The sequence below is a fragment of the Ovis aries genome, chromosome 22, assembly GCF_016772045.2.
Source record: "Ovis aries strain OAR_USU_Benz2616 breed Rambouillet chromosome 22, ARS-UI_Ramb_v3.0, whole genome shotgun sequence".
Lineage (NCBI taxonomy): Eukaryota > Metazoa > Chordata > Mammalia > Artiodactyla > Bovidae > Ovis > Ovis aries.
Window position 1 is genome coordinate 14,400,697 of NC_056075.1, and position 251,137 is coordinate 14,651,833.

General features: G+C 43.7%; 3 protein-coding genes, 1 non-coding gene and 1 pseudogene across 16 annotated transcripts; 3 read left to right on the plus strand and 2 right to left on the minus strand.

Annotated features, from left to right (window-relative positions):
• Window positions 1–11,878: 11,878 nt before the first annotated feature.
• MYOF (myoferlin) lies at window positions 11,879–189,813 on the minus strand. 10 transcript variants are annotated; one of them, XM_042238655.1, is made up of 56 exons: window positions 189,630–189,813; window positions 182,203–182,362; window positions 160,101–160,156; window positions 157,602–157,693; window positions 137,161–137,269; window positions 133,871–133,958; window positions 119,698–119,864; window positions 118,629–118,757; window positions 113,802–113,864; window positions 113,667–113,717; window positions 112,491–112,521; window positions 111,906–112,021; window positions 111,156–111,282; window positions 109,073–109,176; window positions 106,263–106,331; window positions 106,126–106,169; window positions 103,599–103,681; window positions 100,597–100,635; window positions 98,456–98,580; window positions 95,617–95,733; window positions 81,919–82,096; window positions 80,649–80,773; window positions 78,362–78,468; window positions 75,762–75,954; window positions 74,125–74,280; window positions 71,248–71,379; window positions 69,207–69,370; window positions 66,317–66,431; window positions 64,657–64,762; window positions 62,174–62,319; window positions 59,616–59,789; window positions 58,224–58,332; window positions 55,868–55,945; window positions 53,189–53,370; window positions 52,937–53,095; window positions 52,711–52,809; window positions 51,637–51,798; window positions 49,535–49,700; window positions 46,137–46,213; window positions 44,188–44,244; window positions 42,782–42,793; window positions 40,538–40,636; window positions 38,542–38,667; window positions 36,266–36,421; window positions 35,743–35,834; window positions 31,947–32,117; window positions 30,937–31,085; window positions 28,624–28,763; window positions 26,295–26,383; window positions 26,109–26,204; window positions 22,382–22,523; window positions 19,801–19,900; window positions 16,840–17,030; window positions 14,746–14,855; window positions 14,230–14,377; window positions 11,879–12,428 (listed from the first exon to the last, which is right to left on the minus strand). In XM_042238655.1, exons 5-56 carry the CDS (start codon window positions 137,230–137,232, stop codon window positions 12,390–12,392), a joined length of 5,970 nt encoding a protein of 1,989 aa, XP_042094589.1. In that variant the 5' UTR covers window positions 137,233–137,269; window positions 157,602–157,693; window positions 160,101–160,156; window positions 182,203–182,362; window positions 189,630–189,813; the 3' UTR covers window positions 11,879–12,389. The 10 variants fall into 10 exon arrangements, with proteins under 10 accessions (XP_042094589.1, XP_011957954.2, XP_011957955.2 ...); XM_012102564.4 differs by lacking the exon at window positions 182,203–182,362; XM_012102565.4 differs by lacking the exons at window positions 100,597–100,635; window positions 182,203–182,362.
• LOC105601979 (elongation factor 1-alpha 1) lies at window positions 86,652–88,405 on the plus strand. Its single transcript, XM_042238656.2, has one exon. The coding sequence runs from the start codon at window positions 86,719–86,721 to the stop codon at window positions 88,105–88,107; it is 1,389 nt and encodes a 462-aa protein (XP_042094590.1). The 5' UTR covers window positions 86,652–86,718; the 3' UTR covers window positions 88,108–88,405.
• Window positions 93,118–93,190, plus strand: TRNAE-UUC (transfer RNA glutamic acid (anticodon UUC)). The gene has a single exon. It is a non-coding gene; the product is annotated as a tRNA-Glu (tRNA).
• A 17,591-nt stretch (window positions 189,814–207,404) lies between the features above and the next one.
• On the plus strand, window positions 207,405–229,291 carry CEP55 (centrosomal protein 55). Of its 4 annotated transcripts, none has more exons than XM_042238514.1 (9): window positions 207,405–207,674; window positions 209,622–209,830; window positions 211,835–212,110; window positions 214,762–214,830; window positions 222,433–222,583; window positions 223,827–224,140; window positions 225,476–225,547; window positions 226,237–226,362; window positions 228,184–229,291. In XM_042238514.1, exons 2-9 carry the CDS (start codon window positions 209,648–209,650, stop codon window positions 228,382–228,384), a joined length of 1,392 nt encoding a protein of 463 aa, XP_042094448.1. In that variant the 5' UTR covers window positions 207,405–207,674; window positions 209,622–209,647; the 3' UTR covers window positions 228,385–229,291. The 4 variants fall into 4 exon arrangements, with proteins under 4 accessions (XP_042094448.1, XP_011957958.1, XP_060260597.1 ...); XM_012102568.4 differs by having other exon boundaries at window positions 209,636–209,830; XM_060404614.1 differs by having other exon boundaries at window positions 207,405–207,448.
• Window positions 229,292–238,048: 8,757 nt separating this feature from the next.
• Window positions 238,049–238,564, minus strand: LOC114110267 (small ribosomal subunit protein uS12-like; annotated as a pseudogene).
• Window positions 238,565–251,137: the final 12,573 nt, after the last annotated feature.

Consider the following 251,137-nt stretch of genomic DNA (forward strand, 5'->3'; position numbering starts at 1 on the left):
TATATCTTAAAACCAAAAAAAGACTATGTAGAAGGAAGTCATGCAAATTATTAATGACAGTTATCTCATGATAATGAGATTATGGGTATTTTTTATGCTTCTTTTGGCATTTCCCAAAGTTTCTACAATGAATATGAATTAACTTAGAAATTTTGAAAGCAATGAAGAGAAAAAGAAAAGAAGTAGGAGGTGTGTTCTGCCCTTCTATGCTGCCGGTGTAAGGAGAGAATTATCCCCCAGATTCTTCTGTCTACAACATTCCTGCCAGAATCTTCCTCCAGGGCTGAGGGAGCTTGTATCTGAAATCTTCCACCACGCTCACTGCATGAACCAGTGGAAACCAGGAGTGGAAACTCATCAAGGACATATGTGAAACTGGTGTAACTGGGAAGGCCAGTTTGTTTCATTCTGGAAGCCCTCCTTTTATTCACTGGGAGAAATGTGGGGTAGGTTTGATACAATGGAATGGAATGAAAGGTACTGGAATGAAAATTACACAAGAAAAACATAGCCCTTTGGGGAGAAAGACAGTCATTAAATAACTTGTTCTTAAGATTTTGGTCCCTTAGTTTGATGTTGTTATTCCACCCGACCAAAGCCTAAATAGGATCCTAAGGAGTGGGAGCAGCAGAGAAAGTGGCTCTGGAGTCGGACTGTCCAGGTCTAAATCCTGGCTCCACCACTAAATTGCTGTGTGATCTTAGGCTGGTTACTTAACCTCTCTAAGCCTTCCTTATATGTAGAAGAGGAAAAATGTACAACTTACCCAACTAAATTGTTGCAAAGATTAATAGGAGAGCCCAGACCCAGGAGCCAGGTGCTGCAGCTTGTCCAAGTTTGTGCTCAGAGCCATTCTCCACCCTTCCCTGTGCTCGTCTGTACTGCAAGGGGTCAACCTATGGCAAGCGCTGCTCCTCGGGCTAGGAGGCTGGCGGCAGGAGGAAGGGAAGGACAGGGCACTGTCTGCCTCTTGCTCTGCTTAGAGCAATGTTGCTGACAGTCCCTGCAATTTCCTCTGAGGAGACCATCTCCTCCCTGCCCCTCTCTGCCTCAGGGAGGTCCCCTTTGTAATTGTAGTTCCCTCTGCTGAAATCTCTGATGTGGACTCAGTTTCCTGATTAGACCTGGACACTCTTCCAACTTTTGCTGGCCTTGATGTTTTGAATGACTGTGATAAACAACTTTTACACAACTTCGTGATCACCTTTGCAATGAGTTTGATTACGTTAACAAGAATATCTTTCTGTTTAACCTTAGCATCCTGTCCAATTGACCTAATCATTTGGGGAGAGGAAACCAATTTAAAAAATTATATATTGGATATGGGGCTTCCCTGATACCTCAGTTGGTAAAGAATCCGCCTGTAATGCAGGAGACACTGGTTTGATTCCTGGGTCAGGAAGATCTGCTGGAGAAGGGATGGGCTACCCACTCCAGTATTCTTGGGCTTCCCTTGTGGCTCAGCTGGTAAAGAATCTGCCTGCAATGTAGGAGAACTCGGTTCGATCCCTGGGTTGGGAAGATTCCCTGGAAAAGGGATCGGCTACCCACTCCAGTATTCTTGAGCTTCCCTTGTGGCTCAGCTAGTAAAGACTCCACCCTTGGTTCAATCCCTGGGTTGGGAAGATCCCCTGGAGAAGGGATCGACTACCCACTCCAGTATTCTGGCCTGGAGAATTCCATGGAGTCCATGGGGTCACAAAGAGTCGGACACGACTGAATGACTTTCACTTTCACTTATATATTGGATATAAAAGAATATCTTCATAGGATATATGCAGTGTAAAGAATAATGATACAACGAACGGACCCACACCCCCTGTATCCATATCTTTGGACCATATCTCTGGACCAAGACCACCATATCTTTGGACCCTTCTGTGAACTCCTTCCTGATCCATCACCAACTCCTCATCTCTAACATCTCCACCTTCCTGAGTCTATCACCCCTTTGCTGTTCTTTGTGGATTTACCTTGTCTCTACCCCATAAACAATATATTTGTGTGTGTACTCAGTCATGTCTGACTCTGCGACCGGGTGGACTCTAGCCCACCAGGTTCCTCTGTCCATGGGATTCTCCAGGCAAGAATACTGGAGTGGATTGTCACACCCTCCTCCAGGGGATCTTCCTGACCCAGGGACGGAACCTGAGTCTCCTGCACCTCCTGCAGTGGTAGGCAGATTCTTTACCACTGAGCTACCTGGAAAGTCCAAACAATAGATTTAGTTTAACATGTTTTAAAATTGCATGTGTGAGAGGTAATGCATGCACGCATGCTCAGTCACTAAGTTGTTTCTGACTCTTTGCAACCCCATGGACTGTAACCCGCCAGGCTCCTCTGTCCATGGGATTCCCCAGGCAAGAATACTAGACTGGGTAGTCGTTTCCTCCTCCAGGGGATCTTCCTGACCCAGGGATGGAACCTGAATCTCCTGCATTGGCAGGCGGATTTTTTTTTACCATGGAGCCATCTGGGAAGCCCATAAGAGACGTAATGCTTCGGGTGAGCTCCCTCCACTTAGCACTGTTTCTGGGTTTATTCATGCTGCCATGTGTAGTTACAGTTCATTCTCTTCACTGCTTTATAGCATTTTGCTCTGGAACCGTGCGTCAGTGTACTGTTCGATTACTGTTCATGGCCACGGGGGTTCCTCCAGTGTTTGCTATTTCAAACATTCTTAATGTTCTCCAGTGTGTGGATGTTTCTCTAGGGTAAAACCTGAAGAGCAGAGGGTGGGTCACAGAACAGGACTGTCACCCTCAGCAGATGCTGCATTGTTTTCCACGGTGGTTTTACCGATCGCACTCCCACCAACTGTGTAGAAAATACGCAACTGTTCACATCCTTCCTGGGTCCTTGATGTCCAGCTTTAACATTTTTTGCCAATCTGGAGGGTGCACAGTGATTTCTCATTGTGGCTTTACTTTGTATTTTCCTCCCTATTAACGGTGAGTTTCTTTGCATATTTGCCCTTTGGATTTTTGTTTCTGAGTGAAGCCCCCTTTGAGAGCGGCTGATTGTATTTCCCTGAACCTTGGGGTCATGGCTGACTTGGGGCAGCTGGGGAGGTGAGGAGAGCCCAGGAGTGAAGGAGGTGATGACCGGAAGTCTAGGGTGGAACAAGGCAGGGGCTTGGCTGCAGTGGCAGAGACAGGCTGAGGGAGCTCCCCAGCCCGAGGGGCTTACAAATGATCCCACGCCTTGGTTCCTCTGACAACAAAATGTATATCTAAGTCCCGCACTCAGCCTCTCAAAGCTGGGTAAGAAGAGTCCACAAAGTGAGGAGGAGTTGGTAAGGTTGGGGAGGGGGGCCTCTGTGGTGAACTGGCAGACATGTGCCTCCAGCCAGTTTTTGCACTCTGAAGTATTCAGTGAACTTACAATTGGTAGAGAAAAGCTCAAAATATGATTTTTTCTAGTATGAATTTTTCCATTTTTTTTAACACTGGCAGCTCATTATAAAAAGCCAGTTTGGGCTAAACAAGCTGTGTCTGTTGCCACTGGATCTAGTTGTCAGAAGGCCCCTTTGTGATCTGTTGGGTCATGAAACAGGATTTCTCCCTTGGTCAGTCGGCAAGTATTATCTGCCACCTGGGGCCAGGATCCTGAGGGAACAGGTGAAAACTGATATATCCAGAAAGGGGTAGATGCTCAGTGGCAGGGGGTTACCATTCATTCCCATCTCTTCATCTTGTAAACTCTATATGATGTGTATGTAGATTATATATTATATATATATAACAGAATTGACCATTTTTAGGTGTAGATACAGCTCAGTGGCATTAAGTACCCTCATGCTGCTATGTTACCATCATCATTCCCATGGAACTCTCTTCATCTTGCAAAACTGAAACTCTATACCCATTAAAAACAACTCTCCATCCCCTGCCCCACCCCTACCCCCAGCCTCTGCAATCCCGTTCTATACCTTCTGCCTATGATTTTGGCTACTCTAGGAACCTCATGTAAATAGAATGATATTAATATTTGTTCTTTTGTATCTGGCTTATTTTACTTGGCAGAATGTCTTCAAAGTTCAACCATGATGTAGCATGTATCAGAATTTCCTTATTATAGCTGGTTAATATTCCACTGTATTTATAGACCACATTGTGTTTATCCGTTTATCTGTTGAGGGACACGGGTTGCTTCCACCTTTTGGCTACTGTAAATAATGGTGTTACCAACTGGGTGTACAAATATCTGTTTGAATCCCTACTTTCAATTCTTAGAGGCATATACCCAGAAGTGGAATTTCTAGATTATAAGTAATTCTAGCTTTAATCTTTTGAGGAACTACCTAGCGTTTTTTGTCTGCTTTGTAATTAGGAATATGCAGATAGAACTTGAGGGGGAAAATCAGTATCATTTTGGATAGCGGTGATTCACATCCTTTCAAGGGTGATATTTTAAAAGCAGAACATGTCTGACACCTTCTGGCCCATAAGTGTTCAGTTGTTCTTGCCTTACGTTGATGATGATGATAACTAGAATATACTGAGGGCTTACTTTGTCCCAAGTTCTGTTCTAAACACCTCTGCGTCTCTTAAATCATTTTATCTTCACAATCATCCCATGGCAATTATTATCTCAAATTTACAGATGAGGAAACTGAGCCATGGATAAGCAGAACTGCAATTCTGAGTTGGCCAAAGCGCGTTCAGATTTTTCCATAACATCTTATGGAAAAACCCAAATGAAACTTTGGGCCAACTCAGTACAATTCAAGGTCATTTAATCCAGTGCTTAGTTTCACTAAAGAGAGAAGGGAGGCTGGAGAGGAGATACCCAGAGTCACAGTTGCATTGTGACCAAGGTGGCTGAGCTCACGGGCTTCAAGACATCTGGAATCCCCCAGCCCAGCGTTCTTGCCACGCCTAAGACACGATTCATTTTGTTTATCCTGTTGACCCAGGTGAAACCTCATCTGAGAGGCTGCTTTGGAATCCAGCTGGATATTCTGGGTCCTCCTCCTGATAATTGCTGGGGCAGGACTTTGCTGAAATATGATGGGGGGAGGATTACGGGTTTGGCTCTAGGATTTTGTGAAAACACAGGAGTAGCACATTAATATTAGTCAAGGACTAAATGGGCCTTTCTAAGAAATTGAGATAAATTTTGGCAAAATCAGGTTGCCCGAGAAGCATTCAATTTACTACGAGGGAGTTGCTCAAAAAGAACTGCAGTTTTTCTCTCGTGTTAAGTTTATTTAAATAGTAAAAGTCTAGCGTTTGCGTCTCCTGCAAAGTTGCACCCCTGAGGTTCTGAGCTTGGCCATGCATATGGCGGGGCTGTGTTTTTCATTATGTTCCCTTACTTGTTAGGCTTTGCAGTTGGTCCGAGTTACACGTTTCTCTGGTGTTTTTCTTGAACTTCATGAACTCTGGCATTTCACTTCAGGGATGGATATCCAAGGGAAAAGCAGCCTTTCTTTGATCTTCCTTGGGACCCCATTATGTTTAACCTAAGAAAGATTAGGGAGTTGCCATTCAACGCTGAACAAACACAAAACTCAGCTGCCAAGATGGCGGGTGCTTAATCTATTTACAACATCAACTCCATTATGAACTAATTCCACATCAAGCTGACTTATGAAAGGCATTCTTTAGAATGGAATTCCCATATGCCTTGGGAGGCTATGTGCATATGGTCCACAGTACTGAATGTATTGACCTAATGAAGAAATCTATTCAGCATGAAATATTTAAACTGTAGAGGGTTTTTAAACCTTGAAATTATTGTCATCGTTGGTTCCCCATATGGTAGGCAAGTTGTACTTTCTCTGAACTGGACAGCCATTTCTGGAATGCACCCTCACCTTTTAGCTGTGTTTGTAATAACATCTGCTCAATGGTGGTAAGACAAGTCAGCTCCAATCTTTGGACAAACAAAATTCTCTGAGCCTGAGTGAGTTCTGAGGGGCAAGGAGCTGCCACTTGGCCAGCACCTGGAAAACCAGACTACTCTGCTCCCCTCGGCTTCCTTTCCAAAATGGGTTTCAGAACTCTGCCCATAAATAGCTCTTTAAAGTAACATGCAGGTCTAATTGTGACATTTTTTCCCCCTTCTGAAAATGAGAAAGGAAGAACAAAACAAAGTCAAGTGTTAGCCTGTCAGGATTTTCAGTTCCTCGTCACTCTCAGGACATTGATGGAGATTTATTTTCCTAATGAAGGCTCCAGTGTTAATGCGGCACTTGCTAGAGTCAGTTAGGACTAAGTGTTATTTAATTCACAGTGAAGCGACAGTCTGACTGGACTGTGATTAGTTCCAGCTTTTAGCTATCATTTATAGGTCACCGGGCGGCTAACAACCTCAAATGAGGGACCATTATCTTTTGACAAGATGAAGTGTTTTCTGGGGGGATGGGAAGAGGGGGAGGGGTGCTACCCAGAAAGCCCAGCTCAACATAATCTTCGGGAATTACTCATTCCTGATAGGGTTTTGCCACCAGTTTCTCAAAGGAACGTCACTGGTGGATACCAGTTAGGTGTGCTGAAGGCAAGGGAGGAAAAGCCTATCCTCAAAGCCATTCATGTATCCATTCAGCCGACTTTAGTGAGGCACTATGGGAGTGTGTTGGTGGAGGGGGTGGGGGGTGGTCCCTGGAAGGAAGGCTAATATTCTGTCGGCACATACTGGTATGGCTGTTCTGGTTTGTTCATCGCCATTTCTCCATCTCTATGGGGTGGAGCATCTGTTCAGATTAGTTGGTGCCAGGGCCACGTGCTGTGCTTAGTCACTGAGTCGTGTCCGACTCTCTGAGATCCCATGGACTGCAGCCCACCAGGCTCCTATGTCCATAGAAGTCTCCAGGCAAGAATACTGCTGTGGGTTGCCATTTCCTTCTCCAGGGGATCGTCCCAACCTAGGGATCAAACCCAGGTCTCACCCGCATTGCAGGCAGATTCTTTGCCATCTGAGCCCACCAGGGAAGCCATAACGATGGCTAAACATTCCAAATAACAATCTTGTCTGGAACCCTTTTTCATTTTGTTGCTGGCTTTCTTTGCTGTGCACTTCTTAGCTTTTAACCACAGGGCTATACCACCAGGGGGAGGGCTGTCAAGAGGAGCATGGACCTGAGATAGTCAAGCAGTGAGTGACAGACAGCCCTGTGGCTATAGCAACCCTGTGGCTCCACGTTGAAACCAAGGACAGTTGGTGTGTCTTCTATAACATGTTGAGAACATTGCCCTGTTAATGTATGAGACTGTGGTGAGATCAGCAAACGGTTCTCTTCAAAGAGCAACACAGAACCAGCGGGGCAAGAAATGGTATGCTAATGCTGAAGCTCTGGGACATTTAGAATGTCTTGCAGTGTGATTGTCTTGGCGTTATTGCTGAGTTGTGCACTGTTGGTAAATTGGTGTAGACATTATGGAAAACCGTATGGAGGTTCTTTGTAAAGTTAAAAATAGTTTAAAAAATTAAAAATAGAACTACCATAGGATCTACCAATTCCACTTCTGGGTATTTGTCCAAACAAAACAAAAACATTAATGGAAGATCTATACAGCCCCCCATGTTCACTGTAGCATTTTTCACAATAGCCAGGCTATTGAAACAATCTAAATGCCCATTGATGGGTGAATAGATAAAAAGTGATACATATACTTAACGGAATATTATTCAGCTATAAAAGAGTCGAGTCTTGCCAATTGCCACAACATGGACGGACCTTGAAGGCATTATGTTAAATGAAGTCAGATAAAGATAAGTGCTGTATGATCTCACTTATATGTGGAAATTGAAGGAAAACAATGCAAAAGGTCATAAATAGAGAAAATATACAGATGACACCACCCTTATGGTAGAAAGTGAAGAGGAGCTAAAATTAGCCTCTTGATGAAAGTGAAAGAGGAGAGCGAAAAAGTTGGCCTAAAGCTCAACATTCAGAAAACGAAGATCATGGCATCCGGTCCCATCACTTCATGGGAAATAGACAGGGAAACAGTGGAAACAGTGTCAGACTTTATTTTTTTGGGCTCCAAAATCACTGCAGATGGAGACTGCAGCCATGAAATTAAAAGACGCTTATTCCTTGGAAGAAAAGTTATGACCAACCTAGACAGCATATTCAAAAGCAGAGACATTACTTTGCCGACTAAGGTCCGTCTAGTCAAGGCTATGGTTTTTCCTGTGGTCATGTATGTATGTGAGAGTTGGACTGTGAAGAAGGCTGAGCGCCGAAGAATTGATGCTTTTGAACTGTGGTGTTGGAGAAGACTCTTGAGAGTCCTTTGGACTGCAAGGAGATCCAACCAGTCCATTCTGAAGATCAACCCTGGGATTTCTTTGGAAGGAATGATGCTAAAGCTGAAACTCCAGTACTTTGGCCACCTCATGCGAAGAGTTGACTCATTGGAAAAGACTCTGATGCTGGGAGGGATTGGGTGCAGGAAGAGAAGGGGACGACCAAGGATGAGATGGCTGGATGGCATCATGGACTCGATGGACGTGAGTGTGAGTGAACTCTGGGAGTTGGTGATGAATAGGAAGGCCTGGTGTGCTGCGATTCATGGGGTCGAACAGTTGGACACGACTGAGCGACTAACTGAACTGAACTGATATTGGTGGCTGCCAGAAGTGGGGAGGGAGGGTGGGAGTGGGTAAAATGGGTAAAGGGGGTCAAAAGGTACGAACTTCCCGTTATAGATGTCATGGGATGTAATGCACAGCATGTGATTAGTTAATAATGCTGTATTGCCTATTTGAAAGTTGCTTCTTTGAAAGTTTCTAAGAGACTAGATCTTTAAAAGTCTCATCACAAGAGAAATATTCTGTAACCATGTATGCTGTCAGATATTAACTAGACTTATGGTAGTTATTTTGCAGTATATACAAATTCAAATCATTATGCTCTATATTTGAAACTAATATAATGCTGTATGTCAGCTATTTCTCAATTTTAAAAAAGGCTGCTGCTGCTGCTGCTAAGTCATTTCAGTTGTGTCCAACTCTGTGCGACCCCATAGATGGCAGCCCACCAGACGTCCCAGTCCCTGGGATTCTCCAGGCAAGAACACTGGAGTGGGTTGCCATTTCCTTCTCCAATGCATGAAAGTGAAAAGGGAAAGTGAAATCGCTCAGTCGTGTCCGACTCTTAGCGACCCCATGGACTGCAGCCTACTAGGCTCCTCCGTCCATGGGATTTTCTAGGCAAGAGTACTGCAGTGGGTTGCCATTGCCGTCTCTGTTAAAAAAGGCAAATACATACAAATACTGAAGTGAAATGTCCAGACCCTTCAGTTCAGTTCAGTTCAGTTGCTCAGTCGTGTCTGACTCTTTGCGGCCCCATGAATCGCAGCACGCCAGGCCTCCCTGTCCGTCACAAACTCCTGGAGTTCACTCATACTCACATCCATCGAGTCAGTGATGTCATCCAGCCATGTCACCCTCTGTCATCCCCTTCTCCTCCTGTCCCCAATCCCTCCCAGCATCAGAGTCTTTTCCAATGAGTCAACTCTTCACATAAGGTGGCCAAAGTACTGGAGTTTCAGCTTTAGCATCATTCCTTCCAAAGAAATCCCAGGGCTGATCTCCTTCAGAATGGACTGGCTGGATCTCCTTGCAGTCCAAGGGACTCCCAAGAGTCTTCTCCAACACCACAGTTCAAAAGCATCAATTCTTCGGTGCTCAGCCTTCTTCACAGTCCAACTCTTACATCCATACATGACCACAGGAAAAACCATAGCCTTGACTAGACGGACCTTAGTCAGCAAAGTAATGTCTCTGCTTTTGAATATGCTATCTAGGTTGGTCATAACTTTACTTCCAAGGATTAAGCGTCTTTTAATTTCATGGCTGCAGTCTCCATCTGCAGTGATTTTGGAGCCCCCAAAAATAAAAAGTCTGACACTCTTTCCACTGTTTCCCCATCTATTTGCCATGAAGTGATGGGACCGGATGCCATGATCTTAGTTTTCTGAATGTTGAGCTTTAAGCCAACTTTTTCACTCTCCTCTTTCACTTTCATCAAGAGGCTTTTTAGTTCCTCTTCACTTTCTGCCATAAGGGTGGTGTCATCTGCATATCTGAGGTTCACCGCCCCCGACCCGCCCCCACAAAAAAAGATGAAAAGAATCCATACTGCCTGGGTTCAAATTCTAGCTCTTTATTAGTTGTGTGACCTCAAGTGAGTTACTTCATCTCTTTATCCCTCAATTTCTTTAAAAAGTCTTTTATTGTGTTAGTTTCTGCTGTACAACAATGTGAATCAGCTACAAGTATACATATTTCCCCTTCTAAGTTTTTTTGAATTCTAATTTTTGTAATAGAAGTCTAATAGATTTACCGTGTTAATCCCTACTGTACAGCAATGATTCAGTTATTCATATATGTATGTTCTTTTTTTAGAAAAGATTGTGTTCCCTTATGGTTTATCACAGGAAACTGAATGCGGTTCTGTTATACAGTAGGACCTTGGTGCTTACCCATTCTGTATATAAAAGCTGACATCTTGTGGCAAAAGCCACTATAATATTGTAAAGTGATTAGCCTCCAATTAAAATTAATTAAAAAAAAAGCTGACATCTGCCAACCCCAACCTCTGACTCCATTCCTCCACCAACCTTCTTCGCCATAACAACCACCAGTCTCTCCTATGTCCCTGAGTCTGTTTTCCGTTCATTTATGTCAGACTTTAGATTCCGCATGTAAGGGATATCACGTGGTATTTGTCGTTCCCTTTCTGACTTGGTGTGATCATCTCTAGATACATCCATGTGGCTGCAAATGGCATTGTTTCATTCTTTTTATGGCTGAGTAGGGTTGTATATATGTGACATATGTTCTTTATTCATCTGTCAATGGACATTTAGGTTGTTTCCATGTCTTGACTATTGTGACTAGTGCCACTACGAACATAGGGGTGTGTGTATTCTTTGAATGTATGAATGCAAAGAATATACAAATATATATTCTTTGAATATATGTCCAAGAGTGGGACTGCTGGGTCATATGGCTATTCTATGCTTAGTTTTCTGAGGAACCTCCATACAATTTTCCATAGTGGCTGCATCAATTTACTTCCCCACAAACAGTGCACGAGGGTTCCCTTTTCTCCACACCTTCTCCAGCATCTGTTATTTGTAGACTTAATGATGTCCACTCTGACTGGTGTGAGGTGGTACCTCATTGTAGTTTTGACTTGCATTTCTGTAATAATTAGTGATGTTGAACATCTTTTCATGGGCCTATTGGCAATCTAGATGTCTTCTCCGGAGAAATGTCTTTTTAGGTCTTCTGCCCAGTTTTGGATTGGGTTGACTGGTTTTTTGTTGTTGTTGTGTGAGCTGTTCATATATTTTGGAAATTATGCACTTGTTGATCACATCATTTGTAAATATTTTCTCCCATTCTGTAGACTGTCTTTTTGGTTTGTTTATGGTTTCCTTTGCTGTGCAAAAGCTTTTAAGTTTGATTAGGTCCTGTTTATTTTTGTTTTTATTTCTATTGAACATTGGTACTATTTATGTCAGAGAATGTTTTTCCTGTTTTCTAGAATTTTTATGGTGTCATGTCTTAAGTTTTTAAGCCATTTTGAGTTTATTTTTGTGTATAGTGAGTTCTAACATCATTGATTTTCATGCATATATCTCAATTTCTTCAGCTGCAAGATGGGGTTAATAATGTTACCTACCTTTTACAGGATTACCTTGAGGACTAAGTTAGTTAATATGCATAAAGCATTTAGAACAATAGTGTGCATAGAATAAATAAATGTTAATTTATTATATTGGCAAGATTTGGCGATATGCTTATAAAGGAATTATAGCCAACCGCCAGGGCATACCATTCTATCCACTGACACCCAGACTGGAAGTTGCCTCTTTCTCAGCTTGGCCCACAGCTGCAACAAATAGGTATATGCTGAAGGTGAAATGTTTTTATTTGGGTTCATCACAGAGGTTGAATATACTCTTATGACATTTATCCATACAAAATATAGCAATGGTTGCAGGCATAAATAACAATTCCTCTAACTATTCTACTATTTTATAATGCACAGCCCTTTTCGTGGACTACAGGTAAGAAGTATATGAAATCACAATCCAGAAATTCTCATGTTCTATTTCAGCAATTTACAAATTGAATTATAGAAGTAGGACACATAAAAAAAGATTTTTAAATGGAACCAGCCACCTTGAAAATTACTATGAAAAATACATGGTGAAAACCTTTAATACTTCAAAAGGTAAGATGAAAATGTTGCCTGTTAGCCTGACTTGGAACCTAGATGCTCTGGGAAGTGATGGGGCTTGGCGAAGTAGTGTAATTGCCTCTGCAATGTAGTCTCAGACACAGACTCATTCTTGGTTTTAATCTGTTAATAGAGACAGGATTCTCTCATTGCTGGATGACTCTTGAAGACTTTGCTTCTGTTACGCATTTGGTCTCACAATCTTCATTGACAAATAGTTCTGAAAAGGAAACAGAAACAGGGTTTATACATATATAAAACTTAGGGATTATATAACTTAGGGATTCTTCATCATGGTACCACTGACACTTAGGACCAGATGATGCTTGTTGGAGACTGTGCATTGCAGGATGTTTAGCAGCATCCTTGGCCTCTACCCACTAGTTTCCAGTATCACCCCCAGTTGTGACCACCAGATGTCTCCAGGCATCCAAATGTCCTGGGGGGCAAGATTGCTCCCAGTTGAGAACCACTGATTTAAATCAACAGAGTCTAACTCAAGAAGAAGAAATAACTATAAGGGGTTTTCTAAATGGTCAAGACAGATTGAGCTACCTACAATAAGAAAATACTGGGTTGGCCAAGAAGGTCATTCAGGTTTTGCCATAAGATCTTACAGAAAAATCCAAATGAACTTTTTGGCCAAACCGGTAGTATGCATGTACTTACAGCTGAAAGTATCTGCTGGGGGAAAGGAAGACACCAACTCCCTGCTCTTGGGGTTGTGTGACTATGCTACTAAACACAAAATAATCTGTATTATGAATATGAACTGAAGGAGTGGTTTCTGAATGCTTGGACTCTCCCTTCTCCACTGGGCACGCTAAGCTTAAACGCCCCCTCCTTGGTGCAACCATCCTCAGCAATGGGGTCTGATGGTCATTTTTTCATACCTCTGGACCAGGCTGCCTTTCATAGTAATTTACTTGTTCGTATCTTGCAGACAAGCAGACACGTGATCTGCTTGTGGGCAGAAATCCTGCCTTGGGCATCTCTGTATTCTGATTTTTACCCTATAGCAGATGCTCAACAAATTCCTGGATTCTCAGAGGAATGAAGACACTGCTTCCAGGCACACTGACAAACCTCCCATTTGAACTCCCTTTGTGACTGTGGAGATGAAGGGGATGTTATGTGATGTGGGCCTTAAAGAATGAGGGAGCTTTTAACAGCCAGAACACAGGTTAAGGAACAGTCTTGGCAAAGGCATCCTGGCAGGTTAGGGCAATACTTCTTTGGGGAGGCCAACTCAATTTGGATGGAGTTCAGGGGGGTGTGGTAAGTTGCTCCAGTCGTGTCCAATTCTTTGCAACACTATAGCCCATAGCTTCTCAGGCTCCTCTGTCCATGGGATTCTCTAGGTAAGAATACTGCATTGGGTTGCCATGCCCTCCTCCAGGGGATTTTCCCAACTCAGGGGCTGAACCTGTGTCTCTTATGTCTCCTACATTGGCAGGTGGGTTCTTTGCCACTGGTGCCACCTGGGAAGCCCCCAGAGTTCAAGGGTGGTGCAGGCTTCTAATGAGCCCAGGATGCATGAAAGGTCAAGAGTTAAGGTGTAGGATGGTTTGGAACAAAAAGTCTGAAGGCAGAAAGATCCATCAGAAATGCTAGCTCTGGTTCAGACCCACACTGATAAAGGCGTGAGGGATTTCTTCTAGAATTCCTGAGACCAAAGTTTTGTTTTGTTTTGTTTCTAATAGACCCTGAAGTTCTACCTGTAATTCATAAAACCTGGAGAATGTGATTCACAGACTACAGCCCTCCAGGCTCCACTGTTCATGGGATTTCCTGGGCAAGAATACTGGAGTGGGTTGCCATTTCCTTCTCTAGGAGATCTTCCCAACCCAGGAATCAAACCTGAGTCTCCTGCATCGACAGGCGGATTCTTTACCACTGAGCCACCAGGGAAGCCCCAAGGTAGGTCATTTTACTGAACAGCAAAAACGGCAAGTACCAACTGAGATGACCAACCATAATTCACACCCAGAAGGCCAAGACAAGAGGCCAAGGACTCATACCGGTAAGGAATAGAGAAGCACAGCCACAAAGAGCAGCAGGATCAGCAGGATCAGCAGGGCAATGATGACCCACTTAAATCGGCGCCACACGATGAACCTCATGGTCTTGCATGGGTTGGTGAACCACAGGAAGGAGGTTTCTGGTCGGCTGCATTGCAAAGAAATGGTTTTACCTACCCAACTCAGCAGGGACAGATATTTTACATCTCAGAGCATAACACAGTTTAAAGAATAATTAATAATGTTTTACAAAGCCAAGGAAAGATATTATTCCCCTTAGTTGGCTGAGAGAGTCTTTAACCTTTCATGACTTCTTAAGATGCTGAAGACACACTGGACTTTGGTTTCACAGAAAGGAGAATGGTTAAAATGAAGCCAGATCACCAATCTCTCCATCCCCCATCCCGCCTGTTCAGTACAAAACTAAGACAACGGCTAATCCATTGCATTAAGTCAAGTGGAGGGGGGCTTTCAGACTGCAGGTGTTTGGGGATCAGAACAAAGAGGGCCTCTCACTTTGGTGGGTCCAGTTTGGGGTTCATGTTGGGTTCATCCCGTCCCTTCCCCGCTGGCCTCTCGTCGGCCTCCTTCTCATTGAGGACTTCCAACGTCATCTCCACTTTCCCCTTCAGTAAAGCAGAACAGGTTAAACACATGACATCACGTTTCACAAATATTTTCACTTCAACCCAAGGCGTATTCCCCAAGCAGTGATTTTTATTCTTGTAAAACAATCCTGAGATCGCCTTAAATCTTCCTCAAGAGATCTCATCACATTTCCTCTTCCATGTGTTTCAGAACTGACTCCTTGTGGGAAACTGAGAGGACAAATTGCTTTCCCTCCTCCCTGCTTTCCCGGATCCCCATCATTCTAACTTTTTCACATCCATCTCCTTGCCTGCTCACATTATCTCCCTTTGTAACTGTGCTTGGACCCAGATTAATCTGAATACTGCTAATGACAATAGCTAACATTGAGCATTTGTTATGGGCTCCAGGAGAGCCTCTGTGCTTCATGGGACCCCTACTGTATGGAGCAGTGCTGGCACTTAGTAAGCACCCACTGTATACTTGCAGAACAAAGGCATGAGTGAATGGATGCTGCCTCCCTGTTCACAGGTGCCTGAGGGGTGCAGGGGGCACTGCTTAAGCCTTTTACAGGGACACTCTAGTGTGATGCTCAGGACAGTCCTAGAAGTCAGGTACTGCTGTGGTCCTCCAGTGCACATGAGGACACTGAGGCTGCAAGAGCTCTAGAAACTTGCCCACTCTGATAGCCAGGCTTAACTGGGGTGGTAACAGGCTTTCTAGAACCTGGAACCCACAAAGTCACCAGCAATCTGAGAACTTCTGACGCTGATGCTCATTAGGTGATGAAGCACAGATGCCTCCTCAGTCGACAAGTCAAAGATAGGTATCTCTCTATGGCAGTGAAAGTTGTTCAGTCATGTCTGACTCTTTGCGACCCCATGGACTATACTGTCCATGGAATTCTTTAGGCCAAAATACTGATGTGGGCAGCCTTTCCCTTCTCCAGGGGACCTTCCCGATTCAAGAATCGAACTGGGGGCTCCTGCGTTGCAGGTGGATTCTTTGCCAGCTGAGCTATCAGGAAAGTGTGTCTATGGCAAGGTAATTCTTATTTTTAAGCCCGTTCTTTCAAGTCTATAAAATGGAGGTAATGTCTGCTTCATGGGGTTATCAGCAGAGCTAAATGAGATTATGTACAAACTGCTCTAGAGTGGCAGGAAGCTAGCTTCGCCAGGGATAGAGGAAGTGATAGATTGCAACGGGCACAAGGAAACCTCTGGGGATAATGGGAATGTTCTGGAGCTTGATTATGGTGGTGGTTTCATGAGCATATGTATCTGTCAAAACTCAAATTGTGCACTTTTGTTGTCTTCTGTTTTGAGTGAGTGCAGTTTATTTTATGTATTGGGTTGGCCAAAAAGGTCATTCGGGTATTCTGTACAGCAAAATCCGAGCGAACTTTTTGGCCAACCGAATAAAATTTAAAGTTATTTTAAAACACAAGATTATGAATGTAAGACATTCAGTATGTTGTCTAGTTTATAATAAGTAGTTTAAAATGCTTATTATTAGTAATACGCAATGAATTAAATAGCCTTTTTGTGACAGGGCATGGCACTACTGCTTCTACGTTGAAATTATCTTGAGTTTTCCAAATGTGCTCATAACTTATGGCCTTAAAGTTCAATGGATGCTCATACTCCTTGCTTCTTCCATCTTTAAATTTAAATTTTTTCAAGATGAGAACAGCTTAAATTTGAAGTTTCTTTTTCTGTACTGAATTGTACTAGAAGCTCAGAGTAAATTAGCACTTCTGGTGAAAGAGAGTCCCACAAAAATATAGTATAATCACATGCACTCCCAGTTTTTTGACAATTCCAATCCTTCTATCTTCCACTCACCCCAAACATATGTTCGCAGCATCTGCCACCTTCTCCTATAATCCCAGGTACAACCCGTTCCCAAAACTTAAAAGTACCACCAATTCAACCTTCCTTATCTGGAGCAAATCTACTCATAAAGGGCAAAACCTAAAGAAGAAAAGGAATAAACCCCCAACCAGGAAATACTCATACATACAGCCATCACACGGGCACCGTCTTTTTCTGTGTAGCAAGGCCACCATCCTTTCATGGACTTCTGCTCAAAGAGAGAGGCAGTTTTCACTTTCAGGGGGTTCACGGCTTTGAGGTCTGGAATCATGTTCAAATTGCATTTCTCTGGTGATTTTGCTGGAATGATGGTATGATGCAAATCAAGTTCCAGGAAACCTAGCCAAGGAAACATTAAACCCAAATAAATTTCAAGTGGATCAGGCGATGTTCACAAGTAAACAGAATGTACTTGTCAGAAGAGAGGTCTAGACTGTGACTTTGAACAGGTGACAGGTGAGTTAGAGAAATGGAGCCTTGTAGACAGTTAAAATTCTTTCAAGATAGGATGGAAAGTGGCAAAAGTATCTGCCCACTGCTCTGCATCTCACAGAGGTCTACCCGCTTTATTTCTCAGAGACAGGAGCATAAATGGAGTTCTTCTGCAAGCTCAAAATAATTAAACACCTAAGAGCACAATTTCCACTGGACTTGGAATTTGCTCATGTTGGTTCTAAACTTCCCCAAACACAGTCATTTGGCTTTGGGTAAAGACAACTGGTACTTGGAACATGGGAAGTGCCATCGAACAGTCAAGTTCAAGTCTCTCCTAGTGAAACCTCAGAAACAAGAATTTGAGAAGGAACATTGAATTCTCATCAGAACATTCTTCCCAGGAACTAGGAAGCCCAGCTCAGGGTGCCCAGAGAAGCACAGGTTTTCTTCCATGATCTGAGGCATGAACTTTCTTGTAGTTAATGACCATCTTTGATTGTTTTTGGGGCTTGGGAACTCCCAGGACCCCTCTCCTTCAGATGATCGTCTGGGTATGTTGGGTCAAGTCTATGAATTACTTACTGGGACAAAAGGTGGTCTTCAACAGGGATAGCAAAGAACACCAGGGAGGGGGTGGCAGATTCTCTATAAACTTAGAAACTGTCCTTCATCTTAATGCATCCATAGCCCACAAGCCTTTCTGGAGTTTATGCCTGTTTTTATTTTGCCTCTCTCCTTTTGGTAATAACTGCAACCATTTACCCACTAGTTATCAGAGATACAGTCATCCTCATTTGTTGTCAGACTGTTCTGTTTCAGTTCCAAGGGAAAACTCTCTACTGTTCTTCATGCTGAATTAGCATACTCCCGTGAAGAGGGAACATTGCCTGGCATTCCAGTAAACAAAGTGTTACCCACTATCCCAGTTCTACAAGGATCAGGACCTTAGTCACTGCAGCCCCCACCTGAGTCTGTGACCCAAGGGGGATTCAAGATGGAGGGGGAAGCATTCTGACCTTTGCGTTTGGCTCTGGCTAGCTAAGATGCATATCTAAGGCATAATTTCAACAGGTCCAGGATCTTGTATCTCTCCAAACATAGCAAAGCACTAAAGTCATTAACTTGAGATATCTGTTCTTTGTGATTAGGCGTAATCTTTTGATGTTTGACTACCTGTTTTTTTCTCTCCCCCACCCAGCAGAAACCTCTTCTATCCTGGCTCCTCAGAGCTCTCTGAGAGGTGGTGTCCTAGGTTGCAGTCCTCAGTAAGATGCCTGGACTCACAACTTTTAGATTGTACGTTTTTCTTCAGTTCAACACTTTAATACTCACTTGTCTGTTCAATTCTTATTAAGAACCAACTAAGCCAAAGCCACTGCACTCTGTGTTGTGAAGGGCAGAGGGGTGAACACGATGTAGCCACTGACCACTGTTGGGCTTCTCCTCTGCCAGGAGAGATGCTCCAGAGGCAGGGAGGTGAGCTCGGGGCTTCTGTAATGCTGGCTTCGAGAAAGTTACATCTGAACTGGCAAGTGGCAGAGATCATAGAAATAAGAAAATAAATGTGCATGATACCACAGGTTACACTGTTTTGGAAAGCGGGAGGAAAGGAGAGGAGGGCGTCAGAGGACTCTGGGTGTTATGGCCTGAGCTACTGGGAGAGGCTGCACGCAGGTATGAGGTCAGGGCAGAAAGGCTGAGTTTGATCTTAGTCACGGTAAATTTGAGGTGCCAGCTGAACGTACAGGTAAAAGGTTCCGGTGGGGTGTGGGGAATAATCATCATAAGTTTTCTTTTTTTCAAACTGAGATATAATTGACAAAGGGCACTGTGCAAGTCAAAGGTATATAGTGTGTTGATTTGATACACTGCATAGAGCAGTCAGTATGAGTCATCCCAGTATTTCTTGTTACTGTATGGCAGGCACCGTGGGCGGCCAGGCTGCACCTCCAGGTCTATGAGTCATACCTTGCATAGAGCGAGAATGGAAGCTTTGCCTTCAACAGAGGAGAGGGTTGGTAAGTCACTGAGAGAGCCTGGGGAGGATCCACAAAACGCTAGGGAGAACAAAGGCCTGTGTTTAAAGAGTGAGAGGAAGAAACAGAGCGGGCCAGTGAGACACCCAAGGCCTGGGAGAGAGAAAATCTGCACACTGTGCTTTGCAGGGACTCGGGAGAGGGCCAGGAAATGGAGGGGCCCGCAGTGGGGCTTAACAAGGGCCTTTTACCACAGAGAAGGGTGGGGAGGAATGACGGCTGGGATCTTAGAGGACCGCAGTGACTTCTGAGAGGCGGAGGAAGCCGATTCTGAGGTGTTGATGGGAGGGAGAAGAGGGAGCGAGAAAACAAAAGAGGTTTGGAAGTGGAGGCAAGGCTGAGGCATACCTGAAAACAAAATCTGTGTCTTCATAACATGTCAGAAGCTGGTGCAAGAGCCTACACCAGGACCCTGAGGGTGGACGGGGCCCACACAAGGGGTGCCATTCACTGGGCCCACTTCTCAGAGGACCTGGGATAGCGCCCAGCAGGCCACAGTGCCCAGAGGCCATCCAGGCAGTGAATGTGACCCCAGCCCCACAGGACTGGAGATTTAAATAACTGATTCCAAGTTCTAGTTGGTTTAACTAATTTCAAGTACAATACCTTAGAGAAAAGTATCCGCATGTCAGCCTTACCCAAGTAGTCATCCAGAGAAAACTTGTCATTGTCCCATATCTGAATGACCAGTCTGGGTGGGACCCGAAATTCAGTTTGGTCAATACTCCAGAAATGCTCCTAAAATGCCAAGAGGAACAGACAAGCCAAAATGATACAGATTACTGGACTGTTAAAACCCTCCCCTGGGGCCTCTTGAAAATGCAACATCAAGAGGCCCCTCTTGTCTCCTTTGCATCCCCACCCAAAACCCCATCTTCTAGCCTGCTGCCCCCGCCCCATGTGTATGTAAGGCAGGCAGGCGCCCCAGGAAATTTCAAGACCACCAGCTGGGCGACAAAAAGGTTGTCCGAGGCAGTTGCCAAACAGAAGGTTTCCCGCCGCGTTTCTATCAGTGTGACTTCCTGCTGCCACTCCTGGGGTTTGGGGGCGGTGGGGAGGGTAATTCTGTCTCCTAAACACCATGGCCTGGTTAGATTATGCTCCCAAAGCCAAGCTGTTCTAAGCCAGACCAAAATATCCCCTGCTGGGGTGTTACTTCTGCCCAGCAATCTCCCCACCGTCCCAGGGATGTCTGAGCACACTCACTCCACATGGGGGTGAGAGATGGAAGCCCACATTTCACTCTTATCAGTGCAGATTTAAAATTCCTGGCAGTTTTGGTTTTTAAAAAATACTGCTAGTTTTACATACTGTAAAACTAAGACCCTCTGATCCTTCAGACTCGAGTTAGGTGCAGAGAGGATGGGGTGAGGTTCCTCCAGGTTCTCACCTCTGGTCCCTGCCTCTGCTTAGACAATATCAGCCAAGGATCATTTCACCTCCATGGCCTGATTACACCTAAGTTCCCCTGGCCCCAGAAGAAAGGGAATTCCCCCAATACTTCATGAATTTGAAGGAAGATCATTGGGTTGTTGGTTTTTCAGATGACAGTCTGAGATGTTTCCCTTTGCAGGACTTAGAGGGCCTGGCTCTGAGGGGCCGAGAAGCCCGCTCTACCATTGTCTGGCCTCACCTGACTGTCCTGTGTGGGATTACTCAGGATGCTGAGAGGTCCAGCTTAGATGTGAGTAAATAGGAAAGGAAACTTTACCTAAAGGCCTACCTGACCCCAAACCCCTCACCTTCCCCCTGGTCTGCCTCAACATTTGAAAGTATGCATAAGCACCAGGATGAGCCTCTGCATCTTTAAAAAGTGCCCTTGGAAGGCATTCATCTCACCTAAATGGAAAAAGTGCTCATTAGGCAATGGCACCCCACTCCAGTACTCTTGCCTGGAAAATCCCATGGACAGAGGACCCTGGAAGGCTGCAGTCTATGCGGTCACTGAGGGTCAGACACGACTGAGTGACTTCACTTTCCCTTTTCCCTTTCATGCATTGGAGAAGGAAATGGCAACCCACTCCGGTGTTCTTGCCTGGAGAATCCCAGGGACGGGGGAGCCTGGTGGGCTGCCGTCTATGGGGTCGCACAGAGTCGGACACGACTGAAGCGACTTAGCAGCAGCAGAGCGTCAGCAGCAGGTAGGGCCTGGCCTGCTGGGACAGGAGGGGGCTGTATCCTGATCCAGGTGTAGGGGGAAGAGGTGACTGAGGCAGAGCTAGGAAAAGTTTATGGAATATGGTTGGGAGGGGAAATGGGACAAGGGCCTATAAAAGACAGCTGTTATTATTACCTGCCCCACAGATTTTTCCTAGAGATTCTATTCCTCCAGTCCATGCAGTTTGGGGAGGACCGACTTTAACTCTAGAGCTGCACCAATCAGGGCACTGCATCCCTGGGCACCACCGGCTGGCTCAGAGACGGGCACTTGGCCTCAGACAGGCCAACTCTGGGGTCCAATCTCAGAACCCTGGTTGGCGCCTTTGGGGACTTGATTTGTCTCTACGGAGACCTGCTGGTAGCCACCCTACCTCCAACCAGGGAGTGAGGCCCATGGGTGAAGGCAGAGCAGAGGGGTGGAGGAGGTGACCGCAGTTTCTAAAGACATCAGTTCAACCTGGGCTCCAGGCGATCCTTAAGCCAGTCAACCCTGGCCTTTTTAGTAATGTGAACCAATAAATCACATTTTTGGTACAAGCCAGTTTGAGTTGAGTTCTGTAACCCAGAGTCTTATAAATTAAGACCAGGAGGGCGCTGAACCCTCATGGAAGTGCTCCCGAAGGAAGGAAGGCAGATGCTTAAGTTTAATAAGGAAGGTAAGTGGGAAATTGCACCTACATTAATATTTTGTTTCTGGCTAGCTAGTCCGACAGTTCTCTTTATCAGGGGAAGAAATCGGTCTCCTGTAACGTAAATACATACTTAGGTTGGGGTATGTATGGACACAGGGGGTCTTTTACCAGATCCTTCCCCCATCTGCCAACATGTCAGGGAAGAAAAGCTGTGTTCCTTTTACCCCTAACTACACAAATACCTACTAGACTTGTGTGACCCTGGGCAAGTATCTGCACCAGTGGGGTCTCTGAATGCCCCCCACCTTACCAAGAGGGAGCTGGACCCATGACCTCCAAGGTGCTGAGCACCTCCGACCTTTTCTCAGTGTCCACATTAAGAAAGACCCATGAAGTCCCTGCCCCACTGGCACATTGCAGAACTCACTTTTTTAGCAACGAGACAGAGCTGTTCAGCTGGGAGGTAGTCAAAAGGGAAGACAAATCTCCAGTTAAAGTTCCCTTCACCATCCAAGGACCTGTAATGGACATCTGTTTTCTGTTTGTTTTCTTCATTGCCAGGAATCCAGCTGAAAAACAGAAGCAAACAGACTTAGCTTCATGTGATTGACAAGTAATCTAGCCGCAAAATCGTGCAGTGATTAGGCGAGTGAAGGGCAGGAGAATTAATGCACTTTTCTTGGGCAGGTTCCAGTTATCTATGGAGCTGGGGAGGCCGGGGGTGGTGATTTATGAAGGGGAGGCACTCTGGTGCATCCAACACAGGTTGTAGCCAAATAAAATAGAATTCCTCTAAAACCAGAGCAGGAAACCCTTTAGACTTCAGTTAACAGGGATAAGGTGAAATTTTCTGGAAAATATCAACAACTTAGCTGCTATTTTGGGAATGGTGAAGCTTGCCGGTTATAACTTTAGTCTCCCTAACTATAACTCATTGCTGTCTATCTTCACCGCTGATAGGCTCAGTGAATGTGGGTTAGTTCAAAATTTCAGCATTTCCTTTTCCATATTTTACTTAAGCAAACAAAACAGGCACGACTCAAGCAATCTTCCAGCTTCCTTTTTAAATTCTTCTTAAATGTGCTATGATCACATTAATTGAGACGAGCAAGGGAGATGTAAGCCGCTGCATCCATACTCCTATCTATGAAAATTCATTTCTACCAACAAGTGAACATCTTTTCTTTTGACATTTGGAAAGTTCTTTTTGGCCTGTGCCTGGCAGATGGGTTAGAGGGATGAATGAGCATGTCTGGGAGAAAGTGTTACCACATCCGCCAACTATGGGGAAGACTTCTGGTTTGGAACCAGAGGCACACGAGATTTGAGACGGTGAAAATGGTGGAATGCATGGATCTCAGTACCGACTACACATTAGCATCAACTGGAGCAGCTTTCAGAAATGCTGCTGCCTGGACCCCTAGATAGAGACTGTCAGTAGGAGGCAGGCCTGGCTGTGAATCTGCTCTGCTATTGACTCTCTGAGCTTCGTTTCCCATCTGTAAAACGAGGTTAATGATACGTGCTTGCTTCACATGGTCAGCCTGAGGACAAAATGAGAAAGGCCAGAGCGGGAAGAGGGAGACCCTTAACACATGTAAGGATCAGCTACTATGAACCAGGTATACAGCATGGTATACCTGGTATTCTTTTATTCTTTTCAACTGATAACTAGCTCCATCTCATAGATGAGGAAACTGAGGTTCAGAGAGGATCTCATATATCCAGTAAGGGACAGAATTAAGTATAACTCCCACGTCTATCTGACTCCTAACTACAGGACTACTATTCTGCCTCAAAGGACCATGGAGACTAGAAAGTCATGTGCTAATACTGGGTCCTATTATTGGTAGTGGTATTAATAGCAGTCAACTGGTAATTTTACTTTTTCTCATCAATTGACTAACCAAATAACTGAGTTGAAATATTCCTTTTGACAATTGACGTTTACGCTTTTGAACTAGCTCAGTGAAGAGAGAGAGCACACTTTTTGGCTATGACCGTGGTAGCTTCAGCTTATAAGCCAACCCTAATTGGCACCATCATCCTTCCCCAGATGGCTTACCCCTGTAGCTCTTCCCTCTCCTTTCTTATGAATCTTTTCACATTTTCATTTGAAAACAAGGTAAACAGCCACTCTCGGTGTATGTACTTGTATGTAATACCCATGTGAGTATGGTGCTAGGCATGTCATTTGTGCATTATTTAGACTTACAGTCTAAATACAGTATTTAGTCACATACAGTATTTAGACTTTTCATTCCAAATGTGACATGGTACTTTAAGTTTTTTAATGTTTTGGCCACACCACGCAGCACGTGGGATGCCAGTTCGCTGACCAGGGATTGAACCCATAACCCCCTGCTTTGGAAGCATGGAGTCCCAACCACTGAACCACGAGGGAAGTCCTGACATGGTATTTTAGGTTGTTTTATTCTTTGATTACCAGAGTTCTCTCTCAGTCCAGTATTACTTGAGTTAGTTTCCCTGATTGGAAAAAAAAATGCTTATGATAGTCAAATAAATTTGCATATATATAATTAGCCAGAATTAGTTTTCCTTGGGGAATGGTAATAATATCCTGAAATGAGAAAGAATAATGAAGTACTTGATGAAACATTCCCTGTGTAGAGTGAACCTAAATGACAATAATTATGTCTTTAACAAAGGTTTGATTGAAGGCCACTTGGGATCATAAGGGAAACTTTATTCTCACTTCATGAATATGTTACATTTCACCAAGTCTTATCTTTTACATATCAAGGAACCAAACTCAATTCATGTGGAATTGAGTAGGTTTATGGTGTGACTGTTAATTTTATGTGTCAATGTGACTGGCCGTGGGGTGCCCAGATTAAACATTATTTGGGTGTGTGTCTATGAGAATGTTTCTGGATGAGACTAGAATTTGAATCAATGGACTGGATGGCTCTCCCAAATGTAGGTGGCATCATCCAGTCTATTGGGGACTTAAACAGAACAAAAAAACAGAGGAAGGAGGAATTTACCTCCTTTTTCTGTCTCACTGATTGAACCAAGACATCTCAGGTCATCTCCTCCTGACCTTAGACTGGGATATATATATCATGGGCTCCCCTGATTCTGAGGCTTTGAACTCAGGCCGAATGATATCTCCAGCTTTCTTGGGACTCCAGTTTGCAGGCGACCAGTCGTGGGACTTTTTAGCCTCCATAACGACTTTCTCTCTCCCCGTCTTTGTTTCTCTGTCTTTCCCGCTTTCTACACACACACACACACACACACACACACACACACACACACACACACACGCGTGCGCGCGTGCGTCCTACTTGTCCCTTTTCCTGGCGAATCCTGGTTAACGCACATGGTGTTTACTCTCTGCCAGGTGCTATCCTAAATGCAGTCTTCTGAATATTCCAGAGTGGTGGATACTGTCATGATCTCCATTTTACACGTGAGGAATAGTGAGTTTGCTAATTTGCCTAGCTAGTAGGGAAACCACCAGATTTCAGCCAGCTAATTTGACGCCAGAGTCTGACTTCCTAATCCTTGGGTTCTGTATGCACCAGTGCATAACACAAAACTGACACCCACATGGATTATTTGGAATTGGATTATGCAAGTAACAGAATAGTGAACACCTATGACACTTTACACATTAAATGTAGGCACTCAGTAAATGTTGGTGGAATAAATGATTTTTTTAAAAAAGCTCTAATGTTTCTTCTTTTCCATGGATGTTAATAACTTCAGGTAATATAGTTAAACAAAAAGAAAAACAAACCTTGGGAGCTCTACTTCTGTCTCTAAGGCTAGTTACTCAAAGTATCAAAAAGGAATAAAAATGAACTGCATGACTAAAAAGTCTCATAAATACAAAATCTGCTTAATAAATGAAACAAAACCTTTCTTTTCTTATAGGTATCAGATGCCGTTGCTCATAAATAACATCCATACAGGCTTTTCTTTGTTCTCTCTCTGTCTCCCTGGAGCTTTCTTCCTAAGCAATGGCAGGCGGGTTCTTTACCACTAGCACCACCTGGGAAGCCCAGTAAGACATAATATCTTCACTAATCGAGATCCTATAATGGACACCCTATAATGGAACACTCATGAAGGAGAGTCTGCTTTGTTCTCTGAGTCTGTCTGAGGCTCTTGCATGCCAGCCTTACCCTTTCACATAGATGTCGCTCATTTCCTCTCCTGTGATGCTTTTCTCGTCCAGGACAACATCCTTGGTGTTCCAGATAATCACACGCAGGTAATATCTACAAGAAGCACATTTTGAAGGTGTTTTATCCTCTCAGGTCCTGAACCAAGACCCCGGTGAGATATAGCAGGGTCTCAAGCTTACTTACCTCTTGGCTTTCCGGGGTGTGATGTTGAAAGGAGGCCCTGGTGGCCCCAGATTCTTGGGGAAAACATCCACCCACATCTGAAGTCTTCCCTAAGCCATTCAAAAATGAAAAGAGAAATGAAGTTACATTATGGGTGGTAGAGACTACAATCTTCTTTCAAACATCTTCAGTGAAACTAGTGCAGGTCTCCTAATTTATTAGTCCATATGGAAGGCAAGAGAAATGGAGTAAAAGAGCCAATCAAGATGAATCTTATACCAGTGTCACGTAGGCCATCCACCCTCCGTTCTCTCCCAGGAGTCTCTACATGTGCCTACTTTACCATAATCTGATTAATAAAATGAGGGGCTTGCCATCACTAACACAACCCCAAACACACATACTCCCTCTTACAGTGACTCTCAGAACAGTTTTCACACCATCTCATCCATCATCAGACTGTGCACTTGCTCTCAGTGCCAGTTTTGTGACACCCAAGGGTTTCTCCACTTACCTTGAGAGAGAAAATCAAAATAATGTAAAAATGTACTTAATTTTGTAAAAGAAAGACAGCCTGGCACTTTCAAAGCCAGAGGCTCAATGACAAAAACATCACCATTCACCAAACTGAGGGCTCCCTGCACTGGCTTGCCAGGGCCCACCGCCTGGAAGGGGCTTACAGGAACATGGAGGGTGAAAGCCTGGACTGATGCTTGCACCACCGTCTTGACGGGCTCCCCTGCCCTCCCTTTGTATCTTTGACGGCTACAGACCAGGCACACTTATCTGGCTGGAATATTCTTCCGGACAGCCTAGGAATGCCGTTAACATGCTGTGTCAACCATACAAACCAATTTAAGTTCCCAGACTGTTTTTGGATGTTCTGTATACTCTGCCTTCATGACAAAAACAGACTAGTCTTTAAGAAGGTTGCCAAGGAAACCACTAGGTTGGCTTCCTAATGCACTGGGATCAAAATGATTAACTGGGGCTCTTGGAAAGGGATATATTTTACTGTGATCCTTACTCTCTTCCAACTAATCTCGAGGGCTCAAGGGTCTAGCATACATCAAGCACATTGCAAAAATTAGCCATCTCCTAATTAGCAGTGTCTCCTAAGACCCAGCCACAGTCTGTCCAATGTGGTAGGTAGAGGTGATGGAAGTACTGGTGGATGCCCAGGGAGAAATCTTCCTTGCTTTGTTATGTCTTAAGACTATTCAGTTGAGAGGTGGGAGGGGAAAGAGGAGGAGGAATGGACTCTCTGAGGGGAAGGAAGAATAATAAGAGAAGGAAGATATGAAAATAGGGAACAGAATAAAAGTGAGTGACAAAACCATCTAGTAGGCCCAGCCCATTTGTACTTACTTCTCAAGAGACCACAGTTCTGCTCTCCATGTCAACAATATTTGCACCCATTATATTAATATTTCTTAAAGTGTGATTTCCTAACCATCTGCATCAGAACCTTTCTAGATACTTGTTACAAATTCAGATTCCTGGCCCCACCTCAGACTTACTGAATCTCTGCAGGCATGGTCTGGGAATCTTCATTCTAACAAGCTTCCATATAGACTATTTTGTCATTTTCCACGTCTCCCCTTGCTTCTCTGGGAACTGACCTTCCCCTGTCACTATCCACATGGCGCCTGTGACGATCCATCCTGCGCATTGTACCCTGTCTTCCTGGCTACAGCTTAGTGGTCTAGTGGTGGATGAAGGGACCAAGTTAGGGCAACTCATCCTTTCCACATTTGGAAGCAGGTGGGGCTACATTATTATATACAAAACTCAGAAGCCGTCCACAATATTCTGACACATGGGAAGGTGCTCACAGGAAAAGTGCAGGCTAAAGGAGACTCAGAAATAGACAAAAGACAGGGCAAGATACTGGCCCAAGTTTGTTCTGAGTCACTGTCACTCTCCTGCCTGGATTTAGTGAGTTACCTGAAAATTCTTACCATAAATCCCCCTCGTGTATGCGTGTACATGTGTTCTCAGTCACCTCAATCATGCCCAACTCTTTGCAATCCCATGGACTGTGGCCCAGCAGGCTCCTCTCTCCACGGGATTCTCTAGACAAGAATACTGGAGTCGGTTGCCATTTCCTTCTCCAGGGGATCTTCCCGACCCAGGGATCGAACCCACATCTCCTAGGTCTCCTGCACTGGCAGGCGGATTCTTTACCCACTAAACTCCCCTGGGGACTGAAGCTAATCTGAGCTTCATTTCTATTTCTTGTATAGTTTTTAAAGTATCCAAAAGAGATAAATGAGGCAAGTCTGTGTCAGCTATTGCCACCAGCTCTGGGGTGTGGATGATGCATGTTCAAAGGTGGAGAGTGCTTTACCTGGGAGATGTTAGGCTGGAAGCTGCTGTGCAAAGTCCTCGTTTCCACGTGTTCAGGAACCAGCCCCTGAGTCCTGAGGATGTGAAGGGCAAGGCGCTCCTCGGGGGGCCCAAGGTGCTGGTGCAGGATTTTGTTTGCTTCTGCAATTTTTTTTAAAAAGGACAATGAAACAGGGACAGACATCCAGAAACAGTTCAGCCTTGAGGGATTCTCAGCACTTCAAGCCCAGACTTTGCAGACACAGTCAGGCAGTGCCAGTGTGTGAACTGCAGCCCGTGAAACAGTTGTTGATAGAAACAGCCCCTGACCAGAAGCCCTGCCCAGCCAAGTTCATTCCTGACTTGTGGACTGCAAATAGCAAAGAGGCCAAAAACACTCCAAACTGTGTAAGAGCAACCCCCATTTATGTTGGTGTCAGGGGCTCATGGCCGGACTCCTGTGCAGTTAGGTGAGGCCATGCAAACAAGGTAGGCTAGACTGTAACATAGGTGGAAGTGACAGGTGTGTCCTTCAAGGTCCAGCTCGCAATACCCTCTCATGTAGGATCACCTCTGGCACCTTCTCTCTGGATGCAGAATAAAACGGTGACCTTAGACCTGAGGTGATGATGAGCAGAGCTGCAAGGTGAAAGAGCCTGGTCCATGAAGGACTGTTTGGAAGAGGGCCACCCACCTGCAAGAGTACCTGTTTTGAATTTATGAGAAATAAACTTCTATTGTGTTAAACCACTAACATTTTTAAGCTTAACTGTTAACAGTAGCTAGCTAGTATCACTGTGGCATTTAAAAAAAGAGACTCCCAATTTTCTGTCACTCCTTCCATTGAGAGGCGGGGGTCTAAGCCCTCTCCTTTGAATCTGCAGACATATTTGATCACTAAAGAAAGGATGCTGTGTGACTTCTAAGGCTAAGCATGAAAGACCACACTGGTCTTTCTGGATCACTTGCTCTGAGGGAGGCTGCCAGCCATGTAAGGAGCCTGGGCGCCCAGATAGTGCCCTATGGGAAAGGCCTGGGTAGGTGCTCTGGTCATCAGTCCCAGGCGAGCTCCCAGCCAAGGGCCATCCTGGACATCAAGCCTTCGGGTGACTGCAGCCCCGGCCAACATCTGACAGCAATCAACTGCCACTCAAGTGAGAAGTGCCCAGGTGAGCCCTTCCTGAATGGCTAACCCACAAGACTGTGAGCAAAACAAAACGGTTGCTATATGGGGAAAGACTCTAAAAAATTTTAGAGTGGATATACTTGTATAACTGATTCACTTTGCTGTACAGCAGAAATGAACACAACATTGTATATCAAATACGCCAATAAAACTTTTAAAAAACACAAAATGGCTTTTTTCAGCAGCTAAGTTTTGGGATGATTTGTTATGGGGCCAAAGTAATGGGAACGACCCTGACTGATACAGCTTTTGGTGGGGTGTTGTTTGATTGCTGATCCTGTTGTCTCCATCAGGCCATTTTGCTTGACAGTTTATTTCTAATGCCCTTTGCAAGTTCTGATGTAAACAGCATCGTTTGTTAAACATCTAATAATCCCTGATACTGACAAAGTCTTCAAGTCTTCTTTCAGATAGAAAGACAAATACAGTTTCTGACAATGCCAGGAATAAACAGTTGAGGATCAAGAAGCATTTTCATTCCCATGTATCTTTGTTCAGCTTTCTCTAGCTGTCCCATGTGCCCTCAAAGCCAACCCCATGCCAGCCCCTCCGGGAAGCCCTCTTCCCTACAAAACACTGAATCATGCCACAACTCTTACGTTCTATTAAGCTGATTTCAGCCTATGTCATAATGCAGTTAGCTGTTTACGTGTCAGGACAGACTGCATTATAAATTACTGCTCAGGAAGGAGCAAGACCCCAAGTTCGGACATGAGCCAGATGTGAACTCAGCAGATTCTTCAAATTAGCCCCCAGCATCCCTGAGCCTTCTCAGAGAGGGTTGGGAGAATGATGGAATAATATTGGAGGAGAAATTCTTGCACTACCATCTGAGCACTTCTGAGCTAATTATACAATCGCATGGAAGTAAGTTAATTATTAGAAATTTGTGTTCAGAGCTCAAATAGCTATGACCAGGTGAAAGGTCAAGTGAAACATAAGAAAGACAAGAAAACGTGTCCATTTTGACACCCGAGATGACTGCAAAAGTCTAGTATAATGGGGCTTTTTGTTAGACAGTCGTGTGTGTGGAATTCCCTATGGTATTAGGGCACCACTCTGCCGACACCCCTCTGTAACGCAAACCCAGCAGCATAAATGTGTTGCTCTGCCTTGCAACCAGCCTGCAATCCATGGCAGTGTGCTTACCAAATTCATCCAGGCTGTAGTCTTTCCCTCCATATCTGATGCTGCTTCCATCTTCAGAAAGAACAGGCGGTGGGAAGCCTTTGAATCTGGCCACATTTTGAAGCAACTGTGTTGGTTTCAATTGATCTCGCCAGGTGTTTACTCCAGAACTGTGAGCAATAATGCCACACTCAGAGTTACTGCAGGACACACACGTTCTTAGATTCATACACACACATACTTAAAGGCACGTTCATGTAATGGGGGAATGCACTCTAGACACTGGCTTTTGCCTAGAAATCTATTTAGGATTTAGAGACTTAAAATCCAGTTATTTTGGCCTCAGCCAACTGGTCCTCCCCTTCTCTGGCCCTCTGTAAATAATGAGTTTGAGATTACCATAATCATAATAGGCAAACATAAATTAGAAATCACAAGCTATATCTCACTGGATAATACAAAGAGACACTGTTTAGCACTCAGGGAAAGAGGAACATCACAAAACTGATCAGTTTGTGGGGAGGGGCAGGGAATTCCCACCATCAAACATTGCTAGCTCTCAGTCCCGGGCATCATGGAGGGAGGGGGAGAAAGAAGGGGAGGGGAGGGACTGGCCCTCCAGGCTTTGCCACCTTACTGAGTGCCATCCTCACTGAGCACTACACTGCCTCAGGAGCCAGTGTGGTACACAGACGCCAATGTGAATAGCGCCCCCTGTAGTTGTGCAATGCTATGGCCCTGCTTCTTGCTAAGTGTTAGTCACTCGGTCGTGTCTGACTCTCTGTGACCCCATGGGCTGAAGCACACCAGGCTCCTCTGTCCATGGTATTCTCCAGGCAAGAATACTGGAGTGGGTAGCCATTCCCTTCCACAGGGGATCTTTACCATCTGAGCCACCAAGGAAGCCCAATTCTCCCTCCTGACTTAAAGGATCTGAGGCTCAATGAAGACAGGCCTGAGGTAGAGCATCAAAGCTTCCCCAGTACTGATGTTAGATGGAACAGCCAACGTTTACATCCCAAGCCACTTACACACAGTACTGCTCAGGAATGCCGCAGTGGGACCCAAACCGGGAAAGGAATCGGTTTTCTAGATCAATGATCGTTTCTCCCACTTTTTCATCACGGGTAAAGGTGTCATAATCGTAGACAGAAATTTTCAGATCCTTTTCTTGAGGTAAGTAGCAGCTCATTTCATACATTCTGAATAAATGAAAGTGAGGTTAGAATTGTATGATCCCTCTTCCCCCCAGGTATCTTGCACACTCCATAGCTCTGCACAGACTCCTTGGGCCATGGGAGGAGGATGTCATGGCTGGGATAGCCAGGTGGGTGGTGGGCGACAGGTGCTTGAGAAGTACTACACGTCAGTAATAAGAACAACGGCAGAGTACATACTTGCTCAGGAGAAGATCCGGGGCTTTAAGTGCCTGAGGAAAATCCCAATTTTGCTGCTTACGAGTCGTGGGACCCTAGGGCAACTACTTAACGTCTCTGTGCTCTGTTTTCTCAACTGTAAAATGGGGATAATAATCCCTACCAGCTCATGTTGTTGTAAGGGTCAAGGGAATGAATGTTTAGAAAGCATTTGGTATGAAGGCATTACTCAAAATCCACCAGCAGTAATAATAGTTATTATACGTTAAATAATACTTATTGTTAAGAAGTATACCAAATGCTTTCCCTCTCTCCTCCCAGGCTCTCTGGCTCTCCACTGATTCTTGAAGGCTTTCCTATAGTATCCGTATGAAAACACAAACCCTTCTGAGAGACCACCAGATAATCAAACAGTAGGTGGCAGGTGAGCAAAGTGGCGCCAGTTCTGAGAGGGTAATGACTGTAGGCCATGAACGCCAGATGGGCGGGGTTTGGCTCTGTACTTGCACACAGAGGGGCGGGTCCAAAGGTGCTCAACAAACTCTGGACCACAAAATGTGAGCAGCCCCTGAAATCTCTCCTCTCCCCCTGTGCCTCTGCCCCTCCGCCTGTCACTCTGGTGTGTGGCCTGGTTTTTGCCCAAAGAGCCAGAACTACTAATCTCTGGAATAGAAGGGTGTATGTACATCAGTGGCGCTCAGGAGACAAGCTTCCAGGGGTCTCCTAGACACATCTCAGTGACTTTCCCAGACTTCTGCAGCCAGACGGGCCCTGCAGAAGGCAGGCATCCCAGGAGAGAAGGGGCTGTAGTCCTGACTAGACCGTATCCACACATGCCCCTAAATTCTATTACTGAATCCCAAGGGACAGGTAATACGTGTCTGTTGAGAAAAAAATTCTTTGCTCAAATAAGGCTGAGAATCACTTCCTCTGGTGTTCCTCTGGGCAAACTAAAGGCTCTGAGAAATTCTGCAGTTATCTTTTTAACCCAGGCATCCTGGTTTGATGAAGAAATATGCTTTTCCTTGGAACACCAATTAACATCCTTTTGGCAGACTAACATTCCATTGAATGTGATGTGATAACAGTGCCGTGCATATAGGAAAGGTTGCTCTTTCCTGAATCTCTGTCGCAGAGTTCCTGAGAGTCTCCGCTGAGAAGAAAGTCACCCAGTAAGACTGAGGCCAGGGCCTGGAGCCTAGGAGGGGCTGTGGAGCTGGGGTCTCCCTGGCTCCACCCTGCCGGATGGAGCCAAGTCTGAGTTCGCCAGGTGGGGATTGGCCACATGGAGCCTGATGGCATCACTTCCTCCTGAGGTGGCAAGACTTTTCCTGCCACTTAATTAAGCTTGTGTTTGGCTCTTCCAAGACAGTGATGTAGGCAGGGCTGCTTTTCTCCCATAAAAGCTGGCTTTCCCCGCTTCCCTGTCTCCCTCGCAGGGGGCCCTCCTTCCTGCACTGCACGCCTTTTCCTGTCTAGACCTCAGGGCTGGATCAGCGGAAGAAAAGGAAAACGATCACATTGCCATGCCAGAGGATTATTTCCACTGCCTGGCTCCGGCACACGGCCCCGGGGTGTGCAGCACAAAGGGTGTGTGTGTGCGGGGGGGAATGTGGGTGTGTGTGGGTGTGTGTGTGTGTGTGTGAGGGGGTATGTGTGGGGGGTGTGGGTGTGTAGCTGTGGGGGGGGGGGTGTGGCTGTGAGGGGTGTGTGTATACGCATGTGGGTGGATGTGGGTGTGTGCGCACACTCACACGTGAGAGAGGGAAGGAATGTGTAAGGGTTCCATCCACCACACATGAGAAGAAGCAGATGGGCAGGATAATAAAGCCAGAAATTAAGATACCAGCCACACATCAAATAAGAACAAGGTGTTCTCCTCGGTAGTGTTCTGGGGAAAAACAACACTGTGCAAATGTCTTTGGCAAAGAACATTTTTCTACAGGTGATGTGAAAGTTGCTCAGTCGTGTCCGACTCTTTGTGACCCCATGGACTGTAGCCCGCCAGGCTTCTCTGTCCGTGGGATTCTCCAGGCGGGTAGCCGTTCCCTTCTCCAGGGGATCTTCCCAACCCCAGGGATTGAGCCTGGGTCTCCTTCACTACAGGCAGATTCTTTACTGTCTGAGCCACCAGGGAAGCGCTGCAGGTGACGGCTTGGCCATAAGCACGAAGCAGTACTGAGTTGGTTGGGAAAGCCTGGGGCTTGGTCAGGATTTCTCCCCAAGTTCAGGCTCCCCGTTGTACCAGCTCCATGCACGCAGCTCGGGCGCCCTGTTTCCCTTGACGTGGGGCTGAGACCCCTGCCCTGCCGGCTGCAGGGTCTGACACTGATGTGAAAATCAGACAGCGGCGGCTGCACAGAGGGCAGCACGGCAGCCATGCAGACCCTGCAGTCAGGTGGCCGGGGCACGGGTCCCGGTTCTGCCGCTCCCCGGCGGGGTGAGCTGGTGTTCATTCCCTTTGTGCCTCAGTTTCCTCTTTGTCAGTAGCCACTCAGAGTGGTGAGATTCTTGAGATGTTTTCTATGAAGGGCTCACTATAATGCAAGCCCTCAGTAAAAGCTTAGCAAACAGTAGATTAGTTGCTCGCTTGTGTCTGACTCTCTGTGACCCCACGGACCATAGCTCACCAGGCTCCTCTGTCCATGGGATTTCCTAGACAAGAATACTGGAATGGGTTGCCGTTTCCTTCTCCAGGGGATCTTCCTGACCCACAGATCCTGCACTGCAGGCAGATTCTTTACCACTGAGCCACCAGGGAAGCTTGTAATAGTAGCTATTATTAAATGTGGAAGGAGTTTATAGCTGACAAAAGCTAGTCCTCTTTAGAGGTCACTTGGGTTTGCCTTACCTTTGAGAAGGTTCTGTTGAGATCAGTGTAACCGTGCAGAAACAAATGTCAGATGGCAAGGATGAGATAGTAGTGCTATTTCAAGAATCTTCTTGAACAGAAGACAGGGAGCAGGACGGCTGATGCCATCACTTTCTTCTCCCCTCCCTGTTTTTGGTAACAGTCAACAACACATACCCTGGCTCAAAACAATGGAATCAAAGCATCTCAGATAAGAGAGCTCAACAGGAGTGGGGTGTGAGAACCACCCTGTCACTCCACAGAAGTCACTGCCTACTCTTCTTGTCTAGAAGCCACAAACTCTCTGGCCTTCTGGGCCTCCTACCATCCACGTCCTGTTACCCCTATCCCCAGGTCTTAGGGTGGGTCTCTCAGACTTGGTTTAATTTTCTTCATGGTACTTTTTGCTTTCACGAAATGCTTTTATTTATGTATTTACATATTCATTATCTGCCCCACTGACTTGGATATCTGAATAGTTCATAGACATGGTTTCACAGTTTCTGGGCCTTGAGCAAAGCTTGGCGGCACATACTGCCTCCTTAGCATGGAGGCCATGAAGAAAAGAACCACAGAAAAGCATTAGGAAATATCTGTTACCTGCCGAACACCGGGTTGAGCGTGTTGGGGATGTAGTTGTCTCGGTCTTCAATTACCTTTTTGCCCAGTGTTATTTTTATGTAAGGGTCACACTGTGGGGACGAAACAGAGGACAGGTTATGTCACTGTGGGGTGCCAACTTAAGTCAGTTTCTGGGACAGACTCAGGTGTGACTCCTGATGAGAAGGGGCGGCCTCAGATCAGGTCTGGGTAGTGCTCCCTCTTGGCGCCATGCAGCCAGAGCGCCTTTGGAGGAGAGGCGGTGGCCGGGAGCAGTGACAAAGCAGTTCTCTGAGGTCACATCTGTAAAATGAGAAGGATGATCCAGAGGCTCCAAAGCCCCTTCCCTTCAAGCTCTTAGATAAATCCCCACTGGGACCGTCCTCCTGAACAGATTGTTTTGATAGAGTATCTTTCCCCTCGAGAGATAACAGACGCCCAGAAAGAAGGAACATGACAATTACGGTGGTTGAAGACTGTAATTATCTTGCTACTGGAGAAGGCCCCACACCCAGACTCTTACCAGGCCATTGTTGTCCTGGGGCTGGAGCTCTAAGCCTCGAACAATGTAAATCCTAACCGTGCATTCCTGTGGGACGCTGTCAGGTAATTCCCGAAACTGCCGGGGAGGGGCCGGCACGCTGGGGTCATCCGACAGTGGGTAGATTCTGAAGGAGCCCTAGGAGAGAGACACACAGATGGAGCCGCAGGGCCCAGGGTGACCAGAGCAGAGGGCCCAGGGCAGTGCAGTGCCCCCAGGACGTGAGGGACAGCCACAGAGGGCTGTGGGGTTGGGGGAGGAAGGACCGTTTTTGTGAAAGAAAGCTATGGTGCGCTTTGCAAGTTCCTGATGGGGAAAGTGAATGACGACAAAGTAACTAGTAGATCACAGGAGAGAAGGAAGGGCAGAGCAGAAGCTGGGAGGCCTGGCAAAAACCCAGGGGAGACACGGAAGTGGCTTGGACCAATATGATGGCAAAGGAAGTGGTAGGAGTGAAATTCTGCACATTTTTTGAAGACAGGAATAAAAATGATTATTTTTTAAACCCAATAAAATACTAAGGTGATTTCCCCCCCCCCTTTTTTTGCATTACTGCACAAACCCCCTTCCACTCCTAGGCAAACTCCTGTTCATCCTTCAGGTCTCAGTTGAAAAGTGTCACTTCTTCCAGGAAGCCTCCCTGACTGCCCCTGGGTTGGATGAGTTTCCTAACATCTTCTAACACCACATTCATCCCTATTGCAGCGATGACATCTGCTTCACTGAAAGTGAAAGTCGCTCAGTCGAGTCTGACTCTTTGCGCCCCATGGACTATACAGTCTATGGAATTCTCCAGGCCAGAATAGTGGAATGGGTAGCCTTTCCCTTCTCCAGGGGATCTTCCCAACCCAGGGATTGAACCCCAGTCTCCCATATTTCAGGCAGATACTTTACAGCTAAGCCACAAAGGAAGTCCAAGAATACTGGGTAGCCTATCCCTTCTGTGGATCTTCCTGACCCAGGAATCGAACCGGGGTCTCCTGCATTGCTGGTGGGTTCTTTACCAACTGAGCTATGGGAGCGTCATTACTATTTATTGTCTATATTGCTCACTATACTGTGAGCTTCCTGAAGGAGGGAAATATTTCTTGTTTGTCACTATCTCCAGGACCTAACACAGGGCTGGGCATGAAGCTGGGGCACAGTAAGTGGCTTTTGAATGAGCGAGCCCTCAGGTCAGCTTGAGAGGCTTTATATTTTATCTTGAAACCAGCCTATGTACAAGAGAAAGCAGCTAAAGTTGGATTCAGAATATGTGGGTCTTAGGACCCAGCTACTTTCATTCAGTAAAGCAGCATGAAGTGAGGACCTACCATGTACTGGGGGCCCAAAATGAACTCAAGGAATCCAGTCTGGCACAGGGTTGTTAAATAGGTTTAACTCTCATGCTATCTTCAATCAATGGGATGGAAGCTCTAATAACAAGGATTTTGAGACCACGTGTAGGGTAAACCAGTCTGATTGATTAGTATTGTCTGCCATTGAAAGGATTAGAAGTAACATAGATTTGCTACCTGTGGTTGGAGGGAGGTGCAGTTGTGAAAGCAGATACTTATGATGTGAAAGGCGCTTTACAAGTGGTGGGGACCCAGGGAGCCTGGAGCAGGAGTGAGTCACCCTGCCAGGAGCAATCAGGGAGCACTTCACAGAGAATCTGACGTCGGAGCTGGCACTTAAAAGAATGAGCAGGAGTTTATCAGACCACAGAGCAGGAAGGAAGGGCATCCAGGGAATGAAGAGCTTGTCCCAAGGCTCCAAGTTGTGAGAGGACAGCATGTGTCTGGGGCTTGGAGAGGGTGTGGTGGCAGGGGAGACAAGAACCTTGTGAAAGGCCAGCTCCACCCTAGGGAGGAGTTGAGACTTGACCGAGTGGAAACTCAAGCGATGCCTTTAAGTGGTCAAGAAACATGATCGGATTTAGTTGTATGGAGGATGGACTGGATGTGAAAGAGAAAGGGAACAAGGACAATGGATTGGGAAGGTGTTGTACTGATCCAGGTGAAAGCCTGGGAGGGGTTGGGGGGGGTGGGACTTAGAGAAGCTGACTCTACAAGATTCAAGGCTGGTTGGCATCAGCAGAAGACTGGCTTTGAGGATTCTGCCCCCAATTCCAATGCCCTTTTCCTTGTTAGCATTTCCGAGCATCCTTCAGGTGTCAGAGGGTAGGTCTCTGACCCAGGGACTGGTGGTCCTTTATCCTAGGTCTATAAAGAAAATAAAGATGGATTTTAAACAGGATAGACACACATTTCACTCACCTTAAACTCCCCTACCACAGAAGGATCTTCATTCTCGTCTGATTTGCCTCTAAACAGCTTGAAAGTATCTGAGAAGTCTGTTAGGCCCTCGAATTCCTCTACGTCCTCTAGTTCACAATCATATATCTGCAAACCATCAACAGATTCTTAATTTCTCATTATAACACAGGTGGGATCTAAAATCAAAATGACTGACAATACCAAAGGCGCCCGAGATGTGGATGGAGCACCTGGAACTGGCGCATTGCCGGCTGGAGTGCATAACAATACACTTTGGCAAACTGAAGTCGCTCAGTCGTGTCCGACTCTTTGTGACCCCATGGACTGTAGCCTACTACGCTCCTCCGTCCATGGGATTTTCCAGGCAAGAGTACTGGAGTGGGTTGCCATTTCCTTCTCCAGAGGATCTTCCTGACCCAGGGATCAAACCCAGGTCTCCCACGCTGTAGGCAGACGCTTTACCCTCTGAGCCACCAGGGAAGTCCGTCTGGCAATTTAAAGTTAAATATCCAGCTACACTGTGATACAGAAGTTGAATTCCTAGGTGTTCATCTAAGAGACATGAAAACATGTCTGCATGGTATAAGAATGTCCACAGCAGCTTCATCATCAGAGAATGGATGGACAAACAAGTCATGATACATCCATACAATGGAATATGACTCAGCAATAAAAAGGGGCAAACTACTGATATATGACAACATGACTGATCTCAAAACTACTGTCTTGGGCTATAGAAGCCACACACACACAAATACATATTGTATGAGTCCACTTATACGCAGTATGAAAACAGGCAAAACTGACCTGTGATGATGAAATCAGATCAGCTGTCTAAGAGGGTTGGAAGGCTGTTAGGCATTGACTGGAAAGAGGTACACAAAGGAGTTTTCTGGGGAGATGGGAATGTCTGTTGCCTTGTTTTGGTAGTGGTTTATGTGGGTGTATGTATATAATCATAACTCACTGAATGAGTTATTTTACTGAATATAAATTATACCTTGATAAAGAACTAGAAGAAGAGGAGGAGAAGCAAGGAAGGAAAGAGGGAGAGACAGAGGATGGACTATGGGGCTGATCCACCAGACTGGTCTATTTCTCTAAATGAGAGGTTCTTTACATGCTGGTGTTATGACAAGCACATGAAAGAATGTGGATTCTTCCACTTTGATGGAGAAAAAAATTTTTTTACCTTTTAATTTTCTATTGGGGGTATGGCCAACTAATAATGTGATCGTTTCAGGTGAACAGCAAAGGGACTCAGCCACACATATGAATACACATGTATCCATTCTCCCCCAAACTCCCCTCCCATCCAGGATGCCACATAACACTGAGCAGAGTTCCATGTGAGATCATTATTTTAAGGGCCTGATCTTTCTCATTTTAAAGTTTATCTTTCTGCTATGCATTGTTCTGAAAATGTTAGCCTTCGCTTTAGCTTTACTACTGGAAAGCTGAATAAAGAACTAGAAAACTCAGACCCTTAACAGAAAGATCATCCATAACCAGATCTGCCTGGTTCAAAAGCTCATCTCCATCCTGGACACACAGTTGTGATTGTATGCTACAAGCACGTGAAACAATCAACCGCTCAGCTAGTAAAACATGCCCAGAATGGAGGACAGAAATGAAGCATGCTGGTATTTCATGCTGTTTTGCAAGAGCACCATGACTTCTAAGGTCTCCCTTGGTCAAATTGGACAGGCATTTACAGCCCTAATTAGTGCAGTGCCAACCCAATCCCAACCCTCACTCAGCCAGATGTCCCCAAGCCCTAAAGTGGCAGTCACAAAAACCATAAATTAACAGCTGTTCTCAAGCCCTGGAAATCTCAGCAAAGCCCAAATACATCACAAGACAGCTCCCCCAGAGGTGCTCCTGGCCCCTCCTCCCAGCCCCCACCATCAGACCTTTCAGGCTTTCACTCAGCTCTGCCTGCCACCGGTTTTAACGCATATTCATCCCCCACCCACAGTTGCATAGGCCCAAGTACCTTGAGTCTGGAATAACCTTTCTGAATATATTGTCCACATTTTTCATGTTCCCCTGTGGAAGCATAAAATTTACTCCACCAGTCAACAATTTCTTCCTCCTAAAGAAAGACACATCAAAATGGCAACACCTCAGTGATGACCTGGATTTCCAATCATTGCAGGGAAACTATATAATGGAAAAGAGAAACAGGTACTTCTGAACCTGGAAGAAGTGAGATTATATGACTTTTGTTTACATGCACCAAAGCAATAAGAATTCTCCCGCCTGGAAGCTGGAGGTGAAGTGATGATCCTTGGCCAGTGAAATGCGTGTAGCTTTAATGGCCACAGCCATACTGGGTGATTTTCTAACAGTCTATGGATACAGTCTATTCATTTGACTGGTTGTACTCTTTTATCCTGTTGATATTTACATACCACCCTTATGGCAGAAAGTGAAGAAGAACTAAAGAGCCTCCTGATGAAAGTGAAAGAGGAGAGTGAAAAAGTTGGCTTAAAGCTCAACATTCAGAAAACTAAGATCATGGCATCCAGTCCCATCACTTCATGGCAAACAGATGGGGAAACAGTGGGAACAGTGGCTGACTTTATTTTTCTGGGCTCGAAAATTACTGCAGATGGTGATTGCAGCCATGAAATTAAAAGACGCTTACTCCTTGGAAGGAAAGTTATGACCAACCTAGACAGCATATTGAAAAGCAGAGACATTACTTTGTCAGTAAATGTCCATCTAGTCAAGGCTATGGTTTTTCCAGTGGTCATGTATGGATGTGAAAGTTGGACTATAAAGAAAGCTGAGCACAGAAGAATTGATGCTTTTGAACTGTGGTATTGGAGAAGACTCGAGAGTCCCTTGGACTGCAAGGAGATCCAACCAGTCCATTCTGAAGCAGATCAGCCCTGGGTGTTCATTGGAAAGACTGATGCTGAAGCTGAAACTCCAATAGTTTGGCCACCTGATGTGAAGAGCTGACTCATTTGAAAAGACCCTGATGCTGGGAAAGATTGAGGACAGGAGAAGAAGGAGACAACAGAGGATGAGATGGTTGGATGGCATCACTGACTCAATGGACATGAGTTTGGTTGGACTCTGGGAGTTGGTGATGGACAGGGAGGCCTGGTGCGCTGTGGTTCATGGGGTCGCAGAGTCAGACATGAATGAGCGACTGAACTGAACTGATTTACATACACAAAGGACAAGAGGGAAAAAGAGGATGAGATGGTTAGATAGCATCACAGACTCAATGGACATGGATTTGAACAAACTCTGGGAGACAGTGAAGGACAGGGAAGCTTGGTATGCTGCATTCCATGGGGTCACGAATAGTGCAACTAAACAACAACATTTACATATACAGGTAAAGTGAAAAAAAAAAAAACCTTTAGTATGTGTTTACTATTCCATCCTCCAGTATGCATTTCATTTCCTTAGCCTTTTTAGCCAGTAACACATTGCAAAATAAAGCTCACTAAGCTAAGCATGGGAGAAACTGTTTCTAACTCAAGTTCTACCCTTTACATCATAAGCCATACCCTTATGTTACAAACCACGCCACATTAGATATGCTGTTTAAAATCTCTGAGCAACATTTTCTTCATCCACTGAATTGGCCAACACTATCTTTCCACATCATTCTCATAGGGTTGTTTTGGACATCAAATAAGATGATTAGGAGGAGGAACTTTGGTTATAAAATGTGAAGCAAGAGTACAGAGTGGCTCCCAATCTATTCTTGAAAAATCGAATTCAATCAGCCTGGAGTGAGACCTGGCATCCAGGATGCTTTCAAAAGTTCCCCAGGCAATGTGCAGCCAGAGTTGAGAACCTTTGGTGGTTCTTTGGGCAGAAGGGATGGCATTTGGAATCACTTGTGGAATATTCTCACAAACTCCAGAAGGCTGTAGTTTATAGCAGGCTATGACTATAAATTCCACTCAGATTTATAATAAGAATAGATCCTCATCAGACCCACCTGCATCTTAATCTACCTAGGAAAGAGTCAGGTTGCCCAAAATAGTGTGTCATCAGCAACACAGCTATTTCATCAGGGGGTGAGACAGAAGATATACTCAAGAAAAACTATTTCTCTGTGTACAGTATACATATGTTTACACATATAGTTATTTCCCCTCTGTTGATCAGTAAACCCAATCCTGGATTTAAAAAGTTTTGTTTTTTTAAACATATCAGCTATAGGAAAATACATGAATTATAAATCTAGCAAATTATATAAAACAGTTACCTTTTCTGTTAGCTGTTCATCACATATATGGCCAGGAAGAAGGCAAAACATGTATGGGTCACACAGTGGTAGAGACCCATGAGCATTAGGTTGAACAAGAAAGAGAAAAAGAGACATTATTTTTCAACCATCATTTATATTATCAACATTGTGATGGTTTCTTTATTTAAGATGATCTCATTATTAAACACATCTTTTTGGTTTCTTCTCTGAAAATGTACAAAAGTTACAAACATTATTAAAACAAAAGGCATGGAGGTAAGTCACCCATGTCCCATTTTAATAGAGTTAGACAATCTCTGTCCACCAGCACAGTGATTACATAGGGCGTTGGGGGATTAGCAGGGTATAGTTGCTCACCTTCCTGCCCCAAACCTTGCATTCCATTTAGCTTTTAAAGTATATTCTCAGCTGGCTTAATTCTCATCTCTTCAAAAACTCCTGTTGCAAGATCATGTTTATACCCAGCATGACCGCAATACCATTATTAGCAAGCATCTTTTCTTGGTTTTTCCCCATGTTGATGTTATAATATCAAATACATATCCATCCATCAAAGTTGTTCTATGATGTCAAGTCTCTCACTGACCAAATCCTTCCCTTTTGAGTTTCCACATGGAGAAGCTACCAGGAGATGAAAGAACTGACAGCTAGGATGTTGGGGTTTGACTTTTCTCTTGGTACTTGCTGGAACATTAGCCAAGCTCGCCCTCAGGGGCAGTTTGAAGAACTGTTGCCTCCTAACTTCAAGTTCATTTCCAATATAAGGGAACTGTGATTCCTCACTACAGGCACCTCCTGCAGGGAGTGCGGGATGGCTATGAGGCTTCTTTTGCAAGTGCCCCTCAGTATTTTCCAGATCAACTTTTGTTCAGCACACAGAATTGCCAAGAGAAGCAGAGAGGCAGATAGAGGTAACAGTTCTATTAGATTAGTATCCAAGTATGATTGAGAGTTAAATCATCACAACTGAATTGAGATTTTGGAGGGAGGGATTTTACACCAAAAGTGTTTGCACATTCTGAATTCAGATTTTTAGAATCTTTTTATTCACATCTATTTTCATCTATTTGAAACCTTTTCAAATAAATGAGCAGTTCATGATTTTAAAAGCATTTTCAAAACAGATTGCTGATGTTAAAATCTAGCATTAACACAGGAAAATGTATTCATGTCCACTTGCTCATAACTTCACATGAAAAAGTAACTGAAGCAACTTGAAATAACTTGCTTCATTACATCCACAGGGCACAGCAGATTCTCCCCTGAAGCTTAAAACAATCACATTTGTTTAAAGAACATCTTTCGCTCCAAAATCTAGAAAGAATCTGAATGGAGAGTTCAAGTCTCTAGAGCGAAGGCCCTGCAGCCCCAGGCAGCTTCGTGCGTTTTCTTATCATACATACATGCACTGTCGTTGGAGAAGCCATTTTGCTGAGTGCTGTTGACATACTGCTTAAGCACTGGAATTGGAAGGCAATCGTTGAAACGGCCATGTAGGAATGTCCATGACATCTGGCTAGCACTTAGTGATCCCCCCACCCCCATGTTTATTTCCCACTTGTGGTGGTGCTGAGCCCACCGGACAAGAGCTGTCACAGTCACCGCAGGGTGGTGGTGTGAGTTTCTGTGAGCGTGAGGCTGTCACCTGAAGCCACAGCCTCCAGCTTCCATCATCAGCACAGTGCTGACCCAGTCCCTCAACCTACCCATATAAAAGGCTTGAATTGAGTTAGTGGTAATAGACGTTCATCACACACACAAAGCATAAACATGTAACACACACAACACACACGTTACATGTGTGTATATTGTGTGTTACATGTGTGTATATTATGTGTTACATGTGTGGACATATTTTACATGTACACATAATCCAGGACATCAGCAAGCTGGTCATCGGCTCTTCCAGAGCTCAACTTTGCTCATTTGACTTTGCAGAGATGAGCCCTGTCTTCCCCAATGAACAGATGGAATCAGATTTTTAGAGGCCATTCCGAATAGCCTTTCTTATCAACACAGTATACGTCCACTAGGTGTTAGGAGAGCAGCTGATTAAAGTGATATATAGTATGTGAGAATGATATGATCCTCCTCAATCCCGCTGGGTTGCAACTTAAAATATGCTGTAAATTCAGCTTTCACTGTGTGTTGCTACAGTAGCCTCATCTCTTAACTACTGGGAAGAAATGAATGAGATTGGGGCATAGGTGACTTTATTCTTCTTCTTGATCCTCCATACCTGTCAGAAGGCACAAAGACCTCCTTGACTATGGAATCTGGAGGCAGATCACAGGGTAGTATCTTAAACTGGCTTTTTCCAGAGTAGGTGTGAAAATGTACTTAAAGGATCTTAAGTATATTATACTTCTCCCTGGGCTACTAATGTTTTATTGAAAATATCTGGGGTTGTTTGTAAAGTAAACACAGTGGTTTTGCAAATTTGATATTGTCGTTTCTGACTGCAGAGGGTTCTCAGGGAATAGAATCAAACACACTGCTACGCAGTGCCGGCTGTGGAGCCCACATTTAATATGGTCCAATTGTTAGTGAGTTTAATGCAGTGGGAAGAAAGTAGATTTCTTTAAAGGCACTGTTTATGGACCTAACACATTAAAGTGCAATCATGTGTACTTTCTGGCCAGTTTGCACATTAAAACTTGCTGTGAAAGTCCATCATGAATGCCAACAGAAACAGGGAGATATTTGATGTTTTCTTTTTTCTGGGCTGAGAACTCCCCGCCCCAGCCCTTTCCTTCTTGTCAAACTGGATGGAATGGTTTTAAAATAGGGTCCTGAGTGAGCATTTCCACCAATGTCTTAATTTCAAAACCACAGTGAATATAAAAGTCAGGGATATCCCATACACTGACACATAGAGTCATTAAAAATCCATGACTCTTCTGCTTCATTTAGGGGGAAAAGAACTGGTGTGCTCCATGCATCTCTCTTCTGAATGTTGCGATGCTGTATATTTGGTCCTGAGATTGCTCTTGCAAATGATACCCACTCAGACCATCCACATCAACAGTTCTCACACCTGCCTGCACGTTAGAATCACTCGGGGAGATTTTAAAACGTATTGTTGTCGAGATTCCCCTCCCTCGTGCAGAGTGCAGCACAGATCCAAGTATTATTTAAGTATCTTTGGTGACTGAGGGGAGAGGACATGAGTTCACACAATGTCACCAAAGCTACTGATGAATGTTAAGAGCCAGGTTCTTTATTGCGATAAGTTCGTTTGTTATCTTAACTTCAGTCGCATTGAATGGTTGTTTGACCGAATTCATCTAATGCTTAGATACCTGGAAGATAAAGCCAACATCATTCAATGAATGATCAGTTCTAAGCCTACCTTTGAAGCCAGTAATGGCTTGGTGTCCTCTATTTCAATAACAACGTCCCGGCAGGCTGGGGTAGACAAAAAGGAGGCTGCAAGACAATTTCATAATCTAAGATACTTACAAAAATATAGTGGTAAGCTTTCTATTTCAAGTTTAACAGCCACACAGTGGATGGTAGAGTTTGCTCCTGGATGAGACTTACTAAATGGAGAAGACCACACCAGACTGTAGAAAAATAATCCAACAATTCACCACTTTTCCCAAAATATGATTGGTTTGAGACATTTTAAGGGGATTATCTGCCCTTTTTTTTCCTTTCACCTTAGTTAGCCCAGTGCCTGTAGATAGGGAATGCTGAAAAAAAGCATTTTATCAACACATGTCTTTAGAGGATGCAGGAGTGATACTGGGGCCCTGGGCGGCGAGGGGGAGGCGGGGGGGGTGCTGGCTACAGAAAAGGAGCCTCCTTTTCCTGGGATCTAAGACACAGAAAAGCAAAGCAGGGTGATAGGCACATCTCAGGGCTGAAGTTGCAGCGGCCTCTTTCAGCCCCAGTTCTTACCAGTATGCTGCTGCTACCAAGTCGCTTCAGTCGTGTCCGACTCTGTGCGACCCCATAGACGGCAGCCCACCAGGCTCCCCCGTCCCTGGGATTTTCCAGGCAAGAACACTGGAGTGGGTTGCCCTTTCCTTCTCCAATGCTTGAAAGTGAAAAGTGAAAGTGAAGTTGCTCAGTTGTGTCCGACTCTTTGGGACCCCATGGACTGCAGCCCACGAGGCTCCTCCATCCATGGGATTTTCCAGGCAAGAGAACTGGAGTGGAGTGCCATTGCCTTCTCCTTCTTACAATATATGTAGAGAGAAAAGGCACCCATCCTGACTTTAAATAATTCCCAGAATATTTGTGGCTCCAGAGTCTGGGGTTTGAGCGAGGGCTCATGAGTGGGCCCCCTGGGGCTCGCCAGATTTGGTTCAGCTGAATGGGGTGCCAAAGCTTCAGCTTGGGGCAGTATAGAGAGAGAGGTACAGATGCCCTTTATGAATGAAGACATCAGGCAGACAGACAGTCATCAGAAGGCCAGAACCCAGACAGAACAAATTCTGCCAAGCCAAAAGAACTTTTTGTTTGACCCAGCAACTAATGCATAGGACATAAAGGAGGGAAAACACATTCTTTAAGCACCTGCCATGTGCTGGGCAGTGGGCTAAACTGTTTACATACATGATCTCATTTAACCCCTCAAAAACCTTGTAGAATAAGTGCATATGTGGCATTATACCCATTATAGAGATTAAAAACAAACAGACTGAGGCTCAGAGAAAGCTAGTCTGCTTCAGGTTGAACAATCAATCACAACTGGAAGTAAGTAATTTAGGTCTCTTGACGTTAACGCTTGTGTTTTAACTGTCACACCAGAGTACAGAGCAAAGCAGGCCCTTTGTAAATGTCAAAGAAATGATCAGGGGAACGCTGGGGAAGCAGAGGAGACTGACACTGAGAATCTATGATCCACCAGTTGCTATGCTGTTGCTAGGTGGCTGAGTATCCATGTGGCACACCCAGATCTATCAGCAGTCTCTATTCTTCCAAGATAGCTCTCCCCCAGCTCCCAACAACTGCAGCAACGCAGAAGGGTGAGCGGGCAGCATGCTGGCAAACTGCATGGGGGATCCTTTCTGTATCATCAGTTCTCCACTTCACAGTCCTCAGGTCAACAAAACCTTAGGGAGGGGAGGCAAGTTATTCTGTGTGCTTCCCCCAGGAGACCACCAAGCATATCCCTGCACTCTTACCTCAATTTGGTTTAAACAAAGTATCAGGTGGATCTAAAATGACAGATTCTGGTCTTGGGAACACTGTGTTCCCCATTCACCTTAAGAATTTTCCTCTTCAGGGCCTCTCTGAAGCCTTGACCACATTAACTACATAGAATTATGAACCAGGAGGCCTCTGTCTGCCCCTGACCTATTGGCATACATAGGTCCACTCAGATTCCGAGGTCAGAGAAAATCTGCATTTATACCTTCCTAATGATTTCACCTATTTGTGTCAAAGAGTGTTCCCTCATGAAAGCAGTAGAAAAAACAACAGGAAAACACTTTCTCTCCATTATATTATAATCCCAGATAAAAGAACACCTGCAGTTATGTGAATCCTTGTTATAAAAATGTTGCTGTTTAGGCACCATCTATTCAACACAAAATGCTTTTCATGGGAAATGTATGGATAAACACTTGTAGGGTTTTGCGCAAGTGTGACTGTGGATTTTTTTCTCTCTTCTCTGAATCAGGGATTCAGGATGCTCAGACCCACAATGCAGATAAGTTTCAGAGGCCCTGTAAAATCAATACCAAACCTTATGGAAGATTACACAGAACCAGTTAGCAGCACAGCTGCTCAAACAGAGGACATCTGTTTCAGTTTTGAGGCCGCCAGCGATCAGCTGAATGGGTGTCAGTTCTCCGCTGGGTCTAATCTCACCAGCCTAGGGGCTCTAGGATCTTGCTCATGGGTGGGATCCAGTTCCCAGCCCCTAACACAGTCTCTGGCACATGATAAACTAAAAAACAAGTAATTCTTGAATGAACAAGTGCAAAATGCTATCCATATAGTTATTATTTCATATAGAACCCTAAGATAATACTATAGCCTGCTCTATCACTTACTTATTAATTATGTGACCCAAAGCCAGGCATTTAAACTCAGCAGGTATTAGTTTTTCCTCCACCAGTAACAGTGAAATCATATGTTTCAAATCACATCACAAGGATGTAGTGATGCATTAATGAGGTGGAACAATAGAGAGCAATTAAAAAATTCCCTGCGCCTTCAGTGCTCACAGAGGGGCCCCTGTATCTCCCATCAAAATATTTATCATGGCAAACCGCAGTCACCCATTGTCCTGTTTTTCTGCTGGACAACACGAAAAAGAATGTTTTTTCCAGGAGGAGGATATTTCAGAAGGTAACAGCTTGAGCATCGGGCCCCTCCAAAGGAGGCCAGGATTCAAGGGGAGCTCATCACCTTGGGAAGGTTACATGGGGTGCTGTCAATTAAACTGTTCCCTCATCTGCAAAACCTGGAGAACAAGTGCACCTTGAGAAGCGGTAAAGATGAAATCAGCTCAACGTGAAAAGACCCCAGATGTTACTTAGGGACTTGGAGTTCCCTTTTTTAAAAACTGGAGGATAACTGCTTTACAATGCTGTGTTAGTCTCTGCCGTACAACGTGACTCAGCTGTAAGTATACATGTGTGCCCTCCCTCCCGCCTCCCCATCCCACCCTTCTAGGTCATCACCGAGCTCCAAGCTGAGCCTCCCGTGCCACAGCAGCTTCACATTATCTGTTTTACGCACAGTTGTGTATTCATGCCAATGCTGCTTTCTCAGTTCGTCTCTTGCCTTTACCTTTGAGCTGTGGTACGATGTCCTCCTTTCCTGCGTAAGGGTCACAGCGAAAGCGGTCCAGGCGGTCAATGGTGCACTGGCCCACGACGGGCTTGCGCCCGAACTGCCGGTGGTCGATGACCTTGATCACCAGCGGAGGCATGTACAGTTCCTCCTTGGGCAAGAACTGGGGAGGGAGGTGGGTCACAGAGGTAGATGTCACTTCTCTCTACAAGTCCTGACAAGGGCAGCTTTGCCAATTAACTCCCCCAAAGGGACCATCTCAGGCTCTCTCTGCCCATTTGGCACAGGCCCAGGGCCCCACAGTGAGCAGTTCAGTAATATACATGCTAAGCTAGCAGCCTAGAGCCGAAGGGCCTGAGCTCTGAACCAGATGCCTGGGGTCAAATCCCCCTCTGCCACTGACAGCTGCATGACATGACCTTAGGGAACCTTTCTGTGTCCCAGGGATCTCAGTAACAGTAGGGTTGCTGAATTAATGGACATGGAGTGCCTAAAACTGTACCTTAGTGCCTGGCTCTGCTCTGTTAACAGGGTGTGAAGTCAGCACTTTGTTAGAATTAGTTAAAATTTAGAAATGACTGAGGTAAAGCTGAACCTTCACAGGAAATAACTGCGGCTTGGGAGTCTCTCAGCCCTGGAAGTTCAATGCCAAAATAGGATGCGCTTTTCTCATCGTCTCCTGGTTCCTCTACGTGCAGTCTGGTGACCTTGGAGACACTGATTGGGGAATCACGGGCTGGCCTCAGGTCTGCCAGGTGTGTGGTACAGATTATTTCCACCTCTGTCCTTGCACAGGAATAGAAGCTGGGGTCACCTGAGAGGCTTTCCTCACTCCTGACCAAGGCTAGATCCCGACTAGAGCTTGGGAGGCAGGGAGGGAGCTGGCGAGAGGACAAGGATGGGCGGAGTGGCCCTGGGTTCACTCTGGGATTCTGGCTCAGAGCCTCCAAGGGGTGCTCACTGGTAGCATCCCAAGGGGAAAGCATGGGTTTTGAAGCTGGATGGACCTTAAGTCTGAACCCTGGCCACCCACTTGCTAGCTGTGTCTCTTCGTGTAAATCACTTAACCTTTCAGTTTTGTCCAAAGCACACGTGAGAAGGATGAAAATGCCTGCCCTGCAAGCCTGAAGACTTGATGCAGCGAGTGTGAACGCAGCCAGCACTGGGCTCTACGTAGCTGCTGCTGTAGCCTTGACAGTCTCTGGGCACAGCAGGCGGCACCTGGCATTGGTTAGGGAACTTGCAGAGGGCATTTTTCCCTCCAAGCCTTGGTTTCCTTATCCATAAGAGGAGGAGTTAAGCCACAGGACCCTAGAGTTCAAGAGCCATGTGTTGGAGGCCCCAAGTTCAGAAAAATGACTGGGGTGGGAAAAGGAATGGGAAGGTTCTGGAACTTCCACCCCATCAAAACTGAGGAAATGCCTTTGTATCTCTTTTTATAGTAGAGTATAAAAAGAAAGGTTTTTCTGTTTTAAAAAGTTAAGGATTTAACCCTTTAAAGATGGAAAGATGGAGTAGCCTCTTCTTGCTCCAGAGTATTATGGGGTCTGCAAAGGAGGACTGTGAACCAGATCTGAGGCTGCCAAACTTCTAATAACCAGAGGGGAACATCAATGGAACAAAAGTGGGCACCATCCCTACGGGTGCCTGGAGGCGGGGCACAGTCACAGGCTGCTAGGACAAGCCCCATCACCCCATTACTCTGTGGCTCCCTTTCCCAGCCAGCCGGTCACTATGGTGGATTCTGGTTCACACACCTACAGGGGCATGGCTGGGGGTTAATATTCTGTTCTTGGAGGATTGACTAAGAGCTTGTCATAGAGAGCTGACTAGATGGAAGTTTCCTGGGGAAATACCTTAGGATTGCTCATAGATACTTGTGTCACTGGGGCTTTTTGAAGCTTTAAGGAACTATCGCTATAGTGTGAGAATCTAAGGGAGGATAGTCCCTGACAAGCAGGCTAAGGCAGGGTTTTTCTATTTGTTGTTGAACTTTGGAGATATATTAATATATAATGTATGGATTTGTATATATTCATTTTTCAAGTAAAGTCAGCAATTCAACACACATGAACTATTATGGAGTCTTGATACAGTACCACTTTCATGAAGAGAACAGAACTTGGGAAGTTGGGTGTCTTCTTCAGGTTTTTGATCACCACTGACTCGACCCTTTCCCCTCCACACTCCACAATGAGACTGGGGGAGGTGATAGAAGCCATCTGGTAATTCTTCATATTTCTTAAGCCCCAAGCTAGAATCTAAGAAAACAATATAAAGAGAAGGGAAGAAAACCCAGCATATTAAAAATATTCAAAAGGAAACATTCTTTCTTAATAACTGGTAAATTCTTTAAGATGGACTTGTACCGATTTGCCTCAAATCTCTGAGGATGTTATCCTAGAAAGCCTGGAGGTCAGACAGAGAAAGTGTTTTTGCCCATTTTCTTCCCTTATCTGAGCGGATAAAGAGCAGAGCAGATAAGAGTGCAGGGATCAAATCCTGGCTGCACCACAGCTCTGAAAACTCTGCAAGTTAATAACCTCTCTGGCTCAGCTACAAAAGGAGCTGAAAGTATCTCCCATCATAGGGTTATTCTGAGGATCAAGTGTAAAACTCTTAACACAGAGTCTGACCTGCAGCCATTTATTCAAAAATAAGAGCTGTAGTTTAAAGTCATCTGTCTCAGTCTTATTAGCAAGGCAGCCTGAGGATGGAAACCTCCAAGTAACAGCTTGTTGACTGGACAAACAGGGAGCCCTCACTAGTAGGCAGGATGCTGTCCATCAAGTTCCCTCCACCTGTATCTGCTCAGACTGCCCGACACGTCACCATTTCCCATTCTTCCCATCCCTCCCTCCACCTCCTCCTCAGGTCCTCTTTTCTCAGCACACACAGACATGCTGCTCTGAGTCCATCTCCTCTCTCCCAGTTCTCCAGTTGACCCGGGAAACTTAGAAATCCACTGGCTCCCAGTAAATGGGAATTCTAAATTCCCTCAGCAATATTGGGATTAACTTGTTTTTATTGCTTTGATGAGTATTCTATTTTCCATGAATATTTCTTTTTGTGGACAAATTCTAAAGGAAGTTGGAGACATTCCTATTCAAAAGATTCCTGTTGGGTGGCCACATCCATTTGATCTGACCAATAAACCAGAGCAAGCAACATACCTCAATAGCAGTGAGCTGAACCACAGGCCTGATGCCCTGGGGGACCATGTACAGATTTGGTGCCCTTTGCGAGGGAAGAATGGGAAGGTTGGAGCCATCCTGTGAAACAAACACGGAAAAGTTAATGCTTCCCTTTGGTTCAAGTAAACAGTGTCTGGAGTTGTTAAAACCAGTGCTTTAATTGGCTACTCTGAAAAAAATGTATGAGTGAGAACTCAGTAAGTACCTTGTGCCTCAGGATCAACTCTGCAGTTACAAGGACATCCCCACAGGTTCTGTCTCCATTCATCACTGGGTACCAGAGAAGTTTGGGAGTGATGTCCATTTCTGAGTCTAGTTTCACCAGAGGAGAGCACATGCTTCGCCCTAAAAATTCATCTTTGCCCTAGAGAAACAAGCAATCCTGAAATTCTCTGACAAACACCCTTATAAATCTCCATCATTCCCTAAATCACCTTAGAAATGCTAAATTACCTACCACTTGGTCATTGTCAAAAAGTTCGATGATAACCTTGGGTGGGTTCTGTAGGATGGTTTGGGGTTCCCCATAAATTTCAATTTCATCGAATATAATCGTTTGGTCCCATGTCGGATTCAGAGTTGAGTGGACGATCTCGGTGGTTTTACTTCGATGAAGGAAGGAGACATGAGCGTATGGATCTAAAACAGGAAAAAAGAGTAACAGTGGGCCATGGCTGAGGTCTGAAACCATAAAACTCCTGGAAGAAAACATAGGCGTAGGCTCCTTGACACTGACTTGGCCATGATTTTTTAATTTGATACAACAAAGGCAACAAAAGCAAAAATAAACAAATGGAATTAACTCAAACTAACAAGGTTTCCGTGCAGCAACGTGAATCACCAACAAAATGAAAGGGAAACTATAGATGAATGAAGAAAAAGCATCTATATAGGTAGATACATACATACAATAAAATTCAGCCTTAAAAAAGAAAGAAATTCTGCCATTTGTGACGACATGCATGAACTTGGATGGCTTAAGTGAAATAAGCCAGACACAGAAAGACAAATACTACAGGGTATCATTTATATGTGAAACAGACAGACAAAAAAGTCTTAACTCAGAGAAACAGAGAGGACAACGGTGGTCCCAGCGGTGGCTGGGGGCAGGGGAAATGATGTGAATTAAAGAGTATAAATTTCACCTGCAAGATGAATAAGGTCTGAGGATCCAGTGGATAACATGATGACTATAGTTAATACTTTTCGTATAACTGAAATCTGCTAAGAAAATACAACTTAAGTGTTTGTACCAACTCACAAAACGTAAATTTGAGAGACGATGAATGTGTTCACTCAATTGTGGGAATCCTTTCACAAGGAGTACATGTGATGTCAAATCATCACATTGTTCACTTTAAACTTTGCCAACTATACCTCAGTACTACTGAAAATAGCTAAGAAAAAAAAAAAGTAACTCACTTTTCCATGCTTAATAATTTCACCAAACCTTTTTACAACTGCTTGGGAGCTGACCTCTGTGAGCAATACCCTGCTGTCTAACTTGGAAGCTTTTGCACAAGCTGAAAGGATGCCTAGCTTTAACCATTGCAGCATTTTATGAATGAGATTCCTTGCTTTTACCCTGATGGTATATATCTTCTGTTTCAAACTGCAAGGCATGTGCTTTGAGTTTTACGCAACTTTAGTCAAGAAATTAACTTTCACTTGCAATGATCGAGTGCCCCCTGGTGGTGAATATTCAAAAATGTCTTCAAAAACCATTCTGGAGCGGTATTAGAGATAACCTTAAATCTGCTTTGTCAGAAAAGGAAACCACTCACAAATGTTGGTTAATATTAGTGCTCAGAACACACCTCACAATTGATGTGAGCATGCCAGAGTGTCAGGCAACTGGTCCTAGAGCTGGTTCCATAAGGGACGCTCTGCTGGCCTGCAGGTCCTGAAGTGGAATTCTCCTCCTATAGCTCAGGGAAATTAAAAGATGCTTGCTCCTTGGAAGAAAAGCTATGAAAAACCTAGACAGAGTATTAAAAAGCAGAGACATCCCTTTGCCTACAAAGGTCCCTATAGTCAAAGCTATGGTTTTTCAAGTAGTCATGTACAGATATCAGAGTTGGTCCATGAAAGAAGGCTGAGCACTGAAGAATTGATGCTTTCTAATTGTGGTGCTGGAGAAGACTCTTAAGAGTCCCTTGGACAGCAAGGAAATCAAACCAGCCAATCCTAAAGGAAATTAACCCTGAATATTCACTGGAAGGACTGATGTTGAAGGTGAAGCCATCTGATGTGAAGAGCCAACTCACTGGAAAAGACCCTGATGCTGGGAAAAATTGAGGGCAGGAGGAGAAAGGGTGACAGGATGAGAGGGTTGGGTAATGTCATCCACACGATGCACAACAAACTCTGGAATACAGTGAAGGATAGGGAAGCCGGGTCTGCTGCTGTCCATGAGGTACAAAATGCGGGACACGACTGAGCAACTGAACACCACCACCACTAGCCCAGGGAGCCCAGGAACTAGTAACACCAGCAACAGCACACAAATTCCCAAGCAGCAGGCGCCCAGAAGCTTCCTCTGAGAACCAGTCCAGAGGCAGCAAAACTAGGCTGTCAGTGTGACGGCTGATGAAGCCTCATGGCTTGCTGGTGCTGGAAGTCTCATGGCTTATTGGTGCTGGAAACTTGGGGAGCAGGCAGCAGAGGAGGTCAAGATGGACTCCAAAGTAGGGAAATGGGTGAACTGGTGGTAATCATTTTGTCAACGTAGAGAGCTACGAAAAATATTTATATATACACAAATGTGTATATATAAATGTCAAAATGTGACTTGCCAATCAACCCAAGAGTTCTGGGGTAAAAAGAGAGCTGTAAGTATAAACAAGAGAGCAGAAACTACTTTTCTTCTTGGTGTTTTCCATCACTTAATCCCTTAATGATTATTAGTATTAAAAGACCGCATATCTTCTTCGGCACTCAGCAACTGTGCTCGACAGACTCAGCCATTGTCTAATGATGGAGCCATTGACTTCATGCATATCAAACTACTTACTCTCAATAAGGAACAGCTTTTCGTTGTTGCGCGAAATACCTCAAAGCATCCACTTGATGAAAAGTAGAATCGAGCTAGCCTGCTGTGTAATAACATGTGAGATGGAGTCTTTTTCTCCTTTACCTGAAAAGCTATCCTTGTCTAGGGCCATGAGGTTTCTGGCTTGATAGATATAGCAGCGCAGGTGGTAAACGTAGACTCCTGAAAAGAACGGGACGCAGGTTACTTGTAAGAAACAGAACATTGTAAACTGCTATTTTTCTATTGGACATAACATGTATTTCAGATAAATGGGTTACCCAAATCCATTTCCCCACAATTTATACTGTATGTACAGAAGGTATACAGCGGTGACAATGTGTCTTCCAAGTGTTTCCTGCAAAATGAAGCACGGTAAAAATGCTACAGGAAGTTCATTGCAAGTGTATCAATCAGGAGAGCATGCTCCTGGTATAAGCTACCTGGATTTAGGGTACTGCTTCTCATTGCCGACCTTTAAAATGACACTGGGTCTCTAGGAGTTACTGAAATAGGGCTTTCTATATACCATTTCAGCACCAGATCTAGGAAGCAGTTATCTGTTAAGTTTTTCTTTGATAGTTCAAAGACTTTATACTTCTTCTCATTATTATTTTAATACATAAACGACCCTCCCCACTGCACTGCTACCCCCCCCGCCCCCCCGCCCCTGCAAACACACATAATTTGAGAAGCAGTGGAGTACTGTGATTCACTACACAAATTCTGGGCTTCTCTGGTGGATCAGACAGTAAAGAATCTGCTTGCAATACAGGAGACCCAGGTTCAATCCCTGGGTCGGGAAGATTCCCTGGAGAAGGGAAGGGCTACCCACTCCGGTATTCTTGCCTGGAGAATTCCACGGACATAGGAACCTGGGTGGCTACAGTCCATAGGATTCCAAAGAGTCAGACTGGACTGAGCGACTAACACTTTCAGAGTATTGTGATTCACTATGCAAATGCTAGGAACCAGACTACTTCAGTTCAAATTTTATCTCTAGTGCCTACAAGCTACAAAATCTTGGTCAAATAATTTATTCTTTCTGTACTTGATTTCTTCCTGTGAAATTGGGAACAATAATGGTACCTGCGTTCTAGGGTTGTTATAAAAATTAAATGAGATAATATATGCACAGTACCTGGCCCATGCTAAGACTAATGTGAATATTTGCTATTATTATTATAGAGTAGGTCTGCTTCATTCCAAAATTCCGGAAGGGCATCACTATAACCAACCTTAACTTTTTGAACTTTTTCAGTAATTAAAATAATCTTTGGAGGGCTCTTGATAGAATGAGTAAATATCAGGCAGGTTATGTTAAGATTAAATATTTGACCATACTCTACCCCAAATATAGCTATTAAAACTGTATTTTTAAAAATCACATTCATGATATGATGAAAATGCAAGTCACATTTACATAAAAGGATTTTTAAAAAATCACATTTGGTGATTCATAGTTATCCTGAGATAAAAGTCATAGAAGTGAAATTCACAAATACATGTTTAAGAAAGGCGGTAATGATAACCCTGTATGCGAGACAGCAAAAGAGACACAGATGACTAGAACAGTCTTTTGGACTCTGTGGGAATGGGAGAGGGTGGGATGATTTGGGAGAATGGCATTGAAACATGTATAATATCATATAAGAAACCAATTGCCAGTCCAGGTTCGATGCAGGATACAGGATGCTTGGGGCTGGTACTCTGGGATGACCCAGAGGGATGGTATGGGGAGAGTGGGAGGGGGGTTCAGGATGGGGAACACGTGTACACCCGTGGTGGATTCATGTTGACGTATGGCAAAATCAATACAATATTGTAAAGTAATTAGCAGATGGTGACTGCAGCCATGAAATTAAAAGACGCTTAATCCTTGCAAGAAAAGTTATGATCAACCTAGATAGCATATTCAAAAGCAGAGACATTACTTTGCCGACTAAGGTCCGTCTAGTCAAGGCTATGGTTTTTCCAGTGGTCATGTATGGATGTGAGAGTTGGGACTGTGAAGAAAGCTGAGCGCCGAAGAATGGATGCTTTTGAACTGTGGTGTTGGAGAAGACTCTTGAGAGTCCCTTGGACTGCAAGGAGATCCAGCCAGTCAATTCTGAAGGAGATCAGCCCTGAGTGTTCTTTGGAAGGAATGATGCTAAAGCTGAAACTCCAGTACTTTGGCCACCTCATGCGAAGAGTTGACTCATTGGAAAAAACTCTGATGCTGGGAGGCATTGAGGGCAGGACGAGAAGGGGACGACAGAGGATGAGATGGCTGGATGGCATCACCGACTCGATGGGCATGAGTCTGAGTGAACTCTGGGAGTTGGTGATGGACAGGGAGGCCTGGCGTGCTGAGATTCATGGGGTCACAAAGAGTCAGACATGACTGAGCGACTGAACTGAACTGAACTGAACTAGCCTCCAATTAAAATAAATAAATTTAAATTAAAAAGAGACTTACTGTCAAAATTACAGGAAACAATGGGAGTGTTTGCTCCAAATACCGTGGTGGCGCTGTGCTTCTGTTTTTCTACGCTCTTTTCCTCTCCATCCTCAGTAGTGTCTGCGCCCTAAAATAAGAGGCAGGAAAACCAATCAGCAATGCCTGAAAATGAAGAGGTAAGAATTAGAAACAGACAGAATGGCCAGTTTTAAGAGTTTTTCTCAATCCGATTATTCCAATTTTAAAAATGAATGAAGCCCAGCATAGTGACAGAGTGGGAAGCTAGAGCCAGCCTTTCTACCACAAGACTAGGTTTACCAAACCCACCCCTTGGGGGTGGAGGGGTAGGGGAAAGAAAAGTGAGAGTCACTCAGTCTGATTCTTTACGACCTGTACAGTCCATGGACTTTTCCAGGCCAGAATACTGGAGGGATCGAACCCAGGTCTCCCACATTACAGGTGGATTCCTTATTATCTGAGCCACCAGGGAAGCTCTGGGAGGTGAGGGGAGGAAAGCATAAAGGATACATAAGAGTATTAGGAGGAAGGAAGGAAGAAAAGAGGTGGAGGAAGAACAGAGAAAAGTTAGTGTGTAGAAATGTAAAAACAGGTTGTGTCCAAACCCAAATTTCCAAAACTGGTGATTTAAATCAGTCTCCACCATTTTCTTAATTCATTCCTCCTACCATTCTGCTTTTTTCCTCCCTGCCTTTCTACTGTGCTTCCGTGTGAATCGTTCTGATTTTGTGAGCCAACCTTCCGTTTTCCTTCTCCTCACACCTGTATATTTAACTTTCTTGGCTTGTTGAACAGTGGTAGTTTCCAGAGTATGACCTGAAGAACCTAAGCTTGGAATGTTTGAATAGATGTCACTCACAGAAAAGGCTTTGGAACAGATAAACACTTGAAGAAAAAGCTGCTGCTGCTACTGCTGCTAAGTCGCTTCAGTCCTGTCCGACTCTGTGCAACCCCATAGATGGCAGCCCCCCAGGCTTCCCCGTCCCTGGGATTCTCCAGGCAAGAACACTGGAGTGGGTTGCCATTTCCTTCTCCAATGCATGAAAGTGAAAAGTGAAAGTGAAGTCGCTCAGTCGTGCCCGACTCTTAGCAACCCCATGGACTGCAGCCTACCAGGCTCTTCCGTCCATGGGATTTTCCAGGCAAGAGTACTGGAGTGGGTTGCCATTGCCTTCTCCGAAGAAAAAGCTAGGTGAGCCAATATTAAACGGCCTTCTTAGAACGTTCCACGTGTCAATGGTCTATTTATTATACACTGCTGAGCTTCTATGATGTGTGGCTTTCTACCAAATTAGGTGCAATCTTACAGTAGCGGAGTCGGTGACCTCATATCCAACACGCACGTGTCTTCCCTCTGTGAATATAATTTGAATTTTGCTATTTAGTACTTACAAGGGCCCCTTCAAGTTTAAAGATGGCAGCTGCACCATGTGTTTCTGAAGGAGCCATTTTTCTCCTCCAGCGTCTGCGGCGAAAGGTATCCGAACTACGCTGTTTCCAGTGAAATTTCCAGCCAATTAGAGAAGCGTATTCCCAGCCCTCTCGGTCTTCAAATTCTGCCATGGCCTAAAACAGAGGTAAAACATTTAACGATAATCATCACCATAACAATGTTCCTTATACTGATAAAGCAGTTTACCTGCTCAATCAACAAATACGTATCAAAACTCTACTACGGGCCAAAGCACCTTGCTAGAAGCCAGGGTACAACAGAGAACAAAACAGTCTCAGGACTTCCCTGGTGGTCCAATGGTTAAGAATCTGCCTTGCAACGCAGAGGATGTGGGTTCGATCCCTGGTTGGGGAACTAGGATCCCACATGCTGCAGAGCAACTGAGCCTGTGTGCCCTTGTGTGCCACAACAAAAGATCCTGCATGACCCAACTAAGAATCAACACAGCCAAATAAAGAAATAAAATACTCAAAAAATAACAGACAGGGTCTCTGCCCTTGCAGAGGTGATGGACCATGGGGATGCAGACAGAACAGCAGCAACTGAAGTGAAATGAGATTTTGCCAAGGTGATGGTTATACCATCAGGAGGAGCCCCATTTAGATGGTAGCAGGGATGGGGTGGGGCATGAGGTCAGGGGTAAATCAAATGGATTCTTTTGCAAATTGCTTTCTGTTTTTCTCACTTCACTAGCTCATAAGCACACTGCCACTGTGATATACTTTGGAAAACATAATTATCGCCACTTTACATATGGAGGGAAGAAATGATGCCACCCTCCCCAGGGCTTAAGGGTTTAAGATAAAAACTTCTATAGCTAATAAGTAAATCAGGGTATATTACTTCTAGAATAACTACTATAATGACTAAGGTAGCTTTTATCGTAAAAACTATTTCTATTTAATTATCTCAGTTTTCAATGTTTTCTTCAATTCATTCAGCAAATATAAGTGCCTACCATGCAGCACTGGGTTAAGAGCTGAGGAAGCAGTGAAGAAAGAGATGGGGTCCTTGCCCTCCTGAAGCTGACATTTCAGTGGTGGAAACTTTACATAAATATCTTAAAAGTATGACTAGATTTAGTGGATGTAAAATAATACTGAATAATATTTATAATTTCAGAAATAAGAGCTTCACGTAGGTTATTAATGTAGGAGCTATTTTTTTTCAACTTTAAATAAACAGGAAATCCAGGTCAAGGAAGATCTTGAAATTAATCCTCTAGCAGTGTTACTAGTAGCACCGAAATATTTCATGAAGCCAGGAGTGAGGCAGGTTGGGGAACGTGATCAAAGTCTCTCGACAATACTCTACGTAGAACTGGGCCACGCTTCCGGTCTTCTGACTTGTTGCTCATTGATCTTTCCACCTCACCTTGGCATTCTCATGTGGAAGAAGGGAGTCACAGTGCCTCTAGAAACTTCTCACCCCATCAGGATAGGGCTCATTGCAAAACAAATATTCACTCATCAGCTCATTCATTCTACTCCATTATTTATTAGGAACAAGGTCCTGAGCTAGCAGGAAAGATATGATAAGAAGATAAGAATGGTTCCATCTTTGGAAGCACAGAAGAACTGAGAAGCTCACTGGCTAATAAAAAGCCACTTCATCACGTCTACTGTAAGTCAGGCACTTTGTGGAATAGAAAGAGTTCCTGTTGAGAATGAGCTTAGCCTGAGTTCACTCTATCACTTACTAGACATGTGGCGGTGGTTTAGTTGCTAAGTTGTGTCTGACTCCTATGAACCCATGGACTACAGACTGCCAGGCTCTTTTGTCCATGGGATTTCCCAGGCAAGAATACTGGAGTGGGTTGTCATTTCCTTCTCCAGGGGATCATTCCTGACCCAGCAATCGAACCCGGGTCTCCTGCATCGCAGGCAGATTCTTTACCAACTGAGCTACGTGGGTAGCCTGAAGCAAATCCATTTAACCTCTGTGAGGACTGTCTGTAAAATGAGAATGAAATGCGGATTTTGTGGGTTGGAGATGATATATATTCGGTGCTTACCATCATAGAAGGAACACAAAACATACCATTTACTATTTTTATTAGTATCATTGTTCCACTCAATTTATTATTATTCCATTTAAGCTTATAATACCCTAAATAGATGTATGATATTATACCCATTTTGCAGATGAGAAAGCAGATGAAGCCAGGATTTGAATCCTTAGATGTCTTGTTCAAAGTCTTGAGCTACTGCCACTACGACAATATGCTACCAAAATAATTTCTGCTTCTATCAGTGCCTCTTGAGTGGTTCTCATTATTTAGCCTGCTTCAGAATCACCTGGAAGACTTAGTTGTTGAAACATAGAATGCTGGGCTTAGCCCTAGAGTTCCTCCATCAGTAGGTCAGAGGTAGGGGCACACTTTTAGAACCCTTGAGCAGGGTCTCAGGTAAATGGTTTCTGTACAAACAGCCGGATTAACTGTGATTCTGAGTGATCTAGAAGAAAGAGCCACCTACTCCCTCCCACTGCTCCTTACCCTTGCGGTACTCGCAGTGGATTGCGTTAAATCTTTCTTGCGTTTTCGGACCAGCCTTCGGCGTCTATGAGTATGATACATTTTTTCTGCTGCGACCCAGGACTTGGGCTTATTATCAGGAGGAATGGTAATGCCATACTCCCAGCCTGGAACAGAGTTGGTGAATGGTTATCCAAGAGATGCACTTGCCAGATTGCCAAATAAAGTTCGTCAATAAAGTTAAATAAAGTTCCAGGAAACACTCAGCCACTCTCTGTCCCCCTCCCAACATTCTCCACTGTCCTGACTGAATGCCACTGCTCCTTTCACTCTTGTGCAGCCAAACAGAATAAAGCCCTATTCCCCTGGATTCTTCCTCAAGAAGCTTCCTTTGTGGCCATGGGGTTCATGGCCTCCATGTTTATACTTTCCAACATTCATGGAAACTGAATACATCCAAGAATACGGTTAGAACTGGACATGGAACAACAGACTGGTTCCAAATAGGAAGAGGAGTACGTCAAGGCTGTATATTGTCACCCTGCTTATTTAACATCTATGCAGAGTACATCATGAGACACGCTGGGCTGGAAGAAACACAAGCTGGAATCAAGATTGCCAGGAGAAATCTCAATAACCTCAGATATGCAGATGACACTACCCTTATGGCAGAAAGTGAAGAGGAACTCAAAAGCTTCTTGATGAAAGTGAAAGAGGAGAGTGAAAAAGTTGGCTTAAAGCTCAACATTCAGAAAATGAAGATCATGGCATCTGGTCCCATCACTTCATGGCAAATAGATGGGGAAACAGTGGAAACAGTGTCAGACTTTATTTTTCGGGGCTCCAAAATCACTGCAGATGGTGATTGCAGCCATGAAATTAAAAGACGCTTACTCCTTGGAAGAAAAGTTATGACCAACCTAGATAGCATATTCAAAAGCAGAGACATTACTTTGCTGATTAAGGTCTGTCTAGTCAAGGCTATGGTTTTTCCTATGGTCATGTATGGATGTGAGAGTTGGACTGTGAAGAAGGCTGAGTGCCGAAGAATTGATGCTTTTGAACTGTGGTGTTGGAGAAGACTCTTGAGAGTCCCTTGGACTGCAAGGAGATCCAACCAGTTCATTCTGAAGGAGATCAGCCCTGGGATTTCTTTGGAGGGAATGATGCTAAAGCTGAAACTCCAGTACTTTGGCCACCTCATGCGAAGAGTTGACTCATTGGAAAAGACTCTGATGCTAGGAGGGATTGGGGGCAGGAGGAAAGGGGGATGACAGAGGATGAGATGGCTGGATGCCATCACTGACTCGATGGATGTGAGTTTGAGTGAACTCTGGGAGTTGGTGATGGACAGGGAGGCCTGGCGTGTTGCAATTCATGGGGTTGCAAAGAGCGACTGAGCGACTGAACCGAAGAATAAAGTGGGGCTTCCCTGGTGGCTCAGCAGTAAAGAACCCACCTGCCAATGCATGGAGACAGAGGAGATGCAGGTTCGACCCCTGCATTGGGAAGATCCCTGGAGGAGGGCATGACAACCCACTCCAGTATTCTTGCCTGGAGAATCCCAAGGACAGATGAGCCTGGTGGGCTATAGTCCATGGGGTTGCAAAGAGTCAGACATGACTGAGCATGCCCTCACACAAGAATAAAGCCCACTACGAGAGGCATTTGGGACCAGTAACAAAGGGCATGGCCTGTGTAATAACAGACTGGGTTCAAATCCCAGCTTCTCCTTGTGTGGACTGTTTACTTAAGTAAAGTTTCTTGCAAGTTGGTAAATCTGCTGGGGGCCAAACGTCCCCAGCATAAAGGTAAAATATACCTTTTTCAAAAGAATTAATCAAAATAATGCAAGCAAAGCACGAAGACCATGATCAGCACACAGTTTGCACTCCAACAACGTTAACTATTATTAGAAGGGCCGGTATGTGCATCCAGATCAAGAAACTTATAACCTATTTGAAATCTTCCTTATTAGTGGTAGTTCTTTCTGTGTACTAGTTCTTCAGAAGAAATTTAAAAATAAATTTTCTCTTTGGACAATTCTAAATGTTTTAGTTCCATTTAATGTTAGATTTCTAGCCACAGAAAAGGATAAGCATCATTAGCAGAAGCTATGTCAACAATCTGCCTTACTGTTGAATAGGATGACTTTTTAGGCATTCTGCAGTTCTTCTTTTCAAGGCAGGGGGCTCCTGAGTTAGTGTGACGTTCCCAAGGAGGGTATGGCGTGGTTAGAATAGAGAAACTGGAAACTCCAATCCCCTCCCAAATTCTCACTGGATCCCTGGCATCTTGAAGTCCAGCTGCCTGGGAGCCTATCACCTTGTATCTTAAGAGCCTACCACCCTGCCCTTGTCTAAGCACCTGCTCATCTTCCAGACACCTGACCCCCTTCCTGTCTTAGACCAGAAGACACGAAACTCTTCCCTCCCATGGAAACTTGACTTTAACCAAGGCATTGCTGGAGAGCCCCTGGTCGGGTAATAGGTCTGAAATGTTACCTCTCTCATCCACTGCACGATTAATGTCATAGACCCACGCATCATCTTCCCATTCCCAGCCTGGAGGGCAAGTGAGCTCGCTGGGTGATGCTGCTTTATCGCCGTTCTTTACAAAAAACAAACAAACAAAAACAAAGAGAAAGAAGCCACAGTATTAAATAAGAGGCAAATGTGAGATAGGATTCCTCACACTTAACTAGAGATTCACATGCTAATTTGATACCTTCATAGGCAATCTTTTCAGGAAAATTCCTAATCTATACACAACTGCCAAACAGTAACTCATTGTTAAAAGAATACTTTCTGTTTTTATTATTAAGCGATATGTTATGCTAAACCACGGGAAACATTTTTGTAAGTTAAAAATGGTCAACGATCAGCAATTTCATATGGTTCAACTTAGTATTATGAAATGATGCAGCTCTTATGAGGGGTTATATTGCAAAGAACCCATCAGAGATGGACGGAGCATGAAAAATAGGTGTTTTCAAATACGGGATAATGCTATAGGAAGCTGTAGATGCTAATCATGTAAGACTGAGCAAAGTTTATGCGAAAATATTGACAAATTCTGTATTCAAACTGATAGCAGTATGAAAAAGAAGTACATAGTAAAGGAAATAAAGGAGATAAACTCAGAAAAATAGCTTCACTTTAAGAGTGAAAATTGAACAACAGGAGACCATCTATTCATGCACTGACAAAGATGTTAAAGTGGGATGGTGTGTGTCTAGGAAAAAAAGTCCTCTCTTCCGTTGCTGGAAATACAAATTTGTACAGCCTCTTTGAAAGTGATTTGCCAATATTTGTCAAAATTTTACATGCACTGAAACTTTGACCAAGCTAGGGACCTCTCCTACAGGCAAACTTTCCTAAGTGGGTAAGAGATGTTCACTGTCACATGACTCATAAAAAACAAAGACTGTAAAAAAAAAAAAAAAAAAACCACCCTAAATGTCAAAGAGAGGATCAGTTAAATTATAGAGGGGTGCATATAATCCAACACTCTGAAGAAATTTTTTTAAAAACTCAAGATGTCCAAGACATGTTATAATGAAAACACAAGTGAAAAATACAAGTTGTGGAACTGTGCCTGGGACACAGGTCTATTCAGGTGGGTAAAAAAAAGAAGTTATTGTATAGCAACAGAAAACTGCTATCAGTGGTTCAATGGTTATCTCAAAGTAGGGGATGGGGATCAAGGAGAATAATTACTTTTATGCTGTTTGACTATTCCAAAGACAGGAGAATTCAATGTATGGTTTTAAAAGCTAGTTACATAATACAGTTAAAAAAAAAAAAAAAAAACCCCACACAACCCAGACTTTGAAAGTGAAAGTGACAGTCGCTCAGTCGTATCCCTTTGCGACGCCACTGACTATACCGTCCATGGAATTCTCCAGGCCAGAGTACTGGAGTGAGTAGCCTTCCCTTCTCCAGGGATCTACCCAAACCAGGGATCGAACCCAGGTCTCCATGTCCCAATACCTAGTTAAAATAGGCTCCATGTATTTTCTATAGGAAATGATTATGGATGTGCTTTGGAGGCTTAAGTTATAAAGAAGAGACTGTTCAGAACATGAGATTGGGGCAGAAGAGCGGGGAGCCCCGCCGTGTGCTTCTGATGGTTTCTTAGAGCCGACACAGGAGAGGCGCTCACCGCATCCGTGTAGGTGTCCTCCGCCGGCTTCCACTCGCCCCCGGGGTAGCGACTCTCGTTCTGGTACACTTCATCTGTGAACTCTGTGTGACCCGCATCCGCCTCGGTCAGCAAGCTGTGGGGGAAGAGGCTCGTGTTACCAAAGGAGAAGCCTTACCAAAGGTGGTCGTTGACCACCCCAGCTATTTCCAATGGCCGGAAAACATCTACACCCCTGGGGCGGCCCCCTGTTCCCTCCTCGCCCTTACCCTACTGGGTTCCCCACTCCAAACTCCTTTTAGTACTAATAGCTTTTGACATTCCTTTGAAGAAGGGCGGCTGGAACAAGGAGACCTAAATTACAGAGAACGTCTCAAATTAGCAGCGTTGCTTCTGCTCAGTAATTAGGGTGGGGACTGGGAAAGCTGCCGTTGTGGGCAGCTCCTTCTAGGGACCTGGCTTCTGTTGCTGGGTCAGGTCAGGGCCCTTCAGCGTTTTCTCAGCCTGACTCTTGGCTAACAGTTCAAAAGAACAGAGTCATCTTCCCTCTTTCCTCCTGTTTTAAAAATGGAATGGAGACGGTCTCATGGGCCAAGTGTGGAAACCTTTCACTCGGGCTTTGCTTGGTCTAGGTAACACAAACTGAAGGGAGGGGTTTACGTTTTCTGGATAGTTCCTTGGTAGGAATGGCAGCCAAACCAGGTCATTTTAGACTCTAGGGTCTATCTGGCCAGTTGAGAAATCTATACTGCCTCCCTGTCATGCCAACTTTCCTCCTGGTTTTGCAACAACCCACAGAGGAAACAAAGTACAGAGGTTCCAATTTTGGCTTTAAGTTTTCTGCCAGGTATCTGCTCAACTAAGGTTTCTTTTTTCCTTTTACTGTCTCTACATCTTTTCCCTGCTGTATCCTCCCCTAGAATCAAGTGCTGGAGGGAAATCAGAAAACAAAAAGTTCCCACCCTTTGTATAAGCTGGGCTTCTCCATCGCTTCTCTGACTACTGGGGTCCCATCCAGCTCTGACAGGCTCTGGCCTTCAGCTTTTCCAGTTCCAGTTCCCCTGGCCTTTTCCAGTCCTCACGAACCTTCCTTCTAATTCAAATCCCATTTCCTTTCTTCTCACCAGCAACCCCAATTCTACCCCCCAAAAGGCCGTCTTAGGTTAAAAGTGAAAGTGAAAGTCCCTCAGTCGTGTCTGACTCTTTGCGACCCCATGGACTATACAGTTCATGGAATTCTCCAGGCCAGAATACTGAAGCGGGTAGCCTTTCCCTTCTCCAAGAGATCTTCCCAACCCAGGGTTTAAACCGAGGTCTCCCACAATCCAGGCAGATTCTTTATCAGCTGAGCCACAAGGGAAGACCTTCAAAGGTTAAAAGTAATTGTAAGCAAATACGTAACAGACCAGACCCAGCACACTTCTTTCCCTCCTTCCCTAATCCTGTGTGCTTATAGGAAGCAAATGTGGACAGAAAAAACAAACTCTAGCTTGAGGTCTTCAACTCTAACTTCACGAGCTTGTTTCCTCCAAAAGTAAGTACGCTGTTCTGAGGTGGAAAGAAGAGAGTGTTCTGGCTCCAAAGCTTTTGGCAACTCAGAAACCACCCTTTGGTTTCCTCCAGACTCCAGGGGACACATACTTGCCCCCTCCACTGTTTCTTTCTTTTGAATAATAGCCTTTGAGATGTAACTCATATACCCTACAACCCATCCATTTAAAGTGGGCCATCTGTTTTCTGCAGACCTTTCAGCATATTGGTTTAGAACTGCTTTTGGCACCCAGGCTAGACTTGGCTTCCAGCCCTGTCTATACCACTCAGCCACAGTCTGTATGCCTTTGGACAAGTGACTTAGTCTCTCCACGTCTATTTCATCTTTAAAGTGGAGATAACACTGTTTTTTTGTTGGGAGCTTTTTGTTGAGAGATATTCTTTGTGCGCCCCACTCCAGTCCTCGTGCCTGGAGAATCCCATGGACGGAGGAGCCTGGTGGGCTGCAGTCCATGGGGTTGCTAAGAGTCGGACATGACTGAGCGACCTCACTTTGACTTTTCACTTTCCTGCATTGGAGAAGGAAATAGCAACCCACTCCAGTGTTCTTGCCTGGAGAATCCCAGGGACGGGGGAGCCTGGTGGGCTGCTGTCTATGGGGTCACACAGAGTCTGACACGACTGAAGCGACTTAGTAGCAGCAGCAGCAGCAGCATTCTTTGTGTGTCTTGCATTTCTAAACAAAGGCTCCACAACTTTTGTTACAAACTATCTTTTCAAGGATGTTTATATGAGGAACAACCTCAAAAGATGCAGTTTCTCTCCAGAGCAAAGAGCCAGCATGCCTACTACACATTATAAATGATTTGGATGCCCTAAGCTCAGGATTCCTGTTACACAATCCTCTTCATGTACAACTGTCACCTGGCCCTTTTTTGTCACCCTCTAGGAACTGGGGCTCAGAGAATGAGAACAAATATTGATGCTCTGGTACTGCTCTTTGCAGTGGGCCCTTTGTCTCTGCTTTGGGAGTCTAAAGTCTCCTGCCAACATCCATGAAATTGTGGCAGGTAACCTAGCTAGCTTGCAAGGAAGATAAAAAAATCTCAGGCTCTTCATGATTTTTGACACTACCTATCTTGTAGGATTGCAATCCAGATTTTTTTTAAATGACACATTGCTTGACACATTCACATGTAATACGTTCTCAGTTATGTTGGTACCAAGTGCTTTTTTACATTTTTTTATTATGAAATATTGATGACATCATTCAAGCTTCTGTGAGTTTCTGTGGACTTACTTCTGCTCAGCGAGTGTTATATAAATTTGATCAAGAATGATGATGGAGAAGATTCATTTAGCAGTTTCTTAGGAAAGACACCATTACCATCCTTTTTTCCTCAGAAAATAGAAAACTCACCTTCTTTCAGGATCAACTATCCAATCTCCTTCCCATTCCCAGCCTTTTGGAGGCAAAAAGAATTCCCTCTTGAGTTTTATTTTTCCTGTGACATCAGAAAATTTATGACGACCCACTAATCCGGAAGTGCCCCATTTTCCAAACATGAGAGCTTGATTTTCATACTGTTAAAAAGAAATTGGAGAAACACAATCAGGGAGCAAGAAATAAAGCTAACACATAAACTTTCAGGTCCATCTAGGACTTAGGCTAAACAATGAGAAGTGAAAAAGCTTTATATTCAGAAGGTATGGACCTAAGTTGGACTATTACTGATTTTGCAACCTTGAGTAAATCATTCTTCTCTCTAAGACTCAGTGTTCGCATCTGTAAACTGAGGATAATACTCCCTTTCTCATAGGATTATTCTGAAGCTCAAATGTACAAATGATTGATTGTGAGAGTGCTCTGTAAACACTGATATATCACGCAAGTGGTTTCCACCATTATTTTGAACGGCTCCAAATAGTTCTCTGAACCTTTTAGATACCTACAAAAGCCCTCAATTTATGAACATGTAGTCTTCTAAAAGTTTATTTATAAGTCGGCTGCCTAGAACATGGGGCACATTTCCCCACAGAAACAATATTAGAATTAATGGCATATTTTCTAGGCAGCACAAAGGACCCATCTGAAACATGAAGGTCCTTTAGTACCCAGCCTCTACGTGGTCAAAAAGTTCTGAGCCTTCACTGCTTCTCGAGTATGGTGAGTAGGCCAAGACCTTTCTGGAAGCAGGTTTTGTGACAATGGCAGAGCCAGGTTTATAGGGCATTCCTTCCTAAGTTAGGATTTATAAATCTACAATCTGGTCGGTTTTACACTATGTAAACCATAAAGAGGGTTGAGATTTGCCAGTGGTGAGAGTCTCTGGGTCTAAGCTGACATCTCCATTTGTCTGCTGATGAGCTCACTGAGCACATGATTTACATAAGTAGCTGGGGACTTTTTGGCTAAAGGAGGATGGAAGACATTTGAGTAGGGGCCTGGCGAGGGACCTGGTTCGATTCCTGGGTCGGGAAGATCCTCTGGAGAAGGGATAGGCTACCCACTCCAGTATTCTTGGGCTTCCCTTGTGGCTAGCTGGTAAAGAATCTGCCTGCAATGCAGGAGACCTGGGTTCGATCTCTGGGTTGGGAAGATCCCCTGGAGAAGGGAAAGGCTACCCTGGAGAATTCCATGGACTGCATAGTCCATGGGGTCGCAAAGAGTTGGACATGACTGAGCGATTTTCACTTTCATTTTCAGGAGCCTACTATGTGCCAGGTAAAGAAAAGCAAAACTAAAAGACGGCTATGGGTTTTTCTTGCCCAGCAAGAAGATCAGAGCTACAATCCTGAACCAGCAGTCAGGTACAGTATAGTAGAAACACAATTACAATTTAGCTAGAATGAAGATAGTCTTCTCCTCAATCATTTGAGCATGAAGGCCCATCTGTAAAAGAATGGAACTCATCGGAAAATTGTCAGAAGACACCCACTGACTATATCTAATACATTTATATCAATAAGCACTTTGAATAAAAGAAATACATCTAAAAGTGGAGTTAGTTTTAACAGTTTGTGAAAATTGTTTCAAGGGTTTAACTCTAATGAGACTTTGGATAAACTAAGTGGATTTTTAACCCAGTGAAGGATTTACAAATTATCTCTTACTGTTTTTAAAGTATTCAGGCAGTATTTTCTTTGCCCCTGGGCAAACCCCTCTGAGGAATGAATCTTCTATATTTTAAAGACTCCAGACACTTTGCTATATGGCAGAAAACAGACCCCAAGCAGGCTTCTCAAGGTTGGCACCTCTCAAGCATTCTTCACTCCTGGGGTGCTTGTGTGTGAATCACACTGGGGTGTCCCAACAAAGACCTCCAGTCAATCATTCCCAGCCCCCTTAGTGAAGGGCTGTTGGATGGAATTTTAGTTAGCGATTATGCTGGTGATTGATTTGACATCCGAACTGAAACATAACAGTGGTCCCCCACAAAAAGGAAAAGATAATGATGTACCATTTCAGCAAAGACGGTGAATGTTCCTTCTGCAAAGCTATTGAACTTCTTCTCAACAGCACTTAAGCCCAACCAGATGTTCACACGCAACTCCACAGGCACCTTTGGTCCGTTGTTTTTTTCTTGTGGATACTGTGAGATGTATAATAACATGAGCCGTTATGCCAGGCACAGCACAGACTGTGATATTAAGCTGAAAACAAAAGTAGACTGGACGTCTAATCATTGTTTTCAACAGTCTAATTTTGTTTGTGCAGCTAAAATATTTCCAAATGACCCGTCTACAAAGATTAAAATAACAACTAAATCAGGGACGCCTGGGTGTCCCTGAGATCTTTCCAGGAGGCTCATGAGGTCAAAATTATTTTCCTAATAATAGTAGGATGCTACTTGCTTTTTTCACTGTATTGACATTTACACTGGGGGGGAGGTGGGGGGGAAAGCAAGCGTGGATAAGACTCCAAGCTCTGCAGCAGGAATCAAGGCAGCAACACCAAACTGTACTGGTAGTAATAGTTTTCTTCATCACTCTCAGTGAAAAAAACAAAATGCCAGTTTCACTTACGAATTCCTTTGATAAAGCGGTAAAAATGGCTAATCCTAAATCATGATATCCAAATACATGTCTTTTTTAATATTTTGTATGATGAAATTCCGCTGTGTATTTGTATATGTTTTGAGAAAAGATTCTTATGCAATCGAGCTGTGAACTGAACTAGACTTTTTTTTTTAAATGGAATAGCTTTTCTTTCTGAAACAGCAATTGGCTGCCCAATATGGTTATTCATACTTGGATGTGGGGCAGATGTTTTCTCGAACATAAACAAGTGAGCTTTGTCACGTCAAGGACAATAAGTGTCTTTATTTTCTTGCCAATGATAAAATTCAAGGTTTCAAGTTAAAAATTAGAATTTTGGAAAGTTTGTTTCTGCCTTAGTGGGTGAACCTAACAGCATCCCAGTACATCAGAGCTTTTATTATAAGTGATATTAATGTGGCTTTTTATTGTATGATGAAACGTGTCAACATTGGGAAGATTTGCTTAACTCAGTGAACGAATATTTCCCAAATGGTGAAAGCTTTACGTTACAAAAACCAGGCATGGGTAAAAGCCATTCAAAGTACAAGGTAGACCAATGGATTTTAATGTAGCAGAGAACAAAAAGTTCTCTGATATGGTTTCAGCTTCCATATTGCAATTAATCTTTTAAAAGCTACCACTTGAGTTTGGTGTTGTATCAAAGATAAGTACCCACAATTATCTATAAAAGTTATTCAAATACTCCACCCTTTTCCAAATACATATGTGAGGTCAGATTCTTTTCATACACTTCAACCAAGCAATTCAGAGCATCAGACTAAATGCAGAAGCAATTTTGAGAATTCAGTTATATTTCTGTGAAGCCAGGTTTGCAAAAGTGCAAAACAGTATCACTCAGCATTCTGATTTTTAAAAGGAAATACAGTTATATTTTATAAAAATATATAGTTTGTTAAAATATAATGGATTATAGTTATCTTAAAATAGATAAATACTTTTTAATGTCAGTTTTAATTTCTATTACAGTAAATATTGATAGATAGGGATGGGGGAGCCTGGTAGGCTGCCATCTATGGGGTTGCACAGAGTCGGATGCGACTGAAGCAACTTAGCAGCAGCAGCAGCATGTACACAGATGCTGTTTGGGGTCTCCAGTGATTTTTTTTTTTTTTTGAGAGTGAAAAGAGGTCTCAAGACCAACAGCAAAAAAAAAATACCACTGACTTAAATGGCTACCTAAACTGGGTAATGAGTATTAACAAAATCAGTACATATATACAACATTCTCTTAAAAAGCACTTTACTGTTTATCCACTGAGTTCTAAAACCCAATACAGAGAATACCACTCTGCCTCCTCTCCCACCCGCTGTGAAGTTTTATTTATTAATCAGTTTGCTTCCATGCAGTGCTGAGGTCAATTATAATTGTGGTTCTATCTTAAGTAAAATTTATTCCACCAAGAGACACTTGAAACAAGATAATCACCTTGGTTCTATTTTCACCCTCTTGATTAAAGAGCAAAGAGTGCATTTATTAAAAGTTAGCAGATATCTCCCTGTTTTAATGGAACATTCTCCCGTGACTGCTTTTCTCTCTCTCGATTTTTCCCGTTCCTGATATTCTAAGGAACTCAGGCTGAGTCTGGGAGGGAGAGGAATGTCAAAATTGTATCTGGCAACTATTTGGATCTCTTTGTTTCCATCCCCAGCCTCCTCTGGTTCTTCTTATGCACACAAGGGAAGTTCTTAATCCAGGGTCCTGGGATGAACTGATGGGTTCTACAAAGCCCCTGAATCATATGCAGAATGTTGGAGGCATCTGAGATGTGTGTTATTTTGGAAGACAGGGGCAGTAGCTTTCATCAGACTCTTAAAGGAGTCCAAGTCTCCAAATATGTTCAGAACCCCAACCCTAAAGTAGTAATTCTCACAGGTTTTTCAATTTAAGGACCCATTTGATTAGAGCATAGATTACATGGACTACCTATATTACCTTTGTTTTTTTCTGCTTCCCAAACACTCACTAGTAGGAAAGGCAAGAGTGGCATTGCCTCACAAGAGACACTAGAAGTGGAAAATTCATGCCGGAAAGCAAAGCATTCACAATGCCATATTAACATTAGTGTCACAGAGACCTCTACGGAAGTGTCCTTGATTGAAGCCTGCAGACCTCAGGCCACTCTGGTAATTACCACCCTGGAGGAAGGACCAGAAGAAGCTGCAATGGATCAGGATGGCCCTAGCCATTCAGTGGCTGGCCAATTATAAAGCAGCCCTTCCTGGGAACATGGGGTTTGCCCTCAAGTACTTCACGTTGCACAGTGAGGAAGCCATACCTTCAGAAAGACGGTCTGGGTTTTCCCACAGTACTTCCCAGACGCATTCCCGCCGCTGGTGGAGTATAAAACCTGATGTGCGGGAATGCGTGCGTAGGCCAATCTCTTCTCTCCCCGGATCATCCAGATGATGATGTCAGGCATGCTGTTCTGAGGCTGGTCACAGGAGGGGATGGAACAGGAAGCAAAGCTGGAGTTAGTCTAAATGCAGAAACACCGCAGAGCCTGCAGGCTGGACCCTCAGGGCTCCATTTCTCAAAGAAACAACAGGGCTAGGGCGCTGCTGAAATTTCTTCCGAGGCTCTTGGCTTCCAGAACCACAGGTTGTTGGCCTGTGACTGGCCAAAGGGAACAGAGGGAAGCAGAGGGCCTTCACCTGCCAAAGGCCCTTTCGACAGAGAAACTGTGTGAAATACCCCCTTTTCTCTCCCATCATTTGAAGAAAGACGTCCACAGCAGTCAAGGGGTTACAGGCTTCGTCCATTTCACAGGGCATAGACAGAGCATCTCTACCTCACAATCCGACATTTTCCAAATGTGCAGTATTAACGTAGGTATTCAAAACCTCTTTTTTTCTGATTTTAAAGCTGATATAAGTGCACCATAAAAAACTTTGAAAGTAACAAAGCATAGAAAGTGAAAAATAAAAATGTCCTGTCATCACATGTGTTTTTCAAATGTCCCTCTACTCACAAATGTATTACACTTGCCCTCCACCTCCCCATCTGTGGGGTCAGGAGGGAGGGGCCTCCTGCTCCCTTGTCCTTCCAACCCACAGAGGTCAGTGGCCGCCGACAGTAATCCAGCACTCACTCTGTGCCCCACACTGGGCTAAGGCCTTTTCACTCTTCATCTTCTTTAACTTCGTTAAGCAGTGCTGGAAACGGAGTACTACTTTCCCCCCCATTTATTTATTTTAAATATGTCTTTCTTTTCTTGTTGGTTGCGCTGGGTCTTCATTGCCACATGCAGGCTTTTCTCTAGTTGGGGCGAGTAGGGGCTACTCTTTGCTGGGGTATGGGGTCTTCTCGTGGTGGCCTCTCGTTGTGCTGTTGGGGAGCATGGGCTCTAGAGTGCACAGGCTTCAGGGGTTGTGGCACTCTGGCTCAGTTGCTGTGGAGTATGGGCTTAGTTGCTCTGAAGCATGTGGAATCTTTCTGGACCAGGGATCGAACCCATGTCCCCTTGGCAGGTGGATTCTTAACCACTAAACTACCAGGGAAATTCTCTTCATTAAATCTATGGGAAAACTGACGCTTAGAGAGATTGAATACCTTGCCCGAAGTTAGGCATGGTAGATCCAGGATTCAAAGCCAGGTCTTCTTGGTCCCAACCAAAGGTACTACACAGATCCGCTACTGTATCACTCTAACTGAAATGCTCTCTGATTGTACCATAATAATGACATCGTGTCCATTATGAAGACCTTTCCAGGACAACCAACTCAAAATTCTTCTACCCTGACCTTAGTGATGTTTATCCATTAGCATCTCAGTCCAATAACTCCTTGATTCCATCATCCATCACGTCTGTTCAATGTCTAAGATGATGTACTAGGTTTTCCCACCACCATCTCTACCCCTGGTGCCATTCTGTGGAATCCCACTTCCATATCAGATGAAGTTTAAAAGCCCTACCTCCTCAGTCAGCTGCATTAATTTATCGAGCCAGTCCTCGATTTCCACCAGTGTGGACTTGACCTCTGAGACCTCAGACTGCATCCTCACAGCGGCCTCATGTATCTGAGAGAGAGCTCTGGATCGCAACTTTCGGATCTGAGTATCGAGAACTGTGACATTAGGTTTTCCTTCGGTGAGAGGCAATGTGTATCTAAAATGGAAAACAAAACAGAATATGCAGAATGGCTTACTGGGTTTCAGAACTATCAAATTCATTTACAATTGGTTTCCATCTTGGAAACCACACCAGTTTCCTAACAGACTCTACAAGAGTGAGCACAGTAAAGCTGAAGGTGAATGTACGTGGCCTTGGCAGAGCAGACCTGCCAGACAGACATGGGCATGCAGGGGGATGAAGATTCCAAAGCAATTCCTTGGGTTTGACCCAAGGCCTGTGGAATCACTGGGAAGAAGATGGAAACAGAAGCAACAGCTGCTAAGAACTGGCCTTCCCTTCTTTTGCTTCCTATGATCACTGTACAGACCCACAAAATGAAGAAGGAAGGGACATTTGGAGATTATTTAGCAGAAGACTTCTTAACCTAGGGCCCATGCACCCTTAGGCAGTCTGCGGGAGGCCTCTGGAGGTCTGTGACTCCCTGAAACTTATAAAGAAAAGTGTCTGTCTGGGTTGGCATGCAGTGTGACATCATGATAAAGATGGCATCACAATGAAAACCAGAGGCTTTAAAGAAAAATATCTGGGTACAAGCCCTGACGCCATCATTTACTACTTTTGTGATGGTGACCAGTTACTGAGTCTTTTGTTTTCCTATCCTCAAGTGTGGGAAAATAATATCTACCTTTAGAGTTGTGGTGAGAAGTAAGTAAGTTAATATATGGCGAGCCTTTTGAGCAATGTCTACTGCAGAGTATGGCAACCCACTCCAGCATTCTTGCGAGGAGAATTCCATACAGAGAAGCCTGGTGGGCTACAGTCTGTGGAGTTTCAAAGAGTTGGACATGACTGAGTGCGTGCACACGCACACACGCACGCACGCACACACACACACACACACACACACACACACACAGTCTAAGTGATGTTGCCGTCATCACTGTCATCTCATCAGATAATCAAAGGGGCCCATTCCCTCCTAAAAAGGTAAGAACCCCTTGTACAGGTCAAGCTCCCACTAGAACAGCTGAGCTGGAGCCAGAATTAGCCTTTTTCTGCCAGGGCCTCCCTCTCACCAGGGTTGCTGATGGGGTCAAAGTGAAGTTGTCACCTGTTCCAGGAAAGTCTACTCTCACTGTCTCTACCTACAACTTTCACTGGTTAGAATTTCACCCAGACTCTTAAGGAAATCCTAGCTGACTTCCCTAAACCTAAATTTCCTAAAATTAAAACGTATCCAATTTGATTCTTCAAGAAAAAGTATAAATAGATATTTCTGTGTTTTGCTCAACAAGCCTTGAAATTCATAGGCATTTTCTACATGAAAGGTATTACCAAATGATATTGTTTGGCTTCACTGGTAATTATGGCAATATATTAGAAGGGTTAAGTCCCTGAAATGATTCTTTGAGGCAAAAATATAGATGGAAGCTGTAGCTCAAAGGCCACACATAAGATGTTCAATAAATAGATATGGTAGTGGGAAACACACGGTAGGAAAAGAAGTTAATAAACCCAACTCCGGGCCTCAGATGAGTCACTTCACCTCCTTGGGCTTCTGTTTCTTGGGCCTCTTTTGTAGACAAAATAAGAAGATTGGAAGAGATGACCTCTTAGGACCCAGATATAAATTCTCTGCATTTAAACAGGCTTCCAGCTGCGCTTTAATCTCAGCTGCATCACAACTACCTAGCCAAACCACTAGAGGGCGCAAGGAGACTGGGAGACAGTGTTCAGGCGTTCGCTCAGAGGCGAGGAGGGTGGAGGGGGCGGGTGGACAGCCCCGGCTTACTAGTGTAAGTTCCGAAATACTCAATATGCTTTTCTTTTGGGACTTCCCTGTTAATTGGCCAACATTTAAAATGAGTTCAGAATGATCACTTCCGCCTTTGATTTCCAAATGCCCACAGATCTGAACAGTTTCCCCAAGTCATAAAGGTTCTCCAGCTTCACCTAAGGCAGGCTTGGCCAGAGGACTCATTAGGATCTGATAGTAGAGTAAAACCGCTGTTTCTGAAAATGTGTTTATGAATTAAGAACGCTGTTCTAAATGGTTCTAAAATCAATGCCCCACCATCAGATCCCATTCTCTGTGGGAGCCAGGAGTCACCTTTCCTGGGGTGGTGGGCACACCAGAGCTGCCTGGAGGCAGAGGCCAGACAGACCAGCCCTCCCCACTGCCAACCCTTCCCCTGTGGCTGCACTGGGACGACTTCCTGGAGCGGGGCTTCAGCCTCCCTCCGCTGCTTTACAATTGGCACCAGCAGAAAGCAGAGCTCTTCCTGCTGGTGATTCACAGACTCTTCCCTTTGGAGAAACTTGGCTGATTCAAATTATTTTTCTGGCAAACACTAGAAAATTCTGGAGACTCTTCTGGTCTTACAGTGTAAGAGAGGGGAGCACAGCTGGGGATTCTAGAGTACAAGTAAGATCAGTGTACCTTGTGTCTTCTATAACTTCCTCGATGAGCTTTTGCCACGTTTTTGCCAGTTGGTTTGAAGGACTTTTACCTTGTATCCCTGCTTTTAGAGCCTCTATGTTTGATTGCTGAAGAATATGGAGAGGGGAGAAAGAATTGGTAATTGTGCATTATACCCGACAAAGGTTTACCTTTTATTTTCAAGAAAAATACACAAAAAGATTTAACAGAAAAATGAAAGGTTTTTTTTTTCCTTTACATTTAACATGTTCCCCACAGATTAACACTATTTTTCTTCAAAATGAAACCAACACCGATAATATAAAGTAATAAGATAACCTTTTCCTACAACTTTGACCTTTGAAATGAAGCAAATTTTATATATTCAGAAAGTAAATAAAAGAAAAAGCAACAAGGATGGGGGAAGGAACCCTACAATGGGATGCAGAACACGAACAAGTGAACCTAACTACATTTCAGATGAATGACATAATACACTGAATTAGCCCAAGTAACTTTTGAGCACAATGATTCCCTCAGTTTGAAGGAAGGAAAGAATCATAAGTATATCAAACTCTAATTAGATCTGTTTTTCCCAGTACTTTACCTATGGAGAGCTAAACAAATGAGTAAATATATTGAGGATAATGGAAGCTGGAGAAGGGAGCTATAAATATGGGAACAGGGAATACTAGAATAAACCCCGTAATATTATCAATAAAATGGAATGGAAGTCATCCTTATAAACGCATTGCATTCAGTATACTGAGAGATATAAAATATGCATAGGTACACACACATGTATGTGTGGTTTGTCTGCTGAGAAGGCCTAGAAGCAGAGACATGTCAGTAGTAGTGAACACTCCAGGACCCTGCCAGATATTATTCTTTACATTCCTCTGCCACTAAAAGGAACCAGGGCTCCTTAGAGAAACTGTGGTTCCCGAGTTGGGCCACAGAAAGCATAAGATCAACCCAGAACGTACTACTGTGTCGCTTTGAGCATCTACTAACAGAGACGTTGAGGGAGAGCCCACCATGGTCCCCAAAAGTCTGACCATGGAAATGCACCGTCCTGTCCAGATTATTATGGAATTAGGACAGTGAAGAGAGCTGATGAAAAGACTGAAGATGAAAAAAGCTGGAAATACACAAAGCTTAATTAGAACAGAGGTGTGACCAATTCCCACCAAGTCCCTTGAGATGGAAACTTGGGAATTAACACCACAACCACACTGTGTATCAATTGTGACTTTGTTATGTGGACAGTTATGCCTAAGTTAAATGTACAGTTCTCTTCAATATTGTCTTTGAAGCATAAAACAACATTTTCAGATTTTGCCATGGAGTCTTAGCTCAAGTATATTCCAGGACCCCTCCGCATCATGGTACAAGGCTGACAGAGGTTGGAACATCTTAGACAAATTAGTATTCATATAATTTAGAAATCAAAACACTAATACCAGATGGATTTTATCAGTACCTGACAGAAATAACTTAGCATCTTTGGCTTTATTAGAAATATCCCAACCATCTTTTCCTCCTCTCATTACCATCAACCAGATGGCCAACCACAGATGTCACATCTAGGCAAGTTCCCACCAGAGGGAACTCTCCCACCTGCAACAAGAAGGTCCTCTGAACCCACTTCTTCCACAGTAGGGATTTTTACTGCTTTGACAGCAAAGCTCTAAGGGTTGCGATATTTCTACTGGAATGAACCATTCTCCACACCATATTCCACATACAAACTATGGAAGAAAGGGTGAGCTGCCCTTCTGCTTCAACATCCATCCTCTCATTTCTGCAGTAAGTGAACGTGCACCGGGACATACGCCTGCACAGGCCTGAGACTGCATTTCCCAACTCTCTTGCAGTAAGGTGTGGCTGCATGACTGGATTCTGGCCGGTGGGAAATGAGGAGAAATCAAGTGTGTGACTTCTGGGTCTTTCCCTTGAAGGGGAGAGCCTGGGTTATCTTCTCCCTTTCTTTCCCCCTTCCTTCAGACTGCAGGGGTGGTGTAGTGGTGAGCTGCTTCTCCCTTGCAAATGCATAGTGATAGCAGAGCAACAGGTGGAGGGGGCAAGAGCCTGGGTGCCTCAGTACCACCGAACCTCCACACCAGCCTTGGATTACCTACCTCAACTGTTGCTAAGGAGACAGTGTTCATCTTGCTTACCATTATATTCTGAGGTCTTGTGGTACCTCAGATACCACCTCAGTAGCCTAACTGCATTCTAACCTGCATTCTAACTAATACACAATTCATCCTGTTTGGTGAAAAGGAAATGTAGAAAAGAAACTCACCAGCCTTTCTGCCATGACTAGGAGCGTGTTCACAGCATCCAGGCGATGACTAATATCCTCCCAGTAGGAAGTCAGTGTAACAACTGGCTTCGAGTGGGCCCAAGGCAAGTAGTAATAGTAGTTTCCTGGTGTAGAATATTGAGGGTCGGTGAACACTGGACACTTAACACATTTATTGAAGAGATGTACAAACTGGACTGCTTGGTTAACCATAGGCCTGGGGATGTGGTCTGGAGTAGTCTGATTCTTTCATTTTATTTAATTAAGCAACTGAGGGATAAATAGAAAGTCCGTATTTGTGCAGCCTGCTTTGAAAAATCTCTGTAAAAGGCCCTGGTAAACCTAGCACAATGATCTCAAGATCTTTTGGTGATTTGGAACCATGCATCTGAGCATCACTGATAATTACATAACAGGGTAGCAGAAAACAGAGCATAAGAGATCAGATTATATGTGTTTATCCCTGAAAACGGTTATCCTAAGCAAATATTTTTTTGGAATGGGACAAGAAAAAAGAATTTTCTGTTTTTTAAAAACCTTAGTTGGATACGTGGAATTTGGTATTGCTCAGAGCCTTATAAAGATTAGCCCACATTTTCTAGCTTAACACTACTTGCATAAAAATTAGCTAAAAACTCTGGCAACGCTGTTGAAACACTGGATCAGAATTTCTCGCTCCCTTCTGTGTACTCTTGAACCATTTGTCCACATCTTTATTAGGGCATTCTCATACTCTGACTTCTATTATGATTTATTTTATACTCTAGAATGTAAGTTCTATAAAAGCAGGGACTGTTTTCCATCCATCTTTGTTTGAATATAGCTATCTAATACTCATGGCAATTCTAGAGAATGAGGGATAGAGTGAAGTGATGTGCTAAGGTCATAGTGCTGGGGAGAAACAGCAATGACCAGAAGCTGATTTTCCATCCACTTCAACTACTCAAACTGAAAGCAGTTTGGGGCCAGGCAGGGCAGAGGTGGGCAGGGGCAGGAGCTGTTTTAGGGGAGGCTCAGTGTTCAGCTAGCTGCCATCTTATGACTTACAAAACAGAGCCAGTGTTAAAACTGGGCATGGGAGAGGCCTTGAGATTCAGCCCCTGGAAAAGGGTCTGCGTCTAAACTTCAGCCACCTCTCTTCTGCATTCTATCTTTCCGCTACCCATATGCTGGGAATAACACCCGCCAGAGAGAGAATGCACCGCGTGTTTCTCTCAGTGGTGCACCCACTGTAAACATGTGCAGGAGAGACAGCCAGCGTCAGTCTTACCATCAAATACAGCACGGCTATACTGAGTGGTTGATGCCAAAGGCTTACAAGTCGTATCAAACTTGTTGCCGTAGTTCCCGATGCTGACTTCAAACTGAATGGCTTCGCCAATGTCTTGCAACATGGTGGCTGAATGGAACACAGCAGACAGGCTGTACTTCCGCCTTCGCTGATATTTCTGCAAAGCACCAGCAGACACAAGGCTCAGAGAAACTCCTTTTGCTCTTATTTACACGTGGAACTCTAGCAGATATGATTCTAACCCTAATAATTAGTGCTGAGTGAAATGCCAGGGGATAGTGGCTCAATGGTAAAGAATCCACCTGCCGATGCAGGAGACTTGGGCTCAGTCCCTGAGTTGGGAAGATCCTTTGGAGGAAGGCATGGCAGCCCACTTCAGTATTCTTGTCTGGGGAATCCCATAGACAGAGGAGCCTGGGAGGTTATAGTTCATGGGGTCACAAAAGAGTCAGACAGGACTGAGTGACTAAGCACAATTAACAAACGGCAGTGGAGAATGTTCTTGGACGTAGCAGTTCCCCTCTTACTCACACCGAGGGCAAAGATAGACACACCAGGATGTTCTTTGCAGAGCTGACTGAAATAGAGAAAAAAAATGAAAACAATAGAAATGTTTAACAACAGGCCACTGGTTAAGCAAATTATGTTACATCCGTGAAAGAAACTGAACGTTGCTCAGTCGTGTCTGACTCTTTGCGACCCCATGGACTATACAGTCCATGGAATTCTCCAGGCCAGTATACTGGAATGGGTAGCCTTTCCCTTCTCCAGGGGATCTTCCCAACCCAGGGATCGAACCCAGCTCTCCCGCACTGCAGGCGGATTCTTTACCAGCCGAATCATGAGGGAAGCCCACGAATACTAGACTGGGTAGCCAATCCCTTCCCCAGGGGATCTTCCCAACCCAGGGATTGACCAGGGTCTCCTGCACTGCAGGTGGATTCTTTACAAACTGAGTTATCAACATCCATGCAATGTAGCAAAAGTTCATAAAAGGTCTTAGGTAGATACATATGCGCAAACATGGGAAAAAAGGTATTTTTAAGTGAATCCAATAAATGTATATTTTAATACCATCATATACAAAGAATATGCAAATAAAGAAGATAAATCAAGTTGTTAACAGTAGTTATAGTTGGGGAAGGTAGAGAGATTATGGCTAACGTTACTATCTAACTTACACATTTCTAATAACTTGAATTGTTAGGTACTCTGTAGTCATAAGTGATAAGACTTTTACTGTCAGTCTCTTCAGAAGTGGTGTTGGGAAAGCTGGACAGTCACATGCTGGAACGCATGTACATCAATGAAGTCAGAACACACCCTCACACCATAAGTTGAAAACGGCTCAAAGGCTTATATATGTAAGACATGACACCATAAAAAGCCTAGAAGAGGACATATGCAAAACATCCTCTGACATAAATCCCAGCAATGTTTTCTTCAGTCAGTCTCCCAAGACAATGGAAATAAAAGCAAAAGTAAACAAATGAAACCTAATCAAACTTACGAACTTTTGCACAGCTAAGGAAGCTGGAGCCTATGGCAGTTCTAATTTTTGGAGGAACCACCATGCCATTTTCCATAGCTATTGTGCCAATTTACATTTCTACCAACAGTACATGCGGTTTCCCTTTTCTCTGCATCCTTGCCAACATTTGTTATTTATTTGTTGCTTGTTTTATTACTGGCTTACTGAGTGTATGTGTGTGTGAGGGAGTTGAACATAGGGCCAACAGTGACCACGTGGAGTATCTATCAGCCTAGCAGAAATGACCATGAGCCCTTCAGGCCTTCCTTCATTAGGGCACATACAGTCTCTTGAATCCCCATCTAGTCTCTTGAATCCCCATCCTGCCCTAAATCCTTGCTCAGATAGCATCTCGCCTTCTTTATGGATCAGATTACCACTGATCTTCAGACACTTTGTTTTTTTTTTTCAGTCAAAGAGAGACATGAAATGGTTTAAGTTGCTGTGCTTCATTATGTCTTGAGCTTTCTGCCATTGAATTTTGTCCACATCTAGAGTCTGTTCTGGGTCCTTACTGGAACTCAGTCTCTATATACTTGCTCAGCTTGGAGATGAGAACATATGTTTACTATAGGGTAACCACATTGGCTGTGTGCTCCACTGGCAAATCTGTGGGACCTACAAATGATAATATTCGAATTGCTTGACAAATTTCTCAACATAGCAAGTTTTGTTCAAAAACCTCTAAAGACGGAACTCCCAGTTCCGTAGTCCTTTGAGTTTTGGAGGTCACATATCTTACTTTGACAAATGGTGACTTTTTTATTGTTGCACTTTTTTCCCTATTAGTTACTTCTCTACCAATTTGTGTACCACCATCTAAGTAGCAGAATAGTGACAACTTTCACTTCTAAAAAGCTAGTAAAAATTATTTCATGCCTGAAGGATATTTATGAACTGATTTTCCTTCCCTTGTTTTTCATTCATACCATGCATGACCTTAATTCTGTAAAATGAATCACCATCATGGGTGGGTCTTCTGCCTAGTATGATGCAAGAATGCAGAAATTCATTTGCAGAAGTACTTAACCAACTATTTTTAAAACTTAAAAAAAAATTATGGTAAAACACGCATAATGCAATTCAATATCTTAACTATTTTTAAGTGCACAGTTCCATGGCGTTGAGTACATTCACACTGTTGCGCTACCATCACCACCATCCAGCTACAAGAACTTTTTCATCTTACAAATCAAACTCTATCCTTTCAATATTAATCTCCCATTTCTACCTACTTTCTGTCTCTGTGAGCTTAACAACTCTGGAGTACTTCATGTAAGTGGAATCAAACAGTATTTGTCCTTTCATGACTGGTTTATTTCACTTGGCATAATGTCTTCAAGGTTTAGCCATGGTGTAGCATGTATCAGAATTCCCTTCCTTTTTAAGGCTGAATAATACTTCATTGTATTGTTGAATGATAAGCTGAGACATATTTAAAAACTGAAGTGTTTATGTGAGCAAACACTGATTGGAATTGGCAACAAAAACCGGAATTGCTTACGAGCCCTCCAGGACAGGAGGGAAAACTTTTTACAAAGCACAGCAGAAGGAAGACAAGGAGATTATTTGATTAGCTGTAGCTTAAGTGGTTGCATTATTTGGGAAAGCCCACTTGCATATTTCTGGTTTGTTGTCCTTTGATTTCTTAATCTCGAAATATTGCCAAACCTCAGTTTTGGTTGCTTAATGTAGGTTGACAAGACATCAGAGCCTCCTTGTTTCATGCTTTAGTCACTAAGTCGTGTCCAACTCTTGCGACCCCATGGACTATAGCCTGCCAGGCTCCTCTGTCCATGGGATTCTCCAGGCAAGGATACTGGAGTGGGTTGCTGTTTCCTTCTCCAGGGGATCTTCCCGATCCAGGAATCGAACCTGGGTCTCTTACATTACAGGAAGATTCTTTACAGACTGAGTTATAAGGGAAGTCCTAGCCTCCTTGTTTAATTAATAAAATAGTATGTATATACCACATTTTGTTCATCCATTCATAAATTTATGAATTCATGGATGCTTCCACCCTTCAGCTACTGTGAATAATACTGCTATCCATATCCACTTGAGCTCCTGCTTTTGATTCTTTTGAGTATATAACCGGCAGTGAATTCCTGGATCATATGGGCTTCCCTGGTAGCTCAGCTGGTAAAGAATCCACCTGAAATGCAGGAGACCCCGGTTCAATTGCTGGGTCAGGAATATCCCCTCGAGAAGGGATAGGCTACCCACTCCAGTATTCCTGGGCTTCCCTAGTGGTTCAGCTGGTAAAGAATACGCCTGCAATGCGGGAGACCTGGGTTTGATCCCTGAATTGGAAAGATCCCCTGGAGGAGGGTATAGCAACCCACTCCAGTATCCTTGCCTGGAGAATCCCCATGGACAAGGGAGCCTGGTGCGCTAGTCCATGGGGTCACGGAGTTGGCCATGACTGAGCGACTAAGCTCGGCACAGCACATGGTAATTCTATTTTACACTTCTTGAGCACCATTTTGAAAACATCTGACAGTGACTGCAGTTTGCTGTCTGAAAGAAACTTGGGTAGACTGGTCAAGATGGCAGAGAAGTAGGCCATGACGCTCACCTCCCACAGATATTATCAAAAATGCAGCTACATGTAGAACAGTTCCAACAGAGTATCTACTGAATGCTGGCAGATCTCAGACCTCTGCCCCCACGTAACCAGGCAGGACAAAGGAAAAAAGGGGAAAATAGAAGAAAGTAAGAAGGGAATCAGGAGGGGAACGTGCCAACAATGGGAGAAAGTCTCTTCAGCAACTGTTGGTGCTGGGAAAGCTGGACAGCTGCATGTAAATTGATAAAGCTGGAACACACCCTCTCATCATACACAAAAATAAACTTAAAATGGCTTAACGACTTACACATAAGACATAACACTATAAAACTAGGAGAAATCACAGGCAAAACATTCTCTGACATAAATCATACTAGTGTTTTCTTAGCAATGCATTCAGTCTCCCAAGGATACAAAAATGAACAAATGGGACCTAATCAAACTTAAAAGCTTTTGCACAGCAAAAGAAACCACAAAAACAGAAAAATAAAAAAATAAGCTATAGGAGAAAATATCTGCAAATGATGCAATCAATAAGGGCTTAATTTCCAAAATACAAACATATCATACAACATGACTACAATAAACAACCCAATACAAAAATGGGCAGACCTTTTTCGCAACGGGTTTGCCGCCAGGACACAGGTGTCGTGAAAACCACCGTTAAACCTAAGCCAAAATGGGAAAGGAGAAGACCCACATCAACATCGTTGTCATTGGGCACGTAGATTCAGGGAAGTCTACCACGACTGGCCATCTGATCTACAAATGTGGCGGGATCGACAAGAGAACAATTGAAAAGTTCGAGAAGGAGGCTGCCGAGATGGGAAAGGGCTCCTTCAAATATGCCTGGGTCTTGGACAAACTGAAAGCTGAACGTGAGCGTGGTATTACCATTGATATCTCCCTGTGGAAGTTTGAGACCAGCAAGTACTATGTTACCATCATTGATGCCCCAGGACACAGAGACTTCATCAAAAACATGATTACAGGCACATCCCAGGCTGACTGTGCTGTCCTGATTGTTGCTGCTGGTGTTGGTGAATTTGAAGCCGGTATCTCCAAGAACGGGCAGACCCGTGAGCATGCCCTTCTGGCTTACACCCTGGGTGTGAAACAACTAATTGTTGGCGTTAACAAAATGGATTCTACTGAGCCACCGTATAGCCAGAAGAGATACGAGGAAATTGTTAAGGAAGTCAGCACCTACATTAAGAAAATTGGCTACAACCCCGACACAGTAGCATTTGTGCCAATTTCTGGCTGGAATGGTGACAACATGCTGGAGCCAAGTGCTAATATGCCATGGTTCAAGGGATGGAAAGTCACCCGTAAGGACGGCAATGCCAGTGGAACCACCCTGCTTGAAGCTCTGGATTGCATCCTGCCACCAACTCGCCCAACTGACAAACCCTTGCGTTTGCCTCTCCAGGATGTCTATAAAATTGGTGGTATTGGTACTGTACCTGTGGGTCGTGTGGAGACTGGTGTTCTCAAACCTGGCATGGTGGTCACCTTTGCTCCAGTCAATGTAACAACTGAGGTGAAGTCCGTAGAAATGCACCATGAAGCATTGAGTGAAGCCCTTCCTGGGGACAATGTGGGCTTCAATGTCAAGAACGTGTCTGTCAAAGATGTCCGTCGTGGCAATGTGGCTGGTGACAGCAAAAATGATCCACCCATGGAAGCTGCTGGCTTCACAGCTCAGGTGATTATTTTGAACCATCCAGGCCAAATCAGTGCTGGATATGCACCTGTGCTGGATTGTCACACAGCTCACATTGCTTGCAAGTTTGCTGAGCTGAAGGAGAAGATTGATCGTCGTTCTGGGAAAAAGCTGGAAGATGGCCCTAAATTCTTGAAATCTGGTGATGCTGCCATCGTTGATATGGTTCCTGGCAAGCCTATGTGTGTCGAGAGCTTTTCTGATTATCCTCCCCTGGGCCGTTTTGCTGTGCGTGACATGAGACAGACAGTCGCTGTGGGTGTCATCAAAGCAGTGGACAAGAAGGCAGCTGGAGCTGGCAAGGTCACCAAGTCTGCCCAGAAAGCTCAGAAGGCTAAATGAATATTATCCCCAATACCTGCCACCCCAGTCTTAATCAGTGGTGGAAGAACGGTCTCAGAACTGTTTGTCTCAATTGGCCATTTAAGTTTAATAGTAAAAGACTGGTTAATGATAACAATGCATCGTAAAACCTTCAGAAGGAAAGGAGAATGTTTTTGTGGACCATATGTTTTGTGTGTGGCAGTTTAAGTTATTAGTTTTTAAAATCAGTACTTTTTAATGAAAACAACTTGACCAAAAATCTGTCACAGAATTTGAGACCCATTAAAAAAAAGTTTAATGAGAAAAAAAAAAAAAATGGGCAGAAGACCTAGACATTTCTCCAAAGAATAAAAATGGAAGGGAAAAAAAAAAAATACAACTGGCCAATGAGAACATGAAAAGACACTCACCATCACTAATTATTAGAGAAATGCAAATCAAAACTGCAGTGAGGCACTACCCTACAATGGTCAGAGTGGCCATCAATAAAACTCTACAAATAACAAATGCTGGAGAGGATGTGGAGAAATGGACCCCCTTACATTGTTTGTGGGACTCTAAGTTGGTACAGCCACTATGGAAAACAATATGGAGGTTCCTTATAAAACTAAAAATAGAATTATCATATGATTCCACAATCCTGCTCTTGGGCAGATATCTAGAAAAAACCCACATTCAAAAAGATACATGCACCCCTATGTTCCCAGAAGCACTGTTCACAATAGTCAGGACATGGAAACAACCTAAATGTCCATCAACAGAGGAATGGATAAGGGAGATGTGGTCTACACTTACAATGGAAGAGTACTCGGCCATGAAAAGGAGTGAAACTGGGTCATTTGTAGAGATGTGAATGAACCTACAGACTGTCAGAGAGAGAAGTAAGTCAGAAAGAGAAAAACAAATACTATATAATGTCACTTATATGTCCAATGTAAAATAGGACACAAATGAACCTATCTACAAAACACAGACTCGTGGACATAGAGAATAGACTGTGGTTACCAAGGGGCAAGAGGGTTGGGGGCGGAATGGAGTGGAAGGGGGAGGTCAGCAGATGTAAGCTCTTACACACGGGCTGCATAAACAGCATAAATATATGTCCTACGGTATAGCACAGAGAATTACAATCAGTATCCTATGATAAACCATAATGGAAAATAATATTTTTAAAAAGAATGTATATAAATATATGCATAAATGAATCACTCTGCGGTACATAGGTAATTAGACAACATTATAAATCAACTATACTTTCAGAAAACAAAACAAAAAACCCTTGGGACATCCCACTATTACAAAACCTCCATTTTGGTTAACGAAAGTTTTGACATGGCATACCTGAAACATCCCAAAGTATTTCATTAGAAACCCCTCTGAGTCTCAGACTTTTCTGAAAGCCTTTCTAAAACATTGGTTTGCAACCTTAGCTACATATTGAAAGACATCTGAAGAGCTTTAAATTACACTTATAGCTGGGCCCCATCTTCTGGCGCTTATGCTTTAGAAACTTCTCTACCTTAGTCCACTTTCACTTTGGTAGAGAGGGGATTGGAAGACTTTTGTCACTTGTCAGGAGTTTCCTTAAATACCTACAACTAAGTCCCCTGAAAAATCTATGGTTCCAAAGTGCTGTGGAAATTCCAGGTTTGGTTTAAATTGCATGAAAATTAAAAGTAGGAAGTTATTTGTATTAGTCAGACCTTATATATATACAGCATGACTTGTTCTTTGTAAACCATCTAGGATCCTATCAGAGAAGGGAAGGAACAAAAATATGAAACATAATTTGGGGCCTACGTCAGGGCCCAGAAAGAATGATCAGTATTTAAGCTGGAGCCACCTGTTACTGCTCTAGCTTAAATAGACGGGGAAAAAAATGTAAACAGTGATAGACTTTATTTTCTTAGGCTCCAAAACCATTGTGGATGGTGACTACAGCCATGAAATAAAAAAAGACACTTGCACCTTGGAAGAAAAGCTATGACAAACCTAAACAGCATATTAAAAAGCAGAGACATCACTTTGCCAACAAAGGTCCATATAGTCAAAGCTATGGTTTTTCCCATAGTCATGTATGGATATGAGATTCGGACCATAAAGAAGGCTGAGCACTGAAGAATTGATGCTTTCAAACTTTGGTGTTGGAGAAGACTCTTGAGAGTCCCTTGGACTGTAAGGAGATCAAACCAGTTAACTCAACCCTAAAGGAAATCAATCCTGAATATTCATTGGAAGGACTGATGCTGAAGCTCCAATACTTTGGCCACCTGATGCAAAAAACTGACTCATTGGAAAAGACTAATACTGAGAAAGACTGAGGGCATGAGGAGAAGGGATGACAGAGGAGGAGAGGGTTGGATGGCAACATTGACTCAATGGACATGAGTTTGAGCAAACTCAAGGAGATAGAGAAGGACAGCGAAGCCTGTTGTGCTGCAGTCCATGGGGTCATGAAGAGTCGGATATAACTGAACAACAATAACTTGTTACTGCAGAGAAAAGAGTAGTTATATGGGGAGGTACTGCAAAGAGGTGGGGATACCACCTCTGGTCCAGCTGGCTCTGCCCTGCACATCTCTCGTGGCCAGGATTCCATTAGCTCTCTCTGGATTTTTCTGTGCAGAACTCACAGTCGCCTACAGAACCCTGATAGGATCCTCACCCTGGAGGGTCTGAGCGCTAAGACAATAACGGGGCTTTCTGGCCATCAGAACTCATAACACAGCAAGTTCTCACTGTGAGCAAGATTCCTGGGCCACTGTGCAAGTCAGAGTCCATGAGGGGTGCCCAGACCATCTGCTCACCTGCCCAGAGCCCTGGGGTCCTGGAGGAATAGTGAGGCTGAGAATTCTCTCCTTCCCCCTGTCTTTTCCCACTTCCCCTGTGCTCTTGGAGCACAAAGAGGTGTAAGGAGTAACCAGCAACAGTTTAGACCAGTCTGTAAGCCTCAGCTTCTGTTCCCTGTCCTTAGTAGCCTTGAGGAAAAACCTTCTATAACAGGGCAAGTTGAAGAACATAAATTATAGTCTATTGACTATCTCCTGATGGGTGTTTAACTTTGCAGGGCCTTCAGGCTTTCTGATTATCCATGATCAGTGCGAGCCAGTCCTGTCTGACTCTTCGTGACCCCATAACTGCAGCATGCCAGGCTTTCCTGTCCTTCAGTATCTCCTAGAGTTTGTTGAAACTCATGTTCACTGAGTTGGTGAGAACATCCAACCATCTGATCCTCTGTTGTCCCCTTCTCCTCCTGTCTTCAATCTTTCCCAGCATCAGGGTCTTTTCAAAGGGACGAAAGGGACTCTCAAGAACTATAAGGTACAGTTTTAGAAGTAAATTTGGGGAAGGGGATGATTCTGTCAAGCAGAATACCTGATAAGAGGGAGAAAGTTAACAAGCTCTTAAAAGTGGCTGTGGTCCCAGGAGGCATGGGACATTAAAGGACACAGACAAGGAGACTGTGCCAAGAAAACGGACAGCTTGCCACCTTTGATCTAAAGGAGATAATGGATGAATCGCAACATACTTACTCAAGCAATACTTATTGACACTTAACGTGAGCCAGACCGATGGGAGAGCTAAGGCTGAGGATGCAACAGCTGATCTTTTACCTGCCTGATTGCCTAGGAAAATACCCAGGCTACATCCTCCTACTTATCCTTGTAGGGTCTCTTGACCAAGCCCATCTGGAGCACCACGTCACCTTCTGCTCTAGAAAGATGGGAAACCGGGATTTTTGGCACCTGAATAGGAAAAACTCACGCTTCCTCCTGTGTGTCTCCTTTACTCTCACACCACAATCACACAGTTAATACTTCTGATGCCAGATGTGCGTGCTCTGCACTAAATCGCTTCAGTCATGTCCGACTCTCTGTGATCCTATGTACTATAGCCTGCCAGGCTGCTCTGTCCATGGGATTCTCCAAGCAAGAATACAGGAGTAGGTTGCCATGGCCCCCTCCAGGAGATCTTCCCAGCCCAGGGATTGAACCCAGGTCTTCTGCACTACAGGTGGATTTTTCCCATCTGAGCCACCAGGGAAGCCCACTTACTGGATATGAGTTAATATAAAAGGATACGAAAAAGGATACAGAGGAACATCGAGATAGAAGAGAGGCACAGGGCAAGGTTTGTGGGAAGGAGCTCTCCTTGAACACACCACTCTCCCAGCACTTCCATGAGTTCATCGACCCATTAGCTCCCCAAACCCTGTACTCTGGGGATTTTATTGAGGCTTCATACTGTAGGCATGATCAATGATTAACTCAATTTCTAGCCCCTCTCTGAAGGATGTGGAGGGGGTCAGGCTGAAAGTTCCAAGCTACTAATGATGGCTTGGTGAGCAGCCCCCATTCAGGAGCCCACCAAGGCAACGCATTAGAACGAAAGACTTTATCACCCAGGAAAGCCAACAGATTTAGGAACTCTATGTCAGGAACCAGAATCAAAGATCACGTATGAGAAAAAGATGCTCACAAGTGCTCTTATCACTTAGGAAACCACAAAGGTTTTAGGAGTTCTGTGTCAGGAACCAGAGACAAATACATATTATATTATTCCAGGGGTTCCCTGGTAGCTCAGACAGCAAAGAATCTACCTGCAATGCAGGAGGCCCGGGTTTGATCCCTGAGTCAGAAAGTTCCCCTGGAGAAGGAAATGGCAACCCGTCCAGTATTCTTGCCTAGAGAATTCCATGGACAGAGGAGCCTGGTGGGCTATAATCTATGGACATGACTGAGTGAATAACGCTTATTTCACAGGGACCAAGTTGCCCTTTTGATGAAGCCTCTTCAACTCAACCAGAAAGTTTCATTACTTGTAAATGAATCGCAAGATCTCTTTAAGTGTGACAAACATCATGATTACATTCTAGGCTGAGCACTGTCATGAAAGCATCCTCCCAGCAGTTGCACAGATCTGCTCATCTCACTCTCTTTCTGGGTTCCTGGTAGCTTGAAGAGTGAGTGTATCCTTGGAATCTCGGCTCCTCTCCTGCTTTTTAATACTGTTGGGATTTGGGGGACTTCCCTGGTAGTCCAGTGGTTAAGACTCTGCACTTTCACTTCAGGGGACCCAGGTTTAATCCCTGGTCAGGGAACTAAGATCCTGCATTCCTCGAGGTATAACCAAAAATAAATAAATAAATAAATAAAAATCTAAAAAAAGCAAAAACAAAACTCAGGTGACTAGGCATAAAACATACTCCCATAATTTGGGAGTTTTAAATATTTTGGGGATTTGGGTTCGTGTTGTTCATTTTTATTACATTTATGTAATATTTTATTTATTTATTTAAAATATAAATAAATATTTATTTATAAAAAATTATAAAAAATTTTGTGAGCTGGGGAGGGAGTTGGATGGGGTGGTGTGTGTGTTAAGTGTTAGTCCCTTATTATTTATTTAATAATAATTAAATTATTGTTTAATTATCATTATTTATTTAATAATAATTAAATTACTATTTAATTAAATCCGGGTCTCCTGCAGTGGAGGCAGATCCTTTACCATCTGAGTCATCAGGGAATGGGTGGTGGAACCCAGCAGAGAGAGGCCTGAAGGGGGGAGGGTGGGCATCAATGAGCTGGCTGCTCTGAGAAACAACTCAGATTTCTAGAACATGTACGGACCAACCCACAATTCTTAGAAATAGTTGGAGAAGAGATGGCATATATATATGTATGTTATCTACACACACACACACACACACACACACACACACACACACACACACACACACATAATGGAGTATTACTCAGGCACAAGAAGGAAGAAAATTCTCTATTTGCCTAATAACATGGATGAACCTTGAGGGCATTATGCTAAGTGAGATAGTCAGACTGAGAAAGACAAACACTGCGTGATATCACATATATGTAGAATCTAAAATGCTGAACTCATAGAAGCAGAGAGTAGAATGGTCGTTACCAGGGGCTGGGAGAATTGAGGAGGTCAAAGGGTACAGAGCTGCATTTAGAAGATGAGTAAGTTCTGGAGATCTAATGCACAGCATTGTAATCATAGTCAATAATACTACATTATATACTTCAAAATTGCTAAGAGACTAGATCTTAAATGTTCTCACCACAAAATATGATAATTCTATGACATGAGAGAATTAGCTGTGTTAGCTAACAGTAAAGTGGTATCATACTGAATGTATGGGCTTCACAGGGGGCACTAAATGCATTAAATCAGCACACTGTACATCTTAAACCCCCATGTTATATGTTAGATAATATTTTTAAAGTTCAAAACCAAAAAAGTAGACTACCATGATTTATCAAAAAAAAAAAAAAAACCAGCAACAGTCAAAATAATGGTATAGAATGTACTAGAAACAATTCAGTGAGTAACAGAGACAGGGTTAATTTAACATTGAGCTATCCATCACACATGCTAACAAATCTGTACTGCACATGTCAATTAGTTTACAAGGGAAAATTGACCATTTAATTGTTTCATGATGAGAATGTTCTTCTTTTGTATTTATTGCCTTGAATTAATTACACTATTTTACTAGGAAAAAAAAATCACATCTGTGGCTCTCTGTCTTACGAATCATGGGTGTTATGCATAAGTGTCTCCATACTGGGGAAGGAGCTGATTTATAGAAAGAAAAAGAAATAAGGACTGGGTACTTCCCCAGTGGTCTAGTTGCTAAGACTCTGCGCTCCTAACGTACGGGACTTGGTTTCACCCCTGGCCAGGGAACTAGATCCCACATATTGCAAATAAAGATCCCACATACCATAACTAATACAACCCACCAGCTGCAACTAAGACCCAGCACAGCCACCGAAAATAAATGAATATTAAAAAAACAAGGACCTATTGTATAGCACAGGGAACTATACTCAATATTTTTATAATAACCTATAAGGGAAAAGAACCTGAAAAAAGAATATATATAACTGAATCCCTGTGCTAGACTCCTGAAACTAACACAGCATTGTAAATCAAACATACTCCAATAAAAAAATTTGTTTTAAAGAAAAAAGGAAAAATAAAGAGCTGGAAAGGTGAGCTGAAGACTTCCTGTCTTTGAGAAGGACTGGGGGCTCAATTAATGCCCACTGTAACGTGGGCATTAATATAAACATGCCCTCACATGCTAGGAAGCCCGAGATATGACAGTTACTTCTGAAGATGAAGTGACTTTTAATGGCTGCTGTACCATCTGGAATGGCTCTTGTGACCACGTCCCCATGACACACCCAAGCCCAGTTAGCCAACAAGCCATTCTGTATGGGGGGTATCACTGCACTTGCCAGCTTGCAGCAGGGAATTAACATCTCAAAGATAAAGCAAGTCTCATCACCCCCATAGGCTGTGATAGACAGACCAAGAGGGTGTTGAGGGGCTCTTGCTATGACTCCCCTCTCTCACCTCTGCCACAGCTGACCCTCCAGTCCCTGGACGTCCCCTTCAGACCCACTGACTCAGGCAGGCCAACACTAGCCCTCCACCACCCACTCTCTCCAGTATCCTTTCCATACCACATATACACGCACCAACATTTACCTCAACAACCAGCAGGTCATCATTCGAAATGGACTCAAGCCTTTTATCTGGTGGTGTCTTTTCAAGTAAAGTGCTTAATTCAACCAAGATTCTGCCTCTGTAGGCAACTCCTTCCCCCTGAAAGGCAACAGTGCAGGATTATTTTTCCAGGCATGAACAACAGTCAAAAGCTCTCTCTAGTGGGCTAACCTAGATACAACTTCAAATTTCTCCTTCCCAAAATGAACCAGTCAGTAACTCTCTCAGCTGGTCTTTGTTATCTGAGAGAAGAACCAATGACTTCAGGAAGGATCCCAAAGAGAGCCAGGGTAGTCAGGGCTAAAAGGGATTTTAGTCATGGCTGGGGGGCCAGAGGCTTTCAAGCCATGCTTAGATCTGGAAGGGGTTCCCAGCGGCTGAGGCGGGGGTGGAAGGGGCTTGAAATCTCCCTCACTCTACTTCAGGTCTGCATTTGTCTGCATTAACTTGGCTCCTTTTCTCAGAATAGGGAGGCAGCCATGTTGGCAATCAGCGCAAGTCTCAGAGGAGCCATGAAATAAAAGAGGAAGATGTTCTGGGTGTGGTGGAGTGTGAGGATGAATTGCAGATACTCCTCCCAACATAGTCAGCAGTGTCAGCAGCAGAACCCTCTGGAGAGAAGGGAAGGCTTCCACCTCCACTGCCAGCCCTCCACCCCACCTTCACCCCCCAGGGCTTTCTCTCTACCCTAGTTCCCTTCTTGGGCTTTGGCAGCTAACTAAAAGACAGTACTTGGGCTTTTAATGTGGTGGAAAGACCACCTCCCACCTCTGGGCCTCCACGTCTTCATCTAGAAAATGAAGAGGTTGGATCACATCAGGGATAGCAATATCAAGCATGTCACTTTCAATCTTTCAGCAAATTCCTAGAATATGTCATTCGACAGAATTCTGAGATAGCACATTTGCTTTTTGGAAAGAGCCAACATTGATTACTGACATCTGCCCTAAGCCTAGGAAGGGGGAATGGGCATGCTCAGTTCAGTCACTCAGTCATGTCCGACTCTTTGCAACCCATGAATTGCAGCATGCCAGACCTCCCTGTCCATCACCAACTCCCAGAGTCCACCCAAACCCACATCCATCGAGTTGGTGATGCCATCCAACCATCTCATCCTCTGTCGTCCCCTTCCCCTGCCTTCAATCTTTCCCAGCATCAGGGTCTTTTCCAATGAGTTAGTTCTTTGCATCAGGTGGCCAAAGTATTGGACTTTCAGCTTCAACATCAGTCCTTCCAATGAACAACCAGGACTGATCTCCTTTAGAATGGACTGGTTGGATCTCCTTGCAGTCCAAGGGACTCTCAAGAGTCTTCTCCAACAAAAGCATCAATTCTTCAGCACTCAGCTTTCTTCACAGTCCAACTCTCACATCCATATATGACCACTGGAAAAACCATAGCCTTGACTAGACAGACCTTAATCAGCAAAGTAATGTCTCTGGTTTTGAATATGCTATCTAGGTTGGTCATAACTTTACTTCCAAGGAGTAAGTGTCTTTTAATTTCATGGCTGCAATTATCATCTGCAATGATTTTGGAGCCCCCCAAAATAAAGTCTGACACTGTTTCCACTGTTTCCCCATCTAGTTGCCATGAAGTGATGGGACCAGATGCCATGATCTTCGTTTTCTGAATGAAGTTGAGCTTTAAGTCAACTTTTTCACTCTCCTCTTTCACTTTCATCAAGAGGCTCTTTAGTTCTTCTTCACTTTCTGCCATAAGGATGGTGTCATCTGCATATCTGAGGTTATTGATATTTCTCCTGGCAATCTTGATTCCAGCTTGTGCTTCCTCCAGTCCAGCGTTTCTCATGATGTACTCTGCAAAGAAGTTAAATAAACAGGGTGACAATATACAGCCTTGATATACTCCTTTTCCTATTTGGAACCAGTCTGTTGTTCCATGTCCAGTTCTAACTGTTGCTTCCTGACCTGCATACAGGTTTCTCAAGAGGCAGGTCAGGTGGTCTGGTATTCCCATCTCTTTTAGAATTTTCCACAGTTTATTGTGATCCACACAGTCAAAGGCTTTGGCATAGTCAATAAAGCAGAAATAGATCTTTTCTGGAACTCTCTTGCTCTTTCCATGATCCAGCGGATGTTGGCAATTTGATCTCTGGTTCCTCTGCCTTTTCTAAAACCAGCTTGGACATCTGGAAGTTCACAGTTCATGTATTGCTAAAGCCTGAGTTGGAGAATTTTGAGCATTACTTTACTAGCAAGTGAGATGAGTGCAGTTGTGCAGCAGTTTGAGCATTCTTTGGCATTGCCTTTCTTAGTGACTGGAATGAAAACTGACCTTTCCCAGTCCTGTGGCCACTGCTGAGTTTTCCAAATTTGCTGGCACTTTGAGTGCAGCACTTTCACAGCATCATCTTTTAGGATTTGAAACAGCTCCATGGGAATTCCATCACCTGCACCAGCTGTGTTCGTAGTGATGCTTCCTACGGCCATGCTATGCATTTGCAATTGCCATGTGAAATGGATCCTTTCCTACCTTGGATTCTAAGACTTGAGGAACATGAGATTTCCATTCTTCAACACTTAATCAGGGACTTCCCTGGTGGTCCAGCGGTTAAGACACCTTGTTTCTACTGCAGGGAACGTAGGTTCAATCCCCAGTCAGGGAACTAAGATCCCACATGCCATGAGGTCAAAAAATAGAAAACAAAACCAAAACCAAGAAACAACCACAAAAAACACTTTATTGGTCATCTGGTGGGCCTCTGAGGGTAGGGAGGTATGAGACTTAATCATAACCATTAGAAAAAGAAATCTGGAATCAGTGTTCATTAATAACACACCTTAATTGAAGAACTAACCTTTCCAGAATTTAGCTCATCATAGGGATCTGGGAATCCTGTGTACTCTCTGGGGCTTCCATAAAGGTTCAGATAACAAGGTCCAAAAGTTGGAACAAAGCCCACCTCTGTTTCTCCTGTATTCACTGAGAGATAACATCATGATTAGTATTTTAGGCTTTTAACACCATTCTGTTGAAATAAATATTAGTTATTAGTTAGCTGGGTGAGACAGTTTTCCTCCATTTTGTGTTAGTTATATTAGTGCAAATTGTAAACCCTTGTGAGACTTGCCATATTTCTATCTTATCACTATAAAACACTAAATAAAAAACATTGGGGGGTTAGTTCAGGTAAACATAAAGATGGTACTATTCAAATGAAAGAAGTTGATCTTCACATTTTTTGCAAGTTTATAATTGGCAATTGTAGCAAGCATGTCACTGACAACTGGGATAGAGTATACTGTTTCGGGAAGTCATTTAAATGACATCAGATTAATTTTATTTGTTCCTCCAAAATATCATTTAGTCTCAAGTAGTTAGTATGATGGCAGGTGATTTTAAAAATACAAGACATTTAAAATTTTTATATATAACAGTGAACTTTCTGCCTATGGTTATGGCCCTATGACATTCATAAGCAGTGTGAAATCTCCATTCATGACATTCTATCTCTGATGAGGATCCAATATGCTTCTTATTTCTGCTACCTGGTCTCAGCAAGACTACTCCCCAATGAAGGGCACTGCAGGCAATGTAAGAAATAATGGAGTCAAAGAGAGACTGCAGGCGAAGACAGAGAAATACAAGAGCTGCCTTCAGCCATCCGAATGGCTCCCATATGGAGGAGGGATGGACTTGATTCCAATAAGCAGAGGAAGGACCACTATCAGGAACTACAAGGAGGCCACCTTTGGTTTAGTCAATGTAAGGATGATCTTTCTATGAATTAGTAGTGTCACATAATGGGACAGATTATACTGGGAGCAGAGGAAATATTAAGGCCAAGAGTTGTATTTTATCTTTCAGGATATGGTCAAAACTCTTCCCCTGTGGATGAGAGGTTGACCGGATCAACTCTATGGCCCTTTCCAACCCTATGCTTAAAACTAAGGCAGAAGGATAAATGTCAAGTAGCGGGTGAGCAGAGTACCTACTCATAAACAGTTGAGCAAACTGTATACACTTGTAGTTAGCAATCTTTTTCACCTTTTTGAGGCTCTTTTGCATTTTGGACTTCTATTAAGTTATCACTTTATATTTCAATTTTTAAACTTTAAATAGCTGCTATGTCTGTGAGAACACTATAAATTCCTTTGGTGGGTGGGTAAGAATCAAATGTGTTTTATTCTGAATCCTTAAACGCCTAGTCCTAGTTCTGTCTTGGAGTACTACCACATAAATATTTTTTGATTGGTTGAATGAAGTGTCATCAAATCTGCCAAGTTTGTTACACATTTGTTAAAGACCACTTTAATAGTCATAAAAAGTATGACTGTAAGATAGTGAAGTTGGATTTTTAAAAACATGAGAATGAGGCATTGTGTCAATAATATAAAGGCAGATGATAATACCTTAATTTTGCAGTTTGCAAGCTTTCTTACATGCAATCCCTTTTTTCCCCTCTCACTACAACCTTGGGTGGTTAGAATGGCAGGGAGCATCATGTGTTTTTTGTTTTTTGTTTTTTTTGAAAGAAGGCAAATTTCTTAAATCACAAAGTCTTCATCTATTAGGGAAACAACATCTGCTGTAAGAGGGTTGTAAGGTCAAGTGTGAGCACATTGAGCAAACTTGCAAAGAATGGCAAATGTGCAAACCAAGGACGTGCTCTGATCCCACAGAGTTGGAAGATGACTGTTCAAGGTACAAAGTGGAAAAAAAAAATGTTATACAATTATTACAGTGAAGCCAGGATGATATATATCTAGGTGAAAACACGAGGCATGTAGCAAAGCCCAGTTAGCCCATTTGCTTAAACTCAGCTTTGCAGGACAACCATGCAACAGCAATACAGAAATTGTTACTCTAACACAACTATATTCAAGACAATAAAATGCAAGTTAAAAAAAAAGTGCTAAAGCAATCAGTTGGTAAGTTCTTAATAAGATAATAATAAACAGAAAGATCTAGAAGATAGCAAAATTACAAAGCATAAACCTGTATACGATGCAGCCCCAGATCCCGAGGATGAGAAATCTACGTAGTAAAAATACCATTGGTTAAACAATAAGAGAAACACAGGCATTATAAAAGAGACACTGAAAAAGTTAATCAAATCCAACAATAGGTAAGCGGTTTAGCAACACCAGGAAAATCCCAAATCCAGACTCAAATCACATGACCCTGTTTTCATTTATACAAATATCACCACCAGTTAAATACAAAATGGCTCAAGACTGTGACACCCGGTAGCACAGCCACACAGGAAATAGCCCAGCCTCATCAGCCCCGAAGCAGTGAAGCATCTGAGTGCCAGCTTCCCACCATCAAAGGAGGCCTGGGGAAGTTACCAACATTCCATAGTTTTAATAAAGCATTTACGTGTCTCGTCTCTGACTTAGCTAGGACTAAGACCAGACAACCCAAGTTAATTTAGTAGAAGGCTGTGTAAACAAAGGCCTATAGATGCCAGTACGTTATCCTGTTTCTTTGCAGGGAATGGCTACTGCTCACTGTTACTCTGAGACCCTGTCAGAGACTGTCTTGCAGGGCCTGCAGTGAAAGAAGGCCTCAGAGACAGAGGCTGGCACTGCTTGTAACAATTCATTTGTAGTTCTTCTGGATATTACCACCATATCACTAAGAAAAATGTGTATTCTGTTATTTCTTGGATAATTATTTTTAGGTGATATTTAATGACTTCCTGCTAATGATAAGTGAGTTACAGTGATTTTTACACTTCCTCCCAGAAGAGTTTATAGCATGATTTAAATTATTCTATTGGTTGCCTTTGACCAATAAATTCCGTCTAATCTTTAACCAGTTTTTGTCTACCCAATAATTTAATCTAACCTTTAAAAAAATTTTAATTGGAGGATAATTGCTTTATAATATTGTGTTAGTTTCTGCCATACATCAACATGAATCGGCCATAAGTAAATACATGTCCCCTCCCTCCTCCCTCCCCTCTCCTACCCCATCCCACTCCTCTAGGTTGTCATAGAGCACCAGGTTTGAGCTCCCTTCGTCTACAGAAAATCCCCACTGTCTATTTTACATATAGTAATGTATATGTTTCAATGTTTTCTTTCAATTCATCCCTCCCTCTCTTTCTCCCACTGTGTCCACAAGTCTGCTCTCAATGTCTACATCTCCACTGCTGCTCTGTACATAGGTTCATCCGTACCATCTTTCTAGATTCCATACATATGTGTTAATATGTGATATTTTTCTCTTTCTGACTTTACTCTGTATAATAGGCTCTAGGTTCACCCACCTCATTAGAACTGACTCGAATGTGTTCCTTTATACGCTTGAGTAATATTCCGTTGTGTGTATGCACCAGAGTTTCTTTATCCACTCATCTGTCTAATCTAACCTTTACATCTGGATCCTTCACTTGATACGAAGTTAATAGCATGCCCACCCTCTCCAACCTTCCACTTCTTTTCACTTCTAAGCTCTATCTTCTGTACTTTTACATTGTAAGAGGTGATATTCACCTTCTCTTTAGAGAAGTTTAACAAAGTTTAACAAAAATATTTTAGAAACAATTAATAGTGCTCACATTCTAACAACCACAGAAGTATTCTCTGCAGAGAAAAGAATTGTAATTACACTTCTTTTGTACAGGTCCAGCAACATGGTCCCCTAGGCCACTTAGCAGACAATGCTTAGATGGACTCTCCGTCTCACCTTCTACCAGTTGCTTAAAATAATGCTATACCTGACTCTATATTGGGACTATTATCTTCTTGGTTCAACTCTTTATTTCTCTCAGAATTTCTAATGCCTTTTTCTTCTTCTTGAGAAAGAAAATCTATATCTTTTTCACCAAGTCTCTATTATATTTCAGATTCTTATTCATATTATCTATTGCTTGGTTTACAGTATCTTTTTTAAAAACCTATAATGCAGGAAACCTGGGTTCGATCCCTGGGTCAGGATGATCCCCTGGAGGAGAAGGGCATGGCAACTCACTCCAATATTCTTGCCTGGAGAATCCTCATGGACAGAGGAGTCTGGTGGGCTATAGTCCACGGGGTCACAAAGAGTTGGATATGACTGAGTGACTAAGAACGTAAAGTCCTCTCTTAAACAAGATGAGGATGAGAGAAATCTTAAGTTTTCCAAAACAAAAATTTGCCTCAGATTTTCTCATTTTAGTCAATGTGTTTAAGCAAGTGATACTTACAGGAATTTTTGTTATTTTATTTTAGTAATGAACAATAAGCTGCTGATGATAGTAATGGGTTAACACTAAATTTTTGTGACCATCTTAATTTATTCCTTCATTCCCTATTACTGTTTCACTCATATGCACAGAACCAGAATACCAGGTATAGGCAATTAGTTCTCAATGCATAAAACAACAAAAAGAAAAGTATATTGGTCATCAATGCTTGTTAGCATAAAATGTATGAAAACGAAATACACAATATCTAGAGTGGAGATTACATGGTTCAAATGCCATCTGACCTCACTCCTGCCAAGGAAGTCTGCAGAGAAGGGAATGTTATTATATGTATGGGTGGACTGATGTCAATGCCACTTGAAAAAAAAAAGAAAAGGGGTGCTCTGTATATTGACACTCAAAAATCTGTAAAACACCTACTGGGAAAGTTTTTGGATTGAAGTAAGAAAGTTAAAAATTTTAAACTCAAATAACTGATGTCTTGTCTTGGTCACTCATTCGTGTCCGACTCTTTGTGACCCCATGGACTGCAGCCCGCCAGGCTCCTCTGTCCATAGGGACCCTCCAGGCAAGAATACTGGAATGGGTTGCCATTTCCTTCTCCACAAATAATTGATAGTTACCCCAATTATTAATTACTAATCTACTATTTTGCTGATCACCATCAAAACATCACTGAAATGGTTCACTAGACTCATCACATTTGGCTTTTAAGAAACCAGCTCTGTTGCCGGGTGGCTACCCAGTTCATTCCCTCTCCAGAAGTTCTCCGCCCTGTCTCATTCCTGCCCCCTGTGTGACTCACCTTCCACTTCCCCACCAGAGGCAGCAATTTTAGAGAGGTGCAGGTACGTTGTTCCAACAACATCATTTTTGGTAAGACGGTCCCTGTGTTAAAAGAACAGGTTAAGACCTCCACCTATGAAGACAGATCTCTGTTTCAACAAAGGATCTGGAAAAGACCCTAGATCTCAGAAATCACCCTGTCCAATGGGCCTCCAGTTTCACTGCACTTTAAAATCACTTGGAAACCCCCACTGCTCCCCTGGCCCCCACCCTGCACCACCTCTAATTTCCTATTGAAGCTTTTGACTCAGTGAAAGCAGAGATGAAGAACAAGAGTTTGCATTTATAACAAGTATATATCCCAACTGATTCTTACACAGATGGCCCTCCAACAACCCTCTGAGAAATGCTGATCTAACCAGACAACTAATTTCGGCTGGAAACAGATTTTTACAGAGGCCCAGGAATTTGCCTACGGTCACATTCAATACTGTTGTCATGAAGTGAATGGGTCAATTATAGGCAAATAACATGATGAGGGTAATAAAAATCTCACTACACAGAATAAGTGTTTGTATCTTATGTTATCATGTTCATACTGATTACTATGATGGTTTAAAAATTACAACAGGCTTTTCTAAGGGTCCCTCATGGGGGAAAAATTCCCTTTCAATTCAATCCAATTCAAATATTTCTTGATTATCTACTGTGTGACTTCATTTACTTGTCTCTAACCTAAATCTTATCTATGTTGTTAGGTAAGTTTGCTCACTGTAAGTACATACAACTTTGTTTATCTGTCTGTATCTTAAGAGAGTTCGTAAGCCTAACTCGTGAAGTGGTCTCTGGCTGGGCACACAGTGAGTGTAACAAACAGGTTTATATCAATAACATCTTCTGCTTAATTCCTTCTCTTTATTCCATCTAGTGTCATGCTCACTCTGAAGTTTAGAACTCCACAGGAGGGAGGAAAGTTTGACTCAGTATTTTGAGGAAAGATTATACTATAGTATGTTATTATCTATTATAGCAATACTATGTAATATATATTATATGGTTTAATAAAATTAGGTTACAGAAAGTGACTAATTAACAACAGTATACATGAGGAAAAAAATTATTATTTGGGGGTTATTAAGCCACATGTGTGGAGCTTGCATCCTCTCAGTCCATCCAGAAGGGTCTAGACTACATTTCAAGAATCCTTAGCTTTCCCTTAGTTGTGCAAACACCTACAGGGTATATAATGAAGATCTGGAACCAAGGATTCCTCAGTTAAATAGGGTCTCTCTGCACATCTGAATCTACCACTGCTTTGGAGAGGGCCAACTAGATCAGGGGAAAACCCACATCTGCCGTGACCATGAGCGACTCTAGGATGACTCAGCCAGCGATCCTCCCACTGTGGCATCAGCAGGCTAGAGTGGTCATCTGAGCTATATAGGGCCCAAACTCACACTCTGGTGAGTTCTGGAGGCCCCTGGAGCACCTTTGGGGTGTCAACTGAGGGTCCAAGTGACTTAAAACAAGCTCACACTCATTGGAAGGGGCATTTTGTCCTCAGGCCCCCTCATGGACCTCGATGAGCTATGATGCGGTTACTGAACAAAATAAAACCTTCTCTCCTCCTCCCAAAGTGTCCTGTTACCATAGTGCCAAGAGGGAACTAACATGGAAGTCAAATACATTTAGCCAAAGGAAAAATCAGGGCCAGACAGGTTGGAAACCCAACCGACTCTGAGTGACTGTGGGCAAGTCACCTGACCTCTCTGAGCCTCAGTCTTCATCTGCAAAATGAACTAATAATAGTCTCCATTCCATAGGGGTCCTCTAAAGAGTAAATGGAATAGTCTAGGGAAGGCAAGAGGCACAGCACCTGCCACCAGTAGTGCTCAGAACACAGCGGCTAACATCATAATAAACACTGAAGATGGTGGTGCTGGTCGTGACGATGCCAGCACCAGTGATGATGCTATTTATCTTTTCTACTCTCGGGGAGCTGAGGGCTGCCAACTGAATGCCCCATCCAACTAGAGTACACCCAAGAATAGCCTCATTATGGCTGATCATTGCTAGGATGTTGGTCTAGTATGAAGTCCATCAGAAATTTTCAACATATTTTCTTTGCATTCAGTCACATAGGAAGCTCTCTCCAATTTCCCTTCTAACAATGACAGAGAACAGCTCTCAATGTTTTGATTGATTCTTGCCTAGAAATAGTTAACTCCATTTCTGAAGTCTATTTTGGACAGCCTAATAGTATTTAAAGCCTTAATTTCTTATCTTGTTTCTTTCTTATATTCAGATCATTTTTCCTTTCTTTTGTTCATGAGCAGTTGAACCAAGATATCCAAAGCTTTTCTGCAACAGCTACTGTTATTATTTTTAAAGAAAACACCTGATTCCAGGAGCAGTGTACCACTTCTGTCTGGAAGCAAAGCAAATATCCTGAAAAGTAAGGGTTATACCATCTAAAGTGAAGTTTCTCCAAATCCAAATATTTATTTCTCCAATTTGCAATTAGACACAAGTCTTTTTTAACTCACCAGTCATAGATTGTCAGTTTTATTTTTTCACACACTGAAGGAAACTGTTAAAAGAGAAAAAAGGTAGTTATTTCTCAACTTATTCAGTAACTACTAGAGTATTCTTACTTTTTTTCTAAAAGAAAAGATAGCCAAACCTTGATCTGAAGATTAACGACTTGATTCCACTCGGGGTTTGCATTTTTCTCAATTATATTTGTGCAAACCTGTAAAATCATCAAAACAGAGTAGGTATTCAAGTTTCTAATTGTGTAAAGTTTGTAACATATGCATGGTGGATTATGAGTCTGGCATACTCATGTTACAGACTTGGGCACTCAGTTGCGTCCGACTCTTTGCGACCCCATGGAATATACAGTCCATGGAATTCTCCAGGCCAGAATACTGAAGTGGGTGCTGCTGCTAAGTCGCTTCAGTCGTGTCCAACCCTGTGCGACCCCAGAGACGGCAGCCCACCAGGCTCCCCCGTCCCTGGGATTCTCCAGGCAAGAACACTGGAGTGGATTGCCATTTCCTTCTCCAGTGCATGAAAGTGAAAAGTGAAAGTCAAGTTGCTCAGTCATGTCCGACTCTTCATGACCCCATGGACTGCAGCCTACCAGGCTCCTCCGCCCATGGGATTTTCCAGGCAAGAGTACTGGAGTGGGGTGCCATTGCCTTCTCCGACTGAAGTGGGTAGCCATTCCCTTTTTCAGGGGATCTTCCCAACCCAGGAATCAAACCCAGGTCCCGCACACTGCAGACAGATTCTTTACCAGCTGAGCCACCAGGGAAGCCCATAGACTTGATAACTTCATTAAAGTTTTCTTAATAACAATTTGGCAAAATAGGACATGGATTTAGTATACTGATCTTTGCTTCTTCTGTGCACTAAGAGCTAGTTTCAAATTGCCAAATTTTAATATTGGATTAGCCTAACGATGCAAGAGTTGCTATTTAGTGAGCACTTGTGGTTTAGTTGTTAAGTGGTACCCAGCTCTTTTGCGACCCCACAGATTGTAGCCCACCAGGCTCCTCTGTCCATGGGATTTCCCAGCCAAGAAAACTGCAGTGGGTTGCTATTTCCTTCTCCAGGGAATCTTCCCAACCCAGGGATCGAACCCAGGTCTCCTGCACTGGCAAGTGGACACTTGCTATCATACTGTCTGATACACATCTCTTCACTAAAATATCCAAACATCTTTTGATCCTGCCCACCAGCCCTTCTCCCTGCTCCCCAAGCTAGCTGCTGTCTTTCCATTGTTGTTCGCAGGGGTGTTCAGATTTGAACCAGAGTTAGTCACAACCCCTCTCTTTCCTTCACGTGCCTCATCCAATCCATCAGAAAATGCTGACATCCCTATTTTCATCTGATCTTGCCCCAGATGCCTGTGGTTGGTTCCTCTCCTGCCTCCTCACTTTCATCTCATTCCCCGTGTAGCATCTTCAGTCAGTTCCCAGGCGTACTTAGAATACTAAGTCCTGATTCATCCTCTGGCTGATAAAGCCCTGCCTTCCCACCTCACCTCATCTCCCTTGCTTGCTCCACCCCAGCCATGTTGGCATTCATCCACTGTGAACGTATCTCCTCCTGGGGTCTTTACATCTGCTCTTCCTTCTGCCTGGAAGCCCTCCCCTTGCCAATATCTCTGCATTTTCCAGGCCGCTGTTCAAATGTCACTTCCTCCAAGATATCCCACTTGATAAACTAACTGGAAACCCCTCCAAACACCCTGCACCCATCACTTCTCGTCCTGCTTTATTTTCTGCTTAGTACTCAGCACTAACTGAAATTACACAACTTTTTATTTGCTTGCTTATTGTTGTCCCTTCTATCACACAGTAAGCTCCATGAGAGTAAAGACTGCTCTACTCACTTCCTTATCTCCAACGTGAGGGACAGTATCTGATACTTGGCAGGCTCCCACTGTTTACTTATTGAATTAATTAACTCTTTCAACAATCCTACGAGATTATCCTTATCCTCATATGTAATTCAGGAAATTGAGACTCAGAGGTTAAAGAATTTGACTTCACTTGCTATGGAGTGAGGTGAAGTCTGAATTTAAATCTGGCCTCGTTTAGCTCCAGAACTGAGACTTTTTCTGCCATCTCCCACTGACTCTCCTGGGACATAGCCCTGTGTGTGTTGCCAAAGCTCACTTTCACATACACATGGTTCCAATATGTAGTAGATGCTACTTCCTCACGCCTAGAACTGACTGTGGTACACTGTTATTCTACTATGGAATCCCACTCTACAATCTTTGAACATCTTTGTAGGTAAAAGTGGTAGTTACAGGTGTTCTTACACCAAGAGTCCCTCAGCTCTCATCAGAGGACTGAGATGGGTTCCCTTGCCAGACTCTCCAGTTTCTGCAGCTCATTGGAACATGGCAGTGGAGGGTAGGGTGGGTAAGAAACATGATAGAAATGGGCACCTGGGTAGTGGAGGCTCTCCTCTACACAGCGGTCCCTAATCTTTTTGGCATCAGGGACCAGTTTTGTAAAAGACAATTTTTCCCATGGACGGGGGATGGAAATGGCTTCAGGATGGTTCAAGTGCATTACATTTATTGTGTACTTTTTTCTATTGTTATTACATTAGCTCCACTTCAGATCGCCAGGCATTAGATTTCAGAGGGTGGGAACTCCTGCCACATTGACCAGGGATCACTGTTGCTGGTTAGGGACTTTGCCTACGAGTAAGATAACGCTGGGGCCTGGGAATCGTTTCTACTCTTACAAAAGACCACATCTTTCTAATCTGAGTCCGGCATACTTTCCACTCCAAAATAAACCTCTAAGATGTCTGACATGTTCAGAGTCTGATAATCTGTGTTCCTGCACAGTGCCCAGGTCATCAGGGGGCTACTTAAAAAAGAATAAGCAGGAAATCAGCCCAAGGAAAGCACAGTGATTTAAATACATGTTTCTAGAGGCATCTACATTGAGATCAAATACAAACCTTTTTTCCGGCAAAGGAAACTTCTACAAAAGGGTCCACTAGGTTCTTCTTATCAGCGATGCCTCCAAATATTTCCTTTACTGTCTGTGAGAAGGCATCATCCACTGGAAAGAACACATCACAGAAGAAATCAAATCTGATTCTCTTGAGAACAGAAATCACTCAGCAAAATTAAAAATTGTCTCCTGTATGGAAAAACCATTGCAACGAGAATCATTCTGAAAAGTGGCAAGTACCAGCGGGACTGGATTGCAGAAATCCTTTGTCTTAGTTGAAAGAAAAAACAAGTTCTCCCCACAAAATTTAAAAATTAATGGGAGCGTCTCAGAAAAAAAAAATCAATAAATTACTATGTTGAGAATCAATCACTTATTGAGGAAACCAATAGAATAAACAAGTCCATCCAAACAGGGTAATTCAAAAACTGAGGCCTAGTTGTGATTTGGAAAATGTTCTTTAGGTCAACATATAGGCCTCATCTTTTCTTGAGTAACTCCAGGAAATTTGGCATAATCATAATGTGTTTAATTCCCTACAAACAACAGATCTCTGTTTCAACAAACTTAGAAGTGAATAGATCTTGCACCGTTGGTGGGAATGTAGATTGATACAGCCACTATGGAGAAGAGTAAGGAAGTTGCTTATAAAACTAAAAACAGAACTACCATATGACCCAGCAATCCTACTACTGGGCACATACCCTGAAGAAAACCATAATTCAAAAAGATACATGTACCCCAAAGTTCACTGCAGCGCTATTTACAACAGCCAGGACATGGAAGCAACCTAAATGTTCACTGACAGATGGATGGATAAAGATGTGCTACATACGTACAACGGAATATTACTCAGCCATCAAAGGAAAGAAACTGGCTCATCTGTAGTGATGTGGATGAACCTAGTGTCTGTCAGAGTGAAGTCAGAAGAAGAAAAACAATTATCTTAACACATACATATGGAATCTAGAAAAATGATACTGATAAACCTATTTGCAGGGCAGGACTAGAGATGCAGACGTAGAGAATGGACTTGCAGACACAGCAGAGGAAGGGGAGAGTGGGTCAGAGAATAGCATTGATGTGCATATACTAACTACCATGTGTAAAATAGCTAGTGGGAAGCTGCTGTACGGCACAGGGAACTCAGCTCAGTGCCCTATGTTGACCTAGAGGGGTGGGGTGGGGGTGGGAGGGAGGCACAAGAGGCAGGGGATATATGTATACAGACAACTGATTCACTTTGTTATATGGCAGAAACTAACACGACATTGTAAGGTAACTATACTCCAATTTAAAAGAGTGAACAGAGTTCAGCTGAACAGGCCCAGTAGGTATTATAACGTGAGGTTTAATTTATTTACTTCGTTTAAGATATTTCCGAGGGAAAGATGGTCTGGGGAGTCATTAGAGGGTAGGGGTTCCTGGAAAAGTAGCAAATCCTGAAGAGCGCCATGGTCTGTACAGCCCATGCCTCCTGAGGATGAGGGAGAGGGTGCTATGTCCCAGGGCCCAGCAGGGAGCAGGCACACCAGGCAAGGCAGAGAGGATGCCAGGTCCTTAGCAAGGACAGGCGAGCAACTAGATTAGCCTCTATGAATGGAATCACTCTAAGTAATTCTCTTAAATGCACCCAATCTCCTAATACAATAGTGACAGACTTCTAGTTATTGGCACTTACAACTTTGGCCCAGCCATTTTTAATACTCTGATAGTAAATACATTTATCTGTTTATAGAACTTCAGTTTCATTTGGGATGAAAGGAGTTGGCAACGCTGACCGCTGACCTCTGTTTGGAATCCTTTAGAATAAGGGGGAGGTGTGGAACCCAGTAGAGAGAAAGAGCAGAGACGAATGGGTCAAAGGCTCCATAAGGGCCATGGGTCAGGGAGCAACAGGCTGCCCCATGAATCTGCTTAGGTAGTTTTCAATAGGGCCAGAACGAATGAAAATAACTCTATGAAGGCCTTTAAGAAGGAAGACATATGGCAGGGAGCACCGACACTATTTGGAGTATGATTACTTTTATCACATGTAATCATGCAGGCAACTGACAATCCTGGGGCTGGATTAAATCAATACATACTCTGGGGGATATCCTCCGCTCTGTAGATCTTCAGCAGGAAGGTCACCCACCGCAGGGCAATGCCAGCAGGGAGTAACAAGTTACTTTCCACGTCATCACTGTCATTATCACGATCTTGTTTCTCAGGCTATTGGGGACACATGGTGGCAAATTATACACATAGGAAAGCAGCACTTCAAGAGGCCAAATTTGTGCTTGTTAAAATAAAGCCAATCATAACTGTTTACATTAGGATTTCCTGTGTTTTGAGCTTAGGAGTTAAGCATCAATTCAACCTCAAAACTGCCCTACAAAATCAATGCTCATGTTTCTTTGACCAATACACTACAAGGAAATAATGTGTCCTTTTTAACCTTCTAAGCACTAAGTAGAGAGACAGTTACTGAAGCTCTTTTACTTTCTTTCTGGCTACTGGCTTGCTGCCCAGTTTTCTAGAATAACAACTGTCCTCTTAGGTAGCAATGCCTCATTCTGCAATGGAGCCAGGTTCTGTAGATGCAGTGATGTGGGGAACTCTTAAAAACATGCATATCTTTACTGAATGAAAGACCTGCTCACAGACACAAGGAAGGAGCTAAGTGAGCTGGAATAATAATTCTGTTGTGAAGAAAATAAAAATTCCAGAAAGTTGGAGGAATTGGAGGATTGGGGTTGTTGACTGGAAGCTCTGTTCCATTTCACAATGACTGGTGCCCATTTGCTTAACTCTGGGTCCTTTTAAACGTAGAGGACCGAGAATTTGGAGCTTACAGGAGGCTCGTCTCCGGTTCCCAGGACAAACATGCTGACTTTCATGTAGCCTTTAGCACCCGAGCTGGCATCTTCAGGGTCATTGAGGAGAAGCCATTTCCTCATGACAGCGTGACCTAAAATAAAGAATGTGTATAAGGACAGGAATACTACAGAGAAGCTGACAGGTCCGTGATTCCATCTGCAGTAAGATAACCATGTGTTTCCTCCAGTGTGTCTTCAGGACGGGCCATACAGCCCAGATGAAGCTCCATTCTAATGCTCTCTCCTTCACACTGACTCTCCACCCACATCCTGCCCTGGGGTGACTGAACAAGACTCTCTTAAGCTCTAGTCACTGATTCTATAATTTGATTTTGATAAGGTTAAAGTAGCCTCACAGAACAGAGAAATTATCTATTTGTTTCTATCAGGATGATTGCCATTAGATTATAAAAAAAGACACCCATACTAAACTGCTATCATAATTCCCACTGGGTGTAGCCTTTCATTTTCTCAGTCAAGAAAACATCATTTTTTATTCTTTGATCCCTCAAATTTTCTTGATTCCAAGAGTCTTCAAGTTCATGGGAAAACGTTACTTACCAGGTTCATCATAAACAAATCCAACATCGATCTGGGAAAAAATAATGTAAAATAGTTCAAACAAATTTTACAATCCGCTCAGTCACTGCTAGAATCTATCATTATTATTACACTTTAAAAAATAAGGCTTTTGACTAGACAACTTGCTTTAAGACCCACCATTTCCATCTTACTGTCTCTGCATATCCGATGCCTCCTCTGAGGTGTGACACAAAGAAGGCTCGCAATGCATCATTTTGAATGAATGGGCTAGTCTCACAGCTGGAGGAGACATAGTGACCAGTGTGGCCTGGTTTGCGTGGGACTTTCCAGTAGCATAGAAGTCTCACATTCTGAGGAAACCCTCAGAGCCAAGCAAACCTGGGCCACGGTCACCATATGGGATGACTTATTGAGTATTCCTCCACCTTTTCCTCCAGTTAATTCTAATACTAACAGACCCTTTGATTGGGCACTCCAATGCACCAAGAGCTAGGTGCTTTATATATTGTATCTCACCTCATTTTCACAATAATCCCATCTTACAGATGAAGAAAGTAAGCACCAGAGAGGTTTACAAGTGGCTAGTTAATGGCAGAGTATGAACTGACCCAAATCATCTTCTAAGACTTGCTTCAAGAAGCAGCCCATTCCATGTGGAATAGCTAAGGCACAAGAAGTCTTTATCAGTAAGTCCAGTGTGAACTGCTCGGAAAAGCACCTTGATTCTCTTCCCTGGTTTGGCTTGCCTGTCATACACCAGATTTACAATAACTGACTCAGTAGATAGAACTCTGGGCTACTGGCAAGTGGAGCGGGGTAATGGGCTTCTTGCCACAGGCAAGTACTCTTCCCTCTGTAGGAGTGCACTGGGCTTCCAGCCACAACAGGAACTCTGTGAAGGGCCCTGGTATGGCAGCTCCCAGGCACCTTGCCCTTGGACTAAGTCGGGACTAACTGCTAAGTGCTATACTTTGGAAGTTGACTAGACTCCAGCCAGAGGACACTCAACTGGCTTCTTGACCCCACAGCATTTGTGTCTGGCTTTCAGCAATAATCATGGCATCAATGCCTTACATATAACCTTATGAATGTCACCAAGATGGGTACCCTGAGTCCTGGCCAGGAACCAGATTCCTCATCAAGAAAGCGCCCATTTTTGACCCAAGTTGAATGAAACAGACAGTGGACACCCACCTTAAACTCCCCCATCAGAGAATCTGCCCGCAGAGAATGGGAATTGTAAACCTGGAAGAAAGGAGAGTGGTGAGAAGATCACCAGCTTCACCTGGCAGCAGTGAGCACTACCCTCCTACTCCGTGGCCCCCTTACCCGAATGCTGATGATCTCATCCATCAGTTCAGAAGGAGTCAGGTGGACATTGTAGAAAAATAACTGTTGGAACAAAAAAGGAAAATGTTTGAATGTCAACAGGGATGGATTGAGGTTTAGTGGGATCTGACGCTAAAATTTGAGGGGCCTTCCTAAAAAATATACAAGATACAACCTCAAATTAGGTGTGACTGCGTGAACCTACTGCAGGATCTCGGAAAAGGCTCTGAAGCTTAAGCCTCATGAGCTTCAAGGTAAACTATATATCAGAAAAGGGTTAAGTAACAATTGTGCATAGCGTTTATTTAACTAAATAGAATTGTTCATTTGGTACCAGATATCTAGTAGGTAGGGCTTCCCAGGTGGTGCTAGTTGGTGAAGAACCTGCCTGCCAATGCAGGAGACATAAGAGACGTGGGTATGATCCCTGGGTTGGGAAGATCCCCTGGAGGAGGGCATGGCAACCCACTCCAGTATTCTTGCTTGGAGAATCCCATGAACAGAGGAGCCTGGAGGGCTATAGGACATAGGGTCACACAGAATTGGAAATGATTGAAGTGATTTAGCCTCTAGTAGCTAACTGAAGATCAAGGTTATTTCATGTGCTTAGGGCTTGCATGATCTGGAGAGGTGAGGTTAATTTTCTTCCATTTTTAGTGCTATTATCTGGAAAAAGCAAGAGTTCCAGAAAAACATCTATTTCTGCTTTACTGAGTATGCCAAAGCCTTTGACTGTGTGGATCACAAGAAACTGTGGAAAATTCTAAAAGAGATGGGACCACCTAACCTGCCTCTTGAGAAATCTGTATGCAGGTCAGGAAGCAACAGTTAGAACTGGACATGGAACAACAGCCTGGTTCCAAATAGGAAAAGGAGTACGTCAAGGCTGTATATTGTCACCCTGCTTACTTAACTTCTATGCAGAGTACATCATGAGAAACGCTGGACTGGAAGAAACACAAGCTGGAATCAAGATTGCCGGGAGAAATATCAATCACCTCAGATATGCAGATGACAACACCCTTATGGCAGAAAGTGAAGAGGAACTCAAAAGCCTCTTGATGAAAGTGAAAGAGGAGAGTGAAAAAGTTGGCTTAAAGCTCAACATTCAGAAAACGAAGATCATGGCATCCGGTCCCATCACTTCATGGAAAATAGATGGGGAAACAATGAAGAGAGTGACTGACTTTATTTTGGGGGGCTCCAAAATCACTGCAGATGGTGACTGCAGCCATGAAATTCAAAAAGACGCTTACTCCTTGAAAGTAAAGTTATGACCAACCTAGATAGCATATTCAAAAGCAGAGACGTTACTTTGCCGACTAAGGTCCGTCTAGTCAAGGCTATGGTTTTCCTGTGGTCATGTATGGATGTGAGAGCTGGACTGTGAAGAAGGCTGAGTGCCGAAGAATTGATCTTTCGAACTGTGGTGTTGGAGAAGACTCTTGAGAGTCCCTTGGACTGCAAGGAGATCCAACCAGTCCATTCTGAAGGAGATCAGCCCTGGGATTTCTTTGGAAGGAATGATGCTAAAGCTGAAGCTCCAGTACTTTGGCCACCTCATGCGAAGAGTTGACTCATTGGAAAAGACTCTGATGCTGGGAGGGATTGGGGGCAGGAGGAGAAGGGGACGACCGAGGATGAGATGGCTGGATGGCATCACGGACTCAATGGACGTGAGTCTGAGTGAACTCCGGGAGATGGTGATGGACAGGGAGGCCTGGCGTGCTGCGATTCATGGGGTCGCAAAGAGTCGGACATGACTGATCGACTGAACTGAACTGAATGTTGCTCTTTCTAACAAAATACTTGTAAAGCCAACTCTACTCATTAGATACTGTTAGTGCCTTAGTAGAGTCAGTATGGACCACATTTTAACTCGTTGTAACAGCTAAGTTTAAGAAGGTTGACTCTTGGAAGACGAAAATTGGGTATGTAGAGGTTTTACCATAAAGTCAAAGTTTTATGTGCCAATAGACTTTAATCCTAAGAGAGAAAGCCAGAGCATTTATTTAAACTGAGACTTTTTTCTCCTACATTTTCCTTAGAAATATTTAAAATTTATTTTAAATAAAAATGAAAAGAAAAAAATGAAATGTAAAAAAATGAAAGAATCATTGCTATAATTTTGGGACACTGGCTTTTGGCTTTATCACTCTCTTTTTTGAACTCAACTATCTGGAAGAAGGTTCTAGATAATGCAATACTTCACTCCTTAAAAGTGCATTTGCTATGGCTGAGTCCCTTTGCTGTTCACCTGAAACTATCATAACATTATTAACTGGCTATACCCCAATATAAAATAAAAAGTTCAAAAGAAAAAAAAATAAATAAATAAATAAAAGCAATCACCAGTGGCAGGGGAGGGGATTATTTCCCAAAAGTAAAAAACAATAAAAGATTATTTTCAAAAAGTAAAAAAATTGGCACTCATCTCTGAAGAGCAAGAACATATTTTTATATAATGGACCAAGGAGATCAAACCAGTCAATCCTAAAGGAAATCAACCCTGAATATTCATTGGAAGGATAATGCTGAAACTGAAGCTCCAATACTTTGGCCACCTGACTCACTGGAAATGAGCTGACTCACTGGAAATGACCCTGATGCTGGGAAAGACTGAAGGCAAAAGGAGAAGGGGACAGCAGAGGTTGAGGTCACAGAGGATGAGATGGTTAGATAGCATCTCTGATTCAATAGACATGAATTTGAGCAAACTCCAAGAGACAGGAAAGGACAGGCGTGCTGCAGTCCATGGGGTCACAAAGAGTCAGACACACCTTAGTGACTGAACAGCAACAACATTATTATCACACCCAAAAAATTTAACACGTAACAGTCAATTTTCAAATTCTTACACTTGTTCTGAAAAAAATTTTTAGCTTTTCTTTTAAAATCTAGGATTCATTCGAGGATCTGATATTGTATGTGGTTTTTGTACCTCTCAAGTCTCCTTTTATCTAGAACGGTACTCCTCGCTTATTTTTGTTATTTATTTCTAGCAAGACCAGTTGCTTTGCAGAATATCTTACAATTTAGATTCAAGTTGACCACTGGACAAGAAATAACACAAGTGATGCCGATTACTTCCATTATATCACATCAGGACACACGTGTCCATTTGTCCCTTGGTGATACCAAGTTGAATCGCTTGGTTAAAAATGTGTATGTAAACTAGGGATTTTTTCGTAAAATCTTTTTATTGATTTATGAATTGGTCTGTTTAGAAGCTCAGTTATTTGATTCTTCCCTTTAGCTGAGAAATCTAATTTCAAAAGTATTCATTAAAATGGTAAGCTCTGAGGTGGACTTCCTATAGAGTAGTTGAGTAAGTGTCCCGCATTATAAATGTAGGGTAAGGGAGTTAGAGAAGGCAAGGTTCGGAAAAAGAAAGAGACCGCACTTTACAGGAACAGATCACCTTTAATGAGGAGAGAAGGGGCAGCAGTCAGATTAGTGAGCTGCTGCACTAATCCAAGAAAAGAGTAAGTATATACAGGCGTATATGTGGAAATGTACTGTCTTAAGGGGGCCTGTTCTTCTCCAAGGTTGTTTGGAGTGGTTATCTCTTAAACACTTGGGGCAAGGAATTCTGGAGATAGGCCAGAGGCTGGACTGGCTGGAGCTGGGCATAATCAACCTTAATGGCCATTTTTTCTCTGCGGGTGAGAGAGTTCTTTGTTTTCTTAGAATGGTGGAGAGGACTGGGAGGGGAGTTTTAACTCCAGGCTACTTTGAGATGTGTAAATTTCCTTCAATACACACTTGGATGGGTCCTATATTTTGTCCCATATTTTGTCCTTCCTGCAACCGTGTCTCCTCCCCCAACATGACTTTCACCCAGCCTTCCCTGAAGTCCACTTCCAGCGCCCCGTCTCTAAATGCACCCACCTCTCATGTTAGCTTTGACACTACCTGCCTGCTGGTGTCTGTGATTCATCTAAGGAAAAGCCCGAAGTGAGAAGAAAATGGAGCCTCTGAAAAGCTGGGGGCCAAGTTGAACATAGGGAAACAACCAGGAGCACCACACAGAAAAAAAACCCGTTCCTTTTGTGAACAGAGAAAAAAAGAACCAGCACCAGGGCTGGGATTACAAAATGTTGGGAACTAAGAGGAACTGTGAGAGGAAGCTGTGGTAGGAAATGCCTGGCCTCAGAGATCACAGCATGAGGCCCCAGGAATCTCAGAAACGTGGCTCCTCGGCAGAGTACGGCTGGCATGTGAAAAATTCTCCAAATTTATCATATCTCTTCACAGTCCTAAATGTGGAATTTCATGGCGTTGAAGACAACTGTCAAGGTGTTCAGCATTTTTGAAGAGTGTTGCAGAAGAGGTCATCAGAACAGGCTATAACTCATTATGGAGGAAAAAACCCTTTCTGCTCATAATTGCTTCTTCTAACCTGTGTTGTTTTTATAGTCAAGTAGGTTTTGACACCTTTATAAAGTTGGGTTACTTAAGTCACATGGAGTCACCCCTCAGAGACATTTGCTAATTAAAAAGCACAAAGGCAGGTCCTAAGTATTCTGTGTGGACCATGGTAAGAGGCGCAAAGACCCATTTGGAAGGTCTTCCTCCAGAAGTCGTTGTAAAACCATCAGAAAGACACCGGGCTTCTCTGAGAACCAATAATGAAACAGGCCATGTGATTCCAAGACCCCAGGGGTTCTTAGCACAGAATGTTTAAGGCTGGAACTTTGTCCTCTGTGTACAGTTGAGTCTGCACAGGTGGTCCTCTCCCACTTGGGACTGTAGAGAAGTGGGTGGAAGCTGAGAAGGTACACATAAATAAAACAGACACACAAGGACATGCATTTGCCCGTTTACCTCATCAAAAAATGGATTGTTCCCTCGCTTGATTCTCGTTCGGTGTGTCTGGCCACAGACGTGGACTTTGACCACAGGCTTGATGTTGTTGCCACTTAACTGCCGGCCCTCAATCACTCGGACCCGGATCTGCAAGTACAGAAGGGGAGTCGTCACTGAACCTTTCCCAGCATGACGTGTAAGAGAATCCACAGGTGTCACCTTGGCTCATTCACCTGTAAGGACCACTGAAACCAGGCCAGCGCAGCTCTGCAATGTACTGGTGCTCAAGGAGCGTCCACCTGCGCCCATTCTCGTGATGGGAACTGGGGTCAGGCTGCCAAAACCAAGAGCAGTCATGGGCTTGCAGTAGTCTAGAACTGGCCTGGGAAAGCGAAGGGCAGGGTGGAGGCTGCTGCCCACAGTCAGCCTCCTACCTGGTCTTCCTGATCCCTGGGAAGGTCCTAAGGTACTAACACCCTCCATGGCTATCTCCCAAGGAAGGTACTAAGGTACTAACACCCTCCATGGCTATCTCCCAAGGAAGGTACTAAGGTACTAACACCCTCCATGGCTATCTCCCAAGGAAGCAGCCAGAGCTGTGAGAAAACACAGTACCAGTGCTTCCACTGCTTGATTAGCTCTTGGGGCTCCCTGGCAGCTCAGATGGGAGAGAGTCTGCCTGCAGTGTGGGAGATCCAGGTTTGATCCCCAGGTTGGAAAGATCCCCTGGAGAAGGGAATGGCAACCCACTCCAGTATTCTTGCCTGGAGAACCCCACGAACAGAGAAGCCTGGTGGGCTACAGTCCATGGGGTCACAAAAAGTCAGACATGACTAACTCTCTCACTTCCCACTACCAAAGGGAATGTTATTTCTCTGAAGAGCCTCATCCGGATTGACAACATTTACTGCTGCTTGCAGAAGAAAGATGGGGAGCTCTTCTCATTGACTTTATGCCCTTACATCCCTTTTTACTGGTTAAGCCACTGCCCATAGGCAGAAGCTCTTCTAACACCACCACAGTTGCCAGAAGCTGGACAACACGGTGTTGGTACAACAGGGATGTGGGGCCCTGGGGCTGCTCCTACCTGGAAGTCCTGTGGCTTGTGAGACAGCATGCGTCGGCTGCTCTTCGCTTTCGTGAGCCTCCGGGCAAGGTGAGCTTCCGACACGGTTCCTCCTGGCCCCCTGGGCCCTGGGCCCCTGACCGGACTGTCCAACCTGTCCTCATCACCTCCATCTTCCTCCTCGTCTCCTAAAATACCAAAAAGGGATGCATTCAGAGACAGTCCTCATCCTGTATGAGTCTCAACATTCCAGAGAGTTTTCCCTGCTGCTGAGGCAGCAGGTGAGGGAGACGCTTCTTGGTGACAGTGACTTGGGACAAGCTGTGACTCAGATACAGATTCTTTAGGCAAATGTGTTCACGTGCACAACAGCATTCATTCAGGCTGTCTTCAAGGCGACTAGGAGAATGCCAGAGGCCACGGGGAGCGTGAGGAGAGGAGATGGTACGAATGGACCCAGGCAGACCATCACTCACTTCTGATCTGGGAACCAACTTGAGGTCAGGGGTCTGCCTGTGGTTAGGACGGTGATGTGTGGAAATGCCAGGGAAATTGAAGACTTGCTGGGGAGACTTCCACTCCGCCCTTCCCACTGCAGGCCTTTTCTCTAGAACTTTCCTCGTGAGGTCTTGCACTGTCTCCTTTCTGCCTGAGTTTCCTGATTTTGAATGCCCTCTCCACCCTCATGGTAGATGAGAAACTGGCTCCAGTTTCCTGCCAAGCAGACTGAGGTGGTCATCATACTCTCGCTCCACCCTCCCACCTGTCCCCTAGCTTCCCTTCACACTCAGTGGGGAAAACACGGTTCGAGTGAACCCCCTCCCGTCCCTGAGACCCCACTTTCTTTTGATTCTTTGAGGACCCTCTAAATGGTCCCCCTTTCAAGTACCTCCAGTGGCTCCTCCCCCATAGGGACCTTCCCTCTGCCTTCAAATATGCACGGATCTTTCTCTCCTATAAATAACAAGCATCAACTCTGTCTTCCATGTTTCCTCATTTTATTACTCACAAACTTTTTAAAACTCAGTAACAAACCTCAGTTGTTTTTTCCTTAATACACAGAAAGTTTAAACTCCTGGTAACCTATACAATATAAGACTAGAAGACCAAATAACTACCTTGTCTAAAAAACACCAGCATTTGTACTCCCTACCTTTGGATCCCAAATCTCCTCCTTTACTGATGATCCCGTATGGAAATGGTAGGAGACAGTTTCCATATGGAGTCATCTGCCAGTCACTCACATCATAGTATGAATTAGTTCCATCCAACTGCCCTGTAGCATGGCTCTTAAAGCTTGGGCCTTGGAGTCATGCTGTCTGCGTGGGAATTCCAGTTTTGAGCTATGTGACTCTGAGTAGTCTCTTAATCTGTTTCAGTTTCTTCGTTGGTAAAAAGGGGGAACTAATGGTATTTACCACAAGGTTATTGTAAAGATTGCAATACAGTGCACTTTAATACAGTGCCTGGCACAAAACAGCACCCAACAAAGTAATCTCTTTTTTTTTTTCTTTAAACTTTTATTGAGAAGCCAGTTTTATTGGAGCACTTCCTCAAGAGCAGTAATGGGGTAGGGAAGGCAGGCAGTCAGTGAGCAGCACGGGGGACCGGGCACAGAGTGAGAAACGTTCAACCACAAGGAAGTAAAGGGTCTCCCCAGCGTTTAGCCCAGGAGGAACATTCCTCCTCACCACCCCTCCATTCATGCTCGTCCCATCCGAGTCTGGCTCGTGTTCCACAAAGACCAACCACGACCTCTCCTCGCTAAGCTCAGGACCCTTTCCCAAATGCTCGTGCTTTACCTTCCATGGCATTGGACACTGGGGATCACACAGACTTCTGTGAATTGAGAAGCTCTCCTCCTGGCCCTTTCCAGGGTCTTCCGAGGCCCCCCTCTTTGTCTCCAGTCCATCAAGCGTGCCTTCCCACTCTGCTCCTCTGCTCTCCGCTTCTTTGACCCACATTCTCTGGAGCCACACCTCAGTCTTCCAAGAAGTCACAAACTCACAGAATTTTGATAAGAACGGACCTTAAAGACCTTCAATCCAGGGACTTCCCTGGTGGTTCAGGAGCTAAGAATCTACCTGCCAATGCAGGGGACACAGGTTCAATCCCTGGTTCTGGAAGATTCCACATCCCATGGAGCAACTAAGACTATATGCCACAACTACTCAGCCTGTGCCCTAAAGCCCGTGCTCTGCAACAAGGGAAGTCACCGCAGCAGAAGCCCATGCTCCACAACTTGAGTGGCCCCTGCTTGCTGCTGAAGGAGGAAACAGAACCAGGCTCTGTCTTGAAAGCAGGACTCCATCTTGGGCTGGACTGTGGACTTTGAGCTCTATGCTCGGTATCTATGGAAATGACATACCAACTAGAAAACCAGGCCCCTAGAAGGAAGAGCCCCAGGGCTCATACCTAGACTCTCCATCCCTAAAAGAATACCCTAATTATCTGTGTAACCGAATAGAATCATACATTCTATTATGCTTATTGGGGTATGACCACAGGCCTATTGATAATTGTCCACTGTTAACTACCTGGGCTTAAGGCATGTGAATCACAGGTTAACTTTGATTGTATCTTTCTTTTCCTTTGCTGAGACTAGTTTCAGGGAATCTGGGGAGGTGGGTCTGGGCACGTATACTTAGGGTATATAAGGTTTTCACAAGAACTGGTAGGGGTCCTTGGCTAAGAGGAGACTCTGCCTTGGGCCTGCTGGTGTAATGAACTGCAGTCCACTATCTGCACTGTCCCTCTGAGTTGAGTTTGTTTCCCGAAATGCGTGGCTACAACACTGCAACTAGAGAAAGCTCACACAGCAACAAAGACCCAGTGCAGTCAAAAATAACCACGTAAAAGAAACGAGAAAAAGCAAGAGCATAAAGATTTAAGAAAAAAAAATTTTTTTTTCCCAAAAAAAGATCTTCAATCCAACCTGCCTCTCACCCTGTTTTACAGGTAGAAAAACTGAGGTCCAGAAAGCAGAGACAACTTGTTACATTATTAAGCACTTAGCTAAAACCAAGACCACATCCTTGTTCTCCCTCACTGGTTTATGAATGGATCTAGCAAAGGCAATGCTTTCTTGCTGGGTCCTCAACATCTTTGTCAGGACACCAGGAAACCCCAGAGAAGCCACAGGTGAAGGATGGCTACCTCTGCTCTCTACACAAGAATCTGGGCCTCTTCTTCCCTATCCTTTTTAATTTTTTTTCCCAAAAAAACATTTTATCTCTATAATTGCTAATTTTACTTACAATTTTTGGCAACATTAAAACAGTAAATTTTATCTGAAAGAAAAAGCAAAACAGACAAGGAAACTCAAAGGACAATAACAAAACAGTAATCTAATCAACATACTTGTAAACAAAACAAACTGACATTGCCTTAAAAAATACAGAGGTTATCAACAGAAAAACAGAACTCCTGAAAGAACTATCTTTCACCTGCAGGCACAGAAACTGACTCAAGGTAACTCAGTTCTAAGAGAGAAGCAAAACCCTTGATGATTATCTCTTCCCAGCTTTTTGAAACACGGGCCTTGCTTTTTCCTCAAGCAAATTCCATTTCCTCCCAACCCAAAGAGTTTGCAACTGCAGTTCTCCTTCCTGGAATGCTCTTCCTCTGGGCCTGCAGGGCTTGCTACCTGCTTAATTGTTTGACATTTCCTTTGATCTATCCGGTGTCAGCACTGTTAATTCACACAATGAAATCTCCAACCCTCTTTTTATCCTCCTTCTCCTTAAAGGCACTTTAAGTTTCCACACTATTCGTCCCTCTCCAGTCTAAATTTCCTAGGTTTGGGACTTCCCTGGCAGTCTAGTGGTTAAGACTCTGTGCTCCCAATACAGGGTGCATGGGTTTGATCCCTGGTCAGGGAACTAAGATCTCGCAGTTTGCATAGCACTGCTGCTGTTGCTGCTAAGTCACTTCAGTCGTGTCCGACTCTGCGCGACCCCATAGATGGCAGCCCACCAGGCTCCCCCATCCCTGGGATTCTCCAGGCAAGAATACTGGAGCGGGTTGCAATTTCCTTCTCCAGTGCAGGAAAGTGAAAAGTGAAAGTGAATTCGCTCAGTCGTGTCCAACTCTTCGAGACCCCATGGACTACCCTACCAGGCTCCCCTGTCCACAGGATTTCCCAGGCAAGAGTACTGGAATGGGTTGCCATTGCCTTCTCCATTGCATAGCACAGCCAAAAGAAATACAATAAAGTAAATTTCCTAGATTTCCTTCTTCCCTGTTCTTAAAGAAGCATCAAAAGAAGGGCTTGCCTGCTGCCTGGATCCAAGTTCTCAGGATGCCCTTCCTACTGTTCTCCACCAGGTGGGCTCCTCACCTCCCTCAAGTTCCAGATGAAATAGTCTCGGTCCGTCCCACCCATCCCCACCAGGTGGAGAGAATCCCCCTTCTCCTGTTAGCACACAAAGTTCTATCCTGTCCTCACCACATGATCTTGCATCTGTTAGACTGTGGGCCTCCTACTACCATCCACTATTCAGAAGCAGGGGGCTTGCCCTTCTCTTCTTTGTACCTGCCCCGTGCTGGACACAGTCCCTCCTTGTCCACAGCAGGGGCTTGATGAATGTGGAATGAGGACATCGTGACCCTTACTCCAGCTTTCTGGTATCGTTCTCCAGCAGTTTGGCAAAGTTCCCACTCAGAGCTCAGGCAAGAGCACCCTGTGGCTAGGGGTTGCCCCTCTCAAACCTGGCTCCAGCCTTAGGGAAGCCGGGAGGGTCAGGCTCCCCTTGTGCAAACCTGTTTCAGACTGGGCAAAGGCTGGGCCACATGGCTTTAAGTTTCCTCCATCTAAGATAAGGGCTTCCCTGGTGGCTTGGTGGTAAAGAATCCACCTGCCAATGCTGAAGACATGTGAAATGTGGGTTTAACCCCTGGGTTGTGAAGAACCCCTGAAGGAGGAAATGGCAACCTACTCCAGTATTCTTGCTGGGAAAAATCCCATGGACAGAGGGGCCTGGTGGGCTCTAGTCCATGGGGTCCCAAAGAGTCAGACAGGACTGTGCACGCACACATCAACTAAGATGAATGTCCTTGGGCCATCCTGGGCCCAAAAAGGATTTCCTCCCTGCTGTGGACTGTTCCATTTGGGGTTGGTGGTTATTTACGGCAGTTGTTGCTGTTGTTCAGTCACTCAGTCATGTCCAGCTCTTTGGGACCTCATGGACTGCAGCACGCCAGGTTTCCCTGTCCTTCCCTATCTCCCAGAATTTGCTCAAACTCATGTCCACTGAGTTGATGATGCCATCCAACCTTCTTCTCCTGCCCCCGATCTTTCCCAGCATCAGAGTCTTTTCCAATGAGTTGGCTCTTCTCATCAGGTGGCCAAAGTATTGGAGCTTTAGCTTCAGTCCTTCCAATGAATAGTCAGGGTTGATTTCTTTTAGGATTGACTGGTTTGATCTTGCAATCCAAGAGATGCTCTAGACTCTTCTCCAGCACTACAGTTTGAAAGCATCAATTCTTCAGCACTCATCCTTCTTTATGGTCCAGCTCTTACATCTGCACATGACTACTGGAAAAACTGTAGTTTTGACTATATGAACTTTTGTAGGCAAAGTGATGTCTCTGCTTTTTAATATGCTGTCTAGGTTTGCCGTAGCTTTTCTTCCAAAGAGCAAACGTCTTAATTTCATGGCTGTGGTCACTGCCCGCAGTGATTTTGGAGCCCAAGAAAATAAAATCTGTCACTGTTTCCATTGTTTATGGCAGAAGAAGCGGTAAATCATAGCCCTTTGCAGTGGTGGGCTCTGAACAAGCCCTAATCACTAACCTCTTGATGGATGCTCCAGAAAGAGACTGCAGGAGACAAACAGCCAATTTATTCTGGAAACACCTTCTGCTAGTCAGACTTCAGGTTGAAAGGAAGGATCAGCGGGAAACTGCACCAGGTGATCCCTACCACCTGCATCTCTGAGTAGCAGAAGAAGGTTTATTTGGACAGGAAATCGCCCCTTTATGTGGGGGGGGGAACTGCACAAGATTAAACAATGCTGACACCCTAAGTGTTCCACAAAGAAGGACCAGGGCCCTTAGGGCACTGCCAAACTTCACACAGCACAAGCTGTTTCATTACCCAGCCTGAGCCGCTGTGCTGGCGTGCCCTGTACCGAGACCCAGGCGTACGCTGAAGAATGGCCAAGAGGATCTACAAAGTATGAGTGTTTCATAACCACAGGGAGTAGCAGTAAGTTAGGAACTGCTGACTGAATAGGAAGTTGCTGGTGGTAATGGATTCCTAGGGCTGCTGTAACCAACTAGCACAAACTGAGTGGCTTAAAACAACTGAAATTTATTCTGAGAGACCCAAATCCCCAGGTTCCAAAACCAAGGTGTTGGCAGGGCCACGCTCCCTCAGAAGCCTCTAGAGAAAAGTCCTTCCCTGCCTCTTACTAGTGGGTGGCTGCTGGCCTGTCCCTTGGCTGTACCGCTCCAGTCTCTGCCTGCTCCCCCATGTGTCCAGGGGCCCTCACCTTTTCTCACAGGATACCAGTCATTGACTATAGGGTCCAGTCTATTTAAGGATGACTTCATTTTAACAGACTACATTCTGGAAAGGCCCTGTTCCCCAGTAGTTCATATTCCGAGGCTCTGTGTAGACTGGAACTGGGGAGCGGGGGACACTGTTCGGCCCACCACACTGGCCATCCCCCAGATCTTTCCAGTTTGCTCCTTCTGGCACTCCAGTCCATAGTCGGCAGCCACACAGCTGCCACAGGCTATGGGCCACACCATGTGCCCTGCTCCCACTTCCTTCATGCCCTTGCTTTTCTCCCAACCCCTTAGGTTATGGGATCTAACATGGCAACCATGCCTCTAGGTGCCCCTCAGTCCCTCCCTTGATCGTATTTACCTGGTTCATTTGACTCTCCACTGACTACACTCATTCACAAAGATAACTGAACTTAGACACACACCTTACTGACTAATGCCAGTTTAATTTCATAATCTCAATCCTTCCGCGGACTCACAGGATCGACCAGGTATTGTACCACGTTTCCAAGGCATCTACCTCCAAACTGTCCTAAATCTTGGTTTGAGATGGCCATTGATTGGCCAAGAAAGTCAAATCCCTCTACCCTTTCGAACTCCCACCTACTTTTACCTTGAAAGTGTCCAATGCTCTGTCCTCCTCACCATCAACTAATGACCTTACTTCTTATTTCACAGAGAAAACAGGCAATCAGAGTGACCAGGACCATCCTGACCAGCAAGTACCTTTATCCAAACACTTCCCATGCCTCTCATCTTTTCCACCTATGCACTTATTGGGTCACCATCCCAGCTAATCTTCTTTCATTCCTTAATGGAGACTCCTTTCTATATGAATTTTTTTTTTTTTGGTCAATATTTACTATTTCCTGTTCCTAAACACAGCAACCTTGTTTTCCAGAGTCCTAGAATGTCAGTCTCTGCCTGTGATATTAACTATGCTTCTCATGACAAGGTCTTGTTAAATGGTGGTACTGGTTAAGGCAGAATTATCCTGGGCAAAAGATCACTGCAAAATCAGGACCAAGAGTTGGTATGATACAATCAGTGAAAGTTTAAAAGTATGAAGCAGAACAGGAGAGACTAAATTTTTAAGCAGGAAAATATTTTGAAGATGACATGCTGATTTATGTGGAATGTTGAATAATAACTTTTCTGGGTATCCAACATGCTAGAATAAATGTCTACATTCAAGCATGAGCAATTCATTTCTCTCCACTCTGGTTTTTGGGGTAAATCACTATATAGGCCCTGAGAATCTTATGGAATAGTTCCAATACATTGACCAAAGCAAAGGTACCATAGAAAGGTCTGCAACTGAACAGTGATACAAACATGGGCTTGCAGGCAAAGTCTGGCAGCATCTGCCTTTGATCGATGGATGCTGTATGCCCATCTAGGAAATGCTGCCCAAGAGCTCTGAGTCCAAACAAGATAACATTAACCAGATTAAAATGCTCAACTCTTGGGCTTCTCGACGTGAGCTCCAAAACTGGCCTTCAGGGGCTTTCCTGGTGATCCAGTGGCTAAGACTCCATACTCCCAATGCAGGGGGCCTGGATCCAATCTCAGGTCAGGGAACTAGATCTCACATGCTGCAACTAAGAGTTCATAGGCCGCAACTAAAGATCCTGCAAGCCACAAGGAAGACTGACGATCCAGAGGGACATAACTAAGACATGGTGCAGCCAAACACATTACTGAAATGAACAATATTTAAAAAACAAAAACAATATCAGCCTTCATCAGGATCTCCTGGAAGTTCCTGTTAACCATACAGACTGGGGGGACTGCACTTCAGATCAACTAAACTAGAGTCTCTGAAGCTAGGTCCTGGAAATCTGTACATTTAAAGATTTCCCCTGATGATTTTACTGTGTCTAAAATTTAAGAACCATCTGTTTATTATGATCAGTTTGACTTTCCTAAATATCCTCAGTGGGAGAAATAGTCTAATACAATCAATTTGCTGGACAAAGCCAATTAGAGACCCAATCATGGAAAGAGTGCCTACAATTGATGTTCTAACACATCGGTCGTGTTTCAGGGCAGCTCTGAACAACTAGTCCCTTGTCCAGAAAGTTTTCCATGGATCCTCAAGTTCTATTCATCCTCAGTCTGGGGGCTTCCCTGGTGGCTCAGTGGTAAAGAATCCGCCGGCCAATGTGAAGTGGTAAAGAATTCACCTCCCCGGTCCAGGAAGATCCCACATGCCACGGAGCAACTAAGACCGTGTGCCACACCTATTAAGCCTGAGCTCTAGAGAGCCTGGGAGTTGCAACCACTGAGCCCACTTGCCCCAAAGCCCGTGCTCTGCAGCAAGGGAAGCCACTGCAATGAGAAGCCTGCACACCAAAACTAGAAAGTAGCCCCCACTTGCCACAACTAGAGAAAAACCCACGCAGCAACAAAGACCAGCACAGCCAACAGTTGTTTTCTAATTTAAAATAAATATTCCATTAAAAAAAAAAAAAGATCCTCAGTCTGGGACTCCTAGACCTCAGGAACATGCTTCCCTTTTATTATCCTCTGAATGTATCAGTCACTTTGGCCTATACTCTGATGTTCACCAAAATGCCCTTCTTGACCAAAAATTTAAACCATATATATTACTCATCCACCATTCACTCATTCATTCATTCACCCAAACAACTGAGCATTTATTGAACAATTATGGTTTTCCAAGTGCTGTACTAAGTCATAAAGATACACAGTTGAAATATAGCTGAAAAAGTATTTTCTCTAAGAAATTGTTTCCCATGTAATAATTAGCTTAGTCTTCCCTTGAGGAATTTATTATATTTAGCTCTAATCTACAATTATATCTTATCTTTGTACTGAAACACAAGCTCCTTGGTGGCAAATAATACCTTTCTCTCTTCTGCATGCTCCACAGACAGGTATCAGTAAATGTTTTCTGAACTGGACTAAATTTAATTTCAAGCAAAATGACTTTGGCATCTGTGGAATGAAATGAATTTGAAGCAGCCAAGTCTAGCTACTTTTTATTTTTTTGCACTGCTAGCACTGAAGGATGTACACTTTTAACAGACTGTTCTTCAAAAATGGATGTGAGATTTTAAAAATAGTTTATTCTGGCCATGGGAATGTAGGCTCCAGTCAAATTAAATGACATCTGGCAAACCAAGCCAGCAAAATAACAAATTTTCAGAAGGTCAAGCCTGTGGTCAAGCCTGTGGTCTGAGTCAGCCCACCCCTCTGTCATAGGAACAGTCTCGAGAGGCATGCAAAGAAAAGTGGACTTTTTGACACCACACATGTTCAGTTAAGCCACCAAGGCCCCAGGGTATGCAGCCTTTGTCATTCTGACACTAAGAGCTCAAGAAAGCCTTCCTTAAAAATGAACCTCTTAAAGAATTCCCTGATTGTCCCAAGTTCTGGCTCATTTCCTATCTCTATCCAGCAGTATCAGATATTAAAAAGAATTTATGAAGCAGATCTTGGCCACCAGCCACAGAACCTGCTAGGAGTCAGCTTCCTCAGAGGATGGGAGACTCAGTCCATTAGCATTTTTGGAGCTCAGTGCTGCCCAGACAACCCATGAGGAAAAGGAGCCTCGGGCAAAGGGAGTCTGGATCTAAGGGTTTTCTCCCCAGTGAGTTTAAAAGTTCAATAGTTGGTGCTTTTCTCATTGCTAAGGAAGCAGCCTCTGCTCCAGGGAAATGGCATGTTTTCTGAGCTTGGGCTCACAAGGGTCTGTCTCAGGAGATGGGACCTCTGCCTATACTCCCAACAGCTTGGTAAACTGCTTATTCTCAAAATCTTCCTGGTCCACTAAGTCACAATCCGTTTTTTTTTTTTTTTCCAGATATTTAACAAGAAAGCACTTAGTCATCTCAGTGTGACTCAGATCATTCTTTTCTAATAGCTCTGCTTTTTAGAAGAAACAATTTGAATGTTCATAAAGACTGAGCTCATGACTACAAGTCATCCAGAATTATTTTTTGTAATAATAAAAATAAAGACCACATTCATGTAGGACTTACTCTATGACAGGCACTGGGCTGAGTGCTTTCTATGCATTATCTCATTTAATCTTTGCAGCCACATCATGATGTACTACTATGTTCCTCACCTTACAGTAAAAGAAAACAGAGATTCAGAAAGGCTAATGACGTAACCAAGGTAACATGGCTAATTAACAACAGACACAGAATCCAACCTAGACCAGTCTGACTCCGAAACCCTTGCTGTTATCCACAATGTTATACCTTCAGGAAAAGTCTTGTCTCCAAACCTGGCTGAAAGTTCCTGGAGAGCAGAAGCTGTATCTTAAAGAATTTACCACCCTCAGCACTGCAGCAGCTGCTGCTGCTGCCGCTGCTAAGTCACTTCAGTCATGTCTGACTCTGTGCGACCCCATAGACAGCAGCCCACCAGGCTTCCCCGTCCCTGGGATTCTTTAGGCAAGAACACTGGAGTGGGTTGCCATTTCCTTCTCCAATGCATCAAAGTGAAAAGTGAAAGTGAAGTAGTTCAGTCGTGTCCGACTCTTCACGACCCCATGGACGGCAGCAGGCCCAGGGGAAAGGGTATCACAAAAGGGCCCATTATCGTGGCTCTTGAAATGGAATAAAGACAATGAAACTGCCTTTTATCTACCAGTATACAGGGGCTTCCCTGGTGGCTCAGACCGTGAAGAATTCACCTGCAATGAGGGAGACCCAGGTTCAATCCCTGGGTCGGGAAGATCTGGAGAAGGGAGTGGCTTCACCCCATTATTACGGCTCCACTAAATACTGGCTCTGCTCCAGCATTCTCGCCTGGAGAATTCCATGGACAGGGGAGTCTGCAAACAGTCAGACATGACTGAGCCAATTTCACTTTCACTTTCACTATACAGGGCTGAATAGTGTCCTCTCAAAAGTCATGCCCATCTGTAACCTCAGAATGTGACCTTGTTTGGAATAGGGGATTGCAGGGGTAATCAAGTTAACCGGAGATCACACTGGATTAGGGTGGACTGAATCCAATGCCTGGTGTCCAAATAAGATGAGAAATTTGGACACGGACACACAGAGAGCACCATGTGAGAGTGAGACACCAGGGAGAACATGATGTGATGATAGGTGGGGACTGGAGTGATCTGTCTACAAGCCACGGGACACCAAGAGCTGGCAGCAACCACCAGAAGCTGGGACAGAAACACGGAACAGAGTCCTTAGAGGGAACCCACCATTGGACACTTTGATTCCAGCCATCTAGGCTCCAGAACTAGAGAGGACACATTTCCACTGGTCGAGCCACCAGTTTGTGGTACCTTATTACAGCAGCCTTAGGAAACTGAGAAACAGGAAACAGGAAGTGGCTTAGGGGAAATATCAGGGTAAGAAAAGGCACCCTGGTTCTCCCAATTCAGTGGCTCCAGCAGACAGCCCACCAGTTGGGGGTGCCTGTTTTGGGCCAAAAAGTACCCACTGTCCCTCCCAGGCCAGAGCAAATGCTGATGACTGCAGGCATCGGTGGAGGCGGCGGGAAGGAAATGGGTTGGGCCACTTGGGCCATCCCCTCATGGATCGCTGCTCAGGACCCCACTCTTTCCTCCGTGGTGCACCTGTCATCACTGCTGTGACAGCAAAGGGAGGCACAGATGTTCCTGAGCCACTGCCAGGCCCGTGTGAGGCCGAGAGAGTTAGAGGACCAAGCAGCTTGCCCGAGGTACCACTGGCAAGAGGGTGAGTGCATTGCTGATGTGTTGGCGTCCTTATAAGAGGTAAGGGGCTATGTCAGTCATAACTGTCTCTGAGGAGGAAGGAGCCAGGTAACTAACGCTGAACACACAACTGCCGGGTCAATAAATAGGTCCAAACCATAACAGTGAGCCATCTGCAGGGTGGGTACGTGGGGGCAATGGCTGGGATGAGGCTGAGGCAGACAGAAAGTCACACAGGAAGGGGACAGACGCTACGAGGCAGGAAAGGAGGTGCTGCTGCCGAGAAAACCCCTCAGGTGGTCAAAGCGCTGAGTTCTGAGACATGCAGAGAACAAAGGTCCTGAGAGCCAAGACTGGCAGGAACCAGGGTTTCGGCGCCCCTCCAGGAAGGAGAATGTCCAGGTGGCAGTGAGTGTGGCGGGGTGAGTGGGCCCTCCCTTCCTGGGGTGCACAGCAAGGCTGGGGAGATGGGGGCGTCTGGTGACACACCTTTGGGCAGAAGAAGGCAGAGAGAGACGTGAAGCATCATGTCACCCTGCAAAGACATCAGGAGGAGGTCGGACTCCGCTGTGTGAAAGGCCTGACTGTCTTATAGATGTCCATCCGCCTGCAGCCCCAAATTTACCCTGAGGCCCAACCCCATCCAGAGCAGCACCCTGAATGACCCACAACCCACGTCCAAGAACAAGGAGCACAAGGTGGGTTGTGCAGCCAGAAGCACTTGGTTAAAGGAGAGAGGGGCTATTAGGAGGTGGGAAGGGGTTGGGCCAAGGGGGAGAGAGGGGTTCCAACCCGTGAGACAGGCGACTGAGTGCACAGCCTGGTGATGGCACATTTAGGAGGCGCAGACATGTGGAGAGACCACTCCAGAGACTCACAAGCAGCTGACATCGTCCAGGGTGCAAGCTACAAACCCTAAGCAAAGCCTTGCCTGGGACCTCCTGCTGCAGTCCGTGTGCTGGGCAGTCTTGCGAGGCGGCTCGGTCAGGTACCCAGGCAGGAACCTAGGAGGCTTTCCACAATAGACCCCCACTCATGTCCTGCCTTTTGTCTGTATAACAGCTTTAGTTAAAGAATAAATTTCATCAGAGAAGTGAGAACATGCAAAAAGAAAGAACAGTAAAGTCAGATAAAATAATAATACTTCAGCTATGAAGCAAAGTCAAAGACCTTTAGTTCTTCAAGGACTATATAGATAATATTCTGAGCCACGTCCTTTGAGCTGTTTTGTAGATACTGGAACCCCAACCCGGAGGAAGAAGTTCACTGGAAGCTGCCCACAAGCACACAGACCCCAGACTGGTTGGAACCAGAAGGCTGACTCCCAATTACCTCACCACCAACCAATCAGAAGAATATCCACGAGCTGATCACACCCCACTCCTCAAACACTGAGACTCCTCACTACCTCCTCCAGGGTGAAACACAGTCTTGAGGCATTAGCCAGCTGTGGCCCTTTTGCCTGCCAAAACAATAAAGCTATTTCTTTCTACTTTATCAAAAACTCTTTAACCTGGCACCCATGTACAGAGGCTGAATTTCAGGAACAGCAAGGAACTGTCTCACTGTCTCTTCTCCTTTAAAGGGTATTTGGTAGACTCTTGTCATGTCCCAATTCAGGGCAGTTCCACCTGCCTCCTGGGGCCCTGTCTAGGCAGGCAGGGAGTTTTAGAGAGCCTGAAAGTGAATAGTGAAAGTGTTAGTTGCTCAGCCATGTCCAGCTCTTTGCAACTCCATGGAGAGTAGCCCACCAGGCTCCTCTGTCTATGGAATTCTCCAGGCAAGAATACTGGATTGGGTAGTAATTCCCTTCTCCAGGGGATCTTCCCAACCCAGAGATTGAACCTGGGTCTCCTGCATTGCAGGCAGATTCTTTACTGACTGAACCACCAGGGAAACCCAGAGAGAGTCTGGTGACAAGGAAAGCTTTCCTGGCGAGTCCTTGTGTCCCCTTAGTAGACTCCCCTACTAAAGGCATAGGCTGGGCCTTCAGGAGAGTCAGCTTACCTCCCATGCCTGGCATGCTGGTCCCACCGGGGTCATTTGGATGTGGAGCTGAAGGCGGATGATAGCCAATCACCAGGTCAATTGTTGCCTGGGTAGAAAAATTCATTACAGATAGAATCAGTGCAGGGCATCAAAATGCTTCAGACACAACACAAATCAATTCGGCAGCAGTAAAAGTTTTCAAAGGGGTGAGCAGGGGGATGGGAAAGTGAGAAGACAGAGAGAAGGGTGACACACCCTCCGTGTCTTCCCAAAAGCAAGCCCAGGTGAACTGGGAACACCTGTAAAAGCAGGTACCCGGTACAGCTTGCCCAGTGTATTATTGCTAAGGGGCAGCCTCATAAACCGGAGGAAAGTTGTGAGGAGCAAGCATGAACTTGTCATGAGCCTCCTTCCTAGGCTGCAGATGGCCTCCAATCACAGAATTACAGTCCCAGAGGCTCATTCTAAGTGATTAAGGTTTTTGTTTGCTCACTGACATCTTTGTTAATTACTAAAATTTATTTTTACACTTCTCTCCAAAAAGATTTTTATGTGGCTAATGAAAAGTTATAGAATAACATGATTCATAAAATGGGGTTCAAAAAAGGGAAACAAGTCTGATGAAAGAGGAAACAAATATGCAAAATATAAAGCTGAATGTAAGTACCACTCCTCTTGCATTGAATATGACCCCAAGGTGGCTAGAAGCCAAGGCAAGTAGAGGAACAGAAAATGTTACATAAACTTTCATTATCAGAAAGGAAGAAACATACTAAACTCATTATAGGAAATACAATTATTTCCATTTTAAAAATCTGAGTTAAATTTCTCATGTGGATCATTATTTTAGTGCAGAGTTTCCTATACTTTTATATTGAGTGAACTGATAAAATTTGAAAAGAGTTTGCTAGTGGGACTCAACATAGGGTCACTAATTTTGTCAAACGCATGCCCACAACTACCATCTACGATTATAAGCATTTCACAAAATAAAGGATCTCAACAGCAAAAATGAGGAAGGATAAATCTCAGAATAAAAGATGTCCTTTGAAAATAAAGAGTGGGGCACACTCACACTCTACCCAGGTTATCAGATAAAATATAGGGCATAAAATTGGGGACATACCTATCCTACAAAATGACTCATTGTTTATCTGAAATTCAAATTTAAATGGGCATCTCCCACGCTTTCATTTGCTGTTACTTCTGCTACACCTGGTAAACTCTAACACATACACACATTATGTATTGCCCTGTTTTTTCCCACCTGTCTAGTCATCAGTGAATATTCCCACATGGATCAGCACATTCTTTGCCAACTTAGGAACTATAACCTGGGAGAGACTGAACAGGAAAGTAAATGATGTCTCTGACAGCAATTTCTTGGCAAATACAGAATTGGAAGAACGGGGTCTCATGGCTACAGGTGAACAATAGGAACACTGAATGCAATTAGGGGCTCAACGGCCAAACTTAATCCAAGAATTCAACTTTCAAACCCTAGAAGAGTCCATGAATGGCTTGACCATCAATGGTCAAGAGGCCATCAGTGGTTTCCCGATAACCTCAGGATTCTCAGAGGTGCTGAAGGCCCCCTAATGGGGGTGAGAAGATACCAGGGGGCCAGGACCTTACACTTCCTTACTCCATTCAATCACCACAGTTCTGCCATTTCAGGGTTCTACATATGCTTTCCTTCCATGGTATAAAGAGAAGGAAAACACCCAGAAACATCAATGTCTTGTAACATCTTCCCTTGTTATGCCCAGTGTCCGAGTCCCCAAAACTGAGAGAATAAGACATCCACAGCAATGCAAAGGCATAAAGGGGTTTATTGCTAGCTCGAGCCAGGGCTCCCGTCACATCCAACACAATGGAGTAGGACAAGAGCCCGGAGCCCAGATTTATAGCAGTATTTATAAGTTTAGAACAAAGACAGGGAGTTGGCAACGGTTGCTTGGCTGCAGGGGTTTCCTGGTATTTACTGATTGGCCAGTCATCATCCCTCTGATTGGCCAGAGTTACCATCTCTCTGATTGGCCAGAGTTACCATCTCTCTGATTGGCCAGAGTTACCATCCCCAGAAGCCCTGGAAGCATGACTCAGGGATTATTTTTGGCCTAGTGCACCTCTCTGAGACTGTCATGGCTCTGGTGAGGTTGTAACACCCTTAGTATCATTTCTCTCAGTCAGGTTTTGGGTAGATAGAGGAGAGCTGATATTCTGAATTTACATTTTATGATTAGAATGCCAATTGAAAGCAATCCTATACGTTTTGGAGGCTAGATGAGCAAAACTGACATTCCTAGTGGGCATTAACGTATTCTTGCCTACAGGAAGGGCCTCTTTTACTTTAAACTTTCTCCCATTTGCCCAGGCTCCCACGCAAAATAAATTGTTCGGAAAATGAAGGCATCAGAGGTTAACAAGGCAAGCTTTATGAGTGCTTGTTAGCAATCTTAAGAAATCTGAGGGGATTTAGCTGGTGGTTCAGTGGTAACGAATCCACCTGCCAATGCAGGAGACATGAGTTTGATCCCTGGTCCAGGAAGACCCCACGTGCTGCAAAGCAACTAAACCCATGAGCCACAGCTACTAAGCCTGTGCTTTAGAGTCTGAGAAACACAACTACTGAAGCCTGTGCACCTTAGAGCCTGTGCTCAGCAAGAAGAGAAGCTACCACAATGAGAAGCCCATGTGCTGCAACTACAGAATAGCCCGCATAGCAGAGAAGATAAAGCACAACCAAAAAATAAATAATTTTTTTTTTTTAATCTGAGAGTTGTGATACTTGAGTCAAATTTTTTTATAGCACATTTCAGAAAGTCTCTCTCTTCTGGTCTCATATCAGACAATATCAGCGTATATTTATTTAGAGAGGCTGTGATCAGAAAACATTCAGCTGCCAACATAATTATAAAGATCATGATATGAACATATTGATATTCTGGTCTAATATTAATGAATTATCTTCTATAGAACGTTTCAAAGTGCATCTGACACATGAGCTACACTCACCATGCAAACGTTAACACCTCAGTGAATACGCACAGAGCTGTACCAAGCGAGGGTCCCCCTCAAGCTATAGCATTCTGCCACAGTAAATTAAGTTTATCTAACCTGCAGTACTGTCAGTAAGAGTACAGGATGAGGCCATATCATTTGCAAATACACCTATTTATCTCAAAAACAATAGGTTTGTGTATGTGTGTTTTGTGTGTAGTGAGCTAATTATAATGTCACTCTTAATGAATCTTTGTGCTTAACCATATCACTGCAAAGCCATCCGACAAGAGGGAAATCCTCACCCCAGTCTCTTGTCCCCTTTCGTTTAGCAGGGAGATCAGTTTGTAGGGCAGTGATCTGCTCTGGTCGCCCATCAGGTCCTTCAGGGCTATGGTGGCCGTGCCAATTAACCTGCAGGGGAAAAGAGAAATCTCTCAGTAAACTACATAAGAGGCACGTTTCCATTTACTCACTGGACCTCCCAATTCTCTTACTGTTCATATGTTATCATTAAAAATCACTCATGATGAAATGTGGGCCATTTTGTGCTCTCCTTAGCAGGATCTTTTGACAGCAATCACATATTAGCCATCACTTCTCCATAACAAGTAGTGATTTCAAGAGTCACACTATGATGCCTGTGAAATTTCAAGTCACAAATGAAATCAGTGGGTGAGAGACAAAGCCCTGAAGAATCCAGGGAGAGAGAAAAATAGGACAAAATTTAGGCATTCTTCTGCAATGGAAATTTAAAACACTGCCTACTCGAGGATGGGACAATATGAGAGAATAGCATTAAAACATGTATATTTCCGTATGTAAAATAGATGACCAATGCAAGTTTGATGCATGAAGCACTCAAAGCTGGTGCTCTGGGACAACCCAGAGGAATGGGGTGGGGAGGGAAGTGGGTGGAGGTTTCAGGATGGGGGGACACCTGTACACCCGTGGCTGACTCATGTTGATGTATGGAGAAAATCACCACAATATTGTAAAATAATTAGCCTCCAATTAAAATAAATAATTTAAAACAAAACAAACAACAAAAAAAAACTGCCCACTGTAAAAAACATCCTAAGTTGACCTTCTTGAAGTGTAAATATGTTGCTAGTTTACTGACAGGGGAGCTTGTTAACCAAATGCTATGGAGCATCATTCAAAAGTTGGATGTATGTACCTATCTCTCTTCCAAGACCCCAAGGGATTATATTCAGCCTCTACCACTTAGCCATCCACCTCTTGTGTTTTTTGTTATATTCATTCATTAGTGATAACATACAGTATTTGCCTTTTTCTGTCTGACTTTTTTCACTCACTAAGCATAATACCCTCTAGGTCTGTCCATGTTGTGCAAATGACAAAATTTCATTCTCTTTCATGGTTAACATTCCATTGAGAGAGAGAGAGAGAGAGAGAGAGAGAGAGAGAGAGAGAGAGAGAGTGTGTGTGTGTGTGTGCGCGTGCCACATCTTTTTTAGTCATTCATCGGCTGATGAACACTTAGGGTTGCTTCCATATCTTGGCTATTGTAAATAATACTGCTACAAACATGGGGTGCAGATATCTCATTGAGTTAGAGTTAGAGTTTTCGTTTTTTTTGATATATATCCAAGGAGACTTGCTGGATCCTATGGTAGCTCTATTTCTAGTTTTTTGAGGAACCTCCATGCTGTTCTCCATAGAGGCTGCACCAATTTACAATTACAACATCGTCCTGGGCTTCCCTTCTCTCCAGATCCCTGCCAACACTTGTTACCTGCCGTCTTTCTGATGACGGCCAGGCTGACAGGTGTTGAGTGATATCTCACTGTGGTTCTGACCTTCTGCCTCAGTGCACACAACATACTGGTGCAGAAGCACACTTGTGTTCCTCCTCACCAGAGTAAAGCTCTGGGAAGTGTTTCCTGTTGTTCATTACTCTAACCCCAGAGCGTGGGACATAGTTTTTTTTTATTAATCGATATTTACTGAATGAAGGAAAGAAACATATTTTTGTAGTTAGGACACATGATCAAAAAAAATTTTAGAGAACACACATCCCCCAGGGAGTTAGTCAATACAAAAGTGTAACCTGTGGAATACAGTCTGTAAATTGGGGGTTATAAAGTATTACATGATATGAGAGTAGGTGAATTGAAGGAGTTCCTTTTGTGAGTTAAAGTCACTCAATCGAGTCCAACTCTTTGCAACCTCATGGACTATACTGTCCATAGAATTCTCCAGGCCAGAATACTGGAGTGGGTAGCCTTTCCCTTCTCCAGAGGATCTTCCCAACCCAGGGATTAAACCCAGGTCTCCCGCATTGCAGGCGGATTCTTTACCAGCTGAGCCACAAGGGAAGCCCAAGAATACTGGAGTGGGTAGCCTATCCCTTCTCTAGTGAATCTTCCCGACCCAGGAATTGAACTGAGGTCTCTTGCATTGCAGGTGGATTCTTTACCAAACTGAGCTATCAGGAAAGCCCTTTTGTGAAATGTAATCAAAAAGCAAAGAGAGACAAGGGGTGCGCTCTCAGTATAGATACTGAAAAAGGAAAATAGACATGGTAAGAATTTTTAAATGTTATTTACTTATATCTTGTCTATATTTGCAGTGACTTATACCAACCAGTAGCAGACATGATAGCATGGAATAACATTAGAATAAATGAGAAAGCTGAACATCAAGTCTTCAAAACGACAGAAGAAATTCCTTATATCAAAAAACCCATTGTGAAGAAACTCTAGTTGAGAATTAAAAAAAGCTCTGGGCTTTCAGGCAAAAACAAATTCAAGAATGTACCCCCTGTGGAGAAATATTCATTGTATTTAAAAATGTAGAACATTTTCTTTTAAAAATCAGTAAGTGAAAATTGATGTCAACATAGAGACATTATTTTTAAACTGACATATATCTGTATTCTCCTCCCCAGCTCAGACCTCAGAAATTGGACCAGACTGTAGATCTGGGTTCTGTCATCCAAGCACATATGTCCAGTGACTCGGAATAAGTGACTTCACTTTCTGTGCATAGGTATATTGTGCTTTGCTTAGCCACTCGGTCATGTCCTATTCTTTGTGACCCCATGGACTGTAGCCCACCTGGCTCCTCTGTGTATGGGATTCTCCAGGCAAGAATGCTTGAGTGGGTTTGCCATGCCCTCCTCATAGATATATCGCACAAGACCAAAGATTGTGATGGCACCCTGTATCACATAATTTACTCAACAATGTGAACCATTTGCACATGGTTTCGTGGAAGAGTGCACCAACTTGGACCAAATACACACACAACATTAAATCAACCGTGATGGGTTCTCATCTCTTCTAATATCACAAGTAGAGTCAGTTAATGACAATGGGAAAGAAAAATTTTGCTTCCAGAGGATTAAGAGTGAACTTTCCAGCCCTTTCAGGTCAATATAGAAATTAGTTCTCTCTGTTAATGCTGAGAATGATGGGACCTTTACAGAGTAATTTTTCAGATAAGTATGTTCATTCAATATGTTAGTTTGCTCTTTTATTTTAACATGAGTATGTTTTCTTCTCACTTGGGTTTTTATTTTCCTGATATACTGAGGACAAGGGGCTGTCCAGGACTCCATTTCCACCTAATGAAACAGGGAATCATCACACAAAGTGAGAGCGCTTAAAAATCTCTTCCATGTCTCCCTCAGCCCCACAGGGTGTGAGTTTTCATGAACTTCTCTCCATATTTTAAGACAGCAGGCCAAGGGGTTGGCCAACTTGTTTTGTTTTTTAAAACAAGAAAAAAAAATTGAAAACTTTCTCCAAACATACAAGACAGACAGACAGCCAACACGTGAAAAAAATGCTCAACATTAATTATTAGAGAAATGAAAATTAAAATGACAATGAGGTATCACCTCACAATGGTCAGAATGGCCATCACCAAAAAATCTAAAAATAATAAAAGTTGGAGAAGATGTGGAGAAAAGGGAACCCTCTTGCACTACTGGTGGGAATGTAAATTGATATAGCCACTATGGAAAGCAGTATAGATATTCCTTTAAAAACTAGGAATAAAACTACCATATGACCCAGCAATCCCACTACTAGGCATATACCTCGAGAAAGCCATAATTCAAAAAGACACATGAATCCCAATGTTCGCTGTAGCACTAATTGCAATAGCCAGGTCGTAGAAGCAACCTAGACGTTCGTCAACAGATGGATGGCTGAAGAGGTAGTGGTACATGTATACAAAGGAACATAACTCAGACATAAAAAGGAATGAACGTGAGTCAGTGAAACGAGGTGAATGAACCTAGAGCCTGTTATACCGAATGAAGTAGATCATAAGGAGAAACACAAATATCATATGTTAACACATACATATGAAATATAGAAAAAAATAGTACTGGTGAACCTACTGCAGGGCAGGAACAGAGATGCAGACATAGATGTGTGGACGCAGTGGGGGAAGGAGAGGGGAGAACAAATGGAGATAGCAGCACAGACACGTATACACTGCTGCTGCTGCTGCTGCTGCTGCTAAGTCGCTTCAGTCGTGTCCGACTCTGTGCGACCCCAGAGACGGCTGAATAAAGTGGGAAACCACCGTATAACGCGGGGAGCGCAACCAGGGGCTCTGTAATGACCTAGAGGGGCGGGATAGGGTGGGTGGCTAGGAGAAAGGCTCAAGATGGATGGGATGTATGTACACGTATGGCTGATTCACATTGTTATATGGCAGAAATCAACACAACATTGTAATTATCCTCCAATCAAAAATAAATTGAAAATAATAGAGCCCAACAATGAGGAATTTGAATAAGAAACTGAAATGTCATTTGTCGAATGTCTGATGGAAAAACCAATAAGTGGAATTATTTACTTTGGTAGCCAACTGTGACAGCCTGAAAGATATTTTTGTTCCTACAAAGTAAAATTAAAGTTAGAAAATGTTCAAGTCTGAAAAATGTGACAACTACAAGTTTAAAAGTTATCTAGCTGGTACTCACCCTGAAAGACATGGAAACATAATGGATTTTCTTCCTTATGCTTCCATGATTCATAACCTAACTTTATGATTAAAATTATAATATTGTACATTGAACATGTACTGATCTGCTTTTGCTAAAGCTTAAATGACCTGAATCTTTATTAACAATATATAAGTCCCAGAACAAAACAAAAAATACATGATGGACACTGCTGAAGTAGAAAATGGGCTGGTCTGGATTTGGATGGAAATTTATTAACATCCACCCCAGGTTGGTAGGTGCACAATATGCTACTGGAGATCAATGAAGAAGTAACTCCAGAAAGAATGAAGGGATGGAGCCAAAGCGAAAACAACACCCAGTTGTGGATGGGATTGGTGATGGAAGCAAGGTTCGATGCTGTAAAGAGCAATATTGCATAGGAACCTGGAATGTCAGGTCCATGAATCAAGGCAAATTGGAAGTGGTCAAACAGGAGATGACAAGAGTTAACATCGACATTCTAGGAATCAATGAACTAACACGGACTGGAATGGGCGAATTTAACTCATATGACAATTATATCTACTACTGTGGGCAGGAATCACTAAGAAGAAATAGAGTAGCCATCATAGTCAACAGAAGAGTCTGAAAGCAGTACTTGGATGCAATCTCAAAAACAACAGAATGATCTCTGTTCATTTCCAAGGCAAACCATTCAATATCACGGTAATCCAACTCTATGCCCCAACCAGTAACACTGAAGAAGCTGAAGTTGAACAGGTCTATGAAGACCTACAAGACCTCTAGAACTAACAGCCAAAAAAGATGTCCTTTTCATTATAGGAGACTGGAATGCAAAAGGAGGAAGTCAAGAAACACCTGGAGTAACAGGCAAATTTGGCCTTGGAATACGGAATGAAGCAGGGCAAAGGCTAATAGAATTCTGCCAAGAAAATGCACTGGTCATAGCAAACACCCTCTTCCAACAAGACAAGAGAAGACTAACACCAAAATCAGATTGATTATATTCTTTGCAGCCAAAGATGGAGAAGCTCTATACAGTCAGCAAAAACATGACCGGGAGCTGACTGTGGCTCAGACCATGAACTCCTTATTGCCAAATTCAGACAAATTGAAGAAAGTGGAGAAAACCACTTCAGGTATGATCTAAATCAAATCCCTTATGATTATACAGTGGAAGTGAGAAATAGACTTAAGGGACTAGACTTGACAGATAGATGCCTGATGAACTATGGATGGAGGTTTGTGACATTGTACAGGAGACAGGAATCAAGACCATCCCCAAGAAAAAGAAATGCGAAAAAAGCAAAATGGCTGTCTGAAGAGGCCTTACAAACAGCTGTGAAAAGAAGGGAAGCGAAAAGCAAAGGAGAAAAAAGGAAAAATAGACACATTTGAATGCAGAGTTCCAAAGAATACCAAGGAGAGATAAGAAAGCCTTCCTCAGCGATCAATGCAAAGAAATAGAGGAAAACAATAGAATGGGAAACACTAGAGATCTCTTCAAGAAAATTAGCGATACCAAGGGAACATTTCATGCAAAGATGGGCTCGATAAAGGACAGAAATGGTATGGACCTAACAGAAGCAGAAGATATTAAGAAGAGGTGGCAAGAATACACAGAAGAACTGTACAAAAAGATCTTCACGACCCAGATAATCACGATGGTGTGATCACCTAGAGCCAGATATCCTGGAATGTGAAGTCAAGTGGGCCTTAGGAAGCATCACTATGAACAAAGCTAGTGGAGGTGATAGAATTCCAGTTGAGCTATTTCAAATCCTAAAAGATGATGCTGTGAAAGTGCTGTACCCAATATGCCAGCAAATTTAGAAAACTCAGCAGTGGCCACAGGACTGGAAAAGGTCAGTTTTCATTCTAATCCCAGAGAAAGGCAATGCCAAAGAATGCTCAAACTACTGCACAATTGCACTCATCTCACATGCTAGTAAAGTGATGCTTAAAATTCTCCAAGCCAGGCTTCAGCAATACGTGAACTGTGAAATTCCAGATGTTCAGGCTGGTTTTAGAAAAGGCAGAGGAACCAGAGATCAAATTGCCAACATCCGCTGGATCATGGAAAAGCAAGAGAGTTCCAAAAAAACATCTATTTCTGCTTTGTTGACTATGCCAAACCCTTTGACTGTGTGGATCACAGTAAACTGTGGAAAACTCTAAAACAGATGGGAATACCAGACCGCCTGACCTGTCTCTTGAGAAACCTGTGTGCAAGTCAGGAAGCAACAGTTAGAACTGGACATGGAACAACACACTGGTTCCAAATAGGAAAAGGAGTACAACAAGACTGTATATTGTCACCCTACTTATTTAACTTATATGCAGAGTACATCATGAGAAATGCTGGGCTGGAAGAAGCACAAGCTGGAATCAAGACTGCCGGGAGAAATATCAATAACCTCAGATATGCAGATGACACCACCCTTATGGCAGAAAGTGAAGAAGAACTAAAGAAAGTGAAACTTACTGAAAGTGAAAGAGGAGAGTGACAAAGTTGGCTTGAAGCTCAACATTCAGGAAACTAAGATCATGGTATCTGGTCCCATCACTTCATGGGAAATAGATGGGGAAACACTGGAAACAGTGTCAGACTTTATTTTGGGGGGCTCCAAAATCACTGCAGATGGTAATTGCAGCCATGAAATTAAAAGACGGTTATTCCTTGGAAGGAAAGTTATGACCAACCTAGATAGCATATTAAAAAGCAGAGACATTACTTTGTCAACAAAGGTCCATCTAATCGAGGCTATGGTTTTTCTAGTAGTGATGTATGGATGTGAGAGTTGGACTATAAAGAAAGCTGAGCACAGAAGAATTGATGCTTTTGAACTGTGGTGTTGGAGAAGACTCTTGAGAGTCCCTTGGACTGCAACGAGATCCAACCAGTCCATCCTAAAGGACATCAGTCCTGGGTGTTAATTTGGAAGGACTGATGTTTAAGCTGAAACTGTAATACTTTGGCCACCTGATGTGACGAGCTGACTCATTGGAAAAGACCCTGATGCCGGGAAAGATTGAGGGCAGGAGGAGAAGGGGACGACAGAGGATGAGATGGTTGGATGGCATCACCGTCTCAATGGATATGGGTTTGGGTGGACTCCAGGAGATGGTGATGGACAGGGAAGCCTGCCGTGCTGCAGTTCATGGGGTCACAAAGTCGGACACGACTGAGTGACTGAACTGAATATTGCTAACAACTTGAACTGGATAATTCTTTGTTTTAGAGAACTGTCCTGTACCTTGTCAGGTATTCAGCACCCCTGGCCTCTACCTACTACAGCATCTCTATAACATTGTCAGTTGTCCCCCGATAGGTGAAAACATCACAGGTTGAGAACCATTGGATTGAACAAATCCTGTTCTAGACCTACCTCAGTGTCACAACTTCCTTTGAGATCTTGGCTAAGTCACCCAAATCTGAGCCCTCTTCATTATCTGCAAATCAGTAGTTTGAAATAATTCCTCAGACCCTTTTTAGCTCTGGAAGTCTGCTACTGGCTTACACATCAATGCCCCTAAAGTGAAAGTGAAAAGTGTTAGTTGCTCAGTCCTGTCCAACTCTCTGCAACTCCATGGACTATAGCTACCAGGCTCCTCTGTCCATGGGATTTCCCAGGCAAGAACACTGGAGTGTGTTGCCATTCCCTCCTCCAGGGGATTTTCCCAACCCGGATCTCCCACATTGCAGGCAGATTCTTTACTGTCTGAGCCACCAGGGAAGCCCCATCAATGTTCCTATGTATGTGTATTCAGAAAACTATCTCATGTTATACATTTCTCTTAAAGCCTTTGTTTGTTGATTTGTGGGGGGTGCAAAATACCTAGAATATCTCCATAATGAACAATCCAGAATAGGAGGCAAGCTTTCTGCCTCCACAGGCATTGGCCTATAATATCAGGAGTCACATGTAGATTCCCACAGAGTGTCAGGAGGAAAGGTGAGGCCAGTAACAGAAATGTGGAATACAGTGTTAGATAAGACAGTAAGGAGTGATGGGATTGTGGTTAACTGGGGAGAGCAGGCTTGCCTAAAACACAAAGCCATCTGCTGGCCCTTTATGGCCCTGAAAGGTTTTGCAGCCTCCATTCTGACTCATCCAATATCTGGTCCTTTTCCTTCCCCATGAGAGGGTATAAAGGATGGAACATATAACAGACCAGGAATGGAATGAAAATTCAGCAAATCACAAAGTCTGACCACAATTCTTTCCTCCAGGAATCTTTAGTCTCCTTTCTTAAGATTTGCTTTTTCATCATAAAATTTTTATAATAATTATAATGTTATAATTATAATCTTATAATTTTATAATTCTTTCATCATAAAATTTGGGGGTCTGGGGGAAGGAGATGTGAAAGAAATCTTTCATTTCTTTTTATGCAATAAAGATGGTGTATGTTTAGATGAAAGCCTAGAAAGATTTTAATCCCCCAAATATTTTTCACAGTACAGTGAGCTGAAGAATTACAACTTCTAAGAGATTTCACTGTAAGTTGAAGAACACATCCCCTGTAGTGAGTCTGAACTCTAAGGGACTCTGAAGGCAAGGCTGGCCTGGCCTGTTTCCTGTGATGTTGCCTGGATACAAAATACAGTGAGAGACTGGGAAACGATGACTTGGCCTCCTACACAGGGAGTAAGAACAGTTCAGTCAGACCACAAGCCAATTTCCTTTAAAGGAGGTGACACTAAACCCCAAACCCTTTTTCCTTCATATTACTAATGCTATAAATATGCTAAAATGTTATGGTGTGACAGTAATAAGGAAACTTTGTCCTGTGTTTTCAAAGAACAATAAGAGTCTCCTCCATTGACTCCAGCCAACACTGAAACAGATGGACCACGTCTCAAAAAGAAACTTTATAGTGAAAGAATCTCAAGGCTCCTCTTTCCCTGTGGAGTTAATAGACAGCAGATGAACTCTGAAATGAAGAACCAGTCCTGCTCCCATTCCTTTCAGCCCACGAATGCTCATATAGTTTGTTGTTGGTTCTCTATGTGACATCAAACTCATTCTAAGCCATAGAAGCGACTACTTGAAAGTTAGGTTTGGGGGAAATAAAGAGTTTAAACCAGTCAACTCAATCATGCAAGTGTTGGTCAAGAACTTTTTTTCTTTCTTGTTAAAACTGAGTCTAGTGTGTTTAAAAAAGAAATGGAAAACATTCTCCCCACTGGCCTGAACGCAAATGTTAACAGCCGCATGCCACTGCGGTGAGTAAGGGCTTTGCTGGCCGAGTTCTTAATCAGGGGAGCTCACATCTAGCAAGCTGTTCTGTGCACCAGGCCACAGCATAGGAGGGTTTACTGGAAATTCCCTCATGAAGGAAAGGAAAAATAAGTTGGAGGCTGGAAAGTAAATCACACACTGTTTCTGCTCCCTGGGGCTGCAGGACTCCAACTTTCCATCCTCCTAGGGGGAATGATAAGCCCCAGCTGGGCCAGGGACAAACACTTTTCTGAATAGCCCCCTGGTCTCCTGCAGGACCATGACCTGCCCACCCTCTGAGGCACTGGGCTCTCTGCCAGCTGGCCTTTGTCGTGTGAGCCAGGCTGGGAAGGCCAGTGGGGATGCTCAGCTGGCTCTGCTTCCTTCCACACACTTCTCCCCGCCCTGGCCGGTATCAGTCAAGCTCTTCCCTTGGTTCCTGAGCCAAAAGGTGGGACAGCCAAGTCCCACACCTTGCTTTCTACCAGATGGGCAGCCATGGCAGCCAGTCCCATCACAGGAAACACTGGCAGGCTCCTGGCTGGTCTCCCATCCACTTCACTTGTGGGGAACCCTCTGAGTCCCCCAGCCAGCCTACCCTTTCCCTCTGGATTAGCCGATAAAACTGTTCCTCAGAGTGTGGCTGCCCTGCAGCAGAGTCAGCAGGGCGGTTCCAGAATCCCAGGACCCTGAGTCACACTTTTCCTTTTGTTAATTCTCATACCCAGGAAGTTTGAGGAACAATCGTCTAGAATAGGTGGAGGGGTAGGTGGAGGGGTGGGTGGAGGGCTGAGGGGCAAGGAAGGCAGTTGGCAAAGCCAGATCTGGGGAAAGGGGAACATGTGCAGTTTTTGTTAAAAACCCACAGTGTGACCATACAGGTTCACATTTGAGAAACGGACATAGAAATCAATACTTTAACGGAATAAAGTAGGAAGCAGAACTCCATCAACACCTACTCGGCAGGCCTAGTTACCTGCACCCTCCCATGGCTTCCCCTCTTTACTCCACACTGAGACTGTCTAAGGGCCTTGAGGCCTTCATCCTGCTCAGCACAAGGAGGCAGGGGCTTCAGAAAACCTAGAAGCTCCTAGTCCATGCAATGGTTCCCAAACCTAGCCATGCACCAGCCCCCTGAGTTGGGGTGTCACAAACTCCGTGTCCAGATTCTCGAATCACTGACCTAGCCTGGAGGCTGCAGTAGGATTTGCAGGATTCAGGGACAGCCCCTCTGAACCATAGCCCTTGCTACAGATGGTGTCACTTTAACAGGGGAAGGAGCTGAGTAGAAGCCCAGCTCTCCTCCCCAAAGCCCTCCAGGGCATAGAGGCTATGAGGCCAGGGGTGGGTTAACTAGCCTAATTCCTGGCGTGTAGAAGATGTCCAAGAGTTACTTTTTGAATAAATGATGTAACTGGCTATTTTGCTATTTGTTCCTGACCAGTTCTGCTATTCATTCAATCCTCAAAGTTCTGACTCTGTGCGTGCCTGTTCTGGAGTTCAGCAGAACTCCCAGGCTCTGTCTCTAACGCCCTCATCCATTAGAACCAAGGTTGTAGTTTTCATTCATTCATCTATCCATCCATTCATCATTCATCAGTCAAGCACTTGGACCTTATAAAGGGGGGCAACATAACATAGTGATTAAGTAGTTGGATTTAAGCAGACCTGACTGATTCAGACTCATCCTCGTACTACAGACTGTGTAACTTTTCTGAGCCTCAGTTTTTTCATCTGCAAAGTGGGGGTGATGGCAGCTCCTACCTAACAGTGCTGTTATTAATGATTAAAGGGATGATCTAGTAAGTGGCTAACATTGCTTTTCATTATTACTTCAGACACTATTCTAGAAAAAGGGATCTTAAAAAAAAAAAAAAGAAAGAAAAAGGGATCTTAAAAATCACACAACTCCAAATCAGTGCTTACAGGGAAAGCTTGTCTGAACTCATGCACAGCATAAAGCACAGGGAGGCAGGTTTTTCTACGTGGAGTGTGGGCGGGCAGGCAGGCATGAAGGCATGAATGAACAGATAAAAATCCTTTGTAACTGCCCATAGCCATTTCTACACAATCACTGCGCAAAACTCTTAAAACTAATCCTTTCTCTTATATACATCAAATAGCTCCCTCCCCACCCTCAATGCTATATATACCGTGAATCTACACGGAAAACAATTTTTATTTTCAGGGTTAGACAGGAAGTAAATTTCAGCTGTAGCTGAATTCTCATAAAACCCAAATAATGGAATCAGAATGAATTTTTAAAGCCATAGGTCTCACAAGACATTTCATTATAAAACAGACCCCAGAACAATCCTTATATAAAAAGCCTTTCTAAACCAGCACATGTACACACACAAAAACACACTTTACCCTATCTTTTCTCCCTGTTTCCCCTGCTTCATTCTTCTTCATCATACTTACAACCATCTGATAAACTATATGTGAATTTATTTTTTATTGTCTGTGTCTTCCACTCAGATGTGAGCCCCATGAAAGGCATGTAGAACCCCAGTACCTAGAGCAGTATCTGACACAGCAGGCATTACCAAACATTCGTTGAATGAATAAATTGATACATCACTGAAGACAGTCCAATGATCTTGCAAATGATTTATAGGTTACAAAGCTTCTTCTCCTAAGAGATAGTCTTCCAAGTGCCATTAGGAGATAATTACAGCTCTTGGCATTATGAAATGCCTTTCTCTTTCAGTCTCTCTGGGTGTTTTTCTCCAGGGCTGTGATCCACCTTTATTTACTTGCAAGACGGTAACGGATGCCAGTAGGGCTGCGGCAGCTGCTTAATTGGTCTCCCCAAACAGTGGGTTCAGCCTTTCCAGCACCCAGAGCCAGCCAGCCCAAACCAGCTTTGATCTTTGCACAGCTCTGCTGCTTCATTGAAAACACAGAGGTCAAAAGAATCAGAATTGGGAATTATGTTTCAAGTAACATCTGCCTCCAGTTTAGATTTTTACAGAGCCTCAGTAGCTACTCTAGAAGCTACTTAAACCCTTCTCAACAACCACAGTGGGGAAATGGAAAGGTCACGGGGACAGCCTCAATAAATCCCCCTGCCAGGTTTATACGTGGCAACAGCAGAAGCCAGTCTCACCATTAGGGGAGATAAAAGTACTGAAAGCTTGAACACAAGGTCTTCCGTACATCAGAAAACAAAAATTTCTCATAAGCAATACCACACTGTCCCATCAAATTAATTTCATTCCAAACTGTAATTTCTCTCTTTTCTCTAAGAAAAAACAACAGAAAACAAACACAAAAATACCCTTGCCTAGGGACTTAGTATATTTCATAGCCCAGGCTTACCCTTTTTCTAATTCTATAGCCCTAAGTACCACCCTGTGAGTGTCTGTTATTTATAATATTCACTCACTTTCACATCCTGGCACCCTGACCCTCACCCAAACACACATACACAGGAAATAAACCTTGGAAAGTCTGAGGTTAAATTCCGGATTTATCAAGTTAAATCCATGTGGTTCCAATTAAAGAGTTGGGTGACTTAAAGAAACTTGGTGAACCTCTCTGAGCCATATTTTCCTCAACTTTAAGATGTCAATAAGCCTGTCTGACTGAAAGTCATCATAAAGATTTAAACCAAATATGTGTGGAGCAGTTTTAACACAATTCCTGGTCTATGGTAAGCCCATAGTAGATATTAGATATTATGTTGTTCATCATGAAATTTATGTTTTTCTTAATTATATTAAATTTGCCCTTTATTGAGGAAGTAATCCAGCAACCATTATAACGATTAAGACTCTTGCCAAAGGCCACCCAACCAGTAGGTAGCAGAGCCAACATCCAAACTAATCTCATGATCACACAGCTGACCACTTGTCTCCATCACTTCTTATGCAAGAACTTGGGTAAATTTCCTCTTAGATATATTGTGAAGTTGTTATATCCTTCTCAGACATAAGCAAAACAGATGATTTACTTTCAGATGATGTCGCCAACTTTGCACTGCATTTGTGTGGGGGTACATGTGACGGTTTCGAATGTACAAGTACATACATATGGAGGGGAAAAAAAAGAGTACTAGAAACGCAGACTCTTAGATAATTATGGTCATTTTATCTCAGACATTGTAATTTGCATCTCTACCCATTCAGTTTGGATTTTAATACATCTTGCACTTCTCTACTTTACATGCTCAAGCTACCTTCCCAAACCTGTAGAATATAATACCTGTTCCATTGTCTATGCCCACTGATAATACCCTAATAGTGCATTTGTTTAATAATGATTTTTCTGTTTTTTTTCTTCACAATACTGAGGTAAAATCCTTCTGAGTACCTTGTTGTTGTTTAGTTGCTAAGTCATGTCTGACTCTTTGAGACCCTAAGGACTGTAGCCCGCCAGGCTCCTCTGTCCATGGGATTTCCCAGGCAAAAACACTGGAGTGGGTTGCCATTTCCTCCCAGACTACTACCTACTGCTCATGAATTAGGAGGTTTTCCCACTCCGGATGGTGGGAATATTAACTGTCCTCAGCCCTCGGGTAGTTGCCTCACTGACCAGTACTCATCTAAAGAGTCTAGAGGAACCCTTTGTAAACCTTAGGAAGGGTGTGGGTGTGTGTGGGGGGGGGTGTGTGTGGGTGGGTGTGTGTGTTACATGGCTGTGTGTATGACTCTAGACTCCCACCTGCACCTCCTCAATTTGGAAGACAACTAGGATCTGCCCATTTAGCACTGCAGCCTGGAAATGCTCTCCAGGCCAGAAGCCAGGTCACTCAGGGAACTCAGCTCATTCACCCCCCTTCTGGGGATCACTGTCCTGTGCTGCCAGTGCCCAATATCTGAAGCCACTGCAGCATGTAATCTCATCTACTTTTTTGATTGTGTCAGCTGAGAGGGCAAACCTGGTCCCTGCTACATCATCTTGGCATGAGCAGCACACATACTGATCTGAAAACGTGTCAATACCTTTCATTCCTACATTTCCAGGCTCCTGAAGACGATTTTTCTTTAGAAACCCAAGTGGAGTGCCAGCAGGGTCAGGATGTCAAGGGATCAGGGTCTCAGCCTCAACCCTTCTGAGCCTCAGGTCTCGTCTCCACTTCTTAAGGTCATCGTGAAGATCACATGAGATGAGATACCTTCTCTGAACTCATCTTGTAGGGAATGAGCTTAAGTGATCTATTATTCAGCAGCATGAAATGACTGCTTAAACTCTTACCTAGGAAGGAGGTACCAATCTTCTGATAATGAGTGGGGGTTTCTTTTTTTGGCAAGATTAGAAAAATTTAAGCTAGGGAGTTCCGTAGTGGTCAGAATTCAGTGCATTCACTCCAGTGGCCCAGATTCAATCTCTGCTCAAGGAACTGAGATTTTGCCAGCCTCATAGTACAGCTATGAAAAGGTAAAAGATAATCATTCCACCTACATTTTGGCTCCTCTAGGTGGTCAGAGGTTGTCAGTATAATGGAAAAGTCAAGAGCACAGGTCTGGCTGTAAAAGTTAAGAACACACCTGCCACATACCTGCTGTGTGACCTGAGCAGATGCCTAAACCTCTCTGAGAAAAAAACTGCATGTGTGTGTGTGAGGAACTGGTGGGATAAAGTGTTTGAAGGGTTCATTAACGGACAGCCACATTGCCTGTCTGCAAAGGGAACTCTCATTCTTCAGTTGCTGGGAAAAGCCTTCCACTCTGACATTTCAGCTAAATATACCATTTCATGTTCATCACGTGACCAAGGGTTCCTCTGGCTCTTCCCTCACCTTCTTTCGGTTCACAAGGCTGGTTGGATGACTGTAAAATGAGGAAGAACAGAGAGAGTCTGCACAGAACAGCCCCACCAGCTCCCTACGCCTGGGGCGGGAAGCACAGAACAGCCCCATCAGCTCCCTACACTGCTGATGCGCCAGCGCTGTGAGGGCTTAGACTGCCCGGTCCAGTTCCTGTGGGTGTAGGCTCCAGTGCAGTTTGCTTACATGACCCGGGGGCTGCAGACTCTGAAAGAGAGCTCTGTTTACATAGTCGGTCTCCTTGGCAACAGGAAAGTCCACAGGCAGGACATGTCTTACTCCTATAATCCTTTGCCCCCACCCAGTGCTTCCAGGTGAAGAAGAGCAGTGAACACAGTCCCAAAGCCAGATCTTTAGTAGAAAAGCCTAGCTGAAAACACGAGGCCAAAATACACAAATATTTTGGACAAACAGACCTAAAACATTGCCCTGCTGTCATCCAAGAGGCCCCTGTGTTTTCAACAGCTATAAAATAAGTGTTCTCCCAGTATTGTTTTCCCTGCTTCCTAACTGATTCCTACATCCAACCTCCCCACAGAAAGCTTAAGCAATATTTTAAAAATGAAAGTTAGATTCCACTCAGTCCTTTTAGTGGATTTCCATCCTGCTAGCAATGAAATCCAAAGCTTGCCCTGTGGCTCAACAAAGCCAGGTATGTTGCGGCTTTGCTGATCTCATCTCCTTCCCCTGTCCCAGCCCTCTGACCTCCTGATCTTGCTCCAATACCCCAAGGACACTTCTGCCTCAGGGCCTTTGCACCTGTTCTTCCCTCTGCCAGGAATATTCTTTCCCCCAGAAAGCTGCATGGCTCATTCTTTCACTTTGTTTGGGTGTCTGCTCAAGTGCCACCTTATTACCACCTCATATAAAACTTCCCCCACTCTCAGTAACTATCCTTTAACTCTAGTTTTATTCTTGGGCTATGACAGTTTTCTCCATAGATTACAGCATTTCAGAGGACCTGATCGATTATATATTTCTTCATACGTTTGTCCGGAGAAGGCACTGGCACCCCACTCCAGTACTCTTACCTGGAAAATCCCATGGACAGAGGAGCCTGGTGGGCTGCAGTCCACGGGGTCGTTGCGAGTCAGACACAACTAAGCAACTTCACTTTCACTTTCATGCATTGGAGAAGGAAATGGCAACCCACTCCAGTGTTCTTGCCTGGAGAATCCCAGGGACGGGGGAGCCTGGTGGGCTGCCATCTATGGGGCTCCACAGAGTTGGACACGACTGAAGCCACTTAGCAGCAGCAGCAGCAGCATATATTTGTCTTTTTTTTTTTTTTTCTGTCTCTCTCTCTCTCTCTCCCAAGTATGTAACATTCAGGAAACCAACAACTTTGTTTCAAACAGATGAGAGTTCTCAGGCCAGCCTGCCAGGCTTCACTGCCATGTTAAAATAGAGGAAGCATAAAGTAATGAGGCCTGAACCAGGCTGGTAGGTGTGACCAAAAGTAAGAAGCACACGGCACAGCAGAAAGAAAGGAAAGCAAGAGCTGGCAAAACAGACTGGATGGGAGGTAAAAGGCAGAAGATCCAGACAGACCTGACTGAGGTTTAGAGGCCAGTGGTCACTCTCCACCACTCCGGCGGCCACCAGCCACAGGTGGTGACGAAACACTTAAAATGTGGCTAGTCTGGACAGAGATGTGCTGTTGGTGTGAAATACACACTGGATTTCAAAGACTTAATAAGGAAATATGTATGTGAAATGTCTCGATTTTTAAAACATAGATTACATATAGAAATGATAATATTGGATATATTCAGTTAAAATATAGCATTAAAATTCTCATCGGTTTCTTTTTGTTTTATAACATGACTACTAGAAAAAAAATTTTTTTTTAATATTTATTTCTTTAGCTGTGTAGGGTCTTAGTTGCAGCACAGTTTAGTTGCCCTGCCGCATGTGGGATCTTAGTTCCCCGACCAGGGAACAAACCCATGTTCCCAGCAATGGAAGGTGGATTCTTAACCACTGAAACACCAGGGAAATCCAGAAAATTTTTAATTACACATGCAGCCTGCATATATTTCTATTGGAGAGGGCTGGTCTAGAATATAAACAGTGGTACCACTTGCAGAAAGAGGAGAAGAAAGAAGAGAAAGGACCATTAGTAGTAATAGATAGAAGGTTATAGTGAGGCTCAACTACTTGCTTTCCTAGAACTTTGAAATCAGTGAAATAAAACTGTCCTTGGAGAGTTGGGGTGAGGCTAGAAAATCACATACTTGCTTCAAAGCTGAGATGTACAGCATAACCTTAAAAAGCTAGAATGTTTTTTGATCTAAGAGAGTAGGGTCAAAACCTGTCAAAATGTATTTATGTAGCTTAAGGTGGGGAAAAAAACGCGTCGGTCACAAGAGGCAATGGTCAGCAATGCTACACGGGAGAAAGGATTTTGTGAAAAGTGACATAGGTACTATCTATCAAAGCACTGTCCAGGCTATCAGCCTGATGCCAGGAAGCAGAAGACCCTGATGACTAGGATGACCATGTATCTTTCTGTGCAACCCAAGTCACTGCTGACAGCAAAAGGGACATCATAAATCATTGTGCTGGGATAATAAACCAGGACGATCCAAAGTAAATCAGAGTATATAGTCACCCTATCTCAACTAATTTATTCCAATTTATTGCTCTCATTGCAGCCTTCTGATCATACCAAATGTACACGAGGCTAAGACATACATCTGAAAATAAATTCACATTACTAAACACTGGGATGCTTCTTCAACTGATGTGGGCATTTAATATCAGGCTTCTTACCCTCTCCCCCAATCCTGTTACTAACAGTACATCTTACAGGCAATGATGTCTTATAATCAACAATATGGAGTATCTTGGTTTCCCATGTGATATGACATGAAGGAAAATAGACATTTCTCCAAAGAAGACAAACAGATGGCCAGAAGGCATATGAAAAGATGCTCAATGTCACTCATTATTAGACAAACGCAAATCAAAACTACAATGAGATATCGTTTCACACCAGTCAGAATGGCCGTCATCAAAAAGTTTACAAATAACAAATGCTGGAGGGAGTGTGGAGAAAAAGGAAGCCTCCTCCATGGTTGGTGGGAATGTAAACTGGTATAGCCACAACAGAGAACAGTATGGAGGTTCCTTAAAAAAACAAAATTAGGGCTATCATATGACCCAGCAGTCCTACTCCGGGGCATCTATCTGGAGAAAACCACACTTTGAAAAGATACACGCACCGCAGTGTTCACTGTATAACAGCTAAGACATGGAATCAACCCAAACGTCCACTGACAGGGACAAATGAACACAGCAGATGTGGTACACGCATACAGTGGAATATTAGCCATTAAAAAGGAAATAATGCTATTTGCAGCAGCATGGATCGACCTTCAGATTATCATACCAAGTTGAGTAAATCAGAGAGAGTATTGTATGATATTACTTAGACGTAGAATCTTCAAAATGATACAAATGAACTTCCTCACAAAACAGAAATAGACTCACAGACTTAGAAAATTTATGGCTACCAAAGAGTAAAGGTGGGAGATGGGGAGGGGTAAAGTAGGAGTTTGGGATTAACATATATACACTACTATATTTAAAACAGATGCTCAGCAAGGACCTACTGTATAGCACAGGGAACTCTGTCAATACTCTGTAATAACCTACATGGGAAAAGGGTCTGAAAAATAGATATATGTATAACTTAATCATTTTGTTGTATACTTGAAACTAACATTGTAAGTCAACTATACTACTCTAACACTGTAAACCAACTACACCCTAATATAAAATTTTTTTAAAAATTTAAATTTATTAATCAGAGAGCAGGAATGCCCTCCTCAACCAGGCAATTAATTTCCATTGGAAAATAACGAGTATTATAGTTTCAGAATTGAACAATTCTTACTGAGCTTAGTTAATTTGAATTTATAACCTAAGACTGCATTCCGAGTCTAAGGCCAAAGTCTAGATCAAGGACTGGAATGAATTTACTGGAGTCATTCTGTCCCATGGGAACCTCACCCTTACCCAGGAGACGACACTCTGAACCATTCCTGATCACTACCATGATTCCTTCCCGTCTGAAACTGGTAGAGGCAGTGAGACAAGGAATCTGGTTTCAATTTGTGAGACATTAAAATGGAAGCAGTGCTGGAAAGAGAACTTGAATGAGATGTACATGGGGCACACGTAAACAGAAGAAGAAATGATTTGTGTCCAGTAAAGCTACAGTTTGGATAACCATCAGTGCCTACATGTAATTAACAAAGAAACTGCAGGAGTGTGAACAGGTTCCTCTGTAAGTACCTGTTGGATACAAATTGGATAGACTAGTGGTGGCTTCATGTTTCCAACCTCTTAGGAATACAGCCTGGAAAATCCCATGGAAGGAGGAGCCTGGTGGGCTGCAGTCCATGGGGTCGCTGAGGGTCCAACACGACTGAGCAACTTCCCTTTCAATTTTCACTTTTCACTTTTATGCATTGGAGAAGGAAATGGCAACCCACTCCAGTGTTCTTGCCTGGAGAATCCCAGGGATGGGGGAGCCTGGTGGGCTGCTGTCTATGGAGTCACACAGAGTCGGACACGACTGAAGTGACTTAGCAGCAGCAGGAATACAGCAATCATAGTGATTGATTAGCTACGTCTGATGTTGGCTCATAAGTGGGAAGGGGGTCGGCGCACAGAATTAAAGCACAATGATATTGGAAACATTATGTTATTAAAGATGTTTTCCTTCAACAAAAACAAACAATAGTACAATAATATGTAGAATGACAAAAACAATCAAAATCAACTTACTTATTTTGTCCAATTGTCTCAAAATCTTTCACAACAATCTCAAGGGACGATGAAAAATCCAGCGGTATACCCCTCAAGTCAAACTCCAAAATCTGTCCACAGAAAGGTTATGAAGACAAAAAGTCTGTTAAAAGGATCTGGGAATATAATAAGATGCACCAATACTATTTTAATAAACACTGTTTCATCTTCACCAATGACAATCTTTTCAAGTACTCAATTCTACAGTGAGACAGAAGTGATCAAATTCTGAACCTGGAAGCTGCTGAGACTTGTGGGAAAGCAAACCAGACTCAGCCTCAGAAGGCTTAGCCTCAGAGGGCCTGGTAGCTTCTCCTAGCTCCCCATTTTCTAGGCTTCTTGGCTTTGAACAAGACCAAATCCATCTCATGGGCAGAGATCTAGACTTAAAGCCTACCACAACTGTCGCATGAATAGAATGAAATATGTATATGAAAAATGCTTGAAGGGTTAATTTTAAGTTACTTTCATTTCTTAATCATATTACTAGTGAACAAAGAGATGAATAAATCTAAGAAAACATTTTCTGAATTGCATCAGCCCCGTATTTTTAAGCCCCACCTCAGCCAGTGCTGTGGTCAGGCAAGTCTCTCATCTTAAAGCAGTAAACTACTTTCTAAGGGTAAATATTAAAACAAACAAAGAAGTCAACTTAGCACCACTGATGCCTTTAAGTATGTAATAAATGAATTCAGTAAAGCAGTTCCCGATTATGGTTTGATATGGATGGAGGAGGCATCTCACAGGTCATATTAGAAGATGCCCACCAACCGCAATGGGTTTGGGATTGGCATTTCATTTAGGTTTGGTTTCAGTTATAAAATTTCAATTGGGAAATTTCCTTGATAAACATATATGCATTATAAGAAAAAATGTGTCAGAAACAAAATAGTGTGAGACGGATGATGCCCTGTGGAGAACAACCCCACTCATGTGACCACACTCCTCTCTGCCACTGGCCATGTGGATTGAGCACAAACTTAAGTGGTATGCTACCACTAAAAAAAAAAATTACATTATTGGACTTCCCTGGTGGCTCAGATGGTAAAGGACCTGCCTGCAATGCAGGAGACCCAACTTTGATCCCTGGATCAAGAAGGTTCCCTGAAGAAGGGAATGGCAACCCAATCCGGTATTCTTGCCTGGAGAATTCCAAGGATAGAGGAGCCTGGTGGGCTCTATCTAGTCCATGGGATTGCAAAGAGTTGGATACAACTAAATGCATACATGTATGTACTTTTTTAGTCTTGGAGCTGTGTGTGAGGTGCTAGGATCCCATAGTGTTCACAGGGATCAACCAGACAGGCCTCTGCTTTCAGGGAGCTGGTAGTCTAGCTGGCTGTGTTCTGGGTTCCAGTGAAACTACAGAAGTGGAATTTCCTCTCAACCTATATGAGACCAGCTGGGCTTTTCAGGAAGGCACCAGGAAACTTTTAGTCTTGGCCTCATCCAATGAGAATGAGTAATCTTTATCTCATAGGGATACTGAAACTAGTTAGGAGGGGAACAGGGGAAGAGGTTTGCAGTTGGTGAAGCGGAAGTCTTCACAGCCTGGTAACTTAGCAAAATAACAAAGATATTTACCACTGTACTTTTCCAGAAAGGTTTGACCTAGCTTTTGGAAAAACAGTGGGGTTGATGATAGGCTTTTCAAAAATTAGTCAGCATAGGAAAATCCTACTCAATGGAAAGAATTTAAAACTTCACATATCTATAAATATATTAAACACTGAACCATTTATAAAATAAAGTCAACAGGGGGAGGAGGTATATAAATTACGTTACTGCAATACAATATTACACAAGTAATTAAAAGATTTTCAAATGGAATGAGAAAGGTATATGCTCAGGATATAATAGTAAGAAAAAGATAGGAAACTGTATTCACTATATACTTATTTGCTGATTTTAAAACATCATAATATATTCACTCAATAAACATTTATTGGTACCTCCGAGATGTTAACAACAGTCACTTCTGGATAGTAGGATCAAAAGTAATTTTTTAAAGCTGAAGTTTTAAAAATTTCTACATTAAGTATGTATTACTCTTATCAACATAAAAAAAAATACATTACTCTCTCAGACACTCAGAGTATCATGGATTACACTCAATCACATGCAGATATGGTTTTAATTACAGAGCTTCCCTTCTGGGGCTCTGGAGAGGATCTAATTCCACCCCTTGCTCTAAGCATAACCAGAAAAGGTCGCACAGCAAGCTCATGGCTGCAGCAGGCTAGAACCCCACCCTCCTCACCCTATCCAGGCTCCACTTGCCACACCACCACTGTACAGATGTCACTGCTATGTCTCCTTGAACTGCTCTGCTGTCTTTGGGCCACAAAGGGAGATGGACGGGGTGAGGGCGAAATGGCAGAGATTCTCCTTCCAAATGGAAGGGTTAACCTCTGACCAAAGATGAGCAATCAGACATAGCTTATCCAGTGAAACAAAATCGTAAAATAATGAAGTTACCTCATTCCAGACAGGGTTGAGTTCATTATCAACTTTCTTTGTTTTCTTTTTCTCATCTGCAAATAAAAAATAAGAGCAATCAATTAGAAGTATCTGAAGATCCAACAGTTTGGCCACCTGATGCAAAGAGCCAGCTCATTGGAAAAGACCCTGATGCTAGGAAAGACTGAGGGCAGGTGAAGGGGAAGACAAGGATGAGATGGTTGTATGGCGTCATCATCCCTAAGGACAAGAGTTTGAAACAACGACAGAACCAGTATCATTCATTCACTCATTCATTCAAAGAACCTTCCCTGAGGGAAGGTAAAATGCCTACATCTCACCTTCATCTGACTAGGGTGGGGACTACCTCAATCAGTTTGCCAAACTGAACAGCATTTTTGGCCTAAAAAATTTTTTTCCCATCCCTAAAGAGCCAAGAGATGGGAAACTCAAAATCACAGAAATGCCATAAGCCTCTGCTTCTCTCTCACCAAATCCTGCAGACCAAAGTTACCCAGCGCATGTGTGTCTCCCCAGCTTGTTGCGGAAAGTCAACAAAATTAACCTTTGACCCACAGGTATCCCATTTGATAAATGAGGATACTGAGACTCCAAGGAGTTGAGAAACATGTCTGACCTCATATGCAGGAGTGGTGCCTGATATAAACCTGGAATTTCAGCTCTGAAGCCCATGCTGCCTTTGCAAGTGATAAGACCCTAACACAGCTTAAAGATTAAGCCAGACTTGCTCACTGACATGAATCTGAGCAACCTCCAGTAGATAGTGGAGGACAGAGGATCCTCATGCTGCGGTCCATGGGGTTGCAAAGAGTTGGACATGACTTAGCGACAGAACAACAGGAACCTCCCCCCCCCTCAGACCTAATACAAGGTAATAATTAGTAGATGAATGCTTTCTAGGACCAGCAGAGAATTGGGGATTTTCCTTATTCCTGGATCATTTTATTCCTGAAGACACAAGGTCTTCTTTTTCTGTGTGTCTGAGACTGGACAGTATACGTACCCAGATGAGCAAATGTCAATCCAGCTCCTGCTTAAAGTTTCCTTGGAGCAAAGTCCAAAGAGCAGGGGCTTCTATTGAATCCCTAAATCCCCAAATACGCAAGAAAACAAAAGCTAATGTTTCAGTACAAAAGGTTTTGTAAGCCTTAGCTCATCTGTTTTCAGGGGGGAAAAAACCAGTTTTTCTTCCTGTGTGTCTCCTTTACTATCACACAGAACACTCACAACATTCTGACAGCAGAATGTTGCTGCACTGGGGCAGGGCATGCTCCCCCACCAAGCAATTTTCTGCAACAGCAGCTGGGTGTTCCACAATTCGACCCAGTCCTGACACTTTAGCATCAGATCCACAGGTTAAGAGCTCAGTCCACTTCAGTCCAGACTGTCATCTGTGCTTCTAACCAACTGGAGACAAATCTGAGGTTCCCATGACCCCATCGTTGGGTTCAATTAATTTACTTGAGCAGCTCACAGAACTCAGGAGAACAGTTTCTCACCCGCTTACTCTAGGATCTGCTCAACGATACAGAGGAACAGCCAGCTGAAGAGATGTGCAGTGTGAGGTCTGAGAGGGTCCCAAGCACAGGGGCTTCTGTTACCATGGAGCTGGGGTGCACTGCCCTATGGGTACATGGATGTGCTCACCCCCCTGCAAGGTCTCTGAACCCCATACTTCTGGGATGCTTAACGGAGGCTTCAGCACACAGGCTTGATCAATTATTAACTCCATTTCTAGCCCTTCTCCCCACTTTAGAGAAGTGGGGGAGGGGCTGAACATTCCAAACTTCTAATCACGGCTTGGTCTTTCCGGCGACCAGCCCCCATCCACGAGTCCACCCAGACTGGCTTCATTAGGACAAAAGAGGCTTCTAGTGCCCTCTCTTATCCCTTAGGAATTTACAAGGGTTTTAGGAGCTCTGTGCCAAGAACAATGAGCAGTGGGTCAGGGTGATGTATATTTTTTCTATCATCTCACATGACCCAATTTCCTGAAAACCCCTCGTACAATTATTTCCATCCCCCTTTCACAGCTAAGGAAACTGAGAAGTCAAGTAAGGAATTCCAAGTTACATTGCTATTAAGTGGGTCAAGGCTAGATTATGGATGCAGGCAGTCCCACGTCAGTGGCCATGCTTTGAACCACTCCTCAGCTTCCCCTCTACTGTAGTGGAATGGAGGAGGTAGTGGCTTTTGTTCGGCCAAATGTCACATTGCTAAGGCTCCCAGCACACGGCCAGCTCTGGGACTGGCTACCTCATTCTTCCACGACCTCAGCATAGCAAAGCTATGAGTCAGCACCCTCACTCTGCTAAGCATTAACTTTTCCACTTGAGTGGGCTCCCATCGCCCTGCTGGCTTCCCGTTTCAAAGTTCAGCGGGACTCTACTCATCGGCTCATGCCTGGATCTATCCTGACTATGACTTTCTGTGCAGAGCCCCTCACTGGATTCTGATGTCACCTAGAAGCAGTCCTGATTTTCCCTCCCACACTTCCTTATTGAGCCCACTCACTCTTCCCCTAATCTCACAGAAGCCTCTCAAGCTTTCTCTCTGGTTACAGTACCAGAAAGTGTGACAGACAAAGAGGAGCCCTGCAAAGGATGTTGAAATTGGAAATGGACGAAATGGCTTCTCTCCACAACTGCAGCTGCCCCCTCTAAAGAAGGATCTACAGGTGCCAGGCTGTGCATTCTACTGCGGTGTCTCTAAATCCTCACTCTAACCCTGCAGGTAAACATTCTCAACAGGAATCAAGAAAAGCTGGTTAAGCTGTTCAAGCCACAGCTAACAAGGAAACAGAATCTGCACCTACATCTCCTAGCTTCAAAACCGGAGTGTGTGTTTGCCACCACCGATGCGGCACTGGAAGCTGTCAGTAATACTGACTTAAGAAGAGGCTCAGGCGCGATGTGTGTAGTGGGCTTGGGATCCTGGGCAGTGGCCATAGGAAAAGTCCAAGGTCAGGTTTCGGGATACCCTAAGTGTCCAAGACTGTCTGCTCCAAGGCACAAAATATTACATCTGAGAGTTCTTCTGGAGACAGAGTTTATTGTTCTGATCAGATTCTCAGATGAGTTAGGAACCTAGACAAAGGTTAGGAATTTCTGCCTTTGACAAGCATGAAAGGGTTACCATTAATCTCACTGCAGCTCACCACTATGCTGGCTGGCTGCCATATCCTGGGCTTCAGCTAGGGGAGGTGGGAGAATGGAGTGGAGACCTGAGTTGGGAAGGAGTGAATTTGGACCCTGAAGTCATGGCAGGCCTTCAAGAGAGAGATGGGCAACATGAGGTCCCAGGCAATAGGAAAAGCAAGAAGGCAGCAAATAACCCATAGAAACTGAGCAGAAGCCTTAGGACTGGCAACACTGAAGGATGGTCTTGAAGCAAAATTCCAGCCTCCTCTAAATCTCTAAGATCCCAGACAAGGAGCTAAGACAGGGGCTCCAGGGAAGCTTCGAAAAGAGCCAGCATTTACTCACTTGAATTGAGTCCCAAGTCTGGTTACCAACCTGGGGATTGGTGTGGGAAGACATGTTGCAAGGCTGTCTTGATGCCAAGCCTGGTACTAATGACTCTCTACCCCCAGTGAGGATTGTTCCAGAGTCAGCAGCTGAAGAGTGTGATAAAGGTCACCTGTTCGTTCATTCTCAAACATTCATTAAGCACCTACTATATGCGAATGGAGGGCTTCCCAGGTGGCCCAGTGGTAAAGAATCTGCCAGCCCATGCAGGAGACACAGGAGGGGTTCCATCCCTGGGCCAGGAAGATTCCCCTGAAGGCGGAAATGGCAACCCATTTCATTTCTATTTCCATTTTCTATTCTTGCTTAGAAAATTCATGGACGGAGGAGACTGGCGGGCTACAGTCCATGGGGTCCCAAAGAGTGGGATACAAATGAGCATAAGGCCTAACAAGGATATTGCTAATAACTAGAGAAAAAAAGAGTATAAGATAGTTCCTGGTCTTAAAACATTCCATCAGTGTAGTTTATGGGTTATTGAACAGAGGAACCAAACAAATCTTCCCGCATGTTTTCACCCAGTATAAAAAGTTCCATCATGTTTTATGTTTATCTTGGAGTTTCCTCCCATAAGAGAGGTAATAACGGGAATGATGACTGGCCAGGTCAGGGACCTCGTAGCTCAGCCCACGGAAATGATCTACTAAGTGAGTTCTTCCATGGCATTAATCAACTTCCTGATTCCTCCATCCAACAAATATTTCTGAAATATCAGCTGCTAAGCACTGAGCAGGTCGCTGTGAGAGATACAAAGATCCCCAAGACCTTGGGGTCCCGACCTTGGGGAGGTAGATATGGCTACAGGTGTCTGATACAGAAAGAAAGCTTCTTTCAGAAAGAGGGGTATAGATGAAGATGCAGATTCAGAAAAGTGGAGGTAACTTCACGCTGGGGAGCAGAGGCTGAGTAGGGGTTGGAAGAAACTGGAAACGGGGAGCTGGGAAGAAAATCACTCAGATGAGGGCAACAGCCTGGTAGGTCAGCCATGGATGGAGAACAAGTACTGTCTGGGCACACTGCACAGCCCAGTGGGCTGGAACCACAGGATGTGTGAGGGAATCAAGGCAACCAGGCTGTGTGGGAAGGTTATGGCCACACCGTGAAGCCCTGGATGCCAGGAAAAGCATCATTTGGCTGATTCAAGTCACTTAGGAAGGAGGATATTAGAAACTGACTTCATAACGTCAGAAATTCATTATCCAACGCAAAAAAACAAGATTTGCTCAACAAATCTTCCAAGACATACTCCTGAACACATGATTCAGCTGTCTTGAGAACAGAGCAGAGGCGCTGAGTCCTAGCAGATGCCACTGGTGGGGCTATCCATGCGGAATTTCCTGCCACACCTGGTACCTGCGCATAATATTGATGCTAACAGTGAGACCCTCCCTCCCAGCCAGGTCTGTATTAAATCCTTCACATACATCATTTAACTTTAACCCTTGTATCAAGCCTAAAAAGTAGGCACTCTTCATATCCCCAATCTGCAGATGAGCAAAGCAAGCCCAGAATGTTGGGTAACTTGCCCAGGGTCAGGGAGCCAGGAAGATCAGGACTAGTCTGGCCCTACCCTCCTACCTCTCTGGCTAATAAGGAAAGATTAAGAAGTTGGCATTAGCTCCTTGCTTTCTGGAGAAACCTAGTCCAACCCCTTCCAAGAAGGAGGCTCTGATTTTTTAATCAAGATGTGTCCACATTACATTTTATTGAAAGCTTATTTTCACACATAAACATGTCAGCCAAAAAAGAAAGTACATAAATTCCAGTCTTATCAACAACCACAGTCACACACTTATTCAATTATTCAATTCCATATCTTTCTTTTTTTAAAAAAGGTCTCAGCCGCAGGCACTAATCAGTAGATTAAATTACCGGAAACTCTTTCCCCTTCTTCACACTCCTACCTCTCCCGTTTCCACCTCTAATGTTATGAAGATATCTGTTTCTTCCTATGGTAAAGAATTAAAAACTTTCAACCTAGAATATAACAATTGACTCAAATGCAGAATACACTCTGGACCACTCTGGACTCAGAGGCATTCTTTGAAACATTTCCTGGTTTGGTTTTTTTTTTTATTAACTACAATTACTTCTCTCTCAGATCTGTGAAGGTCAACACTGCAGTAATTAACTCTCATGCCAACCTCCCAATAAGGTTTCCGAAGAACTGAGCAACCACTCTTTACCAAGCCACCACACCCTCTGGCACGGAAAATTTCCTTTGCTGTTCAACTACCAAATGGCGTGCTGAACTCTTACTGAAGAGGTGAGAGCGACACCATGACTCCTAAGTCTGTACTGGTCCATCCAGGCCGAAAGGACCAGCTGCTGATGCTAAGTCACTTCAGTCGTGTCCGACTCTGTGCAGCCCCATAGATGGCAGCCCACCAGGCTCCCCCAACCCTGGGACTCTCCAGGCAAGAACACTGGAGTGAGTTGCCATTTCCTTCTCCAGTGCATGAAACTGAAAAGTGAAAATGAAGTCGTTCAGTCGTGTCCGACTCTTAGCGACCCCACGGACTGCAGCCTACCAGGCAAGAGTACTGGAGTGGGGTGGTCTAGATGCTGCTGTGAAGGTATTTTATAGATGTGATTAACAGTCTATAAAATTGTTTTCAAGTAATTTCAATTGTTTTCTAGTAAAGCCGATCACTGTCTGTAAGGTGGGTGGGCCTATAGCTGAAAGCCTCAAGAGAAAAAACTGGTTTTCCCTCTTTTCCTGGAGAAGCACGAGTTTTGCCTCAAGACTGTATCAGAAACCCCACCCAAGTCATCAGCCCGATGATCTGCCCTTGAGGTTTCAGTCTCAAGACTACAATGTCAACCCTTACCTGAATTTCCAGCCTGCAGTTGGGCTGCACCCCACAGGCCTATGAGGCCTGTGTTAGACCAGCTTCAAGACCAGGAAAGAGCCTGGAGTCAGCAACAGAGACATCATCAGCAGTTTAATGGATAGGGGAGCTCACATGTCTGAAGCCAGGTTCTAAAGCAATACCCCACTGCATGCGGCAGACAGTGGGGAGGGGGCGCCAGCAGTCTTTGCTTCCAGGGCCAAGGGGAGGTTATTAGTTATAGAGGAATTGACGTCAGGTGGTCTCATTTGTTACCACCGAAAGGAGCGTGTCCCTCACTGCCCCTTTCAAAAGAACAAGCAACACCTGGGGCCTGGGGCAAGCACCTAGGAAGGTTAGTCAGATGACTGGGATACAGGTGAAATAGGCAAGGGATGTGCAGAGAGCAAGGGAACAGCCATCTTGAGTGGCCTGTCCATACATCTGCCCCACAAATTTCAATCTTGCTGACTCTACAAATGCATGAGCCCTCTCCCTCCCCCCCTCTCTGCCTCTGCCTCTTTCTCCATTTATATATACATATATACTATTGGTTCCAGAGAAATGGGACCAACTGGTAACACCAAGTGGGCATGGAAGTAACAACATTACAATGGTAATGGATTTAACATACTTCAAAACCATACATCTCAATGATCCTAACAACCCTGCAAGGAGAAAGCAGATATTAGTCCAGCTTTTCTGACTGGACTTTCATATCAGGGAACTCTCCATTTCTCTGAGCTGTTATCAGGGAGACATAAGGTTCAATCACTAAACTCAGAGTCCCTCTTCGATGAACTAGGGAATTTAGACTAGAGGAGCTCTAAGTTTCCACCAGGTTCAATAGAACATGAGTTTTATGAAGTCCCCCCAAGTCCTGACTGATTAGACTGCTGCCTCTTACTGAGATAGCCCCAGGAGAAGTGGGGGTGCTATTTACAAAGCTTCCACATGTAACTCAGCTCTTTGGTGAAAGTATTAGTCACTCAGTCATGTTCGGCCCTAGGAGAAGGCAATGGCACCCCAATCCAGTACTCTTGCCTGGAAAATCCCATGGACGGAGAAGCCTGGTAGGCCGCTGTCCATGGGGTCACTAAGAGTCGGACACGACTGAGCAACTTCACTTTCACTTTTCACTTTCATGCACTGGAGAAGGAAATGGCAACCCACTCCAGTGTTCTTGCCTGGAGAATCCCAGGGACGGTGGAGCCTGATGGGCTGCCATCTATGGGGTCGCACAGAGTCGGACACGACTGAAGTGACTTAGCAGCAGCAGCATGTTCAGCCAGGCTCCTCTGTCCATGGAATTTTCCAGCCAAGAATACTGGAGTGGGTAGCCATTCCCTTCTCCAAGGATCTTCCAGACCCAGAGATCGAACCCGTGGGCAGACTGCATTGTGGGGAGTCTGCATTCTGCATTGTGGGCAGACTCTTTACTGTCTGAGCCACCAGGGAAGCCCCAGCTCTTTGGTAGGCAAGGTAGACCAGCCATTCATCTAAACTTGACTTCTCATTCAGAAATACTTCTGCACCTTCTCTTGGTCCTTAATTATGCCCCCTTTGTTTTGAGAAATATTCACATACACAAAGGCATCCACTATTTGGCCTAAAATTTCAGACTCTCCTTGCCTCCAAGCCTTTCCACACATGGTTAACAATTATTAAGTGCTGTGAACTAGTCCCTGTTCCCAGTGCTTCCCATGACTGTCTCATTTAATCTTCACACCAACCATAAGAGGCAAGTTCTATTATGATCATCTCTAGTTACTGAGGAAGAAACCAAGACACAGAGAGGGTAAGCCACTTCTCAGAGGTGACACAGCTAATGAGTGTCAGAGGAAGGATTCAAACTCTAGAAGATAAAGACACAAAGCAATTTCCAAAATTGGAGGATTAAGATCAGACAGTGACTCCCTAAAGGCTGGGACTGTATGTTATTAATATTACTCTCCCCCCTGCCAGAGTCATTTCTCCATGATCTGAGTGAGGTGGACTTGATAAGCTCATGTAAGCCTTACGACTCAAATTGCTTTAGTGATTAAGAGAATAAATACAAAGTGCTCAACACAGAAGCCAGCACAGGGTAAGCACTGAACCACCAGGAACTATTATGTTATTTCTTCTCACAGCACCCAAGCAGCGCTCCTTGCAGACTCCAGAGGGTTTCCCAGGTATGGAGCCCTCCCTGGAGGTCAGGGCCCCAGTGACTAAAGCAAGTGGCCTGGGCACAGCCCTGGAGGAGCAATTCTGCCACATGGCTTGGTTCCAGGCCTCGGAGGCCTGCCAGAGGCAGCTGGCATGTGGGTAGTGCTCTTCCCTGGCAGTGAGCCTGACAGCTACCAGCCGCTGAAAGAACTTCCACAAGAATCAGGAGCAGGGAAAGCTCGGGAAGGGCCAACAGGAGGCTCCTCTGCCCTGCGGATCTTAGGGACTCAGGGGAGCACAGAGACAGGGGGCCCGTCCCAGCTGAACTGGCTGAAGGAGCATCTCTGTTTCCCAACCCTAGCTGCACTACTCCTGCAGGAGATGTTGCTAAACGAGTTCTAGGAGAAAGGCGTTTTGGCCAAATGGCACCTGCAACACAAAGTGAGGCCGTTTTGTATATTTCTGAAAGCGTCACTGATATCTCTGCTGATAAAAGGAAAGCCCAGACAGAAAAGCAGGCTGCTCCACTTTCTGCACCCAGTGCCCCAGTGGCCTCTGGAGCTGCCCTTTCAGGTACACAAACTCTTGGATCAAAGTCAAATCCTGAAGGGAGTTGCGGTGAAGCCCAGCCGAGCAGAATCTGCTTCCTAAAAGCTGACCCTGGGGTGTGGTCCGGCCCTGCCAACTGCCCGGGCTGCAGACAGATGGAGCCCAGGTGGGCCAGGCACCCGGATCAGCTGTCTCAGTGGAGAACTGAGCCACGTGCCTCTTTGGTTTCTTCGTTTGTGTATGAGAATCCTTTCTGTGCTGGGCACTTTAAGGTGCCTATCAAATCCTATCTAGTACCTACACAGTCCTACCAAATCCTCTGAGGGAGTGTCAGGCTGCACCCCACAGGCCTACCAGGCTTGTGCTTGCCCAGCTTCAAGACTGAAGAAAGAGCCCAGGGTTAACAGAGACCGTTGATGGTTTAACGGATGGGAGAGCTTGCACATCCGCAGTAAGGTACTGGAGCGATACCCCACTATGTGCCATGCACAGTGGGTAGAGCCGGCGCAGCCTTCCCTCCTAGGGGTGAGGAGGGAGGGGAGGGTACCAGTTATAGGGGGATTGACAGTAGGTGGGCTCATTAGTTACCAGGGAAACCAGCAGACAGGCATGCCCCTTTGAGAAGAACAATCACCAGCTGGGGCCCTGGACAAGTAAATGGGAAGGTCAGTCAGATAAGTTTAGATAAAACACGCACTGGTCAAGCAGAGGATGTACAGAAAGCAAGAGAACAGCCATCTGGAGTGGCTTGACCATACCTCAACCTTGACATACCCTGCACAACCCTTACAATCTTGGTCTGCCCCTCTTTGGCAAAATCCCTGGGGTCAGATATGTAGAGGGCACTGCAACCAAACACCACAAATACAGACAGGTCACCACTGGTTTTCACATTAGAGGAAAAGAATCCAATCTCATGAACAGGCTCAGAGGTATGTTAATGGGCCATACGTCATAGGCTATATATTTTATCACTTATATCCAATTTTCAGGGCTTCCCTGGTGGCTCAGTGGTAAAGACTTTGCCCACCAGTGCAGGAGACGTAGGTTCAATCCCTGGGTCAGGAAGATTCCCCTGGAGAAGGAAATGGCAACCCACTCTAGTATTCTTGCCTGGGAAATCCCACGCTCAGGAGCCTGGTGGACTACAGTGGATACAAGAGAGTCAGACACGACTTGGTGACCAAACAATAACAACCACCCAATTGTACCTGTGCTTTTATTTTTTTAACATTTATGTTGCTGTGTGAGGTCTTAGTTGCAATACGTGAATTCTCAGTTTCCACATATGAGATCTAGTTCCTTGACCAAGGATGGAACCCGGGCCCCCTGCATTAGGGGTGCAGAGTCTTAGCCACTGGACCTCCAGGGAAGTCCTACCTATGCTTTTAGCAACAAACTTGCAGTGTTAACACTTCATAAGTAGCTACACTCTGGCAATTTCACTAGATAATTTTCTTCACAACCAGAACATCAGCGCAAAAATATGGCTAGCACAATAACTTTCATAAATACAGACCTCAATTAACAGAACTAGAATTTAACATTCACTGAGACAGAATTTTACTCTCTTTAAAATTACCCTCATCTCCACCAAACATAATCTAATCAAGACTAATTTGTTTGCAAAACAAGTCTGGTCAATTGACCACAGCAGCTCCTCCAAGGAGTGTCAGACTGAATTCCCAAAAGGCCTCTCAGGACCAGGAAAGCCACGCCAAAGACCTGCTATCAGGCTCCATCTGAGCGGAGTTCTCTGTTCTAGAGGTCGCCAAGATATTGAGATTCCTGCACACGACAGAAGAGTCTTTCCCATTCACCTGCTAAGGCTGCTCAGAACCCAAGAGTCTCCAATTTCTGGCAGAACCAGGCAGAGAGAAAAGAAAACTGATTCATTTCTACCCACAGGTGTAGCTTAAAATTGTTTTAAGTCACAACTAACTTAAAGGGAAGGGCTTCCCTCTACCTGGAAAACACAGATCAAAACCAGTAACATTCCAGACAAAACCCATACACATTATAACCATATTCACCAGTTTACCAATCCTTTTGTTAACTTCTTTGAAGCCATCAGGTTTTCCATTAGAATCCTTGAATTTTTTACACAGTTCAGCAGTATGATCTGAAATTTATTAGAGGCCTATACCTGTCAAATTCATCCTTCCTATGAATCTTCTTGAAGCACTTTTGCAAAAGCATCAAGTAAAACAATAACTATAAATGACAAAAAAGTAAAAAGGCACAGTTAAACACCTGATCACAATGTAATTGATAAGGAAACAGTTACAAGAGTTAAGACTGATTATAATCTTAACCCTTGAAAACCTCAGTCTTTGGCAAAAACCAAGAAGTAATTGTGCATTTTCCTGATTGAAAAACTTTATGCTTCGGTCCCCCTCTTGTAAGCAGACAAAGGTAGATAAACTTAGACCTGCCTGGCAATTAATGTTCCAATATTTTATCCTATTTGAAATGACCCATGAACACTCATCTTTCAACTTTAGTTTCAAGTCTAAAATCTTCAAGTCACTAAAATCTGGAGAGACAATTTCAGATAGACATTCTCAAAGTATAATTATTCCTATAGAATTTACCTAAAAGTTCTTTTTACGCCTTTACTCTTTAAGATCGCATAAGATTAAAGTTCCAGAGAGGCCAGATAGATAATTGACATATAAAAGGCACATGAAGAATACCAGTTCCTTCTAGAAAGCTGACTTAACCAATTACCAAAGCCTCCCTTTGATACAACAGCAGTCACTAGAGACCATTTTTCTACAGATCTCTTGGCAGCCCCTATTCACCAGGGACAGCCCCCCGGGTCTCCTCATACTAGTGGACAGCCACCTCAGAATCTCCCCATAACTTCTGGGATGACCCCCTCAACTTTTGGGCCCCAAATGCTAGTGGATGACGCCCACACCTTCCCATTCCCTGTCCTGTATTTCCCAACATCTCGGCACTCACGGGAGTTTCCTCAGTCTCCTGGCTGCTCTGCCAATTGTTGGGCCGAACCCTGCAAGCCCACAAAGCCTGTTGCTTGCCCAGCTTCAAGACTGAAGAAGCAGCTCAGAGTCAACAACAGAGACATCAGTGGTTTAATGAACCAGGGAGCGCACACGTCTGAAGTAAGGTCCTGGAGCAACACCCCACCGTGTGCAGCAGAATATGGCAGCAGCCTTGACTCCCAGGGCTGGAATTGAGGCCAGGTGGGCTCATGAGTTACCAGGGAAACCACAGAGGGGCATGCCCCTCACAGCCCCTTTGATAAGAACAATCACCAACTGGGACCTAGGGCAAGTAGTAGGATGGTCAGTTGTGAGCATAGGGTACAGGTGAAGCAGGAACTGGTTGGGCAGGGGATGTGCAGAGAGCAAGAGAACAGCCATCTTGAGTGGCCTGACCATACACTCACCCTTACAAACCTTGCACAATCCTTACAATCTTTGTTTGCCCCTCTTCAGTGATATCTCTGGGGTCAGGTATGTAGAGTGCACTGCAACCAGATACCACAGATATGATACACACAGCCACTGTGGTTTTCAGTAAAGATGGCTGTTGTCTTGCTCTCTGACCATCCCCTGCTTCACCTGTATCTTGCTCACCTGACTGACCTTCCTAGGTACTTGCCCCAGGCTCTAGCTAGCCATTGTCCTTATCAAACGGGCAATGAGAGACATGGCCTTCTAGGTTTCCCTGGTAACTAATGAGCCCACAGGACATCAATTCCTCTATAACTGGTAAGTTCCCCTCCCTCTCCCAGCCCCTGGAGCGAAGACTGCCAACGCATCCTTCCAGGCATCTGATGCACAGGTGAGTGTTGCTCCAGGACCTGGCTTCAGACTCCCCTCTCCATTAAACCACTCATGCCTCTGTTGCTGACTCTGGGGTCTGTCTGCAACCCTGAAGCTGGGCAAGGCCTGTGGGTGTGGTCAACAGCGAGGTACTAATATCTCCATTTTGCAGATGAAACTGAGGCTCAGGGATGTTAACTCAGGATCACACAACTACTAAGTGGGAGAGCTCAGCTTCAGTTCCAAGCCTGTCTCATTTCCAAACCTATGCTCTTCACCACCACCTCAGGCTGAGGGTGCTGGTGACCTGCCACATTTTCACCACTTACCAGCTGATGACCTTGGGCACTGACTCCAACTCTATACCTAGATTTCCTCATTCATAAACATTGGGACCTAATGCCCAGAAGAAATGGGTACCAAATCTGGGCGCTCATAATATGCCAGGGATTCTTCAAAGGGCTCTGTATGTCACCTGTTGCTATTATTATCCTTATTTACGCCCAGTAGCACAATACAATTAAGGAGCTTCTCCAGGCTCACCTGCCAGTAAGAAATCCAGAATCTCCATGCAGGTGTTCTGGCTCCTAAGACTCTTAACCTCTCACACCTCTGCCTGGCATGTTTCTGAGACATAATTTGCTAGTCAATTAAGCCTGGTGATCTGCAGATTCACTTTGGACCCTGTTTGAGGAGATAGGCATTCCAAGAGTTTCAGAGGGCTTCCCCGGTGGCTCAGTGGTAAAGAATCCACCTGCCAGTGCAGGAGATGTAAGAGACGTGGGATCGATCCCTGGGTGGGAAAGATCCCCTGGAGAAGGAAATGACAACCCACTCCAGTATTCTTGACTGGAGAATTCCATGGACAGAGGAGCCTGGTGAGCTACAGTCCAGTTCAGTTCAGTCGCTCAGTTGTGTCCGACTCTGTGACCCCCAAGGACCACAGCACGCCAGGCCTCCCTGTCTATCACCAACTCCAGGAGCTACAGTCCATGGGGTGGCAAAAGTGTCGGACAGGACTTAGTGACTAAAACAAAGTTTTAAAACAGTTTCAAAAGGGCTCCTGAAGGCCTCAGTGTCCTGCAGAGGGGGATGTAAAAGGCCTCTTTGCAGGGCTGCACTGAGGATCAAAGGAGAGAGAATGAAAGTGTTAGGACACAGGGGACACGCCTCTGTGTAGGATTAGAGTCAAAATCATAAACATGGATCCACGCCCTCTGGGCTTCTGACTCCAAGAAACTGTTATCAAGAGAAAATAGTCACAGAAAAGAATTTTGAAAATAAGCACAAAGCTCTGAATCAAAATCTTGCTAACTCCATCCTTACCCTTCTGGGCGATAATTTTAGCTGAATTATGATGCTCAGCCTCAGGTCTTGGTGTTCCATAATTAATCATCTCTTTAAATGAGACTTGTGCCATTGCCAGCAGTTTTGATCCACTGCACCCAGCCCTCCTTTCCATGTTGAGCATGGCTGTGGCCCCTAAGCTCTTGAGCCAGCCAGGCTGATCAGCTGCTGCAGGTATGAGGGAGAGCTGGGAATCGGGGGTGTCCGTGGGTGGCTGCTTGGGAGTGGGAGGGGCTGGAGGGTAGAAACGCAAGAGAGATGCCAAGCACAAAGAAAGCCAGACACCCAGAGTGCAGTGGGAAGGCGCCTGGGCAAGAGTCTTGGATCTGGCTTCTGGTCCTTGCCTCTTCCTGGTCACCCCGCTTTGGCCACTCTTGTCCTCTCTGAGACTCAAGGTCCTCATCTGTGAAAGGAGTATAAACAACCACATCCTGGACACCTGCTAGAGTTGCTATGAAGAACAATCACGAGTAAGCCCAAGAAACGGCTCTATGCTGTAAGTGCCCTAGGAGCAGGCTCCTTCCTCAGCCCATGTCACACCTGGAGGCCATCATAATGTGTCCAGCACACTGGGACAAACTGGAGGTTATCTGGGGCCTGGACAAGGCCTCTGAAGTCTGAAGTGTCTGGCTCCAAGGAACCACTGCCCCAGGCCCTATCGCTGGTCTGGATCGGATGCCCTCAGGGCTGAATTTGCCCAAGGAAACAGAACCTGGATTATCAGGTTTAGGGATCTAAGCCCTTAATCCCCAGTGCACTAGTTACCCCAGGGTAGGTCAAATGCAGGCGTGACCAAAAGCCAGTGTCACCACATAGGAGTGAATGTTACAACCTCAAGGCGGGTCCCTGTAAACCAGCCCCACCTCAAACCTAGTGTTCGGTCTTGAACAAGGCAACTTATTCTCCCCAACACTTGGGCTCTCCAGTTATAAAATGAGGGATTTCAATTTTTTTTTTTTGGTGAGAAATAAATGAATGCATCTACGTGAAGCTTTAGTGCAATGTTTCATAGCTGGTCATCAATATAATCTGCAGAAATAATGCTTCCTTTCCAGGAGATTAAACTTCTTTAACTCCGAATTCACTGAACTCTTCCTGGATCTACAGCTAGACTATAAGCTGCATGCATGAGCGGTCAAGTCTGGCTTGTTTCCCATCCAACTTGCAGTGCTGAGACCACAGCCTGGCAAAGTACTCTTGACCAAGATTTGCTGAATGAGTTTATGCTTAAGAGGAGCAGTGGGAAGAAATAGAAGGAAAAAAGAGGGTGGAGAGAGACAGGGACTGCCCAGGCAGTGAATTCCAACAAGGTGGAGAGGTAACCACAAGGAACATGTTTTTCCTTTTTTTAAAATAATGAAAGAGAGATAAGGGAAGGGATTAAAATAAAAAACAAAACATAAGTTATCCTATTGCAATGATAAGATGATGAAAATAAAAATCCAGAAAACTAAGGTAATGAAAAGTGGAAACTCACCCTGCCATTCATGTACGAGGATCTTACTATTTTATATAAGAGTTGTGGTCTCCACTAATAAAATGGCTCCCACTTGACTCTCAGAGGAACTGATTCACTGAGAAGTTATGTTAGCTCTGAGCTTCTGAGTCACAGCACAGTCCTAAAGGATTAAGTACCCTGTGGAAACTCACCACAGGAGGGCCGGGTTTTGTTTTTTCTTTTTTTTTTTTAAGTTCTTTTGTTCTTGGTTCACAGTCTTCCTCTCTTAGACTGAGTTCAGATGACCTGGCAGACAAAACAGCTCAATTTGTTCAGAGGAGGGAGGGAGGATCATAATTTGACTCGGATATTTAAGGCACTCATTGTGTTTTTTCTCTGTAACTACAGCGACCTCCAAGAAGACACACTGGAGGCTTTGGAATCAGAGTCCGGGGCGGAATTCTAACCTGTCTCTGCCTCAGTTTCCTCATGGGTAAAATGAGGATCATAATAATACCTCGTTGCTACTGTTGTTCAGTTGCTAAGTCATGTCTGACTCTGTGTGACTCCATGGACTGCAGCACACCAGGCTTCCCTGTTCTTGGCTATTTCCCAGAGTTTGCTAAAACTCATGTTCATTGAGTCAGTGATGCCATCCAGCCACCTCATCCTCTGTTGCCCCCTTCTCTTCCTGCCCTCAATCTTTCCCAGCATCGGGGTCTCTTCCAATGAATCGCCTCTTCGGATTGGGTGGCCAGAGTACTGGAGCTTCAGCTTCAGCATCAGTCCTTCCAATGAATATTCAGGGTTGATTTCCTTTAGGATTGGCTGATCTCCTTGCAATCCAAGGGACTCTCAAGAGTCCTCTCCAGCACCACAGTCCAAAAGCATCAGTTCTTCGGTGTTTAGCCTTCTTTATGGTCCAATTCTCACATCCGTACATGACTACTGGAAAAAACCATAGATTTGACTATACATAGACCTTTGTTGGCAAAGTGATGTTTCTGCTTTTTATGGCAACCCACTCCATTACTCTTGCCTGGAAAATCCCATGGACAGAGGAGCCTGGTAGGTTTACAGTCCATGGGGTTGCAAAGAGTTGGACATGACTGAGCGACTTCACAGGTTCATCATAGCTTTCCTTCCAAGTAGTAAGCGTCTTTTAATTTCATGGCTGCAGTCACAACACACAGTGATCTTGGGGTCCAAGAAAATAAAATCTGTCACTGCTTCCACTTTTCCCCCTTCTATTTAACATGAAGTCATGGGACCAGATGCCATAATCTTAGTTTTTGAATGTTGAGTTTTAAGCCAGCTTTTTCACTTGTATCTTTCACCTTCATCAAGAAACTTTTTAATTCCTCTTCATTTCCTGCCACTAAAATGGTATTATCTGCATATCTGAGGCTGTTGTCATTTCTTCCAGAAATCTTGACTCCAGCTTGTGACTCATCCAACCTGGCGTTTCACAAGATGTACTACTCTGCATATAAGTTAAATAAGCAGGGTGACAATATACAGCCTTTTTGTACTCCTTTCCCAGTTTTGAACCAGTCAGTTGTTCCATGTTCAGTTCTAACTGTTGCTTCTTGACCTGTATACAGGTTTCTCAGGAGACAGGTAAGATGGCCTGGTATGCCCATCTCTTTAAGAATCTTCCACAGTTTGTTGTGATCCATACAGTCAAAGGCTTTAGCACAGTCAGTGAAGCAGAAGTATATGTTTTTCTGGAATTTCTTTGCTTTTTCTATGATCCAACAGATGTTGGCAATTTGATCTCTCATTCCTCTGCCTTTTCTAAATCCAGCTTGTACATCTGGAAGTTCTTGGTTCACGTACTGTTGAAGCCTAGCTTGAAGGATTTTGAGCATTATCTCGCTAGGATGTGATATGAGGACAATTGTGTTTGAACATTCTTTGGCATTGCCCTTTTTTGGGACTGGAATGATAACTGACTTTTCCACTCTGTAGCCACAGCGGAGTTTTCCAAATTTGCTGGCACACTGAGTGCAGTACTTTCACAGCATCATCTTTTAGGATTTGAAATGGCTCAGCTGGAATCCCATCACCTGCACTAGCTTTGTTCATACTATTGCTTCCTAAGGCCCACTTGACTTCACACTCTAGGATGTCTGGTTCTATGTGATACTTCCTGAAAATGATGTGAAGATGAAATTGGATAATACACAGAGGTCTGAGCACAGAGTGAGAATTTAGTAAAGGGTGGTGGTGGAGTAATTGGTTGTTATCCACCACGCCAACATCTCCAGAAGGCCTAAGCAGCAACCAATACTTAAAGCACTTCTTACATGCTTTCTCTTTTGTAATTATTTTCCGAGTTTTGGACTATTATCCTCTCCATTTTACAGATGAGACAACTGAGGTAAGAGATGCTGGGAACACTGAGTGGGAGGACATGGTGAACTCTTAGTCACAGAGGCTGTTCTGTTCTCTGTGCTGTCCAACAGAGTTGTCAACAACCTCATGTACCCATGAATATTTGAATGAAATAATGTTAGCAGTTCAGTTCATGAAGTCACACTGACCACATTTCAGTGATCTCTATCCGCACGTGTCTCTCATGGCTCTGTTAGAGACAGCAGATCTTGGACATCACCACTATCATAGAAGGTACTATTGGACAGCAATGCTCTCAACAATCAAGTACACAGTAGGCACACAAAGAAGTGTCTGCCAAATGAAGTAAAGAACATTTAGTAAAATGATCTATTTTATTCTCACCATAACGACTAGCTGTTCTGACAAAATATGAACCCCAACTAGACCTCTCTTCTAGGTTGTAGCTCCGCCTTCTAAATGGAGAACAGGCAATTCTCTGGCAGTCCAGTGGTTAAGACTCAGAGCTTTCACTGCCAAGGGCCTAGGTTCAATCCCTGGTTGGGGAACTCAGATCCTATAAGCGGCACAGCCAGAAATAAATTAATTAATTAAATTAAAGGAGAGCAAACAGGTTCTGCCTCAACTGTCTTCATTTAATTTGAAAACATATTATTTAGTCCCTAACCTAGCCTACTAATTTTTCACTTCGCAATGTGCAAAGGAAACAAAATTTCAGGCGGCCAGATGGCACTAAACATCTATTTTTAGTCCAGGTACCTTAAATACTCATTTGACTTTCATAACCTTCAGGGGTAGGTCTTATAACCACTTCACAGCTAGGAAAACTGAGATGCAGAGAGGTTTCTTGCCATTGATTAGACCAAAGCCCTAATATCAAGGTCAGAGGTAGGCTAGGACTCCCCCACCTTCCAGTTTCCTTTGAGATGCAGCTTTCAGTTCAGTCGCTCAGTCATGTCCAACTCTTTGAGACCCCATGAATCGCAGCATGCCAGGCCTCCCTGTCCATCACCATCTCCCGGAGTTCACTCAAACTCACGTCCATCGAGTCCGTGATGCCATCCAGCCATCTCATCCTCGGTCGTCCCCTTCTCCTCCTGCCCCAATCCCTCCCAGCATCAGAGTCTTTTCCAATGAGTCAACTCTTCACATGAGGTGGCCAAAGTACTGGAGTTTCAGCTTCAGCATCCTTCCTTCCAAAGAAATCCCAGGGCTGATCTCCTTCAGAATGGACTGGTTGGATCTCCTTGCAGTCCAAGGGACTCTCAAGAGTCTTCTCCAACACCACAGTTCAAAAGCATTAATTCTTTGACACTCAGCCTTCTTCACAGTCCAACTCTCACATCCATACATGACTACTGGAAAAACCATAGCCTTGACTAGATGGAGCTTAGTTGGCAAAGTAATGTCTCTACTTTTGAATATACTATCTGGGTTTGTCATAACTTTTCTTCCAAGGAGTAAGCGTCTTTTAATTTCATGGCTGCAGTCACCATCTGCAGTGATTTTGGAGCCCCAAAAAATAAAGTCTGACACTGCTTAATGGATCCCAAATAGCATGTGGAAACTCCGAAGGACTACACACTCAAGATCAGCTTTGTAGTTTGTGGGCACAGGGATCTGGTATAATTTGTTCCTATCTGGTTCCCCTGGCTTGTGAGATCCTAAACTGAATGAAGGGAGGAGCCAGAATCATTCATTCAACACCACTAATTGGTCATCTACTATCTGCCAGGCACTGAGCAAGGTGTTGAAGAAAGAGACATGGCCCCTGTGCTCAAGAAGCTTCTATTCTGATGGAGGAAGCAGACAGAAATCAAATAAGCCCGTAAATACATAACTGCATATTCCACTAGGTGCCATGAAGGAGTGTAGAATGTTAGGGGAGAGGACTACAGGCACCTGATCTGGGGCTACTCTGATATCCTACGATGTGCTGGAGGGAGAAGCTGGGGGCCCTCTGGTTCCAGCCTTGCCCTGGGGAGTCCAGGCCAACTGGGAGACCTGGCACTGTGGGGAACCAAGGCTCTCTCCCACTGGCCTTCTGCTCTGCGATGGCTGCCAGCACAACCTTAGCTACCCAGACCTCACAAGACCAGGGCCCCACTGGTCAAGAGGCCACCAGGCCCTTGAGCTGCTGCTGGGCCCTGACAGGCAGGCTTCTGGTCACAGGAGGGCTGCCTTGTGGCTGGCCACTAACACTGCAGAAACGCTGTGAGTTAATAAGGCAGGTATGAGCTGACAATCCAAGTCAACAGAGAGTTGCTAAGAATCTATTGTTCACACCCATTAGGATGACTATTATCCCCAAACAAACCACAGAAACAAACAAACAACAACAACAACAACAAAAAACACAGAAAATACCAAATGGTGGTAAAAATGTGAAGATGGAACCCTTTTAGTACTATTTGTGGGAATGTAATGGTGATTGCAGCCATGAAATTAAAACACACTTACTCCTTGGAAGAAAAGTTATGACAAACCTAGATAGTATATTCAAAAGCAGAGACATTACTTTGCCGACTAAGTCCGTCTAGTCAAGGCTATGGTTTTCCAGTAGTCATGTATGGATGTGAGAGTTGGGCTGTGAAAAAGGCTGAGCGCCGAAGAATTGATGCTTTTGAACTGTGGTGTTGGAGAAGACTCTTGAGAGTCCCTTGGACTGCAAGGAGATCCAACCAGTCCATTCTGAAGGAGATCAGCCCTGGGGTTTCTTTGGAAGGAAGGATGCTGAAGCTGAAACTCCAGTACTTTGGCCACCTCATGTGAAGAGTTGACTCATTGGAAAAGACTCTGATGCTGGGAGGGATTGAGGGCAGGAGGAGAAGGGGATGACCAAGGATGAGATGGCTGGATGGCATCACGGACTCGATGAACGTGAGTCTGAGTGAATTCTGGGAGATGGTGATGAACAGGGAGGCCTGGCATGCTGCGATTCATAGAGTCACAAAGAGTCAGACACGACTGAGCAACTGGACTGAACTGAACTGAAAATAGTACAACCACGATAGAAATCAGTAGGGTGGCCACCTTGAGCAAATCTGGTTCCCTGCAATTAAATACCTGCTGACACTTCCAGGTGGCTCAATGGTAAAGAGTCCACGTGCCAATGCAAAAGACACAGCAGACCTGGGTTCAATCCCTGAGTTGGGAAGACCCCCTGGATAAGGAAATGGCAACCCAGGCCAATATTGTTGCATGGGCAACCCCATAGACAGAGGAGCCTAGCGGGCCGCAATCCACAGGGTCAAAAGAGTCGGACAAGACTTAGTGATTGAGCACTCACACAGACAGGACACCTTACCCCTTAGATGGTGGAACAACTGAGGCCTGAGAGAAGGACCTTATGTGAGACCACAGTTCAGTTTGGTTGAGGAGATACTCCTCATCTGACTTTTGGGAGAATAACAAAATGTGTCTTTGCGATCGCTTTCCATTTCTGTGCTTTTCTTCTACCTCTGTGGACCTCCCTCTCCAGTCTCAGATAGGTAAAGCCCTCAGGTTGGCCTCTGGCAGAGCTGCCCCACCTAGCCCGGCAGGCCTGCACAGGCTGAGCACTCCCTAACCCTAATCCTATTTCACAGAAGAGAGTGAGAAAGTATGGTCCAACTAGCCTGCCCAGTGCAGTTTTCTTATTAATTTAATTCAGTTGGGCTGCTTCCTTAGTACTGTTCACATTAGTTTCTTCCTTCTCATTGTAGCCATGAAATGAACTCCCTCTGTCTTAGAAAGCACTTGTCTCAACTAATACACCCCTTAATTAGTCTTGTTGTTGTTCAGCCACTTAGTGACATGCAACTCTTTGCGATCCCATGGACTGCGGCATGCCAGGCTTCCCTGTCCCTCACCATCTCCCAGAGTTTGCTGAAGCTCATGTCCATTGAGTCAGTGATGCCATCCAACCATTTCATCCTCTGTCACCCCCTTCTCCTCCTTCCCTCAATCTTTCTGATACCTGACTAGAACTAAAACATCCACATTGCTACCTAGTGGCTCCCAACTGGTTTACGAGTAAAAGACAACCCCAATCACACCAATTACTCCTTAGTCAACCTCACCCCAAAGGACAGGGGCTCCCTGGCCTTTTCTGACATTGGTCCAAACCTGGAATGTCTTTCTCTTCATTATTTCTGTCATCCTTTAAGATCAACTCAGGGACACCGTCTCCATGAGGATTTCCACTCTTTCATCTGCTCTTGCATTATAACCTTTGCATGTCTATTCTGGTTTGTAACTCATTCTTGTGTTCCAACCAGCTGGTTCCCTAGACACAGAAGACAAACCATGTGATATGTATTTTTTCTAGACTTAATTTCTGTTATACTGTCTGGCACATTTTAGGGCTCCATAAAAGTAAACATTATCAAATAGGGAAGGAAGTTGAGGAATTCCCATGTGCAGTTTTATATACATATTCATTTAACCCTCAAACATCCCTGCAAGGTAGGAGGTATAATAACTCCTAGTTGAACTATAATAACTCTGCAGCTGAAGGTTTTAATTTATTAGCTCATGAGCACTTAGAAAGAGGTGAAAATTGGAATGCTCATTCCTAAGCCTCCCTGGCTCCAAAGCCCAGGGTTTTTGCATCCTCATGTCCAATAAGCTTTTACCCTAATGCTCAAGGCCAAGTTTGCTGATAAAGCTTAAATGTCTAAGCAGCTGTTTCTAAGAGAAAACTCTGCTCAGAGTCTCTCAAAGAACACCCCCTACTCAACAGAACAGCTGTTCAATAGGAATTACAAAGTAAAGTAATCACTGCCATAATGTGGCAGACACATTCTGCCTTACAGACCACTGAACGTTTCATACACAAATTTTCAACATAAAACTGGCAGCTTCACATTTTCCCAGTCAGAATCAAGGAAGCAAAAAGTAGTATGATACTGATTTGCCCTTGGGTAGCAGGTGCTAGGGACTCGGTGTTCAGAAATAATGTATGAAGTGGCCCTTTGCCAAGCCTAATCCACAAAGCACCTGAGAGAATAATAAATGTAATTCTTCCTGAAAGAAGAGAGAATGGCGGACTTCTGACCATTTCAAGACCAGGAATTAATGACTTTATTGTCTTACATCTCCTGCCAGGGCATTGTTTCCAGGGTCAATCTTTAAAACGTATATTCAACATCCGTGCTATGATAGAGCGGCAGAGGACATTGAAACCCCATGACTTCTTTTTTCTTTTTAATCATTTATTTCTTTCTGACCTTGCTGGGTCTCTGTTGCTGCTCTGGCTTTTCTCCAGTTGTGGGGAGGGGGTGCTACTCTCTGGCTGCAGTGCGCGGGCTTCTCATCGCAGTGGCTTCTCCTGTGCAAAGCACAGGCTCTAGGGTGCCCAAGCTCAGTAGCTGTGGCTCCTAGGCCCTAGAGCACAGGCTCAGCAGTTGGGCTGCATGGGCTTAACTGCTCCTCAGCATGTGGAATCTTCCCAGACCAGGGATCAAACCCATGTCTCATGCATTGGCAGGTGGGTTCTCTACCACTGAGCCACCAGGGCATCCCCCGCCTCCTGCGTCATGCCTTCGTGGCAGAGCCAGATCCCATGGGGATGGAGAGACCCACCAGTAAACCCCAACCAGTCAAAGACCAGCACCCCTGGACATACCTTAAGGGCATACACTTAAGATTTGTTGTGCAGGAGGAAAACAAGTCACACTGATTTGTTTTTCAAAGGCAATTGTAGTTTTGTTCCCTGGTGGCTCAGAGGGTAAAGCATTTGCCTGCAATGCAGAAAACCCGGGTTCAATTCCTGGGTTGGGAAGATCCCCTGGAGAAGGAAATAGCAACCCACTCCAGTATTCTTGCCTGGAAAATCCCATGGGTGGAGAAGCCTGTTAGGCTGCAGTCTATGGGGTCGCAAAGAGTCGGACACGACTGAGCGACTTCACTTCACTTCACTTCAAATAACTGAGAGTCTATAAAATATGCCTTTGGAAAGTGTACCTTTCAGAGTTTCCATGTCTTGATAAGGTGGGGCCACTTTCCGCAGATAGTGAGTCTCCAAACCCTGTTCTCCCAGAAGTGATGGGGATGATTCAGTACCTTGAACAGTTTTGCTTTCCAGAGTGTTTCGTAAAAGCAACGCAGTAGTTCTATCAGAGGACCAATGTGGCCTGCTTGTCAGTTTGTGCCAGTGGGAATCTTTGGCTAGCCCTACAGTATGGCCTTCTCTGGTAGCTCAACTGGTATAGAATCTGCCTGCAATGCAAGAGACCCCAGTTGATTCCTGGGTCGGGAAGATCCCCTGGAGAAGGGATAGGCTACCCATTCCAGTATTCTTGGGCTTCCCTGGTGGCTCAGATGGTAAAGAATCTGCCCACAATGCGGGAGACCTAGGTTCAACCCCTAGCTTGGGAAGATCCCCTAGAGGAGGGCATGAGGCAACCCACTCCAGTATTTGCCTGGAGAATCCTCATGGACAGAGGAGCCTGGCGGGTTACAGTCCATGGGGTCTCAAAGAGTTGGACACGACTGACAACTAAGCACGCACAGCACAGTATAGTCTGGGTAAACCAGGTCACTGTGTGGGCCACTCACTAGGTACCTTCACAGATGATAGTGAATGAGACTCACTGGATCTTTCTCCCATCATACTTCACCATTCTTAATTGGAATTTCCTAGCTTTTCCCTTTACTTAAAATATCACTTTTCTAACTCAACTGTTTTTCAAATTTTCAAGTAGCTAAGTAGTGTTTGCTAAAAATAGAGAATTCTCTATTGCATAAATCACAATCTTTGGGGAATTTCACAAATCTACTTCCTTTCAGATAAGCCACCAGAGGCCCATTTTTCAAAAGAGGAAAAAGGGATTCTCAGAGAGGTTAAGTGGTTTCCTCAAGACTACAAAGTTGATAAGCTCAATGCAGGGGGTACCCTAGAAATACCAGGATTTCAGTCTCAAAACATGTCCAGATGAAATAACAAATATCTGGAAAAATAAGCAATAACATGACAATTCTTTAGTGACATCTGGACTAAGCAGTAGCTATTCCACAGAGACCCCAAAGAGCTACACAAGACCAGAAGTGAGAAAATTCTGGCTAAAGGAATGGACGTGATAAGGACAAATGAGATAACTGTTAGTAGTTGCTACAACTATGCTCTTTGGGAGTCAAATGTTGAATATGGACAGAATGTTGCCACACTGTAAAAGTACAACAATATAAAAGAGTGCAAGAAAATTTCCTTCCAACCAGTCTTTTCAAGAGATTTGACACAGAGGCAGGAGACTAGCCAAATGGAAGTCATCGGCAATAGTCAGCAAGACTGCCTTTAAAAGAAAAGAAACGCACACATATATATACACAGACATATACACACACAGACATATACACACATACCAGGGAATCTGTCTTTCAGAAATGTTCACTTTTACAAGGAGGTCCACTATAAGGATCCATTGCAGCCTCCTTGCTAACAGGGAGTAGCTACTTACAACTTTTAGCAAAAAATTACAACTTTTTAGCAAACTTACACGGAGAAAGCAATGGCAACCCACTCCAGTACTCTTGCGTGGAAAATCCCATGGACGGAGGAGCCTGGTAGGCTGCAGTCCATGGGGTCACGAAGAGTCAGACACCACTGAGCGACTTCACTTTCACTTTTCACTTTCCTGCACTGGAGAAGGAAATGGCAACCCACTCCAGTGTTCTTGCCTGGAGAATCTCAGGGACGGCAGAGCCTGGTGGGCTGCCCTCTATGGGGTCGTGCAGAGTCAGACATGACTGAAGCGACTTAGCAGAAGCAGTAGCAGCAAACTTACAACTCTTTAGCAAAAAATCAGGAAGGATTCATATCAAACTATTCAGAGTAGTTACCCCTACGTAGCAAGACTGGAGAGAAAGGAGGGACGTGGTGAGAATTGTCACTTTTTAGTTGTATAATCTCCTTTGGATTGATAGTCGGTTTTGTTTCTACATGCATATATTTTTTAATTAAAAATCTTTAATATTAAACAAACTTTTTTTGATCTGTAATGTTCGGGGGAATCATAAAGTCTAAGCATTGGAAGAGGCCTCAGAAGTCTGTCTAATCTAATTTCAACTAGATTAGTTTCACAGCCTGGCTGTCTGTGTGAGACTCAAGGGAGAATGGCTACCACAGACTGACAAGCACTCTGCTCTTCCGATCCAGAGTTGGCTTGCAGAACCCAGTGCACCCTAAGAATGTGAAAACTCTATCCTTTTGCACTGCTAAGTATCCATGACATCCACACACAGGGACTTCAGGAATCCTCAGATCCTGCTGGTTCATACAAGGTCCTGACTTCAGCCTCAGAAGGGGAATGAACATGAGAGACTGAAGTCAACTCTAAGCCAGTTGGCTGTCAGTTCAGCACGTCCCCAGCTAAAGTCTACAGGGGGCTCAGTGTCTACACAGCCATCACCATTAACACTCCCAGCACTTAGCCATTCTGCCTACAGTCCTACAGCTTGAAAAGAAAAGTGCTGATTACTGCCAGATCTTGCTGTTTTATGCACTCAAGAGGCAAAACTATACACTCAGTAAACTCAGGGGCTTTCTTGGGTGCTGTCTTGAACCTGTTAGGGCTTTTCACATCTTACTCTCCTCATTTCTCACTCACGCCACCCCATGAAGCACATCTGGTTTTGCTCCATTCCAGCTGATGGATTTATGGTGATATCAGTATCCTCAATTCTGTCAGAACGGAATGTTACTCAATCTTACTTACCAAGTGCTCAAAATTGGAAGGCACACCTGGAAAGGGTTTGCTATCACCAATATCTTAAACGATTGGACTAGACTGAAAGCAAGAAAAATGCCATAGTCATTATTATATCTGCTTTAGTGCCTAAAGCAATGCCTTTCATACCCTGCTGAGAGCAGTGATTCAATACATGGAACTGTAAAATTATAGAACCTTAAAACTGAAAGAAATCTCAAGATCAGTTCCCATGATTCCACAACGGAGAAATTTGAGACCTGGCTGGTTAAACCCGGATCATCAGCTATTCTATCAACATTAGCCAGAGTCCAGATACTCCCACGTGGGAGCTGAGTTGTTTCTTCCATTAGGTTGCTTGTCAGGTGAATAAATGAATGACTTTACCATTCAACTTATACAACCAAAGGAGACTAGAAAAGAGCCTGAAGCTAAATAATCTAGTAAATGTAATCATTTAGATAACCTATATTGGCCCACATTAACTGAAGTTTTCCACTTTCAGTTGAGTGTTTATGTTCACAGCCTTAGGCAGACATAATTTTAGTCATTTAAAATTTTTGACCAATACATACCCCAGACAAATAAGTCAGATTTCAATATAGTGTTACATTCCAGTTCCTTTACAATCTGTATGACTTACCCCATGACATTACCAGATTGAACCCAACATATTTTTACATGTCTTTACATGTCAACGGTGAAGGAAAAAAACTTTCCATCTTATGTCCCAATTATGTAACTGCTTCAAGAAAAATTTTTTTACAGAGCCACAGTGAGATATCTGTCAGAATGGCTGCTATCCAAAAGGCGAGAAATAAAAAGTGTTGGTGAAAATGTGGAAAAAGGGAACCTTCATACATTGTTGGTGGGGACGTGAACTAGTCCAGTCACTATGAAAAATACTATAGAGATTCCTCAAAAAATTAAGAATAGAACTGCAACATAATTCAGCTATCCCACTTCTGGCATTTATCTAAAGAATAAACAAACACTAATTTGAAAAGACATGTGCACCCCTGTGTTCAGTGCAGCATTATTTACAATAGCCAAGATATAGAAATAACCTAAGTGCATACCAATGGATGAATGGATAAAGAAGATATGGTATATATAGATATGCAATGGAGTATTACTCAGGAATTTTCTTAAATGGTAAAACCTCGCCGTTGCAACAACATGGATAGACCTTGAGGGTATTATGCTAAATGAAATACATCAAACAGAGAAAGACAAATATTAACACCATACGATTTCACTCATATGCAAAATTATAAAAAACAAATGAACAAACCAAATGAAAAAAAAACAAAGAAAACCCAAAACACGTAGATACAGAGAACAGAGTAGCAGTTACCAGGAGGGGAGGGGAAGGGAGGAAGGCAAAATGTGTAATGGGGATCAACTGTGTAATGAAGAATAGAAATTAAATATTTGGTGGTAAGCATGCTGCAGTACATACAGAAGTAGAAATAGAATATTATATAAAACATAAAATGTTGCAAATCAATGTAACTGCAATAAAAATAAATTTGAAAATAAAAAAAGAAAAAGATTTTTTAAAAGAAGACATGCAGGGGAACCCTGATGTAACATAAGTACGTGATACTCACTAACCAGATTCTTAACTATGTTGTACATTAAGAATCCAACTTTTGTTTCCCAAATCGTTTTTAACTAACCAATCATTTGGCAGCTTTGGGTTTCATTTCTCTGTTCATCTCAGAGGCGGAGATTTCAGAAGAGGAACAGAGATAAAATGGACAAAAGAAAGAAAAAAGGCACAGGTTACTCAGAAACTGGAAGGGAGAAGTAGTGAGAGAGAAACGTGCTGAGGTTTGATCAGGATCCACACACCCATCAAGGCTCCCACTTTTTCTGCCCTCCTCTCTCACTCCCTTTCATTTTTCCTGCCAAGGAGTGAACTGGCAATCTTACCAATGACCTTGGACAAACAGAACCGGCTAAAGCTCCTAAATTCAGCTTTAGACACATCACTCTAGCCCAAACTGGAATGACCTACCATGGCTGAGAGTGTGCCATCCCTCCAACCACTCCTGTCCCCCTCCATTGCAATTAAATGTCAAGAAATATCACCTGTCGGAATTACAAGCCTTTTAAAGATGATCTAGTCTACACCTGCCTCATTTGTTTTGCAAAAGAGAAAACTGACATCCAGAGATTTCTTTTTTTTTTTTTCATCCAGAGATTTCTAAGTTACTAGAGCAAGTCCAAACTAGATGCCTAAACTGCAAATTTGCATTGTTCAGAGCTCTTTCCTCTAGGAGCAGTTTAAAAGCCACGAACACACAAAAAACACCCTAACTTTGGAGAAATGAAGAACAACTACAAAGAGGCACAAAACATGAAACAAACCAAAACAATACCTTTACTCCACCTCCCAGAAGCCCAGTGACAATAAAAGCAGCAAAGGGCTGTTTTACCAAGTAATGATACTTCTAACAACTTAATTGTGCTTTTTCCTCCTTTATCCATTTCTCACAGGCAGAGGCAATAAAAATGTATCCAAGACTACTGAAACTCTTAATCTGGACCAACACAGAACTATTTTTTTCCCAGAACATTTTGATACTTGAAAGTTGGTACATGGTTTACCCCAAGGGCTATTAGAATTCAAACATCCGGTCATCCAATGAGCCTCAAAGCCCTGCGGAAAATCAAATGCCTTCCACAGGAATCGGTCCTCTCCCCTGACCTGTACAGGTAACAAATGCCAGCTATAGCCCCAGAGGATTTGATCAATCGCAGACTTTCAGAGAATGTGTAGACCCAAGAAACTAACATTCCAAAGCAGGACTGGAGAAAAAGAAGCAAACTTGACCTTACCTTTAAAAATAACAGAAACAATAGGATCCGGTTTCCCAAATTTCGTCTTAGGGATATTGCTGGCAGATTCCACAATCACTCGAAGCATGGCTCTCAATGGACAGAAAGCAAACTTCAGCAACGAAGTTAAGGAGCCTAGGGCTCTGGATCCCGGCCGCGCTGCCCGGGAGAGAAGGCGGGGGATGACTTGTCCAGCGAAGAGGGAAGGAGGAGAGGCAATGGGTGGGTCCCTGACGGATTATTTACTGAAGGTTACGTGTAAACTGATATCCAAACGCCCAAGTCTCCGCAGCTCTGCAGGCACCCGCTTAAGAATTCGGGAAATGTGGGAGTGAAAAGGACAAAAGCCAGCTAAAAATTAATTGTAGGCAACAAATGAAACTGGAGCTAACAAATGTAGACAGGTCAGAAGACTACGAAAACGCTGCTGCTTATAAGTGACAATACTCGAAGCCCAATTAATTGGTTTTCTGTTACCCCTTCCATTCTTTTCTGATCGTCCTGGAGTTTTAAAACTTGACTGAGTCAGTAAAAGAAAAAAAATTTTCTTTTAACTTTTTCGGTTTCTTTTCTCCTGCTGTTGAGCACACTCACTCAGCAGTAACTTATAAAAGAAATTGTTTTGGATCAGTTAAAGGGTGCCCCCTATCGTATGGCAGAAAAATGAATGAGTTATTTCAAGCAAACTCAATCCTGAGGTCCTAATAGGAGTTTACAAAATTGGTGTCCTGGAGGCTGATCCTTTTTAGTTGCAAAAGAGTTCTCCATAGACCTTCTTTTAAAATCCTTAAGAGGTGACAGCTGGCGAGCTAAGTTTTCCTGGCCCATCAGAAGCTGCTAGTAGTGTTCAGTGAAAATGGAGAATTGACTCTCCATTCTTCAGGGTCTAAACCCCAGCAGTGTCTTCCTTTTCTTTGTTAGAGGGAAAAAAAAAAACTTTTGATGAGACTTGTTAAAGTGGCCCAGGAAGATTTCATTCAAGGGGAGGGGACTACTACACTGGAATCTTTCAGTGTAAGAGAGAGTTTGGGCTCATATCAGAATAGGGCATGGACAAGGGGGAATTGGGGCTTTCCTGGTGGCTCAGACAGTAAAGAATTGCCTGCCGTGCAGGAGACCCGGTTTGATCCCTGGGTCAGGTAGATTCCCCTGGAGAAGGGAATGGCAACCCACTCCAGTATTCTTGTCTGTAGAATTCCATGTACAGAGGAGCCTGGCAGGCTATACTCCATGGGGTCGCAAAGAGTCAGACAGGACTGAGTGACTCACACTTTCACTTTCAAGAGGGAATTAAAAGCAAATGAGCAGGCTGGGGTAGGGGGTGGGGTGGCAAGGAGGTGGGTGGCAGTCAGTGGATGGAAATTACTAGAAGAAAACATCAGGGATAAAGGGAATTCTGGTTTAACTGACCTAACAGTATTCTTACTGAACACAAGTCAGGGTGATGAGACATCACCTGGGGGTGATGGAGAATGAGAAACCCCAAAAGATGCAGAAAGTTGATCAGACATGGAGAGAGGGGCATTCCGGTTAAACTGACTCAGCAAGGTTCTTGTTAAAACTAGGTTTTATAAGGAAGTACACAGATGGGTGTGACTAAAGTTTGGTCAAGGAAAAAAGTCTTTATGGCCTAAGGGTGTGTTGGGTGGTATAGCCTGGTGATTAAGATCACTAGAGGGGGCCTGTTGATAGTAGTCAGCCAGACCTGAATGTGGATCCCTGCTTAGTCACTCTTGAACTATGTTACAAACCCTCTCTTTTGCAGTTATCTGTAAAATGGAGATTGTCACCAAGGTCTTAGTGTGGGACCTGGCAAAAAGCAAGCAGTAAGTTCCACATGTCAGCAAGCAGAAATTTATGCTTATTCAAAGCATTTCTGTTAATGCAAGTTGGGTTTAAGTCAGGATTTCATTGTGTTTCAGAAGAAAAGGCTAAAATAAAACTGAGTGGAAAAAAAACAGAGGACTTCCTTTTGCTTTTGAATATACCATCAAGAAGACCCATCTGTAAGCAAACACGTCAAGTACATGGAATAAGTACAATTTACCTACACGAATTCTTCTGTCTGAGTAAATTTCTCAACTGCTTATACAAAGAACCAGGGAATCCGGGACTTCCATGAAAGGAAGTTAAGACCAAGACCAGCAGTTAAGACCAAGATCACATATAACTCAAGGCCAAAAAAAAAAAAAAAAAAGACCCAATGAACCCAATGTCATATACATTATTTAGTGGACACATAAATTAAATACATATTTTAGTGGACTATAGATGACATTATGTTTAATTGGGGCTTGTTTCTATTTATGCTTTGTTGCTTTATATTTTTTTTGGCAGATCTTGTGTGTTTTTAAATTAATTTATTTTAGTTGGAGGATGTGAAGTCAAGTGGGCCTTAGAAAGCATCACTATGAACAAAGCTAGTGCAGGTGATGGAATCCCAGTTGAGCTATTTCAAATCCTAAAAGATGATGCTGTGAAAGTGCTGCACTCAATGTGCCAGCAAATTTGGAAAACTCAACAGTGGCTACAGGACTGGAAAAGGTCAGTTTTCATTCCAATCCCAAAGAAAGGCAATGCCAAAGAATGCTCAAACTACTGCACAAGTGTACTCATCTCACACACTAGTAAAGTAATGCTCAAAATTCTCCAAGCCAGGCTTCAGCAATATGTGAACCGTGAACTTCCTGATGTTCAAGCTGGTTTTAGAAAAGGCAGAGGAACCAGAGATCAAATTGCCAGCATCCACTGGATCATGGAAAAAGCAAGAGAGTTACAGAAAACACATCTATTTCTGCTTTATTGACTATGCCAAAGCCTTTGACTGTGTGGATCACAATAAACTGTGGAAAATTCTAAAAGAGATGGGAATACCAGACCACCTAACCTGCCCTTTGAGAAACCTGTATACAGGTCAGGAAGCAACAGTTAGAACTGGACATGGAACAACAGACTGGTCCCAAATAGGAAAAGGAGTATGTCAAGGCTGTCTATTGTCACCCTACTTATTTAACTTCTATGCAGAGTACATCATGAGAAATGCTGGGCTGGAAGAAGCACAAGCTGAAATCAAGATTGCTGGGAGAAATCTCAATAACCTCAGATATGCAGATGACACCACCCTTATGGCAGAAAGTGAAGAGGAGCTAAAAGCCTCTTGATGAAAGTGAAAGAGGAGAGTGAAAAAGTTGGCTTAAAGCTCAACATTCAGAAAACTAAGATCATGGCATCTGGTCCCATCATTTCATGGCAAATAGATGGGGAAAAGTGGCTAACTTTATTTTGGGGGGCTCCAAAATCACTGCAGATGGTGATTGCAGCCATGAAATTAAAAGATGCTTACTCCTTGGAAGAAAAGTTATGACCAACCTAGATAGCATATTAAAAAACAGAGTCATTACTTTGCCAACAAAGGTCTGTCTAGTCAAGGCTATGGTTTTTCCAGTAGTCATGTATGGATGTGAGAGTTGGACTGTGAAGAAAGCTGAGCACCGAAGAATTGATGCTTTGAACTGTGGTGTTGGAGAAGACTCGAGAGTTTCTTAGACTGCAAAGAGATCCAACCAGTCCCTTCTGAAGGAGTTCAGCCCTGGGTGTTCATTGGAAAGACTGATGCTAAAGCTGAAACTCCAGTACTTTGGCCACCTCATGTGAACAGTTGACTCATTGGAAAAGACTCTGGTGCTGGGAGGGATTCGGGGCAGGAGGAGAAGGGGACGACAGGGGATGAGATGGCTGGATGGCATCATGGACTCGATGGATGTGAGTCTGAGTGAACTCCGGGAGTTGGTGATGGACAGGGAGGCCTGGCATGCTGCGATTCATGGGGTCACAAAGAGTCGGCCACGACTGAGCGACTGGACTGAACTGGCTGAGTTGAAGGATAATTGCTTCACAATATTGTGGTGTTTTTGCCATACATCGACATGAATCAGCCATGAGTGCACATGTGTCCCCGCATCCTGAACCCCCATTCCACCTCCCTTCCCACTCCATCCTCTGTGTTGTCCCGGAGCACCGGTTTTGAGTGCCCTGCTTCATGCATCCGATTTGCACTGGCCATCTCTCTTACATATGGTAATACACATGTTTCAGTGCTCTTCTCTCAAATCATCCCACCCTTGCCTTCTCCCACAGAATCCCAAAGTCTGTTTTTTACATCTGTGTCTCTTTTGTCTTGCTTATAGGATCATTGTTACCATCTTTCTAAATTCCATATATATGCATTACTGTACTGTATTGGTGTTTCTCTTTCTGATTTACTTCACTTTGTATAATAGGCTGCAGTTTCATCCACCTCATTAGAACTAACTCAAACGCATTCTTTTTTTGTGAAATATATTTACAGAAAAATGCATACAACATAAATGTGACAGTTTAACAAACAAACATCCAGGTCCAGAGAGAGAACATTACCAGAACTTTGGAAGCCCCTCACATGACCCATATATCACACACACTTCTCTTCCCCATAGGTAGCCTCTATTCTGATGTTTACGGTAATAATTTCTGTGCTTTTCTTTATGGTTTTTAATCCCCCCCAAATAGTTTAGATTTGCTTGATTATGATCATATGAGTTATTTTATATATCACAAACTTTATATACATATATATTTATACCTATGTGTATATACATACATACACACATTCACACGGTATGGATTCTTTGATATATTGTGACCTTTAGAGCAGTGGAATATAAGTAAATTCTTTTGTGTTTAGCTTTCTATTTTTCCCACATTATATTGTGAGATTGAGCCATATAACTCCACTTTGTTTAATCTCATTTCTCTATGGCACTCCACTGTATGAGTGTACCATGTTTTATTAATCCACTTCACTGTCGATACACATTTGGATCACTTAGAATTTGGGTCTGTTACAAACAGGTCTACTCTGAGCATGCTTGTACAAGTTCGCATACAAGTGTGCACAAGCAGATTTGGGGGTCTAATCTATGACTGGAATTGCTGGATCAAAGGGTATATGCATATTTTCAAAATTACTAGGTAATCCAAAATGGCTTTCCACAGCTGTTGGACTGTTTACACTCTCACCAGTACTGGATGAGACTTCCCATTCATACGCTTGGCAATGTTAGATTTTTAAATGTTTACCCATCTAGTGAGCATATGACATTATATCATTGGAGCTTTAATTTGCATTTTTCAGGTTACTAATAGGTTTTATGCCTTTTCATATTTATATTTCCTAATTTATGACATGCCTAGTCAAATATTTCATGGATTTTTCCATTGAGTATGCTATGTTTTTCTTACTAATGTGCAGGAGCTCCTTATGTACTCTGAATACTAGTCCTTTGTGGGTTGTAACTTTAATATAATTGACTTTATCAATATTTCATTTATGATTGGTATTTTTCTTTCTTTTCTTTTCTTCTTCTTCTTCTTTTTTTTTTTTGGCCACACCATGTGGCTTGTGGGATTTTAGTTCCCTGCCCAGGGATTGAACAAATTTGGGGCCATAGCAGTGACAGGGTCAAGTCCTAACCACTGGGCCACAAGGGAACTCCCAGTCCTCTTTCATATTGAAAAATCCTTTCTACTCTGAAATTGTGAAGATACTCCAGTACTATCTTCTAGAAATATTGTTTCATCTTATACCCTAAGATTTATATTCCATCTGTAAGTGATTATGTATCATGTATGGTTAGAGATCACATGTCATTTTTTTCTCGCATGGACATTCAATGGATCCAGTACCATTTATTGAAAAGTTTGCCCCTTTCCCAAACTTAGGTCCTTGATTAGGTGTGTAGATGTTTCTGTGCTCTCTCTTCTGTTTCATTGCTCTATATGCCAGTCTTTTCACCAGGACCATTCTGTCTTGATATAGCCTCATAAAGATTTCATAATAAGATTTTTATCCTCCATTCTTGTTCTTTAAGTGTCTTGGCTCCTCTTGAATTTTAATATACATATTAGGATCAGCTTATCAAGTTTCAAATATTTAAAAAATCTGTTGGAATTCTGTCTTAAATTGTGTTAACCTACAAATCAGGTTTTTAGGAATTGATGTCATTATAAGTATTTCAACTCAATCGTTTATTATATCACTTCATTTACCTAGATTTTCTAAACATCTGTCAGTAAAGTGTATAATTTAGAAAGGCCTTGTACATCATTTTTTTTAATATGCTTCTTTCAGCTTTCAAATATATAAAAAATGGAAAAAAATAGTACAATTAACACCTCTATTCCCATTATCTAGATTTAACAGCTGTTCACATTTTGCCATGATTATGTTATCTATCTAGATTTTTCAAATAAATTTATTTTAAAGTAATTACAGACATCATGAAATTTCACCCTTAAATGCTTAAAGACTGCACCTTGTAAGAGTGACATTCACCTACAATATTACAACCACACAACCACATCTGTGTGTATTCAAATTATCTAATTATGCTAAAAACAAATTATACTAAGTGTCTTTTTCATTTTTTTAATATTTTCAAGTTAAGACCCAATCAAGATTCATGAATTGCCTTTGTGCATTTAGCTGAAGAAATCTGACCGATAAGGTAACTGAGAGGGGTTTCCAAAGGTGGTGCTAGTGGTAAAGAATCTGCCTGCCAATCAGGAGATGCAAGATAGGTGGGTTCAGTCCCAAGGTTGAGGCTATCCCCTGGAGTAGGAAATGGCAACTCCCTCCAGAATTCTTGCCTGGAAAATTCCATGGTCAGAGGAGCCTGGCGGGCTATAGTCCATGGGGTCGCAAAGAGTCATACATGACTTAATGACTAAGCATGAAGGTAACTGAGATACAGTTACCAGCTTCTATAGGTTTTCAGAGGCCTGAGAAAGTGTATGAAGCCAAAAATACAACCAATTCACATAAAATTTAATGAAACTAATACATTGAGAATTGATACCTTATCATTTGTATGGTATTCTTCCCATACATCCATAACCCCAGTCTAAAAAACAAGGAATTCCCTGGTGGTCCAGTGGTTAGAACTCAGCACTTTCACTGCTGGGCCCCGGATTCAATCCCTGATTGAGCAGCTAATATCTCACAAGCCATGGAACATGGCAAAAAAAAGAGAGAGAGAGAGAGAGAGAGAGAGAGAGAATAGACAAAATCAACTGAGAGACAGTCTACAAAAATACCTGATAGTCTTCAAAAGTGTCAAGGTCATAAAAATAGGGAAAGCTTGAGAGACTGTCACAGATTGAAAGACACAAAGGAGACATGAGAACTAAATGCAAGATCTTATCCTGAATCTGGTCCTGGAACAAAGAAAGAACATTAGTGGAAAAACTGGAAAAATCCCAAAGTTTGCTCTTAATGGTATTGTGCCTATAATCATTTCTTAGTTTCGATAGATTTACTATGTATGTAAGATGTTAATATGAGAGGAAGCTGAACGAAGGACATGATGGAACTCTGTACTCTTTGCAACCTTTCTGTAAATCTAAAATTATTTCAAAATAAAATGTTAATAAAATTGAAATACATTTGTAAATATTGGCTTAGAAGAGTGAAAAAGAAGCCTCTAAAATTGAAACAATAATTATTCCATTAAAAGTGTATAGGCAGGAACTTCCCTGGTGGTCCAATGGCTAATACTCTGAACTCCTAATGCAGGAGGCCTGGGTTCAATCCCTGGTCAGGGAACTAGATTCTGCATGCTGCAACTAAAGATCCCGCATCCTGCAACTAAAGATCCCACATCCTGCAAATAAGACCTAGTGCAGCCAAATTAAAAAAAAAAGAAAGAAAATAAGAAAATAGATTTTTTAAAAAGTGTATGGGCAAAACAAAATGCCTATTTCATTAATTGATAATTTTTAGTACTCATAAGATTTTAATTTCAGTTGAAAAGAACTTGTAGTTAGATTTTCTCACTATAAAAAAATTCCTGAGCATGCACGATAACCACCAAGAAATCATACCTTATCAGAAGTTAATCATAACCTAAATTTTTAACAATGTAATTACTAAAAATCCTTTCCAGGTTTTTACAGCAGAAAATACATATTTTTAAAATGTGGCATAAGATACCATTGAATATGTTTTTGATGTAATATATCCAAAAGCAAGATTCTGTTAAATTGTTAAGTAAGCCCTGAAGCAGATTAATTCTCCAATCCCTAGCATTTCCTGGAGTCTTCTATTTGGTACTGATTTATATAACTTTGGCAGGCAGGAAAGTTTATATAACTTCCTGGCAGGCAGGAAAGAATAAGCTAGCTAGTAGAATTAGAACCTAGTAGAAGGACCAGCCCTGCTTTTAACAAGCTTGCAATGGCTTTGCCGTAGAAAGAAACACTTTTGTCCTCACCCTCAGGGATAAATATTTGAGGAGAGGCAGGTTAAGATACTTGGGAAGTAGTAACTTAAAGCTTAAGAGTAGAAAAGATGAGGGCTGAGGGGTGTCATCTGGCCTCAGAGATTCTCTCCTGACATCGAGGGATGCTGGGGAGCAAAGTCATGAGCGCTGAAACTCAGATTCCAGAGAGAGCCAAGAGCTGTGTTTCACTGGGGAGTGAGAGAGAAGGAGGAACTTTAAGACTGAAGACCTTTAAGTGGGAGACAGAGGCAGAAGTAGGGTAGGTGGTGTTTGGAGAAGCGAGGAGGTGCTCAGAAGCTGCCAGTCAGATTGACTTTACATCAACCTGGAGAGAGAGAGACTGTGTGTGTGTGTGTGTGTGTGTGTGTTGGGTGGAGGTGATTCAGTGGCGGGAACATGAACTTGTGCTTTGGAGACTGCAGAGTTGCACACAGAGGTGGTGGACGTGCTTACATGCCATCACAATTGGCATCTGCACCAGTAAGCCTTACCCTCTTCCTGTCACCTTTGGCCCAACAACAGCCACTGGAGCCCCCATTCAGCAGGCTGCTCCTGTCTTTAGGGCTTAATTTTTACCAACTACATTGTCCCTAACAACAACCTTTGAGGTAGATCCTGTAATAACCCCCATTCATAGAGGTTTCCTCCTCATAGGAGGGAAAGGAAACTGAGACACAGAATCATTAGGTAACTTGTTCTGGTTATAAACGGCTGAGCTGGGATCCAAACCCAGGTAGTCTGGCTGTGAATTTTCCTGCCGCACTCTATTGGAACGTATCCCTTACAACATGCTTTCTAGCCTCCACACACCCTGGAGACAAGTGCACCAGTGTTGAGTCTGCTAAATGCATCACAACCAGAGCCCAGAGACATCCCTGGTGGTTGATAACTAAAGTGCTTTTTAGAACTAAAATACTATTTTTAGTGTTTAATTATAGAGTTTTACCTATGACAGATGCTATTTTTAAATAACTTAATGTATAGTGTATTTAAATACCATTCCTTTAAAAAGTGCCTGGAAGTGACTAAGTCTCCTTGGTGGGGGAAGGTGGGAAGAGCAGATAAAGTATCTTATAACATTTGGCATCATTATATTATCATTATTCAAGACAACTGGAGGAGCTAAATTTAAGACAGGAATGAATCCGACCTTCTCGAAGTATTAACTTCAGTTCAGTTCAGTCGCTCAGTCGTGTCCGACTCTTTGCGACCCCATGAATCGCAGCACGCCAGGCCTCCCTGTCCATCACCAACTCCCGGAGTTCACTCAGACTCACGTCCATCGAGTCAGTGATGCCATCCAGCCATCTCATCCTCGGTCGTCCCTTCTCCTCCTGCCCCCAATCCCTCCCAGCATCAGAGTCTTTTCCAATGAGTCAACTCTTCATGTGAGGTGGCCAAAGTACTGGAGTTTCAGCTTTAGCATCATTCCTTCCAAAGAAATCCCAGGGCTGATCTCCTTCAGAATGGACTGGCTGGATCTCCTTGCAGTCCAAGGGACTCTCAAGAGTCTTCTCCAACACCACAGTTCAAAAGCATCAATTCTTCGGCGCTCAGCCTTCTTCAGAGTCCAACTCTCACATCCATACATGACCACAGGAAAAACCATAGCCTTGACTAGACGGACCTTGTCTCTGCTTTTGAATATACTATCTAGGTTGGTCATAACTTTTCTTCCAAGGAGTAAGTGTCTTTTAATTTCATGGCAGCAATCACCATCTGCAGTGATTTTGGAGCCCAAAAAAATAAAGTCTGACTCTGTGTCCACTGTTTCCCCATCTATCACTTCCCCATGAAGTGATGGGACCGGATGCCATGATCTTCGTTTTCTGAATGTTGAGCTTTAGGCCAACTTTTTCGCTCTCCTCTTTCACTTTCATCAAGAGGCTTTTGAGTTCCTCTTCACTTTCTGCCATAAGGGTGGTGTCATCTGCATATCTGAGGTTATTGATATTTCTCCCGGCAATCTTGATTCCAGCTTGTGTTTCTTCCAGTCCAGCACTTCTCCTGATGTACTTCCTGACCTGCATACAGATTTACTTAAGTATAGTTTCTAAGCATACCTAGAACAAATGAAACCATCTTAAACCTTGTGTTTACTTTTATGGAAACCATAATTCCTCATCAAAATGCTTGATGAGCAAGTGTTCCCCAGTCATTCTTCTGCAAGAGCTTTGATTCACTCAGGCACATGTGCATTTATTCAGCAAACATGGAAAGTTTACTTGGTGCCAGGTGTGATGCTAACTACAAAGATGACTAAGGCACATTTCCTCTCTGCCAGAAGCTGACAGGAAATCACAGCACAATGGAGAAAGCACGGTGACAGAGGAGACAGGCGTCAACAGGGAAGGGTGGGCAGGTAGAGTAGGCTTCTGGAGGTGGTGAGAGCTGGCTGGAGTATTAACGGTTGAACTGATGTCTGTGTGTGTATGTGAGAGAGAGAGTCAGAGAGAGGGAGGGAGGGAAAGGGGCGGGGAGGGAGAAAAAAAAGTCTGAAACAGAGTTAGACTAATCCGCTTGGTGAGCAGTGGCAACCTCAAACCATTTGATGTGGGTGAGAGATCACGTGGGAGGTGAGACAGTCGAGCAGGCCCCAGCTCAGAGAGCCCCATCTGCTGTGTTAACAACTAACATCTACCAAGCGCTCATGACATGCCAGATGCTATTCGAAGCATTTTCTTTAGTCTCATTTAATCCTTCCACCTTATGAAGTAAGTACTATTTTACCATCCCCATTTTACAGATGAGAAAGTGTGTTAGTGTTAGTCGCTCAGTCGCACCCAAACTCTTTGTGACCTGATGGACCGTAACCCTCCAGGATCCTCTGTCCACGGGATTTCCCAGGCAAGAATACTGGAGTGGGCAGCCATTCCCTTCTCCATGGGATCTTCCTGACCCAGGGATTGAACCCTGTTCTCATGTATAGCAGGCAGAATCTTTACCGTGTAGGCCAGATGAGAAAACTGAGGCCTAATTTGGTTAAGTAGTTTGACCAGTTTTCACAGTACGCAGAGCTGAGATCTGAACACAGACAATCTTCCTCTAGAGTCCATGGTGGTTTTGGCTGGGACAAGCGACTTGTGGGATGTTACTTCCAAACCAGGGATTAAACCCACACCCCTGCAGTGGAAGCATGGGATCCTAACCACAGGACCACCAGGAAATTCCTAGAGTCAATGCTTTTAACTCCTTAAGCCAGGCCTCACTGGCAGTGGGAACTTATTACAGATACATTTTGCAGCAGGGGAACAAAATGACTGAATTGCATACCAATTCTCTGAATACAAATGGAATATTTAATAACCCGATAGACTTAAATTTTATAAGGAGCTAAAACAGACAGAACACTCAGTGCATGGAGAGCTGCCCTCTCCAAAGAGGACATACCCTGAATCAAGAAGTGAATTAGGAAGCATCATTGACTGGATAATGAGAATCCTCCTAACACGACATTAGGCAGTCAGAGGAAATCTGCTCCACCTGCCCCTGAATTGGCTTTCAAACTGTCACTTACTAATAGGGCTGCTATAGTCTCAGCTAGATGCTGAGAGGGTCTCTCTATTGACCAATTTAAAATGCAGCTCATCCTGGCTGGAGATGAACTTTAATCCAGGGAAGACCAGTGACTGGGACTGCGCTGTAAAATGATGCTTCTGATGCCTGTTAAGGAATATTGATAATGGAAAGGAGAGTAAAGAGTTTGTTTCTTCACAGTAGTCTAGGGCAGAGGAAACTGCCATTCATTCATTCATTGAACAAATATTTATTTATTATTTTTTTATTATTATTTTGCCACGCTGTGCAGCTTACAGGATCTTAGTTCCCAGACCAGGGATTGAACACAGGCCCCCAGCAGTGAAACCATGAGTTCCAATCACTGGACATGCCCCTCCCCCACCACTGCCCAGGGAATTCCCTGAACTTAATTTCCTAATTTGTTCAAGCACTGTGATGGTAGGTGCTATGGATACGGGGGTGAGCAAAATCAGACAGATTCCTCGAGTTTACAGTGAAACAAGGGAAAGGGGCACCAATGAAAGAATCACTCACGATTCAGTGTGCCACTATAACTGGAGTGAAGCCTTTGAAGAAATTTGAGGTAAAGAGAAGAAATCCCTTTGTCTGGGAGGCAGGGAAGCCTTCCCTTAGGCAGTGAGGACTGAGCTGAGATCTGGGAGACAAGCAATTGTAAGAGCATTCCAGACAGGTGGAACCTCCTGTGAAAAGACACTGAGGCAGGAATAAGAGGTGTCTCATGTGGGGGGTTGAGACTAGATCGAGGAGGTCAGTTTAGACCTTCAAGGCCTGAGAGGACACACTCAAGGCCTGAGGGATTTGGTGCTTTATGCTGAGAACAAATTTCAGGTCAATAAAATGTTTAAGGACTTTCACTGGGGAACATGATATGATTAGATCTACCCTATTAATGAGATCCTGGATCATCTTCACTATTATTATTCTGGATTCTTTTTCTGGGAGATTGCCTATATCCACTTCATTCAGTCATTTTTCTGAGGATTTATCTTGTTCCTTCATCTGGGACATAATCCTATTTCTTTTCATTTTGGCTAGCTTTCTGTGATTGTGGTGTCAGTTCTGAAGGCTGCTGGGATTGTAGTTCTTATTTCTTCTGTCTGCCCTCTGATGGATGAGACTAAGAGGCTTGTGCAAGTTTCTTGATGGGAAGGACTGGCTGTGGGGAAAATGGTCTTGCTCTGGTGGGCAGGGCCATGATCAGTAAAACTTTAACACAACTGTCTGCTGAAGGGTGGGGCTGCCCTCCCTCCCTGGCAGTTGTTTGGCTTGATGCAACTCAGTCCTGGAGTCTACAGGCTCTTTGGTAGGGCTATTGGTGACCTCTAAGAGGACTTCCTAAGTGGCTCAGATGGTAAAAAATCTGCCTGCAATGTGGGAGACCCAGGTTTGATCCCTGGGTTAGGAAGATCCATTGGAGTAGGAAATAGTAACCCACTCCAGTATTCTTGCCTGGAGAATTCCATGGAGAGACCCACTCCAGCATTCTCGCTTAGTGAATTCCATGGACAGAGGAGCCTGGCAGGCTACAATTCCACAGGGTCACAAAGAGTCAGACACGACTGAGCAAGTAACACACACTTCAGAGGCCTTACACTGAGAGACATCTCCCAGGACTGCTGTTGCCAGTGCCCCTGTCTCCATGGTGGGCCATTGCCAACACATGCTTCTGCAGGAGACCCTCACTCACAGGTAGGTCTGGCTCAATCTCCTGTGGGGGTCACTGGTCCTTTCCCCTGGTTCCTAGTGCACGCAAAATTTTGTTTGTGCCCTCCAAGAGTCTCCATTTCCTCCAGTCCTGTGGATGTTTTATACAAATCCCACTGGCCTTCAAAGTTAAATTCCCTGGGGATTCTCAGTCGCTTGGCTGGGTCCCCAGGCTGGGAACCCTGATGTGATGCTTAGAACATTCACAATAGGTTCTAGGTCCTTCCATAATCAAGGACCTGCTATGTGGCACAGGGAGAACTTTGGTATTACTGTTCTCCAGTTTGTGGGTTCCCCACCTGGCAGACATAGGATTTGATTTTGTCATAATTGTGCCCTTCCTACTGTTTTGTTGTGACTTCTCCTTTGTCCTTAGAAGTGGGGTATCTTTTTTTTGGTCTTCCAGTGTCTTCCTGTTTATGGTTGTTCAACAGCTTGCTGTGAGTTTGGTGCTCCGGCAGGAGAAAATGAGTGCAAATCCTCTACTCTGCCATTTTGAACCAATCTAGACATACATTAAAAAAAAAAAAAAAAAAAAAAAAACCTGTGCTGATTGGACTGGAAGGAGGCAAAAGTTTACCAGGTTCTTCTCTTACTGCATTTGAAGAACATTTATTGAGCACATGCCAATACTGTCCCGTAAAAGCATAGTATTAAAAAATAACATAAGCCACATATTTTGAATTTTCTAATAGTCACAGTAAAGAAAGTAAAAAACAATAGTCATATTTTTTATTTTACTCAATAGTATTACTCAATAGTAATCTATTTTACTTTACTCAATATATCTAAAATATTATTATCTCAACATGTAATAATATTAAAAAGCTTAGTCTTTGAAATCTACTGTGTATTTCACACATTCTCAATTGGAACACAAAATATTCATCAGAAATACTTCATCTGTATTTATCTTTCATAAAATTTACAGTTAAAAAAATAGGTTTACACCCCAATGTTCACTGCAGTACCATTTACAATAGCCAATACATGGAAGCAACCTAAATGTCAATCAACAGATGAATGCATAAAGAGCCCAGGAGCCATAACTACTGAAACATGCCCTGGAGCCTGTGCTCTCGCAGAAGAAAAGCCACAACGAGAAGCACTGCATCTAGGGAGTGGCCCTTACTCATTGCAGCTAGAGAAAAAGCTCACATAACAATGAAGACCCAGCACAGCCAAAACTAAAGATAAATAAATAAAATTATATTAAAAACTATCCATTTTAAATATATTTATTTCTCTTAATATGAAGAAAATTTTTCTTTATTGAGGTTGACTTACAATGTTTTAGGTGCACAGCAAGATGATTCAGTTGTATGTGTGCACATATATTATTTTTGACTATAGTTCCCTGTGGGTATACAGTAAACCTTTGCTGCTTGTTGCATATATATTTTTTTAAATTAGAAATCTAGCATTCTATTCATAAGTCAAACAGAATCAAAATGTCATAAATTTTTTAGTTAGGCAAAAATTCATAAGTTTTTAAAACCATATATATTATACATATTATTTATATGTGTGTATACAAAAACTTTCTAACATGCTTGAGAAAGAACATCAAAAAAAAAAGAAAAGAAAAGAAAAGATGGAGAATTTGGAAAAATGAGAGTGCTGAACATGACATAGAAACAGTGAAACCAACCAGATAAAAGTCAAAGATCATCACATAGTCCAGTTGTTTTTGAACAAGGCTGCTCATCAGAAACATATCTGGAGCTCTGGAGAAAAAAAAGCAATACCTGGACATTTGTATTTTTCAAAAAATTCAAGGTAATTCTGATATGCATCTGGGTTTTAAAAAGTAATTACAAGTTTTTCTATTAAATGGTAGTCTTAGTGATATAGAATTCTATTATTTTTCTGTTGACCAATCATGATACAATGGTATGAAATGAATAATAGTACATAATCACAATAATAAAAGATGTTTATCAGTTTTCACAATAGCCAGACAAAAAATGAAGTTAATTACGATTGTAAACCATAATGGGAACATGATTAGCCTAACAATTTTAAATAATTACATACAATTTGAGGGGTCAAGCAGGGTGCTATGGTAAGGGGAAGTGCACACATGAACGTCTTTTCATCCGCTCAGCCAGTCTGTCTTTTGGTTGGTGCATTTAATCTATTTACATTTAAGGTAATTATTGATATGTATGATGCTATTACCATTTTCTTAAATGTTTTGTGTTTATTTTCTGTAGGTCTTTTCCTTCTCTTATGTTTCCTACCTAGAGAAGTTCCTTAGGCGTTTGTTGTAAAGCTGGTTTGGTGGTGCTGAATTCTCTTAACTTTTGCTTGTCTGGAAAGTTTTTGATTTCTCCATCAAATCTGAACGAGAATCTTACTGGGTAGAATATTCTTGGTTGTAGCTTCTTCACTTTCACCACTTTAAATATACGGTGTCATTTCCTTCTGGTGTGTAGAGTTTCTGTTGAGAAATCAGCTGATAGGTAGGCCAATGAGTTTCCTGCCTACTCCTCTTTCTCAGGGGTCCCCAATCACAGGGGGAAGTTCGTGCCAGAAGAAGGGGCCTTGGGGAGCAGATGTGTAACTGAGGTGTCTGGCGCAGCAGGCCCAGGCACCAGACTCCTATCAGGTGCCACCCCTCTTCACACAGTTCCTACCACTTCCTGTCTTTTCTCTCCCCATTTGACACCAAGCTGAGCAGGCAGATCTTTCTCTCATCCAAGACATTTATAAATTTCTAGGGAGGCTCATTTTGCCCTTGCTTTCAACTCTAGGCAATGCATAGAATTCACAGCTTCACTAATCATTTGCCTCAACTTCCTCCCACCCTAATTCCATTTGATAAAATTAATACAACAGATATGAAAGAGCCCGACTCTAATTTTTCCATCAGAAATGTGAGCTCCTTGGAAGCACAGACCAAATGTTATCTTCTTTCTTTTTCTTTTATTCTTTAAAATTCTCTACATGGTTTCTCATCCACTCTATTTAACATAGGAGTTTGTTGCTTTTGGGGGAAGGTGGTGTGGAGCTTCCCCGGTATCTCAGTGGTAAAGAATCCACCTGCCATGCTGGAGATTGGGGTTCAATTCCTGGGTTGGGAAGATCCCCTGGAGAAGGGAACCTCTATCCACTCCAGTATTCTGGCCTGGAGAATTCCATGGACTGTCTAGCCCATGGAGTCGCAGAGTCAGACACGACTGAATGACTTTCATTTGTTGCTTTTTATGTAATAATGGCTGACATCAGTATTTACTAAACACCATGCACCTCACATGGATTCTCTCATTTAATGCACATGAAGTAGATATCCTGTGAAGTAGATATTACTATCATTTTACAAATCAGGAAGCTGAGGCTCGGAGAGCTTAAATAATTTATTCAAGATCACACAGCTAGTAAGAGGCAGTCAGGCTAAACTCGTTTGTATGACACTACTTTCAGAGGATGGTTCGCTTCTGGAGCCTCTTCTCTAGAGTTTATGCAGCGGTCTGAGAACGTCAGGCCCTGCCAAACGCGTTCTGCGCCTGTTTGTTTTAGTGAGAGAAAGCCCTCAAGGTCCAGGTAGCCATGACCCGGATTTAACCAATAGATGCCAAACCAGAGGGCAGCAATCTGGAGCAAACGCCTGCCTAGCTCGCTTCCTCTAGAGCTCCTAATCTCAGCATTCAAACTGGGCGTGCCTATCAATCCTTCCACCTGCTACACTCCACAGGGCTCCACCCTGATTTCTGGCAGGATGAAGGCTCACCCCAAGAGGAAAACAGGGAGGCTGTGCCCCCTTGTGGAATCCAGTTCTCCTATCTCGTAGAGGGCGAAACTGGTACTCAGAAGGGCGAATCAAACTAAAGGACGCAGAGTTAGTCCCAGCTCTCAGTCACTGGATTTATCTCAGCATTCTAATTTGCTTCAGCCCCAAAGCAGATAAACACAAATAAGTTCTTCACAAAAAAACCTTCAGTTGAGGTCTGAGACGTCAGAAAAGCGTTGACAAAGTTCCAGAAAACGTTGGCGGATCCGGGAAACGCCTTCCGGGCCTGGGCACCTTCCTCTCCACTTCAGCTCCACCCCTCCATCCGCAGCCCAGCTACATCCCGCACTCCTTTCGCACTCAGGTTCCAGGCCCCGCCCCCGGAGGCCGCAGCCAATCGGAGAGCCTCGCCCCCGCCGGCAGTGACGTGCCCCGCCCCGCAGCCGCGGGATTCAAACTCCCGGAAGAAGCTCCCGCGCCAAAGGGTGTGACTGGGCAGACCCGAGCGCTGCGCTTCGCCTCAGGTGCTGGCTGGCTGCGGGGAGGCGACCGCGGAGGGTGGCGGGGGCGGCCAGGACCCGCAGCCTTGAGGCCGGGTGTGACCGCGGGGGAGGCGGGATCAGTGGGAGATCGCGTTGGCTGGGATTCAATCTCTGCTTACCTTGGAGTCAGTCGCCGTTCCCTGGCGCTCACTTTGTGCCTGTGCCCGGGACGCCGTCGCCGATTGGATCCCGGCTTTCAGCTCTGCCCGTGAGTGTTAGCATCCTCTTTCAGACAAGCGCAGGGAGTTCTAGTGACTTGGCCAAGTCCTTTCCTTAGTACAGCATTTTGCGGATTAGCAAGCTCTTTCGTGTCTATTCTACAAACTTCTTCACCTCAGAGGTGAGAAGAAAGGTGCCTGTTTTTGCAGTTTTCTTTGCCTCTCTTCCCACTGGAGGTCTTATGTGAAGGTTTCTGTAGATTTGCCTCCACTTGTAGAAGACGTGGCCTGTAGTAGATGCTTTGCCCTTTACTAGGTATCTTAATCTTTCACCTTAGAATGGACAAAAATCCAGGGCTAACCTTTTCTGGTGGCTTAGTGGTAAAGAATTCGCCTACCAATGCAGGAGACGAGGTTCGATCCTTGGGATGGGAAGATCCCCTGGAAAAGGAAATGGCAACCCACTCTAATATTCTTGCCTGGGAAATTCTTCATGGACAGAGAAGCATGGTGGGCTACAGCCCATTGGGTCGCAAAAGAGGGGCACGGGACTTAGCGACTAAACAACAACAACATACATGCTAAGTCGCTTTAGTCGTGTCCGACTCCGTGCAACCCATAGACGGAAGCCCACCAGGCTCCCCCGTCACTGGGATTTTCTAGGCAAGAACACTGGAGTAGGTTGCCATTTCCTTTCCCAATGCGTGAAAAATGAAAGTGAAGTCGCTCAGTCGTGTCCGACTCTTAGCGACCCATGGACTGCAGCCTACCAGGCTCCTCCATTCGTGGGGTTTTGCAGGCAAGAGTACTGGAGTGGGTTGCCATTGCCTTCTCCGCAATAACATACAGGGTGACCCTAAAGGTCAGTTTCATAGGGAAGCCTTCTCCACCGCAGCGTCTAAGTAGGTCTCCCTTACTTTTACTTGTATCATTAATCACTGTACTTTTCTTTTACTGGATAACATTTATTTTACAAATTGAGGATCTATATTTGTTTCCTTGTTATTGCCTGCCGCCTCTGCTAGATTGAAAGTTCTGTCATGTAAGGGGCGTATCTCTCTTTCATTCTTGTTTTCAGCCAGTTTTTACCCAACACCTATTATGCTGCCTGGTAAATTAGGTTCTCCAATATTTTTTGAATGCATGAATTGTATCATATTCCTCTGGCTTCCTTAGTTACGTCATTATTATTATTTTATTTTGGAATCCATAGGTGGAAAAATGCTTTTTAAACTCCCTAATTAAAGCTACTTTTATTATGTGCTCAGTATAGACTTGGGTTTGATCTTTGGGTAGGAAAGATCCCCTGGAGAAGGAAATGGCAACCCACTCCAGTATTCTTGCCTGGGAAATCCCATGCACAGAGGAGCTTGGGCAGGCTATTAGTCCATGGGGTGGGAAAAGAGTCAGACATGACTTAGCAACAAAGCTTCTCCTTACTTCTTGTTCTTAATTCCTGCCATTCCTGAATTCTTTGAATATTGGGTCTCTTTTTCCTATAAATGCCTCAGACTGAATTCTTCTCACTTCTGCCCACTGTGCTCTCTGAACATTACAGTTAAGATAGAACTGAACTAGGCCTATCTTCTCAAACAGAGGACACACCATTATGTCAGGTAATGATGTTTCAATGTCCAGATATTCAGAATTATATTATTTGTCATTGGGTTTTTATTCTGGAGCAAAGTTTGTCTTTGTAATCTAACTTTCAGGTTTCATTTAACGGCTTAATCATTGGTTATCCCTCTATTTTTTTAAATGAAACATTTCTATTGAAATATGATACACATAAGAATCCTGCACAAACACAGACATACAGGTTGACATATTGAATACCTCCGTGTATCTACCACCCAGATTTAAAATATATATATTGTTGTTAGCAAGCTAGAAGCCATACCCCACTGTATCACTTCTATTTACATAGAAAGGTTCTTCTGTTTAGCAAATAGGTTATTAGATCTTTTCAAACCTGAGATTTGACCTTGTAAACTCAGATTTCTTTTTACAGGCACTTTCAGAGATGACTTCCAGAAATCCCAAAGATTTAATTAAAAGTAAATGGGGACCAAAGCCTAGTAATTCCAAATCAGAAACTGCATTAGAAAAATTTAGGGGAGAAATTGCAGCTTTGAAAACATCAGTAGATGAAATCACAAGTGGAAAAGGAAAGCTGATTGATAAAGACAGACACAAACTTTTGGAGGTAAGACCTTTTAAACTGTAGTAAGCTTTACTATGGGAGATGAGAAAGTATATGATATAATCTAGTTTTTATGTTCACTAAATGTAAACAATAAATCTAATCATGTCACCTTTGAGGTTTTAGATTTTAGCATGAAGTTTTAAAAACCCATTTAATCATGTACTTTGGCTACTTTACAAGTAATGTTTGTTTTCTGATTTTTTTAAAGGTAAAATCATTACAGATATCAGCATTTTGTGTTCTGTTACACTATATTTCCCTAATTTACAACTTGTTATGACATAGTCTGAAAAGGAGTTAGGAATATTAGAACTGGAAGGATTTAAAATTTAATCAGTTGAATTTATTTTGCAAGAGTATTTTTATTTTTCATAGTTAGAAAACAAATGATCCATACTAAATAATATCATTGGGTTTCTTTAAATTTTACTTTATAAGGCACATCATAAAACCAAATGATTTATTATTTTTTTAAACACGTATTGAGGTGAATTCTTATTTAAGCATGGAGAAATGATCTGTCACCAATTCTTAGACATAAAGATTATTTTGTAATCTGGTGAAAGAATCTAGTAGCTTTCCTGAGAGCTGTTTTTCTGGTTCATTTTACTTCTGACAAGCAATGGCTGTCAAAATCCCTTTATAATCAATTAAAATTAAACTTCCTATAACTTCTACCAGTTTGTTCTAGCTATGTCCATTAAAACTACACAGAACAAGTCTTTTTTTTTTTTTTTTTTATCCATTTGAGAGCTTTTCAGGTGTCCAAGTCTTCCCAGATGGTGCCAGTGGTAAAGAACCCACCTGCTAAAGCAGGAGCTTTGAGAGACGGGGTTTCGATCCCTGGGTTGGGAAGATCCCCTGGAGAAGGGCATGGAAAGTTATTCCAATATTCTTTCCTGGAGAATGCCATGGACAAAGGAGCTGGACAGGCTACAGTCCATAGGGTTGGACACGACTGAAGTGACAGCATGCATGCATGCAGATATACAAGGAAATCTTGCTTCCTCTTACTCATCGATAGGCCAGCCCCATATTCTTCAGCTTTACTGGCTTTTTCTCATCCTGGTCACTTTCCTGAACACTTTTCTGGTGTTCATGTACCTCTTGAATTAATGCTTCCGGATTGCACAGTCACAAACACAGATTCAAACAGTAGTATTATTTCCCCTAATCTGGATGCTGTACTCTATGAAATCTTAGAATTGTATTGGCTTCTTTGGTACTGTGTCATAATACTGTCTTATCTTAAGCTGGTAGGCAACTAAAAATCCCCTCATCATTTTCACACAACCATCCAACTCTGTCCCCATCTCTATTTGAATAACTGTTTTTCCCGCCCACCCTCAAATGTGAGTTTTTAGTATTAAGTTTTTTTTTCCCCTTTGTCAGCATGTGAAGCCATTTTACTTACTTTTTCTATCATCTCTATATTAGTGCTTTCTCCCTTTTGCCAGCAAGTTTAACTAACATGCCTTCTTTAACTTTCTAATCCTTGAAAATGTTGAACACTCCCTGGAAGATAACCTTCTAGATTTGATACCAAATCATTTATTAACAAAAAGCAAGTTTATGAATGTACTTTTATCCAGCTATAACATTCTGTAATAGCTGAATTCTGTTGCCTCAAGTTTATCAGCAAGCATGTGTCTCTTTGTGTGACTCAACTTTTAGCCATTAAGATGACTAGAATTGGCATGATGGGGGAATGATTAGCAGATAATCAGGTGAGAGCCAGCTCTTCTTTAGCTTTCTAAGTGGTCTCTCCTTTCTGTGTCCATGTCCCGTTTATTTTATATATATCTTAACCACAGCACTTATCATACTGCATTAATGTATTGGTCTAACTCTCTATGAGCTCTCTGAGCATTTTTTTGGTCCTGGTATCTGGTATAATGCTGACTTGATACATAATAAATACTTCCTAAATGCTTGTTGTAATGTACTGTTTATTTTTGTGTTTGACCTGGCCTTGTTCTAAGATTCTTCTTAGTTTATGTCTAGAAAATTCGAGTCCTGGAAGCTGAGAGAGAGAAGAATGTTTATCGCCTCACAGAGAAGGACAAAGAAATACAGCGACTCAGAGACCAGCTGAAAGCCAAGCACGGCACTCCTGCATTGCTTGAACAGCTGGAAGAGAAAACGAAGGAAGTTGAAAGAAGAGAACAGCTGTTGAAATCCTTGTCTGAAGAGACAGATGTGTTGAAGAAACAGTTGTCTGCTACAACTGCAAGGCTTGCTGAACTTGAAGGCAAAGCCAATACGCTTCGTCTATCACAGGTACTAATTTCTTTAAAACCTGATTTTTTTTTAATCTTTCTAATACAGTTTGTAATTATTATGAAGAATGGGTTTGTTAAAACATGCTTGTCAAATGGTGAAACAGTATAGTATACTAACAGGTTTACTTTTTTTTTTTTCATAGTCCTAGTCTTTGCTATAAGCAAAAATAGGTAATATGGCTCCCTCCACTGACCATACCATTGTTTTGCCTGAGGGAGTTTTCAGAATACAGACTCTGCTGTGTATCTACAATAGCCAGGAAGATTTTTTTGAATTCTTTTTTTCTATAGTTTGTACTGTGAGAACAGTGGCTTCATTTCTTGGTTATTTTTCATATTTGAGATACCCAATTAAAACAGCAAGTATGCTTTTCTCCCGTCTTGTGTTTTAGAGTCTCTAGTGTAGTAGAAAGCATGGATTTATGGGTAGGCAGCTCTGAGTTCAGATTCCACTTGCTAGCTGTGTGAGTCTAAACAAATTCCTTAACCTCTCTAGCCTTAGAAACAATGCTAGAATTCACCAGATCCCTCTCCTAAATCTCATTTTGCACATCAGTAAAATGAGGATAAGAGTACTGGAGATTAAATGTTACAATATATGTGAACAACCTAGCAGAGTGCCTGGCATGTGAAGTGAAAGTCGCTCAGCTGTGTCTGACTCTTTGTGATTCCATGGACTGTAGCCCACCAGGCTCCTCCATCCATGGGGTTCTCCAGGCAAGAATACTGGAATGGGTTGCCATTTCCTTCTCCAGGGGATCTTCCCAACCCAGGGATCGAACCTGAGTCATTGCAGGCAGACTCTTTACCATCTGAGCCACCACAGTGCTAAATAAATAGTTTCTTATTGATCAGACCTTTGATTCTCTTGAAAATTTGGACATGTGAATAATACTAATACCACAGCTATTAACACTTCTTACAGAAGAAAGGGCACTTCTCTGGTAGCTTAGATGGTAAATAATCTGCTTACAATGCAGGATACCTGGGTTTGATTCCTGGATCAGGAAGATCCCCTGGAGATGGGAATGGCAACCTACTCTAGTATTCTTGTCTGGAAAATCCCATGGACAGAGGAGCCTGGTGGGCTACAATCCATGGGATTGCAAAAAGTCGGACACCACTGAATGACCAGAACTTATTTAATCTATTGCTTTCAAATAAATGCTTCAGTGATGTTAAGGGTCTTTGTACTTTATCTCCCCCTTTAGAGTGAGGCTTCCTACTCTAAGAGAATTTGCCTGCCATTGCAAAAGATGTGGGCTTGAGCCTTGTGTCGGGAAGATCCCCTAGAGGAAGAAACGGCAACCCACTTAACTATTGCCTGGAAAATCCCATGGACGGAGGAGCCTGACAGGCTACAGTCCATATGGTCACAAAGAGTTGGACATGACTGAGTGACTTCACTTTCACTTTTACTTAAAGCTCAAGAATTAGTTTCTCTACTTATACAACAAGTGATTATTTTTCCGCTCATGTCACAGCTTATTTTAGGTTGGAGTGGAGGAGGCTTTGCTTCACAGAATCATTCAGAGATCCAGGTTCCTTCCTTCTAGTGGCTCCCTCTTCTCTCACAGTGCAGTCCTCCACCAGATCCGTTATACACAGCTGTGGGCTAGAGAGCATGTGAAGAACTGGGGTAGCCTGTGGGGTCTAGGCCTAGGATTGACATATCTCATTTCTGCTTACATTCCATTGGACTGAATTCAGTCTCATGACCTCACTAACCACAGGGAAGGCTGGGAAATGTGGTTTGCAGTGTGCCCAGGGTAAAAGGAAAGAAATATGATGAACTATCTGTGTCATGGTTTCCACTTGAAGGACTAAATTGAGAGGGGGGAAAGAGCATGAGAAAAAAATATATTTTGAGCTTTCTTGCCATCCTTCACACAAGTCTCTTTCCTCAAAGCTATTAAAAGACTGAAATGCAGCTTTTTATGAGCTTTGTTGGTTAGCTTTGGTACCTTACCACCTGGAAAATGAAAGTGTTGTCACTCAGTCATGTTCGACTCTTTGCGACCCCATGGACTGTAGCCTGTCAGGCTCTTCCGTCCATGGAATTCTCCAGGCGAGAACACTGGGGTCTTCCCAACTCAAGAGATCAAACCTGGATCTCCTGCAGGTGGATTCTTGACCGTCTGACCCACCAGCTTACCATCTACTTCCCGTCTTTTATTCCCTCTGAAAAAATGAAGAAAAAAGAGGAGACAAATTATGTTTTGAGTTCTATATGAATGAATACTAGTTAATACTATTGCTAATGTTGAATATAAATATAATTCTAGAAAACAAAATTTCTCTTTTATTTGACAATTTAATATTTTCAAGATTTCATTTAAGTAGGCCAGTTGCTTGGTTATGTTTCCTGGTGAAAATCAGAGGGCTGTTCATATCCACTGAAGGCTAGTTTGGTGATTCTGGGGTCCAGAGGACCTCAGATATCAAATTAGATATGAAATCTCAGGGTGTCCAATCTGCTTAGGAGGCCTCCAGGACATTTTAATTCCGCACTGCTACTCATCACCTGGCATGTACCAGTTCTGGATTTTGGGATGTATGTGAAATATACTGTCTTATTATGAAGGTAAATAGAATGAGGAAACTTATGTTCTTAAATTATCATGTTAACTAATATTGATTTACTTACAGACTGTGGCTACAAGTTGCTTCAATTCATCAATGAATAATATTCATGAAATGGAAGTACAGCTGAAAGATGTAAGTTCATTTTTATTTTGTTAAGTTATGACTAAAGAGGACTAATTCCTTTATTATTAAATTTCATGGAAATTGACAACAGTAATGCTGTAGCTTGAAAAAAATCTTTTGATGAGATGAAGAAATGAATAGTTTGAGATCATCTCTCTGGGTTACCACGTTTAAGTCTCTTTCCAGGCATTCAGGAGGGCTAGTTCCTGTAAGTATGGTTAGGAAAGCCTTGGAAATCTTTAGGCTAGAAGTCATCCATTTCTACCAAATAACTCAATAATATCCCATTTTCACTTGTCTAATTTGCTCAATAATTTTCTTATAGTAATGTAATTTAATATGTATTATTTTTTCTTTTTGTTTACCCATGCTAGATGTCCTCTTTAGTTTGAAATTATTCCCTTAGAAACAGGATTTGCTTTCCTAGTTTGAAAAGCAAATACATTCTTTGTGTATTCAATATTTCTTTTTCCTAGAATTGGATATGAGGTTAGCTGTATTATTCCAAACATGTCTTAAATGGATTGGTGGGTTGCATTGAAAATTAAATAAATTGGGGACATAGGACTAGTAGTCACAGTGTATTTTTTCAAATTTTAAGATTAGATATACAAAGTATGAAATTCTTGATTTAATTATTGGGTCAATAGGTAGATATTGTGATTCCAGAAATATTACTGGCATGTCTACCCTGATCTAAGTATGCTCTTAAGAGTCCTGTTCTATCTCACATACCAGGCATACCTTGAGGTCTATTTGATTTTCAAGAAAAGAATTTAAATCCGTTAGTGTCTGTATAGCTGGGTTCTAGAGTACCCTTGGGAGAAGGCAATGCAACCCGCTCCAGTACTCCTGCCTGGAAAATCCCATGGATGGAGGAGCCTGGTAGACTGCAGTCCATGGGGTTGCGAAGAGTCAGACATGACTGAGCAACTTCACTTTCACTTTTCACTTTCATGCACTGGAGAAGCAAATGGCAACCCACTCCAGTGTTCTTGCCTGGAGAATCCCAGGGATGGGGGATCCTGATGGGCTGCCGTCTGTGGGGTTGCACAGAGTCAGACACAACTGAAGCGACTTAGCAGCAGAGTACCCTTTTCAAAGTAATTTATCTAGAGGTAGCTAAAATAAAGAAGAAACACAATTCTTAAAGAACCATCAAAATAAGTTTGTTGTATGTCATGTATTATCCCCAGCATTTAGCCAATTGGAAAGAATGACTAGATGGAATCTGGTGAGGTTTCTTGAATTTTATAGTGTCTCTTTTAGCAAAGTGCCTGAAAATAGATGCTGTTTTCTTAAACCCATGTGTAATTTTTAGGCTTCTCAGTGTTAACTACTCCAAATATCAACTAAAGTTATTGTTATGTAATGATGATTAGTCTGGGGTAGAACCTGAGAGTCTCCATTTCCAATAAGCTTCAGGTGCTGCTGCTACTGTTGGTGGTCTGAGGACCGCTCTGTGAGAACCATTAACTTACATTTGAGGAGCGAGAGGTGGCCAAGCTCTGAGATGCTTTGGGATCTCAGCAGATCTTTCAGACCAGGGGGAGTATTATAGTTGGAAGACTGAGAAGCAGGGAAATAGAAATCTCACTCCTCAGAGTCTACACCGTCACTTTATTTGGCTTTGGAGGACTCAGCCATTCTAATCCTATACCCTCTGCAGAGCTCCCACAAAACTTCCTGTAGAGGTTTGCCCACCTGTTTTAAGAATCAGTGTTTGTTAGGCTAATATAAGTCCTAAAAATCTATTTTACTTCTCTTAGGGTCAAGCTGTATCATTCCTCAGCTATCATTTAGGTCTGGCTCATATTTGGAAATAATTACATGGAGTTAATGCTGTAATCGCATTCCTGATAGCTCACTTGGTAAAGAATCCACGTGCAATGCAGGACACCCTGGTTCGATTCCTGGGTTGGGAAGATCCCCTGGAGAAGGGATAGGCTACCCACTCCAGTGTTCTTGGGCTTCCCTTGTGGCTCAGCTCGTAAAGAATCTGCCTGCAGTGCGGGAGACTGGGGTTCGATCCCTGGGTTGGGAAGATCCCTTGGAGAGGAGAAAGGCTACCCACTCCAGTTTTCTGGCCTGGAGAATTCCATGGACAGTCCATGGGGTCACAAAGAGTCCGACATGACTGAGCGACTTTCACTTTCAATGCTGTGATCATTATCCAGTCTCAGTAACTTTAAAACCAAATAGCTAAATGTCAGTTTTAATAGGCGTTTGTTGCTCTTGATTTAAAAAATCTGGTTTATAGGGAATTCCCTGGTGGTCCAGTGGTTAGGACTCTAGGCTTTCACTGCAGGGGGTATGGTTTTGATGCAGCCAAAAAAAAAAAGAAAAAAAAAATCTGACTTTTAAACATAGAATTACTGAAGATAAATAGTAATTATTTTTAATTTGGAAAAAATTAAATTTGCAGAAAAGTTATAAGAATGGAAAATAGTACACAGAAGTCCACATACTCTTTACCAAAATTGAACTCATTAGCATTTTATCCCATTTTGTACTTTCTCTTTCAGTCCCCACCCCTATCCGCACACATACACATACATACAGACATAATATTTTTTCTGAACCATAAAATAGTTGTATAATCTATAGCCTTTTTAGCCTGTATACGCCAATGTATATTCCTAAGAATGAGGATGCTCTTACATGACCACCGTACAGATATCACCTTTACTAGATTTCACATGGACGTAATACTTCTGTGTAATCTGCCATCCGTGGTCTAGTTTTGTCAGTTGGTGCGTATTTTTTTCTTCCTTCAGGAAGGCTAGCATTTCAGTCTCTGTTAGAGTTTTTGCCCAAGGAAATATTTAATGGATCCCTGCCAAAGCAGGAGGAAGAGCGTTCATGGCATTCCCCACAGCTTCACTTTACCTACTTCTGTATTTTTATTGATAACTTGGGTGAACATGATAAATGCATGTCTAACAAATGTGTAGAGACACAAAGCTGGAAGAGATAACTAATGTGAGGAGGACTCTAAAGATGCAAAACTTATAATGTCAACATCCACTGACAGCTATCAGATCTACTTTTTGTTGCTTTTATACAGAAATGAAAGTAGACACAGTGAGATCAGGAGTAGAGAAATGTTTATTACTTTATTGAAGTAACATCGCCATCATGTGGCCCTTTAGAATAATGCCTCATCCTCGCTTTGGCAGCACGTTTACTAAAATCAGGCTTCCCTGATGGATCAGATGGTAAAGAATCTGCAGTGTGGGAGACCTGGTTCTATCCCTAGGTCAGGAAGATCCCCTGGAGAAGGGAATGGCAACCCACTCCAGTATTCTTGTCTGGAGAATTCCATGGACAGAGGAGCCTGTCAGGCTACATACAGTCCCTGGGGTCGCAAAGAGTTGGGCACGACTGAGCAACTAGCACACACACACGTGTGTTTTCCTTCAGTCGAGTTACACTAAGCAGCTTTTTTGTTAAGAACTTTGTGTTTGTGCCATCTCTTTTCTGGCATCCCTAAAGGATAAAAACTCATACCTTCTGGCTGCCACACTTTAATCATTGATAATAATTAATTCTCTCAGGTCAAGGATGAATTATGACACAAAGGATACATATTATGCACTTGTAAGACTATAGAAATAGTTATGATAGTTCTATGACAAGATGTTTTGATTACATTTTCATGCATTACTTAATGAGTAATAGATTTTTGAAAGTGTTTTATTCTTTTTGAATCACTAAATGTATTCTACTGTGTATAAGGAACTGCTCGATTCCTTCCTGCCCTCTCCTCTCTTCTCCGAACACTCTCAAACTCTGGTCTAGGTCTACAAGGCTTTCTGGTTCTTACAGGCATTTTCTCCACCCATGTTGTCAACATCATTCACAAACATTTATCAGGCAGCTTCTAGGTACAGAAACACAAATAAGGAACTGTGAAATAAAATATCTAAACAAGCCTGTGCCCAGCTGTCCAGAGGGCTCAGGGTATAGTTAAGATAAGAAGTATCATCAGGAAGCAATCAAGAGTTCATGAGTATAAGATGCCAAGCAGACTGAATGGAGACAAAAATCACTAGTTGCTTACGAAGGAAAGGAAGCTTGATAAGGAGGGTTATGGTGAGGAGCCTTGAAAGATAAGCCTGGACTCACTGGAACGTGATGTAATGTGGAATTTAAGTGGGCAGATAACATATGAAGGGATTGTAGAGCACTCTGCATGAAGGGAAGAGGCACAGAGGGTGTGCATTATTGTGTAGGCAACAAGGAAGCAGTGGAGGAAAGGAAAGGCCAGGCTGTGATTTGAAGAAATGGGAAGTGGCAGATTGTGGACAATTTTAATGTCAGCCTAAGGGAACCTAGCTTCAGTTTCAGCAAGTGTTGTCCTGAAGCTTTAAAATATTCTGTTATTAATATAATTAAAACAACTTGGCACTTTGGGGGATAGAGGAAGAGGTTGAACTGAACGTACTAGCTATAGCTATTTTACCTCAAAATATTAAGCGATCATTATATTAATTGACCTAGAGCTATTGGTCATGGCCTGTGTCTCCTCTCACTGTTCTTGATGAGGAAATCAGCCTCCAAGTAGGGGTTTATAAATCCCCAAATTACCAAGATCCAACAGTGAGCCGCTGCTCAAGCAGGTGTTTCTGTGGGGGTAGATAAGTCTTGGGCTTCCCTGGTGGCTCAGATGGCAAAGAATCCACCTGCAATGTGGGAGAACTGGGTTTTATCCCTGAGCTGGGGAGATCCCCTGGAGAAGGGAACAGCTACCCACTCCAGTATTCTTGCCTGGAGAATTCCATGGACAGAGCAGCCTGGCAGGCCGCAGTCCATGGGGTCACAAGTAGTCACACACGACTGAGTAATTTCACTTTCATGTAAGTCTTGGCTTCTCTGGGGCCTCAGATGGTAAAGAGTCTGCCTGCAGTATGGAAAAACTGGGTTCAATCCCTGGGTCAGGAAGATCCCTTGGAGAAGGAAATGGCAACCCACTCCAGTATTCTTGGTTGGAGAATCGCATGGACGGAGGAGCCTGGTGGGCTACAGTCCATGGGGTCACAGAGTCAGACATGATAGTGACTCACACTTTCATGTGAGGCAAGTCTTAGCACAAGTGCCACGGGCAGAGGGCTCATCACCAATGAACTTGGCCATTGGTGAAGGGGTTTTAGTATCTCTGTGTGTACCTCCTTCTGGGGCCCTTAACATTTTACGCCTGTGACGTTAGATTTAGCTGTGCGTCTTCTGTTTACACAAGTAGTCACTGAGACTTATTTCCTTAGCCTCCCAGAAGCATAGAACAAAAAGGGGGCGGCCCCTGATAGCTCAGTTGGTAAAGAATCCGCCTGCAATGCAGGAGACCCCTGTTTGATTGCTGGGTCAGGAAGATCCTCTGGAGAAGGGATAGGCTACCCACTCCAGTGTTCTTGGGCTTCCCTTGTGGCTCAGCTGGTAAAGAATCCACTCGCAATGAGGGAGACCTGAGTTCGATCCCTGGATTGGGAAGATCCCCTGGAGAAGGGAAAGGCTACCCACTCCAGTATTCTGGCATGGAGAATTCCATGGCCTGTATAGACCCTGGTGTCACAAAGAGTCGGACACGACTGAGCAACTTTCACTTTCACTTTCCATGCTTTTGGATGGAAGACCTAGATTGGAAAGAAGAGAAGAGTTGTAATTTGGTGCTAAAATATAAGCATTTCAAGACTTTGTTTTCCCTCTGCTACTCACAGGCGAATCTTCTTTGCTAGCTTTCAACTTGAATTTCTGTCCTGCTGCTACTGGCAAAAACAGAGGGTATGGATGAGGGGGAGGTGTTTATACAGTTGTGTATAGCCCTGGCAGGCTCCTTTGGCTTTGCCTTTGACTGAATTTCCAAGGATCCAATGGTTAAGACCAGTGAGAGTTAGAATCAGAGTATATATGAATTTGTCCCAGTTAACAATCAAAATATCAGTAGAATTTTTCACTAAAAAATTTCATAAATCTTTGGGCTTCCCTGGTAGCCCAGGGGTTAAAAATCCACCTTGCGATGCAAGGAGCATGAGTTTGATCCCTGGTCCAGGAAGATACTACATGCTGCGGGGTGTCTAAGCCCGTGAGCCTCAACTGCTAAATGCCTGAGAGTGTGGAGCCCATGCTCTGCCACAAAAGATGCCACTGCAGTGAGAAGCCCACACTCCACAACTAGAGAGTAGCCCCCACTCTCTGCAAGTAGAGAAAGCCCAGGCACAACAGTGATGACCCAGAGCAGCCAAAATAAATAAATAATATTAAAGCCTTTCATAAACCTATACACCCCTGTCCATATATGCCACCTTGATTTATCCACTAAAGTTAACGTAGCTTCTTATGTGAATATTTGCTAATATCTTGCCACAGATCAGGTGGAATGAGCCACAGAAAATGTAGAAGAGGTTTTATAAAATTTTCCAACTTACGCTAGGTGGCTGGTAAAGCATAGTGAGGTTCTTGTAGGAAAGATGTAACTGAAATGAAAAATGAACATGAACGGTAATGGTAAAGTAAACCACTTTCTCTGTTACCAGCTAACTTAAATAGACACTGCTTATTTTATTAATATTGTCCATCATTCAAATAATTCCTTGACTATACATTGGATGCAAAAGCTGAGAGTCCTTTTGGAAGAACATGGTCTGCCACTTCAAGGAACTTAATATAAAAAATCTGCCTGCAATGCAGGAGACATAGGAGATAACGGATTCAATCCCTGGGTGAGGAAGATCCTCTGGAGTAGGAAATGGCAACCCACTCTAGTATTCTTGCCTGGAAAACTACATGGACAGATAAGCCTGGCGGGCTGTAGTCCATCGGATCGTGAAGAGTAGGACTTGACTGAGCAACTAAGCACGCACAGTCTATTTGAAACAGCAAACACAGAAAAAAGCTAATGATGGTTGGTAAAATAAGTTTTTAAAATATGTAGGTATGTGTTTATAACAATTGAGTTCCTAAACCCCTATACAAACTAGATGAAAGGTCCCATTTGGGGATTTTTGAGCTCTAAAAGATGAAAACTGGTGATAAAAAAAGGGGGTGGTGTTTGAGTTTGGTTCTCTGGGAGGCAGACATGAGATGGAGTAGTCAGCAGTGCAGTTTATTGGGGAGCCACATCTGTGAAAGGAAGAGGAAGGCCCAGGATTGAGGCGGGGTCAGGGGTGGGGTGGGGTGCGGGGCGGCACTGTCAGAGCAGGATGCATGCCTGACAGCCTCTGTCCACCCCTTGGGAAGCCCGCAGGCAGAGCCCTCGGGTGGGTGGAAATGCCTCTTGAAAAGTACCTGTGCACTGCACCTCTACCTCTGCCACAAAGACATTCTAGTAACAGAGAGTGATGTGGACACCGACATGAGGCAGACTGTACAGGAGACAGCGGACAAGTGAACGTAACCCTGTGTGGACGTGACTTGGCCATGTTATTTGGAATTCTGAAGGTGTGTGGCCTTGGAACGTGTCTTTGTGTGGGAAGCTTTACAGTGATGCCTGGAATCATTCTGTGATACGAGCCATCGAGTATTTATGTGCTGGAAAAGACTGCGTCCCGTATGGTCTCTTGTCCATCTGAAGGGTTTGGGTTTTGATTATTGATTTGCTTTCATTTGCACTGTGAGGCTCTGGAGAAAAATCAGCAGTGGCTTGTGTATGATCAGCAGCGAGAGGTCTACGTGAAAGGACTTCTAGCGAAAATCTTTGAGTTGGAACAGAAACTGGAAACAGCCCCTCAGACACTCCTGCAGCAAACAAAAAAGACTGAATCAGAAGGTACTGGTGTAAAAATGTTCTTCTGGGTTGGCCTGCCTGACATTTTCCAAAAAGAGAGATGCATCAAATTTAGATTCTTATAGATCTGTGTTATAAAGTAAAACAAGAGCAAGTCTGCTAGCCTTGAAGTAAGAAATCCCATTTTAACCAACCCTCTGAATTCATCTCCCATTGTTTTCTGACACCAGAGGGCGAGAGGCGCAGGGTAAAGGGATCTTGCAGCTCTCCAGGCACGTCAAGTTTTTTCCACCTTGCAAATCCTTTCCCTCCTTCAAAGTCCTGCTCCAGCTTCATTTCCCCCGGTGCTAGCCTTGTCAGTGACTATCTTGTTATTCCGCTTCCCTTTAGCAGTTATTCATATCAACTCTAGGAGAAAGATTACATTTTTATACATGATTCTTCATTTGAATCTCACCCTAGAACTGAGGTGAAGTTCTTATCAGTGATGCTGTTTGCCAAAGGCTTTGTAGCTTCTCTGACACTGATCTCCATTGAGTTCACAAGAGCCTAAGAGCGGGGACAGAAAGGATCATTATTCTCGTTTTACAAATAGATTCACCAGTTCCGGGTGATGAGCCAGGAAAAGAAAAGGCTCTGTGCAAGACACTCATTTAAACGACTGACAGCCCCACTGGCACTGGAGCCTTGAATTATGGAAAGAGAAGGCTCATAATCTCAGAGCTTCACATTTGAATATTGAAAATGAAGCTAATGCTAAAACAGTATGAAAGGAATATCTCTAGAGATAATTCAAAACTGTTTATCCCTCAGGGGACAAAGTTACTACTGTATTGCCTTTATAAATTTGCTACACAAAAAGTAGGTCTTTAATTATGGGTGAAATCTAGCTTTTTCCTTTGGTAATATGATTTTTCTTTTCTCTCTCCCTCTCTTATTGTTTCTCTTACTTTCTCTGTGTGTGTGTGTTTTATCAAAGTGGTATATGCATTAATGTCTCTATTTGTTGGTTTGTTTTCTTTAGACATTAGTGACATTACCCTCCCCCAGAATAATTATATTACTCTTTCTGATTCTTCTATCTATTCATTTTGTAACTTCAAGTAGTATACCTGAACTTGTTTCTTATTCTGTCAAACATCAACCATGATCCCTGTCTCTTGAGTCTTCATTTTTGAAGATGAGGAAAAAAATGCAATCATGCTTACAGAAACATTTACGTTTATTTCTTCAGGAAAATTACCTATTTTGTAAAGTAAGTTGTGCCATGATGTGTTTGTCACAGGTTATCTTCAAGAAGAAAAGCAAAAATATTATAACCATCTCTTGGCAAATGCAAAAAAAGATCTTGAGGTGGAACGACAAACCATAACTCAGCTGAATTTTGAACTGAGTGAATTTCGAAGAAAATATGAAGAAACCCAAAAAGAAGTGCAAGATTTAAATCAACTGTTGTGTTCTCAAAGAAAGGCAGATGTGCAACATCTGGAAGATGACAGGCATAAAACAGAGAAAATACAGAGGCTCAAGGAAGAGAATGATCTTGCCAGGGAAAAACTTGAAGAAGAGAAGAAGAGATCTGAGGAGCTGTTATCTCAGGTGAATCTAACCAGCATGGTTTTCCATGGTTCGTAATCCAGAATTTTCATGGTACTTACTAAGTGTCAGGGGCTATTTTAACTACTCAGGAACCAGCATGGAACAACAGAAGTTCCTACCCCCTCATAGGAGTTCATGCTAGGAAGGGAGACAGACCATAAGCAAGTACCTAAATAAAACAGGGTAGTATGATCGAGAGAAATTGAGGCCAGTGAAGGCCTCACTGAGGAGATGGTATTTGGACAAAGCTGATGGCAAGAAGGCAGCAGTGAGGTGAGTGACTGGGAATTCCCTCCTGATGAAGAGATCACAGACACAAAGGTTCTGAGTGAGGAGGACGTAGGCATGTGTAAGAAGCTGAAAGAGGGGAGTGAGGAGGAGGTAGGCATGTGTGGGAAGCTGAAAGAGGGGGATCCAGGTTGATTCCTAGGCTGGCGCTGTGAACTGTTCTCAAGTTCACTCACTGTATATCCCCCATGTTCTATATGCTCACAGCCAGATCTGGAATGTTTGTCTCAGTAATGTTGGCATTACTTCATTAGGTTTATTAGAATTGAGTACTATTTCAAGAGAAACTTACTCAATATTTCCCAGCAGCATGAACTAATGGAAAACACATAATTTGGGGTCTATCCCAGGTCTCTCATCGAGGATACCTGAGGAAACTCAGCTAACTTCTCTGACTGACAGGTTATTTGTGTGTCAAATTAGTAATAATAAATCTTATAACCTCTTCTCACCTCGTAGGACTTCTGTGAAGGTCAGCTGAAAGAACGTAAAAACGCTTCGTAAATTAAAGTGCTAGGTAAATGTTAGCTACTGCTACTCTTAGAATAGTGATTTCTAAAATCCTCCAAAATTTGAGTGAGAGGGAAAAAATGGTCTTATAACATTTGCCTTCTCAGTTTTTACCATGCTCACTTCTGCCTAGAGGTGTGAGCAGTGATATTTATAGAAGATTAAGCAGAAATGATTGAAAATTTTGCTACAACTCTGTGGCTGAGGAGGCCAAGCTCTGCCAGCTTTCTTATCCTACTCAGAAATGTCAGTGGATGTTAGGACCTGCTTGTCCACTGCGACTTAGCGCTTTTTTCTACATTCAGTCTGTGCCTCAGGGAACTCGGCCCAAGCGGTACTGCTCAGCTACTCGCATAGATAGCTGTCCAGCTGTAGCTAGGACTCGCCCGGAAGAGCAGATATTGCCCTGGTTAGAGATGTGACATTTGTGAGCCTTTCACGCATCCTGAGTCAAGGTCAAGCTATAAGAATTTTTTTTTTTTTTTTTAAGCTATAAGAATTTAATGTGACAGTGTTGGTTCTCTTTACATCCTACAGGTCCAGTTTCTGTACACGTCTCTGATGAAGCAGCAGGAGGAGCAAACAAGGGTAGCTCTGTTGGAGCAACAGGTACTCAAGAGGGTTCCTTCTAAATCAGTTTAACCTTTGAGAAATGGAATTTTTCCTCAAGTTTACACTGTTGTATGAAAAACCATTTGTAAGTTCTAGAAAATGTTTTTTTAAAACCTTTAACAAAAATATTGAAAGTGACGACTTGTGCAAGCCATATAGTCCCATTACTATCTTTAGGCTAAACCGAATTCTCTGAGGTGACATGGCAATTTTCTTGACAGGTGGATGTTTGCCTGAGCAAAATTTCTTCTTCCCTAAATGGCTGGTAGTCTGACAGGATGTTCCTAATAGAACTACTTGATAACTTCAAATAGAACTCAGAGACCAGTTACTCTCAGAGACAAGAGATTTTTAGTATATTTTAGATTTTAGTATATTTTAGATTTTTAGTGTATTCGAAACCAGGGAACAGCCATCTCCTTCCCTTTCCTACAAAAAGGAGGATGAGGAGGACAGATTCTAACCAGCAACTTCTTAAGCTGCTCCTCACTCACTTAGACCTCACACTTTGGCTTTGCTCCTTGGACAGAGCTTCTTCATTTATCAAAATCTCCCTGTGCTCAGAGGAGTTCTTGCTCTGATGGCACAACATGTGCTTTTCTTGTGATACTAAAGAAACATCCAGTCAGGAAAACTAGACAGTATACAGTAGCTGTCATTGTCTTGTCTTGGGCACTTTTTTCCAGATGCAGGCATGTACTTTAGACTTTGAAAATGAAAAACTTGACCGTCAAAATATGCAACATCAATTGCATGTAATTCTTAAGGAGCTCCGCAAAGCAAGAAATCAAATAACACAGTTGGAATCCTTGGTGAGTCTGGAATGGTTAGACAAAAACTTATTTCATTTTTCTTTTTCTTCCATCTTTCTATTTATATGTCAAAGCAGTTCCCAAAATAGAAGGATACAGTTTAAGAATAGCTGTTTCTTAAATTAGTCAAATCAAATCCCTTGCCTCATTTGAAGCATCTGCCCTTTGAGCATCAGTTCAGAGTACTAGACAGAGGGACATTACTGGCCTCTTGGTAACGATAACATTACCAGTGCCTGGGATCATCCCCACCCACTCTGGGCTCTGTGATTCTAGAGGCACTGAACAGAGCTTGGTCTGGGGGACAAAGGGAGCAAGGCAGGGCAGTTTTAGATCCTGAACTGAAATTGTGCTTTTCTCTTTAAACAAAAGAAAGAAAAGTTGCTGCTTTTAGGGCTAATGGACTATTACTGTTAATATACTCTGTAGGCATACTGATTTAAGCACATTCTGTGGATTAACTTGAACACATAACCTTTTAAAACATTAACCTTTTTAATAACATTGCTTCTATGAGGAAATGGCTTTGATTTATATTCATTCTACTAATAAGCTTTGAGGGGCTTCCCTGATGGCTCAGTAGTAAAGAATCCACCTGCCAGTACAGGAGATCATTTGATTCCTGGGTGGGGAAGATCCCCTGGAGAAGGAAATGGCAGCCCACTCTAGTATTCTTGCTTGGGAAATCCTATGGACAGAGGAGCCTGGTGGGCTACAGCCCATGGAGTGGCAAAAGAGCTGGACACAAATTAGAAGCTAAAGAACCACACAGTAAGCCCTGGACTAAACCATTAGCCCATATTTTGTATATGATCCTTGTATTGCAGAATATTTGCAAAGGGTGCAATGTTACAAATAGAATTCTTCAGTTTTCAAAAGAGAAAAAAGCAGTTTTTAAAATCATTTGCAATTTCTTTATGAATAAAAGACAGAAAATAAAATTTTTGGCTGTTTATGTCATTGATTTTTATCATAATATTTAATATTGAAATTTATAATTCATTCCTGTTTATGACTGTTTATCAAAGTACAGGAAGCCAAAGAGTATACAAATGAATCCATAATTTTCCTATATTTTTCTTCCTTTTCCTACCATTCATCTTTACAGTATGCTGTAAAATGTTCATTTTTAGTTACTGACTATTCTAAATTTCTCAGGGAAAAAAATATGAAAATGAGATGTTACAAATTAATTATACAGCATCTTAGTCATTCCTGTGTATAACCTGTTTGACCTGCTAAAATTTTTTGCTGCTCTAAATTCCATGCAGTTCTTTATCGCTGAAGTTGCCTGTCTTTAACCTAGCAACCTTTGTCAGCATTGCCCATAGGCCCACCTTTACATGTGACTCTAAGCATTTTAATAAAACCTGCTATGTAAATACCTGATCCTAGTACTTCCTGGGTAATTTCAGTGATTTATAACAACCTCATAAGGGCTTCCCAGGTGGTGCTAGTGGTAAAGAATCCGCCTGCCAGTGCAGAAGACATAAGAGATGTGGGTTTGATCTCTGGGTAGGGAAGATCCTCTGTAGAAGGGCATGGCAACCCACTCCAGTATTCTTGGCCTGGAGAATACCATGGACAGAGAATCCTGGTAGGCTACAGTCCATAGGGTCGCAAAGAGTCAGACACAACTGAAGCAACTTTGCATTCATGTGTAACCACCTCATGAGTTACCAGTGTAATACCAGTGACCGGAGAGATTCAGAAAAAAATCTAGCTAGAGGGCTGAAGCAACTGGAGTATCTATGGAGCAGTTACAACTGCTGAATGGTAGGCCATCTATACAAACGTGTTCATTTGACACTTATTTTTCAGAAGCAGATTCGTGAGTTTGCCTTCACAGAGCCATTAGTCACTTTCCAAAAGGAGTCTGAAAACAGAGGAAAAGGTGCTTCACCAAAAAGTCCCACTGCTGCGTTAAATGAAAGCCTGGTGGAATGTCCTAAGTGCAATATCCAATATCCAGCCACCGAACACCGAGATCTACTCGTCCATGTTGAATACTGTTCCAAGTAGCAATGTGATTGTTCTTTGTTTTTGTGCCAAAAGATTCAATACTGTATCTTATGTTAGCTAATGGACATTTTGAATTGCTTATTTCACCTCACGTCAGAAACTGCCTGTCTACCTTTAAGACTCTAGCATAGCAGTGAATTGTTGTGTTTTGTTTTTGTTTTTTTGCCTGCTTTGCATTTCTGAGCATTGAATGCTGAGACCATCAACATTTTGCACTGTTAAAGTACTTGATGAAGAAAAGATAGTTCAGGTTATTGCTTGTAGGTCAAATCTGTTACACCAACAAGCAAATATTTTATGTTTTTCGGATTTTTAAAAAATCGAAGGCAATTAACCAGGGATCTTTATTGTTATTATTTTTTAATCCAAGCACTTCATAAGCCTACCATTCTGACTTTGATGTCCTTTGTGAAGAGATGGTGATGCTTTTTTCTTTTTGTTTATATTTCCTTTCTATGATAGAGCAGTTATTAGAAAAGTTGGGCATTTTCTTCATCTTTATTGCTGCTTACTGTCGAAACTGTAGACCTAGCTGTGTTTGAAGCACAAAGCAGATTCTGTTTAAGGAATACTCCTTATAGCCACACAGTGTTTTCTGTGATGTTAACTGCTATACCTTCAACTTGAATTTCATCAGCACATGTTAGTTAGCTAAAATTGTTAAAATGAATTTTAGCAAAACCACCGAGCCCTCTCTTTTGATATGCAAATGTTTTATTTATTTATTTTTGGCACTCTTGAAAGCTGGGTGATGTAATGAACAGATATTTGCTTATCTGAATATTTTTATACATGTGTGCATAAACCAAGATTTTTTAAAAAAATTTCTTCAGGTTTTCTAAAATGCTTAACACTGGGCTACTATTCGTAATGTAAAGGAGAAAAGAATAAAGAGTTATTTAATAAATTTTGCTATGAGGAGAGTATATGTATATAGACGGGTATTTTTAAGATTTCTTCCCTGAGAAGGGTGCCAGAGAGTTACAGATAAACATAGTGTAAAATGATTTCCTTTAGGATTGGTTTGTTTGATCTTCTTGCAGTCCAAGGGACCCTAAAGTCTTCTTCAACACCACAGTTTGAAAACATCAATTCTTCGGTGCTCAGCCTTCTTTGTGGACCAAATCAGGGTTTCTGAGGGGGTGGGAAGCATGGAATGTGCCTTGTCAACGAGTTCTCTAGATGCATTTTGGTGTATCACTGAAGACAGAACTACTGACTAGCCCAACCTTAACTCCTGGATGAAACAGAGTCCCAGAGAGGGGCGTGACTTACCCAGGTCACTTAGCAGGTTTGTAGGAACATGAGGGAGGCCCTGACTCCCAATGGGAGTGGTTGTTAGAGCCACTACCATTTTGGCTTGTATTAAATGATTCCTGCAAAATTACTCTTTCCAAGATCCCCAGTGCTCTGCCTTCTAAGACAATCCAGTTGGCAATCTTGTTGGTCTGGTTCTCTTTATTTTCCATATTGTTTGTGCTGTGCTCTATTTAGAACCTAATACTTTTTGGCTTTGGATGGTTGAGTGGGAAACATGAGTAAGACACTGAAAAAATACAATCTATTGCCTTTCTGTGCTGTGCTCAGTTGCTCAGTCGTGTCTGACTCTTTGTGACCCCATGGACTATAGCCCACCAAGCTCCTCTGTCTATTGAGATTCTCCAGGCAAGAATAAAGTGGGTTGGCATGTCCTCCTCCAGGGGCTCTTCCCAACCCAGGGATTGAACCCAGGTCTCCTGCATTGCAGGTGGATTTTTTACCAGCTGGGCTACCAGGGAAACCCCCAATCTAGTGGCGACACCCAAGGTAAAAGGTAGGTTCACCAAAGGTAAAAGGTCGGTTCAAGCTAGGGTTTTACCCAGGATCTGAAGAGATAATGGAGAAAGGGGCATGGAAGGCTGAGCCCTAGGGCACTTCCTGTGGTCCACGAGTAGACAGGAGCACTCAGATTCAGATTAAAGTTGTGCCTCTCAAACCAAGCAACCAGAGAAAGAAGGAAGGGCATGCACCTGAATGACAATGAATTAGCACCTGACAATAGCCTTCACTTTCTTGCTTGCCAGACACACTATTGATTTAACCCAAGGACCAACACATCTTCCACTACAGCAGTTTAACAAGTATTACAGATAAGTGTGTGTGTGTGTGTGTGTGTGTGTGTGTGTGTGTGTGTGTGTGTGTTAGTCGCTCAGTCATGCCTGATTCTTTGCAACCCCACGGACTATAGCATGCCAGGCTGCTCTGTCCATGGAATTGTCCAGGCAAGAATACTGGAGTGGGTTGCCATTTCCTTCCAAGAGATCTTCCTGACTGAAGGATTGAACCCCAGTCTCCTGCATTGCAGGCAGATTCTTTACCGTCTGAGCCACAAGGGAAGCCCAAAAATTGCCCCAAGGTTGTTATTTAGTCGCTGAGTCATGTCCAACTCTTTGTAACCCCATGGACTATATAGCCTGTGAAGTTCCTCTGTCCATGGGATTTCCCAGGTAAGCATACTGGGGTGGGTTCCCATTTCCTCCTCCAGGGGATCCTCCCAACCCAGGGATCCAACCTGTGTCTCCTGCATTGGCAGGCAGATTCTTTGCCACTGAGATACCGGGGAAGCCCTTGAAGGAGTCTCACCTCTTTTAGGGCATATACCAAGTACAGGTTTCCTCACTGGTTCAGCAAATATTTAATCCATCTGCAATGGACAAGGTGTGGTGCCAGGCACTAGAGGTGGAGAGCAGGTATAGCAGGAACCACCCTAGAAGAGCCCAGGCGAGGTGGACATCAAGGCTGACCAATGAATGACAGCACAAGTGAGGTCAGTGCCTTGTTAGAGGTCACCCCACGGGTCAGAGAGGAGAGGCTTTATGAAAGTGGTGATGACTAAGCTAGGTTCAAGGAAACATAATAGTCAAGTGTTAACAGTGTTTGTCCCTAGACTTATGTCTAGAGTGAATCATTCAACATTGCTTAAAGGAAAACATGGCCTATGTTAGAGTGGTTACTTTGTGATGACAAAGGGCAGAGGTGTAGCTCCAGATTGTGATTCAGTGAAAGGTGTCCATTTAGATCTTATTAACTTGATGTTGAAAGGCATGTTGCAACAAAAATAGAGAAAGTAAACTGTTTTGAATGTTAGATATCAGAGGAGATAATAAAGGTTTTAATGAAGGAGAAAGGAAAAAGTCAGCTTTGCTGTGTGACTTACAGATTTTGTAGAATGGTAGTTATGCCACCCGGAGAAGGCAATGGCATCCCACTCCAGTACTCTTGGCTGGGAAATCCCATGGACTGAAGAGCCTGGAAGGCTGCAGTCCCTGGGGTCGCTGAGGGTTGGACACAAGTGAGTGACTTCACTTTCACTTTTCACTTTCATGCATTGGAGAAGGAAATGGCAACCCACTCCAGTGTTCTTGCCTGGAGAATCCCAGGGATGGGGGAGCCTGGTGGGCTGCCGTCTATGGGGTCGCGCAGAGTCAGACACGACTGAAGTGACTTAGCAGCAGTTATGCCACCTTGCGTAGATTAGGAAGATGTGTATTTTCACTCAATCTTTATAAAGTGGAGATAGGTGGTGGTGGGGTGGAACTGAGACTAGAGGATTAGGAAAAAACCTCGAGGGCTTCCCTGGTGGCTCAGTGGTAAAGACTCCAACTGCCAGGCAGGAGACACAGGTTCGATCCCACATGCTGTGTGGCAGCTAAGCCCCTGTGCCACAATTACTGAAGCCTGAGCGCCCTAGCGCCTGTATCCTTAAACAAGAGAAGTCACCACAAGGAGAAGCCTGCACACCACAACAAATAGCAGCCCCCACTCACTGCAACTAAAAAGCCCACGCATGAATGAAGACCCAGCACAGCCAAAAATAAATGTTAAAAAACACAACTTTTTGAGTATGTTATTTCCAGTACAAACTTAACAGTTGCTCACATTTGCATGTAATACAGTAATAACTATAGTAATAACTCTTCTAAAGAGAAGGATTCTGTTTATTGGAGATCAAAAAGGAAGCATCTCAGAGTTTAAATTTTATTTTGTATTGCTTCTTTGCAATTTCCAGGGGGTAGATAATCCACATGCTAAAGTAGGAGACCCAAGAGACAGATTCAATCCTTGGGTCAGGAAGATCCCCTGGAGTGCGAAATGGCAACTCGTTCCATTTCTGGAAAAATCCCATGGACAGGGGAGCTTGGCATGCTACAATCTATGGGGCCACAAAGAGTCAGACACGATTGAGCATATTTGGCAATTTCAAGGAAACATGTTACTATGGCAAGGGCCCTGAAATGGGAATCACTGGATTTGGGATGAAAATCTGTTTCTGACCTCGAGCAAGTCATTTCAACTCTCTAAGACTCAGCGTCCTCCACTCTAAAATGAGAATGTTCATGCCTGCCCCATCCATCTTCCTAGGCTGTCATGCAAATCAAACTCCAACCTATTGTTAGGGAATCCTGTATATTAAGCATTTTTAGTGTCCCACACAATATGCTCATAAACTTCCTGTGTCATGTCATTTTCTCCTCACAGTGACACTACCTGTGAGTCTCCAGAACTGTCCCATTATATAGATGAGGAAACCATGGTTTAGAGAGCTTGTCGGTTGTCCAAGGTCATGCATCAAAGAGACTGACAGAGCTAGTATCTGAACCCGTGTGTGTGCCTATAGAGACAGGATTGTTACCTCCTACATTATGCTGCCACTTGTAAATCACATTTGAGCCAGAAAATGCACATGAGAGCACATCACAGGCAAGGAAATACTGTCCAGGACCATTTTCATTTTTCAGCAACGATTATACTGTGAATGAGGATGAAGATGAGATGACAGTGACATCACCTACCCCCACAAACAACTGTTCATTTTATTCGTCCATTATAACCACACTTCTCATTCTCTTCTTAACTAGTATGAGGGCAGGTGCGTTCAGAAGCCCTGACACCATCAGGGCACTTATTGTTTGTTAAAAAAAAAAGAAGTCTGGAATCAAATAATCCTAGTTTAGACCAGCGATTTCACAACCTTAAGGCTCTGTGTAACCCTCTGTCCCCTACTCATGCTCACATAATGGATATTGCAAATACCAGCGTCACAGTCTAATGAGACTCTTTTTTTTTCTTTTCTGCAAAACTGAGAAACCGACAGCTGGCCAGGGCAATGAATGAGCACTCCTTATACGTTGCTCTCCTTTTCTTCAGTGAAAGGAAATGTATTGCAAGTGGAAATAGCCATCCTGAAACTGCACAGTACACTTCCCTTGGATCTCACTGACTAGAACCGGATTACAGTGTATCAGGATGAGCCAGGCTAGGCTCCCTTACCAAGGAAGCCCTGAAATCTCTGTGGCTTAACAGTACAGGTTTCTTTCTTGCTCATCTCACAATTTAGGAGGGCCGGGGGACCCTCCTTCATTTTATAGTTACAGTACCTTGAACACGAGGCCCCCCCATGTCAAAGAAGCAGGTTAAGAGTGATGAAAGCTACCACACCATCTCATAACTGTGCCAGACCGGAAGTGACACACTCTGCTCACATTCCTATTGGTCGGATCTTGGTTCCACTGCCCCTCCTCCTGCAAGATGGCTGCCAAGAATGGTCCCAGCAAAGCAGATGTGAAGAACAGGTTAGGATTGTGTGCCTCTTGTGGGCTTCCCAGGTGGTTCAGTGGTGAAGAATACACCTGCCAGTGCAGGAGACGCAGGAAACACAAGTTTGATCCCTGGCTGGGGAAGATACTATGGAGAAGGAAATAGCAACCTGCTCTAAAATTCTTGCCTGGAGAACCCCATGGACAGAGGAGCCTGGCAGGCTGTAGTCCATGGGGTTGCAGAGTGGAACACGACTGAGTGACTGAGCATGCACACAAACGTGGTGAAACTACACACCTCCAATGGAGCTTGAACCCACAGGCTTCAATCGAAACTGTGCAACTAGTCTCGGGACTTGGTGAAGCTCAGGTTCTTTACGTCTCCACATGGGAAAGAATTCAGCGAGGCAACGTGACAGGTAAGAAGTAGTCTTGTTAACATCCTCTGTAAAGCGGTTACAGGAAAACGTGGCTGGAGAGGACGGTCGTTCTCAGGTCTTGGGTGAGTTTCTGGAACAGGTGCCAAGTGAGAGTCCTTGGTTTGGCACAGGACAGAATTCACAAGCAAGCCAGAGTAAAGGGAAAGCAGGCTCACTGAGAGAGACACATGTTCCTTAGGCAGAATGCGGTCCTCCCAGGAGGGAAGAGGAGCCCTGGGGGAACACCCGTCATCGAGTGTGGGCCACCTGGGGAGGTGAGAGTGTGGGGGTAGGAGGTTCGAGGGTGGTGGGTACCGGGGGTGGTTAGTTTTTATGGGCTGCTTAATTTCATAGGCTAATGAGTGGGAAGATTATTCCAATTATTTTGGAGAAGGGGCAGGAATTTCCAGAACTGGGCCACTGCCCACTTTTTCGCCTTTTCTGGTTGGCCTGGGACCTGTCCTGGCTCCTGTGGGCATGTTATTAGCATAGGCCAGTGTATTACAATATGCGTATAATGAGGCTTAAGGGTTGTTGGAAGTCACATCATCTTCCATCTCAGGCCTAATCAGTTTTAACCAGTTTATGTCGTGTCCTCAATGGCAGTGTAATTTTTTTAAAGGTTGTGCTCTGCCCCCTTCCCTCTTGTCCCATTGGCCACCCCTAGATGTTGGAGAAGAAGTGGCTGGGGAATGGCTCCTGGGTGGAAGCCTGTCCCTCCATCTCACCCACGATCTCATGCCCTCAGCAGGCCAGGAACCCTGGTTAAAGATAAGGCAGGAAATGTTCTCTGAGCTTCCATGATTCCTACATCACCCTCTTCCACAGCCTTTTCCTCTCAATATTATAATAATTTTCCCTTTGCCTGTCACTCTCTCCCTTCATCCATGCCACCCCCCAATAGACTATAAACTTCTTAAGACCCAGAGATTGTCTTCCCTTTCCATCTCTGGTGCCTAGGCAGGGTCTGGCACAAAGCAGGTGCTCAACAGACGTTTTTGGAGCAATTGAATGAGGGTCCATTGGAAACAGTGATTTCAGTCATATGACTGTCTTTAATGACTGTCTTTAAGAAATGCCTGACTCTTTAGAATTTTTAGTAGAGCCATTGAGGAACAAGAAGTATGATTCAACCTTTAAATAAACATGGGTGCAAAAAGAGACCATATAGTAAACTTCAAGAATGTGGCCATAAATCAAGTAAATATTTGATCAGTGACATCAGTGTATATGAAACATTTCTCTAAGGAAACTCACTTTTGGAAATCCACTTAGAATATCTTAAGTCTGGCTTTGGCATTTTAACCAAAACTACATCTCCAAGACTCGGCATCTCCATGCCCAGAGGGTGTCAGAGTGATAATGAATGAAGCAGGAGGTAAAAAAAATTTAGGGTAGTTTGATACATACTTTTTAATAACTTTAATTAAAGGAGCCAAATAAATGAGGCACTTAATCAGAAAAGATTTTTCTGAGTTTGTAGGAAGTAGGCAAGAGCCACTATGACTTCGGTGCTCCCATGAGTAGATGAGCTGCCTGAAACAGAGCCAGTTCAGAGAAGAGGGGTAGGGGGCTGACAGCTGTGAGAGTTGAAATGTATTGAGGACTACGTGCCCGATGTTGTGCTAAAGGCTTTATGCACATTGTCTAATTTGATCTTACCAGCACTGTGAGACAGGTACTATTATACCCATTTCACCGATTGGTATAGTAAGGCTCAGAGAGTTTAATAATTGACTCAATATCATGGAGCTGCTAAGAGGGTGGTGGCAAAAAATTGAGAACCAGGCTGTCTGGTTCCAAAGACAACAACTTTTCACGATTAAGCTTTAAACTCATTCCCAGATTCAGGTACTAGAAGAAAATTTGATGGGTGTTTTGCTCATTCATTACAGTGTAACAATACAACCCCAAACCTAGCTTCATAAAACAAAAATGTATTACTACCTGTCATGAGGCCATCAAGGTTTTTTCTGTGTTGGAATCTCTCCTGTAGTTTAAGTCAGAAGGTCCAGCCTTGAAAGTCACACAGTGTCACCTCTGCATCCTGCTACTTAAAAATTGGATACAGGACCAGCATAGATTCAAGGAGAGTTTCTGCATGCAAGGGAATAAATACCAGGAAGCATCCTTCCTTGAGGACATTTAGGAGACTGGTTGTTACCGTGGACAAAGCTAAGTGAGCACGTATGAAGCATCCCACATGTGTGTGCGCTCCACTTCTCGTGTGCTTTTTCACAGCCCAGAAGGCAGGCAAACGAGGGTCAAGCGTAGATCTCTATGTAACAGACACGGACACTGTCACTCAGTGAAATTAAGTGACTGACCAAAAGTCACACAGCTTCTAAATGTGGGCCTGGAGTGTGGACTTTGGTCTTCTGACTCCTGCCTCTGCACACTTTATAGATTTTTCCTCAGCTGCTTAGGCTCAGAACTCTTTGGCACCTAGAGGCAGGAAGGAGACAGAGGCTCCACTAGCAGAAAGTGATGAAGAGGAAGGAATCATGAGTCTAAATTGAAAAGGGAAAAGGATATCAAAGTTGTAAGAATTTTAAAAACATGATAACATCAGCTAAAATAGCTGATAGAAGAATGGACATGTATCTTCCGCTCACAGGAGTACAATTTGGTGTAGACTTTCTGGGTATGCAATAGATGCCAAAAGTCTTAGAGTTTTGCAAAATATTTGACCCAGAAATTCCATATCTAGAAAATATTCTAAGGAAATAGCCATGAGTATGGACAAATAGTTATTCAGTTTAGTTCAATCTCTCAGTCGTTGTGACCCCTTGAACCATAGCACACCAGGCCTCCCTGTCTATCACCAACTCCCGGAGTTCACCCAAACTCATGTCCATTGAGTTGGTGATACCATCCAACCATCTCATCCTCTGTCGTCTCCTTCTCTTCCTGCCCTCAATCTTTCCCAGCATCAAGGTCTTTTCAAATGAGTCAGCTCTTTGCATCAGGTGGCCAAAGTATTGGAGCTTCAACATCAGTCCTTCCAATGAACACCCATGACTGATCTCCCTTAGGATGGACTGGTTGGATCTCTTTGCAGTCCAAGTTATCAGAATATGCCATATAGATTTTGTTTTGATTATTTCTGCGCCTGGGCTTCTCTTGTTGTGGAGCTTAGGCTCTAGAATGCACGGACTCAGTAGTTGCAGTGTTTGGGCAGCTCTCTAGTTTTAGCACACAGGCTTAATTGCCCCACAGCCCTGCAGTCTGTCCACCAACCAGGAATCGAACCGACGTCCCTTGCATTGGGAGGCAGTGTTAATCACTGGACTACCAGGCAAGTCCCTGTAATTGCAGTATTTTTGTTAACAGGGAAAAATGAGACAATCCAAATGTCTAACAATAAAGGTTTTGTTGAATAATGAAAGGCCATTCTGCCATTAAACTGATGTTATGCAAAACTATTTAATGTCATGTAAAATGTTCACAACATTATTTATAGGAAAAGAGTAGGTTTTAAAACTGTGTTATATGTGCCACCTTTATTACAAAAAGCCATACTGTATCCATACACACAGAAAAAGGGACAAGAAAGAAGTAATACCAAATGTCAATAGTAATTTTTTGAGGATGAGGGGGATTATAGGATTTTTTCTTTTAAAAAATTTTTTCTTCTTTGTATTTTTAAAATTGTTTATAGTATGTATTATTTTTTTTTGGTATAGGAAAATTTATTACTATCGTGCTTTCATCATCAAAATTTATGATCTTGGTCTTTCTTTCTCGCCTTTGTAGAAAGCCAAAAGAGAGACATTGGCTACTTTGACAACCTTAAAGCGGACTCCAGGAATGTCACCAACAGCATGACCTTTGCGACCAAATCCGGCAACCAGAACTTCATCATTTTCCTCAATAAAATTCAAGCAATCACTGGGTTCAAAAGCAGTGATTTTTTTTGCCATTCTTGATTAGCTGAACCCTGACATACTTCCTGATGGCAGAATTTGGCTGTTTGGCTTCAACTCCTATTTTTTCCAGCATAATTCCCTTGGTGTGAGAAGCACCGCCAAAAGGGTTGGCCTTCAGGGCTGTGCCCAGATGGGCTTTCTTGTACTACTTATCATGCCACTTCTGGTCTCGTCGGTGGCTACGGAGCTTCCTGGCAGTACAAAGACCGCGACACTTGCCCATCCTGCTGGCGCCATGGGCCTGAGCGAAAGAGAGAGTATGTATTACTTTTGTAATGAATTTTTTAAAAGATCAAGAAGGGAATTAGGAAAATATAGAGGATTTTAAGCTAGTTTCAACAAACCAAATAGAAGGTAAACATAGGAATAATATAATACCTTATATTTGACTCTTCAAAGTGCTTTTTAATTCAAGGTGTGACATTTTGAACTGTGGTGTTGGAGAAGACTCTTGAGAGTCCCTTGGACTGCAAGGAGATCCAACCAGTCCATTCTAAAGGAGATCAGTCCTGGGTATTCTTTGGAAGGAATGATGCTAAAGCTGAAACTCCAGTACTTTGGCCACCTCATGCGAAGAGTTGACTCATTGGAAAAGACTCTGATGTTGGGAGGGATTGGGGCAGGAGGAGAAGCGGACCACAGAGGATGAGATGGCTGGATGGCATCACCGACTCGATGGACGTGAGTCTGAGTGAACTCCGGGAGATGGTGATGGACAGGGAGGCCTGGCGTGCTGTGATTCATGGGGTCGCAAAGAGTCGTACGTGACTGAGCAACTGAACTGAACTGAATTTCATTTCTACAACAATTCAATGAGGGAGATTGGACAGGTATTATTATTTCTGTTTTGTAAATGAGAAAAGTGAGGGTCTAAGTAAGAAAGCCTTCCTCAGTGATCAATGCAAAGAAATAGAGGAAAACAATAGAATGGGAAAAACTAGACATCTTTTTAAGAAAATTAGAGATACCAAGGGCTACACAGAAGAACTATACAAAAAGATCTTCATGACCCAGATGATCACAATGGTGTGATCACTCACTTGGAGCCAGACATCCTGGAATGCGAAGTCAAGTGGGCCTTATGAAGCATCACTACAAACAAAGCTAGTGGAGGTGATGGAATTCCAGTTGAGCTTTTTCAAATCCTAAAAGATGATGCTGTGAAAGTGCTGCACTCAATATGCCAGCAAATTTGGAAAACTCAGCAGTGGCCACAGGACTGGAAAAAGTCAGTTTTCATTCCAGTCCCTAAGAAAAGCAATGCCAAAGAATGTTCAAACTACCGCATAATTGTACTCATCTCACACACTAGTAAAGTAATGCTCAAAATTCTCCAAGCCAGGCTTCAATAATACATGAACCGTGAACTTCCAGATGTTCAAGCTGGTTTTAGAAAAGGCAAAGGAACCAGAGATCAAATTGCCAACATCTGCTGGATCATGGAAAAAGCAAGAGAGTTCCAGAAAAACATCTGCTTTATTGACTATGCCAAAGCCTTTTACTATGTGGATCACAACAAACTATAGAAAATTCTTAAAAAGATGAGAATACCAGACCACCTGACCTGTCTCCTGAGAAATCTGTATGCAGGTCAGGAAGCAACAGTTAGAACTGGACATGGAACAACAGACCAGTTCCAAATCGGGAAAGGAGTACATCAAGGCTGTATATTGTCACCCTGCTTATTTAACTTCTATGCAGAGTACATCATGAGAAACGCTGGGCTGGAAGAAGCACAAGCTGGAATCAAGATTGCCGGGAGAAATATCAATAAACCTCAGATATGCACATGACACCACCCTTATGGCAGGAAGTGAAGAGGAACTAAAGGGCCTCTTAATGAAAGTGAAAGAGGAGAGTGAAAAAGTTGGCTTAAAAAAAAAAGAAAAAGTTGGCTTAAAACTCAACATTCAGAAAACGAAGATCACGGCATCTGGTCCCATCACTTCATGGCGAATAGATGGGGAAACTGGTAACAGTGACAGACTTTATTTTTCTGGGCTCCAAAATCACTGGAGATGGTGACTGCAGCCATGAAATTAATAGATGCTTGCTCCTTGGAATAAAAGCTATGACCAACCTAGACAGCATATTAAAAGCAGAGACATTACTTTGCCAACAAAGGTCTATCTAGTCAAAGCTATGGTTTTTCCAGTAGTCATGTATGGATGTGAGAGTTAGACTATAAAGAAAGCTGAGCTCCGAAGAACTGATGCTTTTGAATAATGGTGTTGGAGAAGACTCTTGAGAGTCCCTTGGACTGCAAGGAGATCCAACTAGTTCATCCTAAAGGAAATCAGTCCTGAATACTCATTGGAAGGACTGATGCTGAAGCTGAAACTCCAATACTTTGGCCACCTGATGTGAAGAACTTTCTCATTTGAAAAGACCCTGATGCTGGGAAAGATTAAAGGCAGGAGGAGAAGGGGATGGCAGAGGATGAGATGGTTGGATGGCATCACTGACTCAGTGGACATGAGTTTGAGTAAACTCCAGGAGTTGGTGATGGACAGGGAGGCCTGGCGTGCTGTAGTCCATGGGGTCACAGTGGGTCAGACACGACTGAACAACAGAACTGAACTGAAGTGGATAAATCTGCAAGGTCAACCCAGCTCATTAGGATGAAACCAGTACTCGAGCACAGACCTGCTGGCCCGTTCCTGGACTTTAGATGCCAAAGTCACACAAAAACGTATTACTGCCTGTGCATCAGTGGGGCCAGCTTGTTCTCTGCTGGAGTCTCTCCTACAGTTTCAGTCACGTGGTCTCGCTTTGGAGTGAACGGGCACATCTGCTTTCCATGTTACCACTGTGGACCCCTCTACCTCTATGGCTTTAGCCTACCCAGAGTCCCTGCCCATCTCTGGTCTCACCATTCTGACTTTCCTCTGTGAAACCTGCCCTTTCTCAGACTTGGTCCCGATTCCAGGGGTGGGCACATGACCTCAACCCAGCCAATGAGAGCCATCGTGGGGAATTCTGCCCAAAGTGTTAGAAAAGAGTTTTTGAATTTGTAGGAAGTGGGCAAGAGCTACTGTGGCCTCTGTGCTCCCAGAGGGGATGAGCCTGAAACACGGCCAGTTCAGAGAAGACAGTCAGGAGGCTGACAGACACCCAAATACGTTGTTTGGGTCCCTGGATCCTGTGTGCCTAAAGCTGGATCCACTGGCCTTTCTGCTTACCTGAATCAGAACACAGCTTTTCCCTTCTCTTTGCCACCGCACCCCACCCTGCAACCTTTACCCTCCTCTTCCTCCTTCTTCTTTTTGTTTGTTTAATTTTGAGTTGAATTTCCAACCAAGACTCCTGACAGTATATTCTCTGGTCTCAGTTCTCTTTTCTTTTTTAAAAAAATTTTAATGTATTTATTTATTTTTGGCTATATTGGGTCTTCATTGCTGTTTCTCTAGTTGTGATTCGTGAGTTTCTGATTGCAGTGCCTTTTCTTGTTGCAGTAATTGCGGTACATGGGCTTAGCTGTTGCATGGCATGTGGGATCTTTCCGGAGCAGGGATCAAACCTGTGTCCCCTGCACTGGCAGGCGGATTCTCAACCCCTGGACCACCGGGGAAGTCCCAGTCTCAGTTTTCTTAGCTATAAGATGGAGACACAAATAGTAAAGTGCTGCTCACCTCCCACAAGGGATTTTCTGAGATTAACATGAGTCAATCATATCATGTGCTGTCAGTAAAAGCTATGATTTTTTAACAATTTAGAAAAGACTGAATTCAGAAATCTCAGCTCCTCACCACCATCCCCAAAAGAAGGAAAGAGACTGCTCCATGCATAAAAGTATAGAGAATAGATTCCTAAGTTCTGAGGAAAGAGAAGGTACTGTGTCAGCAGCTTCAACCAGGAGCTTGTCTTTCTTAATTCTCTGGTAGCTAGCCCCACCCCGACCTCCCTTCTCATGCACACACACACACCCTTACTCCCTCAGGGTCACCTTCAATGCCAGGTGACGCCAGGCCCTGGAAAAACTTTCTGTTGGCAATTGTTAGAAATAGCAGAAGTTTCAAGAGAGAAAGAAAAAGTGGAGGTGACGTGGTTGGCAAGACAGAACTGGCTGATTTTGCAACACAACTTGGAGAGAGGGAAAGTAAACTAAGAGAAAGTTGGCGAGGACTTACAGCCTTGTTCCTGCAGTGGTTATAGACAGGAAGGACTTGGGGCCTGCACTCAGCCGGCGCTCAGGTAAGGCTGAGCATTTTCCCAGAGAGCTGGGACTCTGATGAAGCCAGGTCAGAGGGCTCTGAGATTAAGGAATAAAGCTTAGTACAGGAGGAGCAAAATTCACATACAAACCTACTCTGCCAGATCAAACCGAAAAGGCGTTAATGTAGCTCACAAGATCTCTGAAGTGGGTCCAGAGAACCGGTTTTGGAGACTTCCCAGTCTGGACAGATGTCATGCTCAGCTCCCATTGTTGGTGCTGGTCACTGGGCTGGAACCCCCACCACAGTGCCCTAAACCCTCACCCCAGAATGAATTCTCTGCAGCCCCAGCTTCCTCATGTCCTCTCCTGGAGGCCAAGTCAGTCATGGGGTGTCTGATTGGGCTAAACCTAGGATACAGTCTTGCTGCAAGGGAGCTGAGAAAGCCGGTATCAGCCTCTGACCTTGGGGAGGCAGGACCCACAATGCGGGAAATTTTCCAATTACAGGATCGGGTTCAAAAGGGCAGTTATCAGGTAGGTATATACCCCCCGACAGCATTTGGTAGTGTGTGTATATATATATATGCACATGCATATACATGTGTGAAATAGGCATAAGATCTGTCTCCAGGTCTCTTTTCCACAGTGTCTTCATCCTTAAAAATCCAAAGATCCGTCATTCAAGCCCCTGCCCACAGCAGGAGCCCAGTCTCCTCATTTGACTGAATTCAGACCACAGCTCCAAGTACTACCTGGTCCCCACTTCTCCTTGTGGTTCTGTTCCTTCAGGTCGTTATTACTCCCCACTCCCCACCTCAGATGTGGACCCAGGGCTGTCTAATCCCCCCACTCTCTGCAATGAAGACAGGATATGCTCCTCAGAGACACACCAGGCCCCCAGGGACAGCACTTTCTCCTAATGCATCTCCTGTATCCTCACTGGGCTGTGACTTGTCACATCCTCTCCCCTCAGGACTCAGTTCTGGTTTCCCTCTACAGAAGCAAGCGTCCATTAAAGCAGCCTCAGAGATGAATTCAGCTACCAAGACGGAAGTCTTTTTTTTTAAGCATTGGATCTTATCCCAGATGGAACCCTATGCCGGGGTAGAGAGTTGAGGAACTGCTCTAGTTAGTTTTTCCTTTAGAAAAGCCCAGAAAGCAAACTAAGGTCAACACCCCAGATCAGTCCCTGCTCCACACTTCAGGTGACTGAGTCTGTTAAGAACCCACAGTTCTGGATAAAGGGGGGTGAAACGCTGGGTGGGGACTGAGGGGCATGTTCCTCGACTCTTCCACGTCTGCCTTCCCCCTTGGGTGATATTTGTGTACTTGCCTCGCCCTCCACCCCGATCCATTTCTGTCCTTGGAGCTTGTCTGTTGAGTGACCCACCAGCTCCTATGTGCATCCTGCTTGAGTCTCCTGGGAGGGCCCGCTACTAGCCCCACCTATCTCCATGACATTCACCCAGGGGTCGGTCCCATATTTTATCTATGTTTTGTGAGTTCCCCACATACTTAAGACAGGGACTATATATCATTTGCTATGGCATCCTCAGTGACTGGTGGAGCGCCTGTTAGTGTTTTCGAATGGAAAGAAGAAAAGATGGATTGATGGATGGATGGACACCTGAGCTTTGAGGGACCATAGTCAGATGCCACGAGGGGGCAGTGTGGAGCAGCTTTAAAAGTACTCCCCAGCTCTGCCACCAGACCCTAGCTGGCAGCTAGGTTTCTAGAATTTATTTTGTTTAATATTTTCCTTTGTGAGACAAGAAGCTGAGGCTCCAGAAGGTGATGGCTGTGCCCGAGGGCAGGCAGCTCCTGAACTGGGCTCTTGGGTGGATCCAGCACCCTGTCCATTATAGTATGCCCCGTAAACCAGCTGCCTAGGCTCTGGGGAGCCCCTTTTATTACCCCCTGGAGCTCTTCCTGAAAGGCTACCCATCAGCCTCAGAACCAACATCCAGCCTGGGAGGCTGCCACCTGTATGACCAGGCATTTCCTGACAACCTTCATTGCTGGGCTTGTGGCTGCTTGTGCCTAGATTCTCCAGAGTCTGCACCTCCCCAGCAGTGGCAGAAACCCCCAGGCCTGGGTTTCTGGCCACTTAAGTGGGTTGTAACTTCGTGGTTCCTGGAGAGGAATTCCAGACTATTCCATCAAGTTCGATACTGCATCTGCCTATCTCCACTCTGCGTGGGACCTGGTGTCACCTCAAAACTGCTGTGGCTCCAAGAAGAGCCCATCTAAGAACCCGTCCAAGGTCACTGGGATGGCAGTCGGGAACCTGGGTCTGCTCCGTTGGGCCTAACCAGCCATGGAAGCTGGACCCTCTCCCCTTGCCCTGCTGGGGCCTTCCACTGCCTCAAGTGTAGAATGAGAGACTACACTACCTGCCCTGGATAACTGTCCTTAGGAGGAGGTCAGAGCCTGAACACAAGAGGGTTTTTAATGTGGAGGTCTTTTCTTATACAAATTCACACATCCTTTTTGTTGTCATGGTCTGGGCTGCTGAGCCTAGACTGAGTTTTCCTGGAGGCCTGGAGCAGAAGTTCTTGGTCTTTGGGACCTCACTGCTGCTGCTAAGTCACTTCAGTCGTGTCTGACTCTGTGTGACCCCAGAGACGGCAGCCCACCAGGGTCCGCCGTCCCTGGGGTTCTCCAGGTCAGGATAATATTTTCTATTATAAATCTTAACAAGTCTCACAGGTTTTTGTTTTTGTTTTTTTTCTTCAAAGGAAGAAGTAAGTGATTTTAAATATTTAGTCCATTTTAAAAATTCATTTATTTATGTATTTTTGACTGTGCTGGGTCTCCACTGCTGTATGCAAGCTTTCTCTAGTTGTGGTATGTGGGGGCTACTCTAGTTGCTGTGTGCAGGCTTCATGTTGCAGTGGTTTCTCACCCGGGCCCAGTCGGCCTCTAGAGTGTGGGCTCAGTAGATGCGGTGCACAGACTTAGTGGTCCTGAGGCATGTAGAATCTTCCCCAACCAGGGCTCGAACCCATTGTGTCCCCTGCACTGGCAGGAAGATTCTTAACTGCTGGACCATCAGGGAAGTCCTCATAGGATTTTTACATAGGTCAACCTTTTTACATAGGATTTTTTCTTCTAAAGATACTTTGTCCTGAAAGAAAAAGAAGCTTAGCATAAAACTGAGCAGAACATAATTTTACAATTAAAAGTGGAAATATTTAACTTTGAGGAAAACTTGTTTAGTTGCTAAGTCGTGTCTGGCTCTTTTGTAATCCTATGGACTATAGCCTGTTAGGCTCTTCTGTCTATGGGATTTACCAGGCAAGAATACTAGAACGGGTTACCATTTCTTTCTCCAGGGGATTTTCCCAACCCAGGGATCGAACCGGAGTCTCCTGCATTGGCAGGTGGATTCTTTACCATTGAGCTACCAGGGAAACCCCCAGTGAAAAACTACGTGGCCTATATTTTTCTTGTTTCACTTTAGACCAGTGGAAAGGGAAGCAAGGATGGATGTCTGAGAGCCATTGCTGGAGGGTATGTGTGGTTGGGTGTTTCCCCCACCTGCAGCCAAGGTCTCGGCAGGAAGAGGTGCATCATGGGGCAGCCATGTGCATTGGGGGAACTGAAATACAAAGCAGGAAGATAATGTTCCAGGAAATTTTAAAAATGCATATCACCAATTCATGGGTGTACCCTGACCGCCAATGTGTAAAGTACTGTATGCCTACAGCCAGCCTCAGATGCATAGAAAAAATGCTGGAAAGCTACCCAGCAACACTTCACAGGGTTATCTCTGAGTTATTTCTTATATTTGTTTATGTTTATTTTCTCTGAATTATTTCTTATATTTTCCAGATCTTACTGTTTTGTAATCAGAAACATAGAAGGAATAAAGAAGTTTTTTTAAAAAGTGATGCAAGAGGAATCTTGCAATATACTGTGTAAGACCTTGGCCAACAGTCTCCTTGGGATACACAGAATTTCAATAGAGCCACGTCTTGGGTTGCAGAAGGCTCTTTTGGGATTGTGATGGTATCATCCACCCCCCATCTTCACATTTCTAGAGCCTGGTCTGGTGTCTGGCATGTGGTAAGGATGGAACCATCAGTGTGTGTTAAGTGGACCACTTTTCTTCCTAGACGAGCCAGTGCGGCTCCTCAGGGAGAGGGGGCCACAGAGAAAAGCTGCCATTTATGTAGAAATGGACCTTATCTGAATTGCTTTTCTGAGTACAAAAATTTGTAATTGCAGCTTTTCCTTGGAAGAATGGAGCCAGGTGATCACCAAATTCCCTTTTGTGAGTTTAAGGTCCTATCTTAGAGGCAATCTGGTTGCCATTAAAGTAAAGACCACCTTTAAACAACAAGGTTTGGGGAGGGCAGATCTTCCAAGGTTAGCTGTCTTGGCGACAGCAATAGGAATTAATTCTGGCCAATTCAAGCAGAAAGGAAATGTATTGAAAAGGCTCCTGGTAACTCCCAGTTCAGACAGGAGGCCTACAGCCAGCTGATAAAATGGGCAGGACCAGGAGTATCAGCAGAGAAACCACCGCTGAGGCTACTGGGCCCCGCCTCCTGGGCAAGCTTCTGTTTTCTCATGGTTTCAAGTCTTGGCAGGCTCACCGCAGGGTGCTGAACATGGAATCTGGAGCCAGACGGGCTGGTTTCAGACCATACTTATGAGGACCTTAGGCAAATTCCATTACTTCTCTAGGCTTCTGTTTCCACATCTGTAAAATGGGCTGTTAAAAGTACCCACTTGCATTCATTATCTTTGTTATAATATGAAACAAATTTTCCCCAAAGTTAGTGGCTTAGAACAACAATGAACATGTATTATCTCTCAGTTTCTATGGTTCAGGGATTCAGTAGCAGCTTATCTGGGTGACTCCCCCATAAGGTTTTTCTAGAGGTTTGGTCAGATAGGGGCCAGGGCCATAGTTACCCGAAGGTTCAGCTGGGGCTGGAAGTGCTGTTTCCAAAGTGACTCTCTCACCTGACTGACATGGTGGTGCTGGATGTGGGCTGCTTGAGTGTCCTTACACCATGGTGGTTGCTTTCCCCCCAGAGCAAGTGATGCCAGAGAGAGAGCAAGACAGAGGTCACATGCTTTTAATGACCTCACTGGTGGAGTAGTATCACTTCTGCTACATCCATTCATTAAGCAAAAAGTGAGTCCAACTTAGAGGCAAGGGGAGGAGAATTAGGTTCCACTTTTTGAAGGGAAGAGTGTAAAACAATTTGCAGCCATATTTTATAAACACCACACTACCTCACAGGATTGTTATGAAAATTATATGGCTTAATACAAATAAGTGCTTAAAGCAGTGCCTGGGTCATGGTAGTTACCATGTACATATGTGTTGATTGTTGATTGCTCTTAATATTGTTACTGCTTCTGTTATTATTATTCTCCTCTGTCCTCCCCCCACCCCCAGCCCCGCCCCCTGCTCCTCACTGTCCTTTCTCCTCAAAGTCACCTCAGAGGTGAGGCTGATTGCTGCTGGAGTTGTTGGCTCCTAAGACGCCCTCAGGAAGCAGGGGCTTCCTCAGGACTGGCCTCACTCTCTTCGTTTGGCTCAGGAAACCAAGTCTCCAACAACCGAGGTCCGGCCGGCGCCAGCCCCTCATTGTACGTCTCAGTCCTCACAGTTGCTACCAGGCTGGCCCCTGCTCTCCTCTCTTCGTCTGCTCAGGCGAGATTCCCGCAACGGTGAGCTTGAGCACACCCCCAGGCAAGTGGTGGGCTTGATGGGACACACTCCTGTCCACTCAGTGCCCCCAGTGTGATAGGTGTGGGGGGCAGCTCTGAGGGCTGAAGCAGAGACCAAGTGGAAGAGTCAGGGAGAGGAGCCCTCGCAGCACAAGCCTGCAAACCACCAGGTTGTTCCCTGCCGAGGACACCCGCCTGAGGGGTATAAATGGCGGCCGAGACCCAGCCGGGCCCTCCTCCCAGAGCTCCGGGCCCTCCTCCCCGAGCTCCGGGCCCTCCTCCCGGAGCTCCGGGCCCTCCTCCCCGAGCTCAGAGGCTTGGCTGCATCCACCTTGCCTCTTCCTCGTGTCTGCTCGCTTTTCTAATTTTGCTACAGCATGGCATGCGTTAGCGTGGTTGGGCCACCAGGTCTGGTTGGCAGATGCCTACCCTGAGCCTTTAGTATGCAAATACTTCATGACCAGGTGGCGATCACTTGTCTCACTTGGACTTAGCTTTTCGTTTTCCACTTTCTACTTGGGTTTCTCTGTTTTGGCCAACAGGTATGACATGGACAGGGGAATCACAGGCCCGAGGCACGTGAAAGCTCTTGCTATTTACTCAGAACTGTGTGGCTGTCACGTCCTACACTTTGCATGTACCTGAAGGCCACTCGATGCCCTGTCCGCTTGGGAACTCATGGGCCTCCTTGAAGAAGGAGCATGAGGTGGCCTTCCCTGCACCCTACTGGCTTGGCTGGGGTGGTTACTCAGCTGTGAGCGCTCAGGGCAATGGGACCTGGGGTCTAAACACCTTGATAAGATGGGAGGAGCAGAGGCAGGAGGGAGACTTTAAATCTCTACACAGGAGTAAGTGCCCTTTACCTTCTGCTCCAGAATAGATCCTAATTGTGCAAGGAGATATTCTGGACTTTGCAAGAACTTATGTTTCAAACCTGATAGACATAGATCTATAGATAAAGAGAAGATACACAGACTGGCTGTGGAGAAGTTTGGAGAGGAAACTGCAGACCAGAAAGCATTTTCATACAAACTTTATAGAGTTTTTCCAGAGGAAAATTAAGAAAACCCACACACAGAAAAAAATCCCCTTCTCTTGTTTGGTTAAAAATATAAATAGGCACAGGAGTCACCCCTCAATACGACCTTCCATTTATTTCAGAAACTAGACCACCCATATTTATATTTGGTGGCTCCTCATCTCCATTTCTACCAGTTTATCTAGGCGTGGAAGAGGCAAAGAAACATGATACTAACGGCCACCCTGAGCAGTGAATACAGCTCTCACAACCAGGGCTCACCTCTCTGTGGTTTCCTTCCGTCTTGTCTCTGAGGAAAAGGTGATGTCAGTGCACTGGGGGACTCTGTACCTGGACCCCGGAACAAGGGGATTTTGCAGCTGTGGACACCTGGGGCCACAGCACGAAGTTGAGCCTCACCAGTGGGTTGGTGAAAGGGGTTACAGAGTTCATGGTGAAGTTCCTACCAGGAAAAGAATCACATTTCTGGTTTTTGCTGCAAGGCGGGACTTCACAATGGAAGCCAACAGTAAGTGGTAGAGTGTGCCAAGGCCTCAAGAGGACGCAGCCTCTGGCCGAGGGTTTCTCAGCCTCAGCACTGTCGGTACTTGGGGCTAGACAGGTCTGTGCTGCAGAGCTCTCCTGCGCACTGCAGGATGTTTGGCAGCAGCCCTGGCCTCTCCCCTACCCACTGGATGCCACAACAACCCCCTAGGGTGACAAGCAAAAAATGTCTCTGGATGGTTACCAAATGTCTCTGTGGTGGTGTGTGTGGTGTGTGTACGCGAGCACATAAAATCTACCTCCTGTCCTCACCCCAGTTAAGAAGCAGTGCTCTAGTGGTTAAGAGCAGGGGCCAGGGAAAGTTAGGGCAAAAAGCAGATAACCAGACTGCTTAGATTCAAATCCCAGTGCCTGCAACCTGTAGGAGCACGGCTACTGCTGCTGCCGCTGCCAAGTCGCTTCAGTCGTGTCTGACTCTGTGCGACCCCATAGACGGCAGCCCACCAGCCTCCCCGATCCCTGGGATTCTCCAGGCAAGAACACTGGAGTGGGTTGCCATTTCCTTCTGCAATGCATGAAAGTGAAAAGTCAAAGTGAAGTCGCTCAGTCGTGTCCAACTCTTCGCGACCCCATGGACTGCAGCCCACCAGGCTCCTCTGTCCATGGGATTTTCCAGGCAAGAGTACTGGAGTGGGGTGCCATTGCTTTCTCCATAGGAGCACTAAATGAGTTAAAAAATGTAAGAGTGGGCTGCCACATAATTTATCTTCCAAAGCAGAGCAATTTGATATTGGAAGAGGGTTCTAATAATAATCTCATGACCCGAGACTTTCCCAGCCTCGGGATGTGTGGTCAGCCCTTAAATCCACACAGTGTTGAGCAGAGCCTGATCCAGTGTCCCCTGAACATCTACTGTGCTAAGTGCATTACAGGTGGGAACTTCACTTGATTCCCCCCCCCCAAAAAAAAACCTATAAGAGGGTACTTTTATTCTGCCCTTTGGATACACAGGAAAATTGAAACCCTTTAAGCTAAAATAATTAGCCCAAGGTCACACAGTGAGTAGTGCAGTCAGGATTCTGGTTCTAGCAAGCAAGTTTTCAAGCCTGTGTTCTTAACCACTGCCCATGTGTGCTTGGGGAGTCCCGGAAACACAGTACTACTCAACATTCACCAAACTCCACATGGACTACTAGCTCTGGATTATTCACAGTTTCAACATCAAACTCATTGACAAATCTGGGTCTTCAGGGATTACTGTGACGGAAAGCAGATAGATTCAGATCAATGTGCAGCAGGAGATGGAGTGGCAGCCTTCCATCTGATTCCCAGCTTTATAGAACTCAATAGGGTCACCCATTCTGTTAGGAAGTCATTATTTGAGAAAGAAATTAAAACTTTTTTTTTTAATCGACGTTTATTATTTTCCCAGACGGTCACTAAGTTGTTAGGACATAAAG

Bases quoted from the DNA above. Each gene is read 5' to 3' on its own strand.
- LOC105601979 (XM_042238656.2), top strand. From the start codon at position 86,719: ATGGGAAAGGAGAAGACCCACATCAACATCGTTGTCATTGGGCACGTA.
- MYOF (XM_012102564.4), bottom strand. From the start codon at position 189,717: ATGCTTCGAGTGATTGTGGAATCTGCCAGCAATATCCCTAAGACGAAA. The intron at 113,865-118,628 runs GTAAACGGGCAA...TTGTTCCAACAG, and splicing joins ACAATCCATTTTTTGATGAG to TTATTTTTCTACAATGTCCA. The intron at 53,371-55,867 runs GTAAAGGAGAAA...TTCCTGTTTTAG, and splicing joins AGACAAGGATAGCTTTTCAG to ATCCATACGCTCATGTCTCC.
- CEP55 (XM_042238514.1), top strand. From the start codon at position 209,648: ATGACTTCCAGAAATCCCAAAGATTTAATTAAAAGTAAATGGGGACCA. The intron at 222,584-223,826 runs GTACTGGTGTAA...TGTTTGTCACAG, and splicing joins AAAAAAGACTGAATCAGAAG to GTTATCTTCAAGAAGAAAAG. The intron at 224,141-225,475 runs GTGAATCTAACC...TACATCCTACAG, and splicing joins CTGAGGAGCTGTTATCTCAG to GTCCAGTTTCTGTACACGTC.